At 42.2% G+C, this 262,078-nt stretch overlaps 11 protein-coding genes across 20 annotated transcripts; 5 read left to right on the forward strand and 6 right to left on the reverse strand.

The window, feature by feature from the left end:
• Window positions 1-57,519: 57,519 nt before the first annotated feature.
• On the forward strand, window positions 57,520-85,191 carry sphkap (SPHK1 interactor, AKAP domain containing). Its single transcript, XM_070906467.1, has 12 exons — window positions 57,520-57,554; window positions 60,004-60,103; window positions 62,118-62,228; window positions 73,748-73,807; window positions 74,197-74,337; window positions 75,138-75,402; window positions 76,835-80,225; window positions 81,672-81,833; window positions 82,855-82,938; window positions 83,747-83,796; window positions 84,320-84,504; window positions 85,039-85,191. The coding sequence occupies exons 1-12, from the start codon at window positions 57,520-57,522 to the stop codon at window positions 85,189-85,191; spliced, it is 4,737 nt and encodes a 1,578-aa protein (XP_070762568.1).
• Window positions 85,192-87,428: 2,237 nt separating this feature from the next.
• Window positions 87,429-94,842, reverse strand: daw1 (dynein assembly factor with WDR repeat domains 1). Its single transcript, XM_070905437.1, has 13 exons — window positions 94,803-94,842; window positions 94,538-94,610; window positions 94,103-94,247; window positions 93,267-93,325; window positions 93,043-93,165; window positions 92,807-92,906; window positions 92,439-92,546; window positions 91,711-91,817; window positions 91,462-91,564; window positions 90,843-90,957; window positions 90,513-90,589; window positions 87,669-87,831; window positions 87,429-87,463 (listed from the first exon to the last, which is right to left on the reverse strand). The coding sequence occupies exons 1-13, from the start codon at window positions 94,840-94,842 to the stop codon at window positions 87,429-87,431; spliced, it is 1,248 nt and encodes a 415-aa protein (XP_070761538.1).
• Window positions 94,843-95,760: 918 nt separating this feature from the next.
• Window positions 95,761-99,754, forward strand: slc19a3b (solute carrier family 19 member 3b). The gene is made up of 8 exons (XM_070905436.1): window positions 95,761-95,910; window positions 96,073-96,252; window positions 96,568-96,733; window positions 96,967-97,282; window positions 97,522-97,673; window positions 98,606-98,798; window positions 99,237-99,378; window positions 99,602-99,754. Exons 1-8 carry the CDS (start codon window positions 95,761-95,763, stop codon window positions 99,752-99,754), a joined length of 1,452 nt encoding a protein of 483 aa, XP_070761537.1.
• Window positions 99,755-100,269: 515 nt separating this feature from the next.
• Window positions 100,270-102,838, forward strand: slc19a3a (solute carrier family 19 member 3a). The gene is made up of 7 exons (XM_070906058.1): window positions 100,270-100,416; window positions 100,734-100,969; window positions 101,086-101,647; window positions 101,748-101,826; window positions 102,124-102,316; window positions 102,435-102,576; window positions 102,689-102,838. The coding sequence occupies exons 1-7, from the start codon at window positions 100,270-100,272 to the stop codon at window positions 102,836-102,838; spliced, it is 1,509 nt and encodes a 502-aa protein (XP_070762159.1).
• Window positions 102,342-123,623, reverse strand: agfg1a (ArfGAP with FG repeats 1a). Of its 5 annotated transcripts, XM_070905531.1 has the most exons (14): window positions 123,331-123,623; window positions 116,649-116,742; window positions 114,581-114,696; window positions 113,462-113,627; window positions 112,918-113,080; window positions 111,620-111,736; window positions 109,900-109,971; window positions 108,136-108,351; window positions 107,305-107,482; window positions 107,102-107,181; window positions 106,364-106,486; window positions 104,386-104,538; window positions 104,081-104,169; window positions 102,342-103,859 (listed from the first exon to the last, which is right to left on the reverse strand). In XM_070905531.1, exons 1-14 carry the CDS (start codon window positions 123,495-123,497, stop codon window positions 103,800-103,802), a joined length of 1,794 nt encoding a protein of 597 aa, XP_070761632.1. In that variant the 5' UTR covers window positions 123,498-123,623; the 3' UTR covers window positions 102,342-103,799. The 5 variants fall into 5 exon arrangements, with proteins under 5 accessions (XP_070761632.1, XP_070761634.1, XP_070761633.1 ...); XM_070905533.1 differs by lacking the exon at window positions 109,900-109,971 and having other exon boundaries at window positions 104,081-104,175; window positions 107,305-107,457; window positions 108,114-108,339; window positions 111,611-111,736; XM_070905532.1 differs by lacking the exon at window positions 109,900-109,971 and having other exon boundaries at window positions 104,081-104,175; window positions 111,620-111,739.
• Window positions 123,624-124,796: 1,173 nt separating this feature from the next.
• mrpl44 (mitochondrial ribosomal protein L44) lies at window positions 124,797-127,023 on the reverse strand. The gene is made up of 4 exons (XM_070906358.1): window positions 126,848-127,023; window positions 125,915-126,383; window positions 125,580-125,758; window positions 124,797-125,402 (listed from the first exon to the last, which is right to left on the reverse strand). The coding sequence occupies exons 1-4, from the start codon at window positions 127,021-127,023 to the stop codon at window positions 125,228-125,230; spliced, it is 999 nt and encodes a 332-aa protein (XP_070762459.1). The 3' UTR covers window positions 124,797-125,227.
• Window positions 127,024-127,284: 261 nt separating this feature from the next.
• dnaaf1 (dynein axonemal assembly factor 1) lies at window positions 127,285-129,284 on the forward strand. The gene is made up of 2 exons (XM_070906565.1): window positions 127,285-128,260; window positions 128,353-129,284. The coding sequence occupies exons 1-2, from the start codon at window positions 127,285-127,287 to the stop codon at window positions 129,282-129,284; spliced, it is 1,908 nt and encodes a 635-aa protein (XP_070762666.1).
• A 629-nt stretch (window positions 129,285-129,913) lies between these two features.
• On the reverse strand, window positions 129,914-135,373 carry mffa (mitochondrial fission factor a). Of its 3 annotated transcripts, XM_070905738.1 has the most exons (8): window positions 135,198-135,373; window positions 134,303-134,520; window positions 133,177-133,343; window positions 132,958-133,049; window positions 131,956-132,120; window positions 130,902-130,958; window positions 130,598-130,682; window positions 129,914-130,498 (listed from the first exon to the last, which is right to left on the reverse strand). In XM_070905738.1, exons 2-8 carry the CDS (start codon window positions 134,514-134,516, stop codon window positions 130,367-130,369), a joined length of 912 nt encoding a protein of 303 aa, XP_070761839.1. In that variant the 5' UTR covers window positions 134,517-134,520; window positions 135,198-135,373; the 3' UTR covers window positions 129,914-130,366. The 3 variants fall into 3 exon arrangements, with proteins under 3 accessions (XP_070761839.1, XP_070761841.1, XP_070761840.1); XM_070905740.1 differs by lacking the exons at window positions 130,902-130,958; window positions 131,956-132,120; XM_070905739.1 differs by lacking the exons at window positions 130,902-130,958; window positions 131,956-132,120 and having other exon boundaries at window positions 133,174-133,343.
• A 989-nt stretch (window positions 135,374-136,362) lies between these two features.
• egfem1 (EGF-like and EMI domain containing 1) lies at window positions 136,363-188,989 on the forward strand. Its single transcript, XM_070905725.1, has 38 exons — window positions 136,363-136,439; window positions 137,540-137,674; window positions 138,269-138,378; window positions 138,542-138,646; window positions 155,113-155,235; window positions 158,542-158,664; window positions 160,358-160,483; window positions 161,034-161,156; window positions 162,119-162,241; window positions 163,100-163,237; window positions 163,369-163,491; window positions 163,809-163,931; window positions 164,067-164,303; window positions 164,450-164,578; window positions 167,155-167,283; window positions 167,846-167,974; window positions 171,982-172,116; window positions 172,558-172,692; window positions 173,810-173,935; window positions 174,298-174,429; window positions 174,738-174,866; window positions 175,023-175,154; window positions 175,516-175,644; window positions 179,726-179,854; window positions 180,584-180,712; window positions 181,542-181,670; window positions 181,850-181,978; window positions 182,328-182,456; window positions 182,551-182,679; window positions 184,025-184,156; window positions 184,479-184,607; window positions 184,828-184,956; window positions 186,157-186,285; window positions 186,723-186,851; window positions 187,060-187,188; window positions 187,998-188,126; window positions 188,306-188,434; window positions 188,873-188,989. Exons 1-38 carry the CDS (start codon window positions 136,363-136,365, stop codon window positions 188,950-188,952), a joined length of 4,860 nt encoding a protein of 1,619 aa, XP_070761826.1. The 3' UTR covers window positions 188,953-188,989.
• Window positions 168,084-171,136, reverse strand: LOC139285183 (EH domain-containing protein 2-like). Its single transcript, XM_070905678.1, has 6 exons — window positions 170,916-171,136; window positions 170,611-170,787; window positions 170,262-170,359; window positions 169,410-169,822; window positions 169,136-169,300; window positions 168,084-169,031 (listed from the first exon to the last, which is right to left on the reverse strand). Exons 1-6 carry the CDS (start codon window positions 171,134-171,136, stop codon window positions 168,471-168,473), a joined length of 1,635 nt encoding a protein of 544 aa, XP_070761779.1. The 3' UTR covers window positions 168,084-168,470.
• A 7,811-nt stretch (window positions 188,990-196,800) lies between the features above and the next one.
• On the reverse strand, window positions 196,801-223,860 carry mecom (MDS1 and EVI1 complex locus). 4 transcript variants are annotated; one of them, XM_070905229.1, is made up of 16 exons: window positions 223,726-223,860; window positions 216,385-216,487; window positions 216,166-216,279; window positions 215,389-215,500; window positions 215,097-215,244; window positions 214,817-214,970; window positions 210,309-211,692; window positions 209,962-210,049; window positions 208,662-208,688; window positions 204,729-204,895; window positions 204,354-204,431; window positions 202,559-202,728; window positions 201,389-201,533; window positions 199,174-199,419; window positions 198,887-199,064; window positions 196,801-198,772 (listed from the first exon to the last, which is right to left on the reverse strand). In XM_070905229.1, the coding sequence occupies exons 2-16, from the start codon at window positions 216,431-216,433 to the stop codon at window positions 198,638-198,640; spliced, it is 3,195 nt and encodes a 1,064-aa protein (XP_070761330.1). In that variant the 5' UTR covers window positions 216,434-216,487; window positions 223,726-223,860; the 3' UTR covers window positions 196,801-198,637. The 4 variants fall into 4 exon arrangements, with proteins under 4 accessions (XP_070761330.1, XP_070761329.1, XP_070761332.1 ...); XM_070905228.1 differs by having other exon boundaries at window positions 214,817-214,973; XM_070905231.1 differs by lacking the exon at window positions 208,662-208,688 and having other exon boundaries at window positions 210,309-210,684.
• Window positions 223,861-262,078: the final 38,218 nt, after the last annotated feature.

The raw sequence follows: 262,078 nt of genomic DNA on the forward strand, positions 1-262,078 counted from the left end.
TCCGAGCAGAGAGCAGGACAGTACTTCTTACAGTGTAGGCTGAGCTTCCTGTGCCTCTCCTCTCGGCTCTCAGTGATTAGCTCCGTTTGTCATAAGACAGTGAGAGAGAGACGCGAATGAGGCTCTCACAAGTGTCCTAGATTAATGGATTATAGATGAATGAACGTTTTTTTTTTCTCTCACTTGGTGATAAATGAAACACTTTATTCTCTTATTCTACTGCTCAGTCTCTCTTTCTCTCTCGCACACAGTCTTTACCTCTTTTTCAACAGTATGGAATTGGATTTTTAATCTTGTTCTAAAGAGTGTGGTCTGTCCGCTCATGGCTGGCTGCTTCCAAACATATTGCGTTAGGAAAGGTCGCGGCCTCTAGGTCGACACCAAATTGCTGTCGGGTGGGGCATCTCATGCCACAACTCTTTGCTGTTCTCACTCTTCTCTCTGTCACCGCCTGACTCTCTAATGCACTCACGCTGTCACCTTGTCTCTCTCTTTTTACTTTCCTTCCTTACACATGGGAGACACCTGTCTGAGAGGGAAATAATATTCAATTCATACTGACATGTCTGTGCCCTTCCCGTGGTTACGTAATATTACCTTTGTCTTTGGCTCAGTGTTAATTTAACCAGCAATTTTTAACAGAAACAGTCACATGTAGACGAGGAGAGAGTGAGCTTCCAGTTTGCAGGGAAAGCAGACATTTAAATAATTCCCCCGACCACTAGGGCTGCATTAATTGATTAAGTTACAGAAAATAATGAAAAAAAGTCTTATGTTTGCTTGTTTTGTCTAACCAACAGTCCAAAACCCAAAGATATTCAGTTTACAATGATATAAAACAGAAGGAAGCAGCAGATCCTCACACTGGAGAAGCTGAAAACATAAAATGTTTTGACATTTTTGCTTGAAAAATTACTTTGAACATGATCAAATAGTTACAGTTAATTTTCTATCGATCTGCTAATTGATTAATTGGCTAATAGATTCAGCTTTACTGTCCACAGATGCAGTGAATCCACACCATTTCATTTACAACATTACCCCAAATAGGCAACTAGCAGCACAAACACTTTACAACCTTTTTCATGTAATTTAATTAGGGCATCAACTAACAATTATTTTCAATATTCATTTAAAAAACTGTTGCCTATGTTTCCTATATATCAATTAATCATTTAGTCTATAAAATACCAGAAAATAATAGATTATGTCCATCACAATGTTTCAGAGCACAAGGTGACATTTAGCTTGAAGCCCCTGAGAACGTGGTTTCAAATCTTAAAGGTGCCCTGTGGAGTTTTCTTGTAAACAAATAAAAGTTCTGTTTACATTCAGTGTTACTCACCAAAGCGCCCTGTGTGTTTCCTTGAGGTCTAACAAACGTGTCGAGTGCATTTTCCTTCCTCATGAAACCTTTTCAAAGCAGATTTTTTTTTTTAAATCCGGCCTTGTTTATGTCCATGTTCATTAGCTTGCAGTCTGCATTGCTGGAGCATTGCAGCGTGTTACCACCTGTGGTACCACCTGTGGTACCACCTGGAAAAATGTGTGAAATAATTGGTAGGACTGTGTATCGCAAACTAAACAGAAATCCACTCATAGAAAAGCTGCTCCATACTCTACTAGAGGTCAAAAACACCACAGGGAACCTTTTAATATTTCTCCTTAACATTAAATATTCATCAGTAAATGTAAAACAATCAAGGTGAACTGTCATCAGATTTTGATTCAAATATTGCTGAATCCTGATTAGAGCACAGGAGTATGTGACATCACCTCTTTCTAACTGAGCCACTCTCAAACCGGTGAGAAGAGTACAGACAAATACCCCTTAATGCACCACTTAAATATTGATTAGTAACTGCTCTAACAGAAGTATGGTACTGTCAACGTGCACACTTTGACAACAATGGGTTGCTGCCAGAGAAGCAGTAACACTGGAGACAGCGTCATGGTGACAACGCTCACACGTGGATGTAACCGAGTGTCACTGGCAGGACAGTAAGACTGCTGCTGCATGTGAAATGGCAGCAAAGGAATTCAATTATTCCTGTCAAATATAATTGTTTTCTTCAGGGCCTGGTGTCCACACTTAGGGACTCTGGGACATATTACACACACACACACACACACACAATGTGGACATGATGTGCAGGTGTCTGTGTGTGTGTGTGTGTGTGTGTGTGTGAGGGGGTTAGTGATTGCCATTCTTCAGCTTCAATAGGTCAACAGCGCTGAAGCTCCCACGGAGCGGAGAAATTGCTGTATTTAGCTGAGAGGGCGATCGGAGAGATTGGCCAGGATGACAGACAGATGACAAGACAAACGTGTGGACATTGTTATTCCACAGGGACATGCAAGTCGTCCTCACAGGGACTGTTAACCGTGGAAGAGTCTTTCTTTCTTTCTTGTGTCCTTTCTTTGATGACAAATCATCATCATGTCAGGCCAAGAAAAATATGATGTTAACAGATGTTAAACAAAGTTTTAATGCAACTTGGGTTTAATTTTCAGTTGTGATGACATTTCACTAAACCAAAGTAAATGCTGTTATCGTCTGATAAGATGATCATACAGGTTGTAAACAAACCCCCTAGGTTAGTCAAATGTATCTGGAAAAGAGAACGAAGGCAAACCGTAAATTACAACCCAGACTGACACTGCACTCAGTTTTCCAGAGCAGTGAGGGATTATTAGCGGCATTACAGACGTGTTTTTACCTCCAAATAAAGTGGAAGCTAATGTACTGTAGCTAAAATGCTGACTCGTTGACAACCTGTATGATTATTTGGCCGCTCATGTTCGTCGCCCCATGGGACAAAAAAAACCTGATGATTAAAAAATGACATTTCACTGTTTTATGTGCTGGAACTGATTCTTGGCTGGGACCAATAACTTTGTATGAAAGTAGTTTGAATGTTTTTGTCTAACTATCCACCAGAAAGTGAATAAGCGCTTTTCCCATTAGCGTATTTGCCTTAACATGTAGTGACAGTGATCATTTAAAAAGACAGTAAATATATTCTGCATGAATGTTGTCAGGTTTTTCTTGGCTCTGATGTCCCATGAGGATCTGCTGGATGAAAGAAACAACCTCTGAAAGGCAGTAAAAGAGACGGATACACAGAACAGTAGTCTTCACGTTTCTCTCACAGGACACTGAGGACTTTAAGAGAAGTGTGGTTTGTAAGTGTTTTAACGTTTGTATTTCTCTTCGGCTTTATTGCCGGCGTCCCTGCACAGTGGGGACTGAGAGAGACAGACATAATATAATTTTCATATTTCACACTGAGGTTTAGAGTAATTTATCCCTTTATTTCTTTCTCAGTTGTGTTTCTCTGTGGTGTTTCTGCTTCCTGTGAGAGGCACGTACACTAAGTGGAGCAGAGGAGCATTAGGACGGTGAAATAATGTTCATCTCTCCTCCCATGCATGCATCCAGCAGAGAGGGACTTAGCTCACAGTGGAGATTTATTCCAGATTGTGTTACATTATTTTCTTAGCCTTGCACCCAAAATAATAGCTCTCCCAAAGACTCTGGGAAAATAAAGTGCCGGAGCCTTTGATCCTCTTAGAGACTAAGACAGATTTTTTTTCTTTTGTGTTAGGTCAAGCAAAGGAGGAATTTTTGCCAAGTCTCAAGAAAGCAGATATTTGAGAGCAGTTTTAGGATATTTCACGTGTTTCATTTGCTGAAGAGAATTGCGCAACGTCACAGCTCGGTTTGGCTCTGTGCCGTGACATCGAGCTCTGAAATAATTAGATGATTAACCAATAAGTTAATTAACAGAACATTAATCAACAGCAATTTTGATAATCAATTAACTGTTCAGTGCCAAACATTTGCTGGTTCTAGTTTCACAAATTTGTGAATTAGTGGTTTTATATGATTATAAATTGAATATTTTGGGGTTTTGGACAGTTGGTCAGACAAAACAGGCAATTTGAAGACATTATCTTGGGCTCTGGGAGCTTTTCATGTGCATTTTTCATTGTTATCTGACATTGTATGGACTAAATGATTACTTGATTAATTGGGATAATGAACATTAGTTGCAGTCCAAGCAGCATGTTTACCTCTTTCCTGGGAAAGTCTGCAGAAGTCCTGTTGTTCAGAAGCTATTTTGGTGACTGAGATAATTATCTTTCCCTGTTTGTGAACTCATGGCAGGTAATTTAATGTTACACACCAGGTAGCTTGCTTTGCATTAACTGCCTGCAGTGTACTTCAAACTCAAACTTACAAAATTGCTTTAGTTACTGGTGTGCTCAGTCGTGGCATGATGAAATATGAGCAATAAGTCATTGTTGTCTCTTGTGTTGATGATTGCTGGAAGGTGGACTGATATAGACCGTGTTAGTAGTGAATGAACACCCACGTCCTCCACAGTGAGAGCCATGTTTTCTAGTTTATTTGCTGTTTGAATTACAACTTGCCACAGGTGATATACAGCAACCGTGATTTACTGTTTTTGCATATAATTTTGCAAATGCTGCAGCTTTTTGATCAGTCATTATTTTCTCAGTTCTGAGTCAAAGAATTCTTGAGGAGGCACGTTTCAGTAAAGTTGCCACTAAATGTATTCCTCTTATTAGCGATGGTGTTATTGCTAAAAGTAAAACATTAATAATAATTGTGCCATTCGCATATTCTAGTAAAACAAATGTTACAGCTATATCAATAGCTACCGGCTCTTGTAGGGCCTTCACAATAAAAGAGAATTAGGGCAGGCTGATTAGTAAACAAGCAGGAAAGAGACAGAGGAGACAAATAACAGGCAATGGCAGTGAATGTGCGGAGAGTCTGATTAGACTTGAGTCACTGTGTGAATCCTGCAGCGCAGTGCTATGCCACGTGCCAATGATCATTAATATGCGCTGTGGATCTACGTGACAAAAGGCCATAGCCGAGGCAATTTCATTTCCTAAGCAGGGCCTCTGAGGAGTTCATTTCAAATGCCCTCCAACCACGACTCAGTCTGAATTGCATTTGGAGGGAGAAAGCGGCGTGATTGAGAAAAAAAATAAACTTCAGACTTGCCACCAGTTAAAAGGCAGAAATGACATGGCAACGCAGAAAATATAAAATGTCATGAATACATGATTCCCCCTCCAGTGTGGACTCAATCTCTGCAAACCACGGCTCAATCTTTCGCTCCGATGGAGGAGATCGTCCCGCCTCTGGCATCGGCCATGGGGGCTAAAACAAGGGCTTCACAACATCAGCTCCACTTGTTGCATTTTCACTAAGCAGACATGCTGCTCACATTAGTTAGTGACTGCTGCTGCTCATGGGGACACTGATATGGAATGAAATTAGTTTTGTGGTTTTCCTTTTGAGGTGCAGCCAAAAGAGATTTCTTCATTACAAACCTTAGAAATAACTTTTGAGGGGTGTCAAAATCAAGATCTACTTTCAAGGGACACTCACTGTAGGAAATGTGCTTGTTTGCTTTTTTCATGTCTGCGTTCAAGTATAGCTTAGCACAAACATAGGAAGCGGAGGAAACAGATCCAAATCTGTTGTATTTACTCATTGTCGATTCAAAATGGGCAAAGGAAAAATCGACATTTTAGTTTTAAGGAATAGTTTGAATCTTTGGGAAATACGCTTTTTCACTTTCCTGTCGAGAGAGTTAGATGAGAAGGGCAATCTCACTCTCATACCTGTCCGCAGCTGGTTAGCTTAGCTTAGCATAAAGAGTGGAAACAGGGGGAAACAGTTAGCCCGGCTCTGTCGAACAATAACAACAGCCACAAACCAGCATCTCTAAAGCTCACTAATCGACAAAATCCCAGGATGTAACTGGTCCTGGCCATTAAACAAAGAGATTTAACATGTTAATTAGTGAACTTTAGAGGTTTTGATAGGTATATATATTTTTTTAACTTTGAACAGAGCCAGGCTAGCGGTTTCCCCCTGTTTCCAGTCTTTATGCTACGTTCAGCTAACAGCTACTGGCTTTAGCATCATATTTAACGGACAGATTTGAGAGTGGTATTGATCTTCTAACGTTTGACAAGAAAGCAAATAAGAGTATTTCCCAAAATGTCAACCAAACAATGATCTTTTCCTTACCTTAAATAGTGCGTTTTAGTAGCATAAACATAACAATTACAAATAACATTTTCCCAGAACTATTCCTTTAATTAGCTGCTTACTGACAAATGTCTTTGCACGCTGCTTGTCAGAAGTCTTGTACTCATTGTAAAGTAGCCGGCTTTGCAATTTAAATCTGAACAAAAGGCAGGTGATTCTTGGATGTATTGGTGACAAGCTCGCTAAACAAAAAGATGAATACAGTATATAAAAAAAGACAATTCAAAAGTTGTATTTTTGCTCTTGTTTCCAGTCTTTGTGCTAAATTAGGCTTAAGAGATTCTGTCGAATGAATGTATATTGATCTTCTCATGTATCTCCCAGTAAGACTACAAACGAGTATTTCGCGAAGTGTTTGGGGCATTCCTTTCAGCCTCATTCAGATATCTAAAAGATTTGGCCTACTTGATATTCACTACATTTACCGGCAAGACAGCACTCAATAGGCTGCAGACCTGAGCCAAAACATCCTCACCAGTTAGCCTTTGCCTTCTTACTCATCATCACGCTGGGTCGAGGACAGAATAGTATGAAGTGTCATCAAAGACCACCAAAATTGACTGCTTTCCTGTTGGGAGCGTTGGTGTCCAAGGCATATGTCAAACTAGTCGGACCATGTTTTTGAGGTGTAATGGTCATCATCTAGTTTGTTCATGCAAGAACTGCAGATGATAAACGGCTAAAGGACAGTGACTCTGATGGTGAGGAGCTTCTTCATTGTGCGCTGAGCTAGGTGCAGTTTGAAAAGGACTTAGCTGCTTCAGAGGGGAGTCGAACACAAAAGGCAGCCAGGGAGAGTGAGTCTGTGGAATCCATGGCATTTAATTAAATTGATATGGTGAGCGAACAATGCAGTAGATCACTGGAGCTGCTCTTCCTGCTGCTGATAAGCCATCTTGCCTGCAACACAGGTCAAGAGCAGAGGTTGACTTATGTGGTCTTAATCCATCACAAACACACACACAAACACACACATACACACACACACACACACACACACACACTCACACTCAAATCCCGTGTTTGTCTTTGTGCAGTTTTACGTCATGTTGTTGTAAATGAGTTTAACACATGGATTTTCAGGCATACACACAGCCGAGAGAAGTGAAGAATGAAGTTCTAAACAGGAAAGAGATTTTTTAAAATTACATCCTTTGCCATCTCTCCACTTTGCATGGTAGCAGCACTCAATGGATGATAGGTAATCATTGCTCTGTGATAAGACATTGTTCAGTCACTTTAGAGCAACAAACGACAGACTTAATTTAAGATCTGAGTAAATTGTCCGCCACATTTTAAATAGGTATTTTTGTGCAACCTGTCTAACCAGCCTTTAGCTTTCATGTTTTCCCATCCTGTCTAATATTAGTATGCAGCAGCAAAGAAAAAATTACCACCTGTCACAACAGTCAGCCAGCAAAGGAAAAGCTATTTCTTTATTGTCCTTTTTTTTTAAACATTTCTTTTTTCCTAAGAAGGAGGAGGGGGTTGAGGTGGGTGTATGGGTCTATTTTGCCTGCGTGAGTGCACCAAAGGAAAAAGCAAACCAAAAGGCATGCCTTTTTAGTAAAAGGTCAGAGTGGGCTTTTCTAGCTCCCAGTGGATCCGCCGTCTCACTCAGGAATAAAGAAAACAACAAACAGTCTTGCTAGGGTGACTCACCAGGCTTTAAAAGGAGATTAAATTCTTGTTTTCCCCTCCTTCCTCCCCTCCCTCTCCCCAGTAGGCAAGTAATGGTGCTATCTCCCTGCAGATCGGGGACATTGTCTTGAATGTCCTGAGGTGAGACCACCATCTATTGAGGGAGCTATACATACAGTATATGGGCAATTTAACCACTGGGAGGAAACCCAGCTGTTTACTGTCATTTCTTCTCTAAAATGTATTCTTAAAAAGAGAAAAAGCATTGTGTTACTGTGATGGCAGCAGGGGAGTCTTTTTATCTGTCTTCATTACTTCGACGAGGGACCCATATGGGGAGGCTAAATGGGGTGACGGTAGATACACTGAAAGGTAACCATGTAGTGGAGCCAATACATAAAACAACGACTTATCATCTCAGCCCATCCTTGCTTCTGCTCCTAAACTGATGACCGCAGCCTCAAGACGGAGCATCTTTGGAAGCTTGAAGCCACCAAAGATCCCCTGCAGATTGCTTATTTCACGGCCCATGTGTATGCTTCCACCGAGGCCCTCAGGAGCGGGGGGGCCTAATGTTAAATGCAGCCGGCTCCTCCACCCTGTGCAAATGCTGCCTCCATCCCTTTGCTTAACACAACCCAGAGACAGATGCTATTAATAGCTCCAACAGTTAACGGTGCTAGAATGAAAACCATTGGATCAATGTTAAAAAAAGCATCAGAAGAAATTCAAAGCGCTCACCTACTCACGCATACTGAGCTTATGCATTTTTTTTGGGGGGGGGGAAGAAAGTAGCTCTGAAGTTATTTCGAGCCTCAGATAAAAAAGAAAGTTAGTGTGCAAGAGCAGGCTCAAACAAACTGCAGTATTAAAGTCAATACAATTCAAAATTACTAATTAAAATGACATCTCTTAAATCAAATAAAATCAGAAGTAAAGATGGACTTCTGACATAGAAGCACTGCAGGCATTGCAGTATGTAGCCTGACTGTTTGCACTATTCTTTGACAGATTGGAAACAGAGAGAGAGAGAGATGAGAGTTAAATGCTAAAAAGCAGCACAAGATGTTGTGAAAATTGCGTTGCAAGAGGAGTGAGAGTTGTTACTAGCAAAATAAGTGTGAATTCATCTGAGCACTGTTGAGGGTTGCACTAACACGTGCAAATGCACGAACTGGAGCAGAGGGTATGTGGTTGGAAGGGCAGTTGAAATACAGGTGAAGACAGTAAATGCAACATTTAAGTGACAAAATACCGTGACAGCAAAAAATAAGAGGGAAATAAGGAGGGACGGCCACAAGCAAAGGACAAGAAGGTAGACGAGAGCGATCGGAGACAAGATTGGTGACAAGAGAGGAAGCTCAAAGAGAATAAAGAGGCACTGATTATAAACTGGCGAGTAAAAAAAGAACCTAGCACAGCCAGAGAACGGGAGAAATACATTTAAATACAAATAAATAGTTTTGAGAACAGGAAGCCATTAAGTGACGTTAATGTTTCTGTTCTGTGGAGTGTAAACAAACTCCATTACGTTATCTATTTTCATTGAATTTACGTTTTCATGTGTTTGGGAATTTTATTCTGTAAATAAGACTTTTCCCACCAAAAAAACCCACAGCCTTTTTTACATAATTAAAGGTCAGTGCTATTATAGCTGTTTGTCCCACCGTCCCCTTCACATCAGCCAGCCTCGCCATCGTTCCCTCATCAGCAACCGTTTCAAAACAAAATTACTCTCCTGATTGTAATTGTTCTTTATGCTCTTTTAACCTCACCCGGACTCTAATTGGACAGCTCGTCGTGACAAATTGCAGTGTGAGGTGTCTTCAGAGTCAGTGTGAAACAATGTCAGTGGTCCATGAGACGACTGCAGGCCACTTTTCTTTAAAATCATTTTGACAATGACAGTACTAACATGCTGATTTTTAGCAGGTACAATGTTCATTTTCACCATCTTAGTTTAGAGTGTTAGCATGCTAATATTTGCTAATTAGCATTAAACACAGAGTACAGTTGAGGCTGATGGGAGTGTCATGTGTTTTGCAGGTAATTGGTCATAGAAGACAGTTACGTGTCCACAAATGGCAGTCATGGCAATCCATCCAATAGTTGTCGAGACATTTCACTCAAAACCACAGTTGATGTAATTTCAGATCCTGTCAAGTCTGTTTTGTATGGGTGCTAAGACTGTAATAATCACTACCTGTCCTAAGTCTTAACAGGCATATTTAAAGTTTCAAAAGTTTAATTTCATAGTCGTAAAAGTGACAGTAAAATGCATAAAACACCAGAGGTCTCATCATGTCTTTATGTAACTTCTCAGTCTGCATGTCTTCACATTTCCACTGACTCTCTCTGCGTGTCTCTTATATTCGTTGTCTTGCGGTTTTGCATCTCAATCAACGTCTTGTTGTCGTGCTTCTCACGCGCACTTTGTAATGGCTGTATCTGATGGGGAATTAATGCTTTGTAAATTGGTTAATCAGCAGTTGCTGTATTTATATGCGGTCTAACAATCTATTAATTAGACTAATTGTCTCATACTCAAAACAAAGAGAGAGAGACATACAGTATACAATAAAACCACCTTGAGAATCTGAGTTCCAGTCTATTAAATATGTTTTAATAAAGAAAAAGTGTGTGTTTAACAATGCAAAAATGTTCTGAGTTCGTTTCAACTGTTGCAGAGTTAAATAAAATCAGTCACTTCTTCCTGTGGGCTGCAAAAGTCTTAATTATTATGCCTCATGGCTCCATCTATAGGGAGGTTTTCTCCAGTGTACCAAGTGACCCGTGCGGCACAGGTATACTTCCAGAGCAGCGTGGGGATGGGTCAGGTGGACCCTAAATTAATTAATTTCCGCCCCTGTTTCTGCTTCTTTGGGAGGAATTGAACAGCAATGTAATCTAAGCATATGCTTCATTTTACCATTAACTGTAATTGGCTCCTAGTTTCATATTGAGCAGCTTGTGGTGACAAACATTCTTCCGCCGGGAGCAAAGTAGACAGATGCTCTCGTTCTCTCTTTCTCCCTCTACATCTGCCGATCTCTTCCGTCTGCGATCCCTTTCTGTCCTTCTCTCCCTCTCTGTTTCTCTCTCTCTCTCTTAAGTATCAGCTAAGCTAATCATTCCTTAGAGCATGATGACAATAAATGGAGCAGATTATAGACTGTGCTCAATCCAGTGATGATAATCAAGTCTATGAGGCAAAGCATTTGTCAGACTGTGAGATTTGGATTTGAATTTTAACTCGACACAGAATTGACTGTTTTGTGTCAGATTGTGGATCTGATACAGTATGCCCTTTGCTGTGTGAAGAGTGCATTAATATTGATTCTCTATTAATATTAATCGGAACAACTCAAATTTATGGCAGGCGGTGCATAGTTATTTGAGAAGCAGCATATCCATCTGAGTTACTATATTATTATAAAACACTCTTGTTCTATAACGTTACTTGCTCAAAGTAAGTCAAAATCATGTTCATATGTAACAAAACTACAGCAGCAAATATGTTTTGTAGGAGACAAAATGGCACCCAGATTAAACCTTTTTTTAATGAACATAACGAGGAAATGTTTGTTTTTTGATCGTATCTGCAAAGACAATCCAATCTTCCCTACAATGTCCACTCTTGAGCATGCTTACCATTTTTATGGCAATGTTTTGGTAACTCAAAGTACTTGGTTAAGGTTAGGAAAAGATCGTGGTCTTGACCAACTAACTTGAAACACTAGACAGAACAGATCGACTTCTGCGATATATAATCAAAATCTTTCCCTAAACTTAAAGGAGCAGTTCAAAGTTTTGGGGAATGCACTCATTTGCTTTCTTGCTGAGAGTTAAATAAGAACATTGACACCACTCTCATGTCAGTGCATTTAATATGAAGCTAAATCCAGCAGCTGGCCAGCTTAGTTTAGCATGAAAACGTGTGGGTGTGCCAGACTTGCTGAAACATCTGTTTCCAGGCTTTATGCTAAGCTATGCTAACGGCTTCTGACTATAGCTTCATATTTACCGTGGAGACGTGAGAGTGGTATCAATCTTCTCATCTAACTCTCGGCATGAAAGCAATGATAAGGCTTCCCCTTGCCTTGTGTTTTAGTGTTTTAGCAGCATAAAAATAACTACACACAAACTTTGCCAGTGAACGTGATCCAGGCAGCAATCATGTTTTGTCCATCGTGAATTTGGCAAAGCAAATATGTTGTATATAAATGTATTTTATAGGAGTGTGTAGGAGAAACACTTCCATAAACATGTACTGTACATACTTGCACATACATGTATGAGCTAAATATAGTTTAAATGGTGACACTTTTCATTCTCCTTCTTTCTCACTTTTTTCACACAAATGCATTTATTTTTTCACAAACACGCCTCATTTGCATGCAGTCATGTTTTATTCTTCCATCTCCAGCTGTTAAGACTGTCATTGCCTTTGTGTGTGTGTGTGTGTGTGTGTGTGTGTGTGTCACCTCTGAAGCTGAACAGTGACACAGAGAGTCTGGTTTGCAGATCAGACAATGAGCGTGATCACACTGTTTCAAGAAATAATAGAGCAAAAACCCAGCCCACCCCCTCGTGGAGCACAAACTCACTCAAGATCTCACTGACAGTTTTTGCTCCCCAGCTAAATGCTCACACAATTGATGAGTCAGCCATGATACAGAAATAGGGCATTTTTCACGTCTTCTTTTTTCCCCTCTCTCTCTCCGTCACACATCTCGGATACATGCTCTGCACGTTGCAAGCGAGACACAAACTGAGCCGCTGTCATCACAATAGAGAACGGAGAGGCTTTATTAACCCTAATACACATTTCACTGTGTAGATGCATTTAATCATGCCAACCTTGTTTTTATAGCTTCATTGGTATTTGTAATCAGCCATCTACAATTCTCAGCTGTAAATAGAGCGTAATTTAGCTGGGATAACGTGCTATTCTGTTTTTGCAGATGGAGGCACTGATGGGGAGAAGAATAATGACTCTAGTCTGTACACGCTCATGCTAACTGGTGGGAGTTCCACTTTACTTCAGTTCATTGAAGAAAGGATCCTTTCCCTGAGGAGGAAAGCTCAGAGAACATCTCAGAATATACCTCTGCAGGGAGTAGGCAATATGAATGAAATGCAATATCGATATACACTGAAATGCCAGTATTTTTAATACATCTGCAGTAGCTGAAAGTAAAAAAAAATCTTTATTACATTGACGCAAAAAACATCAATGAGCATAGAAAAGTCCTGCTCATTGATTTGCATCATTGCCCACAATGGTCTAATACACCTGGAGATGTTAAAGGGAAAGACAGTTTACATATCCTCACGTCACCCAACTCTACCTCTGCTAATAGAATATTGAGATAGAAATGGAGAGAAAAGTCATTAAGCTGCTGAAGATCAGCCAGGATTCATCAAAACAATTAAGAAACTGTGAAAATATGGACTGTTGCTGTGCTGCAAATGCTAGCTGTGAAATCTGACTCTCTTTCTCCCGACATCATGTTTCTGGCAATGTCCTCATGTTTTATTTTGTCTTTTTTTGCTTTCTAATTCCTTTGTTGTTCTTCTTTCTATATCACACATTGATTCTAATGAAATTATCAAAGGGGAAAAAATACACGCGCATTACTTCAGCCATCAATCATCAAGGCCAGATAAGACTAATTGCATTACAGGGTCAGAAGCACGAGTGGCATCATTTTGATTTTCCATTAGGGTCACCTTTCCCACATCACCTACGTTATATTGACAGTGGCATCAAATAACAGAACAAAGAGCAAGAGGATCCCAAGGGGGAGACGCTTAAATACGTCAAATTTCTAATGTGCCTGTTTGAAAATGCATGAATTATACATTTCCTATAAAATATAGATGGAGATTTACATTTAACTGCTACAGCTTTTAGACAAAAGGAGCATAAATGATGCAGCACTGTAATTAGCAGATGTTACTACTCTTCAGATGTCCGTTGTCCTTTCTGTCTCTTTCTCCCTATACGCTCACATTGCACTTTTTTCCTTTCATCTTACAACCTGTCATCTGTGCCATCCCTAATTATAGCAGTGAATTACACAGTATTTCCAGAGACCAAATGGATTTGATCTGCATTGACCTCGCATTTTTTTTTTGTTGCATCAAAAGACGTGAGGGGAAAATCCGTTATCTGCAGTTCTCCTGCATTTTCTTTTTGCCTCAGAGATTCCTCTGTGTCTCGTGCATTTAAACGTATAAACGTGATCTCCCTCACAGCGCTGTGAACAGACACTTGCACATACATACATAATGCAGCCAGGGTACAAATAGAGCCATAGCTATTTTCTATATTCTCTCGCAGTCAGGCGTAATGCAGGCTGACATGATTTAATGCTATTTGCATGCATCAGAGGGGATCACGTGAGTCTGGAACATCAATACAGATGCAATAAGCCAACAACTAGACAGAGAAGCTTCCTTTGTAACAGCTTATATACAGAATATATAAAACATCTCTCTGTGCAGAACCATCACAGATGTGTGCCACAGTGGTCAGTATCCAGGGGAGACTTCAGTATCAGTAATATCAGTACTTCAGTACTCGCAGCAGGAGACAGAGGCCTATTGATTTGTGGGTAATGCTAATGTATGGCTTTGACTGGATCGCCTCTGGTTTAACTCACACACACACACATTGATGTAGGCGAACACATACACTATACAGCAACTGAGTCATTTATAGAACCTATATCGCTCAGGTTACAGTGTTGCTGCCATGTTTCCTTTCTGTCTCATGAAACCAGATACAAGATTGTCTGCACATGATGCCACAACAGAGGAGACCAGCGACAATGCCAACATCCACATCGGCCTCACTAAGTGTTTCAGCAGTCTGTTTATGGCTGCAAAAATCCTGACTGACATATAAACAAGCCTTGTTTATATACTGAGGATTATTTCTGTTTTCGCTTAAGCTATTGGTTCTTTTTTCAAATTGATGATTAATCATTTACATATAGAAAATGTTAGAAATGTCTCATAAAAGCCCATCACAAGTTCACAGAGCCCAGATTGCTTGCTAGGCTTTGTCCAAAATCTAATCTTTAAAATGATATGAAACTAAAGCTAAAGCACTTTTGCTTGACATATGACGATTAATAGACGATCCAAATTGTTGGACATTCATTCAACTCATTGATTCAATTATTCATTGTTTCAGCACTAAACACGTTTAGGTTCATGTGAACGTCAGATTTTATTCCACTGTAGCCTGAAAATCTGCCAAACAAACCAACGGCTAAAGCATTTTAATGGTCTATCGTCTACATTTATTGACCAGTGGCTTGTAATCCCATTGTGAGCTTGTTGTTGACCAGTGTTCGTTGAAACCGTCTTTTGACGAACTGAGTTGTCCTGCATTTCAAACGTTGGCCACTATTCTGTCACAACTTTAGCTCCAGATGGAGAAGAAGGAGGAAGATAAGGTAGATTTTTTCGTCTGGGTTTCAACAGCTTTTGTTTACAGATATGAAGCTCAGTGTAAGTTCAACCAAGTGTACTAGGCTATTGTAATCAACGAGCTCTACTCTTTCATCCTCTATGTCTGCTTAATAATTTGAGGCGCACCTCTTTAATTGTACTGTTCACAAATCACATCTCTGCCCTCTATTACTCAATGAATGATCAAAGACTGACTGACTAAGAAATTCAACAAGAAACACAGCGAAAGTGGCTGCAGGAGGATATAGATATATATTGTCAGCCTGGTGATGACTTGACCATCTACCCTGCCTGTCTTTCCACGAGAAGTTTGACAAGAGTATAATAAGATTAGTGAGGCAACTGACGAGAAGTCAGAAGGCCCAGCCTTTCACATTCATTTGATGAATGTATAATAAGGCCGAGGGGAGAGCTGAAGCTACAGCTCATCATGTACTCAGGTTTTGGGGGCCTCGTAACATTTATATGGCCTCTGTTGAAAACATCAATCTGTGTTACACCGTACGTTCAAGATGAGTACCCATAAAAAGACTTAACCATGTGTGTGATGCAGAGGAACTTGATCAGATTTGATTAATTGAAATGTTAATCTGCAATAAGTAGTTCATGTTCGTGTAATGACGCAAAAGATGACATCAAATTAGATAAGTTCCAAAAAGAAAGACTCTCTAACCTTGTTGTTGGTGATGACGCTTCAATAAATCCTGATCAGAGTCATTAAGTTACTCCATCATCTGTCGCATCACGTTGACTGAACAATTAAACTGCCATCTGATTAAAGCTTAAGCAATCTCTGCTCATTACTCAGAAAAGGTACTCCATTAAGTGCACTGCCATTATATTCCTCCCACTGAAAAGGATTTCAGCTCATGTGGTATAAAGGCTCGGCGTGAAAGGACTTCACTCAGAACTGTTTACTGGTATTGATTTTACAAAGTGACATGAAATGTACCATTTGGTCGTCACATTTATTCAAAGTGCCATTTGCACTAGTTGAGAACCTTTCCCTCCAAAATATGTTAATACAATCACAAATACTCAAACTGGACAAATTGAAACCTGATTATAATCCTATAAAGCAAGTGAAGGGATCATCAGAGTTGCTAGTTGTGCAAGAATGTCACAAAAACATTGTCATCACTGGAGCCTCGCTGCTAGAATGGCTGAAAACTAGCTAGCGAGGTAAGAGTAATACTTGAACCCTCTTAAATATTTTGTCAATCCTCATAGAGAACATCAAAGAGACTCTCTTTAAGAGGAGAACAGGAAATAAACTCCGTGGGCTCTATTTTTGTGAACCTGTGAAAATATTATTGAGCAAAAGCACGCTGAGCAGGCGGGCGGCGGACCTCTGAACACTGAAGAAAGATTGAGTTCCCCTCTGTGCTGTGCCGCTTCCCTCTCTCTGCCTGCTGTTTGTTGTGACTGTGTGTTGGTCATGCCATGTCTGTCTTGTCCAAGTGTTTACACTGGCATATGATCTGTGTTCAGTGATACTGTCAGTGTGTCCCTCTCTGTTTCCTGACACCCATGTAAGAAGCTGTGGCTAATGGGTTTTGACAGGGCAGAAAATTGATCAAGTGGCAGATCAAAAGCTCAGAGCTGGAAGGCTGTTAAGTGACATTATTGGGTGATAGCGAGTGTGCTACATCAATTTAGAGCTCTAGTATCAAGACTAAGGCGCAGTGTGGTGCACACTATCAAAAGCGCATTACTGGAGTCAAGTCCAAAACATAATTAGGTACCAGAAGGCTTGTGTAGTGAGTAGTTAAGAATCCTACCAGCTTCCAGAGGCGCAGCTGAACAAATGCTTGACCTCCATATAGAGAGAGTGTGGGGATGACAAAGTAAATCAAAATATTGTTTCAATTTATTTAGAGTGAAACATGCAAGGACTGTGGTCTTGTGAATAATGCATGCTTGGTTCAAGATGTGGCAGTTGACTGATATTTTCATCCGTGAGAGACCAGGCTTCAAACATGACCGATCAATTTACCTCTCAGTGTGCTCCACAGATTCGGATGATATCCCTTCAGGGAGGAGATGGTCACCTGGTTTGAGGCCCCTCTGATGCCCTGATGTGGACCTTTACTCTTGTTTGCTTGATTAAACTTGTTTTTTTGGTCTCTCTTGAATAGTCACCCTCTTAATAATCAGCTGCTGCACTTTCCCACCCCCTTTGGTCTTATACAATTTGTTTTGTTGTTGTTTTAAATTAAGAGTACATTTGTTTTCATACCAGAAGCCTTATTTTTTTGAAGGAAGCTTGATATTTTAATGTTTCTACCTTGGAGATGTAATAAATACGCTGTATTAATGTATTTCCCTCAGGCCATCTGCTATTCATAAACTGCTCTCTAAAGCTGGTCGCAGTCGCTTCAAGTCAGTACATTTATTCTAATTGTGTGGAATTATGTGTTTGGCTCGCCTCAGCAACAAACCATTGTAGCCTGCATTGGGTAACTGAGGTATTAAAGCCAGGATTTGTGCAGTATGTCCTGAGGATTATGGGTAAAATCCCCACAGTGTTGTTCAAATGTGAAGAAGTGCTAAATGGGATGAAAAGTAAAATGTGCTCAGAGTTGATGAGCCATGAAAATCTATCGTAACGTCATACCCCTTTTAAGCAGGATATCATCGGGTACGATGTTTCTCTTGAGAAGCTACAGTTGTATCATCAAACTCCACAAAATGAGCTCACGATTATGTTTTTATGCTCGCTGTCGTGTGTATGTTGGCCTGCCTTGCTGGTTTGATAGACATTGATCTGACGTTACAGACGACAGTTTACTGGATCAACTTGAGTCTCAGGGCTTTCCAACAAGATATCAAGTCTGTGTGTGTGTGTGTGTTTTTTTGACTTTTTAAGTACATAAAATTAACTTGCAAATCTATGGATTTAAAGTGTTTATCATTGTGACTTTGTGTGTGGGTGTGTGTGTGAGGTTGTCCCTTGTGTGTCTAGTACTTTGTATGTAATAAGGGCTGTCCCATTTCTGAAGCCTTAATTCCACTCTCTTCCTCCCCAGTGTTTTTTTTCTCTTTGCTTCCTGCAGCACAAGCACACACACACACAGACACACACACACACACACACACACACACACACACACACACACTCCTACACACTAAAGTTTGGGAAGTGTTTACCCTTTTATTATTTAATGTTCCCCTAATTTGTAGTCCTTTTTAATAATTTCCAGGGGGATGTAGTAAATTGGAGCCTGGTTTTATTTCTTTCTCGTGTAGAGTAACATAAGGCTGCGTAATTCTGGACGAAAAAAGTTGTTGTTTTGTGCAAAGCTATGCCTTTTCACAGTTCCTCACGTGGCATTTTGTCAATTGTTGATGCCGCTTTGGGCATGAATTAGCTGCGCTCGCTTTGAATCGTCAGATCTCCCTGCGAATGCAAATGTGGCAGAATCGTCATGTACAAATGAGACTGCTGAGAGGTATGAATCAAGATCACAACTTTAATGCAATTAATCCTGTAGCCCTGCAGCAACATGTTACACGGAGGAACAGACCGTGAAGTTGATACTCCTCCAGCAGAGACCATCAGGCTGTCAGCTGCCTCTCTTAACCTGCTATTAATTAAGTGGTCAGACCAGCATCTCAGTAGTACAACCAAAGAGAGTTTAGTTTTACTTGCTTGGTTACAACCAGTGGCCAACGTTAGCTCATGTTTGCTAACCTAAGCTACATGTTGGTGTGTCACAAACATTACTGAGTCAGTTAGCTGATTTAAGGAGTCTTTTTTACTTGTGTTGCATTTTTGCTATGTTCAACTTTTCAATTACTTCCTCACAAAACAAGAAGTAAACAGAGTCGCTCACTAGATGACACATACGTCGTTTGCTTTTGGACTCATTCCAGTCTCTCCTGTCAGTTTGCCTTTTGCCAATTGCCTTTTTCACAGGAGACATTTCGACGTGTCACAGGAGGAAAAGCACAAGTATAAATAATAAAATTAATTCAATTTAGCTGCTTCAGGTTCAGGTTCCTGGTATTGTGCATGTCACACTGTCACGGCTTACTGGGACACTTCAATAGAACAGAGACTGTTAATTTCTGTCTTAAAAAGTTAGGCCTACCTACAACCCTGGCTAAAATTAGGTAGACAAATAGCCATTGGCCTTAAAATCCCATTGATTAGATGTTGATGGTGAGCCAGTCCTGGGCTTCCTGCCATCGGGTGAGTGTTGTTTTTTTAGCCATAGCTGATCTGCTGCATTCACGCTTGGAAGATTCATTTTTCAGGACTTCGAAGTTGGCAGCTGAACAGCACTGTATTCACATGCTGCTGTCAGGGTACACAAACCCATAACACACAAGTTAAATAAACATATCATAGATTACATGTTAAGCATTGGTAGATATTTGCATGTTACTGAGTTCCCTAAACTTTGGCTTGAATATTATTTGACTGGGTTAGTAAACTGTTCCCTTCCAGCCTTCATTCCAATATGTAGCTTTATATTTTACATGCATGTTTGTGGCATGATGGCAACAATATGTATTTATGTGAGCATGGTGATGTATGTGTAGTTTCCATCTGTATTTGTGTGTGTCACAGCACATATATGCAGATGTATAAATATATGTGTGCGTGTACATGGCTAGTGCCCTGAGAGAGAGTCTAATGTGATACCTGGTTGAGTCAACGAAGCAGGGCGTCGCCACAGAAACCGGACAAACAGTGCGATGGAGCAATTAAGATGGGCCTTGACAAACCTTAACGAGGTCTTGGCGGAGCCCCCCCTGCTGCAGAGCTCGTTAAACCTCTCATGTGTGGGCAAGCAGTCCGCTAATGAGCCAAATCTACAGTATGTAATCAATTAATCTCTTTGACGAGGGTTCAAAAAGAAGGGAGACGAGGCTTTTGAAAGAGTTGGAAATGGGAAAAGAGAGTGAGGACTTTTCATGTGACGTTCAGTTGGACTCTTGTTTATTTTTCCCTCTGGCCGCCGTACAGAACTCAGAAACATGTTGGCTCAGTGGTTGCACTCAATGAGGACAGTCTCATTTTATGTAATGTATCTGTTGTAACATATCATTATAGCATCATGTCAAATAATAATAAATGAAAACAAATCAACAGTAGTTTTACACGTTTGATCCCATTTGTTTAGCAGTTGCTTCATCTTCCACTTTATTTCGCAAACACAGAAACAACAGTTGACCTCGGTGCAGACCACTGTTTCAAGTTTTTCCTTTTCATCTCCAGAATGAAAGTACACAGACCAGACATTATCTGTGCATTGACTTCTGTCTTAAAAAGAGCTGTGATACTCAGATTGGACCAAGTTAAATCACCGTCTCTGTCCAATCATCTTTATTCTCTCCTTTGCTCCCCTACTCAGTCTCTTTCCCTTCTCCTTTCCTCAACAGTCTTTTAAGTGATATTAAACATTAGCACGGATTAGTTTAAGCTGTTAGTATGCAGTGAGCTGCTTTTGCGTCGTGCAAGTAATGGACGCCGTCTGTCGTTTCCCATCTCTTTTTGTCTCTCTCACCTATTATCACTCATTATCAAAACACATTCCCGCAGGACACTTCTCCTTTTCATCACTCAGCCAATTTAATGCGTCGTGATTTTTATGCCAAGTGGTCGTCATATTCACTCCATTTGAGCTCGAGAGACTGTTGAGTAACCAGAGTATACCTTTACTCAAGGATTGAAATACTGTACTTTTTACTTGTCTAACAGTTATCTGATGGCTTTGGTTGGCTCAAGATTTTAGACTCAAAACATATTTTATTTCCACAAAATGTGACTAAATGTTATAGAATTAAATCATCCAGTGGCATATAAAGTAGTTTATATATAAAAAAAGTGACAGTAGTTATCATAGCCTATGAGCTTTGCTTATAGATTCAGTTATAGTATACATCTTGGTCGAGTCTATCAACTTCACTGACACCGTAGATGTGCCAGTGATGGGATTCATGTTTTTTCGCATGCTGTTAAGAAATGAAGAGCAACACCTCTTCCTCTTATCTTCTCATTGATTATGCATTGCACTGTATTCAACACTGTATTCATGTTTTAAGTTAAAAGCCTAAACTGTACAGTGGGGAGGGCTTTTAATCAGTGTAAGAGAGGATGCAACGCTTAGCAAGGGATAAATGTGCTGTGATACAAAATATAAGAGGGTGAGGAAAGGGTGAAACAGAAGGAGAGAGTGAGAGAGTCAAAGGGGATTAAATGGATGAGAGCACACGCAATGCTGGGCTGCTAGTGCTGGCATCCGGCTCCATGCTTATCCCAAAGGGTCCTGACCGCTTCACTAATGGACAAAGAGACAATTGATCTCTACAGCATTACCGGAACACATGGCATCAGGCTGCCAGGCACACTCACTTAGAGATCTACAGATATTTACATACATTCTCTACATACTCTATTTATTCATGTATCCAGCCCTACACATCTGTCAAGAGAAAAAAACTAAAAGAAAACGCACTGTGCTGTCAGGGTATGTACTCTGGAATTGAACACACACATGCGAGGAATCAGTTAAGGTATCAAACACTTCCTGGTTGCTGGCAGGCTTCATTTGGACGATGTATGTACATAATTCAAGGTGTCTGAAAATAGCCCTGATGTAAATAATGCAGAGGGGCCATTAAAGAAGGCTAAAACAAACACATGGAGGGAGGAAGGGAGAGAGATGGTGACGGGTGTTGATGAATGAATGAAAATGAGAGGAAATGTTAGTGTGAGTGGTTCGTCTATACAGTACATCTGGACCAGTGTAGAAAAGGATTAAAAACTGCTGCGAATGAAAAGGTGTTGATCTTAAATGACTTGTTATGGACTTTGTAGCACATTTGTAAGAGCAACTTTACAATTCAAACTAAATACAACACAAGACACAAGGTCACAGAAATAACAACAGTTCCCTGACTCATCATTGAGATCATTTCAGTCATGCTTGAAAACACTGATGACCCCCGGCAGGCGTGGATGCTCAGACCTGCTGAGGCTCATTTTAGCAGCTGCTGTTCACTGAGCTCAGGAAGAGCTGGGAAAAGGGCAAACTAGTGTACTAATGTGCCCCATCTCCCTCCTTCAGGGATCAGTGGTTGTATCCAAAAAATTCATGTTCCCTTTCAGTCGAGACGCTGGTACCACGCTGAGCTGCTGCCATTTGTTGCGGTGCATAATATCAGTGCAAATTTGATAATGATGTATGTGTCATGTGTGGGGTTTGTGCTCACTGTCCAGTTGTTGACGTCTGTCACTAAAAAAATGCTTTATTTGATGACTTGATGATTTGACTGTGTTAATAAAAACACTAAATTACATTTTGTTTGACAAGGTTTGAGCTCCATGCACGTGCAAACACAAAAATATGTGTTTGCTTAGATGTAAATCTGACTGCTATGACCCCACGTTGGCCTAGGGGAGAGGAGGAGTGACATGAAACTAGATGAACTAGATATGAGGAGTTATTTTGTCCTGTATTTTATTTATTTACCTTTATCGCCAGATATAGAAGCTGGAATGCAACATCAGAGAGAGCCCTGGCCAAAATAACAAACAAACTAGCTCTGAGTAGAAATAAAATCAATACTATATAAACTTCCCAAAAAGAAAAGGTACAACTCTAAACTTAACTCCTTATCAACACAAAAGGAAGTAGGAGAAAATGTAATGTAACAAATAGCAGCGATCCTCTATACGGGGCTTTTTGGCAAGGAGTTAAAGGTAGTTGTTAAGATTTAACAAACTTAAAATAATGAATTGACGAACTAAAAATCGAACAGCAAAAGCACCTTTCTGACAGTAACCTGACAACAACATACAAAGGAGCTATAGACTAATAGACACAAAACAGGCAGCATAAGTGGCCAAGATGCCTGGAAAAGCCGCTCCTCAGCATTTACTACATGCTCCCAGATGGACCGTGATTGGCTGCAGGATCCCAGATTCACAAGCCAATAGCACTAGAGAGGAGGAGGAGGAACTAGAGCTGAGGCCCACAGAGCCCTGAGGAGCATCACAGCACATTTTAACACATAAGTTACACGTTCATCTTTGGGGGAATGTAACAAAATCTGTTACAACTCTCATTGGCCTTTTCAAGCTTGATTTAAAGTATCTCGCAGCCAACTCAGGTCTCAAAACAGGCAGTCCCAATTCGCTTTGTGCAGTGTCTAGTACAAAGTGATGCTGCTATTTTTGCACCAACATTAATTCACACTTATAATATGTCGGAGAGTCTGTGTAATATTCTGCAAAACATTTACCAGAAAGAAATAGACTGGAGTGGACTGGATGAGGCTGAACTAAGATGAACATGACTAACCTGAGCTGGACTACACCGGCTAAGGTAAACTCAGTATAAATGACCAGCCGACGGTCACCTTTACACTGCAATTCATTTGCATTGATGCAGGAGACTTTCTCTTAAAAAAAGTCACAGCCCAAATTCACAAATCGTGTACCTACATGTGTAAAATTGGAAGAAAATAGGCTTGAATTCCAAAAAGATGCTTTGGGACGCAATTGTGCGTGTATGACCAACCGGAGTATTTGCTCTGTCAGACAGACGTGAGACATTGAAACACGTCCTGCATACACAGGACCTCTAATTGGAGGTGAAAATGACAGGTAGAGAAATGCCCCTCCATCGTCTCTTTTGTTTTTGCTTTCTCCCCTGATTTGAGCATTGTGCTGAGGCTTTGTTCACTCCTAAGTGCCTCATGGACCTGTGCTGCTTGAGTCCCATGACCATAACCGGCAGAAAAATACATCAGGTTGGGCTATAAATAGACCCACCGCTGCCTTGCAACACAGAAACACGTGTGGACGTACAGTACAGGGTCCCACACAACTGGGAGAAGTGAGCTCAGCTAAACTGCTGGAGCAAAACATATTAATTACAGTTAAACCTCCAGAAAGCCCCAAATGCCAAACACAGAGTTACGTTTCCTTTTCCCCTGCCAGCAGATACACACAGCAAACAGCCCGGCCAAGTGTCAAATACATTTGTATTAGTGTGGACACGGCAGCTCAAAGGCTGGAGGAGTTCTTTGAGTGTGGTGATGGAGGCCCTCCGGTTCTTCACACACGCAAACAAACAAACACACACCTCGATTGTGTGTCTCTCATGCTCTCTTTCGTCCACACCCTGCCCTTTTCCAGCAGCAGACACAAGACTACTGTGTCCATCTGAGTCACCTCAGTCCTCTCCCGCTGGGCACTGCATGGTCGCACCTGACAGGCCACATCAGACAGAGAGACACTCACCCACCCATCCATCCACGAGCACATTCTTTAGATAGGACCTTCACAAACAAACAAATGTGTGTGTGTGTGTGTGTGTGTGTGTGTGTGTGTGTGACACAGCAAGAGTACATGTGCATCATGCATACGTGCATCTGGTGAACTGGGGTGACTCAGACAGATGGACACAGAAATAATAGTTATAATAGAAATAGTTTCCTGACTGGATCAACAGAGTTTCCAGGACTAAGAACTCAAAATATTTAAACATTTCAAGCACACTAGAAATTACAATTTCTTTATTTTTAGCTTTGCCAGTGAATCACCTCTCATAGCAAGCAACCGCAGGAAGAACACCAGATTAGAGTTTAAAGTAGAGATTAATCCAAATCAATACAAGAAATGGTTCTCACTCCTCTGCAAAGGTCAGATTGATATTTAAAGAATTCACCTTAAAGTAAAAAGAACAGTTAATTTAAATATTTGTTATATATTATATTATTTATTATATATAATATTTATTATTATAATTCAGCAAATGTTTCTCATTTAACTTAACGCTGGTTTAGGGGCCAGAGTACTGATTCATTATGTCTGTCTGAATTCTTCAGTCATGCATCCATCTGTGTCAGATTGCTGTCAGTTCTGACCAAAAGCTCAACCCAGTTGAACTCTGTTGTCGAGGTGTTTTTAAAGCACCACTTCATGATCTGTGTTAATCTGTGTTAACCTTTTCACAGTTGCAATGTAGACCAAACAGTGATGTACACCTACTGTGGATTGTGGAATTAAGTTTTTTAGGAAGACTATGGTAAACACAAACCTGCACTGTTAGTGTGTCATCCTGACATAAAACAGATAAAATGGAAATCCTGTGATACTGTTAAAATAATGTTTTCCTCTTCTGTTATGAATGTCTGTCCACCGCTTTGGTCCAGTTAGAAATATAACACTATAACTACAGAATAAACTGCAGTTAAATTTTGTACAGACGTTCATGGTGCCCAGAGGACAAATCACAATGGCTTTAGTGATCGCCTGACTTTTCCTCTAGCGCCACCATGAGGTTGACAGTTGTGTTTTTTAGTGAAATGTCTCATCAACTGTTGGATGGATTGCCATCACATTTGGTAGACACATGTTCACATCATTTTGGTGATTCCCTGAATTTTATCTAGCGCCAAAAAAAAACTTTTGACCAATCCTTTGGTTTATGGCCAAATATCTGCATAACTGCAGCATCAGCTTTACTTTGTGTTTAGTGCTAATTTGCAAATGATAGCACGCTGTAATACTAAGATGGTGATCATGGCAAAGATCACGTTACGTAGCATTTAGCTCAAAGCCTCACAGAGCCTCTAGCATGGCTCTAGACTCCTGTAGATCATATTGTGTCTCTTATCTTGTCTATGATGCAGCATCATTTAAGTGGCTGCCCCTCATGCAAACACCCTGTTTAGTCCCCCTTGCCTTTGGAAATTAGGACTCGCAATGTGCGGTGCAGCTTCTCGGAGAGCTAAATATTATTTTAAAGTTCAGAATCCCACAGAGAAAGGAAATGCACTAAGGGTCCCGGCCTGGCAGGACAAGTACAGTCAAGTACGAACATTAGATGTTGTATACATACAGCATATATACACATACAGAGGCACAGTGGATACACATAATGGACAAGAAATGTACAAGTTTAAACTTAGATTCATGAATGAGATCACACACAGTGCCTGCAATGTATATATTTTGAAGGACACACACAGTGTACCAGTGTTACATGACTAAAGTGACCTTCCAGTGTTACATGTGTGTGTGAATGTGAGTGGTATTTGTTTCACCCTGTCAGCTCTTTTCACACATCGTGGAGAGGAGAAAGAGTTAGCACAAGGACACACATGCACGCCATGAGCACGGGGGAACACTTCTGACGGCAGACTACAGATAGGTATATCAACAGTGGTTGGTGGTAACGCATAGTAAGTAAGAAGTGCAACAACCTCAACGGTAAGACTGAAAGAAAGTCTTTGTAAATGTTTTATGAGGTGTGAAATGCATTCAACATGTTTGCTAAATGATAAGGACATGCACAATACAGTGTAGTGAGGAATGGTATGTGAACAAGACTGTGTTCGTCTCCTCTTCCTCTTATTTCTGTCTCAATAGAAAGTTGTTTTGAGTTGTTTGCTGAATTGTAGCAAAGTCAGAGGGATCCGTTTTTTCATGAGCTTCTGTAGGACACCTCTGGCTCATGTCACGTTGGAGAAACTGGCGAGGAAACAGAAAAAGAGGAAAGTCTTGAGTTGATTGGCTTTTCATTTTCGAGAACTTTTCTTCCTGAACATTCACCTGGAAGATCCACCTCTGATTTGTTTTCATGACAAGTGCTACTTATTTCAGCACTTGTAAATGTCTAACTCTGATTGAGCCATATCATCTTAAAGGATAGGTTTTTTTGTTTGTTATAAGCAGCTGAAAGCAATGAAAGTAAAGATCCTTTCAAATAAAAATTGACTTGGTTGATGGATGACAAATCCTGGAGCAGCAGCAGCGTCCTTCTCGGACCAACTGTTTGGTTACAATGTGTCAAGTTCTCCAGACATCCCACCGCGAGCCTGAGATGTGCTGAGATCTTGTTTCATCTTTAATAATGGCCATTTGTTAGCTGACTTGCAGTTACAAGTAAAAATTGACACTAAAACTAACACCGAGCCAGCAGGAGCGTTAGCTAAGCAGCGTCTGTCCCTCCTCCCCACTGAGAGAGTGGGCTGGGAGCGAAACACAAGTGGGAGAGGAGATAAAGAAGCAGAGGAACACAGAAAAATACACAAAGAACCAAACACAGGGCTGGTGTGAGTCAGAGTGCTGAAGGAATGATTTGTCATTACATTCAGTTAGGATTTGCTCTCGATACAGAGGACTACACGACTGCTTAACTGTGTCAGACACAAGCTGAAAGACCACCATCCTTCATAGATGATGCATCATAACTGCAATGAACTGCTGTTGGTGGTTCCTTTTTAAAACAGTGTCTCTCAATCTTTTCAGTACTGGACGAGTGGTGATGAGCCGACATGTCTCAAGAGGGAAACTACTGACATCCCCAGGCTTCGCGTTTGTGACTCAGTGAACATTTACAAAAGCACAATGTGGACAAAAAGGGACGACCAGTTGTTGTTGCGATAAGAGAACACAAGTGCTTAGAGAGAAAATAGTCCATTTTCCTAATAAAAACTAATGCTAATAAAACTAAGAGGCTGCGTCTGTGAGAAGATGAAATACTCTCCAGGAGGTAAAATTTGAGTGATATATTCATGAGTTTGAAGGCTCATCAGAAGCCCCAACACTGCCCAGTCGTTTATACTATGAATAAATATCATACTATGACCACTCAGGCTCAAATTGCACCATTTACATTATTAGGTATTCAAACAGGAAATTGTGCTTGCATGTATTTTAATTGGCCAAGACTGTGCATTGCAGGATGACGTTGTAGTTGGTTGCAGCAAAAGTTGAGTCAGGTTACTTTAGCTCTTCTGCACAGCATGAAACTAATGTATTGGTCTATTTACTACTATTTTCTCCTCCAAAATTGCCTTCTAACCCAATGCTGCAAATTTGCATACTCACGTGCCTGTTCAAACATCACCATGTTAAGTTCTGCGGCTGTAAATACAGGAACGCACAGCACAGCTATATAATACAGAGGAAAAACAAACATTCTCTGTATATTTCCTGACTCAGAACAGCTGAGGCCATACACAGACAGGCAGACACAAAATCAATAGCTCCATTTAGAAATCTCTTTATTCAATACAGTATATTCACTATGCCAGAGAGGCACGTGGAATGAAAGCACACTAGGCTATCAAATATGCAGTATGTATACAGCGGGGGGGAGGTGGGGGGGCACTGAAGAGTGTGGAAAGAGAGTGTGAAAAAAAATGACAAGCAGCGATGAGAAGAAATTGAGGTTTAGGTAGGAAATTCAAGTGCAGACAGTCTCCCACTATAAAAAGAAAAAACAGTGTGTTGTTTGAGTTATGTCACCGTCCAAATGCCAATCACATGTTGGTGCGGTAAAAACACACAGTGTCTCACCTACAGTACAGCTGCTACATCACTGTCGTGATCGAGCAGGTACAAAGGGAGGATATGTTAGGGAGCAGCTCGGTGTTAATCATTCAGTTCCTTCACTCATACGTCTTCAGCTGGTTTGGGGATTTGAGCTGGGAACCTCTCGGGTAAAGGGTGAATAATTAATGATAATAAATAGTTTGCTCATATTTGTTAGTGTGCACTGAGCAGGTGATGTGGTTCATAAATGCAGTATACATGATCATAACTATGGCTGGTTGTGACTGTTGTTGGGGAAGCTACTGCGCCACCCTCCGTCTCTACATTTAATGCCAAAACAAAAGAAAGCCTCCACACATCTTTAAACAGCATTTATTTTCATGCTTTGTCTCACACAAACTAAACCACAGGTTCTCAAACTGGAAGCTGAAAACATTGATTTTTTTTTTTTTATTTCTTATCAAAAATCTTGATAGCCTTGCTGGTGTGGAGACACTCTTGTGTGTTTGTATTGTAAAACCTATTGGTCATGAGTCTGGTTCCAGACCTCTGAATCACTGCTCACACCACCAATTTGTTCAGTGATTCGAACACTGAGGGTCGAGCAATCAGTTAAGTTAACTGCGCCTAGCAACCACTCTGCTGTTTTACTTTACTGTGTGAACTGAGGATAAGTAAGTTTTAGTGTGTAACTTACTTACTGCAAGATGATTTTCACACCAGTAATCCAAAATATTTACAGTAACCCAACAGCACTTCCTCTTACTTGGGACCTTTGTATAGCCGACTCTTCGCTCCTGGTGCATGTACATGAATAAATGTATGTCTACATTTTACTGGTGCCAGTTACGAACCCTAAAACGTGCTTCAGACAACACTTCACTTGGCGTGAGTTGCTCTGTAAACATGTGCCAGTTTACAGTCTATACTCCACACCGTTGCACACGGCGGCCAGGAGCAGGATTGTCTGTGGGCAGAGCGAGCACACACTCCGTGGACCATGGTAATAGGTGGGAAATGTCAGCGCATCTGTCAGTGCCCTCTGCCTGTCCTTCCCTCCGGCGTCATCCTTCCTCCTCCTCTCCTTTTCTGCTTTTCCGCGGGGCTTTTTGTGGCTGCTGGAGCCGCTCGCTCACACCAAGATGAAATCACAGAGCGTGTACTGCAGCTCAGAACTCACCGTCCCTTGACCTCTCATGTCACGTTGTTTGTTTGTCGCCTTGTTTTGCTTTTTCCAACCATAATAGGGTTTTATGCAGGTCTCTACTGGTTTTAGGTACCTGTAGAAGCGATTTGTTAATGAATATTCCCTTCTTTGTTTCACTTAACTCCCACGTACTTTTTCTGGTTGTAGGAGTGGGATACTAGTTACTCTAATCTGTTGCACTGTTTCCTCGCATACAGCAGTAATAAAAAAGCAATTGTAGTGGATCCAGTGTGCGACTTTAGTCAGTGTCTCTCTCTGATGAGACTTCCGCAGTCACTCTGCAGGTTGGAGCCAATAATGAGCCTTTAACGAAACACCAGTGACAGACAGTACCCAGTACTCCCAAGTCTGGGGAGCAACAACAAGCAGATTTTTACAGAACAAGCAGAGACTCTTCATCTCTCTCTGTCTCTCTGTCACTCACACATTTGCACAGCACACTGGTATAGTCTTCCAAACTGACAGACTCGGAGGCTCCCCGTGCAGGTTAGTCCTCTTGATGACTCATTTGCTTGACAGCGTCTCCCCACCCCTCCACACTCTCATCCCTCCACGCCGGAGCCACTTTGTCACTTACTGACAACCCGAGAAGATGCAGAGCTGATTTTAGCACGTTACCACTGGTAATCCTGCTGAACTAGTCGTTAAAGGAAGCCGCCTGAACATGAAGTATAGATATTCATGAGAGAGGCTTGTGCTCAGAAGGTCACTGATTTAAATGCTTGGGTCAGATGAGAAAATCACTGTTACTCTTTTTTTCTCTACTGTCACACGTCCTTTTAGGCACAGAGCAGCTCAGCGGGTAACTATAAAACACATGGCCACAATTCAAGTCATGTACAGTATTGTATATAAAACAGGGGGATAAGCTACGAATCAGTCATTGATTGAAGTTTAATCTAACATGAAATTATAAAGAATGACAGCTTCCCAGTTTCCATTCTGTATTAAATGAATACAAGTAAGGGTCATTAGTTTTAAAGCACTGTTGATTTGCTAAATAGCAGTTAAGGGCTACAATGATTAAAGCACAGTAATTAATACAAATAGCAGCAGAAAACAAACCTTTTACTGTAATGACTGTATTTCCTTTGTATTGTGCAGATACAGAGTTTAAAGAGGCTTCAATATTAATAAGGCAGAAAATATTGCAGCGGGTAAATGCTGGACTTGTAGAGTGAAGGCTGGTTCCATCGACGGTGTTGTCTTGTTGAAGATATTCAAATAGCAGCTCTCTGTGTGTAGAGGTGTGTGATGCAGCACATAAGAGAAGTGAGACAGGAACAAGTGAGACAGCACACAGATGGAGCCGCATATGGAAATGTATGCAAGGGGAAGAAAGGAGGGAAGCTGGAGGGATGGAGGTGATCAAACTCAATCAAGATGGAGGAGTTGAGTCAGCAGAGAGGGGAGCTTCATCACTGTACTGTCAGGGGCCGGCACTTTAACACACATAGGCACATTTCGCTATTTCCTTTCCCATTTTCTCTTCTTATTTTCCATCAATTCAAACATAATGGAGGGAAAAGGAGAATCACTTAAATACAGGAAGAGAAGAGAAGAGAAGAGAAGAGAAGAGAGTCTTTTTGGCAGGTACTGTAGAGAGACCTGGCACCATACTGAAGTCCAACTAGCACAAAAACTGCCAGAAGGACTGCGCGGCTGATTCTGTGACACCGAGCTGCCATCCTGATTTCCCAGCACCTGATGAAAAGGCAGAACAAGTGATGCTCACCGAAGTCACAGTGCACCCCTGGCCCCACTTACCTCAAGCCCTCTCCTTCGTCCTCTCCAGACCTGAATGAAAGAGCACTTTGACATAAACCTAAGTGCTGAGTTTTTTTCTGACTGTATGAAATAGATTCTTTAGAATAATTCTGATTGTGTGAAATAAGTTAACAATCACAACAAAATCAACTGTAATCACTTTGTAATTAACATTCACTGTAGACGTCCCATGTGGCAAATCCCACCCAAGTGGTTGCTCCAAGCATGTTAAAGCAAATTCTAAGTGTTATTTGCAATTCCTTTTCTTCTCAGCATGTCCTGGATGTCCTGTTGCGCCACTGCAATATAACACCTGAGACACTGAGGGTGTCGCAGCTGTGATGTGTGAAAACTCATGACGTGGATAAGAACATGCGTCAATATTGTGAAATACGGCTTCAGACAGTGAAATGGCTCATCAACCTTGGTTCACCTTGACATTTGCCTCGCTGTGGGAAAAAAAAGGAATATAGGCATCGTGGCGGCCAAGTGGAATCTGTAATCTTAAGTCTTTGTGTGTCGTATGAGGACTGCCTTTTTTTAAAAATGTGTGTTTGGGTTGAAAGGCTAGTTTGACAAGTGCTCTGTGTATTGCCTCCTTGAGAATTGGGGTGTTTTGCCTCCACAGGGATGATAAAAAAAAACAAAAAAAACAATGAATATGTACAACCCTGCCATACATCAGACCGGCATCGCGTCATCAAGCACCAAGGCTGCGCCGAGATATGTTGTAAAACTAAAAACAACAGTATTAACAACCAAGGCTTTCATGAATATTCACTGTCAGTGTAAATACCTAATGACGCTGGTGACAATTACTACTGATGGATAGCTAGCTTGAGTGGGAGGCTGCTGGAGTACAGTCATACAGTATAGTAGCATCAGTCATTTCCAACTAAATCTCAGTCTAGCCTAGCTCAAACAGTTGGCTATTAACAGGTTGATTATGTACAAACAACACGTAACCTAACAATACCTGGTGATTCAATCAAATATGCATAAATATATTTGATAAGCAATGTCGGCCCACTGTGTTGAGTCATTGATCCACTCGGCTGGGAGAAGACTGAAGGGACATGACGGCAGACACAGTTAGCGACTAGCTGGTGAACATAGTGGAGCATTTAGCAGCTAAAGAGCCATTTATTTCACTCAGGAGTTGGTAGAGACCAAAAACAGAGCTAAAAGAGAGTGAATATTTCCAATAATTAGACTTCTATTAATTAGGTGACCACAAACAGGACTCCAAATGAATGATAATGTTGCTCGGAAACTGCTAGATGTCTAAATGAGCAGCTGTTTGCTAACAACTTTGCCATATCAACTAAAGAGAACTTCTGTCTGCGAACCCGAAGGTTTAGCCTTTAGGCAAGACTGGTGGGCTTAAAGAGGCACGTAAAACAATAGGCGAGGATTCAACAAATTCACTTAAACATAATTCTGTGTTCTTGAGTAAGGCCCCTCAAAATTAAACAAAATCCCGCAAGGATCAATAGAGCAACGGAAATCAATTCTTATTTCCTCTCTAGCTGCGCATGGATATACCAATCAAATCAGGTTCTTTGTCTGTGCTGTAGATCGGTTTGTCTGTGAGCTGATTGTCTTGTGTGACGGGACAGAGGTGTTTGGAACAGGCTTTGTTTGCTTGATTTGCTGCTGAGAGCGTGTAGATGCATTGTAACACATCACCAGTGTTGGTAAAGTGGAAATAAGGCATGTTCTTTGGTTCTCTTTGTACCTCGACTGCTGCTGGTGACGTTAAAGGGTGCAGTACAGTGTTTTCAATAGTAGACATTCGGAGGAAGAGACACCGATGATGTAACATGCATGCTTGCAGTGTGTTCAAAGCTTCAAAGCATCTTGTTCTACTCTGTGTCGGATTAAACTGTCAGAGGTTCCTCAGGACAAAAATGAGCTTCTGGGTCCATATTAATCTCCTGTTCTTCCCGCTCTCTATGCATTGTGTACAGTTTTTTTTTCAAATGAAGTACTACCTGGCCGCAGAATTGTTGTGTGATAATTTGAACACAAATTAATCCAGGAATATGCAACACATAAGCCTGAGACTGAAATAACGCAGGTCAAATTATCACTTACATTAGCACAATCCAGTGGCTCTAAAAGCTCTAAGGAAGCCTCGAGCTGTTGGGGCCTCTGGAGTCCCCCGGGGGGCAGCTGCATGTTTTTGCACGGTTGGTAATCAAATTTATAGTGTCAGAATACTGTAAGGTAACTTTTAATCCAAAATAAAAGACGTCAGACTTTATACACATCTTAACGGTTCAAGTTATAATGGCTTTGAATCACGCATTTTTCACCACATTTTCACTTTCCACTCCAGTGATGTGGAAAAATGACAGTTAGATGACGCGAGTTAAGATGAATTCAACACTATGTAATGATCGAGTCCTCCCAAATTAAAGGACAAAATGAGTTGCCCTCTAGAAAAACACATACTTTAAAGCCGGGATAGGCAGTTTTATTTTGGCAAAAAATACATAATAAGCTTTCAGTATATTGTAATTCAAGTGGTCTGAGAGGAAACTAGACTTCTGCACCTCCTCATGGCTGTTTTCAGGCTTCAGAAAGTCTAGCCCGTGACGGGAGATTTTGGCCAATGACAGGTAATTTCAGAGAGAGGGAGAGAGCTCTACAAATGCAGAAGGAGATAGTCTGATCCAATGGCGGAAAATACAGCAGGAAAAGTTGGCAATTGAAGGTGACTTTATAGCTATGTAAAAAGCAACCGGTTGACCCAACAAACTCACCAAATATCTTGGTTTGGGTTCAAATGAATACTTCTTTAAGGTTAAGGTACATTTGCTGTCATGGTTACAGTAACGCATAACACTTTTGTTAAGGTCAGGGAACGATCGTGGTCATGGTTAAAAGAAGCCAAAGTTGCCAGTTGGCAGGAGACAGTAAACAAACAGTGGGCTCCTGTGGAAAAGTCCCACATTTTGTTGTCTCCAACATACAGAACGTGTCCCAACAGCTAAAGATAAACAGCTGATTACTAAACGATGACTGCTCATCTTAACTTCTCCTTCTGTTGCACTTACTGTAAATAACTGAACTGATTTCTGCTGCCGACTTTCCAAACTGACTCAGTTCAGAGTCGGCTTGTGTTACACTAATACACTTTGCTGTTGCATAAAATGCATTAATGAGAATTAGTCAAGTTTGCATCCATCTTCAGCAATCATCAGGAGGATGTGACCTTATTGTGTTACAGGAAGCAATTTGTGTGTTTTTGTATGTATGAGATTAACTTAAGCATCAACACTAGTCTAATGACTTCATCATTGTGTGCTCTGACCTCATTAAAATGCCCAATAACTTCATTAATGTGTGCGACAACCTCATTACAATTTGCTGTGACCTCGTCATAGCACTGTGTCAACCGCGCTGAGTGACTGTATAATCTGGAATAACACCAACAAACTGAAGCAGAGAAGTTATGGCACCTGTTTGTCTACAGTTTGCTGTAGTTTTAGAACATAAACAGCAAAATACAAGCGTCATGCCGCATTTACATGGATTCAGACAGACGGTAGAGGGACAACACCTTCTGGATGGCACGGGGAAAACAAACAAACAGTCCAACTGAATGGCAGGACGGCAAAATGAAACACGCATGGCGATATGTTGCTATGGTGATGTCGTATTGTTTAGAAAGAAAGCATGTAGCTATGAAATGCAGCTTTCTGTTAATATTCTATTGCAAACTTAAAATGAATGATGAAGTCCCTCCAAAACGTAAATTCCCTCCAAGACGTAAGGTCATTTATTCATTCCCAACATGGAAAGTGAAAGGAGAACTGCACTTGTTTACGTTTGTCTGAAAAAGAGTCGTCGTTAGCTTCTCGTTGTCCAGATCGCCCATGTTTTCTCCTTGTGTGAGGGAGCTACGTAACGTGCGGGTGTAAATTCCGTTGCAGACGATGGCAATGCTGTCTACCGTTATCGTTTCCGGTATTCTCTGCCGGCCTCAACTAATTTTTCCGTGTCCTGTTCTCATCCACTAAAATTATATCCTGTTTACTGTCCGCCGGAATCCATGTGAATGCAGCATTAGAGGCGTTTAAGTAAACAACATGAGGATATGAATGATTCTGCTTGCTTGCTTAAGTTGATCTTGGGTTTCAAATGCTTTTATTGCACAATATCCATAATGCCAATGAGCCTGTGTGCTCTGCCAAAGGCTCTGTACAGCATTGACTCCAGGCCAGAAGTTATGTGCTGATACATGGCCTCCAGCAAAATACATGCGGTAGTGGATAAAATGCTAATTGTTCACACTATCAACCATTACTTTTCCCAAATGCTACTAAAATGATCGAAACCATTGTTTTATTACTTAGAATAAAAGCATGTCCACCAAAGTTTATGCAGGAAAATCAATAGGGCATGGTGCCATTTGATTTAAATAATTTTCAGTAAATAAATACAACTGTAAAATGGAGCCCTATTAAGAGTGTCTGAAAAAACAAACCAAAATATCTAGTGTGAATGTTTTGATGTGAAAATTGTGACTTGAGAAGCAAAAACTCTACAGCAACGAAGCCCAAAGGGGCCAAATGTTGCAGATGGAAACTTTGATATCTAAGACTTGTCAGTTGGCTTCCAGACAGCAAGAAGCTACATAAGTAAAACATTATCTAGTCTTTTCTGTATGCTTTTCCTCTTTTGTTCTCGTTGGGGGGCTCTCCAGCTGCAGGCTTTCTGTTGTATGTAGACTTTGTTTTATAGCAAGAGCACATTTGTAAGGACAGAAAATAAATTATCTTGTGTTAATAACAGCAAATTCTGTCTATAATAATTGTGATGTAACTATAAGTTGGTTTTAACATGGCTATGGGAAAATATTCTGTATTCAGCTTCATCATACTATGCGGGGGAAAGCTGCTGGACAGAGACGACCTCAAAGAAATAGGCAGCCATCTGTTCCTACCTTCTGACACTGATATAGTGTGTATGTGTGTTTGTAGAAACTCTTTTATCCATTCAGCTGTCTTTGTATATTTCAGGTGAAGCACCTGGACTAACAATTTAGGAACGTAGGCGGGGAATCAGAATGAAGATGCTGTCATCACTGTTCACTGTGCTGAGGACCTTCACTGAGCTGTAAGAACCACACTTTCTTTTGTCAATGTCATGTTGTGAATGTACTGTATATTGATCAAATGCCATCAGGTGCATTTATAAAACTTATATCAAACACTATATTATCACTGCAGCTAAAAAGTGCTACATGGATAAACCTGGCCGTAAAACAAGCTATCAGACCTACAAGACTTCGATATGCAAACTGCATGTTCAACTGTCAAATGTTTGTAGGTTATACAATCATGCCTACATACTTACTGTCAGCATTTGGACTTAAAAATAATGAAAGATATTTCACCAATCTTAACCCTATAAGGTTATTCTGATACTTTAAAAGGGAAGTCCTTGTACATACCCAGTAGAAGATTTAATACGTTTTGTCCAGCCTAATACGTTGTGCTGTTGTCCAAGTTTGACTAATAAAATTTCAATCTATAATTTATGAGTTGTAGAACTTCTCCAAACATTGCCTTGAACATCACTGAAAGCTGCTATAATACAAAGACTAACAATGCTGGGATCCACTTTATTTTCTTCAGATTTTCGGATGTTAAAATGTTCAGTTAAGTACCCAAATATTTGCGAAATTCCTATTCATTCTGCTTTTTCGTATTTCTTTTTTTGTATTCAGTCTGTATTCCCTCTATATAGGACTCATTAGGTTTCAGTTTACATTGTCTAAACCCATCGTGATAAAATAGCCATCCCTCGCGTCACTAAAGCATTTTCCCTCCCCACCACATGGGGGCACACTTTGTTGCTCCACCCCATTAACATCTGTCTCCAGTCTGTGGGTGATTACAACACTTAATTACTGCAATTCATCATCAGGGCCCGAGCTGGCGTCCCCAGGGGACTCGGAGAGGGAGAGAAAAATGAAAAGGCAAACACTTGTGCATGCACTGGGACTGCTGAGGCAGAGAGCTGGTCATAAAGCACTAATGGATGCCAGGCTGCTGAGAGAGCACAGGCCGCTGAGAGACACCTCATCATCAGCAACAGCAGCGATGTCTTAGCAGCGAGGCCTGTATAACAACTCCAGAGTCGGACAGAAAAATAAATGGGACAGATGGTGAAAAGAGTGGGAGCGTTGTGCGTTTTTATGTAATATTAGAGGGAAGGTGAAGGAGCAGGAAGGGATGTTTTGTTGTTGGTAACTTAACATTGGCAGTAGCTGAGGCTGAAATAATGTGCTGTGGGTTGTGCTGCTCTAAGTGATTTGTTTTCACTTCCTGGGGAGATGGCGATGTTTCTTTTTTTTTCAGCTTTTTGTGCCGTTCATGTGGGCCAGAAGTCAGATAGGAAAAGCCAGAAAAAGACTGTAATAAATGCAAGCAATAGTAAGGAAGAGGGCAAGATAAACTTTATTTTGTTCATTGAAATTATCAGGGCATACATAGATCAAGAGCTAAATGTTCAATGTTCAAGTTTCAATATTCATTTCATTTCAATAACAACAACAACAACAACAACAACAACAATAATAATACAAAGCAAAGGAAACATTAAAAGTAGGGATAAAAAATCAAAATGAAATAAGAATAAATAAATAAATGAAATAAAATAGAGAGATGGAAAAAATCAAAGTAAAAATTAATGAATTAATAAATTACTACCCTGAAGAAAGACCCCCATGTTTTCTTAAATCTGGCTGATGAACTTCTCATTGTGCACTTAATTCTTTCCAGTGTAATGAATTTTAAAGAATATCTCTGATCCACTAAAAAGGTGGGGTTGAGGATTTCCACTTCAATAGAACGAAGGCGCCTTGCTAGAAGCGTAGTATAGGCCATGAAGTCTGAATACGATTATACATGACAGATATCATACCCTGTGTGGATAACAGTGGGGTCAAAAAGGAGTCAATGGGCCCCTGGCGGGTTGGGAAATGTAGGATTAACATTACAGACAAGGCTACGTATTTGTAGGTATCAGAAGAGAGCTGTTAAAAAGATGCAAAGGTGTTGTTTATGTTTAGGTCCTTTAGGGTACTAATACAGAGGGAAGACCATGAGGAGAAGGTCTATCAAAGAAGGATGAACGTTTGGATCAGCAGCTATTGGGGTCTGGAGGGAGAGAGTTTGCAAACCAAAGTGGCATCTGAACTGATCCATTTACTTCACACTCCATATTTTAAGTGATGATTTAACATTAACATTTCTGGGGTAGGGAGAAGCGGATAAATGTATGGGGGTATGAATAAGAGCTGTAAGTGAGGCAGGTCTAGCTGAGGAGGCCTCCACCATCATCCAATATTGCAAAATTCTGAGATTGGCAGCCCAATAGTAAAATTTAAAATTAGGCAAAGCCAGTGCTCCAAGTCGAGGGACTTTTTTATTCAAACAAGTTCTGACATTAAACTATCAATTTTATGGAAAAAGGAGTAGAGAAGAAAGATGGGTAGACACCGGAAGAGGTAGGAACGTTTTGGGAGAGAGTTCATCTTAACGCAGTTGATTTGCGAAGCAAGAGACCAACGTTCGAGATCTTCCCGTAACTGCGTCAAAAGAGGGGTGAAACTAAACTTAAATAAGTCCTCAAATTTATCGATATAAACATTTTGAATGAGCATCGGATGAACAGCTTTCACTTGAATGCCACGGCTGTCATTAAGTGTTTGATGCATCCATTGAAGATACAACCCCCACCTACTGTAACAAATCACAAGACGCATCACACATGTTGATTTCAATTTAGTTTCCTATTCACGACCTTGACCTCTCTTTGGACAACATGAACAAACATCAGCATGAACAGCAGCAGACATGCAGATCAAACTTCAGGGGAGCTCTTTGAAGGACACAGGTGATAAATAGTGAAAGGCACCAGAAACACCTGCTTCAGATGCTCTGAGATTATTCCGGTTGAGTCATCTGGGACAGACTGAAGTAGGGCAGAAGATAATTGTAGGTCAAAATGTACTTTGGGAGAAGAACAACTTGGATGTGTACGAGTGCACAGGTGCTTGAATGTGGTTCATTTATCATCACTGGTCTCAAGTGCCGGGCACATACACAGTATTATGGCTGTAATCAGTGGTTGTGTATCTGCAATAACTAAAGAAAATCTATCTTCATAAATCATGGCGGAAAAGAAAATCTAAGATGTCACAAACTGTACTAACACATCATGCATGCTGACGTTTATAACTCAGTGTATTGTCTTTTATGTGACTGGCCCTACATTTCCAGATTTTATTTTTGTTTTTCAGGATATGGCAAGTAAATTTGACCTCACTTTTATTTATATAATGCCAAATCATAACAGAGGTTATCTCAGGGCACTTTTTAGACTAAACTAACATATGTTTGTAATCTTCTTTTCCTCATGTTTTTCTTTTATTCCAGACCCCTGAAGCACAGCTCTCATGTCCGATTTCTTCAGCGATTCAGATACAGCAATGATGATAACAATAATAAATGCCGTGAAACGAAATTGAAATTCTTTCTGATTATCAAGCTATCACATAAGAGGGAAGAACACTACGACGTGTCTACACAGGAGGTGTTTCAGTCACCCGTCTCATGCAGATATGCTTCTATTATAGTCAGTCCAGCTGCCTACACAGGCCATGTAACAGCTTACGCATAAACACGACCTTAAGCGTCTATTTTCCTCTGTTTTACACGTGTAACAACGGACATTGTATATATTCGGCTATTAGTGAATTTTACAAGTTGTAATTAATGGTTTGACCACTATGTCAAATTGGCTTCAAAGCCCGCCGCTCTTCCTGGGGGCTTGATGTACTGTGGATACGGACAGAGGACTGAAGCTGCTGCTGCTCTGCTAACATGCTGTTCACGCTTCTGTGTAGACACAGGGTTGTCTACAGCAACGCTTGCAGCAGAGGCTGCACGCACAGTGGTGCCCTGAGCTACTGTCAGCATGCTAACATGCTCACAATGACAAGGCAAATATGTTGAGGTTTAGCAGATATAAAGTTCCTCTTAGTTTAGTGTGTTTGCATGCTAACATGTACAGCCGAGGCTGATGTGAATGTCAGTTCTGCAGGTGTTTGGGAACAAACCAAAATGTCATCATTATACTGACAATGGTGGTAGATGAAAAGCTAAGGAATCACCAACATTATTACAATTTGGTGGTGACCGGCAGAGCCACGCTGCAGAGCCCCAGTCTTAAAACATTTAACCCATTATGTTGCATTTGCTGACTAACTGCACATTGACCTTCACCTACCATGAGCCCATCTTTTATAGCCTGTTAACGTCTAACCTGTGGAGCCCTAAACTGTCTATTAGACAACACAAACATGAGCACTATCTGATGTCATCCCACCAGCTAGACTGGAGTCAGCACTCTTTTTTTTTTGTACATGTAGTTTGAAATCCTGAGTCAAGTATTTGGCACACAAGCTTTGAGCATATTCATAGGAATCTACACAGTCTGGCGTCAAGCTGAACAGCAAGACAGTTGTACTCAGCAGTGATCCCATACTGCGTGACACCCCAGTTTGGGCTTCTATGAGCTATCAGATTGTTTGCAGGGAAATGGCTACCAGTATTAAAGACAGTGCTCTTGCTTTGCCTTGTCGGAAACATGAAATGGTCTCAAATCAAGAGATCTTCATGTCAGTATGGTAAGCAGGGCTGTAGTTGTTGCTTGGTGTGCAGGTGTCTGGTGCTGTAAGCATGTAATCAGTGCTCAGGGGGCTAAGTCTGAAGTAGACTAATCAGAGGGAAGATGGGGCTTCTAACAGCAGGTGTAAATCAGCAATTATTTTCTCACTGTCTCCTTTTCCTCTCTTTTTCAGCCTCTCTCTATTTCTCTCTTTGGATGAATGAGCTCACCATTAAGCAGAACAATGCTAATGGGCCTATGCCCTCCAACCATGCTGCCCTCGCCAGGCTCCGGCTTTATCTGGCTTCTATGCTCTCAGCTCTGATTTGATGAAACAGGTAGATCTAATAGATGCATGAAAGGTTGAGTTCTTTAGCAGCATAGCGGGGTTAGAGTGTCAAACAAAAGCATCAGTGCACGACAGCTGGAACGGTTGTATTTCGCTGTAGGCAGTGGGGCAGTTTTCTTTTAGCTCTTTACAGACTGTATTTCTGCACTCATGTCTACCCTCTACTGTAAATGTTTTTCCTCTGTAAATTGATTTTCAGCAGAGGGACAAAAAGAGTGACTTTGACTTTTCAAGCCGATGGCGGGAGGCGAGAAAGGCTCAGTTATGAGTGTTGTGCCAACATCACACCTCTCAGTTTGCCACCAGGGTCAAGGAAACAGTTTGAAAACTGGAGCAGCAGATCAGATGCCCTGAGTGTGATTTGTTTGCCTGTAAAAAAAAAAGCCGTGATATAGTGTCTTGCAGGGCAAAAATCGAGAATTGGCAACCTTTTCACGGGAGAGGGTGAGTAACGTTGTATTACATTTACTATTGCCGTGGGTTCTTGCCAGGCCAGTGGAGTGGCTGTTGCAAGTGCCCTCATTTTGCAATCCTCTCTAACCTATTACACTAACAAACTGCCAGTTTGGGCACCTGTTTGAGTGAAGCCATGATCACCAGGGTGACATTGTGAGGGCAAGCGGCTGGAGATCAGCATCTGGTCTGATGGAGGAGGACCACGATGGACAAACAGTCTCACTGACACTGAAACTTGTGGAAACAAGTCTATACTTAATATAATATATATAATGTCAGTTGACATAGTGTCATACTGAGAAAAACAGAGAGATGAAGCAGAAATAGTACATCACATATAATGCTGCTTGACCCTTTTGACGGCAAAGAACATGATTTTTAAAGGCTGATGTCAGAATGCTAATATGCTACAATGACGAGACCAACATACTGATATTTAGCAGGCACCATTACCCCCATTTTAGCTTAACATGTTAACATTTGCAATTTAGCACAAAACACAAAGTACAGCTGGTGCTGAAGGTAATGTCATTACTTTTGCAGGTATTTCTTCATGAACCAAAGTATCGGATGAATTAACAATTTAACCTGATGATGGTGCTAGATGAAACCTCAAGGTATCACCAAAATGATAATAAAATTAATCCTGTGGGGAACATGAACAAATTTTGCGACAATCCATCCAATTGTTGTTGAGACGTTTCACTAAAAACCACAAATGTGAACCTCGTGGTGGTGCAAGAGGAAAAGCAAGCGGATCAGTTCAGTCTGGACCAAAGTGGTGGACAGACCTACAGACTATTCCCAAAGCCACATTGCTGACATGGCTAAAAATGACTTATGAGTAAGCAAAATACTCAACACTTTACTTCCATTTTTGTCATCCCTGCCCCAGTTCCTTTCATGTTTATTACCATATTCACCATCTTACTATAAAGATGTAAGAATTTGTTACATGTACAGTAAACGAAAATTTGATTACTACAATATTTGATTGTTTTTCTTTTCACATTCACAAAGAAAATGTACTTCCAGTTGTATTGGATCACAATGCTGTAGGGAGAGTGAAATCTTGTATAGAGATCTATGGTATTTGTACAGTGTCAGATATGCAAGGACCCACGTCACAGTACATTAGCATATGAAAGACTGTCTGCTGAGCTGCAGGGCATGCAGTCTTGCCACTTGGAAGAGCAGGAATAATGAGAAGCAGGAGCGAGGGTCATTAGAGGCAGAGAGGGTCTTTTTCACACTGCTGGCTGGGAGACTGCCAGTAGAGTTTGCTTACAAATGTGTGTGTGGGGTGAATGGGGTGCTGTGTTCGGGGATGAGCAGGGGACATGACCCTCAGTTTTTTGGCAGTATTTTGTTTTTATAGTGTAGTAAGTTCATTAAGTTCATTGGGGGATTGTCATGCTGTTCTGAAACACTTTTTAGAAGTTCTGTTCATCCACTGCTCTTGTTCTCTCGTTCCATATCCTTTCCCCTGACTCACCTGTCGCGCTTTCCCTTCACCGTCTTGCTCTCTAGATTTGTCTGTTTCTAAACCTGTCTGGACTGTCACTGGTTGGAGATTTTTAAATCTCTGGTAAGGTTTATCTGCATGTTGGGCCCTGCTGGTTATTCAATAAGGCTTTTAACTATGAGAGCAGGGGGGGACATATGCACTTGTATGCACAAATACTGGCATATTTCACACACTGTATAGATACTCTGTGCTGTCCACACACAACGACACACAGACCAGAATGCTTCAGCAGATGCTGTGAGGTTGTAGGGATCAGATGGAAACTGTTGTATCTGTACTGAAGGAGACAGCGTTGTGGTAATAGACAGTAGGACGCCTGAGTAAATCTGGCTTCAGCCATCTGTCCCGGCATCTCTCTGCACAAAGACTGGCTCCAAGACCTTTCTGCACACGGTTATGAAGGCATTTTGATTATACAAGTTTACAGCACTCTGAAAAGGTCTGTGTCAACAAAGTCTGAAAGTTGTTTGAAGGATTTAGTGCCTACCAGCACCTCTAAAGCTCACTAATTATCACGTTACATGTAAGTTGTTTGATCTTGTTGTTGTGTCTTGTCGTCACGGTGAGGTTGCCAGACAAGAAATGGTCACACATGACCCGCTGTAAAACCAGCCAAGCTGTCTCCCTTTACTTCATCATCTTTGAGCTACGCTAAGCTAAGCTAATTGGCTGCTGGGTGTAGCTTCAAATTTAGCGTACAGGTGTGAGAGGGGTATCGATCTTGTCGTCTAACTCTTGGCAAGAAACCCAATAAGCATATTTCTTAAAATGTTGAACTATTCCTTCCAGAGAATGTAGCACTTTATAAACTGTAATATGTTGATGTGTCTGCTCGATAGACAACATTAGTGCCTCATATTAGCATATGTGGCTAATTTCAGTAACATCAAGAATTCAGAGCACAAGAGCCATAGGCCTTCTTCACAGCAGGCATTTCGTCTTGTCATGGTAGGAAAAGCACAGGTGTTACCAATTACATCAACAATGGCTCTGTGCTATTCAAGTGTCCCAGTAAGCCGTGACAGTGAGCCAGCATGCGCAATACCAGGATCCTGACAGTGAAGCAGCTAAAAGGAATCAATAATTTCATTATTTACACCTGTGCTTTTCCTACTGTGACATGTCAACATGTGTGAAAAAGGAAAATAATTAAGACCTGTTGTGAAGAGAGAATTAGAATAATGATCATCCCACTTGTATTTATAATAAAAGCTTCAAAAATAGTCATGACAAAGTCAGATGGATTGTACAGTGAAGGGGGTCTCGAGCTAATTTAGTCAAACTACAGCTCAGCAAGTGCCAGCTCAGTGCACCAGTTGACGGAGACAAACTGTTAGCTCACAGCCCGCAGTCGTCTCATTCATGACCTTTAAAATGGTTGCTGATTAGGAGCACTCAGTCGCCTCCAGCGAGGTGAAAAGAGGAAGCAGGGAGAGCAGAGGAGAGGTGGAGGAGGGCCATCCTATCTAAACAACGGTGTGTACAGCGAGTATTTTCATTCAGTGTTTGCAGTCTTTCCACTGGGCTGAACACACACACACTGCTGATAGAAAAGCATCAGTCACTCAGTTAAAGTGTCTCTTCAGCAAACACTGACTGTTTCACTGTCAGGGATTTCTCACTGCTCTGTGATAAACAATGACCATCTGAAGGTGTCTCAGTAGGTTGCCGTTGGTCTTCAGGATGGACAAGGCCAACAGATGAGGGATGGGGTCCTGTTATTATTGTAGATAAAGTGTCTTCTATCAATTTGATATATTGTATATATAGATTTAAGACATACCAAGAGTATCAAGTTTTGTCTTTCAAAGCATTAAAGCAGCAAATGTAGTGTAGACCCATCATCAATGAGTGTATAAATATGGAAACCTGTCTCCAAAACATTTCATTCATATGCTACTAAATCATTTTGCCTAATATGTTTTGGAGGAAACATAATTCCTGCATGGATTATGGTCACTGGCAATGTGTAGATCGTGGTTTGGTAACACTAGTAAACACAACCATAAAGAAATGGCTTTAGTTGCAACGAGCAGATTTCGTCAGGAAAACAAATGAACTACGTTGTTAGTATGAACAGATTGCAGCTTCACAGACATGCTCTTTTAAAATGTTTATGTTGGGTAAAACATTTGGGTGGAATTACTTTATGTTCCAAACGTAGTTGCTGCTGCATATTAGCAGTATATGAATGTTATTTTAGGAAGCAAGGTGTGTGCCTTGTATGGTGCATTTTTGTTGCAACGCACAAAGAAGAAACACCAGAGGAAAGCCCAACCTGATCCAGTATCTATAAAACAAGTCAGACAGCTATGAATTCTGTCCCCCTGACAACAGCACAACATTGTCCATAATCCCTAGTGTGTTCCAGGGACCCGTCAAGCTTTGGTCCACTTGAATTATTCAGGGTTTGAATCTCATCCAACATAGGTGGCCCTCGGGTTGCGTAATCTATTTGGCATCTATTTATAATTGGAACTTGTTCATAGACATGAAGGTCATTCGGACCAAAATCATGTATGAAATAAACAACCAGCAGGAAGCAGCATGAGGTTGTGTGGTAGGTTTGCACTTTTAGTCAAGGTTTTCAGTAGTTTTACTTCCAGTAACTGAAATTCACAAATCATTTTCAGATCATGTCATGTCATGTCATTGACCTCGTCAATGAATGACATTCAAAATGATCCCAGGTCTTGTGGCTTTTTCATCCTGGTTATTGTGGGAGCATAAAACAGCTGATCACTGATATTCATGTTTTGAATCTTGATGAACTGCTACCCTCTTTCTCAAGTTACAACCATACAAACTACAGCAGAAAGAATGTTATCATTAAAGAATAAAAAGGTCTCCAAGGTTTACTCTCGTCCCAGTTCTGTGGCAGAGATGAGGAATATTGTAAACCCACTAAGTGTTTACTGAAACATGAAAGCACATTACCGGGCTGTATCAGATGGGAACAAAGACAAAAAAAAAGGAAAAGCAAAACAACCAAAGGGGCTAAAACAAACGGAGCTGAGGAAAGACGTGTGGATGTGTGATGAAGCAGTGAGGAGGGGGACAGAAAGAGAGAATGAGTCAGCAGCAGCGTTCGCTCTCTCCCTCTCTAAGGACAGATGTTTCCCTAAGATTAATATTCCCACTCAGAGTTTATTCATCTGCGTTATCCCCATCCTCACCAGGTGATTTCATGCCTCCTGAGCAGCCAGAAAGGCCCTTTTCACTGCGGCCGCGATGTCCGGCCTGTCACAGATTTTGATAAATGATACTGATAAACCAGGCTTGTGGGACGGAGTGTAGGGCAGGGCTAAATTTAGCCCACCAAAGAGCAGGCATTGATCACACTGTTTACACGCCATCCGTATAGCTTTTCCATTTCTTCATGAATTTTTAAACTGTGGAAATCTTTACCACTAATGCCTCTTCAAGACCAGGCATAATTCATTCATAGCTGGTTGTACTGTCCTAAAGGCAGCGGTAAACAGTCACTACAGCTGCCCCCATTCACTGTGGTCTGAAGTGATCACAGATTTGATCGGTGGCAATGAATTATGAATCACTGTTTCCACCTACGTCTGAAGGTGGAGTACTGTGTCCTTTTTTTCTCAGGTAATTGAGTGGGCTTTAGAAATTAGCTTGCCTGATATTGATCTGCCGGAGGTCATTTCCAAGCCTGAGAATGGTTGGTCAAATTTCAGGCGTGCGACTGTGTGCACACTCACTCTATGCATATGTCCAAGAAAGGGTGATCACAGTTTAATCTTTAGCCATTGTCCTTTGAGACTGGACCATGAAATCCTCAGATATGAATGGATTACCTTGCGTCTGGTAATTATCTTGTAAATCCAGATCCAGTTCTTGCTCTCACCTTCACCCCCCGACCTGATACTTAATTTAACTCCCTTACCCCCACCAAATTTGTATTCTACCTCACCAGCCTCTGTTTTTCACCAGGGTTGAGTTCTTTAATGTCACCTAATTAGCTTTTCCCGCAAAGCTGAACGTCTTTGGTTTGCACTTGTCTCTTTCCCAACAAGGTGCGTGTAACTGTTACAAATGGATGTGGTTTAAATGTGACGTGTGTGTGTTTTTTTTGTTTTTTTTTGCCCAAGCAACAGGTGATTCAAGTCTTGGATTTTTGCCATTGCACACCACAGGTTTTCAGGTTGGAAAGTCTTTTATCTGGGACTTTCAAGTCAGCAGCTGAACCGCATTGCATTCTGGTGCTATTTTTACTGAGTGCCCTCTAGTATAGAGAAATTGAACTGCAATTTAACATCTGTGCCAAGGACTTTGGCATCAATCAAAGGCTCCTTTTTAGCAACAGTATTTGGGTGATTTTACACAGAGACAGTGAGAGGTGTGGAGAAACATTAAAAAAAGACATCCAGCCATAAAAACACCTTGAGTTTTGTTAGCACTGATCTGCTCCATATTAGACAATATTAAGACATAAACAATGCTAAGAGGCTACAGCCATGCTAGCATCTTTGTGAGGCTGTACTTAGACACAGCCGTGCTTTGAGTTCAATGCTAAAGTCAGCATGCTACCATGCTAACAATGTTAATATGCTGATGTTTAGCAGATATGATGTTTACCATGTTCACCATCTTAGTTTGGGCAGACTTATACTACACAGAGAATATTCAGTACAAAATGTAATATTAAGAATCTGTAAAACACTGTATTAGTGAAAAACAAGCAAAATATATTTTTATCATCTTAAAAAAGTTATTTCTTAATATCTGAGAGCATCTGTGAGACAGAGCATCATGACGATTGGATCACTACAGTTAGATCCAGTACTCCACAGTAATTATGTCCATCAGTGCCACATTTCCCTCATGTTTAGTGCTCGACGTTTTACAGCCGCTTAATTAGACAAACGCTGCCTTCTTTTACTGTGCTTATTAAACACTACCCCAGATGGCATAGTTAACCTTTTAAAGAGAGCCCTTTGTCTCTCAATAATCCTCAGTGCTGTTAAAGTGCATAGTGCTACATAATTATGGCGTGACCTTGACCTTCACGGAGTCCGTTGCCAGTAAGAAGCAATAATTGAATTGTGGAGTCAAAGCACCTGGTAGTCCATTTGTTCTTCATGTTAATTGTGAATGTTAATTAAGTTCTCTCTTGATGTTGACAGTGTTTCCTCTTCTGTTTGTATCCATACAGCCAATAGCTGCTGACCAATGCACCTCACAGCGAAGTCAGACCAAACAGGTTTACACCCTCAGTGGCCTCCTCGTGCTGAATCAACGTCTTTCACTAATTTTTCAGTTTCAGGTGTTGATTCAATTCCACGACAGTTTTTTAAGGCAGAACTTTGTGGTGCTGTATTGTGTTGAATTAGTATGTAGGTGGACAAAATAACAGAAACAACTTGTTTTATAAAGGCAGTATTCATTGCATTACTTTTGCATTGGGTGTCATGATATTTTACATGTGTTGTTTTGGTCTTCAGAAAACACACACACACACGCATAGAAAATGAAAAATGTAATTCTTGAAAAAACTAAGCAATTTATGTCATGCCTGGTTGACCCATGTAGTGACTATTTTTAAATAAAGACAGCGAGGAACAGTTAAATTAATGGAATTTATGATTACACTATAATTGCACAATTTAAAAGATAATCAAATGTGGAAGGAACATTTTATTCCAGGTTTTAATATAGAACCTCAGTCTTATTAACATCCAATCACATGACTGGCAGATGAACCAATGTGTCATCCAATTCATATGTCTAACACTGCTGTGTATTCATTGTATGTGTATGCTCATCTTTGCCTGCATCTGTTTTTCTCCCCACAAGATTAAAGGGTCTAAAAAAACAAAGTGAGAAGGCCATTTCTCCACCATGCGGGGAGGATTAGGGTGGACAGACGCTAATCAACTGCCAACGGAGACCAAAGTGACGGACAGAGAGAATGAATGACAGATTTACAGTACATTCAGAGGACGAGGAAAGAGAAAGAGAAAGAGATAGAGATTATACTGATTCCTCAGGAAATCAATTCAACCTGCTGCACAGGTTTTCAATGAGCTTTGCAGCTTAGAGTTAAATACTCGATATAAAACCACAAGGAGACATTGCATTGTGTTCAGATATTGTCCCCACTAAGGCTAAGTCAAAGTCACCTGAAGGAGTTATTTCCACGTTCATGTATATGCATGTGCTGATATTCTCATCAGCATTAAGTACAACTTATTATATTATTACCCAGCAGGCTTGTCACTGACTTGGCTCGAACAAGGCCACTGGCTGCGTCTGGCCAAAACCTGCCGGCATCCTCCCAGCAGCAGACCGGAACCACAATCTGTCACCACCACCAGCTCCCACTGTAGTACAGTGCAGCTCTGCGCTATCACCCACCTCTCCTGCCGTCCTCCATCTCTCACCAGCCTTCATCAATCCCTCCTACAACCTTTACTGCGCCAGCTCCACCGTCCTGCCCTCAAACCCTCCATCCATCCTGATCATCCTATCTCCCTAATACTATGCACTGCACTCTGCTTCTGCCATCTTTCAATTGACAATTCCTACATAATAAACACAATACAAACAGCTAAAAGCAGAAGGGGGAAATGTCGGGTCTGCTTCTGTTGCAATATTGACCATTAACAGTAAAAGACAACAGGAAGGAAAAAAGTTAACAGGATTTTTAGGGAGAAAATGTAATGACAAGATATGGAGAAGAAATGTTAACATGACATATTTGAAAAGATGAGTTTTCAGTCAACCCCCCCCCCACCTTGGGGCGTACAGCCTACTGCATATGTGGAAAAAAAGGTGTTTTAAGCATTTTGTGGCTTCATCTGATGAATATTGTTGGTTATTATTCAAATAAAACTATAACATTTTAGGGTGTGAAAACATTGACACTCATCTTTTAAAAGTTCAGCAACAAAGCAAAGCCAGGAGTGGTGACACAGCCACTAGGAGTCTAGACATTTAACTGAAATTGACACCAAGAAATTGACAGTAATAACGGTTTTCATGAGCAGGCTGGGGCACCAAAGGTGAATCAGAAAATCGTCAGATCAGAATTAGATTATACATATTGAAAAGGGTATTTCCAAAACCCTTTGCATAATGTGCTCCTCTTTATTTTGTCATTGTTCTACATGTATGCTGAAAAGAGCTCTAATAACAAGTGATGTCACTGAGAAGCAAAACCAATGACTCTGTCCATCATTAACCTTTTCATGCGATTATAATGATCAGGTCCCATAATCATACGTTTCCATTATGATGAGAGCACAGGTGGAAAGGAAGATGGATAGAAAGGTTAAGCAAAAATAAATCTGGAATAACTGAGGTGAGCGGGGGCTGTGATTACTCTGATTAACAAGGCCATTACCTCTAATTGCTTCCAAGAACTGACTGTCAGCTAGAAAATACTGTGTTACCTTGCCCTGTCCACTCGTCATGTATGTGTGCATCGCCATCACATAAAACCAGCATATTGACAAACATACCTGAAGTAGCAACAGTGTATTTTGGGTGTCATCTTGCAGTGCTGCCAGACAAACATGTCCTGTAGAGTCTGACACCTGATTAAAACGTTTACTTCCTCTTCATGCTCTTCCACCTTTACTGTAAGTGGGAGTGATGGAGGATGTGAGTCACCACCTTGCCCCTTGAGTCCATTTTACAGTCTTTCTCCTGCCTGTATCACCTCCAGTCTAAAGCCCCATGCCAAAATCATGGGAAACGGTATCTTTGAAGTTACAAACCTTAAACCTGGAATATTTTTTTTGGCCACTGATTTTATTGTGACCGCTTAAGTTCACATTGTCATTTGATACATTGTCATAAAAATATTGATTCTAGCCGCTTTAAGATGTCAGTCTTGGTTGATTCGGTAACACCTGTGGTTAAGTGTGTGGGATTGGCGGACTCCGCCACAAACAATGAACTATACACAGTAAAAAGGTAATTACAGAATGCAGATGCATTGAATGGCTATTGCTGAAAAAATGAGGACCATAAATAGTATCAAAAATAAGGTTTTATTACATGATACAAGATGAAACACTTTGTTTATTTTAAGGAAACATTTACAGCTATTTAACTTTTTAAATTCTAAAAAATGAGTGTAAATGTTTTTCATTCAAATTCTTATATAAATGTGAGTCTTCCCCACTTCTCCACATTTTCTGACTGAGGCAAATTGTGGCTTAACATCAAGCCAGTTGATGCTTCACTTAATGCCAGCCAGAAGACAGGATTGTCTTCACCATCCTATAGCGTATAGTGTAATACTCATGCACTTTTCAGACTGCTGTAACTTTTGAACGCATATATTATTATTATTATTATTATTTTATTATATTGTATTTAATTCAGTCTGATTTAGTCAGGCTTGTTTCGGAGTTTATTGGTGATTTTATAGGCGTTTATTGAGGATCTAAGGATAGTGGGTGTAACATGCTGTAAAGACTGTAAGGCCCCTTGAGGCAAATTTGTGATTTGTGATGTTATATAAATAACATTGACTTGACTACGGTGTCTGAACTGTTGTGATCTAGACATCAAAGCAGAGCTATAAGAACTCCACACCTGAACTGCAGGTAGAATTACATGCTGGTTGATAACACCTGTTTACTTATTTACTAACTGAACTCACAGCCCCCCAAGTGCAAGGTTGAACCTTTCACACTGCTGATGTATCTATAAATATCTTTTGTCGTCACAAACGCTCAGATTCACCATCATATCTTCTCCTCTCCCTCACTTTCCTCGTCTCACACGATGATATTTCTGTTTTGTAGTCAGTAACTCAATTAAAAATAGCCCGACTGAGAGTTTTTGACAGTGAGAGAGAGAGCGAGGGAGAGAGGGAGAGAGAGAGCTTGTACTCCAGCTGATTCTCTCTTCATTTGTTTTTTTTTCTCCCAGCTCCCTCAGATGTCTCCTCTCTGCTGATGAGAGCAGTCTGCGCTTTCATCTCCACTTTAGTTGTCCTTCCATCTTTTATTTTAAGAAAGTGTGCAATGGATTAGCACCCCGCCCCCCAATAAAAAGCCTTTGGATTAAGATGTGTGGAGGGCGACAGAGAGGATGATGAAAAAGAAGATGAAGAATAAAGAGTAGGCAGGGAAGAAGAAAGAGAATAGAAGAGGGAGGAAGAGGAGGACAAGATAAGGAGGAGAACAAAGTAAGAGGAAGTGGTGTGAAGAGCAAAAGGGGGGAAACACTGAAGGAGTCGAATAAGAGAGCATCATATTTAGTCTGTGTGTGTTCCCACATGAGGGAAGTTTAAATCCTGTTATGTTTTCAACATCTGTGCAGCTTCATGTGCAACAGTTTGTGTTGTATTTCTTCTTGGTTGACTGTAACTTGGTTGTTTATTATTCGTCTGTCGGTTCCTTTGAAAAAAAACTGACTCGCTGTTGCTATGCAACTGTTTAAAACAGTTTCAAACCCAGTTTGACGCCCTGCGATCTTTTGCTGGAATGTTATAATGTTGAAATCTTGCACCCTGCATGCAGAGCCTGAATGCTAAATGCATGAACACCACACAGAGCAGTCAGGAGACTAGACAAGAAACAAAAAGTAGCTAGTATTAGGGGAACCCCTTTTGTGAGCTGTCTATAGGTCTGTTGATCTGTCATTCACACCTGTTAGTGGTGATATCCCATACTGATCCCATTTACACCTGGCATTAAAGTGCGATCTAGATATGTTATCTGGATAAGGACAAACGCATGTAAATGCCCGGTGTAAATGCATGCAGACACATTGGGATCGGAATGCGATCGGATCAGCGAGACCACATTAGGAAGTGGTCAGACTCCCAGTCCTGGTGTAAATACAATCCTCTTACTGCTAATTCAAGCAAGCCGGACAAAAAGCTAGTAAAAGTGAAGTAGTAGGAATAGCTAGCTAGATTTCCCTCGTTTAAAGTAATTCCACGGCTTGATAAATACATAAATTGGGTTATTTACAACATTCAGCAGGGAATAAGAGCTGTGAATTGTACATACAGTCATGTCAATACATCAGATCAGATACTGCATGTGCTGACCAATAAATTCTACTGTGGGAAATAATTGGTATTGGCTTAACCTGAGAATGAACAATAAACAGTTCATTGATTACTGTACTTTTAAACAGTGAACTAAATAATTTAAAAGCTGAGTTTACACCTGTATACATTAATCATGTCCATCTAAAATTAAAAAATGTAACTTGTTTATTTTTTATACCATTCTACCTTGTCACCTAGCAACTAATATAAATTCAATATCTTTTTTTATTAGTTGTGGCGATTAAAAGTGTTTAATCTTGTACTGTAGGGTGCAAAAATTCAAATCTGTGCAACAGCCTGAAACCCAACAATCTTCCTATAAAACTCTCTGGCTTTGTGGTGATGCCGGTATACTTCATGCTCTTAGCTGTGATCCTACGTCTATATTTAGACGGTGCAGGTGATAAAGGGGATCGTGGTGATATTGTAGTTGGGTCACCTTTTAAGGCTCCTCATGCACACCACCAAACAGCACAATCTGAGAGATGATGTGGGAGTTTGGGAAAAACCAAAATACCTTCAGCTCCGTACTTCATACTTCACATTCGTTCCTGTCTCATGTGCACGATTCTACCGAAGTTACTATACTTGATCAGAATTTCCACCACTAACATAACAGATGAATTTAACAGGAAAAGAGAGCAGGTCCACTGTACCCAGTATGAATGTGGTGCATTTAATTTAAACTGTCTGTATTCAGAACACATTATTTCTCCATACATAACATATGACATTTTTACATGTTTTTGTGCTCAGAATGTGTTATGAATATTTCATCATTGCTCAGTGCTGCAAACATATGGAAAAGCGTACATGCCATGTCACACACACACGGTTGTTTACTGGAAAGGAACATCCCATCAGTGTTCCTGCGCTTAAGGTGGTTTAAGTATTTACACTCGTACAGAGAGTGAAGGAGGGTGATGGCACTCTATTCAGTTCGTCTGAAAAGGATTGTCAGACTTAAAGTATCTTCTGAGGAATTGAAAAGGTGCATGATTCAGTGTGTTACTTACTGCTTTTGTTGTTTACACTTCTCTGACCAACTCTGGCTGGTGAGTCTTAAGCTTCTTTCCCCCCTTGCTGATAGTTCCAGTTATTCTTTGTTTGTTTGTTTTGGAGTGATAACCTATCAAACTTGTTAAAAACAGGTTAGTTTTATTTCCATGTCCATATTAAAGAACGCATTTTGCTTCCTTAGCACCTCATTGTAGAAATGTTTCTAGAAAATATTCAGCTGGAAAAACAGTTTTCGTCAGCTGAGAAGCATGAAATTAGATGGTACAGTACGTAACCACAGAGGGAATTAACAGTTGGTGAGAAGTGCTGGCTAATGCAGGATGTCTGCTATTTATAACAGAACCTGTAATGAAAGATTTGGGGGAAACTGGCTGAGCTAGTCAAGTTCATCACCTCAATGAGGACTTTGTGAAAGTGTTTATTAATTCAAAATACTCAAATATGTATGGATGGGAAAGGTATTTCATTGATATGGCTTCTATAGGCCTAGCAAGTGTTTTGTAAACATGCGTATTCCCTGTGGGATGCCTTACTACAGCGAGTTTTCCATCACAGAAACTGGGTTTTGATATTGTTGAATTGCTGTTGTCGAATGAAAGCAAATGGCATCTTGAGAGACAGAAATAACATGTTGGCTGATAACAGCATGTACAAATCTGTCTTCTTTGAGGTGGAGGGCACGCTGAAAATAAGCATTCCCTTTGGCAGAAATGATCTTTGGCCACCGTATGAATCCACAAAAGCATAATTTCTCTCTCTCTCTCTCTCTCTCTCTCTCTCTCTCTCTCTCTCTCTCTCTCTCTCTCTCTCTCTCTCTCTCTCTCTCTCTCTCTCTCTCACACACACACACACACACACACACACACACACACACACACACACACACACACACACACACACACACACACACACACACACACACACACAGATCTCATTAGGACCCCTGCTTCCTCTGTACTCTCTTCCCCTGAATATCCACCATTTCTCAGTGGGATAATAGAGAACGGAAGGTCACGGCTCCTTTTACCCCCTCCTGATTATTTGGTGACCTCTCTAATGGACCAAGGAGGGAAATTCTTACCCTAACCATCAGATACAGAGAACATAGATAGATATATTAATCTCAAGCCTCTCTCATTGCTGCTGAGGTGTTGGAGATGACGGCTGTCTCAGGTGGCAATTGGGAATCTTGGATGTGTGTGTGTGTGTTTGGGTTTTTAGTTTGGTTCACATTGGCTCTCATCAACCTTGTTTCCAGACGCAGCAAACAAGCTCCGATAAACTGCACGCTACCTGCTCAGCACCGAGAATCAGAATCAGAATCAGAATCAGAAATACTTCCCCAGGGGGGAAATTAGACAAACAGCACGCAGACACTGTTAGCAATTAGCTGGTGGATATAATGGAGCATTTAGCAGCTAAAGAGCCACATATTTCCCTCAGGAGTTGGAGGAGACCAAAAACAGAGCTAAAAGGAGAGTGAATATTGGACTTGCGTATCTCCAAGTAGTCTGAAACACAATCCAAATGAATGCTAATGTTGCTCTGTGCCTGCTGGAAGTGTAAATAGGCAATATTCGCTCACACATACTGACTATCTTATCACAGAAACACTGTGTTGGTGAATATGTCAGCTGGTAAGTAACAAGAAATTGTGGTAATATAGAAACACTGACGCCATTACATAGTTTGTCCCCTAGAAAACTCTCTAATAACCAAATTTAAGACATCTTTATCTAAAATGTTCGATACTGATATGTATTTATGTTTTAAAAAATGTATATTGATATATCAGTATCTGATTTCAAGAATCCAGTGTCAGTTAGGCTCTGTAGACCACCTCCATGTTCCAATGTGTTAAAATCTATCTATCACCGTCACTCTACAGACAGTGGATGAATATTCAAATCCACTCACTACAGGCTAATTATAACAAAGCCGATACACCGAAGACTTTGATATTTCCATGGAGACAGCTCAGTCTCTATGTGTCTAAGTTTATCCCCTATAGCTCGGTCACACATACAGTAACAGCTGTAGAAAATAAGCACTTGAGATGTGTTCATGGAGGTTGGTTGCTGTTTGCTTGTCGTGGGGGGAAAAAGGCAGGTCACCCATAAAATCTGTTGCACCGACCCTGTGTTTGTAACGAGAGGCAGAGCACCTGTCTGAGAACAGCATGTACAAATCTGTCTTCTTTGAGGTGGAGGGCACGCTGAAACAATGGGAGTGAAACTCACATGCAGCTGAAAGTTAGAATGGGAGACAGGAGGGTCTGGGTTTCCTCTCATCTCTGTAGATCATGTGACTGAGAACAATCGTTTGTTTCAGTTGTGATATGAGATATGTTTTTGTTATTATTCAGTTCTCTATTTCACTGCTGCCTTGCTGTTGGTGCTACTCTCTCAACTGAAGATATTTTGTCACTTTTCAGTGATCAGTGAATGAATAAGCCTTCAGTATCTCAACAAACACCGAGTGGTTAACTAGGGTTCGTATTTGGTGTATTGGTGGCAAAACAACTACGTGCGTGCGCGCGTGCGTCTGTTTGTACACATGCGTGTGCGTCGCCAAGCGCGCGCACTGTCCATACACGTGCCCTTGTCTGCGTCGTGCAGCTCATTACGTTTGATCCATGCGGGGCTCCTGCGCCTGCACTCGGCACTTGGCGGACAGACGCGCAGGGCAGGCAGTGGTGTGCTGCTGCTGCTGCTGCTGCTGCTGATAACCGCTCAGTTCATCACAGTCCTCCTCCAGTCACGGTGAAGCAGTCTGGGATTCCTTCAGTGCTCGTTCGGGGATGCGCATCTGGACCGGAGAGTGTCCCGGGGACAATTACGCGTCGAGGCGCTCCGCTGTACCTCTCCCTGTCCCCCTGCCCCCACAGAGGAAATAATCACACCGACTGAGGACAGTTTGGCTTTTTTTGTTGACAGAATGGCAGGCGCTAAGTGCCTTCTGAAAACGCCGAGGTAAGAGACTGCTCTTTATTCCGGGATAAACAAGAATGTCGAGGAACGTAGGCGCGTATTCCCAAACAAAATCAACATAATGTCTCTACAGGCAATTCAATTGTATGTCTGCTATTCAGTAGTGAACATCTACTTTATAGTGTTTTTGTTGCATTCATGATGCTACTCCAATATTTTTCTGCATGTTTTCACATATGCATTTGCTGTGATGTTTGTAGCGCCCTTTTAAAATACAGCATTTCAGATATTTATTTCCAAAAGCACTGGAATGAAGTGTGTGTGAGGTGCCAATGCACCATCTCTTTTATGTTGCATTGAATGAAAGCGGAGAGATTTTTTGACTGTGCAAAGTGAGTCAGTTTGTGTTCAGTGTTGAAAAAGCGCACCAAAATCCAGTGTTGCAGTAAAGCGGCTTTCACAGTAGACCGTCAGTGTTTGTGCAGTAAACTAGATGTTTCAGCTTGCCTGGCCTGACTGATAGGAATGCGTGGCAACGAAGATTAAAATAGAAATGTTCCATTTTCACACTTCGATATGTTTTTTAATAAGATTTAGTCCTCTGTCTGCTTTTCCCTCCAGGGTAATTGTCAAAATTAGAGATAAAATGAAAGCTTTCTGCAGTCTGCAGGACATACACTCACCACATTGACTCTTTTGTGCCGTTGAACGCTTTCCACAGCAGTGAAATCCGAATGCCACCACCAAAAGTTGCCTGTTTGCGCACCAATAAACTGGGCTGCATGGCCTCTGAAGTCCGGTGACATCCTCCACCACACACGCTTCCACGGGTAAATTACAGCAGCGGACCGGGGCCCTTCAGGGGTTAATTGTGTCCTCACATCAGGCTGATGTCTGCGCGGGTACCTGCATGCGGCCTCAGGAGCACGAGAGCGCACCAACCTGTCAATCATCACCGTGTCTAGATGGAAAGGTCGTTAAGCGCAAAGATTAGAAAAGGAGGTCGTGCGTGACAGAGCCACCCCGCTGGTCCTCTTCAATTTTCTGAAAAAATCACTCAACATTTGCATGAACGCCACAGACACATCAGTCTATGGTGGTTCTTTCTTCCTCTTCTTTTTTGTGTTTTTCCACTTCCATTTTTTTTACAGTGACGTCCGCTTCCAATTTTCTGCATGCATCCAACATATTCACTGCAGAATCAGTGCCTCTGTGTGTGTGTGTGTGTGTGTGTGTGTGTGTGTTGGATGGGTGTTTTGATGTGTGCCTCGCAGATACAGCAGCGTATTTAAAGCACATCATAGCCACTTATCTCCAGTACATCATCCTTTTTTTCTGGTCAGACAGTGAATTCACTTTTCCTGACACAATTATTTAGATCAGGCATGTTCATTATAACTGCAAATATATACAGTTGTGTGATCCCTTTGGGGGGGGGGGGCTTTCAAAATGAAATGCTTTTAATTTGCTTTGAAATATGTGGATTACAGGAAAAAAAACAGCTGCTCCTATTTAAGTATGCATCCCCAGCCTCTTTATTTTCCAAATTGATCCTCATTAATGCCATTCCAGATAAGCTTCGATTTGGTTTATCTCAGTGAAAGCATGCACGGAGGATAATGACGCCTTCCTGGGATGTTTTTGAGTTTGCTATGTTGCGTTGAGGCCGGCCGTAGTCTGACAGGCATTCCCATCACTACAGACTGTTGAATAATTTCGCCCCATGCACCAAATGAAGGTCACATGTTGTGTTTCCCTGTTTGTCCGCTGTAATCCTCTCTGTCGCCGTTGTTGCCAAAGTCAAATTTCACGATTTGGAAAAGTGGCTGTGAATTTTTGAAACTTTAATGCATGTGTGTGACGTTTGCAAGGTCTCTTAAACACTGATAGCCTTCTGCTAAAAGCTACAGTTCACTAATGGGTCCAACATGCAGTTGGCTTCGCCCTTCATGCGAGGGAGAGTCTATGTCATTTATGAAAAAGGTACATGCAGAGAGAGAAGACATCACAGAAATCCCTAAAGAAACATTTTAGCAGGTGCTACAGTGGTTTCTCATGAATAATATTGCCATAAAAAGGTCTTGACATCCAAAGACCAACACCTAAAACTCTTTGCGCTCTTCAATAAATGATGGGACATGTCACCCTGGTTGGCCATAAACTGGTACATTTTCTGAAGTGCAAACTGGGGCATCAGAACCTGCCCTGACCCTGTCATGCTAGCCTGGGAATGATCTATGTGAAGGAATTATTCAGCTCAGAATACTGAAATGATTCTCCTGTCCGACATTAGCTGTCTGGTTAACACATTGGAAAAGTGGCACGGCTGTACAGTGTGAACAAATGTGACAGGAAGTGGGCTGCTCCAGTCAGAGCGGAGATAACCTGTCCTTACTGATGCCAGACTTTTTTTTTAAATAAAGGGAGGCGTTGAGCGCTTGACAAGAACTTGCTCTGACAAAGTCAACTCTGTGCCCTTTATGCCTTGCAGTAACTTCCAATCGTCCGCCATGTTCGAAGACTCAGAGTCTGTCAAGGTGGAGGGCGGCACAGAGAGCACCGTGGCCTCGTCCATCAGCGCCTGCAAGAAGGTAAAAACTGAGCTGCATCTATCTACCTGTGTGTCCCCCTGTCTGTCTGCTGTATGACCACTTCTTCTTTCTGTCTTCTCTTTCTGTGCTCATGTACCTGCGCACCTGTCCATCATATCTGTCTCCATCAGTTTATCTCATTGTGTGTTACCAGCAGTGGAGAAGATTTTCATTTCCTCCTCCGGGGTGCCTTTGACACCCAGGGGTTGTGCAATAAGAGGAACAGCCAGGCCCTCGGGTCATCCCAGTAGATTTATCATCTCCCAGCGCCAGAGAGACAGGAGGGGAAATACAGATCAGTGGGCTGAGGTGGAGGCTAGATTGGATTTCCTTTAAAAGTGTGTGTAGGTCTTATTTGTCCCTCACTGTATGTGTCTGTGCAGGTGGACTCGCCGGTGTGCGTTTGTAATTAGCCCACCGCTCATGATCTTAACCGACTTCCACTCGAGTGTCCTGTAGAGATGCAAGGTGATGTCTTTCTTATAATTGGGCCTCGTGCTCCGCTGACCTGTGCCAGCAGCCTTTGATATGATCGCTCTCAGTGAGATCAGCTGAGTCTACGTCACCTTTACCTGGCCGAGGGCCCACACAGATGGCCTATTCCTGGGGGTGCAAGCATGTGGGGGCATGATTTGTTACTAAAAATACACAGTGAGGATGAACAACACACACGTAATATCCGTCATATGTCTAAGTAATTGCATAAGAATTATTTTAATTATAGCATGTGATTTTAGTCTGTTATCAGCGGTTTCTATGCCCGTATGGCTGGAGGCATTATGTTTTTGGGTTGTATATATCTCAGGAATGTCTTCAAATTTGGCACAAACGTCCACTTGAACTCAAGGATGAACTGATTAGAATTTGGTGGTCAAAGGTCAAGGTCACTGTGACCTCGTAAAGCATGGTTTTTGCCATAACTCAATAACTTGATGACTATATTTCACAGATAGATCTCTGAATAGGTGACATTTTTTGATTCAAAGGTCAAAGATCATTGTGACCTCAAAATAGATTTTTAGACACATCTGTTTTTTTCCCCACACATGTTGACTGGGACGACACGATGAGTGAACAATAACTAGCTTTCCTCCATCTCGTCCATTCTGCCTTTCACTTCCTGGTCCTTTTGAATTTTGAGCGTCATCTTAATCACGTGACTGCATTCAACGTATCGGAGCGTGCCTAATTTTGTGTAGCTATACTCTATAAGAAGCCATCTTTACATAGTAATCAAGTACATGTGTACCTGTTTAGCCAGTACATCTATGATAATCCTTCATTAATCAGTTTAACAATGTTCACTGGAATCTTATGTATGTATCATCAATGTAGTGATAACTTACAATTAGCCAAAAAATACACTTTATACCTTTTAATCTATTCAAGTATTCACTATATATGTTATATGAGTCTGGACAGACATGGATTTAAACTGCAACTTGACTGGTCGGTGGAGGCATACAACCGCGGGGTGGTAATTCTAGTTTCTTCTTCTTTTAAAAATAAATACATAAATAAACCACAGGGTCAAACCCTTGCACTGCGATGAGCATCAAGGGATTCTTTAACTTCACCCTTGTAAACAAATTGGCATTGTAATTGAGTGATTAATCAAACAGCAAAGTCAACTATTTATGTGAAATGAGTCAATACCACAAGGACGCTTGTCTGTCATTGACAAAAGCAGCTCTATGACTGTAGCCTTCATCCTAAAGGGTTCATTAAAATGTCCCTCCAGGGGGGAAACAATAACTGTCGTATATATACTGTGCAGTGTCTGGTTAGCTGACAGATTATTGATCCTGTGCCGCGGACACTTATCCTGAAATAAAGGTCCTGGAGAAAAGGTCAATTGATCCCAACAACCAGAGGGGGAAACGCAGAGACTGGCAGATGAAAGCAAATGTGTGACTCAGACTGTGTGTGTGTGTGTGTGTGTGGAATCATGTGCGTCTCTGTGTGGTGATTTCAGTGCCGCTGTACCTGAGCAGGGTTTATCTGTGTGCTGCAGGTGCTGTGCAGCAACAGTGTGCTGGACTCGTCGGAGTACTGGCTGAGGAATGAGAAAGCTCTGTGCAGACTGGGCCTGCTGGACGACGACACAGAGGGCAGCTACACCATGGTGAGTAGCATACTGTGGATAATGAAACACGAGCACCCTTTTTGGCAACAAAAGATGGACCAAGTCATCTCTAGAGCAGACTTTTAAAGCCGTGGGAGGCATGTTTGTGGGCCTCAAATGACAGCGAGGTCGCGGTTTAAATTTTAAGGCAGAAATGATGTGACACCTGAAAACTGCACTCTCTTCAACCTGCTTCCTGTGAGTGGCTTGTGGGCAGCTCTTGTTCTTAAGGTTTGATGTGTCACTTCGTGTGTGTTGAGAAAATGGACTCGATTTCGGCTCATATGACGGATGTGACAATACTGTAGTCACCATTTTGAGACAACAGTCCAAATAACTCTAGATTTGTTCAAATTTGTGATCGATTTGCTCTAAAAGAAGTACAGCCTTTTATAACTACTTCATATGCATCAACAGCTCACGGGAGGAGTTGCTGGGAGAGGTGGCGTTGATGATATGCATAAATGAACCTGAATAACTGCGATAGATGTGAAACTTTCAACCAGGAAGGGCAGTGAGCCACTGCTTTTCAGCCTGGCATGAAATCAGTCTTTAAGTGTCTTGCTCATAGGTTTGATGGAAGGGAAATCTCACCATAAATAAATATTTATTAATTTACAAATGAAAAATCCATGAACAATGTTACTTCTGATGTTGTCAGGCGGTGCTGATGCTGAGTGTTGTATGAGAAGCATGTTGGTATTGTTGCCAGTTCTGTGAATGAAAGGAGGATGTGGCTTGTATTTTGCATTCTTGAAAAAGATATTTTTGCATCTACGAATGCAACATCACTTCTCATAATCATTTCTCTGCTGCTTTAATATAGAATCAGAAGATTTTCTCCCAGTAGATGTCATAAACTATGCAATTTCATTCTGATGAAAGATTGTTAAAAGCTCAATGTAGTCTCAGCAGGCAATTTATTAAAGGAAGATGGTTTTGTAGGGGAAATGTATCTCTGCTGATTTTATCACACTCTATGAGTGAAAATGAAAAAACACTATCACAGAGGGGTCGCCTCTGCTATAACACAAGCTCTCAAGGATTACAGTAGTTTGACTCTCTTCTTGGATTAGGAGAACTACACTCTTGCTGGACTTAAGTCCTCCGTCTTCTCGACTTTCTTCTTCCCGGACTCTCAGCAGGACAGCGTCAGTACAGGCGAGTTGACTCAACTTCACATGACCTCATAAGCGAAGCGAAGTTAATGCCGCTGATTTGGGTTTGACTGACAACAGGGGGAACTACACAGCCGAACACATTTGTTTGTTTGGTACATTTTGTGTGGTTGTTAATGAGCCATTTTCAGGCTCTCTTTGCCTTCTGTTCGGTGCATGCTGGGATAGATTTAGCAGAAATAAGAATCTTGAAACACCATGACAAAAATATGATTGTTATTTGAGCTGACATGGAGAGGCAGACTCTTTCACATCCTGTAATCAGATTTTATGATTCTAACTGCTGAGCTGCTGACTTTAAACTTATTTCTGTAACCATTAAGTTGCTATATATAGTTTGTAATCATGGTGTTTTCAGTCTTCATGAACTCTGGTTTACACAATTTGCCAAAACTCCACAAGCTTGCAGCATCATTTTACGTTCCCATTCTTTTCATGTTGTCATGTATCACAACAGTTACAGTGGTAAAGCATATACAACATTTTGAGGAGTGTCAAATGACACAACAGCGAGGATATACTGGACACAGTGTGTGTTTTGATAACTGAGGACATTGTTGGTCGTTTAGGCAAGGACGTGGGACTTTAGAAAAGACATCAAGAGAGAAAGCAAAAAAAGAGAAAGGCTTTTAGCTCTAGAGGACACACGTGCTTAATCCTCTCTGTCACCCAATTCTGCATGTGTCACCTTTGATCACTCATTCATTTGAAATTGCAAGTTAAGCATGAATTGCGTTCAGGATTTACATCTGTCAAGTGGCTTCAAGGCATTCTGTCGTATGGAGGCAAAAGAGTATCAATTCAATTTTACAACAGGCACGGATGTATATATAAACTGCATCGACCCTCTAAATGAAACAACACTGCATCAAGCCCAGGATGTGTTTTTATGGAAGATGAGATTTGGTTGAAGGCCCCTCCTGTAGGTGGGCCGTATTAAAGAAAGTACCTGAAATACCTAATCTGTTCTCTCTAATAACATCATCTGAAATGTACAGTAGTTTCTCAAAAGAAATGACACATTCGCCCACACTTCAGTGATAGCCTAATAATAAGTCTGAATTTCATCTCCTCAGGGGTAAAATCAGTTTTCTCACCTTTAGCTGCAAAATATTTCTGACAGTCTGCTTTCCTCTTTGCCCCTGGGTTTTTCTGAAATTATTCCTCAGCACTATCTTTGAGCCATGAACTGCAACCTCAACTTAGTGATCCCGGTTTAATTGCAAGAGCAGTGGGGTCAGTCTCGCAGATCTGGAGGAAGTCTAGACCTCCCACGGAGAGATGCTGAAACAACCAGTGATAATCTGTGTCTCTACAGGTTAGCAGTTGATTTTTAGCTTTAGGGATGGCAATCTCTCAACGACTACTGGATGGATTGCAATGAAATTTGGGACACACATTAATCGTCCCCTCAGGATGAATTGTACTAACTCCCTTAGCTAATAAAGCACCATCATCAGGTCAAAAATGACCTGCAAAACATGGTAAATATTATACCTGCTAAACATCAGCATGTTCATAGTGAGGATGTTAGCATGCTGACATTAGCATTTAGCTCAAAGCGCTGCTTCGCCCATGTATAGCCTCATAGAGCTGTTAGCATGCGTGCAGGCTATTAGTCTTGTTTTAGTTAGTCCAGTTCGTCCGGGATTGTCCCGGTTCATCTGGGGTTTCAAGCTGGGTGTCCCAACAAATATCTGTAAAACACTAAAATGTCCCGGTTTTCACCACAATTAAAATAATAATTATAATGTTATACTTATTTTCAGCGCTTAGATAGACGTTTATCATATTCTGCCCCACTCATTATTACCTAACCCAATATAAAAACATAAACAATGCACGTGTCTGAATTCAACACTGATCTGTCTGTGTTTGTGTCAGTCAATCAAAGTGTCAAGGCTGTTGACAAAACCTGTCAGTACGATTAGCCGAAGAGAGGCTTACTCCTTCCTTCGTAAATTCTCTGTTCAAGGCGTCCATAGTGTTGAAAGGGACGTTCGGTAGGTGTGCTAAGCGCTGAAATAATTGTCCCCCATCCTGATGAAAACGCCTATGGTGCGAGCAGAAGTGCGAGCAGAAGTGCATACATGTGCGTGTGCATGAACATGCAGTACACTGGGGATTGGAAAATATGGCAACTCTAGTTTTAGTGCTACTTCTATTGGTCTCTCATTTCATAGCACAGTTTTAATGGGAGGTCAAGAATTATATGTAAAGGGTGATTAAACACAGCGACTATAACAGGGTTTTCAAGCCTTTTCTAAAGGATGCTATTATAACTTCCTGCAGTTCGTCCTCAAGAGTTACCTTTTACTTTTAATTCCTCCATCATGGACTGGAGCTGGTCCTTCTTATGCAGCATAAATGCCAGTAACGCACAAAGTGTTTTGACATTTTTTTTCCATACTCCTCCCTAAAACATGCCTAAAGTGTTTGATAATCATTACCAAGGAAACAGGACTAGCAGTAATTTAGCAAAGAGCACCATTCTCACACACTCATGTCACACTTCGTAAGTGTGAGCAGCCGTGTTCCTGAAACCCCCAGACACCAGCTGTATTATGTGGGACAAGACGTACACAGGACTTAAACAACTGTGTGTGAGTTTTGTCAGAGTGTTTTTTTATGTTTCATACAGCTCTCAGTATATATCAATACATGTTTTGGTAATACAGCAAGCTTTCATTAAAGATTAGTGGATTTCTGGAGAGCAAATGGTCTGTGCATCAGCCCAACATGCCCAGCTGATCATTAAGCTGGGCATGTGAAGTGAAGTAGATTTAAGCATTGCACCATGACTCTCCTCCTCCTCGTCATTTTTTACTTGAAATGCTACTTGTGGCGGCTGCCAACTTGAAAACAAAGACATCACTTGTGCTGTCCTTGTCGCTGCCGAACAGGCCGCTTCTCATCAAGCTCGTACCTGAGTTTGGGATTATGGGGACAGTTTTATCTTCATTGTTCTTTTGTAAATGTAAAAACAAAGCAGCTTCATCTTTACAGTTTTTTCTTTTTGTTTAAACGAGACAATGGTCGTTTGTTTTCTTTACCTTGTGTCTGTTTTCTATGAATCAGAGGGAACTTTAATGCGAGCGCGAACAGATGTGGCCTGTCCTCCCCCGGCGGCGCTTTCGGACTTTTGACATGACAGATTGCTCCTCTGACTCTCAATTCTCCGTTCGGCTTTTCTGTGGTTTTACACCGGCCAATCAATCAAATGGCAGCTTACAATTGATGACACTGTGTGAGAATTAATTCTTCTGTCCTGGCCTGATCTGTACAGGGAGGCAAAAGGGGGGGGGGGGGGGGCAAAAGAGACGAGGGTGAAACAATGAACGCTGATCCAAACAGAGTGAGAGGAGTAGCCACAAAACCACATTCAAGCATTGGATACTCTGTCAGCAGACAGTAATACAGACCTTTCTTTTTTAGCTTTAATGGACCAAAACAAATATAGTATTGAATGGAGCTTGGGGGGGGTTAAGGTTAAAAACAGCATATTCTGATTTCACTGGAAGATAACTATTTAGAGATCCATTTTTGATCAACCTCGATATCTAAATCAACCCAAATTCATTCATAAGGTCACGATTTCTAAAAAGTGTTTGTTTGAGAGTAAAAGAAAAAAGCTGTGTTTATGTATTCAGGTACGGGAATAGTCCAAAATAGTGAGCGCGGAAGGCCAAAAACCGTGAGCTAAATAAAAGGTAAAAGCTTTTGATTTCCTGTGTTTCTCCCACCTCTGGCTGCATCATGTTGTCACCTTTGATCACTCACTCATGTTTTAATGCATGAAGTCACAGAGAAGTGTCATGTTGCTGTGATAGTCACACTGAATTTCATCACACCCCTGAGGGATTTGACAGGGTGAGCATTTTGAGGAGGAAGGCGGCACCTTATATTTTTCTCTTTGCAAGGCAGATAGTTACCTAATCTCTGATGCATTTCCTTTTGTTGATCTGCATATTTAACTTATGTGAGGATACAATTCAAGAGAAAACATAATGACAAAGTTCTGGATAGAAACAATACAGCAATAAAACATGACACCTCAAGGCGGTGGCTCAGAGCTGTTTGAACTGCTAGCTTAACGTTAGCCTAGCGAGGATGCAGTAGAGAGTGACAGAATTGGGGATATGAATGAATGAGTGGCGGTGAAGTTGTAAATCTGCCACAAACACTTGATCAACATTACTACTACTGTAGTATTTCTAAAACTACTGCTATCAGCTGCATGCTTGACATCTTTCCATATTCCATACTGTCCACCCTGCTGACGGTTGATTGCTTTATTTATATGTTGGAGGTTGGTGGGTTGGGGGGGGTGAATGTGGGGCAGGGTACATTATAGATTCTTTGAGGGTCAAGAGGACAGAATTACAAGATTTAGATAGCGTAAAAAGTGATCTCATTTCAAATGCATGAAGATAAAACATAAATATTCTGATAACAATTAGCAGTAAAATTATTGTGATGAAAACACATCTTAGCACTTCTCCAAATGTGAAAACAGCACATTAAAATGTGTGCATTTCAGAGACACAGAAGCTACTCAGCATCGACTACCCCGGGTCTGTTCGTAGGCTGCTGTTTTTCATCATAGTCCTTTAGAGTTTTTTGTTCTCTTCTATGAGCCTATTAACATGTTTCTGTCCATGTTTACTGATAAAGTGATCATCCTTTGGGGAATGTATATATTTGTCGACCCACAGATGAATGTATACACTCCCCAGAGATGCTATATGTCCCCTGTTTTCAACATTTTTCCATAACATATTCGTATTATTCATGTCTTGAGAAGAACCAAGACAGCATCAGCTTCTTGATGTTCTCTTCAGCCCGGGGCTCCAGGCTGAGCAACTCACAGCCAAACGCTAATTGTATATCTGTGTGTGTGTGTGCGCTTGATATTCACGACTCGTGGTGCTGCATATATCCTGTTTCTTTCAGCAGTAGAAAGGCACAGCCGTTGATCAAGTCCACACTGTTTTCACGTCCATATTCAAGGACAACCTCAATGTATAGCATGTGGAATTTCATCGTATGTTGTTTCCTGTTATGTTTCGTGGACAGCCGATGTTTTCCATTTTACCAGCATGTACTTACATTTATGAACACAAAATAAGGCTGTTTATAGTCACCAGTATGTGAGATCAGCATGCCTGTCTGGTCTCTACACCGGCACCGTGTAGCTTGTGGGTCGCAACACAAAATTAATATGGCGGAGTCACTGAGCCTTAATGTTGTTTCCCCCCCAAACTTCATTTAGATTAAATTAAATTTAAAATGGATTATAATTGAAGTTGCCAGCCACTGAGTTAAGTCAAAACAAAATAATCGAGGGAGCTGTGTTGAGTTTTGTGACCTCAGAGTGAGAAAACCCGCATTTGTGGCAGCATCTCAAGGTCTGTGAGGGACGGACGTTTACCTACAATTTATTCGCCTAATTCTTTCGAGTTGCCTTATTTTGTTGCTTTTGTGGAGAAAGACCCCACAAAACAAGCATACAGAATATGGAGGACTAAAAATGCAGTATAACAAAAATACTGTGTTTCAAGTTATGAAAACTATTTTTTTTTAAAAAGCCACAGTTAAAGAAAAAAAAAGGGAGACAGAAGGACGAAGAGAAGCAGCAGCTGTGTGTGGGAGGATCAGCGTAGTGAGCAGCAAGGGAGGGCTGCTGAGGAGGAATGAAGCTTTGATGGACAAAGGAGACTGAAATGTTTGTGATGGTTTACTATATCGACCACGTCTGTGCACATAATATTGTATTGAAACTGTGTATCTGCATAAGCTCTGTTTGTAGGTGTGTGTAGAAGTAGAAAGAAAGAAATCTGCCTGCCTGACAGTTTTTGTATGTCCAGGGCCAAATGGGATTTTATGCATAAATAAGTTGGGACAATTGAACCCTTGTGGGTGTGTGCATTGTTAGGGTCTCGGACACACACACACACACACACACACACACACACACACACACACACTGTGCCTCCAACAATAACCAAACATACTGTAGCTGAATTTGGCTGCTGGGTCTGTGGATCAACACTACCAGCTGAACAGAAAAGTGACTGAATTGTTCCTGAAGCTGAATACTGACTTTTTTTTAAAGGTAATCCAAAGTCTACAGTCTTAGTGTTCATCTTCTTCTTCTTATACTGCATGAGCAGACAAATGGACGTGCTAAAATATTATGCAATAGAAGAGAAATCTCAAAATAGAGGACTGGTACTCACCTTTGCTCAGTAACAAGATGCATCTTTAAAAAACAGTCACAGTTGTCACATGCAAGCTCAGAAGGTGTTATGATTTCATGGATACCATTTTTAGGACTTGTCTGTGTTTGGCTTCAAATTTAAGTATGAATTCATTCTTGCCCTTTTTGAAAGAGTAGTTTGACAAAATAGTTGCAACTCAAGGGCCTGTTTCTAGCTTTTTCTGGAGCTTTCAACTATATCACGGTTGAAAAACAACTGAGCAAACTTCACCCGCTGATGAAAACTGTGTAATAGGGTTGAAAGCTAGAAAGTGGATGGGGAGAAGTTAGTAAGTTTTATCAAACTATTTCCAAGGTCAAAAATGAAGTTCTCTCCAAGTTTAATAAAAAGCAAAAATAACTTTGAAAGGACAAAACTGCAGCATTTAACCTCCTTATTTTATCACGTAGGGACCAAAAACACTCAGCCAAGTGACCTACAGGTTTTTTCCCTTTAGAACAAATCAAGATGCCCTTCACCCTGCTGCCAGTTGCCTCTGAGGCTGCTTCCAGATTTCCCTCCTGTAAGGGTTTTCACTGTCCAGTTTGGTCCTCGCGGTCCATCAGCACAGGTGGTCAGAGTCACTCTGACTCTGACTTTCGCTTTGGTTGGCTGGGCCGATGTCGAGCCCAGCTGTAGATTTACGTGGGCTGAGCAGCTAGTGAAGCGAAAAAGATGTGGAGAGACACCCGGATCTCTGCTGCAACGTTGATGCATTGTTCTACAGAAAATTGCATAGGTTGTTTCTTCAAACAGCTTGAAATAATACAATGCATTCAGGTAAATGCAATCAGTAGCAAAGCAGGAAGCATCATGATATTGTATCGCTGCAAAAAGTCATAGTGAAGACATCTGGTTGGATGGATGTCATGAGTATTTGACTTTGCGTCCCGTCTCTAACAGTCTTTCCCTAACCTTTAAAGTGGGTATAATCAATACTTTTATATTAACAGTGGATCACATGATTACTTTTACCTGAAAGGGGTCACATGTAGTGATTAACCCACGACTCTGCAGTTGTTTTCTAGGCTGCGACTTTACTGTTTTGGTTCACTCTCACTGCTCTCACAGGGTCGTGTCCAGTTGCAGCAGGCAGCTGTTTCAGCTCTGAAAAACAACCAAATGCTACCTGCTCAGCACCAGACGGCAAACACAAAGTTAGCAACTAGCTGGTGAAGTTAGCGGAGTATTTAGCAGCTAAAGAGCCAGATATTTCCTTAGATTCCTCAGGTGGACAGAGACATGACTCCAAATGAATGCTAATATGCTCTGTATCTGCTGGATGAGTCAAATAAGCAACTGTTTGCTAACAAGTTCTGCATATCAACTAGGGTGATATGTCAGTATGTCAGTGTTGTGTTTACAACTTGTTTTTGCTGTCCCCAAGTGGCCAAAAAATCAGTTATTGCAGATTTCAACACGTGGTGAAAGAAAGTCAGTGATATATCACTTCTACCAACAGTGTTGAGACTCTCTTATCTGGAGCACTATTCAAGTCCTTGAGTGTATCAGTTCATCCACACGTCAAACTAGTACTTTCACCCTCTCTGTCTCTGTATTTCTTTTCCTCTCTCCCTCTTTATATTCCTCGACTGTTGTTTACCTGGTCAGTCCTTCAGAGACAGGCTGACGCAAGCTGGTGTCGTCCAGTATGTCTGTGAAAAACTGATAGAATCAGAGCGTGTCCCTGGGCTCGTCTCACACATGGACATTGAGATGACTAGATGGTCCTCTGCTTCCCAAATTTAGAACAACTGCCTCTTGGCTCTCGCCGTCTGATGGGGTTAAATTGCTTTAACCCCTCTCAAGGTCAAAATTGCTGATCACTCGCCACGCTTTCCCTCAAACTGTGTTATCTGCAGGCGATGTGTTGGCAGGCAGGGGAAGGTGTTGTCGCTGCTTTTTCTGGGATGATTTCCAATATCAGTCCAAGTGAATACTGCCGAGGTGCTCCTGAGCAAGGCCGTCAAACCTCTTATTTATATGTTGTGGTATGGATAGAAATTAAAAACTGAGTAAGACACTAAATAAGGTGGTTCTTTGTTCATATCACATTACCACTTAGATAAAGGGCATATCTGCATCCAGATACAGAACAGGAATACAATTAAAAAACATTATTCTACATTATCAGCTGCAGAAACAACAGCATACAAGCACTGTGCAGAATGAGTAAAAGCAGAATTTAAAGGCCGTATTTCCATTTATCAAACTAGGGTCAGCAAGTGGCAAAATCAAGCTATTGTCTTTGGTTTCAGGAAATGATGTAGGATAATCTCAGGCCCTGTGTGTATGTCGCTGACATTTAACAGCTATTCTCGCAAAAAGGTCCTCGTGACACTCACTAAACTGATCCGAACAACAGACAAGGAAATTAACAAACGGTTTGTACGCCTCAGTGAGTAGATTGCTGTTTTTTTGAGGGAAAGGTAACGAAGCCTTTTGGTTTTCAGATAAATGTTATAGGTGACACATGCAGTCCACGAAGGGCAGAGCAGAAAACATACCTGTCACACACTTGGTTTGATCAGGGTGAGAAAGGACAACCTTTTCACATTGTCAGCTGTGATTGACTTCACATATTTTATACTTGACTGACTCCATTTTCAAGCGGCAATTTTCATCACATTAGACTTAATAGTTTGGAAAATTTTAAGTTTGACTGGAGGATATCAGATTGGAGGTGAGGGGGGAAATTGGCCTTTCTGAATGTGGCGCATTACCGCTTCAGCTGAAGGACATTTTGGCTCATCCGATCAGTTTTTGTTGTTTCCTGTTAATGTTCCTTCTTAATCTTAGCTTTTACTTTGATGAAGCAAACCCAGACTGTCTTCTAAAGGAAGGAGAACATGCAGAGTGTAGCAGAATTATATAAATTCATCAGTATATTGACCTATTTATTGCAGCAGTTTTTTGCTTTGCTCTCAAATCTGCAGCAAGAAAACAGACGTGGAACTAGTAAAGAACCTTGATGCTGGATCTATTGTGGCTTCTATACCTTGACATGACTTTCTGGAAATAAATCCATCACAAAAAGGATGGAAATCATGGAGAATATATGCTATTTTACAAGCGCACCTCAGGTAGTTCAAGGGAAATCATTTCAAACCGTGATGTGTGTCAAGATGTGATTATTTGAAACTATATATATTTTTTGCAGGTCTAGAGAGGAGAGGAGGGGGGAAGATAGCAGCAGGCAGAGCGGATATGGAGATGGCAGAAGTAAAAGAGAGACAGCGGGATCCCACCTGTGCGTGTTTTGCATTGAAAAGATGGAGATTGCCTCAGTGACTCACATAAGACTTGGTTTGATTAGTAATGACAAGCATGGTGGCATTTAGACGTTAGTTATATATATATAGAAATGTATGTGTTCGTGACTGAGACACATGCACTGTGACTTCTCCCAAAGCACCTCACAGTACCCTGCACACACACACATGCTGAGTATGGGTGCTCAAGTGACTCCCCACCCTCAAATGCTGTTGGTGACGTGCTTTATCCATTTAGCCACACAGGACTAACTTGGCTATGCCAACTTAAATCAGAGGCTGTGTGCTGTAGAGTCAAACAGCAGCAGCCAGATACAGTCCCAGACTCCCAGCACTGACATGAGGACTCCATCACACACCATTAAACCTGCAGCCAGAGGCGGAGGTGGATGAGATGGGAAGAGGAGGAGGCAGAGAGTGTGACAGAGGCACAGAGGAAGAGAAAAGCGGAAAAAGAGACGAAGCCGGAAAGAAAATCACTGCTGATTTACACCTGCTGCTAGCAGCCCGAGAGACGACAAAGTCTTCTTAGAAAGGGCTCTGCCAATGAGAGACAGAGCCTTACAGTGGTTATTCAGACACGACAGACAGCTGCTGTAGTTTTTAAATGGTGAGTCACTAAGAAGAAAGCTGTCTGGTTTGTAGGATTTGTGACAAAGAAATGGCAGTGGGAAAGGCAATGCAGTACCTTTACCATTATAGCACTCTCACAACTGACATCTGGGACACTTTGTACTCTACTCCTGCTTAGCTTTTGTGCTATAATATTCCACTTTAATGTTTTGCCTTTCTCTTTTTTTGTCCCTCAGATCTGTTTTGTAAATCTGGACCCTCAGAAAACAGACTATCGTGATGACAAAAGCATCAAGGTGAGCAGAGTCCTCATCCACGCTCATTCTTTCCCTCCAGCGTGATCCTCTTTTCTTTCCCGCCCACTTTCCGTCTCCCAAGAACTCTGTTCATTGTATTTCACATATAAACATATGCTCGGTTGCCATGGATTCAAAATCATTACCCAGAATTAGAGGTTTGATTTGTTTAGATTTTGCAGCCTTTTGCAGCTGGTGGTGGCAGCGGTGGGCGATCAATAATCATTCCACATGGCTCAAGACTTCTCACAGGAAGGATTTTATAATTATGTTTCTCTGAGTTGGAACCACAGAGACCGCATGTTTAGTTTTGAAGTTGTTTGAAGAAAAGCTTTTTTTAAATTTTTAATCATCCAGCATTGTGTCTGTGCTCGGCATGTCTCCTCCAGAAATTGGCATCAGTGTCTCCAGACCTGCCAAAGCTTGTTGAATTACTGACTGTCCACCAGCCGAAAGAAAATGAGATCCTACTGCTCGGTGGCCTGGAAGCCTCAGACACTTGCCAAATTCAGCCACACCCCCCCTCTCAGGTGAGTTTGCAGTGATGTCTTCAGATCCATTGCAAGTATTTTCAGCCTTTGAATTAACTGGCCTGGAGTGCGAGGCAGAGAGTGCAAGCTGTTCTTTTATTTTTTTATACTGCAATTTTGTGTGATTTAGATTTGAACCTTTTGTGCTACAAAAAATCCACAGGAGGAACTGCATTCATTTTATCTAGTAATTCTCCCCCATTCACTCCAATAAAAACATTTTTCGTCTTCTGTAGCATAGAACTACGTGTTAGACAGAAAACCAACATTAGCATGTACAGAAAATAACACTTGCAGGTACAGAAAATGGAGTGAACAGTCATAAAAAATAACACAAAAACTATAATGGCTAACTACCGTAACATCCTTTTTTGCTTTTATTGGTATTTATCTTTAAATACAGTGTTCCCTTACAGCCATTGACCGTCTCATAGACCTTTTGAAGCTCACCAAATACATCATTGTATAAAACCACTTTTAGAATCAATACACAGCCTGAGGAGCCTGCACAGACGATTAAACTTGCATGAACAAGTCCAATAAGTTAATAGCATATCAAATAAAAGGAAGAAAAACATGCACGAGAGCTACACAAACTCACTGAGTCTGACGGTTCGAGATGTTTATAATATTGAATCTCATAATTTGTAAATCATGATTGGTGTGTGCCTTTGTGTGTGTTCAGTATGTGTGTGTATGCATGTAGAACTTTGTATGTACATGAAGTGCGTCTGTATTTATGTGTCTCTGCGTGTGCATGCGTAATAGATATCTGTACATGTTCCATTCAGGTCGGACAGCAGCAGCAGCAGAGAAGTACAGGTGTGTGCCTGGTTCAATGTTCAGGGCAGAGACGTGCCACCCAACCTGGCAGCATCATTTTTGATATCAACAAGTTCCTGATTGGTCTGCAGTGGGGAAAGGAGCGACAGCTTCAGCAGGGGCGAGCTGCAGGGCAGCGGGTCGATGACGACACCAATCGCTCCATCTCGTCCATAGAAGAAGACTTCCTGACTGCCTCAGAACACCTTGGTGATGACAGCGAGGATGATGGCTTCCGAAATGGTGAGCGTCATTACCTCCACCATCAAGGTTTTGTTTTTGGCCGTGTTTGTGTGTTAGTTGGCAGAATATCTTAAAAACTTGGATGAAAACTGGCGGGAAGTAAGGCCAATGAACGAGTTATTGGTTTTTGGTGTTGATCTAAATGGGTTTCTCGATATTTATTTACATACTGTATTGTTGACTATTTTCTATTGAACCACTGCGCTTAAATGAAAAGGAAAATATAGATGTATTTCTTGATTGTCTATCACTGTGTATTTTGATAGAGATTAGAATCCAGATACAAATTTTAGTCATTGTTAAATTTAAGTCATGTTAGTTAATCTGTATGAATTAGTCATGCATGCTGAGCATTCATATAAATGTTGATTTAATCTGTCATGACTGAATTCATCGTAATTGCCATAAGTCAATTTTCTGTCCTTTGTGTGACCCAGTGTTCAACAACAGTCAAAGAGACCCACATCTGCCCATGTAAACATGGCACTATACAGCTTCACAGTGTTCGTGTGATACATTTGCATTAATCACAGTTTGAGTCAGCATGCTGTCCATTCAAAACCTTAGAGAAAATCTTGACTACATATGGTGCAACATGAAGTGGCTGTACCACCTGAAAAAAAGGTCATCTTAAAAATCTTAAAACAGATGTCAGATGAACAACACATGTCCATTGAGCACAACCACCATTATCTGAATCCATGTGAATAGTACTCCGTTCAGTTCCTTATAACTGTAATGTTTACATGTTTAGGCCTGTATCAGAAATAGGATGCAACACAGCCAACTCTACACTGGGTCAATGAAATGTTAATATTTAGATCATTACCTATAAGAATGATTTCTGCTGTGTGTGGATGGTGCAGCAGTGGTTGGTCTTTGCCCGACAGTGGAAGTGTTGGTAGTCATATCGCACTTTTTTTATCTCACATAGATACTGTAGAATTTTAAGGCCAGCAAATACTTAAAGTGCAAAATAAAATACAGTGAAATGCAACATTGATAATATTGTTAACATAATATTGTAAACATTATTCTAGTCATATTTGTTTTTATTTAGCAGACATCAGCATATTGAGTAGAATTAAACCCTGTATTTCCTCCTGAGGTTGCAGCAACACTACCATGGCAGTTGTGTAGCAAGCACTGAAAGATTTCTATTGTGACTGAGAATGTATAACACAAGAGAGAAGTATATAATTATCGCCACTGTGTTACCCCAGTGAATGTGTTAGATGGAAATAATTTTTGTCCAAGGGGAAATTGAATGGGACAAACAAGACATAAACGAGGTCCAACATCCAGTGAAGGGTAAAACAGGGTAATATTCTACTCTTGCTGTGACACTTTGGAAACTGATGGAGCTGCTTTCTAATCAGCGTGGACATTTTTCATTCCCTTTCTGTCTCTGTTTTCCCCTGTCTCTTCACAGAACCGGAGAGTGGTGACCTGGCAGAGAGCTTGGTAGAGGTTGCACAGAAACACTGTGTCAGACTTGCATGTCAGAGGGGACAGCTGGCCCATCATCAGAACAGGGAGGATGCTGAGGTGAAAAGGGAAGGGCTTCAGCGAGCAAGCCTCCACACTAAGGAATCAGCTGGTCACTACGCCACCAATCTGGCCGAGTCAGTACTGCAAGATGCCTTCATACGCCTCTCTCAAGATGAAACCTCCTTTGTCTCTGAGGCTGCTGTCAGTGTGTCCCTCTCTAGTCGTCCTTCCAACTCCTCTGGTCCTTCAAAGACCAAACAGCCTTCCCAACAGCGCACCTGCTCTTTTGAACTCCCCAAGATTGTTATAGTTCAAAGCCCAGACAGTTCTGACGGGGCTGTAGAATGGCCAGAGACCCAGGTGTCTCATGTGCCTGACCAGGATATCGCTGCCAAAACCAGAGAGATGTCAGAGAATGGGACACAGGCCCACATTCCCCACCACAATGGAGGACACCCATCCAAACATGTAGAGGTGGCTTTGGCCTGTGCTGCCAGTGTCATTGGCACCATTACTACCCCGCATCTGACGGAACAGCTTGCCATGGAATCGGCCTCAGAGGAAGACACAGAGGAGGAGCTGCAGGAACCAGAGGAGAGAGGTGACTACTCCTTCTCCTCAGCCATGTGTGGCATGGCTCAGGTAGCTGGTGCTGTAGCAGCTGTGGAGCTAACGGAGGAGTCAGGGGAGTGCGGCGATTCTGACGCAGATTCCGCTGAAGTCTACACAGCATCTCGTGGTCTGATGTCTGCTGCTGAGGCCTCTACAGCCTTCACGCTGCACTGCAGTGTGGCAGAGGGTACCAGCGTTGAAGCTTTTCGTGCCAACATTGCTGAGGTCCTACACAGGGAAGCAGCTGAGGTGCTGACTCAGCCACAAGGCTACAGGAGTGTAGCGCACCTGCTGGAGGCCACGCATAACAAGATAGTAGATGGCATTACTTGTCCAAAAAAATCCTACATGGATGAAAGAGAGGTGGATGATTTAATAAACGAGGTGGCAGACAGCCTATTCAAGCATGCTTTAGAGAAAGCAAAAAAGAAAAAAGAACTGGAGGGTACTGGAAAAGATGCACCAAACCTCCAGGTTTTTCTGCAGGACAGTGTAAACAATTTGCTGTTCGACATCCTTTGCCTGACACAGAAGAAAATCAGTCACATCTCTAGATGTGACCAAGGGTCATTTGAGACACAAGAGGGTGATAATTGTGCTAGGGAGCCTACTACCACCAAGGAGAACAAGGATCCGTTAAGTCAATTACAGTGCTTAGTTGGCCATAGCCAGTCCACTAATAGTGAGAACCACAGTGGCATGCTACACTGCACAGATAAGCTTACCATGGTTCCTGGGCTGAAGGAGAAATATGTGCTTGAGGAAAATGATCTCATTGCATCTTCCTTCATAGCACACAGCAAAGAGCAACAGCAGCAGTCATCATGCAGACAAAGTCAGTCTAGATCCACCTCCTTGCTTGCTAAGGAATTCTCTGATTACCAGCAGATCCAGCAGTGCAGTGGTACCATCAGAGAACCTTGGAGTGAAATCCCAGTTCATAGCACAGAGAAGAGGGGGCGACTAGTGACAGGCAGTGACAGCAGACAGGCCTCCCTTACACCCCAGTCCTCCCTCAACTCTTGCACTTCTCTGCTGTATTTGAGAATGGACTCAGAGTCCAGGACACCTATTACTTGCTATGCTGACGATTTGGCTGCTACAGTGGTGTCCATGGCCACAGAACTAGCAGCCATCTGCCTGGAGAACTCCACTGGGAAACAACCCTGGTTCTGTGCTCTAAAGGGGACATCTAACGAAGGGCCAGAAGCCTACTTGATCCCTGCTTGCCGCACAGTCCTCAGGAGGAAAGAGGTTCAGAGCAACAATGCTGCCTCCAAGAAACATCGGGCACCACGCCTCAGTGAGATCAAGAGGAAAACGGAGGAGCAACCAGAGTTGATGGAACGGCTCGTGAACCGTGTGGTGGACGAATCGGTCAATCCTGATGAACCGCAGGACCCATTTGCCCTCTTTGCCTCTGAAGTCACAGCCAGGATCATGAATTGCCCTGAGCTTAATGTGGTGGATACCTCCAAAACAGGCCAGCCACGCAGCAGGTTGCAGTGTGAGAGGTGGAGCCGTGGGAAGGCTTCTAGTTATGAGAGCATTCCAGAAGAAGATGCAGACCCCTCAGGCACACCCAACACCCTGGGCCCTGGCAGTAGGTTAGGTCAGAACTTGAGTCGTGGTAGCTCAATCTCTAAGCAGTCCAGCTGTGAGAGCATTACAGATGAGTTCTCACGATTCATGGTAAACCAGATGGAGACTGAGGGAAGGGGCTTTGACCTTCTGCTGGACTACTACGCAGGAAAAAATGCCAGCAGCATTCTGGCTGCAGCTGTGCAACAGGCTGCATCAAAGAAAAATGGTCACCTTAATGTCAGGACCTCGTCCTGCTTGTCCAAACAGTCTAGCACAGAGAGCATCACAGAGGAGTTCTACAGGTTTATGCTCAGGGACATGGATAAGGAAAACAAAGACTATGGCATCGCCAAGACTAAAGAGTGGAGCAACAGCCTGTTCCCCCCTTCTCATAGAACACCCTTCTGTATACGACAGTCTTCTGTCCCTGACCGGCGTTCCTCAGACTCGCGCCTGACTGTCAATTCACCCATTAAAGCCAACTCTTTTGATGGATTTGCCCGCAATGTGCATGGAGACACCCTGAATATCTTCCCCACCAACTCAGTGTCAGCCATGGGACTGTGTAAGTCAGACTCCTGCCTCTATCAAAGGGGTAAGACTGACCAGATTACTGATATGCTGATTCATGAGACCTGGTCGAGCTCCATTGAGTCCTTGATGAGAAAGAACAAGATCATTGCTGATCCAGAGGACAGTATTGAGCTGGAGGCTGTGGGAGACCCCCAGCCCCATGTGCAGCAGTTTGCCAATCGCCTGGCAGCTGACATTGTAGACATTGGCAAGTCTGCACTGGGGGGCCAGCAAGATGTAGCTGGGGGCACATCTGGGTCGCTCCCACAGCCACACATGCCTGTTGGTGAAAGAAGAAGGGGGTTCAAACAATCTCATCTAAGTTGCAGTCGGAGTAGGTCCAGCCAGGAGCAAATTGGTACTGGAGTGGGGTCTGGGACTAGTGACAGCAGTGCACCCCGCATGAGGGGCCCCAGAGATGTGCCACTGATCCACATAGAGGGAGATCAGAGGGATGAAGAGAGTCTTTTAAACCCTGAAAGGACAGGAGGAGGACCTCAGGAAACATCCCCAGACATGTCAGCTACCAAGCGTACAGAGAGAGCTACAGCCAACGGCAGCAGGTATTACACTGCTCACAGTCCTTTTGTGTGAGAGTCAGACCCCTCCTCCAGGCAGAACGTTTCTTTTTTACAGCCCAGCATCATACTGTAGATGTGAAAAGTAGAGATTAATCTGTCTGAAGAGTGAGAAATGAAGAATCACATGGTTTTTAAGGTAACATTAAAAGTTGAAAAATCAGCACTAAACAAATAAAATCCAGGGCCTACAACTGTCCAGTCTTACCAAAGCTATTTTTGGAGTTTGATCAAAGAGTGGCAGGCACACGGAGGATCCATTCACTGGGAAAACTAATCTATTTTAGCAGTGTGTGAGGTTTGACAAACTTTTGGCTAGGCTGTGACTCACACTGTCTGGGTGATGTACTGTGTGTGCAGAAAGCTTTTAGTGGCTTCATCTTTTATCCACTGTACGGCTGTTCAACTCACCTTGATCAGTACAAGCTGCTCTCATACTTGGCTAACACACTAAAACTGCAAGACTCTCAGAGAGATTTAGATTACATTGACACAACTAAAATAACAAGGAATTTTGGGAGATTAAAGCTTGCTTGAGAGGTTGCTTGGCAGCAGGTTAGCTGAAGAATGGTGTTTATGTTAAGTCAATTAATTTGTAATGAGGGTATGTAGTCTTTCTGATTATTACATTATTAGACATGGTCTAATATCTTATTCAAACCAGACTGACAAGGACTCAGCAAGGTGGCAAGATTCACTCATGTTCTTTCTGTCTGAGTGTCCTTTCAGAGGAGGCAGTAGAGCGTAGACTCACCCAGAACACATTTTAGTGGATACTCTGGGGGTAATGAAGACTAGAGCAGTTTATAGTGTGTCTCAGTGTGGAATCAAATGAACCTGCTGAAAATGTATAAGTGAAAAGAGCTGCTAATGTGCAAGAGAGGTATATAGAGGAAAGTGAAAATATAAAATCTGTTAATCTTTTTCTGACTGTTTTTAGAAGTTTAGATCCTCAAAATAAGACTTGTTCAATAGGGAATGAGAGGAAAACGTCAGAAAGACTCCCAGGCCACAGGAGAGTCACAAGACATGCTCCTTTTCACCTGACAATACATGTAATCCAGGAACAACTGGAGTGCATCTGTTTGTCCCTTGTGTAAGAGTGGAACTCAATCACTCGCCTAGTCAATAAATCCTGATTTCCCTCAGGAATTGTTGAGGATGGCAGCCATCAATCATCTGATTGTGACTTAATTTAATCAATTTCCTAAAAAACACTGAAAATCCAACAGTGCCCCTGGGGAATGCAGTTTGCTGATGCATTAAAGATATTGAAATGAACTAGCTTTCTTTTTTATGTGGTGCAAAGTTATTTCAAGTTGAAGAGCATGGGAACAACATTGGGGAAACAGCCAGAGCACACATTGCTGCAGACATTGTGCACAACTAGTCGATGGTCATTCCCACCGTCTTGCGGTTTGCTCTCCCCAGCAGTGAGAGGGACAGGCCAGCTGTGGCGGTGGCTGCAGTAGTGAAGAGGGACAAGCGTTCTATGAGTGCTAGCAGTGAAGAGAGCATGGGGAGCTGGTCCCATATAACCCCAGAGGATGACCCCCACGAGGAGACCAGTAGTTTTATCCAGCTGAGCGAGGGGTCAGTAACCGTTGCTCCTTGATACTGCTCCAAACGCTGCTACTCCCACCCTCACCCCACTCTCATTGGCCCATTGCTACTGACACTTGTGCACTCCTGTGCCAATGCTAATTTACTCACTGCTGCTGCAATATCCACGCCTGCTAAGGCAGTATATGGCAGAGAGCTCACTCCACGAAGCCCTCTCCATAGCTCACATACAGGACTAAACTGCACCCCACGCACATAACCACCTGCAGTAGTAGGCTGCAGTGGTACAGCGTTGTGACCTCTCACATCAAAAGCCTCTAGTTCAGAACATTTGCTACACCATTCTCTGCTTCATCAAATTCTTATTTGTTTCAGCCTATCACACAACTTTTACCAAACAGCTTGGAGTCACTGCTCTGTGCTTGCTGGTTGAAATAAGCTAACAGTAGAAATGGCCCTGCTTTCACTTTGCCTTAAAACAACTTACGGACCAAATTAAATTTCAAACACCAAAGTAAGCATTATAAACTGCATATTTAAATGCATTTTTTTCTAAAGACGTTGACGTGTGGGTGAGAGCGGAAAGGGGAAGCTGGAAGGCTCCATGTGTTCATTGTGGCAATGATGTAAGATACTCGCTTTTTGCTTAATTAACTGCAAGGGTAGTTGTCTGCACCAACATAACACTCGCTGCTCCTTGCAACTTCTTCATCTACCTGCTTACTTTAACTCCACCTCATTCCCACAATCCATGTTGTGACACAAGGGCATGGCTGCCAGCCCTGCCTGTCCACCCTACCCGCCTAACTACTTCCAAATCTCCTCATCTTCATATTCAGACAGGCTTGCTGCTGGACAAAAATCACCAGCTCTCCCACCTCGAGTGTCCGATTCTGCTGCTGCAGCTGCTATTTATATGTTAATCACCAGCTAATGAACAACATGACCTGCATCGCTGCGCCTATTGTTCCCTTCACAAGTCAGCGATCATGTCGGATGTCTTGAGACGACATGCGGATGATGCTATCCCTTGTTTTTTATTGGTTAACAGGAACGGGACCAGCAGCGCATCCAGCCTGGGCCTGGCAGACCTGGATGCTTTTTCTGATGTGCCCACTCAGAGCACAGTAATCAGGTAACTGTCAGAGTCACAGGCTGGTGTTGAAATATTTCTCATTAATGTGTCACTCTGATGCCCATAATGACGTTTTTCTCTAATATGACAAGAAGTCTGCAGATAGTACATTGCTTTTTCTCATTTTCTCACCCAGAGCGCAGCAATCAGGTGACATGTGACTGTGACAGGCTGTTGGACTAACACTCATGCCCAAGACAGATTATAGCTAATTACATATTCCGTTGTCATTCTAGCACAGATAATAATGTTCCTTTTAATAGATATAAAAGTCTGCAGCATTTCTTCTATTCTATCTATATCTCTATCTCAACTGTAGGAGAGTTTAAAACAGAAAAATCAGATGAACAGTGTATAGCATATATACTTACATTAAAGGAATAGTAAAAAGTAACAAACATTTTAGGAAATACTCAGTTTTGCTTTCTTGCAGTAAGTCTGGTACATGACTCCCTGTAAAACCACAATGTGTCATTTTTTAACTTTCAGTTTTTGTATGGATTAAACAAACAAAGATGTAACGTGTTAATTAGTGAGCTTTAGAGGTGCTGGTAGGCATATTTTGTTACCTTCGGACAGAGCCAGGCTAGCTGTTTCCCCCTGATTCCACTCTTTATGCTAAGGTAAGCTAACCAGCTGTTGGCGGTAGTTTCATATTTACCGTACAGACACAAGAGTGGTACTGATTTTCACATCCAACCCTTGGCAAGAAAGTGCACAAGTGTATCTCCCAAAATGTTGAACTAGTTCTTAAAGTGATACTGTATGCTTCTGTAACTTTGAGTTGCTTTATTTTTTTTCCTCACAGCGAGGAGACAGAGAAAGGCCATCTGGCAGGAACCAAGGAGCATGTCTTTGGTAAGTGTAGTGATTGATTCTCATGTCTCAACTCAATGTTATCAGCCTCTTAATTATTCACCTCCTTCATCAGTTTTAACATCTCTCTACTCGTCAAGAGCTCTTGACTGACTCGAGGTACAGTATGTGCTGAGTCTGTGTGATTAATCCCTCAAGTGGATGTGCTTGAATAGAGGCGATTTGATTCTCCTCTGTGAAATAAGGATGGTCATCAATAATTGAAAAGGGCCCGTAGTTCCAGAAGGGTCTCAACACAAAGTTCATCTTTGTTTAATGACTTGCACTCCAACAAAGATTATCTCAGAGCACAACTGAGCCCAGGATATTTCTATTTTATGAAGCTGGGCATACTGTATGAGTGCATGCAAAGGTTTGGCACGTTGGCTTTTTATGTCCAAACAAGTATAGAACAGAATGACTTATCGGTGCAGTCCTAAAGTGCTTTGATGGTGAGAACAACACAGTTAACATTAAAGGTGTGTAATGTAGAATACAATATCTCCTGTCACCTTTAACTTTTCAGAGAGCAGTTCAGTGTGGACAGCAGGTGGCAGCAGCAACCTCAGGGTGCTGTTGGTGGTAAACTGTGACCTTGAGCCTGAGTGCGTGAACTCGGAGCTGAGAGTGGCCCTGCAGTGGATTGCCGCCTCCGAGCTGGGCCTTCCTGCTCTGTACTTCAGGAAGTCCAAAGAGAAGAGGGTTGCAAAGGTAGGCATGGCTGTCAAATCAAAGACATAAAAGCAGGGGGACTAATTTTTCACTCAAATGTTACTGATTGTATAGTTTTATTTTATTAGTTAGAGATACTTATGTAACGCAATGCATGCGCAAAATAAAAAATCCTCTATGTATTCCTTTGTTGGCCTAAAAGTGGTACAAAGTAAATAAATTGAGGCTAGAAATACAGGATGGGTATTTTTATTCCCGGAAAAAATACAGAGAACATGACTTCACTGTTCTCAGTGGTTGAGTGATGTTTGATAATGCCTGAAGCATTATCAACATATATATATATATGTATATATATAGTTCTTGCATTTTTATAACTGGGTTTTCTTGACCACAAAATCGTGTGTTGGTCTTCTTGGTCTTCTTCTCTCATATTTTATAATACACTTTGCTAAAAGTGTATGAGTTGACCTGTCACTGCTGTTTAGATAATATAATAGCAATTGTTGGAGGTGCTTAAGTCGATGACCATGTATTTATTGTTGGATTCATTACGTGTGTGTCTTCTCTCAGTTCCAGAGGGTGGTCCAACTGATGTCTCAGAAGGCGTGGCGGATCGCGGACTTGTTCAGCGCTGTGGTTCAGTTCTGTAAGCTACACAAGAAAGAAGAAGAGGAGGGCCGGTCTCTGTCCAGCCTGTTTGATTGGCTGTTGGAGACCCTGTAGGGTGGACTAGCTTCCTCATACTGCAAACAAAAACACACATGCTCACTCACTCACACTTCTAACATTTCTAACTGTTTACCCCGTCCTGTCTCATCACACCACGTGTCTCCTACTGCAAGCTGAAAGCACAAACGCGATCAGCATACTTGAGAAATTCATACACCTCAATCTGTCCATGGAAGTTGTGTTTTTTGTCTCCCTTTAATAAAAAGCATGTTTTGGTTTTCAGATTCACTTCTCTAGTGACACGCACACAAACACAGAACAAACTGTAGGTGTAAGGGTTGGGCATTCCTGATGGGATTGAACCAGCCTCAGAGAGATATAGTCAGCAGGTTTTAACTGCTCCAGATTATATATGAATATATATATTTACAGATTCTCATAACCAAATTATGTGCTTATTTATTTGTTTATTCCAAATGAACACACATGAAGCAAAGTACCAATAGAAGACAGGAAAATCAGGTTAAATTCTCCCCACAAGTCAACAACTTTTGTATCAAAACATCTTTGTAAAAGAGGCTATGAAAGGAAATGCAAGCCCAGAAAAAACTTTCTTATGATGGCCACTTTGCTTAAAGTAAGCAAAATACCCATATCTTTGTTGTGTTCATTGGCCAACATACCACCTCTGTTGTGACCTTGAAATTCAGTTCTAAGTGTGTTATCTTGTTACTGTAACTTGAGAACTGATTATTTTGGATAGCTGTATTGTATATACTGTAGATTTGGAACTGCTGCACCTTGGAGTAGTGGACTGCTCTCTCTTGCTTTTACTATGTCAGGAAGACAGAGTAAGGTTTGTAATGTTGAATTTGTATGTGAATTTGGTCTGTTTATTTCTCTATTTAGTGGTACTCTAGTGTTACATCAGCATTGGGAAAAAAAAGCACACAATTCAGCTGTAAACTCTGTCACGGTAGAAATGAATGTATTTATCTTTTGACATCAATAAATTTCTGTGATGTGAAAACAAGCAGTCTTGATCATTCATGACATTCAGCAGAAAGGCAACTGAACACTGTTTAGCAGCACATTTTTATCCCAGCAGTTTACGGTTTTCCCAAAAGCATGACACAGATGCAGTGAGAAGTTCATCACGGTTGAATACCAGCTAGGGAGCTACTAAACAAACATTCATCATTGTATTGTGCTTTCAGAAAATACTACTTAGTACACGTCACAGAAACGTAGAAGGCAGTGGCAACGAGAATATCGGATTACCTTTGTTAGCTGATAATGGGCTCATGAAGATGAAACATAGGCAAACATTTACAGTAACCCTGAATATACAAGTTTTAGTATTGCAGAATTTGGGATGTTTACAGCTCAGATAGCTGGGTCTAGCTCGCACTTGCTAAAATTCTCTACACAGCTTAATTCAGAACCAGTTTTCATTACAAATCATCTTCAGAGCTTATTTTAACAAGCTTCAACGAAGTAGCCTGACATTTTGGGAAATATGCTTACTTACTGTCTTGCCAAGCGTTAGATGAGAAGATTGAGACCACTCTCGTGTTTTTCTGTTAAATAGGAGCCAGAAGATGATTAGCTTAGCCTAGCATAACAACTAGAGGCAGGGGGAAACAGCTACTGTAGCCTGTAGTCAATAAATCCACCTAGCTCATTATAGAAAAGTAAAAACTAAAAGTTATGGCCTTATGAAGAGTTATGTGCTGTAACTACATAGCACATTAATGACTGAGATTTAGAGGGGCTGGCAGGTGTATTTTGGAACTTGGACACAGCCAGGCTAGTTGTGCCCCGCTGCTTCCAGTCTTCATGCTAAGCTAAGCTAATCGCCTCCTGGCTTTAGCTCCAAACTTGACGCACAGACATCAAAGTGCTATCAGTGTTCTCATAATACTCTCAGCAAAGAAAGCCTATGTCCCAAAATGTTGAACTATTCCATAAAAACGTAGTTGAAGAATTCAAACTACTTGAGATGCAAAGCAAAGTTACTATACTGTTAACAGCGAAAAGCTGTCTACTGGTCAAGCCCAGTACAAAGTCAGTGCAGTCAGGAAACAAGTGAAGATTCAAACAGATTCAGTCGTTATGATATCCACTTTAACCTTACACAGATGCTGTAAACCAGATTTTTACCTCAGCAGGACTGCAGATTTTTCAGTTGGTAATCCACAATTAGAAAGTGGGTCATACACGGAAAACACAAATTCATTGTTGTGTCCATGCAGATGCCCGCCTGAGCCTCTACATGTTCAAGGGAAGGGTCAGTACCAGATCCGGCATGTGTTATCCTTGCTGCCTGCAGGAGAGCACAAACATGAACAGGTGGCTGCACAGAAGGACACAGCTGCATGCTTTTCATCTAAAATGTGCACTTAAGCATTTGTGGCAGTTTATTCGCCGCTCAAGGCTACATTCTAGCAGTGCGTGGTGGTCAGATGTAGTGTGTGTGTGTGTGTGTGTGTGTGTGTGTGTGTGTGTGTGTGTGTGGGTGCAATGTATACCTGTAATGATAGTATCACCCTCATAGTTGAAGGCACAGGAGAAGATCTCGTCAGTGTGCCCCTCCAGAACTTGTAGGCAGACTCCGGACTGAACATCCCACAGACGAGCTGTCTTGTCTGAGCTGGCAGTCAGGACCCTGCTGCCCTGAGGGCTGAAACAGATCTACCAAGAGAGGCAGAGTCAGGGGAGTTAGTCTTTTTCAGAGGTGTGCGTGTGCGTGTGTGTGTGTGTTTGGGGGGGGGGGGGGGGGGGGTTGAACGATAGAGTGAGCAAGAGAGAGTGCTGAATAAGAGATTATGCCAGAAGTGGTTGAAATGACAACGGGAGGGGAAAATGAGGGAGTTTAGAACACTTTCACCACGTCAGCAGCATTATTCCACAGAGGTCATTCAACTTTAAACACTTAAGGGGGATAAAGGCACCGGGTGGCACTGCCTAGTGAAGAGTTTTTCCAGTAGAGAATTATGAAAATCATGGCTGAAGCTAATTGTGTTTGATCCCGGATTTATCGTTCCCTGAATGGTTTTGCATCCCCATAGTGAGGTAAAAGAAGAGATGATTGAATGACGCTGGCTCTAGATGGCCATGAAAGTAAAGTATGTTTTTATTAAAACTCTAAACTGAGCACCAAGGGGCGACCCTAGACAGGAAATGGAAACTGACTAGGGAAGAAACTGACAAAGATAGAAGACCGGAGGAAGAACATATGACAGGTGCAGAAATGACAGTTTAAAATGGACAGAGAAGAGGAAAAAAAAAGAAAAAACGACAGGAGGTATAAATAAACAAGACTAAAGCTGTGTCCCAATTCCATATTACATACTAATTCTAACCTCATTTCACATTGCAAAAGTTACAAAATTATGTATACTAATAAACTAAGTTATCAGCATACACACTAAAATTGCTTGATTTTTCACCATGTTCTTTGGTACATCTGCCCCAAGGAGTCATTATCATATCATTATCAAGTAGAACTGTTGATTTCCCCATTTTTCTTTTAAAGCATCTGTGTTGGCGTCAATGCAGACAGTCATCTACTTAATCAAATCTCCAAATTAAATTGTATTAAAATGGCCTCTTTGGCAGTTTCACCCTTGTGCTTGCCCCTTGCTCTGCACATAGAGTAGGTATAGAAAATGGATGGATGAACTGGTCATAGATGTGTGTTTGTAATTTCATCCACCATTGCTTCAGTCTCTCTTCTTCATCACATGGTCACTAGGTTGTACTCATGGGCATGTGGTATTCTAGAAGGCTGTTTCACCTTCACCATCGTATTTGTAGAAGAAATAAAAGCCTTGTATAAAACATTTGCAAAGCCAACTTAATGTAACAATGGTGGGACCAAAAATAACTAACTTCCACCAGGCCCTACAAAAGTACCACTTCCTCAGCCATCTTGTTTCTTCCCTTTCAGCTTTGAAGCACTTTACTGTAAATGTCATGTCAATGTGACATTTGGATTATGAAAAATTGTCTCTATATTTTCTTTTCTATATTTCCCAGATTTAAAACAGGAAAAGACAGCAAGGTGGATTAAACAGAGGAGGGCAAAAAAACCCCAGAAACATTGTCATGGTTAAGAAGCATGGACGGGAGGAGGAGAGGTGTCCTGTTAGAGAGAGATTAGTGTCATAATCCTTTGGAATGATCCTCTATCCAGCCTATTTATTACTGACTGCTTGATGTGTTTCAGTAAACAGAGGTAACTTCCCAGAACCTGCAGGACACATACACTCATACAGAGCAAGACACCTGGAAAATGGTAAATGGATAAAAATCAATCCCATTAAAGTACAAGGTCAATGCAGGGTAACAAAAACAAAAAACACACACATCTTATGCCAAAGTATGTGTTTGTTTGATTCAACTAATGGCAGGCCACGCTACACTGGGTTAAAGGTATTTTTGAGGATGTGTGCAACATCTGGTTCAAAGGCTAATGACACAAGGTCAGACCATGTTCACTTATGGTCGGGGATGACAGATGGCATTTGCACACTGACAATCTAGTTTGGAACCCATTGATTCAATTAGTCAGATCAACAGAAACATCACTACAGTCATATGTCCTACCTCCCGAGCTTTACCATGTGTGACACTGTAAGCACAAAACAGCCTGAAGCCTGGACTCCTGTCCCTCCACTTCAGCATCACAACTAATCCCACATTAACAAGGCGAGTAGAGGCAATATCCTATTTACAACACTGGCCAGGAGCGCTGCAGCTACAGACTGAGGGTTAATGTTACACAAATATAATAATATTTAGTCCCAAACAAGTCTGGGGGATGATGTTCTAATTACAGTTTCAAACATGAGCATTATAAATGGGTAGAATTTTATTTCCTGTTGCCGTGGCTGTTAATATCAGAAAGTAAATGCGGCCCATGCTATTTCCTCTTCATTTCCTAGCCATAAACACAATTCAGATGAAATAGTCTATAGAGAGCCGAGGTCCTGACTCACCCCTGTGCTACTCACTGTTCCACTAGCCTTCACTACACAATGTATGGCTATGAAAAGCTGAAGCACGAGCAAAGACTTTGTTACTTTACAGCTCTTGAAAGCCTTACAGAGACACAGCACTAATCTTATGGGATATACTAATGGTTGCAGAATGCTAAAAATAGCCTCATGGTTTCCTTTGTTAAAATGAGAAGGGGATTTCAAGTTTACAAATTAGAACAATACTAAATGCCAATTTATCTTATAAAAAAAACACTAAAAAAAGAAAACTAACCTAACCTGCAAATGGAGTGAGACTTTGCCTCTCTGTGGTGACATGAAATACCTTTCACAGGCTATGGCACAGAAGCCATTTTGGGTCCAGTGACTTACCTTGGAGACCTCTCCATCATGGCCCTCTAGGGTCACGAGACACTGATGTGTGGTTGCACTGAACACTCGCGCTGTACCTAACAGAGGCAGGGACAGGCAGGGTAGTTGTGTTTTTTTACATGTTAAAATGTTGATTTTGTTGCATTTATGACTCAGGAAACCAGCATATAGGACTTGTGGCATTAGAAAAAAAGACATTTTTGCAATGTTAAAGTCAGGCATGTGAACAAAACAACACAAAATTGCTGGAGAGTGATGAAAAAATGGAAATGTGTAAAAATATGAAAAATAAGAAAATGAACTAGTATCTACACGTGAATAAATACACACCATCCGCAGAGCCAGTAGCAATGAGCTGACCACTTAGATCAAAACACACATCTAGCACCTCTTCTTTGTGTCCAACTAGGGTGGCCACACACTTCCCACTGACTGCCTCCCACAACTGCAAATACATACACAAAACACTCAGTGACACAATTACACATACACACAGGCATGAAAACACATAAGCACAAAAACTAGGACACACATACATGTGAACAAACACATACACATAAAATATGCTCGCATGTAGCCGTTAGCTGTCTTAAGTGGCTTTATTTGAACCATCTCCCCTGGAGGAATGCAGTGAGGTGGATAATTTTTACTTGTGAACATGACTCATCTTGGCATAATTAAGGAATTAGGATTTAATTTTTCTCCTGTAAATGATGGAGACCTTAGAGGCAGCAGGTGGGGAGTGACCGAACGTGGGAAATGGAGGAGGGTGAATATGAATGACAAGAGCCATCCATCTCAAATACCTTCTCTTGCAATACTTTCAAATGCTAAATGAATGATCGACTGCTGCTGTGGGCAAAACACTTTTTGGCAAAATAATTGTATTTGAACAAAACACATGCACAATTGCAAGTCTTGTAAAGTCTTTGGGCTGATGATAGTTCACCTTGCAGGTTTTGTCCATAGAGCCTGTGACTATGAGGGAGCAATCCCAGTTAAACTGTACATTACTGATTTCCCCCCTGTGACCAATCAGAGTGTGCATACGTCTGAAAAAGAAACAGAAAAAGAAGCGATGAATCAGTTGCACGCTCCTGTGTGCAGAATCTATAGGCACTGTACAGTATAAATGATGACACACATGCGACAACAAACAATCGATGCATACATTAGAGTAACAAGGATGATGTCTGACCTTCCTGAAGCAACATCCCATATAGCAACTGTGTGGTCAAAGGAGCCAGTGACAAGTTGACTTCCCACCGTGTTAAAGCACACAGAGAGGACCTCTGCTGTGTGACCCTGTATGAAATCAAAAAGAGAGCATTATCCTTCACTGTCTCATTTCTTTTTCTCTTTTAACCCCCCTCTCCTTCTCTCTGGCTACAGCTACATGTCCCTGTATGGATGAAATTGCACATCAAAAATGCAACATTATTTATCAAAATAAACATACAGACTTAAGCCTTAAATTCTTGAAGTAAATAAATTAGCATACACTTAAGATTCTGTGTTCAATTGGCTGCTGTCAGCATGATTGATTCTTCATGGCGTGAAGTACAAAAAGAACAGAGAGAGATGAGGGTTGCTTCTCGGAGACAGAGTCAGCCAACCAGCCAGTCACACTATGGACCCACGTGCAGTCTGCACATCAAAGGCAGCTAACCACTCCCCTGACAATGGGCTATCAGTGCCTTATTAAAGAGTTACAGTTATATTCCCCATCAGATCATGGCTGGATATGTGGGGTAGAAAAGGCGATGGCCATCAGCAGGGGTAACACTGCTCAATTTAGGAATAATTACTTTGAGAATGAATAGTTAATCAATGCATTATTAATGAATGGATGTGAGCCTCGTTACCAGAAAGAAACAAGGGCAAGAGAGGCATTGGGATATAGTAAGTAAAGAAAAGATATCTCACAGTCAGAGCGGCCACTTCCTCCCCAGTCTCCACATCCCACAGCTTGGCAGTGGCATCCATGCTGCCTGTGGCCACCAGTGTACTCTGGGGGTTGAACGCCAGGCACACCTACACAATATAACAGTCACTAATGTTGGAATCTGCTACAAAGCCAAAAAGGATGTGGCAGACTTATTTATGATCTATGCACTAAACATAATTCCAAAGTAAAACCATTAAACTATGCAATATACATGCTCAGTTGGCCTAGGGCCCTACTGAAGGGCCCTGCAGCATAAAAATGTGCATAAATACTAAGTACAGTAGCCTATAGTGTACAAAGCAGCAAATGACTAAACACAACAGTTAAAACAGATCGTCATACATACTATTTCTGCCATGTGTCCGCGAAAGGTATGAAAACATTTGCCCGTCTCAGCACACCACAGTTTGCAGGTCTTATCAAAAGAGCCGGTGGCAATCTTGTCTCTAAGTTTCAGGAAGATAAAATAAAGCAAAGAAGAAATGTTGAAAAGCCCCTTGGAAGAGCTAAATACTTAATCTGAGTGTCAAATAGAGCAATAACCTCAGATGCTATGAAAGTTTTGCTGAAACAGCTCATTACCCATAGGGGTTGTTGAATGCAATTGCATACACCACGTTTCTGTGACCCTCCAGCGTGTGCTGCTCTGTGCCCGAGGCTGTGTCCCAAACTCTACACGTCCTGTCGTAGCTCCCAGTTATAAACCTGCAGAGGGTTCGAGAGAAGAGTACAAAACAATACGACAAACAAAAAACACATAGCTTTTCCTGAAGTGCCAGGCTTTTGTGTGTTGCAGGTACACCTACCTTGACCCTGATTTGTCAAAGGCAACATTTGTCAGTGGCAGTATGTGTGCCTTAAGCTCCTACAGTACAAAAAAGACCAGAGAAAGATTAGAAAATGAAACCTCCAATTGTTATTTAGCTCATTCATTTTTAAGATTACCCACGTATTACCCATACATAATTACTCTGATTTTCTATCCTGATGCAGAGTCTCTCACTAGTTTTAGACACAGTCAGAAAACATCAATATCCTCTGACCTCCAGCCACATAACCAACCCTGACCTCTTCCCAATTATGTCTTGTGTATTCCTAAACATACTTATCATGACTTACTTGGCTTTTAATTCTAAGACTTAGTAAACAAACCAGTGCTGCTCTCTAGTGCCTCTTTGAAGTACTGCCTAATTTCACTACTCAAATGCCGAATTTTCCACACATGAAAATAACACACAACACAAAGAGCAAAAATCTGGGAGCTCATATACTGCTGTAATTAGCTGATGTTGTCGAACATGTTATCATCCAAAATCTCAACTGCCTGTGTGTAATAGAGTAACACTGCTTAACAGAAGGCAAAATCCACTAGTGTTTGTTTAAGTCCGTAAATCTGGTACAAAATATACTATATGTGCCAAAAGTGTTTGTACTGATACAAAAGACAAAGAGCTTTCTACACTTATTTCATAAAACCATACCATAGATTACATTTTGCAACCTGTCCTGATACACTGTAATGGAAAACGAATGAATGAATATCTTCACCAATAGGAGCTACTTTATTGAATCAAGATGTCGTTTCACTCTGTTGATTTATGTATTATTGACCAGTAATATAAGTTTGAGTCCAGTGTCTGACCTTGAAGAAACAGAACCTGTGGTGGTCCTGCTGGCCCTGTTTCTGCTGGAGTCGAAGGATCAGCTGTTTGACCTGATCAGCCCGGGACTCTGTGATCAGAGGCTCAGATTGCCTGATTTCAGCCAACAACTCATCTGGGTTTGTTCTGCATGGTGAGAAAATGCTAATTTAACACATTTAAATGTTTTCAATAAATCTTAGAGGTCAAAAAAGTGCAAACGTATATAAATGAAACACTGTTGGCAATAAATTCACACAGCTAATTGGAGATATGTCTGATATGTTTCGTAATAAAATGACAGTAGGCTATTTTTGAGAGAGGAAAAGCAACAACACTCCTACAGAGGGTTATTATGACAGCACACAGTTATCAGTTAGCGGCAGGGTTGTTTGCTAACTTTATGAATGTTATCTTATAGGATACAACTCACACACCCTGGAGTCAAATCCAAAAGGTCGATTGATTTGGTCCTCAAATATCCTCCTTTGTCATATTCCAAGATTATACCTGAGAGCAGAAATACGTATTAAAACAGGAAAGGCCAACATCATGGTTTTGGAGCTAGCTATAGTGCTACAGTTAGCTAGGCTACAGCAAGTTGTTGTCAAAGTTGAAAACATTCCTCCAACTACAGTAGTGGCACATTCCCTTAAATATAACTAACGTTAAAGTTGGGACAAAATAAATTATTTGTATTACCTGGTGGATAATATCTGAGAAGGAACCGCTTGAGTTTCATATTGCTTTGTGTCCGGGCCACTTTACATCACCTATCAACAAACCGTTGCTGTGGCGACAGGCTCGCGGCACATGCCCGCGTGCACTCACTACGCATGCGTAGTACGAACGTAAATAAACTTCTCCAGAAATTGAATGACAAATCGGTTAAAACAAATAACCAAGTGAGGATGTTAGTTAGCCATAGTGTCATATTAGTCCTATATATGCACACCCTGGGGGCATTACACAAGCAACGCGAGACGATGCCGTGTCGCGCTCTAGGCTACAGTATAGTAACAGAAATGAGTTTTTTGCTAATACTCAGTGATGTATTTTATGTTTAGTTAAGTGAGGAATATACAAGGAATAAATTCATAGTATTTTGCATGCATTCATATGACAAGGTCAGTCCAACTGCTCTATGCTTTGGGAGGCTTTGGGTTGAATATGGTGAATATTTTTGCAGTTAAATGTAAATTGTACAGCTGTTTAATTAACTCTTTTATACAGTTAGATAATTGTTGAATCACTTATTAATTAATGAATACCTTTGCCTTTATGCTGCAGAAGGAGAGGCATATTCCCTGGCTCAATTTGCCTGCCTCTAACAAAAATAAGTTTCATTTCTGTTAAATTGTCCCCTGTTTTGTTTGATATAATCTATCACAGACTAACGGATTGTGCTGGTACCAGAAGCCTCATTTTATCACCTCTCAGCTATCCTTCTGTTTCCTAACCGGTCAAAGTCTATCACTCATAAACCGTGACTAAGGCACAAGCAGATCATAAAGATTGTGTATGTATTTTCTAGCTACTGATGAATACCGAATGGTCAATGCACTAAAGGGATAGCCCAGGTGGTCAGACTTCAATTTAAGACCCTCTCCTGGGAATATAACCAAAGACGATCTCTTGGAAATTCTACTGAGGTATAAGCATGGGTGGTTGGGCCAAGCGGAAGACTGCTGGCTGGGCTTATCCCACCGCAGTCCTGTCATTCTATGGGTTTTTTGCTAACTGCAGAGTAGCAGAGCCCTTCCTCACACCATACCTAATTGGACCACACAAGAACATCTCTGGAGAAGTGGTAAGAATGGCAGACGTGTACATCAAGTGCTGTATCTTTTATTAGGAGCACCTCAGATCAACAGCTCTTCAGTTTTGATTGACAATGAGATATGCATGCCGTGGACAAGAGACAGGAGCAGTGTGCCTGGATCAGCATTCTCTGGTGCTTGTTTTTCCACAGGTGACCAACTACCTGTTCCCTATCTGGACGTACTCCTACCTGGCCTTCCTTTTCCCCGTCTTCCTCCTGACTGACTTTCTGAGGCATAAGCCCCTCATTATTGTACAGGGGCTCTTCCTGGTCACCAACTACGTCCTGCTCTGCTTTGCCCCGGGTCTGCCTGCTATGACCTTCCTTCAGGTCCACTGAAAGACTGATAAAAATGATTGAAAACAGTTAAACAGTAATAATGTTCCTCATGTAACACAGAATAATTCAGAATAATCAAAGCTGCGGCACTTAAAATTCAGATATGTTGTGTCCTGACACATGTTTATTAAAAACCAAAAATACCTTATTTAGATAAAGCAAAAGAATATAGTACTGCTGATCAGTATTGCTGCACTGTTGCAAGAAGAACTAATAAAAATAGATTGCATTATGTTATGCTTTACTGGTACAAGGTGCTTTATCATATGCTGCAATCTTTTTAAAACAGTTTCATTCGATCAACAGGTCAACTATGCTGTTGTGACTTCCACAGAGGTGGCCTACTTTTCTTACATTTACAGCGTGATTCCAGTTGAGAATTACCAAAAAGCCACTGGTTACCTGCGCAGTGCAATGCTGGCTGGATATACAATTGGTGCCAGTCTGGGCCAAGTGCTCGTCTCCCTGGCAGGTAGGGCCTCCCAGCCTATAGTAAATACTGAATAAATATAAAACATTTCAGATAAATATTGTATCTCTATATTTTATCCACATTAAGATGAAGAATACTCCTCAAGACAGATGATAAATATCTCGCCTACATGTAAAACAAAATTAACTGCAAAGAAAATTATGAGGGAACTGCACTGAAACATGCTTCAAAATTAGAGCAAGCACTGATGAAGTATGAACTCTAATCAACAGGAGTGGACTACTTCTACATCAATGCTATCACCCTGGGGATTGTAAGCATGGCTTTTCTCGTCTCCTTCTGGTTGCCCATGCCCCAGAGGAGCCTGTTCTTCAAAGGGAGAAAGGCTGCAGCTGTGGGCTCACAGTCCCAGCAGGAGGGGCCGCTGGGAGCAGACGGGCCTGAGGAACCAGTGATGGATAGGGATGAAGCTGGCTCAGGGAAAGAGAAGATGGAGCATAATGGCAGTGCTGGCTGGTGCAGCGGGGAAAACGTGGTCACCGCGGGCCATCTACTTTGGCAAAGCTTCAGGGAGTCGTATTCTTCCAGGCATTTTCTTTTTCTGATTTTATATCAATACACGTCACATTTTGAGTACAGATCTGCTGAGCACACACCTTATGCACATTTTGTCCTGTATCATAGTTTAATGTATTTTACTGCAGCCAATTAAATAATTCATTGTGGTGTTTTTCTATAATGTATTCATATATCAGTGCTTTCTTTAGATGGTAGAAATAGCCTTCTAATTACAATCATAATTTGTTGTAATAATGTCCACCATGCAGACATTTAATCTACTGGTCCCTGTGGTGGTCTCTGGCCACAGCTGGCTACGTCCAGGTTTTCAACTACATCCAGCTGATGTGGGACCATATAGAACCATCTGCCACATCATCCATCTACAACGGAGGTGTAGAGGCTGCATGCTCTCTTGTGGGTAAGACTGATTGTCTGTGTGTGTGTGTGTAAGAGAGAAAACTATACGGAAAAGAAAAGGTTGAATGCCACAGGGCAGGGAAGTCAGAAAGTATTGTAAGACGGACTAAAATATTGTTGGTTTTGGTCTTTTCATGGAATTTTTGAAAATAAAAAAATATATATATCACCAGCTTCATACTTTAAATAAATATTACCTCCCAAAAGCATTACAGTATCATATAAACAAGACAAACCACTCATAAACTTAAGATTTGAGTTTTCTCCAAAAACATTGCAGAATAATTTGTGCAAAAAAGGACACTTTTTTTGCTTTTGGACAGTGTAACCTCACAGAAGAACAGACGTTTCACAGAAGCAGGGGATGACTGCATTGAGAACAGGAACCAGGAGTTCAATTAACACAGGGGAGGGGCAGAGGTTTGCAGCACAACCACATTATATAGAGCAAAATAAAATTTAACAATGTTATTAAACGTTGCCATGTCTGATGGCACATAGACCTATAAAAACTTGCAATTAAAAGAAAACCATGCCATCCTTAGCTTTACGGGATACCTGATTAAATGGAAGATGAGTATTGATTTTTCAAAAGGGAAATAGCAGTACCATGGTCTCGTTGGCTTACTCTCAACCTGGCTCAGAATGAGAGGAAGAAGAGTAATTGCTTCAATTAAGGAGATAGAGTTAGGAGGTAATGGATTCTCTGATTGTTGCTGATAGCTGATTCCAAGAGCTGGGTGGACGTGGTTCATCATAATAGCCTGGTGCTTTTGTTTAGAGGCCACATCGCCCTTTGCACCAACATTCAAGGAAAGAAATGTTGTTGTTAGGATTAATGAATGAATCACAACAAGGATGCACAGGCATAGTGAAGGTGTCGTCCACTGGAATGACAGATTAATCACTTCATCTCTCTCCTCCGTGTTTCAGGTGCTGCAGCGGCCTTCTCCGTGGGCCACGTCAAGGTGACCTGGGCCGTGTGGGGAGAGCTGGCATTAGGGTTGTTTTCAGCCGTAGGGACTGGCGCAGTGTTTCTGATGGCGCTCACCAGCAGCATTTGGGCATGCTATGCTGGTTATGTCGTATTCAAGTCCTGCTATATGCTTCTCATCACCATCACAACGTAAGCTCAGTTACTGTGGGTTGTTACTGAGGTCCTCTCTGTAGATGGAGGAAGAAGAGCACAAAGCCTGAAGTAACCTACTCACAGAAATAGGAAGATCCTGGAATCATTTTATCTGTAAAACTTGCAAAGACTGATTATTTTTTACTACTGACTAATCTGCTGGTATATTTTGGCCATAAAATGTCAGAAAGTGTCTGACCAACATTCCAAAACCCTAAAATATTCAATTTACAAAGACATACAACAAAGAAAAACTGAAAATACTCACTTGATAGGGGACCCAAATGACAAATCAACTATCAAAATGGTTGCTGATGGATGTTCTGTCAATTGACTAATTGTTTCAGCCCTATTTTACGTTGCTTCTAAATATCTATGACAGTCTTAGCATATAGCATAGTTCTCTCGTAAATTATAAGCTCTTTGTCCTTTTAGATTTCAGATTGCATCCAACCTGTCCATGGAGTGCTATGCTTTGACTTTCGGAATCAACACTTTTGTAGCCCTCTCGCTGCAGACCATCATTACTGGCATCGTTGTTGATGAAGCTGCACTGGGACTGGACATTGTGACACAGGTGTGTCCGTACACAGGCTTATTTTAATGGCAGCACACAGGTATTTAACACTGACAGTCTCTGGGTAAACTCACTCTGTGTCAAGAAGGTAAGCAGCATAGGCTTTCTAACTGAAATGCAAGGACAGGACGACACCTGGTGGTTATTATTCACTGTTGCATGCAGACATGTTTGATGTAGCTTGAGCCATAGCATGATTGAAATAATATTGTTTTTCTTGCAGTTCATCATCTACGGCAGCTACTACGCTATCATCTCGATGCTGTTTTTGGTTCGAGGGACCTACACCGCCTGTGTGAATCAACGTAGTCCTGAGCACACAGAAACCAAGGAGCAGGAGTCCAGTGTGGAGGTGATCTCTGCTGAACGTTTCTGACCAAGGTCAACAAACTGTTAGTTTAGCCTTGATCTGTTCAATTTCTTTATTGGGAATAAAATAATCATGCATCAACAGCGTTACTGTTCTCTAATGAGTGTAAAACTGAGCCTCCAAAATAGTGCCCATGGACACAACAATGGCCTTAAGTTGCTGACTGACCCCATGGGTGTTTTCTATATTATCTCTACCACTTGTTCTCTAAACAAGAATCTACTGAGGAAGTCAAAGAGCACAATAAAGCTGCAACTATTACTGATTAGTGAGGTATATTAAAGGATAAAGTCCTGAGATTTGTCTGGTTGCCTGTTTAGTATGTGACACGTGTATCTTGGCTTGAGCTGGACTGTCACTAAGGTTGTGCTGCTCTTTGACCGGGTTGTTGATTGACAAACCAAGCTCAACAGTTAAGACAACCATAGCTATTTCCCACGAGGAGGAGCGACGGAAAGAGTAGCACGCAGAGGAACACATAGACACACACACACCTGAAGCAGGTAGAAGACCGGCAGAAGATGGAGGCTGCGAGAAGGTGGAGGGCAGACTGGAGGTATCCCACTACTCTGCTGTGCACGTATGGATTCTTCAGCACAGTTAAACCTCTGGAGCCTTTCCTCATCCCATACTTGACAGGACCGGACAAGAATCTGACCACAGAACAGGTATAAAAGCAAAGACAAACGACTAAATTACTTAAAGCAATTCATGAATAAGGAAAAAATGTAGTAATACAAATCAGACAAAAGAGCAATCGTGGTGGAGTATGTGCAGTATTTCACTTTGCCTTGTCAGTTTTGTGGCATTGACAAGTTGATGTTGATGAATCACAGTAAATGGTTAAATACAGTCTTTATTACTTGAGTGCTAAAAGTCGAATTGTGATCATAAAATATGATTTATTGCTAAGAAGCAATAATGTTCCTGTCTTACATGCAGGACCCTTTTCACATTTATTTATCTATTGGTGTTTTCTCATCAGGTTAACAATCAGATTTTCCCGGTGTGGACGTACTCCTACCTGTCTGTGCTGGTGCCTGTGTTCCTGCTGACTGACTGGCTGCGTTACAAGCCTGTGGTGGTGTTTCAGTGTGTCACCCTCTTCATCACCACAGCACTGCTACTCTGGGCGGAAAGTGTAGCATCCATGCAGATCATGCAGTTCTTCTATGGGATGGTGACAGCCAGCGAAGTGGCCTATTTCTCCTACATCTACAGGTAATGTACCATAGCTCAAAGGGCAGAGCAAAGCGCCAGTGCTGCCAGGTGTCAGGGGTTTGAATTTTGCTTGGTTGGGACAGACATGACATTTTTGAATATGATGCTTATTGCAGTGTGGTAGATCTGAAGAGGTACCGCAAGGCCACCTCTTACAGCCGCAGTGTCCAGCTCCTGGGGTACACAGTGGGCTCTGTGCTGGGCCAGCTGCTCGTCAGCTTCAATCTCATGTCCTACAAGAACATCTTGGTATTTACTCTAGTTCTCACCTCCATTGCTCTCCTCACTTCCTGCCTACTGCCAATGCCACAGCAGAGCATGTTCTTTCACCGCAGACATACTGGACAGTTAACAGTGACAGAGGGTTCAGAGAGGCATGTAGGTGGGACTGGGGATGCAACAGAGCACATAAGCGGATCAAATGTATCCCTGGAGGAAATAAGAGATGAAATGGTGGAGAATAGAGAAACAGAGGATGGAGCAAGAAAAGGACTGGATGAAAAAGGGCCTGAGGCTGAGGACCTTGAGGAGTCGGTTGGTGCCGTGAGCTGCAGCCAAGTCCTCCTCCAGCTGTGGAGGGACTTCCGCCAGTGCTATTCCTCCAGGCGGCTGCTCTACTGGTCAGTGTGGTGGGCAATGGCCACCTGTGGCTATAACCAGACTGTCAATTACGTTCAGGTCAGATGTGAAGGCAACATAAACATACATTAAAAAGACTAAAAACCCTCTGTCTTTGAACAGATTTATCAAGTGATCACTTTCACAATATACCCTGCAGGTGCTGTGGGAGCATGTGCAGCCTTCTCAGAACTTCAGCATCTACAATGGAGGCGTGGAGGCAGTGTCCAACCTGTTGAGTGAGCAACATCATATACAGGAATACAGACTAGGAAAGGGGGAAAAAAAAAACAAATAAAACAGAACCTATAGTGTTTAACTGTCCCGTTGCTGAGGCCTTTGGAACTGCGGTTTTGAAAAGTGCTATACAAATAAAGCTTATTACTATGGAATGCAACTATTATACCATATTAAAGCTAAATATTTGACTACAAAAGGGAATTGACTTGACAGCTTCTGGTGATAGATATAATTTCCTCAGTGCGTATTCAACTGTCATCTCCACCACAACAATCCTGATTCGATGTGTTTTGCAGGTGCAGCGACAGCCTACGGTGTAGGCTTCACTGAGGTGAGATGGGAACAGTGGGGAGAGCTGGCCCTGGGTGGCTTCTCTGGACTCGGGGGAACCGCACTCTTCCTCATGACCTTCATCGGCAACATCTGGGTCTGCTACGCTGGTTACGTCATTTTCAAGTGCCTGTACATGCTGCTGATAACAATAGCCATGTAAGAGCATTATATGATAAAAAGGGGTTGTTTTACCCCGTAATTCAGACCTAATTTTATTGCAGGCAGAACAGGGAAAAAGAACATTTAAATGAACAAAACACATTTCTTCTCTTAGGTACCAGATTGCAGCTGACCTGACAATGGAAAGATATGCACTGGTTTTCGGAGCAAACAACTTTGGAGCATTGGCTCTACAGACGATCATCACTTCCGTTGTGGTGGACAGTGGAGGACTGGGCCTGGGCATCATTCCTCAGGTGAGTCGTCTGATCAGAAAATGTCAGTCAAGTCTTCTGTAGATGTAGCAAAGTGTTTATATGTCCACTCATCACAGTAATAAATGCGTTTTGTGCGCCCTTTTTCTTGCAGTTCACCATATTTGCCAGCTACTTCTCAGTCATCGCTGTTGTTTTTTCACTTCGGGGACTGTTTACCATTTGGAGAGCACAGAGAAGCAGCAAAGAGTCCACTCCTCAAGTCAAAAACGAACCTCCAGACTCTGATGGACACAGTTTGTGAAAACATACCAGCTGAGCTAGTCACTTGTGCTTTCAGTCTGCACTATGTCCAAGCGGCCACAATGGCGCTTTAAAAAGCAAAGGAAGCTTCAAATTACCGACTGCAACATCATGAATATAAATCTTTTTTCTTTTTTTTTTATACAAAACAGATATACAAGGTTGTCATACATCCATATAAATGAATGGTTTGGTCATTTCTTCTTACTTAAAATTCATTTTAATATATATACTGTATATATTTACATATTAACTTAAAATTCTCTAATATCCAATGTAAGTGGTTTTCAGCTCATCAGCCATTCCTGTTAGCCACTTAAGGTTGTAGTTCAGAAGTATTGTGACCTGGGGCTCAGCCAGCAGGGCAGGGGATGGCAGAGAAACGAGTCCCCTGCCCGTCCCTGAAGCAGCAGTCACTCCTCCTTTCATCTCGCGCCAACAGAATAGGCTTTTTTTTTCTTTTAGTGAGAACAGTTTACCTAAAATGATCCTGCACAAATAAACAGTTTGGTTCTTCACAAATACAGTAAGTGGCAGTACCCATTAGCTTTTCCAAGCAATAGTTCTGTCTTAACAAATCTTGTGTGTTAGATACAAATACTGATATGCACAAAGAGCTAATTTCCTAAAAGAAAAATATGTACAGAAATGCAGCATAATGAATGGGATATACTGTATGCAATAACTTAGTTTTCAGTTTGATTATACATTGTGGTTCAGTAGAGGCCAGTTCACAGGTTAAATAGAGAAGAGGGGATCAACCTCTCCCTCTGCACACACCATCACTTTGTTTTGTAGCCATAGACAGTGTCTGTCATATTGTTCCATCAGTGACAAACTGCGATAGAAAATACAAATCCTTACAAACATTGTGTTTTTAAAGCTACTTGTGAAATGAAACAGTGCAATAGGTGCCAGCGCGCCAATTGTTGACCCTGTAGTGGAGCTGATTGGATGGATCGCTATAAGAAGGGATTTGTTGAGGAGCCTCCTGCTGGATATTGTGCAGATGGACCCGCACCCTGGAAGGAAAAAGAGATACACAAACACACTATCAGAAAATATAAATCAAAATAAATCCACTATTCATTAATATAAAATGACCATGTCCAGTTTAATTTAAAAGGAGGAATAAGGTGACTAATATCTATCAACAATAATCTTGTTGATGCCCCTTCATTCCTCTGTGTAAAACTAATTTCTTCTGCAGGAAATCATGCCATGTACTAACTAACTTACTAACCAGGAAAGGGTTGCTAGAGATCATAGGTCCAGCCATCGCCTGCCCGAAAGGAGTCACAACGGGCTTGGCCTGGCCAAAGGCCGGAAATCCTCCACCTGAAAGACATATACATTGTCATTTAGGCGATGTGATGGAATACCCACCTAACTAATTAATTACAGCAAAAACAAACCAAAAAGGACTTCACTCATGTTCAGGTGAGCAAACCTGTGCAAGAACTACTCAGTCAGATGCCACCTTGAATTTCAGCATAGTTATTAATGCAGATATGTCTACATCTACATGATCTACACACAGACACACACCGTTGGGTTGCTGGGGATACGCAGGAGGCTGAGGGAAGGGAGCCTGGCCAGGAAAGGGTTGCTGGAAGGTTCCACTAAAGCTGGTGGGGAGGTTGTAGGCTGCAGCATTCCCAAATCCAGCTGGCATACTCATGGAGCCTGTGCCAAATGATGCTGCAACACAGCGGGACAGCAACGGGTTAAAGAAGCCTATAAAAAGACATCTACTGGCATATGACAACACCTATAGCTTAATTTTATTATCAAAATTATGACATGAATTTTATAGTAAACACACGCACTTGCCTATAAAATATTAAATTACACAGGAGCTGGCACACATCAGCAGGAAAACAAACAAATACAATCACTAGGATGTTATTAATTTCAGCAGTTTGTTGGAAAGCAATATACTACAAGTAAACTTAAATGAGTGAGAGGATGAACTACTAAGGATTACAGAACAGTCAACAAGAAAAAAAGAAAGACATATTGCAACAAATAATTAGGAAATAGAAATATATCAACAACACTATGCAGGCACATCAACTGCACAGGTGATTCTGTAATCCACAGAACTCCAAAACTGTCAATTTAACCTTTTCCCTCTGAGATCTACAGAATCTCACAGTGTATGTATTTGTAAAGTTTAAACACATGAACACATTAAGGTTGTCTCCAGACAAGCCTTAGGAAAGAGTCACACATGAGGCATCAACACTTGCAGTAAGTGTAGCACCAGTGTCTGACCTCTGATGAGCACACAGGAGCACGACATACCCACAGTGCAACAGGTGGAATCGAACTGCAGTAAGTAAGACAGCCAGCTGGCAATTAAACAATCCAATATCTGGTAGAAATGCTACATCCAATGCCCATTACACAAAGTCAACGACTGGAGTTAGAATTAACTGAATATGCAAGCAAATCCAACGAGGTTAAGGGTTGAGTCTTAAAGACTCAACAGTTGTCAATGTTCTTGCTGGGTTTATTCATTGAATTAAGCATTTCATGACACTACCAAGCTAATGAATGAATGGATGACTCTTAGTGTATATTACAGTGCATGGTTAGTTTTAATAATTTATTGTCTACAAAATGGCACAAGAGAGTTTATGCTTCTTGTCAACTGATAAGGAAAATGTTGATGAAGCCATTATCAGTGAATTCACAGTAACCCAATAGAGGGTGCTAGAGCCCTTCTTAAGAAAAAAAAAAAGATGCCCATTATCTAGATAAAAAAAACATGACATTTTAATCAGTGAAACTGACTCTAACCACTCTTGCCATATGAATGTGGAAATTAATTATTGTTGCTTAATCCATGATAACCAAGATTTTCCAAGGAGCTGTGTTCATTTTACTCTCAGGCTCAATGTATCCCATTCTCCCCAAGTCACCGTAAATTTTGTCAAACCACTATTTCTGAATGTTGTGATTATTTTTTACCTCTACAACATTTTCCTGATGGATTTGCTTAAGGAACAAGAAGGCACGGCCAGAGCAAGGCACATGAGAGCAAGAGGGAAGCAGAGAGCACAAGGGAACCTACCAAAGGCGGGAGGATAACCCTGCCCATGAAGAACCCTCATCAAGCCTGTCCAGCATGTCAAGAGCAATCACACAGACAACCGAGTCTCAATTTCTGCACCTTGCTGTATCTTTCCTCTCTCTTGCGCACACCGGTAAAGGGCAGCGCTTGTCCTGCTATTCATTTTCACAGTGAACATAATTTGGCACTTTTTCATGTTATAATTTTCTCTTGTACTTGCCTGATTGGTTGGTTCCCTCTGTGTTTGGCAGTGTGGTCTGTGGCAAAGGTTGCCACTTTGGGTGTGCAAGGAAATCTAACAAATAATACACTTACTGTACGATAATGTCACACACCTGCATTTTCTTTCCTACATAAAAAAGGATTTTAATCTGCACGAGTTGATTGGGTGATGTACTATATGTGCTACACATACGCAGACACACACAAAGATAGACATAAACGCACCTGCTGCTGCTGCTGCTGCTGCTGCCGCCGCCATGTTTGCTGTTCTGCCGTTGCTCTGGAACGGGTTGGTGGGAGCTGCTGCTGGGGCAACTCCAGGAGCTACGAACGGATTAGTTGACTGAGCTGTTGGAGAGAGGTATCAAGTCACCAAGCATGAGCACAGAGTGTGAAACAGAACAAGAAAGTACATGACCTAAACACAAAAAACAAAAGCATTGGTTCCTTGAGGATGACCCATTTAAACATGTCCACTGTCAGTGGTCTCCCCCTGCTCCCACTTCAAATGTCTGAAACACAAATGATTTCCTGTTGATGACCTTTTCAGCATTAGTGTGTCCTCCACATACAGTCCACATTTTCTGAACAATTTAATAATCTCAGTGTCAGAATTACCAGTGAGACAGGTTGGTTAAAAAGAAACAAAACCTCCTGAGAGAGGGTACAGCTTATCCATGTCTGACATAACGTGATGATGTTTTCACAGAATGGAACTTGCAACAGATTAATGATCCACCCTCATTCCCTTTTCACATCTGCAACCTACTCTTGACATCTCAACCAGGAAAAGTCCTCAAGATCCCACAAGGGAACAAAAGTTGAACCTAGCTACAATTACCTATAGTATATTGTACCTCATCCTGGGGTTGACCCTTGTTCCAACATTACTTTAGAGTCATTACTATTTCAATTTGGGAGCACAATTAGCACAAACTATCAGTAGCCTGTAGGTTCACTCACCTCCAAATCCTTGAGCCATGCCAGGCAGGGCCTGCTGTGCTTGTGCTGTCGACACCCCAGTCTCTGGGCCAAACATGCCCCTGCAGTGAAACAAAGTCAACCTATAAGCTTATCAGGTAAAACAGAGATTAGGAGTTTTGGAATCCACTATAGGATGGGGCTTACTGTGATGTGTGTGTATGTGTGTGTGTTTAGTGTCTCACCCTTGTGAGGTGCTGGTGGTGTTGTAAACACTGGTGGGAGGGGCTGGGGAGCTGAAGACGGTATCAAGCTCAGCTAGAGCAGCATAGCGGTCCCCCCCTGTTGGCTGCTTCTGAGGCAAACCGCCCACTCCTGCTGCTGCCACTGTGGCTGCGCTCACCCCGCCAGGAATACCACCTCCTGGAATAGAAGCACATAACAGAAGAGCCAGGTTCAATCCAGCTCAACTAATCCAGGAGGGAAATTCAAATCTCAAAGACACAAACAAAAGGTCCGGAGATAGCTGCCATATTCAACCTATTAAAAATGATGGGAAAATGTTCAATCATTAGGAAATGCTCATTCTCTAGTACAGAAATACAGTTTGTAATATGAACACAATAAACTAGTACCACCCAGTATAATTCACAGATGCTCGAGTGCCAGAATTCTGACCATGTGACATTAAACTCCACAATGAAACCAATAGTATTCTTTAAAGCAGGGAGGTATTTCCACCATGTGTAGCCTGTAGTCTATATACAGGCTGGTTCAGTAGCACTGAGGCCACGTGGCCGATTTTGAAAAAATAAATAAATGGTAATGGTAAGGCCATTTCAAAATACATCCAAGCCTTGTCCAAGCCGAAAATGAAGTGATATAGAATTAGACGTTTAAGAAAATGTGAATCAGCTCTGTTTTGAGAGAGACTGCCTGTCCCTGCACACTCATAGGGATTTAAATCTATACGCCTGATTACATAATGTTTTTAGTTGTGTCAGCTTCTTCTTTTTCAGGCAACCTCTATCCCTACAATTGAGATCTATGAAACAGGCTAGGCAGGAGAAGTTTACCTTGCTCTGTTTTGGCAGAGCTTAACACGTTATCCAGGTCAGCCAGGGCTGCGTATCTATCAGCAGGGAGGCTAGTACTCTGTACAGCATCTCTGCCAGCTCCTGTGGAGTTACTCTGGGAGGAGGAACTGAAGGATCCAAAGTCAGCACTACACGATTTGGGGAAGCTGTCAAAATTTGCAAAATTGGCATTTGCTAGTCCCCCTGAGGCGCTACCTGCATGAAAGAGAGAGATTAAAAAGTCATGAGGGGGACCTCCATTGTTGGTTTTGAGTAACAGCATCAACATGGTGGAGAGGGAGATAAGTAGCTGCATGGGGGGGTAAAGTTGGGGTGTAGTCAGACTGGGGCTGGGATACCTTCATTATCTATAGAATAGATAGCAACACTTCTAAAGCATGTCCTCTGCTGCACTGCACTATGCTGGCTCTCCGTTATCCTATGAACCTACAGAACTCATAAAACGAGCATTCATTTGTGTTACAGGCACATGATGTGCAGAAGAGCACCTTTCTTTAGTGCCTCGGCTACATCTGAGTTCAGCACCATAGTGTGCACCAAAACCAACTAGCTACAGACAAAAACCAACCCAAGATATATTAACAGTGACATGGAAAACAACTTTATAGTTAAATGGAAAAGATATGTAGTGTGCCAACCACCATGTAGGCATTACTGAGCTCTGTAATGAGTAAACCGTCACTTTCAACCAGATCTAAGATTGGTACTAGGGAAACAAACAAGCATTACACCACTAGTACAATAGTGATCGCTTTTTAGAGTAAAATAAACAACAAAGAAAACAAGAAACAAAGCTTATTCAAAAACAGCTTAGAATTTCAACACTGTAAATACAATATGTGTAATTTGTTTCACACTATATGTTTATGTTTGACAGCCATGCTAATTCAGGCACCCCCTCCTGTTGAATGTCTCTACGACAGCTAGCAGATTATTGTGATGCATTTCAGGCCAGACTCCATGAGTTTCTCTAGCATACAAAGAACTTAGTTAGAGAGAACTAATTTGTTTGGAATGCAAAAAAAAAGGTGTGATGCGTCATAATATTTAATGTTTAACACAGCACACAAACAAAAGATTTTGGCTACTGAGGTAAAACAGAGCTAAATGATTAATTAATTTATTCACTGTTGTTTCGTTACACCTAAACTTGCTCCTGTTGATGGTTTTAAAGTAAACCCAAAAACTTGAAACAGCGAATTGGCCTATGTCTTTTGTGGAATAACTCTCATAGGAATCATTGGGTATCATGTTTTTTCTTTGATTATTTATTACATGAGATACTGAATTACAGAAAATTGACAAGTTGAAAGTTACTTATTATAAATAACTGATGGAATAGACCTTAAGGGCACCCTATTCTTGTGTTTCCTAGTCATTGCTCTAAAAAGGAAAGGACATGTTAAAAAATATCAATGACTGTCGGGTTGAATCCAGTTTTCTTTTTCTTTTAACAAACTCTGTTCTTTGATTCTCATTCTATTGCTTTTTTTTTTTACTTTGCATTGCTACGTTCTTGTGTCCTTCCATTTGGTCTATTCTCCATAGTTGTTCTCAAAAATGACAGCAACAATCAAAGCTTCAACCAGTAAGACTGTCAGTGATTCAGAGGTACAGACACAAAAAGAGCTACATGCTGAGGCACACAGTACATCCAGAGAGAGGAGGATCAGAGTGACTACATATTAGAGATGGTGGAAAGGGTGAAAGCTGTTAAGAGGGCAAACCCAGAGAGAGACTTACTGTGTGCACCCTGGAGAGGCAGAGCAGAGGCAAACTCACCCATACTGCGGCTGGATGAGAGCACAGTGAACGCTGGCAGCCAAAAATCAAAGAGGGAGGGAGAAATGGGGCAATGAGCAATGTAAGACGGGGCGGAGAAACAAAAGAAAAGACGTCAACTAAACAAGAGGTAGAAATTAAAAAGTGTGAAATCAAAGCAAATCAACGGCCGCTGAAGCAAAGGATGAAAAACAAATGAGACAGAATGGACAGCTTAGGCCAGATAGCACAGTCAGTCAGTATCTGTGAGAAAGGGATTATCTTACAAAGCCATGAAAGAGAGGGGAGCTTTATCCATCAAGCAATAGGCATACTAAAGAGATCACTGTGCAACTCCACACGAAGACAGTTATCAGTGTACACCTCCAGCAGAGGGCATCGTAGTACACAACATTTTTCTGAGACAAGTAGGAGGAGGCTTAATTGTGTGTTGTGTATGAGATATGTGAGAGTCACTGTTGTGTTGTTTATATGGGTATGTGAGAGAGAAGGCAAAGTGCTCAGGTAAAAAGCCAGACAGACAGTTACTGCTGAAAAAATACTCTTGGAAGTTTTACATAACATGTATGCTGCACGTTACATAAAACAGCATGGTGGGCTTGGAGACAAATATGGACCAGAATGATAAACACAGGTAAGATAGGAGTAAAAGTATGTCTCCATTACATACTTTAGCATTTTAATTTGGTATGTTGTGGTGTTAGCTTTAGGAGACAAGCATAGACTAAATCACACTGTGCAACAGCAACAGCATGTATTTACACTAAAGTTTAGCCCCTAATATATTCTAAGGAAATCCTATAAAATTACTATAGGAACAAGAGACATACAAAGTGTGTTTACAGTACTACAGCAGTGCTAAACCCGGTGTTTTGCAGGTCCTATATCACTATAATCATGGGCCTAATGAGTGCAGTGATCTTTACCTTTTTATAATATTTTTATCTCGTAAAAAATATTCAAGAATATATTAGTCCTATTGGCCAACACTCAATTTTAAACCTCAAGTGTACACTACACTGGTGTACAACCATCACATGCTTTTTAAAAATCTTTGTTGTTGATGTTTCACACAAGTAATTTGTATGAACCTGGCAGCTATCATTGTAAAATGAAGCTTTTTCAAAGTAGGTCAAAATAGAGATATGCTACAAGTGGCACTTTGAGTGAATGCTTCTAGTGTGTCTGCACTGCCATGCACAGTACTTCATGCTCCGTGTCCTCTGACTTTTTGGCCTCAGGCACATACCATATAAACATAACGTCATGTGTTCCACTGCAGCAAGGACAACTGTTTTTAGAAAACAGAAATATGTATTAGCATTTTCTATTTGCCTTGAAGAAATTTATAAAATCAAATAGATTTTTCTTAATGTTTTGGTTATTGAAATTCATTTGGATGACTGGAAAGTAATGTGACCACCTGGTGCACTCAGGTCTTTCAAATTTTACACTGGATAAATAGACATGTGGAATATGGAATATGGAAAGGCGTTACACAGTTAAAAGACAGCAAAATTGGTGAAGTGACAGAAAATATGGCTGCTGTATATGGATAGGTTGTTTGTGTTTAGCTACTATGTACATTCTGAATACGTGTGTGTACATAATTATACTAATGTCTTTACGTGAGAGTGATTTAGATGTGTGCTATTTGTCTAGTGAAGAGAACTTGCTCTACCTGTATTTGAGGGATGGAATAGGGCTTGGGGTGCGGAGGGAAAACCACCTGTCGACCCAGAAGTGTTCCCGAATGCATCAAAATTAGCAAAGTCTGCATTTGCATTGGCATTCTGTGCTGCTGGAGGTGGTCAGGATGAGGTTCAGACAGGCAGATGACAAAAAAACACAATGAGAGGAAAACAATGGATGAGATAATAATAGAATGGATTCATACATATAATGACAAAAGGCATGGATGACAGACTGCAAAACAAATACAATGGATTATGTGCTAAATATGAAAGATAATCATAGAGTGGTAACACATAACAATAAAATACATGGCAGCTTAAAAGGCGGACATGATAGTCTGATGTTCAGCCTCTCCCATGAGATACTGTCTGGACTCCTTGCTGACCACACATAAGTGTGTGCGTAGCCCTACACACATCATTAATCTCAGCAAACATGAGCACAGATGTACACCTCTATGTGGAGATGTGTGGATGCCACTTTAGTCACTGCATTAAGGGTGAGTCTTGATGGCTCTTTGAGGGGGAAATGAGGGGACATTATCCTCCATGGAAAGCAAACACTAATAGCCCTATGTTACATGCATTAGTAACCATGGAGATGTGTCTGTCCATATCACCTTCGGTACTATTCTATAATGTATGGCCATGTTTTGCAATCATGGAGGCACGTGGCTGCTGACATTTAACAGATTGTGCATGATCCTGAACTTCTGCCACAGTCTAAAAGATGTTAATTAGAATGCACCGTCAGTCAGCATGCAGCTGTCTCTTTAAAAACACCTTAAGAATTTTAAATGGCTGCAACAATATTTGGCATCTAGTATTGACATAATTTGTCATACTGTTCTCCACAAAAACAGGTACACATGCCTACATGCACATAACAAATTTAAACAAATAACAAGCTTTAGCACCTTTAACTAGTCACAACATCAAAACTGGTGACTGAAAACACATGCACTTAGCCCTTTATGGCATATGATTTGATGCTTTGGTACAGCCTGTAAAATAATGTGACAGAGACAACTTCCACATTTAAAAAGGGCAATATCATCGTGAGTTGTTGCTCATTTCCTGCTTTCTCTTATTGCTTTATGTCACATTAGACCACTTTCCTGTGTTTTCATCATGTTGAGATATTTAGTATTTTTCTGTCTTCTCAACTGGTGAAATTCCCTTCACAGTGTTAAAACTCAAAAACATACACAAAAGATCACACCAATGAGTCAATGAGTTTTTGCCTTAGATATATAGTTCAGTCGTTTATATGTCTATTCCTTACTTGTGTGGCTGTTGAAATGTGCAAAGTTAGCAAAACTGGAGCTGGCGCCTGCATTCATGTTGGGCGGGGCAGCAAAGATGTCTCCACCCAAGTCACTGAGGAGGTCAAACCTCTTGTCATGGAACTGCTGCTGGTGGGTTTGTCCACGGCTCACCACTGGAGACTGGTGGAGACAATAGAGACATTTGAAAAAACTGCAGGTATGTGTTGCTCAGCATGCATAAATATGTGTATTTGTCTATGAGTCCTGACAGGTAGTGTATCTGTCACTCTATGTCTTCAATGTGTCTTCATTCATATAAAAGTATTAGTAAGGAAAGATGAAATCTATCCAAGTGGGTATATTTGGTCATTGATAACAAAAAACCTGATTAAAAATGATGAAGCTTAAAGACATCGCTTCATCCTATTGGTCTGGAAGAATTCACCCTGTTTGATTAATCAGATGTGCACAAGTTGGTACACAAGTCTTTATCAGGCAGATATATCAATAACTGTGTACTTTCTGAACGTGAGTCATGTGTGTACACTAAATAAATCTCACCTGATTAGGTGGGGTGTTCTTGTTGAGATGTAGGGAGGGGGCCGACTCCCCAAGCAGGGATTTGAGTGGTCTAACCTCCGGGGTGCTGCTGGTGCTGCTGTTTGAGGAGCCAGAGATGGAAGCATGGACGGATGCCACTACCTTGGCCTGCTCAGGAGGTACGTACCTAAAAAACAGTTTACACATTACATGCACTGCATTACACTACATGTCAAAAATACATTACCAAAAACCTACCAGATGCTAATTGGCTAATGTAACAATAAAAAACAAGATCCAGTGACATAATCTAGGGTCTTCAAAATAATGGCATTACAGCCTTTTGGCAAAACAAATGTTATACAAATCCAAATGTGATGACAGGGAATGTTTATTTTGGTACAAATGTGATTCACAGCTAGCAGACAGACCATGATTCTTTGAAGCTAACAGTTATAACAGTGGTACCAATACTGGTGTGTGTATTTATGTGTTACAGGAGAGGCCTATGTGAGTGAGAATGCCTGTCTGCAACAAATGGTGGCATGTTGAGACATGTACCGCTCATCGCTCTCATTTTGCTCAAGACTTAACATGAGATGACAGAGGTGCTGCTACCTAAAATAATATGTGTAATAATCTAATGAAAAACAACATTTGAGTTAATGATGCATCTCAGTTTTTTATGGAAACAGTCTAACTGTATAAACCAACAGTCACATTAGATCAATATTTACTTTTGATGATCAATCCCTAATTTGCAGCTATCAATATGACAGCTACTTGTTTGGCTACGTCTGCCATTAGCTTTATTGGTCTGAAATAACTGCTCTCATTAGTCATCACACTCAACAGTCACAATGCACCAGTAACAACTGTACTAAACATCATACATAAAACCTATAATTTCATGGAACAAGTAGATCTTGCACATAAAGCAGCTTGACTGTGATGACCTACATTCTGTGCATTTAAAGAAGGGTATCTGATGGCTTGCTTGAGGCTAACTGCTATGAGCTGCCTGGGAGACATTCCAAGTCAGAGAGAAGACAACACAAAGAAAGGCTACATGTCTGTGCAGTGCACATTGCCAGAGGATTGTTGATATCTTTGCACTGCCAGCTTGTAAAACTGACTTACCATCTCTTCTTCTCATATTTCTCTTGTAGGAACTCCTTGACTTTCTGTGGTTCTCTGAAGTCTGGTATCGAGGAGGTTCTGTCATCATATAGACCAAGCCAGATCCGTTTACATACCTGGAACGCACAGAGTAACAGAACAAGTCATTTTTGGTAGAACATTTCGATAGCACACCCAGCTACAATTGAGAGCAGGGCTTGTCAACTTAATTAGTAGCGGCACAAGGAAATGAAAAGATAAGCAACAGGTAAACAAAATGATGTTATGGATAATCACTGTAAAGCCATTAAGTGCAGGTTAAAGAGTATTTACTACTGTTTTGAAAATGTAACCACATGCAAACTGGACCTGAAAAAATAAAAACAACAGGACAAAGAGAGATTTATATGCTTCGTGTGTGTGTGTGTGTGTGTGTGTGTGTGTGTGTGTGTGTGTACTCAGCATAGGGTGTTGCATTGTAGATGAAGCGATGGTGCTGCAAGAGGTAGCATGGCTCTTATGTTGTACATGCGCTTTGGTGCATACACACTCAACAGCAAGAATCAGAATCAGAATCAGAAACACTTTATTGATCCTCAGGGGGGGGAAATTATACATTATATACCAAGCAAGCTCACTTTTTCTTTTTAATAGGATTTTGAAACTACAACCCTGTTTCATCAGTTTTTTCTGTGTCAAGTGCTCTCTGTGGAAAGACAAAAAGCAACTTGAGATCGGCAGTATTTATATAGCAGCCTTGAAGGATATATGCATCACTTCCAACCTTGAGTCTCCTACATGTCAACCTGCCCTGCCACTTTGCTGCAGCTTATAATAGGCTGTGCTTCCCAGGTGGGGTTGCTCTATTTCATACTCCGTTTACCAGAAACGGCTCTTGAAAGATGATGTACTTTGTTTCCTCTGTGGAGTACAAATATGTGGTGCTACTCTATCTGATTATGATGGACAGGTGAGAGCTGCATGAATATAAATGACAAACAGACATTTCATAGAGACTCTCTCTCCAACTATTTATACAATTTGACATTTTATTGATCAAATACTATATATATAAAAGTACTTTGCAATATGACTGAAAATGGTATCACAAAATCATAATTTCTGTTTTACAATTACAAGTGTAAAAACGTATCAATATAATGCATGAAATGTTTGCTTAAAAGAGTAACTAGGTCATTGAAATTTGCGGCACCTTTTAATGGCAAAGCTCAATTTTGACAACCCCACAGCCCTGACATATCATCATCCCATTAACTTGTTATGGCTTACATGTTAGCAAACAATTCCACATCCAACAGACACAGAGAAACACAATGATCCCAGTGAAGTCCTCTGTCTGGCCACCTGATGAAAGTACGGCCTGCCAGTGCTGGTTTGGTCTCCACCAACTCCTGAAAAAATATCTGGGTCTTGATCGGCTTTTTTCACCAACTTGTTGCTAACTGTGTTTGTCTGCCGTTTTGTGCTGGGCAGGTAGTGTACAGTGTTTAGAGTTTGTTTGGTAAAAACTGGTCTGATGCTGCCAAATTCAAACGAAAAAAAGACTAAAAGGCACCTAAAAAGCTCATTAGAGCTGCAGAGTTGCATAACAATTAATCGTGGGCAACCCCCTTTCACATTACATATAATCATTAGACATAAAACATTGATTAATACAGCTTTAAAAGTAAATAGATTTTCATGCACATTTTTGTTGCAATAGTGTAGTTATCATTTTCTGCTGAATTGTAATAGGATAGGGCAGTGAGCTAACATATTACTAAAATAGCAATAATAATAACGTTGCAATATTTAAAAAAATATATTAAATGTGACCAAATGGCACTAAAATATCGCTATAATATTATTAATGCGCTGTGTGTTTTTTCTTTTTCAAACAACTTAAATTTTGAAATATTTTGTTGTGTTTTTTTCTGGCTCAGATGGACAATAAAAACAGGATAAAACAGTGACGGTACTACGAAAAACTAAGCTACACGGACAGTCTGTAAAGCAAGCCTGCCTGAACAGTGGGAAAGTTGACCTCAACCTTAAAAACTGTGACAGGACAGACAGTTGCCTTGCCTACCTCATTTCCATGTTTCTGTAGGAACTCGATTTCCTGTTGCGTGAAGGTTGTCATGGAGATGGACTTGACTCTGTGGGGTGGATTCAGTCCACGTCTGTGGATGAAGAAATGGAAACGAGGGTCAATTTAATTTGAAGACGCGGCACATGACAACCTCATGTGGACATACTCCAGATCCCACCTCTCAGGACGGGGCCATTTAATTAGCATCAAGCTAACTGGCTGGTGTGCATAACTGGGGCGAGGAAGACGGCATTACAAAGGGAAATGACAGAGAGAAATAATGACACAGACAAAAACTGACAGAAAGAGAAAAGGAATAGAGCAGAACAAAGGAAGTGGGTGAAACTCTCTCCTAACTGCTATTGACTGAACTGAGGTTGTCAGAAAAGTAAAATAACAAGCGATTTCCCTTAATATAGAAACGTCCATTATGGAGTAACACCCATTAGCCCACACAAGCCTTGCTCATTTTCCTGAGAAGGTCACAGCTCATGCCACAAAGGTCCAAATTAAAAATGCCTGGTAACTGTAATAGTTGAAAAGAGCCATCATTAGGCTTTTATATTAAGCTCCAGGCCTGCTTGCCTGAGTATTTTTTCCTGGACCCACCAGTGAGTGAAAATGAGTAATGCTGGCTTCAAGGTCGCCACCTGTTTTGTCTGTGAAGGTGACCAATCAGCATTTAGCATGTGAGCAGAATGTTTTTTTGGCATTTTGCTTTATTTGACAGTAGAGAGAGACAGGGCAGGCGGGGGAGAGAGGGGACGACACGCAGCAAAGGGCCCGGGCTGGACTCGAACCTGGGCCGCCTTAACATGTGGTATGTGCTCTACCCAGTAAGCTACTGGGACGGCCCAGCAGAATATTTAACTGCAATCAGATTGTAATTGATTGTGGATTCATTCATCCACAGCACTGAAGTTTACCCAAAAGCACTTTGACAGCACTCATCATCACACTTGTAAAGTCTGAATTAAGTACACTATACATAACCAAACACAACCCACCTCAACTTCAAATTTAAACTTGAACTCACTGGTGAAAAACTGGTTTTAATGACACAGAGACATGACGTGACAACCAATTTTAGCACACAGGATTAAACAAGGTCTTGTATAAAGACAGAGCTATACTGCTATTTGGGAAATCCGATAACGATATACTGGCAGATAGTACTTTCTTTTATTATTCAGCACTAACATTTAGAGATAGTCAAAAATAGTTTATCCATCCTCAATGAAGTGTTCCTATCAAGGTCACATTTCTGGAATGTCTTAACCAACGACATGCTGCTGGCAAAGAAACACTCTAGTTTCTCCAAACCTTTTCTAGACTATTTGACTTTTTTCCAAGATGTTTGAACAGGCAGCTGTTCCTTTCCTGTTCTTAAATACCCTGTTGCTCACACCACCTGTTAAAACTCACTTGCATTACCCTGATTCAGCTCTTCAGCCTGATGAAGACCGTAAGCCAAGTAGAGTCTGATTTGAGTTTTATTGGCTGGCTCAGATCCAGTTGTCTCTGAGTGTGTTGAGGGCTGAGATTCATCAGCATTTCTTTGAGCGCTGTTGTCAAATCTTTCCATCGCTTGACAGTCACTATATTTCTGATTGCTCCTGAAAACTTACAGAGGACAAAACCATGAGTTGTCATGTCATTAGCTGCAACATAATTGCATATTAAACAATACAGTGATTTTCAAATTTATTGTTTTTTTCTCCAATTGTGACATGTCTGAAAGCATAAAACGAACAAAAAATTAACAATAACATCTTGCGGCACCTTTGGGCCGTCCTCAAGGCACCCCAGGGTGCCGCTGCACCCACTTTGGGAACAACGGCTCCAGGAAATGCGATCTACAGTGTCACAATTACAAGCACAATGTTATACACATAAAGGAGTCAGATCCTAAAGGCAGTGAAATACTAGACAAGACTGCTAAATTATTCACTGCTGTTACCCCTTACAGAACTGGTTCTCATCCCCACCCATTCTTGACACATCTAGTGTTTAAGTGTTATAAACATACAGATATATATTTATAACACTCTGGCATGGAATAAAGTAGCTTCAAATTAGTCCACACAGGTTGTATGTGAACATCAAAGTCGCTGTGTAACTTCACATTCAAGTACAGAAGACGGAAAACAGAAGTATACAATGACAAAAGCCACCATGCTTCTATTAGAAAGCTGGATATGTCCTTACCCAAACATGGAGTAGATCCATGGGAACTACTAGAGTTACACTTTCTGAGAAGAACCTCAACATTTACAGGGTCTACCTTGGAAATGAAAAGCTGCTTCCACCAAATCAGTCAAAAGATAGAAAACCTTCTAATTATTCAATTAAAAAAAAACATGTTGGTTGGACCTTCCCATATGTGGGACTTCGGGGTTTTGAGGCTGTTGGACTGACAAAATAAGAGACATCACTTAGGTTTCTTAAGATTAATCTAATACATAAATACACTATTAATAAAAGAAATACTGGTTGCAGTCCTCATTGGATTAATGCAGTTTTTACTGTTTTTATACAAAACAGTTAGAAAAAAATTGAGCAAGAAGCAAAAAAATAGTGTCAGAAGCAAATGTAACTGTAAGAAAACAGAATTATTATGTATTTGAGCTTTAAAGTGTTATTCAGTGCCCTGAGGTAGGTGAGTAATCAGATCCTGATCTCATGAACATGAAACTAGGACAGATACAGGGAGAAAGCTCCATAGCCCTTAAGGTCTAAATATGACAGCAGTATCTTTACCCAGTTGTCCAGTTAAGGAATTCTAATACTGGCTATTTTGTTTTTGTTAATTGACTGTATTTTATCCAAATGTGACAATACATTTAAAATGCTTTAAATATATCATATCTGCCTCCCTTGTTTCATTCAAAGTCTTTTTCAACTTTGAAAAGTCTTATCCACAAACAGGTGTTTCAAAAGGGGGAATCATCTTATAATCTGGATCGTCTTACATCCAGCAACTATCATGTACAATATAACTGTCAGGTGATTTCTGTGTTCTGGATTACAGCCTGGTAACGAGCCCGGCGACACAATGTTATGGTCCTACCGTTCCACACACACACCCCCTATTGTTGCCAGGCAAAGTAGCCATAAAATTGTGGATTATAGCTGTCGGGAGAATTCAATGACAGCAGTAATTATTAATTGGGTAAAATGAAAAACTAATAAAATTGCTTCTAACATCACAAAATTATACATTGTGTGTAACCATCACTCAGTCCTAGTTGTTCACCTATTTTCATATCATGTCTACTGGGTAACATAGTGTATCAGAGAATAGCATCACATATTGCGCAGTAAAATAATTATGACCTAGTCGCTACTGTACATCAGACCAGCTCAGCCGGGAAAACTCTAATTTGCATACTGTAACAGCTCCGGGGTGAGAAAAACTGGCAATGGTAAGTCTCAAAAGAGAAGAGAGGCTATGCACCATCTTTCACTTTGCTGCTTCAAAAGGGATGTCTTTTACACCCTTTTCAAATATTTTGTTAAGTTTTTTATCACAGAAAATGTCAATTCTTATTTTTCATGGCTCACTATCCTATCAGCTTTTGTGCCAAGTTACACCATCAATTTGTCACCCTAACAGTGCTTCACAGGCACCTTTTAAAGAAATCAAATGTCAGAGGCACAGGAAAACCAAACATGCTCAGCTGTAGAGATCAAGTCATATCTGTTAACTTGACATTATCCAGGACATTTGGTGTCAGTGACACCTCCCCACCTCTGTCATGCTCTAGCCACTTTCGGAGCCCTGCTTACTCAGGAACACACAGGCCAAGTGGGGTTACTTCCTTCCATGAGCAATTCTGCAGAAAGAGACATTGTGAGTGGTGTTCCTCCTGGGAACGCCTCCACCTTTATAAGGAATGTGTTTTCACAGCAGATTCCAACTCCACCCATTAAACAACCACAACTATGGGGGGAGAAGGTTGTTATGTGGTGGGTAGTCGTGCCCCTGCTATCACCCCTAAACAATTAAACACTGTTACTGCCCAAACTGCAAATGAAAGAAGGAAAGGGCAAACAACTTCCATAAATTAAAAATAACTTCTATGGTTGTCTCAGCAATGACTCTTCTTGTCAAATATACTGTTTAGAAACTGCAACATAATCATCTGTGTCTTGCAGAGGACAAAATAAAGCAAACACTACTTTTATTCATGAAACATAGTGGGTAGTCAAGACAGTAACCAAAACAATATATCAAGTCTGAGCATGAACCTTTAGGCGCTCTCTCACAATGCCACCGTCTTTGCCTTTCTAGAACTAAAAAGGAAAGAGAAGCAGACAGTGACCTCCCTGCCACTTCCTGTGGCACACACAACAGCACATGCTGCTGATGTAGCAGCACAGTGGGGCCATACCACTTCCTGAGCCTACAGTCACACCAGGCTTCCTGTATACATCAGATAGATCTCAATCCTTTCAAAACCACACTCTTCTACTGCGAAGATTTTTGTCACTGAAATTGTTTTGTCTTAATAAAAAGTGAGTGACAAAGACAGCAGGAGAGAAAGAGGGAGAATTGTGAATTATGATCTCAAGCTATAAAAGAACTCAATTAACTCACATTGCAGACTTTAATACCATAGGGTGAGCAGATGGGAAATTCACAGTGGAGTCCCCGCAGACCCACTGGTGAAGTGAAATAGAGGACAAACTCTGCCCATCAGCAAACACACCATTAATCTCATTCTTTTCAATGCTACAGTAAATAACCTTCATGTTCACAGTGGAGACAGCTAAAACAGTTTGCACAGATTAAGGTCACAAACCTAGTCAAACAAGGGCTGTATCTTAGGCAAAGTCTGAAGGACAAGCAGTATAAAATTGTGTATAAGAAGTCATCTGTTCCACTGCCGACAAATAAAACCAAAAGGTCATCGGTGGGGAATTATTGAGCAACAAATACTGCACCATTATTAGAATAATCATTATTCATATACAGAAAAGGGCAGGGTGATTTCCATAAAGCATTAAGAAGGACCAGTGCAGACTGCTGACTGTATGAATGAACAGAACAGGATGGACAGATACACAGCTTATTGAGTTACCAGGCCACTGCCAATTTACTCTTCTCAAATGTTTTCACTCACAAAAGCTTGTGATAAGTAAACACAATTTATACGCTTACAAAAGCCAAGGAAAACTATCTGTGAGCAAAGGTGTGACTTTGAGGACCAAGATTCTCGATTTTAACAATTTGGAGACAACACCATGCCTCTGATGCTATGTTTGTAAACCAGATCTGGGTAAAAAAAAAAGCATGTGCATGAAAAGTCTTTCTTGCAAGACTGCAGTACAGGGGGGGAAACTGAGCTGTATGGTTTTTGAGCATAGTTGATGTATAAGGGCATAATTTGGTTTCCAGTGAACCAAATGCCAATACACAATACACAATACACTACACTAGAGAAAGCAGTGTAATCTTCAAAAGTCTTCAGAGTGATTATGTGCAGATTAGCACAATGTCCTGCAATAAAGGCATTATAAGGAAAACAATTCCTCAATGTTGTATGTCAATGTCATTTCTTTGTGCAATAGATCAAAAACATTTAGAGAATCATACAATAAATTGGTATTACTATATCACACCACTTTGGATTTATTTCTAAATGTTTTTATAATATGCAAATTTTGACAGCTGAAATGAGGTGAGATATCTTTAGCTGAATAAGAAGAAATGGAATGCTTCACTAATCCCAAATCACAAGCTACAGATGCTTGGTTACACAACTGCACAGCAAAGCTTTGAGTCAGGCAAAGGCTACCTAAAGTCACAACAACCAGCTACACTTAAACTATCAATGCTGTAGATTAGTAGTTTTTTGTAACTAGGAGATATTCGAACTAGGTTTTAGTCAGCCGATTGTCAAAAGAGTGAAAGTGTTGCTGGTATTTTTGTCAGTGTACATCTGTTTTAGACTGACCTGTGTAATACTTCTAAATCCGATACAAAAATAGATGACTGGACTAAATACAACTGATGATGGCATGAATACCGGTCTTGCATTAGCAGTGGCATCTCAAAAGTATGTCGCTTTCCCACGCCCAACTGTCTACAATCATTTAATATTTAGTAAAGAAAATACGTTGTTTTTTAAAACCAAATTGATAACCATCAGCATGGTTTTACACAGTACTTATATTAACAAAAAGCTTCAGAATACATATTCGTGGGTATAATATGAAACCTCGACCAAGTTAAATATGTATTTGGTTGTCCATGTGTCTTTGTATGTGGTGGGGTATACCATAACCAAAGCAATTAGCGGTTAGCTCAGTTACAAGGTGGTCGTTCCAGACGTTGCCGGCAACTGGTTGTAGCAGCTGGCTACTGGCTTATCTGTAGACCTAGCTTGCAAGTGTCAGATAAATTCACAGGCTAGCACTGGAAGCTAAAGTGAGCTAGCATCTATGGTGGTTGCTACGTTAGCTTGCTGTGCTGAACACTGACACCTCGATGTACCCCGCCCAACACAGCAAGACAATGTCAAAACAGCTAAACTCACACTGGTACTACTGGATACCTAGCATATGTAACGCTAGCTAGCGCTAGTTGGCCATCTGGCTTAGATGTAGCGTACCAAAAACGTTATATCGTGTGCGCCATGTCTAAGCTAAGGTCACTCAGCAACTTATAACTTACAGGATGCCAGAGCAGGAGGTACATACGAAGGAGCCCACAGTCATATTGGCATAGGTTGGGCCGCGCTGGTCGCAGTCAAAGCACTTTCTGTTGGGAGGCAAACTCGTCATTTCTCTCAGCATCTTCAGGTGTTTCTCCTCTTGTTTTCGTTTCGCACTAGCAGCCATGGTGGGGGATATACAGTAGGATTAAATAAAACTGGGGGAGACCGGAGGGTCAGCTACAACTAAAACAAAGGGCTGTGCTTTTTTGACGGTTGACGGCCCGTGCTAAAGACAGAGAGGGAATGGGTAGGTGGCTCTGTCAGGGGGGCCTCGCGTCTCCTCGAACAAGGAGTTTGAGGCGTTGGATGAGGTCGACTAACGGAACAAGAGGCTTCCTGCCATGTACTTCCGCCTTCGTTTAAATCCTTATGCAGAGTATATATTGGGGTCATGGTAAAATTATGGAACCGACACCAAATATGAATATTATATCCGTTAGGTTCCAAGACGTTTGCACCAATTTTTCTTTGAGTCAGATTCATTAAGCCAACTATATCTAAGGCACTGTTATTACTACGCAGTGGTGTACAATTATGTTTCTCAGATGTCGTGTATGTACTACGTAGTACGTAGTTGTGACCGGTGTCGATGACATTTGATTAATTTTATCATAGTCATAGTTATCATTATTATAGTTTATCTGTAGTTATTAGATCATGGTGTTAAATTAAAAACATTACTGTAAATGAAGAGCGCACGCGGTGACTTGTAAGGAATTTCTGCGTGAGACAGCGGATTCCGAAGGTTCGAAAGGACATGAACTATCTTGTCTCTTAAATGAGATCTCTTTGGTCGTACTCATGACAGTGCACAGACCGCTACTTGTCTTTCTTCAACACATCAGCGCCGCTATGAGGATTAGCATTGTCACTACAACATTATGGGGGACAGTTCAAAGGATGTGCGGTGTTACGTTTTTGATGAAATGCGGCATTTAAATGTCAGAATAGGACAAAACAAAACATGTAAACAAAACATTGTACAATTTCGCCCCAGGGATCAATAAAGTATTTCTGATTCTGATGTAATGCAGATGAAACCATGTATGCAAAAAGACATTGGATTGGTTAAGAAAGATCATTATGACATCGTACAAAGTTTCCCTCTTGCCTCAAAAAATGAGAGCTCTTCAAATTAGTCCTCTAGAACTAGTTCCAGTTCAAAGACAAATCCGATAGACAGACTTTCTTTGTGATCTACACTTTAATAGCTGCAGAAGGGTGAGTGTATTTCTTCATGGCCTAAGCAGGTGGAAAACATGAATCACTTCCAGGGACTAAACTTTAAATATTAGGAAAAAAATCTAAATATCAAGTTTATATCCACACATCCATCTCTCATAAGAGCATACTCAATAATATAGCAGGGATAGTCATGATCCAAAAACATGTGAATGAACAAAGTTATGATGTACATACTTATTACTTTTTATTATTGATGATCAACATATTATAACAGAATACCAAGTAAACCAAATGGCAATTGTATTATTTACAAGGACAACCAGAAATCAGAATTATTTTGTGCCATGGACTGCTAAACCTATAGGTCATTAGCCAAAGTAAGCTATGGAAATAGTGGGCTACTCTGAATATGTCATCAAATGTATTCAAAAACACTTAGTTTGGATTCCTGTCTGATACAGTGGAACCCTGGATCTTACGCCATAGACACACTGTATTTGGACAATAAGGCTTATTTTGCTCTCCTTTGTCTGGGGGAACTGGCATTTAAATACCTAACAGAAACAATTCTGACAATGACCATTTAATAAACGGTAGATTTTTTGCCTTTACTTTCTCCCTATAATCCGTAACAAGTTTGTAGTCTCCAGTAGAAGAGATGTTACTTTATTAATTGCTGCTAAGTGATTGAATTAATGGCTGCTGATGCTGCTGTGGTGGAGAGAAGTCAAAGGGTCTGCAGTTCTCAGTGTAGCCGTAGAGTTTCCGCAGGGCCACACGAGCTGCCTCTTCCTCGGCTGCTACAAGAGTCTCTCCTGGACCTTGAGCCAGAAGTTTCTTGTCACTGAATCGACACACAGGTAAACAAATACACAAAATAAGTCAAACAGGCAGATCAAGTCTATTATGAATTATCTGCATCTCACTAAAACCTCAAAGGTGTAACTTGAGATATAACTTGATTTTTAGGACAGGTCAGCTCATCATTTGCTGTGCTTTGGGCAAAAGCATCCACACATACCTGTACAAGCCGACAAAGTATAGTGGCAGGACGGTACTGGCTCCAGCAGACCTGATGAGGCGAGGCTCTGGCAGAGGAACATTCCTCTTAGTAAGCTCCTCCACCAGTAGTCCCATGGGGTTGACAACTGTCCACATATCAAACAGTTCCTTCCCTATCAGCTGAGTGACCAGGAAATCCTACAGAGAGGGGAGAAGGTGGAGGTAGGGGAGATGAAAAATAAATATGTCATACTTTTGTAGAAACAACAGAGCCAACAGAAGAGTCTTAAGGTGGAAAAATTATAGTTTCTTTGAAAAAAATATAGTACCCATGATACTCAACAAGCCACATACCCTGAGGAAAAATCCAGTTCGCTCTGCTCCACTGCTTTCCTGTAGAGCTCCAATCACTGCCATGAATGTAGAATGAAGCACATCATCAGGAACAGGGCAGTCTGCACACATGGTTAGGTCTTCAATGCTGAGATTTCTTGCTACATAGGCCACAAGTGCTGAACTGGTGAGGTGCTCTACGATACTCTCCACCCCCTCACTCGGCAGGCTCGGGAAGCTGGCCCTGCACCAGTCGGTTAGGAAGCTTTTGGTGAAACCCGCTCCCTGTTTACTCAGCTGAATATTGTCTTTCAGAACAAGAGCGGTGGTCTCAGAGTCCACGCCTAACCCCTGTCTCCTCTCTTGCTCCGCCTGCAGGTAACAGGGATTGACGAAGGCTGTTTTCAGTAGCTCCAGGGAGAAGCTCTCATAGAGGCGGCTGCTGAAAGCCTGAACCTCAGCATGGTAGTCCCAGTGAGGCTGTTGAGAACTTAAAATAAAGTCAAACAATAAATAGTTATTACTTCTGACTGGTGCTGTGGTTAAGCACAAAATATATATATATATATATATATATATATATATGTGTGTGTGTGTGTGTGTGTGTGTGTGTACTAGAATTTTAATACTTTTAGTAACAACAGGACACAGGAGACTTTGAGGATTTCTACAAAATGTTACCATCAATACAAAACTCTTAAAACTAAAATTATAAAAATGAGAAGCGGACTTTCCTCCACCTGTGCAAAAGAACCATGATTTCTAGCTCCGCCCCTGGTTTCACTTAAAAAAAACTGCAGAAACTGTGGCAACACACGTGTAACTACATTATTTTCTATGTCAAGCCTACTCAATCGGCTGAGATGAATAAACACACTGACTTATATATCAAATATATTAATGGCCTTGAGATGCTCTCTAGTGAACTCTTGTGCTAGCTAACGTTAGCCTCACCGTGGCTTCGGTGGTGGAGGTCCTTCAAGCTTTAACTTCTTTGCCATGAGGTATGTGTATGCCTTCATCCATCGCTTTTTCTCTCTAACCTGTGATAATGAAATATTACGGCCAACACGCTGACAATGAATTCCTAATGTTAGCACACCACGATTTAGTATGTACCCGGACGCCATGTCGATCACTGACAGCGGAGTGCAACGGCTATAACTGTCCGACACGGAACAAGAAACAATATCCGGCCAGCCAGACAGGTCCTAACGTAATGGCCAAGCGTTACCATGGAAACAAACATAAACGTTAACTAACGCTAGCTAACAGGGGACTGCTGAGTGGAATTTACTGGACTACACATCTCACAAATCGTTAGAATACATATACAAAACAAGTATAGACTATTTTTATTCTCCTGCTTGTTCATTTGATGTATTTTGGCGATGTCCACTGCTGAAGTCCAGGAAACGGTGGGAGATAAAGTGGTGACAGCGACACAAATGGAAAGCGGAGATGCCGAATTAACTTCCTCTATCAAAGATGGAGTGGATGCCTTGATAAAGAATGGAGCTCAAGAAGACAAGGAAAATAACAACTCAAAACTGCAAAGCCCACTTCAAGAGAAAGGGGAAAAACTTTCAGGGCCAAGAATAACCAAGAAATTCCTGAAAGACCACTGTAAGCAGAACAAACTTTACTCGACACCTTGCCTGAATGACACATTGTATCTGCATTTCAAAGGTTTCTCCACCATTGAGAACTTAGAGGAGTACACTGGACTGAAGTGTCTCTGGCTGGAAAGCAATGGGCTTCAGCGCATTGAGAACCTGGATGCCCAGACTGATCTGCGCTGCCTGTTCCTTCAACAGAACCTCATATACAAGCTGGAAAACTTTGAACCTCTGAAAAAGCTCTGCACCCTGAATGTCTCTAACAACTACATACACATCATAGAGAACATCTCCTGCCTCCCTGACCTGAGCACTCTGCAGATTTCCCATAATAAGCTGGAGACTGTGGGGGACATAGAGCATCTGAGTCAGTGTCCGGCAATCAGTGTGCTGGACATGTCTTACAATCTGTTGCATGACCCTGAGATCCTCCTTGTGCTTGAGTCCATGCCAGAACTGCGAGTACTAAATCTAATGGCAAATGAGGTGGTGAAAAAAATCCCAAACTACAGGAAGACCATGATTGTGCGCCTCAAGCAGCTCACCTTCCTCGATGATCGCCCTGTGTTCCCCAAAGACAGGGCATGTGCAGAGGCATGGGCAGTGGGAGGGGTGGAAGCAGAGCGCAAAGAGAGGCAGCAATGGGAAACACGAGAGAGGAGGAAAATTCAGGACAGCTTGGACAGCATGGCAGAGATTCGAAAGAAAGCCCAGGAGAGACAGCGCCTTCGAGAGCTACAGGAAAAAGGTGAACAGTTTTCAGCTTTTACTACCCTAGTGCACACACACAGAGTAAATGTGGATTTGCAAATTTAAAGAGCATAATCTGTTTAATTTCAGGGGCGACTGAGGCTTCCACCACTCTGGAGACCTCATGTGAGGAAAACGACACCCAGATTTTGACTTCATCACAAGGACAAATGATCCAAGCCTTTGTGCAGGACAGCCTGGATGCCCATGACGAGTTCTTGCAACGTCAATCAACACAGGGACACCAGCCAAACAGTGAGCATCCAGATACAGAGCAGCCAGGTCAAGGGTCACAGAGAGAGCAGTTAGAGAAAGATGACCAGGACAAATCACAGATAAATCAGCCTGTGAGAGAAGAGAAAGAAGGGGTGAATCCAGAGCACTCAGCACTAGAGCAAGAACGCATTGCAGGAAAGATGTTCGAGGCAGAAAAAGTAGAAGATAGCAAACAAAAAAAACAGACACGTGGAATTCAGCTCATGAGAAATGAAGCGGAGAGAGAGCCGGCGAACATGAATGAGCAGTTTGAAAAGAAACAGCCTTCTCTGGTCAGGCTAACTCCACCTGAAACAGACAAAGTTGTACCAGCACATGGTCCTGGACCACTGGTTACAGAGCTGGAGGATGAGGAGCAGCTGGAAACCATTCCCCTTCCACTACATCGCTCACTGTATATTGATGACCTGCCCGATCTGGAGGATGTGGACACAGAAGACTACACAGCTATGTTCTCTCCTCAGCAGGTGTTAAAACCAAAAATAGAGGTCATATCAGGAAGTGATGATGAAGATGAACCAACTGGGAATCAGAGTGACGGCATCCTCAACTTTGGTCCAGATAAAAACTCCCTGTTCTTAATCAGTGGCTGCAACAAATCAACTGGAGTCTCTAACACGTCTTCATCACTGGTGTATCCAGAGAATGGGGATGCCCTCGAGCCACTCATTGTTGAGTCAGTGAGAAAGTCCAAAACAAACCAAACCTCCTCTCCACCACACTGCCTGATTGAGGAGCTGGAATGATACTTTCAAGGTTTAGAGCATTTCTGTCAGATTAAAGTGATGACATCCATACAGTCTCACAGGATGCAGCTTCAAATTAAATGTGTCTTAATGCTGACAGGCAATAGACCAGCCAGTGAGAGATTACGAAAATCCCAATCAGGGTACAGCTTTAATTAAATAAAATAAAAAAAAATCAACATTTGCTGTTAGAAATAGTGAAAGATAATTAATTGTCTAGCATATTTGTGTTAAAGAATTTCAAAGCCATGTTGTTTCTATGGTTGTTAATTGTAACGTGTGCAAACAGAATAAATCTTAATTGATCTGGTCAATTTTGTTTTATAATGTTTCCCTTTAGTGGCAATAATAGCTGTGTACCTTCAAATTAGGATAAGAGATGTTAATGACTAGATTATTATTTTTAATCAATTGTACACTAGCTACACTGAAAAATGAAACATCAGCGTTAGGCAGAAATTGTGATTACAAAATTAAATCCAATGCAAATAAAAACTGAAAAAAAAAAGGTTACATTTTCATACGCCGTCGGGCAAATGTGAGAGATATGTTCCTTCTTCATGTAACAGCAAAATTATAGTGATGTGTGCATTTCATTTGATGCATCAATAAAAATACAGGACAACAGGTCATATGTATGGTTTTACTAAATTTACATAATTGTTTCCCAGTTCAAGTCACATATTACTCAGTCCGCAATAAATATTCAAAATGTTACACACATTGCAGCTCCATTTTGCTATTTTGGTAAACTATGCTATACTGTATCTCTGGATGGAGTTCTTTCCAAAGCTCTGAGTGCCATGAACAAATATTTACAAGAAGTCATGCTTAGCATCGAGCAAGAAGATTTGTAATAAAAACAAAACGTGAGAAAACATGAGACAGGATGAAGTAAGAGTAAAAAAATAAAACTGTACATGTATTAAATAAACAAAATCAAAATATCAGGCCTGTGGGAAACAGGCCTTGTGCACATCAAGGTCTTCCTCACACAGGGACTGAGTGCAGCGCATAGCTAACATTTGACACATAGAATAAGGGATAGTAAGTCATGGTGATGGCAGAAATGCAGGCCGGCTCTAACGTCGCAACCACACCCAGGTGTTGACGAGCCAGAAAGCTACAGTGACCGAGTACAGGATCATCTCTCGCTTTGCTCGCTCCTTGTTCTCCTCTTCCAAATGTTGGAGTCTCCGGTTCAACTTGATGAGCTATAGATGCATAATTCAAAAAATGTCAGCCAGTCACAGGGGTTGCACGATAAGTTATTTTGCCACAAGATGGAGATGGTGTATTAATTAAGAACTTACCTGACGTCGAAGTGTTGTTGCATCAACCACGGTCATGTCATCAGGGCCCCCATCCAGTGTGGCCTCATATGTTGATAAAGCAAGCCTGGAAAAGAGAATTTGAGAATTACGTGACACAACCACAGCAGAGTATATAATTTAGCACCTTTTAGATATATATAAGTTAACAATAGCAGCATAATATAAATAGATGTTTTTTCTATCAGGACCTAATCTTATTTCTTGACCCGAGATGAGAATGGGAGGTAGGAAAGGATGAGGAAAAGGACAAAGGATCAGAATGAAGAGAGCCAGGTGAAGTTACCTGGATTCATGCAGGGGGTTGGAGCTTGAAGCCGACCCCCCTCGCAATGATGGTTTGCTATAGAGGTGGGGAAAGACAGGGTTGGGAGAAGGGAAAAATAAGAGAGATAGAGCAACATACACATGGTTCAGTGTTGCATACGTGTGCACACCTTTCATGCCCTTTCACATAACTACACATTTGTGTTGTCCTGGAAACAAACAGGCTAATCTTTCTAGGCCTTTTACAATATCTTTCCTATTTATTCAATACAAAAACTAGATTAAACTAGATTTTTTAAAATGTCTTTATCCTTCTAAAACAGAAAATGCTAAAGCTTTGGTTTTCAGAAACCTTTCCCCTACCAGGGGAGGCCTTTCTGCTTTCACTGTATGCCTTCCTCAGGAAGGATAAACAAAACAGTTGCAAAACCCTGAGGAAGATGTAAGCTGAAATGTGTATGAGTATTTTAAAGTTCTTCACCTTTAAAATGGAGTCATATGCTCTGCACACTGTCAGTTTGTTTACAGTTTTCCCTGATCCAACAAACAAATTTACTAAAATTAACTTTCTACCAAATTGAAATCAATAGATTTAAAATGGTTGACAAGCCCTGGAACAACTTAAACAAGTGGGACAGCACAGTCATCTACTCCTTCAATAGCTCTTACAGACTGACATAAGTCCAGCAGTAATGGCCTGAACCAAACAGTCGTAGATTGGAAAGAAAGGTACAAAAGGCAAAATGGCTACATTTTACATTTTGATTAATACATGCTGTATTAATGTTGTTACTGAATTTTACAAATACTACCATTAGAATGGTCATGTAATGCTTGAGCCTACCACACAAACACTCCCAGCCTTCCAACATAACTAAGGGCCAAACAACATTTCAGAAACACCAGCCCATTCCCCCAAAAACAGGGTGCTGAAGAGAAGAAATCAAAGTAGATTTAATTAGACTTTGAAGAAGCAAAGACAGCTGATGCAGTCTGTATTGCCCTCTCTGACAAATATCTAGTAAGCCAATTCTTTTATAAAGCAAAAAACGACCAGACGATTGGGAGGTCACCTGCGAGGGTTCTCATCCAAGACCTCCAGGACTTGCTGGTAAGCCCGACGTGTAGTGGTCTGGATGAAAGATAGAACACCGCTAGTGCTGTACAGGTTGTGTTCTTCTTCAGTCACGGTGAGAGGGGGGCAAGGGTGGACAGTGGCCGGGGGGGACGGGGTCGCACTGCTCAGTGCCCACCATTAAGAGCAGCAAATTCAGAGGAAAAGGGAAGAAAAAGACAAAAGAGGAAAGAAAGGAAGGATGAAGGAGAGGGAGAGAAATAAGGAAAAGAAACTGTCCTCAACTTTACGGACTTTGTAAAAATTGCAACCGAGTGAAAGTAAGTAAAAGTAAAGTTGCAATAATAACTACAGGTTTAACAACTAACACTGCTCTACTAACATATATTACACCCAACAAAAAACAGAAACGGAAAAGGAGATGTGAACTTAGATTAGATTACTCACGACAGACGAGTCTATTTCACTGTTCAAACCTCACAAGAGCTGGTGACCTCATCAGTTGTGTTGAGGAAAGTGATCAGGACATTATATAAATTATAATTTTATCATATATCAGTCCCAATCTGACATTTATAATTTTCTATGTAAAAAACTATTTTACCTTTAATGGTTTTTCATTGTGTTTTGTTTGTTTTTGGAGTGTGGTTTACACACTAAATAGCAATAGTTCTCATCCTTTTTCAGTAGTCCTGAAATCATTAAAATTATCATTAAAATTATTAAATCAAAACTGATTAGTGCGTCATCATTGTGTTAATGGTTTATTGTAAGTGACAAAAACAGCTGAATTCTGCATTAACACTGACAGCAGCAAACGTTCTCGCAACAGAACAGCTTACAACACCAGTGACCACAGACAACCAGCTATGTCACAAAGACAAAGGGACAGAAGAAAACACAGAACCAAAAGAAAGATGCAACATGCAAGTGCATGCATACAGGAGATATGATGGAGCTGGTACCAAGCTAACGATGGCATATCCAGGCCAATACTCACGCAGAATCATTGTGCACCAGCTGACTGTTATGACGTGCAGCTGCATTCTCACTGGCTGAGCGCTCTCGCCGCAAACGTCCTTGGGGCCGCAACTACAAAAAATAATGACAACTGATTTATTCAGGTTATGGTTTACTGTAAGGAAATTGTTTAAGTCAATGAGTGGATTTTATGCAGTGTCCTTAGTAATATACAATTTAGGGGTTTATCGCTTACCACCTCCTCGCTGTCTGGAGCCGCCCGCTGCTCCTCTTCCAGGAAGTCCAGGGGCCGCTCATTGAGGGTGAGGACTCTAGGGGGAGTCTTCAGTGATAAGGCTTCTAGTGGAGTTGACTGGATTAGGTCCAGGTCTCTGGGTCTGGGGAACTGGGGGTCATTACTGTCTCCTGAGTAAGAAAGGTGTGAAATAGAGTTGATGAACGAGAGACTGAGGCATTTTCTACTTCACTGTGATTTGTATGCTAAAGTTGAATAATGACTTCTATCTTAACATAGTGAACCAACATGCTAGTGTGCCTGTAGATTTTTTGTTTCATTTTCAGTGTTATATAATTGACATGATACTAATAGAGACAGAGCGCAATTAAGTCCCGCCCACACCTGGAGGGGAAAACAATTCATTGCTCGCCATTGACTTTGTATTGCGTGAAGGTGCATCCTTGCCACTTCTGTCTGTTAGCAAACAACAGAAAAATGCCTAAAAGCTGCTGTGTGGTGGGATGCACTAGCCTAAGTTTTTATAGGCTGCCAAATCAAAAAACTGAGCCTTTAAGAAGACAAAACGGATACAGGCATGAGGCATCAGCAGGAAGAATGGGAAAACCTGACTCTCGGTATGTCAGTATATACAGACAAACTGTAGAGGTTGAAGCTAACTAAGGTATGCAAGGCCTAGTTTTTTAGTTTCACTTCTGGCCATTCAAAGGGAACATTTCTCCAAGAAAAGCAAAAGGGACACTGAGACAGGCCGACAATATTTTTTCCAACACATTTTCCTTTCTGGTGGACATAGGGTGCTAATCCTTCAGCATGCTGAAATCTAATGTTTTTAGCTAGCTACAGGCATTTTGTTAGCATTTCAGCCCTTGGTTGCATATTGTGGCACTGATTGTTTTTCCCTCCGGTGGGCATGGCACTCTGTTTCTGTGCTGATCAGAAAATGAGCCTCCAATGGATGGACAAAGTCCTGAGCCACTGATGGAGGGATATGTAGTTTCTGTCAATAGCCGTAACAAAGTCAGCAAGAATAGCTAGATTACTGTCAGCAGAGTTTGTGAAATAAAAGACTTGTAACTGCACAGAAAACACAGCCCTCCATTGACAGAATGCTTAACAGCATACTAACCTGAAACCACAATTCTCTCTGGGACTTGCATTATGACACTGTGGGGGACCTCCTGAAATCCAATATTAGGGTCCTCGTGGGAATGAGGAGCCACTTTGAGCATCTCAGGGATGCGCATCCTTTGGCTGATCCCTTCGGTGTACTCCAGCTCATACTGGATACGGTTCATCTCGGCCATCTCTGCCGTGGGGGAAGGGAATGCTGCTCCGTTCATTTGGCTGTGTGGAATGATGTGTTCAGCAACACAGAGCTAATTGTTAGCCACAAAAAGGTCACAAAGGGCAGACAACATATTAGCATGAGAGATCTGTGTGTCCTGATTTCACTGGTTTCATTTTCAGTCCTGTTGAACCTGTAATGCTGCATACATACTGGCACATCTTATTAAACTGCAACTACTACACGTCATAAAACAATAATCTTAAGGATCTCCTTAAAAAACTTTGTGCAGTTGATAAGCTGTAGTAGGGAGTTAGAGATGGAAAATTGCGCGTGACACTATCATATGATGATAACTTTGTCTTCTGACTTTGCAAACGGACAGAAAGGGAGGCTACGTCACCTAGTTTGGCAGCAAATGAGAGCTGCAAGAGTTGCTGCTCGCATTACAGGACATATATTTTCTTTAACATGAATGCTAACATAATGCTAATATCAACGATGATATATACTTGGCTAATACTAGTGAAGCTAATACAGTAGTTATTATATTACTTCTTTAAACTACCACTCACCAATATTTGCAGTAATTACTACACTGTTACTGTCTAGCTCGATGGTTTAAGCCACTGATAGGATATCTAACAAAACCCTGAAGCTAACGTTAGTTTTGGTTAGACAGCTAAACAACACATTAGCGCCATTTCAAGCTAGCGCGTTAGTTTCGGTTTCTTACCGTTTGGTTTGTTGCTAAGGATAGCTACCTCTCCAAAGAAGAAAATATTTATCAAATCCTAAAAGAAATTCAAACTTCTAAATATACTCCGAACCGTACAGTTAAGTGTAGGTGTTACAGATGATGTAGCTGTCAGGCATGTCCTTGTGTTGATATGAGAGAGGGACCTCCTCTCTTCTTCCTCAGTCTGTACTCCAACCAGGAAGTACCAAAGCTCAGCAGGAAGTTACGTCACTTGCACCAAGCGCTGAAATTAAAAACAGAAATACGAGATGTTGATGTTTCATTTGGTCCATGTTGATTTATTTTTTGGGTCGATGCGCAAACAACAGGGATGACCAATAAGCTAATATATTCAATTTATTTCAACATTATAAGGTTCTTAACAGTAGGCCTACTCTTAATTATATTCATGCATTGTGTATATTTTTATTTTTCATGCATCATATTGTAGATCAAAATGTATAAAGGCTAGTATTCTAGCATTTTTAATTGTTACTTATTTATACTATGCATCTGTTTTTTGTATTTTCTTTTGCTTCTGTGACAATTTCCCCCGAGTGGGATCAATAAAGATGTAATCATAATCTAATCTAATAATTAATGTAATTATACCCTGTATAATACAACATGTCAATAAATAAATTATGCATGTTGAATATTTATTGATTTATAAGTATATGCAATAAAACATATATGAAAAAAAATCCTGTCCGATCCTGTCCCCAGATCTATCATCCAATTTCCCAATACGACAGAAACCTTTGACCTGAATTTCTTTTAATACAACTGAACCTTTTTTGTTGATCAGATGATGTATTTAAGAGATAATATAAAAGCATGTCTGGGTGTGTTAATAATAATGAATGCACAGGTCAATGTCGCGGGGGGTTTTGGGAGGTGGCCCCCTTCAGTGGCTGTGGGTGGTGCGTTTACTAGGAGCCATTCAAAGGCTGCGATTGACATGAGACAAGTCGTCCCTCTGCTTAACCACTAAACGGGAAATCACGTCTGGATCTCGGGAAATATCAATGCAAGACAAATATCAACTTTTGAGTCATGTCTTAAAGCGGACTTACATAAATGTCACGATGCTCTTCATTTGATGGACACAGAGGCTGCGCCGATTGAATACTTCTCTCCGTGTCTGTAACCGGCTGAAATTATGTTCCTAGATATTTTGTGTGTGATATTATTCAGCACCATGCACATCGCATCATCTTTGGAGCTGCAACTTGGCATGTAAGTGACGTGTTGTAATTTCCATCGTTTCCACTGTTTTTAATGTGCTCTTTTTTATTGAAATATCAGGTGAATGAGAAAGTTTCGCGTTTACATGTTTTAAAATTAAACTGATGCAACGTGCCATAGACCACATAAAAAAAAGACAGCTATTTACATAGTTTTACAAGTAGGGTAATTTAACTTTTACTTTTGTTTGTAATTCTGTTACTTCATAGTTTACTGTGTTCAATGCCCACTAGGAGTCGCTCTTTCAGGTCCCCTATGGATGTCTGTTTTATAGCACCGATGTAACATGCTTCTGCATAAAAGCTTCCAGTGGAATGTGATTTTTTTTTGTGTATACTCTACCAGAGGTTTCTGTATTTAAATAGATTGTGCTGGACATGATTGAAGGAATCGTTTTAATTACCGGAGAAGCTAATTAACTTCAGGCTGCTCTGTATTGAAGCCAGATGGTTTGTAGAAGAGGGGGACACCTCTGGATAGTTAAGAATACCTGCACTGACAACACAGACAGATGCAGGCTACTTGTGACAGAGTACTGCACAGTACAAGTCTCTGTGCTGCATAATGAACATGTACACATCAGTGCATGCATCCACATGAACATGCAAACAATTCTGGAGAAGAATTTTTTTTAATTTCCTGTGGAATTTAACTGGTTGTTTATTGCGTGCTGTAGGCAGTGTCCAAACCATGGGCTGTTTTTTTTCTGGACCTTAATCAAACATATCGCGCCAAACAGGAAGCTGTATAATTGTTTGACAGTGCGTGTGTGTGATGATGAGCTGATGCAACTGAACATGTGTAGAACATGTGGAAGTTCATGTCTGTTGGAATACATACATCAGCTCTGCAGCAGACTTAGACCACCATCGGAAGCTCTCTAGCCTACCTCTCAACTCAGTCAACTACCTACCTCAACATATACAACAATGACAGATGAAGTAGTCACATGCTGGTCTGGAAAATCATTATAACAGCATATTGAGTTTCTATTAATGTTTTTTTTAATTTATTGCAGATTTTAAGTCTAAAACAATATTTGTGGCTCAATCTGTCTCTTTTTTTCGGTTTTGTGTGTTTTCCTTCCACAGGCCAAATGTATGTGCTGACCAGGAGATGTCCATGTTGGGGGCCCGTCAGCCTTGTGTCCAGGCTTTTACCCGCCTGGTTAAGGTGTGGAAACAGGGCTGCACCAGCCACAGATGGTGTATGGGCTACGAGAGAAGGTGAGAGCAGAAATACTTTCACAATGCACGCACACTTTATTACTGATCATTACTATTCCATGAAAACATCTAATTCATAAGCACAGCTGCAGAAGACTGAGTGGTGGTGGAGTGTTTTGCACATTGACCCACTGCATAACTCTTGAGTTTTTCTGGTCAAATGCCATTGCCATGTCTTTACCATTTATAAGCTCCACTGGAATGACTGGGGCTGGAAAGAGAGCCTCTCTTTCTCTTTGCCTGCTCAGTCGGATTTTGAGATCATAATCATAAAGTCACGAAGCTGATTCACCTTCATCTAAATAAGAAACTTTGCAGCTCTGAATACGCAAAACTGGTCTCATTCTGAGCATGACTGCTAACACTGAACATATAATCAACTTTCTGAGATCATTTCCAGCTGTATGATGTGAGTTCTTGATATTTACACACATTTGAATAAAACGGATCTATATTTCATGTTAAAGTGCATTGAAATAATAAATGCTGTATTCTTTACAGGCCATACTATCTTTAATATGTACAAACCCATAATGTAAATTCTAGAAAATTATGTTTTGTTTATGTGACCATAACAGAATTTCTCCTCCTCAGGACAACATACTACACAGTGTACAGGCAGGTGTACAGCATGGATTCACACACAGTTTATAAGTGCTGCCCTGGCTGGACTCAGAAGGGTGACGACATGGGCTGTATTCATAGTGAGTAATAGCATTTTACATACATATGTATCACACAGGGTGTTGAACTTGAAAAATGTTAATTACATTAGACTAGATGGAGATCTCCATCATCAATACGTATGATGCATAAAAACATGGATACATCAGCAGCCTTGTGGTATATGATATTTGTTGTCTGCAGGGGTGTGTGGTGCCAATACATGTTTCAATGGAGGCCAATGTGCAGAGACTGGAGTCCAGATATGTCAGTGTCCACTGGGTTTCAAAGGGCAGCGATGCCAATATGGTGAGTTTTCATCCCCACCTGATAAAAAAAGTTGCTTATGTTTATAAACCTGCTCCTTTCCTTCCCGTTCATATACAGCAGACAGCAATGAGCTGAATGCAGCTTTGGGAGTCAGTGAACTGACTTACATCTTCAGAGGACAGCATGTTGCTGCTTTAATAGGCCCAGTTCAGACCTTATGCTTTCACTTTGTACAAAAGCTGAATGGAGCCTGTAGTGTAGCTGTGATTGGACGGGGCTGCTCTGCGGGGGTCTCTGGGTAGTTAAAGGTAGAAGAAGTGCTCTCTGGGAGGAATGGTTTCCTTTGAAGGCTAGAGCCTGGAGTGCTGTGGCTAACCCAGCTGAGCCTCCACTCTATAAAAACTGTAATGTTAATGAGGGTATATGCAGTTCTGGTTTCATATGATAGAAGCCCTGGACAAATTTTGTCACATATGACGATGTTTCACTTTAGGAGTAGTTTTTCAACATTTCTTCAATATGTTAGATTAAATTAGTTGTGACAAGCAACTTGAAGGAATAGTTCAACATTTTGGGAATATGGAAATGCACTTATTCGCGTCCTGGTGGAGAGTTAGACGAGAAGATCGATACCACTCTCATATTTGTCTGGTAAATATGAAGCTACAGCTAGCAGCTGGTTAGCTTAGCTTAGCATAAAGACTTGAAACAGGGGGAAACAGCTAACCTGCCTCTGTCGAACGGTAACAAAATCCACCTACCAGCACCTCTGAAGCTCACTAATAAACACAGGTATATATATGGTTTGTTTAATCTGTACAAAAACTGAAGTCTAAAAATGACAGTTGAACCTGTGAGCTGTCATCATTAAATGGTTAAACACATTAAATACTTACAGAAAGCAGTAACCAAAACCTGATTGTCCCTCTAGTCTCTGAGCATTGTCTCGTCAGCGTCTGTTCTTTCTACTGTCCAAACCCCTGCGGTCTACGTCAACACACAAACAGGAGGATGGTTGTTAGTGTTTTGGAAGAGTCCCGCTGAGACAGAATGGTGAACAGAGGATATTTGGTTCCTACCCCCGACATGCTTGCAAACACACAAACACACTGCAGAGGCTTTCCCGTTTGATTCCTTGACTTTCCCAGGAGAAAGGCCTTGCCCGCCAGGGGTTTTAAAGAGTCCTTCCTCTTGCTTAGACATTTCACAGGAACGCGTCGTTGTTTGTTAGAGGTAGCTCTCCCATGCGTTTGTTTTGACACAGGCTCTTTGCTTTTCACACATCGGAGTGACAGATTGGGACCAGATAGAGACATTAGATCTACTCAGAATGCCTCATGGTTTCTCTTTCTCACTTGCACATCCTGTGCTTCGATCCTCCTCAGTGAGAGCTAATCTCGCTCTTCCCTTTTTGTCAAACGTTTTTCCTTCTCCCATCTCTCGAGACAGATTTATCCTCTCTCCTCTGCCAGAATCATTATACAAGGGGAGAGTCAGCCAAGCTCCTGTGTTCAGCCAGGTTCCTTCACTGAACCTGTGCTCACTGCAGAAGCAATAATCCTCCATTGAATCCTGTTTTGGACCACGGACTACATCCCTTAAAGGAAGGCACCCACAAGTGTGACTTGTTTTGTTTCCATATTAGGGAAGATGGCTGTGAGACAAATGCTTACAGTTAAAACTCACTGGAAAGCAGAAGTACCTGAAATAGAATACGGAAATAAACCAGCACTATTAAACCAGTAACAATTGTGAGAAATGTATGAACTCTTAATAACATTGACACTTTATTATGAAAAGTTAAGACTTCTTACTTGCCAATGCCAATATTATACAAAATGTGTTTGAAATGGTATAGTATCACTTAACCAGTAAATTGAGCAACGAGCCATTCCCAAAAACATTGATTTATCCCATGATGGACAGACTTACCAGCAAGACAAGGAAACTTGCTGTGTGTGTACAGTGGATAGTAGGTGTGTATTGCACATTCCAGCATAATTAGTAAGAGAGGCTGCAACTGTTATAGCTCAACCTGGAAACCTGGATATCTGTATGTGCACACTGGTATGGTTTCACCAGGGAATCCTCTTCATTATTAGAGTTGCGTTGTGAGCTTTAACATTCCACATTGACAGACTTATTACTGTCCTGTATGTGATTCATGTATGATGGAGAAAAAGCAGATATGGTAGAGAGAGGCAGGAATGTTGACCTCTGTAGAGTTATCTTGGAGTAGTAAGTTGAAGGCAAGTGGACTTGATGTTTGGTCATGAAGATGTTTCACAAGGCTTCATCAGATTTATTTCCAGCATATTCTTTTCCTTTCCCATGTGCTCTTAATGCTACTGCATGTAATTCCTGTAGTATTGTAGCGTGCATGTGTTTGACATCTCTGTCCGTCTTTCTGTCTATTGTCTGCCCTGCCTGATGTTCTGGGTGTTGGTCCATGTGCTAATCAACCTGTCTTTCCAGTTGTATATTATATACTGCCACTCTTGTATCAGTCCTTTCAGAGAATTTCTTTATTGTATCTTGTTATTGTATTGTATTTGAGCATTTTTCTTTGGTTTATCCCTGTGGGCAAGCAAAACTCAGTTCCATATGTGCGCGTTTAGGTGTACAGGTGTGTTTTATAGAGCTATAATAGATCGTTTAATTGTAACAATGGATCACATGACAACTTGGATGTGAAGGAGGTTGCTTGTAGTGACAAACCCACAGATAATTTTGACTTGATTCTGCAATTCCCCTCAGCTACTGAGCTTTTCAGCATCTTGTTTTGGATTTCTGGCCAGCAACCTTACTGTTTTGGTTCACTCTCACTGATCTCATCAACCTTGTTTCCAGCCACAGCAGGCAGCTGTTTTCAGCAAAAAAAAAAAAAAAAGCTCTAAAAACCTGCCCAGAATGGTACAGTACGCACAGAAAAGGATAGCGAATGGCTGGTGAACATTTAGCAGCTAAAGAGCCAGATATTTCCCTCAAGACTTGGTTGAGACCAAAAGCAGCAAAAAGAGAGTGAATATTGGACCTACATTTGGTGGACAGACTGCAAGTGAATGATAATGTTGCTCTGTAACTGCTAGATGTGTAAATAGACAACTGTTTGCTAATAAGTTCACCATATCAACTTAAAAAATGATAATCTATCAGTGTTTTGTTGACAGCTTGTTTCTGCTGCCCCCAAGTGGCCAAAAAATGAGCTACTGCAGGTTTAAAAACATGCTTCTCTTTGAGGCGTAAATGATGATGATGAGATGAAGTGAGTTTGTTAGTGGGAAAGAAATACTTTTTTTGATCACTATGTGTGGCAAATGATCACTCACTATCACTATTAACACTTCTGGTGCTTCAAATAAATCACAAGGATGATGAATGAAAGGGGTAGCTGCAGAGGCAACATGTTAGCCTGGCCTTTTCATCACAATTCACTTCAGCTACACTTCAGTAGAGGGAGAAATGAGAGCAGTGTAAAGAACAGTTTGGCTCTGGTAATAGTTCAAGCGAGAATTTGTGCTCTGCTCCCTCTCCCCTCTTTTCAGCACTCAGTGTGGATTGGCCTCTTGAACGCCTCTCTCTTTGGTATTTCTGCCAAGCTGTGGTGGTAGAGCCCACTGTGTGTTGTGGGGGCCGACCGGCCACCTGCTTCCAATCTTTGATTTGAGACAGAAGGCACTGTCCATGGAAATGTATGTCAGCCACCGACACCAAGGCCATGGTGTTGACACTGGGAGGTAATAAACAGCCTGGATGCAGCCCAAGCATGTGCTGAGACACTGGAGCCTTCTCTGTAATAGTTGCATTTACCGCTGCTTGTGAATGCCATTCTGTCTCACTCTATTAAGGCTTGGATTAGGCTTTGCTTTGGTTAAATTGGTGCATGGGTCTGCATGAAATTAAGAGAGCTCAGGCACAAAACAGTGTGAGGACAGAAAGCATCTGGTCCTCACTAAAGAAGCCTGGCTGTTTTCAGAGCGCTGCCTCAGTGATTATGGGCAGTGCCTGGATCCTGTTGTACTGGAAGTTTTAGCTATGTAATGAGACAGCCAACGGCATCAGCACATATTAGGAATTTCTCACATTCAAGAAAAAGAGGGGTGATTCAGGTTGTGATGACACAGTATTACATACTAGAAGCAACTACATTAACAATCTTCTGTTATTCTTCGTTCTCTCTTTTGAACCTGCATGTACATGGCCACGCCACCACAGTCAAACCAGAATGTATTGTTTTAGAAATTGTCTTTACCATTAAAAGTGCTGTGGACAGTGTTATCACCGAGCATTCGCTCTGGGGAAGTCTGCAGAAAGCTTTACAGTTGTAACTGTTGCAATGTAAATCACAATTTCACACATGGGAATCGTCTTTCTTCATATGAGCTCTAGTGTTTAATCCCCAGGACCTTGGGCTGTCTCCCATAGGCTCAGTTCTCACCTCAATAATTTAGCTCATGTCTTGGCAGGATTGGTTTCCTTCCCTATTAAATTAAACACACCTGTCACTGTGTATGTCCATGTACACCTCTGTACATATGCTTGTGTATGTGTGTATTAAGCTTATTTGTCTGATGTGATAGAGTTGGAGAGAGTACCATTTATTATATTGCAAAAGCAAATATTGAATGTATGTCCTTGAAAGCTACCTTAATTTAAGTCGACATGTAATGGTTTTAATACAACAGCAGTTATATGTGATTGTATTGAAGTTTATGCTAGACTGAGATGTGGTAAGGTGGCCACATGGAGAGTGAGGGTACAGGCTTGTTAGCGGGTGGAGGGAGAAGGAGGTGAATAAAACACTGGGGAAAAAGATGCTGATGCAGAGCTCTAGATTTAAAATCCTCCGGGCATTCCTCCTCATGGCCCCTTGTGTTATGTCTGTGTTCATGTTCCTGGTCCTGTGAAGAAAATGCACTCGACACAGTGTTGTTTTTGTCATCTTTGTTACGGGGGCTCTGTTTGTGTCACACTTGGGGGTCTCAGTGGAGATGTTGCAAAAAACCTTTCTCCCCCATGCTCAACTCTGTTATGCTATAACATATTATTATGTTAGTATAATACTTGATGAATGGCACTGGCTATTTGTACGCTATTGTGTCCAGTTTAAAAGTAATTTAAGACAGGTGCTTTTGCTTTTTGTGGCTAAAAATTATTTGCATCTTGGGAAAACTCTGAAAGATCTGATGTCCTCAGCCAGTGTCTGATCCCCTGTCCTCCGCTGCCTTTATATTTTAACTAGAGAGCCTGTGAAAGAATTTCTCTTTCAAAATGGAAAGAAATCATATTTTCTTTCATGTTTCTGGAAGTAATTAAGCTCAAAGATGCAGTCAAGTCAAAATTTCATGGAGTGGTTAAAACAAAAAACGTAGCCAAGGAAAAAGTAAATAAATCTAGACCTGGATTCATTTGGGTGAAAATTATGGTGTTAAGCCCAATTATGTTATGAAAAGCAGGGTGTAAAAGAGGATGTCTTAGTAACTCCCGTGGTTTCTCTCACAACTTTAGGGAACAGTGATGTCTTTCACAGGTCTGGAATGATCCTTCCACCTTAAGTTAACTAACATACCATGTGTAGAGCTTATCCTGTCTGAGTCTTTCCATGCAGTTAGTTCCACTGCAGAGCTCCAGATCAATTATAAGCATTTTTGTTGACTCCTCAGTAACATAAGCCTACTGAACATCTATTGTCCACTGTATTTCTCTTGCAGTGAGACAAAAGGACACATTTGTAGGACAGTTATGCTAAATCATGGTCCGCAAATGAGGTGAGGACACAATCTCGTTTGCAATGACATTTATGCACCAAACTCTCTTGGTCTTAACACTTTTTAATCCTGGAAACCGGACCCTAATCTGAAGGCCCAGTTAACAGATTAAAGGGTTTGAATTGTTTCGTGTGCAGCGACGACTGTGTTTTGAATTAAGATATGATGGGAACCATATGGTTGTAATGATGACAGGCCTTATTGTTTGTTTTGGTCTCGTTTAAAAGAGTTCTTTTACCAAAATTTAGTCGCTATAGCCGCTGCGGTGCTGAAGGTTTTGAGGTGTGGATGTCCTGATATTATTTGTTTTCTTTAAGAACTGCAGCGCAGACCTCATGATTACCTCTGACAGGTTGGTCTTTGCTTTGGCTAGTGGCTCTCTCGTTCTGTTTATTAGAGGTTACTGAAAAGCTTCACTGAAAACTATCTTAACAATGTAAGCCTTCATAGATGAACAGATCCCTTTAAAATTGACTGGTCTGGTGCAATAGGAACTTAATCATTGAGTAATCAGTAATCAGTCTCCCTACACATTTGGACACCCAGAACTGTACATATGCAAAAAAACATTTAAAGATATTACTTAAGGCAGTCATTTATGGTAATGATCAGCTATTGAAAACTGAGTTAAAAGCCACTCCAGCTTCTGGCAGAGTACATGAGACCTCCAGTAATGGATACGAGATTTCCTGAACCACTAGAGCCCTCGTTTGAGTGTGCTGTTAAGGTATTGGAATAAGAAAACTCAATGGCCAACAAAGCACAAGCGAAGAAATGCTTGAGAAAATGTTTTCTTGCCATGTTAGGATGATTATCTGCCATACTGAAAAGGCAGACAAAGTTTTAAGTAGAAACGTTTCCTCCGGGAAGATTTAAAAGGCCAGGTGGCTTATTGTTTCAACCAAAGCTGCTGTGATAAAAGTACAATAACATATTGTTTTTTCCACATGCAATGTCAGCCACAGCTGTTCTACTTTGAGTGTTATTTTTTATTAATGACAGGAAGCTGAAGCTGAACATTGTGTCTAACAGAGATTGGACTCAAGTGAAAGTTTGTGTTGCCAGGTCTTCCTGTAGATACGTGAAGATGGCAGCATTCACTTGTCTTTTGCTAATATTGCTTTCTTTAAGCTCTGTGTACCTCCCCTTCCTGTTTTCATCCCTCACGTCTGCCATTAACTGTGTGGATGTAGGAATCATATGCCAAGACACGGGTTGAAGGGAGCTGGCCTGGCAGGAGGACGGACTGGGCAATGCGAGTGCTACATACTTAGCATAGCTACCAGAGGAAGAAGCTCATTAAGGACCTAATGGCTGCCATATGGCAGGGATGTTCTCACACACTAAACAAGCACACCCTCATCTCTCCAAATGCATTAAGGCACCATTGTTTACCAGGTTAATGCTGAGCGGGTTGGAGCTAATGGTCTGTGTGATTGACCATGTGCTCCCAAGGCTCGCTGTGAGATTCCCACAGTAGCAGTGGAGCACTCTCAGATTAAAGCAGTTCATCCTCCTTGAACTTGGGTTTGCTATGCCTGTGTAGTGTTAGCTTTAGGTTTAGGAAAATAAGCTAGTGGAAAGGAGGGCACTGGTAGGGATCCTTCAAGTGGGCATATTACAATCTTCCTCACTTGACTAAAGGCTACTGATAGCTAAAGAAATATAACTTTTAACCTTCATCAGTCAGAACACTGGATAAATATCTGACTTTTGGACCCACAGTACAGCTGTCTGGCTACAGAACAAGAGAGTGAAAATGATTGTTTTCCAGTATGTGCTTTTTGGAGTTGCTTTATTTAATGTTTTGCTCTTTTTGGAATATGCTGATTTTTCCTTTTTGTTGTTTTGTAGAAGGCTTTCATAGAGCTGAGCCTAGCTAACCCACTATGAGTTATGTGGACATACAAATGTTACCAGGCTTTAGACAAACATGAGGTTGTGTAGATGGTGAATTAATTCTCAGGCACCTACAGTATGCATCAGGGGAACTGGTTAATGGTAAAATTTATGACAACAGCAAATAGTATTGAAGCTGTGTAACTATGTTACATGATGTTCCTCAGAAACTTAGATGTTGTTTCATGGTTAACTTTATAGGCGTGAATTAAGTCCAGTCAAAGATTGAAATCAATATAATGGTAATTTTTACAGAACAATCTAAACATGGTTTATGCTTCATCTATGTCTGTGAAATCAGCCCTAAGTTTTTTTTCTTTTTTTATTGTGAGATGCCAAGTGGTCCCATGCCTGCTGAACACAAGGAATATAAATCTTCAGGCACGTTTCATCCTTTCTGTGGAACACATTTTCTATCTGTTGGTGAACCAAACAGGATGACTTTTCCAGATGTAGAAGGACCAATTCTACAGATGCTTTCATGGAGATAAAGGGCAAAAAGTTAGATTTTAAGGGCAGGTGTCCAGGTGTTGTTTCAGAATACATTTGTTCATTAATAATATAAATCTGGTAGAATCAAATCGCTGTGTGATTAATAGCTGTGCAGACTAATATGTACACCCCAGTGGCTTATCCCGCACACTACGCATGTGTGAGTAGGCACCTTCCTTTAAGAATCACACAAGCCCTTGAATGTAATGTCATCTCAGGTATGTTCATTCAATTGTGTGGTGATCACTGCACTTCTGTTTAGGACTGATAAATGAAAATCACCTTTATCATTTTAGATTTGTAATTCAGTTCTCATGTCAAGTGATGCATGTATTTCATTATGGGCTAAGTGTGCAACCTGTATCCAATGGGTGAAAGTTGTCTTACAAAAACAGAATAGCACCCGGTTTCCATCATTCAAGTCATTAGTCCCGCGCTGTGAGGTAACAAATTACATTTTATTAAAGCTGTAAAAAAGTGAAAAAGGAAAAATATGTGCGCATAGCAAGTGAAGAAACTGTCCCACTTAGACTGTCTCATCTGATTCAAACATAAACTATACAGTCTTTGAAAATCGCCATTATATTAGAGCATAAATTCTGTGTTGAAGGGACAAATGGGAAACATGTGAGCTGCTGGGGTGAGGTAGTAGAAGCATGCAACCATGTGGTCCAAAATGTACAGGATTACTGGTTCTTTGCACAGACACTGCCGTGAGAAGAGAGTGAGAAATACATGTAGTTTCTCACAATGCTAGTTACCCATCCAACAGATAATAAAACACCTAAAATGTGACCTGCACCATCAAACACTAGCTCTGTGTTTCTTCACTCTATTATCGTGTGTTTGAATGAGGACCTAATTACAACTTGTATTCTTCTGCAGTGTTGAAAGCCATGATTGATTGTATCCCTTTCTTTAGCTAGCTGTCCATTTCATTCAATGCAACATCTTGAAAACAATCACACTTTTGTCTCATGTTTATTTGATACTGAGGTGATTGTTGAAGCTTACTTTCCTCTCTGTGACAGGTTCCTTAAAGCCCCTCAGCTGTCTATGAACGACCTTTGACCTTTGGTCTAGTTCACAGGATCTTGTGTTTTTCCTAACAGCACTTGATGGACCATTCTTTCCTCTGCTTAAAGGCTCTCTAAAGTAAACAGAAAGTGCAACTAATTTTCTGTCATGGTAGCCAACTATTGGCCCAAGATGATATCTTTGTATCTGGTGTGAATGGTTTAAATCTTAGTTGATAGAAATAGGCATTGTTGAAGTTAACTGTGCATCCCCTCAAAATACATATGAGATAGAGCAAAATTACAATGTTAGAAGTCTTTGCATTTTGTTGTATGGGTGTAGGCTACAACTCGAGGCTGTATTTAGGCACAGTGGTGTTTTGAGCTAAATGGTAACGTCAGCGTGCTAACATGCTCACAATGACAATGTTAACATGCTGATGTTTAGCAGGTATAATGTTTATGTGTTGTTTTGTGTAATGTTCAGCATCTTAGCTTAGCATCTTAGCATGCTAACATTTGCTAATTATATCTATATTAATATCATTCGTTTTCTAGGTATTCGGTCAAAAAAAACAAAAAACTGGACTAATTATATAGTCAACCTTATGGTGGCGCTAGACGAAAATTCAGGGGATCGCCAAAGTCACCAGGATTCATCCTCTGGGGAACATGTGGTACAAAATGTCATAATAATCCACCTAATTTTGTTGATAAATTTCAGTCTGGACCAAAGTGGTGGACCGAGTGGCCGACTGACAGTGCCACCCCCACATTGACCCACAGTCATATTAACATGAGCGACGGCACGCTGAACTAAGAGCACTGGTTGATTAGATAATTGGATCCAAACCAAACACATGTGACATCAGACTTTGTGCACGCCACTTTGTGCTCCCCAAGGCAATTGCAAAGATATAGAAACAAAACAGCAAATATCACATCACAGCAGCAATGTAGTTCTACAGAGCCAATGAATGACAAATAATCATAATAAACAGTTTTTGCTGCCCGACATTTTCAGCTTGCAGGTTAGAATAATGAATGCATCACTGGCTGTGATGATGCCAAAAAAGAATTAAAAAGAACTGATGGAGCAAAGGAAATGGGAATGAGCCTATCAAAGCATCAGGTGGAACGTCTCAGCTTTGAAATACAGTTCACGGCCAAACCGTAGTGATTTTAGAGCTTTATTAGCTGGCTCTACTGCAGTAGTTCAAAAGGTCAGTCAAAGACGGTTTCCTGTTTTACAGTTCTCATTTATTCCCCTTTGGTTTATTTGAAGAGTGGATGTTGCAATATCAAATATGTTGTCTCCTTTTGGTAATGTGTCATTTTCAGTTATACAAAAAAGCTTGCAAAATCTATCGTTGAGACGTAGGTTTTAAGAGATTAGTGTTGCAGACTTTCTTCGTAAATAATAATTGGCGGCCCAGCTGTGATGGTAGACATACTGTAGACGAGTTGTTTGGTAAGTTGCATTCCTTTGCTGTGTCGGTTTGTTACAATAGAAATGTGGGAATAAAGACTTGTAGGAAATACAAGTCATTCCTGCCAGATACTCAGATTCCATCTTGTGAGAAAGAAACAGTAAATCACTTCCGACCACTGAGATCTAAACCTACCACTTTCATTGAACAGCGTTGAGGGACATGCCACGCAGCTGAGGCCTGCTGATTCAGTTATTGATCTTGTCTTTCTTTGTCTAATGTTTTTAACATGAGGGGAATGAACACATGATCAGAGGTTAGTTGATTTATTTAATATCAAAGTACTTCAAATCGGGAGGAAGAGCGTTGGTCCTTGGAGAAATTGGAAAGGGGAGGTACTGTACTGTAGAGGACAAGTAATGTCAATAACACCTAATGAGGTAAGCAGGCATCGGGGCTCGGTGGCCGAAGTTTGTCTGCAGAGAACACAAGAACATTCAAGCAGCTGTCTGTTCTCGTGCTCGTTTCCTGATGGGAAACCGTTATCACCACCATTCATAAACCAACAGGAGACACACACTTTCCATTTGATTTTCATCTATGAATTATTCTTTCAAGGGATGCTTGTTAATATGTTAATACATTTGAAAAACATACACTGAGTTACTGAGTGATGGAGAGTGAACTATACTTTAAACACATACGGATGTGTTTCCAAAACGTATAAAAGAATGACTGTGTGTTGAGGTAAGTGGTGTGTGTGTGTGTCATCTATCCTGTCAGTCCATCCGTCAGATGAAGATTGATGATCCAGATTTGTAGGTATGAGGCTCAGAGGCCACATGAGGGAGTCAGGACTGGTGAATATCGAGGAGGAAAAGGCAGCAGGTGTTTGGGTATCAGGGGACGTGAAGCTAAAGGAGGTGCTGTGCTTTAGTTCAGGAGGGTCACAGTGCTTTATAACATTTTGTGTTGCTTATGTACCAAAACAATACTGTGTCACCCAGTATTGTTTTGGTTAGTTTCTGTCAGGTTTCCATGTTATCATTATATGTTGTCCCAGAACATGTATGCTTGACAGAAAGAGAATCATTCAACAAAAACCTCAGCAATAAAAGCATATTTGCTAAAAGAATGGGGATTGTGGAGTTTGTTAGATGCATTAAGAAAAAGGCCTGACTCTTTTTGATAGTGTCATATTTTGTCTTTTGAGACCTTTTATCTCGGAGGATGAAAGATCCCTCAGTGACATCGGGCAGGTCTGTGGAGACTTATAGAAATAATTACATGCATGCGTGTTTCCACGTGTGCTCATTGCATGCGGGTGGCCTGTGTAATACATCCTTGTGCACGACAGCTGAACCAAGACATCTTAATACCAACATGTGCCAAGAGTAACAGTTCAGATTCAAAGCCAAATAGGATGGTTTCCACGAAGACAATCCTTCAACTTTGAGTGGGTCGCAGTTAATCGGATTGTCTTTGGGTTCTGAGAGACAGCGAGGGGCTGTTTACAGATACTGTGTAATGAGATATACAGGGTTAATAAAGTAATATACCACTCATGGCTATGTTTCACAGTGAGCATCTGAGAGGTGTTGTTATGCGTGAGGGAAAAGTTTAACATGGCGCCCCATCTGGAACTATTTATGTTGACTTTTCTACTCTTAGCAATCTTGTTTATGTGCATGAATAAAAGTAGTTCAAAACTTCAATTCAAAGCTCAGGATGCAAAAGAGAGTTTTAAACGAGTGTTCATAAACTGTTCAAAAACATGTGACTTCACATGTACGATGGTTTAAAGTTTGTGTTTATCACATCATCATCATCGTCATACAATTAGCGAGGGTGGAGTTCAGGTGGTTCCTGATCCACTTCCTAACAAGAATAATAATTTAGTATTCCAAATTTAAATTAAGCAACAATAGGAAATCCTTTTCTTTGTGTTTCTGGCCTTTTTGCCAAGGAAATATCTTATTTTGTAGGTATTAAAATGTCTTCATATGTTGAATATGTGCTCAAAAAGTGTCTAGATACCATGCAGAGTCTTTTCAGCTTTGTCTTCAGTGCAAATCTATTTAGCAGACCTTATGCAACAGTGTAGTAAGTCTCTGTAAGTAAGGCTTGTATGTCTGCATATTTAAGAGACATTTTCATGAATTTTCATTCTCGTAATTTCCAGACCCAGAGAAAAGTGGTAATCACTCTACTATAAATCTATTTTATGCTACTAATAAGCTCTATTCTTCACCTCCTTCACACTGCTGTACGAACTACTGGGATATTTTTTTGGCTGCATGCACGGCAGACTTACGTTCAGTAAATCTACTTAGATTTCATTTTATATTCATAGCTCAGTCCCTTAAGTCTCTCAAATGGTGATGCATTCTATAGTTAAATCTTTTCTTGAAGGTTTGGTCCAAGAGTCATCGCACTAACTAAGTCAGCTATTCTTGTTCTCATGTTAAAGCGCTTTACTCCAGAATTATGTTCATTTGATGACTGTCAGGCTGGGCCAGAGCATGACTAATGACTCTTGTGAAAGGCCAAGCCACAAAGTCAAAATTTGGATCTTGAAACTGTGTGGATTTCTGTCTTTATTTGAGGTTTAATTTTGGTAAAAGTTGTCTTTGAGGCTACGGTTAAAGCAAGGGTTATATTTAGGAATGGTGACTGGCAGTTTAGTTGATGAATGAATGTTTCCTCAAATTTGGTTTCGCTCTCGGCTCTGCATCTTGATGTTGATGGCAAATGACCCTGAGCTGATATGGAGAGCTCATTAGGGCTCTCAGGAGCTGCGGGATCAAAGTGGAGACGTGTAAGGGGGCAGAGCCCTGAGGTTACAGGCCCATGTCACTTCCCTGTGAGTTAATGAAAAGCGCAGAGCAGGGTTGTTTGTCTGTGTTCAACTATGTGTATGTGTGTATTTGTTAGGGTTGTTTCTTAGATCTCCCCCTAGCGAAGGGGAATGTGCTGAACGCTGGACTACTGTGTAAGTAAAGGCTTGTAAAGGCAGAGGCAGAGCAATGCAGCCAAGGAGGAGGCCAGGGGACATCTTGCCATTTATCTGTCCTTGCTGAGGAAAACAATGCACATTGCAAAAATGTGCATGCATATTATCCTAACAAGGCAATTATTCTTAATCTTTCAATATATCTGAAGTAAAGATTCATACAAAGACTGGAACGAGAAGGACAGCAAAACAAAGTCTGCCTCTCTAGATGACCCAGATAACTGCCTGCCCTTAGAAACCAAGTGTGGGTGTGGCCTGAAAAACAAATATGGCGACCCATCCTTAGTTTCTGAGGTCCTGCAGAATTCTTCAGATTGCACTAAAATGCTCTTCTTCTCGCCAAAGTTGCTGATGCATTACCTGCTGTAGATCAGGAAACAAACTATTACCCTGTAGAAGAGAAACATTTCCTCTGCGACCTTGTTTACCTCAGCTGCTGTCATATCTCTTCCTCTCCACAGGGAGGATATATGCGAAATACATGTGGTTGTAATAATTCAGCCCCATTCGTCCAAACTACTGTGTTTTGCCTCCCATCAATTAGAACGATCTGAACAGAGTATCGATAATGCATCTCACATGGTCAGCTGGAGACAATCTGGCCCTAATGGACTGCCGTGGTTTTGTGCCATTTTCAGGCAATAGCTCTCTCCTTATCTTTCTCACATACTCTTTACATACATACATGTGTATTCATGTACACACATATGGAGGCAGAGACATTTTATCTGAGCAGTAGGGGCTGTTTATCATGCCCTGTTGTTTGTGTGTAATACTGGCCAAGCTGTTCATGCTCCATGGGAGTCTTCAGATGAAATACAGTGTGGACATAACTGACAAGTCCTGACTGGACTAACAGGAGAATATTGGCAATGCCCTGAGTCTGCTCGTTTGGCATGTTGAAACAGAAATTGTTTTCAGGTTTTTTACCAGAGGGGCCTTGGAGCGCATCTAAGTTGGCTTTTGCTTATTGGTAATGCATTTAGCTGTATGTGCTTTAGATTAACCTTTGCATAAATACCTAAACACCAGGAGATTTAGGGAACGGGACATTAGACTGCTACAATGAAAGCCTAAATAAATGTTAAAAACCTTAATTACAAGCTTGGTAATGATCAGATGCACTTCCATGTTTATTAAAGAAGAGCCATAGGCAACTGTGGGTGAATGTCACAGAGTTAGTAGTTTGATGCACCATGATTATATAGGCAGACCTCGATTTGTCATGTGCTCTTAATCAAGCTCCCAAACATCTTGTTACTGTAAAGCAAGCTGTTCTCTGCTTCTTGCTGTCTCCTCTCTTTTTTCTTTCCAAATTGTTTCTCCAAGTTCTGCACCTGAAATTTCCTGTTATTCAAGATAAACAAGCTTTTGCTCAATGCACAGCTAGGGGGTCCCATTAAGTCTTTTAACAGATGGGGATGAAATATTAAATAACTTTTCCTTCCCCCTCTGTTACCTTAGTCTCCCTCCTAGACAGGGGGTGTCCACGTAAGGGCAATGCATTTCTCTGTCACCATCTCCTTTTTCTAAAGCAAACATACAACACTGCATCATCTGTGAAAGGTCTGGCTATGTTGCTGCCACGTGGACTAGAACTACAGGGGCAATAGCAGCATTTTAATCAGTTTCTACATGGATCAGAACATCATAACGTTCATACAAAGATCTTTGTTCAGAGGTGATTTCCATCTGACAGGCATCAGAGATTCTTCTTACCTCTTTTAACACACACACCATTTCCACTTCCAACAGAAGTATGAAGCAATATCAGGGGTGTACGCATTTTCATCATAGTTGGCCGAGAATGCTGTCAACAGATAACAGCTTTAAAGTTTTTTCAGCTTAAAATGTGAAAATCTTGAATAGACTGCGTGCTTTGATATGTTGAATGTCACATCATATATTTAGCACACAAGAAAATTATTTCAGTTAACCGCAATGTTTTTCTTTTTTGACTTGAATATGACTACTGCAAATATTACATCAGATAAAATTACTTTTCCAAAAACCACATTGACATTTTGTAGAAATCAACAGTGACGTCAGGCAAATGTTTCCTGTAATAAACCTTTAGCCAGTGATCAGCCTAATATGGAAATTATACTTGTAGCCATATCGATGTCTCATGTGTCACAGATTGATCATATTAGCACTTTTCTGGTGTTGCTGTTGCATGCATAACAAAGTATGATGTGTTGAAAGACATTCTTTGGTGGTGATACACAGTTGATAGGAATAATTATACAGCACCAGAACAAGGAGCCTGAGGGTTTTCTCTGGAGTACAAGAGCTAAACAAGGACCACACCTGGAAATCATTTCACCCTCAGAGACAGAACACGGGAAACATGGGAAGACCATGAAAACATTTATGCTCTACAGAGTGGGTTAACATTAGGCTTATTTGGAATAGCTGACTGGGTTTAGATACACACTAATGACAGAGTGGAAGTACTGGCATATGTCTTATGTGATAAGTGATAAGGTTTTCTCAATTATGAATTAAGTTGGTGAACCACAACATGTGGGAAGATGCAACTTATAGCTTCCCCCGTTTCTTGCACTGCTTCTTAAAGATTGGCACTAGACTCACTAACGCCAGTTTGTTTTTTACCTCTGGGAGTTCAAAGCATCTCTGTCAGAGAGATTACCTTGAGAGGCAGCGGGGTCGTGAGCTACAAAGTGACAAGTGAAAATAAACTCTGCAAAAGTTTTGTTGATTTCTTTCCAGCTGAAAAGGGAAAGAATTAAACAATACAAAGACCGAGAAATCTTAGCTGAAAGGGGGCTAGAAACCTTTCTGTCCTCACAATTGATTTAGCTGCAGTGTTTTGTGGACTGTGCATTATTCTAGTAAAACCGGCCTTTTAATCCTTTTCTTTCAGATGTTAACGAATGTGAAGTGGATGAGGGCGGCTGTGAGGGGTACTGTTGCAACACCATTGGCAGCTACTACTGCAAGTGTCCTGAAGGCAGTAGACTGGGGCCAGATGGCAAGGCATGTCACGGTAAGATGGACATCTGGATATAGCTGGTGTGTACAGACAGACTGTGCCCTGCTGGGACTTCCTGTACGTTTTTTTTATGTCAGAATGAAAATGAATTTACATGCTGTTTGTCTGTCTGTTATGTTTTCAAACAAAAACAAAACATCACATATGATATATACTGTAACATGTCTTAAATGGACACAGAGCCTCACATACAGTGTGGTAAGTGTAGGCTTCATAATTTTGTAGGTCAGTGTTGAGCAGAGGCCCAGAGCAGTTTTTAGAGCAGAAAACATGCTCATGCATAGAAAGATTAAGACAAACAGCCGTCTCCAATTCTGCTGCCCCACTTTACAACACCTAATAGCTATTTTCACTACTGAGTTTTACTAATTTTCCAAGGACAGTTGTGTTTTGTGCTTCTTCACCTTTTTCTACAAGTAAACAAACCAGCAACTGATCTATTGACACCTCCATTGGTCACATGACCCTCACCTTGCAGGTCGCAGCGGCCCGTCGACACAATACACAATACGGGGACCCACTAGTCTAAAAACATTGCTTTACAGTGCCGCTGTTCAAAAACACTACAGCTTACCTTTAATTCCTGCTGTTTCCTTGTCTTTATTTTAGTATACAACATTTCAAAAGAAAAAATAAATTGATAAACATCCAACATTTCTACACCACACAACTGGCATGCTAAAAACACATTACCAAAGAGTGATAACTGAGTGATAAGTGTGTTGGTTGCCATATATTCTAGGTGCATAAAATTAATGTGTGCTTGGATAATACGCAAAGTCATCCATTTGAATTAATCCAATGGCCCTATATATAGTCATTCGTGGTCATTAGAGTAAAATTCCCTTGCCTAGGTTGACCAACTGAGAACCTACTTAACTGTCTAGACTTCAGGCTGTAAAGGGCTGAACCAACCACACAGGCAGCACCACTTTCTAATAACCTCCTCCCGTCAGACAGCATGCTCTCTCAATTTGGCATCTGACAGAAATATGCTGAGGTAGTGTTGGGCACTGAGGCCCATTTGTTCTTTAGAGCTGCAGGTGTGAACAAATGCCCCTGACCTTTAACCTTTCAGACAGGATATTGTCACTTTCTAATAATTTAAAGTCTGAGAGCGAGCCATTGGGGAAGACAAGCAGAAGCAGCTTCAGCAGCTGTGAAGTTCTTTTTTTACGGGTTTGTGTGTGAATCCTATGTGTGGTCGTATTTATGGGGAAAGACAGAGAGTTTGGGTTTGAACTATTGAAGAAAAACAAGCCTGTGAAGGAGTTGAGAAGTTTTTTCAACTTTTCGGACTTTCAAAGTTAGTGTGCCATTCTGGAAACTGACAGCTGTGCGAGATCACTTCCCTTGACATTTAGAGTCCACTGAGAGTCTCTGCACTTAATTCAGATGAAAATATAGTCAAATCTGAAAGACTTTGATCATGTTAGTCTTACTAATCACTAAAGCAAACACATTCGATGCATCTTACCATACAAGGTAACACATTAACATTTTTGCTCTCACACCAGACTGCCTCTGGTTCTCTTTTGTTTTTAGTAAATTCAGTTCCTGTGGCGCTCATTCTAAAGACCACCTGTTCATTTCTTTCTGCCGCCAAAGCAGCGCTCCCAAATGTTGGGTCTGCTACATTGTCTAGTTGTAGATGCTAGCTCAGCAGCTCCGCTTAGAGCCAGACGGTGTCACGCGATACCATTCAGACCTCATGCCCCTCGACCTCTGACACCACCGCCAACACTCCCGCCCCTGCTGCCACACACACCACCTCACCCACCGGTGAAAAGCAGCCATTGTGTGTCTCCCATTGAAATCCTTTCACACGAGGAGACCAATAAGTATATTAACCTTGACAAACCTCCCCCTGCGTCTGTTGTTTTGTTAGACATCTACAATAACTGCCAATGTGTTAAAGTACAAAAGAGCCCAGAATGATAGGACGGCTCATAAATATGTGATTCTTCACAGGCAGTTTGGTTGTAATTAATTTTTTCAGCACTCAGGCAGATCTCTGAATAAATTGGGCCAACAAATATGAATTGATTTAACTTGATCACACTAGTCTGTGTGCAGGGTATGAAAAGGATTCTTTTACTGGCGACAGGCCTCCAATTTGACACCCCCCCTTCCCCCTCCCTCCTTTTATTGGAAACAGGCTAATTAAAATAGTCTTCAGATCCTTTTGGGGAGGGCTTTTCCCACGGGTCTGTCACTCTCACACTCACACACACGTAAACTATTTGAAAATGATTTCTAATATTTGCACTACTTGGGAAGTGCTTTAACCTTTGAGGAACCTAAAGGATGGCAGTGTTGCATGCTCAAGTAAACTGAACCACATGTTCTTAATGAACCCCCCCACCCCCTAAAAAACGGTAAATTGCAACATTATTTTCCCCTCCTCGCACACATCTACTCTGTCATCACTAGTGCGAGCCGAAAAAGCCCTTGCGAGTCCAAGATGACAACCGGGAGGAGGTTAGGAAGACGTGTGATGTGTTTTCCAGATGTGTAGTAAAGCCTGATTGTCCTTGAGTGGAGTGTTCAGGTATGTTGTCTCCTCAGCTCCGTGCAACATGAGCTTCAGTCTGACACACGTGCAGCCATGTGCATCTCTCTCCTGTGCAGGAAACAAATCAATTGCACGCACGCTCCTGCACAAATAAGCGTGATAAGCCATTCATCATTCACCCCGAAGACATTACACATGTATATTTTTTCCTAGAGGGAACTGCATGCATAATACTCAAAAGTAGATGTCTGCAAAAGGTAAAACAGAGAAGACATTTGAGATCTGGTCAAAATTATACAATTACAACTCTTTAAATCTCTAACACTAAAAATGTGTTTTTCATTTTCCTTTATTTGGCTCACTGCAGATGGAACGTTTAATTACACAGCCTCAAAGTTGGATGTGAGATTTTATAAAGGATGTAATAAATGTCTTATTTCTAAAAAGCAGCTCAATTTAAACTTACATTCATTTCATTCATTCCTCTGGCATTATGTCCCCACAACTGACCAAAGTTCTCTGTCATTCCTCCGAAAAGCTCCAACTTTTTTAACACACAAGATGATTCAAGCAGCGAGGCCGTTTATATGGGCTTCTAATTGTGCCGTTGGGCTTGTAAATGAAGTTTTTGATGCAGTCAGAAGCAAACTGACATTCCTAACAATTCTGAAGTTTTAATTTCGGCCAAAGCGGTTCTTGTTATTGCACAATCTTGTGGAGTAGTTTTCTTAATGAGCATTTGTGTGTGTGTGTGTGTGTGTGTGTGTGTGTGTGTGTGTGTCCAGATATTAATGAGTGTGAGGAGCTCAACGGAGGATGCCAGCAAACTTGTGTCAACACACCGGGCTCTTATCACTGTGAATGCAGCGAAGGCTTCCGCATGCACGCTGATGGTCGGACCTGCATTGGTAAGTACTAAACAGAAGTATTTATTACACTTGTGGTGACCATTTTAAAAGTCCTTCTTCTCCTCACCCTGCCCTGCATCTTTCCCTCATTAATATTGCACGATATTTGGAAACATTTCCAGGAATAACACAGATACAATGCAGTTGAAAAGATTGATACCACTCTCATATCTGTTTGTTCAATATGAAGTTGAAGCTAGCAGCCGGTTAGATTATCTTAGCATAAAGACTGGAAACAGTTAGCCTGTCTCTGTCTGAAGGTAACATAATCCACTCTCTAAAGCTCAATTATTAGCACGTTGTATCTTGTTTGTTTATCCAAACAGAAACTGTAAAGATGACAAATTGTGGTTTTACGGGGGATTGTGTGCGGGACTATTTCTTGTTCGGGAACAGTCTCTTACTTGAGTCTCTGCTGGTTGCCCAGCAACCTAACGATGGCGACAAGTAAAACAGCAAAATGTTCACTTCTTACACTTTGTTTTTTGCACAAATTAAACAAACAAGATATACCTCTACATGAGAGTGGTATCAATCTTCTCATCTAACTCTCGAAAAAAGAAAGGAACTATTCTTTAGATAAGATAAGATAAGAGAAACAGCTGTGTAGACAAACATGAAGTATGAATATAAAATACATAAACTGTATATTTGAAACCTAAACTGTTTATACCACAGTGGCCCTGAAAGCGCAATACACTGCAACTTAAGAAAACATCTTCACATCAACACATGTGCAGCATTTAGAAGAAAATGCTGAAAAATGAGAAAACACAACCAAATACAGGAATGCTGCAAGTACACACAGAACACAATGGAAAAAACGCAGATGTTTCCAGCATATACTAAATTATTACTGATTACAATCAGAAAGTTTAAACTAAAATAAAACTTACAATATTATTGTAATACAATGCATACAATTTATCAGTTGGACATCTACTATTTTTACTCTGACAGTCAGCCATGTGCAGTGTATGAGCTCAGCTGGAAGAATATATGTAGTTAAAATAATGCAGTAACACTAGGAGCTTCCATGATTAATCCCAGCGTCTAGAAATTCTGACATGCTTTGAAAGGGGAAATATAAGATGGTAAAGTACATTTTCCCATTTTAGCACCATAAAACCTGAAGGTAATGAGAGAATTTGTTACTTGCTGAAAATCAGTACTCCTCTGTTGCTTTTGGTCTTATTTTTCATTCTTAATACTCCCACTTTTTTGACCGCAGCTTAGCGGTAGAGGATAGGGAAGGAGGCAGAGGGACAGCTAATTGTGTCTGCTGAAGTCATCAATGCTGAAAGCCAGCCGCTCTCTCAGTTTTACAGCCCGTCTGTGTCATCATGTCTGTGTTTAGAGCACCCAGAAGGCACACGGCTGATATTCATATTTGGCACATCATTAAATCACAGGAGTAATGGGATGGAAAGATCATTAGAAAGTAACCAGGGGTACCCACTGAACCCAGCTTGAATATCATTTTCCAGTTTCCAGCCTTTACCCAAGAGTTTTCCATAATTACACGGCTGCAGAGTTTAAGGTGTGAAAGCCATTTTAGATTGCCAGCAAATTCAATTATATCTGTCGTCCTGTGTGCGTTCCACATCCATTAATTCTGTAATTAAACACCCGAGCTGATGGGTTTTTAATTCTTATTTACCATGCATGTTTCTGTGTCTCTTTTCCCTTTAAGCTGTGAACTCTTGCTCGGTATTGAATGGTGGATGCGAGCATAAGTGTGTGGACATGGGGAACAATCACTACAAGTGTGACTGTCGAAAGAACTACCAGCTGAAGAGAGATGGGAGACACTGTGAACGTGAGTCATTTTGTTCTCATAAAGCAGGAATAATGTCAGAAATCGCTGGACAGACAGAGTTCATTAGAGTGGGCTATCTTTCTGATGTGCTTCTTTTGCAAATTACAGCAAAAATAAGAAGTTTTGTGGCTGCTGCTAGTGTGCAAGGTCGGAAATCTAGGCAGGAAAGGGATTTGAGAAGCAGCTTTGGAAACAGTTACTGTACAGTAAAAAGCAGGAATTCAGATTATTCAGATTTCAACTCCTGGGTTTGAAAATGTTTGTGTTAGTTTTACTAGGGATCTTTCAGATATCATAACTCACACAGTATTGGAATGATTGGTATTGTTTTTTTTGGTGCTGTTTCTGAATAAGAAGCTGCTCGTGCTGGAGTCAAATGTGAGATGTTAATCTGCAGCTGAGAATTAAATCTGTGTTCATGAACTAACCAGTAAGGTCAAAGAATCACCTGCTGGGCTGACCTGGCTTCATTCTTGTGTGTGTGTGTGTGTGTGTGTGTGTGTGTGTGTGTGTGTCTCTCTCTCTCTCTCTCTGTTTGCGTGTGTGTCAGTGAGGGACCCCTGTGAGGAGAGGAATGGAGGCTGCGCCCAGCTGTGTCTTTCAGAAGGCGTCCGGGTTCACTGCAGCTGCCGACCTGGTTTTACACTGGTTGGAGATGGCAAGAACTGTGAAGGTGAGGAATCACACACACACACACACATATACTGTATATGCACACAAAAAAATTGAGAGCGGATATATCAAACAGTTTAAGAGAATGACATTTATGATTTTTCCATAAGTTACAGCCACACCAAACCTCCTTTTGAAAGCAAATCCACACTACAGTGGAACTGTGTTGATATGAGAGGCTGATGTTGGAAACTATTCTCACAATTCATTTCACTAACATCTCTCCTGCCTGCTCCACCTGCGGAGGAAAGGAGTAGCCAGAGAAATCTGAGACCTGACAAAGCCTTCCTGCTGCAGGAAGTATTTGCTAAATTGTTTTGAAATCCTTAACACATCCAGATTTTTTAAGACCATATGGGAGTATAGCTTTGTGATGCTCGCTTGACAGTGTAACAGTATGTGTGTTTGGTTCATTAACCTCTGGTGTCAGAAACCCAGCTCCAAACAAAGCCTCCTTACAGGAACTACTACCTGACCCCCAAGAGAGACCCGTAACATTTGTAACTCTCTGTGTGTATGTGTGTGTGTGCTTTGTAGCTAAAACTCTACTAAGAAATAAGGCTCTGAGTTGGTGTATGAACTATCTGGTCAATGCCCATGTGTGTTTGTTTCTGTTGCAGTATGAACCATAACAGCCCAGGCCCTTCTGGTCCCGAGAGTAAACTATGACTTGGCCAAAAGGGTTATGTTACTTAACTCAAGTCAAAGAGGACAAGAAGACATATATCAACTCTGAAATGCTCGGGACCTTGGCTATGTCTCAGTGTGAACTAGAGATATATTCTTGTGTTTTCCAACTTCGTAAAACAGATGAATCTTTGATGAATTGAATTGAAACGAATTGTTTGACAACGTGATTTTATTTTTTCTGTGTATATGTGTGTGTGTATATATATGTGTCTATGTACCATGTCTCTGTGTAAACATGCACATCTTGTGTGGTTTGTTAACTGTCTCCTACAGACATTGATGAGTGCAGTTCAGGCCATGCCAAGTGTTCCCATGGATGTGTCAACATGCTGGGCTCCTTCAGCTGTGTGTGCCATCCAGGTTTTGAACTTGGTGCTGATGGCAAGCAGTGCTACCGTAAGTAAAGATCATCCTTCCACAAATTCCAGCCACTGTTGAACACATTTCTTTGTGCAAATGAGCCTATCCTCTCTTAACTTCTGCATTTATATCCTGAAAGGCATTCATCTTGTAAATAAGGAAGATAAACTGGAATGCATGTATGCAGTGTTGTGGATGCAACACAGTGTTAACAAAACTTATCATAAAATATCACAAATATTATAAAGAGTATGGTCTAGACCTGCTGTATATGAAAAGTGCCCTGAGATAACATCTGTTATGATTTGGCGCTATATAAATAAATTGAACTGAAATTGAATTCAATCATCTTCTCTGTGCAAAACAAACCAATGTTAGTTTAGTTTCTTGTAAACTTTAATGTGTCTGATGTTAAAAACAGATAGAACTGGATAGAGCAGATTCCCACTTTAAGTTAAACATTCTTGAATGATTATTTGACAATTTGGTTTATAATAACAATTTATTTGATAATTTGGACAGACAGAAGCACATTGTGTGTAAACTGTCCTCTAACTTGCATGCATGCTTGCTAAGCCTCCTTTCATTGAAAACATCAAACGTTTTAAATTAAGCATATGGAATGGCAATGATAATGATACACTTCATACATCAAAAATGTCCATCCTAAATTCATGGCAGAAAGAGATGTACTTTACCTTTCTAATTCCATTGTAATGTAAATTTGATCTGTGCATCCAGTAAGAGTGGATTTTTTCCCTCTCCTCATCTGTAGCTAGTAATTACAAGACTAGGACAAACCAAAATAGTCCTCATAAATCCTCCATAACATTGTCCTCATGTTTCAGCTCTGGTTATGCACTTTAATTGTGGTTTTGGTCCTCTCTCCTCCAGGCATTGAGATGGAGATCGTCAACAGCTGTGAGAAGAACAACGGAGGTTGCTCTCATCACTGTGAGCACACCACCAACGGCCCGCTCTGCTCCTGCAACCACGGCTACCAGCTGGACCAGGACAGGAAGACCTGTGTAGGTAAGAACTTCTCTCTGAGTCTTTGTTTCTTTATTCCTTTTCTTTCATTTTCATTCCCTTTCTGACTCTCTGATTCTGTCTTCTTGTCCATCTGTTGAAACCAACTCTACGCCACTGCATGCCTCCCTCAGATAGTGACGAGTGTGTCAGCGGGGAGTCCTGCTGCAGCCACTTCTGTAGAAACTACCCAGGCGGCTACGAGTGCAGCTGCAGAGCTGGCCACAGACTAAACCCAGACGGCTGTGGCTGCGACGGTAAGAGTGCTAGACTGTTAGCAGTTCACCTAGTCTGGTGCTTTTTAGTGTTTTCTATGTTGTGGCACAATTGTGCAGGACAGGAATTCCCAGTGCACATTTACTAACCGATTGCTCAGAAATTTAGCTTTTCAAGGCCGTTTCGGAGCAGAAAACAAAAAACAGATCATTTTGCTCACTAAGGAGCAAACTTTGTACATTATCGAGCAACTGCCAAATGGGTAGAAGACGTTGATCAAATGAGTGAAACAAAAGTAATGTCTTTATTATTACCCTTTCATTGTCTTAGCTGTGTTGTTTGTGTATTCTTCTGTTAGACATTGATGAGTGCCTGGCAGAGACCTCAGGCTGTGAACACTACTGTGTCAACACCCTGGGAACATATGAGTGTTTTTGTCGACTGGGCTTCCGCTTGGATCAGGACCAGCACTCCTGCATTTGTGAGTGACGTTTACATTATAGTTATTCTTGGATGGAATAGTTGTGGTAGCAACAGCTGCTTTTTTTATGGGCAAGTGAAACATACGTGCCGTCAGCCATCTAAAATCGCCTGAGTCTAACTTTGTACTGTTTAGCTCTGTATGGCAGAGAACTGGAAGAAGAGGAGGAGGAGGAAGAAGAAGAGGATGAGCAACTGGAGGTCCACGGGTTACCAGACCTGCTGTTCCGCAAGGCTCCTCAGCTCCTGCAGTACACAGCAGCCCTACACACACGTTATGACAGTGATGATGATGATGATGGTGGTGACAGTGAAAAAGAATTAGAGATCCAGCGGGAGCGTCGAGGAGAGCTTAGACTGGACAGCAACATAGGTACAGTAAAAAGCGTGAGTGATGACACAAAGATGTGTACTTGGTGAGATATTATTTTATTGTTTTCCTATTAAATATTCAGACCAGGAAGTTATGAAAAGAAAAACGTATTTATAGCTGATAATTTCTTTTTTTTTCTTTTACAGTGTGTCTTGATGGCTCGTTTGGGGATGACTGCAGTGTGAGCTGTGAAGACTGTGTGAATGGAGTGTGTGGTGAACACAGAGAGAGATGTGAATGTTCACCTGGATGGACTGGGATCATCTGCAACGAGAGTGAGTATAGTGAACAGGACATTCTACAGTTACATGTGTGCATTGTGTGTTACATCTTTTCTTTGCAACACAAATTCTGCTGCAGTGGGCTAAACGCTTCACCACTCCCCCCAAATGCTTGAATGTTGAGTTTTCCTTTAAGTATCCACACACTTAAGATAGATTGTCCCCCAGGATGTCCTGTGACTATTTAAAGGAATAGTTTGACATTTTGGGAAATACATGTGTTCCCTTTTTTGCTGAGAGTTAGATGAGAAAGTCGATACCACTCTCATATCAGTATGTTAAACATAAAGCTGCAGTCAGAAACAGGGTGGGCTTAGCTAAGCATGAAGACTGGTAACGGAGGGAAACAGCTAGCTTGGCTCTGTCCAAAAGTACCAAAATCGGCTTGGCAGCACCTCTAAAGCTCACTAATTAACACGTTATATCTTGTTTATTTAATCTGCACAAAAGCTCAAATTTTAAAATGACCCACAGTAACTTCCTGGAGTCTCAGCTGGTTGCCTGGCAACCTCACAGTGACAAAGACTCAACAACCCGTTTATACACTTTTTGTATGGATTAAAGATATAAAGTGTTAATTTAACGAGCTTTAGAGGTGCTGGTAGTCAGATTTTGCGCAGAGCAAAGTTAGCTGCTTCCCCGTACTGTCTGTATGCTAAGCTAAACTAACTTTCTATATGCTAAATTAAATATTGGCTGTAGTTTCATATTAACCGTGTAAGTGATACACAAGAATGGTATCCATCTCCTCATCAAACTTTTTAGTAAGAATGTGAATAAGCATATTTCTCTAAAAGTTACTATTTCTTTAAAAGTCTGGAGACCTGAATATTTCATTTTGTAGAATGTAGAGAAATAAATGACTCTCTGGCCAAGACATGCGCATGGACAGGAGACCAAAATAATTTATGCCCAGATTATATACATGACAAGTGAATAGTGTTAACAGTGCAGCACACACATACACACAACCTGGTTTTTCCCACAGGGCGCATCCTCTTCTAGGTCTATTTGAACTACCCATAGCAATGTGGTCTAGTTTTAGAGAGAGATGAGATAGCTCCCTGTGTGCATCGATCCAGGGCCATGTATCAAACCTGTCGGCTCCTCTGCGTGGGAGGCTGGGTTGTTTATGGGCTCCAGAACACAAGAGCACCGGGGGAATCAATCTGTCTGCTACTGGAGTGAGGCCAGGGCCCACAGCAAGAGCGCAGCCTGAGGCCAAGGATGTCCACTACTGGGTTAGAAAGCAAGGCTCCATGGTTCCCATCCAGCTCCATGATTAATGGCTGTCTTTGGTCTGAACCCGAGTCAGGCTGGTAATCATAAGAGGGGAGCCACGTGGGACAAGTCCGTTAGGAGCAATCTGTCACTTTTAGAAACACGCTCCTGAGGTGGCAGTATTCAGATGCACACCCTGGAGGTGATGGGCCTGGACGTGGGTAGCATTTTCAGGTGGAGAGGATGAGCAATGTGTCTGCCTGAAGCAAAGATACGGGAATTGTTACAGTAGGCAATAACATAGTGGTCTATAAGGAACAAAAGTGTATTGATCATAATCTTGGACCTTTTATGTCCTTAATTTACTCTAAAAGTTTATGTACCGAATTACAGGATGTTTTGTACATCTTTTGTACAATCCACATCTTGGTTAGATCTAAACAGTCTCTTCAAAAAGACTTCTCTAACTTCATCGCTCTCTTTGAGATGGATTATAATTAGCATAGTCACCATTGTCTTGTTCAAAACTCTTCTGTAGCAACATTTCTAATCACTGACTGAATACTTAATTCTGGCCGAACAGAAAAGCCAATGGCCTTGAATCATATCCCAGAGGCAACTTTTCATATTGTTTATGGAGAATGAAAGTGTTTTGTGCAGTTTAAACAGCTCTGTGTGTTTTGCATGTTGCCTCAACATGCCTCAACAACACCTCAGTATCAATTCAATCATTTCGAAGCTGAATTAATAACCCCTCCCACTGTACTGTTCATATGCGTTGGTTGCATTTCCAGATGTACACATAATGTCACTTCATCTTTGTATGAAAAAAGTTTGTGAAACTTTGATAACTTATTAGGCTAATCCCTTCCTGCTCATTCATTTACATTTTAATTGTAATGTATTTTCAGTGGCTATTCTAATATTACAACATACTGTAATGCCGTTAGCTTCATAGATTGTTTTAAACTGGCTTATCTTCCCATGGAGTGACTGGGTGCTGTGAAAAAAAAGTGTGTCATGGAATTCAAGCAGACTTTCACTTGATGGATTGTAGCACATCTTAAACAGCCAGCTGGTTCATGTTGCAATTGCTAACAAGGCCAGAGAGATCAAGAGTGTCAGGAGGGCACACACCATGGGGAAAGACAGGATGGAAGGTGGAAGTGTTGACTGACTTCTTAACACTGGAGCATAACCTTTCCTCTGACTGCATTTACTTTCTCTTCTCCCATATATGACTCTGTGTTTCGGGATCAAAGGAATTCCCCACAGTTTGATTCATTAAGTTATACTGCTGTTATACTATTAAGGTGTCTTTCCCCGTGTTTTTCTTTCTCCCTCTCCAGCTTGTCCACAGGGAACCTATGGGCAGGCCTGTAACAGCCTGTGCCGTTGTCAGAATGGAGGCTCATGTGACCCGGTGACTGGGAAGTGTTTGTGCCCCCCTGGGGTACAGGGTCTGCTCTGCGAGGATGGTTTGTTGTATACACACATTCCTAGAGACACACACACACACACACACACACGCAGGTGTGAATACAACAACCAGGCTTGTGACTTGCTTGTGACCCTTAATATGAAGGAATATCTCCTCACGACTCATAGGTCATAGGTTGTACATCTGTAAGTTATGTTCAACAGAAGTGATTTTATCCTCCAGAACTGTTTCATTTGAATAATCTTCAGTGGAATGAAAGGATAAAACCACAATATTTCACAAGACAGAAGCAAAACTTTTGTTTTAACTTATTCTTACCTGGGCAATCGTCTTGTGACCCACTAGATTCATCATGCGAGCCGTTGTAGGGGCATCGTAATCCCCAGGTTGGGCACCACTGCTCTGTATTATCTTTCAGTGTGTGCTGAATTTGTCCTGACATGGCCACAGATGTTGTTTTACAATTTGGGATGGGCACTGTGTCTTAATGTTTTATTTGAACTGTAACCTTGTTTGAATGTTGGCCTTTGCTCTCATCACGCTGGAGCTTATTTTTAAGTGGGCATCCGGTCCTAAACTGGCATTATTCATATTTACAGGTTGTCCAAGGGGTTATTTTGGGAGGCACTGCAGAAGAAAGTGCAACTGTCCCAACAATGGACATTGCCATCGCCTGTATGGAGGCTGCCTGTGCTCTCCAGGACTATATGGCCGCTTCTGCCACCTGCGTGAGTACCAACCTGACCTTATCATAATACCCATTGCATTATGGTGATGACGACGATGATGATACTATCACAAACAATGACATAATACTGGCTGGTCATCTTTACAAGTTTAATGCCATTGATAGAAAATACATTATGATTGTGTGAGACGTGAGAAGCACTTACCATATAAGGCAAAAACAATTATATAACCTAATGGATAATTCCACCATTGAAGGTGTTTGCTGCTGTATTTTTCTTATTCTTTTGGATATTAGTGAAATGTGAGAGGAAAATATGATGAAAGGTTTGCAGTGATCAAAACCATGTGTGGTAATCTTAAGGTTTTGGTGTCATGATGATTAACATACAAATGGATACCACCTTCTCAGGTTCATGAACAGGCGCCGTACACTTTGTTAGTTTTTTTGCTACAATGCTACTACCAGATTATGAAATTATGTACAAACTGTACAAATAATGTACACAGGGCCTCAGCTTCCTATCAATGTCATGTTTACTCGTCATCACTGGCGGCACTAAGCCGTTTTGACGGTGGCACCAGGTGAGACGGCAGCTCTCGGGGGAGCCAGTGACCCTCCAGTTTTCCCTCAATAAGGTGGACTGCCAAAGCGAACTCCTCATTGTCCAGCATGCCATCCCCATCTACATCAGAAAGCCTCCAGACATGAGCAAGCACGGAGTTGGGCAGAAGGGTGGTCGTCATCCACTCTTTGACTTTGGTGCTGCTCAGTTTCCCCTCATATGGACTGAGGTTGTAGAAAATCTCATCGTATTTTGGCTTGTATTTCTCCACTACCCACTCATCAAAATCTGTCTCGCTGCTCTCGTCATCTCTGTGGAGTTCCTTGAAAGGATCCCTCCTGTAGTGCTCGGGCCTGAATGTTCCCAAAAATTCACCGTCCAGCACACCAGGGAGGGATTTCTTCCTCAGTTCTTGTTGTTGAAGTAAAGGCACCAGGTTTGCTATGTCAGTGGTCAGGAGTTTATCCAAGGAAGCCATTAAACTTGGTTTCAGTGTCTTGAACTTTGAGAAATCTTGACCCAAAAGTTTCTCCTGAAAATGTATGCAACCACATGTCAGGCTCACAGAACACATTTAGGTAAATCATTTCTTAAAATATGGTATTTATAGACAGCAATTAAGAAGTAATGTTTGACCTGCATCTTGGTGCAGTCAGGGAAGTCACCAGCTGGGACTCGATGCTGTTGCTGGATCTTGGTGAAAATTACAGGAAGCTGGTAAATCAGATTGTGCTTCTTGCTTTCTTTGCAAAAAATTGTTGGCATTTCCTGCTTCAGATAGCTGATAATGTGGGCATGAGCCTAGGAGGGGAAAAAGCTCAAATTAAGCCCAAAATCACCATAAATGCATCTAGGTTTGTAAATATAAAATGTATAATAAGTATGGGTGGGAATATATGAGATCTCTTACCCTCAGTAAGCGTGCCCTCTTCACCAGGTCGTTCAGCTTGCGTACTGCAGCATTGCGCGGCAGGTTCCTTATGTCGGCCAAAAGGTCCTCCTCCTCCAGCTCTATCAGCTGGTAGTGGTCACACATCTGTCTCGGCTCTGACCAGAAAGATCCGATGTAAACCCTCAAGATCTCGGGGGTTCGAAACACTTTCCCCAGCGACCACATGAGGGCGCCGTACACTCTCATGAGCTGCTGCGAGTCCACCCTGTCGGCTTTGTTGAGAACCACACGCAACTTGTCCTCGTAGCCACACAGAGCCCCAAAGGCTCGAGTGAGCTCATCAGAGAACTCTAGTTTATGTGCATCAAACAGCAGGATGATTCGATCCACACGCTCTGCGAACCAGCGCAGCACTGCTGGGAAGTCGTAGCCTGGGGATAAGGAACGAAAACACAGGGTTTTCATTAAACACTGTATGTAATGGGGCAAGCCTCACTGCCTCAAGACGTGGAAGAACATATAACATATCCCAGTGGCCCTCACTGGTTTCAAGCCATTTCAGTTACACCCATAGATTAATGCGTCCATAAAACAAAGCAAAGACTGCTTAGTTACTTACTGCTCGTCTCCTCCCAACTCACTGTGATATTACTTTCATCTGCTGTGCTTCTGACTTCAAGTATCTGAACTATGTTGGGGAAAAATTCTCATTTTATTGCATCTGCATTGCATCTCTTACCAGGGATTTCAATTCTCCTGACAGCAGCAAAGCTTTCCAACTTTAACTGTCAGAAACTGAATATATGGAAGTAAAGACCCATTGATTCCTCCTGACATTGAAACGGAAATTAGAAATGTATTCTTTCTCACCTCGACTCAGTTTTCTTTTAGCAGCAGTTAAGATGCCCGGTGTGTCGATAATGCTGACACTCTCGAGGACTTTATTTGGCATCTGAACGCACTGAAACCTGCAAAGAAAAAAAATGCGTCATCATCATCTTTACTATTTCTCACTATCCTTTATTTAAATTAAAAAATATGGCTTCACATCGCAATGATTCTTTCTGTACTTCTATTCTAATGAAGGCAGAACATTGGCAAAAAGAAATAAAAATGAAAAAAGAACACCTCCAAAACAATCCATTATTTCCATTTTCTTTCACTCTCCCTCCATTCGTCTCCCTCTTCTGTTCTCTCTATGTCTGTTGATTCCTATCACCTGTTCAGAAAGGCATTTCCAAAAGGGTCGAGGTTGCGAAAGGGCTTTTTACGATCCACTGTGAGGGCATTGCCAGGGATGATTCCTTCCACTTCTCCATACATGACAGCAGTGAAGCAGTCAGTGGTTGGCTCTGGCCCAACTCTGCTACCAGGAAAATCTTGTTCTATGAGATACCTGAAGCCAAACCACCATTACCAACATTATTACCCCAAACACATCAGTGCAATACATACAGCAGATACAATACATGCACAAATCTGCAGCTTTAAAACTGCATGAAAGGTGGAAATTCTGATTCTTACCTTATGAAAGTTGTCTTTCCTGTTGAGTACTGACCCATCACTAACACCATTGGTTTGTTGTCAAAGTCTGCATCTTCATAGCTCGGAGAATGAAAGTGATGGAAAGAATAGTATTTCTCTATCGGCAGCAGCCTCTTATAATAAAGATTCTTCAGCTCCTCTGTCACCATATTGACATCCCCCAATGTTTTAGGATTGCTCCTGAGCCTCCGGATGGACATGGTGATGACTTTTTTGCTCTTAATTTCTCAGTGTGGAAGCTGCTCACTCTTCTAAGAGCAAACTGGATGATGGAAGAATGTGCACAAGGAATATTATCAGATTCTCACAGCTGTCTGCTCCATCCTGCAGCGGGACATTTAGAGGGTGGAGAGGGTGTAACCAGAGCCTGCAGCTGCACCTAACATAAAGCCAATGTCGAGAGGGACAGGGTGGAGTGGAGTTCAGTTTTTGTTGCTGAACAGGGACAAATCTTGGCAAAATTCATGAGGATTGATTGTTCTAAACACTGAGTGGGGATGTGGCAGTGCTTCAGTTTAACAGGACATCTATTTGTTCAGTGCTTCTGTTAGTTTGCAGAAAACTACCGACAACACAACAAACTTTGTAGGAAATTGCTTGCCCAAATAGTCAGCCTGGCCTCAAATTAGATTTGTAATTATACAGTAGTGAGGATGAACAGTGGACCATATTTTTTGTATGAAGAGAGTGAAACAGGAGGCAGTGGTCACATGAGTTCAGCTTGCAGAAGTCTGATGTTGTGATAACATGGTTGTTGGGTGTGTTAATCCTAAAATGTAATGTGATAGCAGAGAAGGTTTTTTTTTTTCTCAATTAACTATGACCACCTTAACTCTAACAAACTTTAAATTGCTAACAGAATCTGTTGTCTTTGCTTAACCTTAAAAACCTCATCTGGAGTTGTACAGTTTGCTAGTGTATAAGTGTATAAGTGTAATTCACATGTATATAATTTTTGTACAATACACACAGACATACAAACCTCTTTGCTAACTCTATGCTTTTTGTCTGTTCTTAAAACTGGTCTCGGATCTCGATCCCTCAGCTTGTCCCAGGTGGACGCACGGTGCAGGCTGTTCCAAGGAATGTGACTGCGTTCAAGAACATTCCACTGGCTGTGACCCCAAAACAGGGAGCTGTTTCTGTAAGGCCGCATACCACGGCCCACAGTGTGAGAAAGGTATAACACAAAACACCAGCTCATTTGTTCAACGACAGCGTCAGCATGCGAGATCCGAGGAGTGAAACGATATAGGTCTTATCCACATGTTAAATATTCTCAGGCCTGCTCAGGTATTGACTATTTCACAGCGTCATAAAGATCCAGGTTTATGTCCTGGCGCAGTAATAGGGCTAAAGTTGCAGTAATGTCAGTAGCTGAGGGGCAATACACTCGGAGCCATGCTGTTTCCTTGCAGGGCAGTTTTGATATAATGGTTTGTAATGGAAAAGCAGTAAGAGGTTGCTGCGACTGCTCTACACCAGCCCACAGTGATCACAGAATCAAGTCAATCTTAATGTCTGTCTAGAAGGAACTACACTATGTAGTTTCACAGAATGTATGGAAATGTGTTTTGAGATTGTTTGTTAATCTTGTGTATGTATTTATGTCCTGATGTAGAATGCGAGCTCGGCTTCTTTGGTGCAGGCTGTGAGCAGCCGTGTGACTGTCCAGGTGGAGGGTCATGTGACCCCAGGACTGGAGAGTGCAGCCAGCGATGTCCTGCAGGCCTTCATGGAGATAAATGTCAGCTGGGTGAGACAAAAAGCTGATTTAGTACATTGTGCATTGAACTATAACTGTGTTAAGGTGCATGTTATTCAGACATACAAAACAATTTATGAAATGGAATAAGTGTAAGGAGCACGATCAAGTATATTTTAGGTGTGATTTTTGTTTTTTTGTATCTGGCATACATCCATAAGATCATATTTAACCTTTCAATCATTTTGAAGACCTGTTAATGTATGATGTCCCCCATCAAAGCTAGACTCCACAGCGCCCTCATGTGGTCGTGCATTTAAAGTAAAGGATCATAGTGGATACACTCCTAAGCGTGTGGATATGTGAAGTGTGTGGGCTTGCATGTGGTGGCATGTGTGGTCATTGTTTGCATATTTCATGCTTGTGCAAATGCGTTCATTTTTCTGATAAACTATGTCAACACAAATTCTAATGAATGAGTTTCTGAATTTCTCGACCTTTGTCACAATCTTTTTCAAATTGCCTATAAATCTTTCTTTGTTCTATCCTTTTCTATTCATTCTCTGCTACCTTTGATGGATGGAGTGGATTTAGTGGGTGAAATAAATAAGGCTCTCTCTTGAATTCACCTGGTCAGTGCAGGTGTTCTTGTTATTACAAACTGTGCAACCGAAAACAAGAGTGTTCCTCCACAGCAGGGTGTCCCCTGGCTGTTTACTCTGCTGGTTGATGGAAAGTTCAACCCTCTGTGTTGTGATCTAAAGTGATACTGAATATTGTTCAGGAGCCTCTGGTAAAAACATGACTTTGTGTCTCTGCGGAGTGGAGTAAGATAACAGAGCAGAGTTACAGTATGTCAGCACTAATGCACCGTCCAGGCCTTGGCTCGCTGGGTTCGTCAAAGCCAAATCAAAAGATTTTCGGGATTGTAGTTAGCTTAAGTTGCAGGCCAAGTCATGACAGGGGTGATTTACTTCAGTTACTTCTGCAGAGGCTATTGGCACAAGCTGAATAAATAAACAGAAAATGATTAAGTATTTCTAAAATTTCACTTCTGCAGTTTTTTGCGGTGTTGCATAATCCTGTCTTGTGTTTCTTTGGGTGTGTTACACTGTTGTGTTGCATCGGCCTCTGTTTGTTAGTGTTATAATCTAGTGTGTGTTGCTAGCCTGCCAGTCATGGAGCTATGGCGAGAGCTGTCGTCTGACCTGTGACTGTGGAGGAGCTCCTTGTGATCCCGTAAACGGACAGTGCATCTGTCCTGCTGGGAGGACTGGACACTCCTGTCATGAAGGTACTTTTGTTTTGTGTGGTTTTTGTGTCTTTTGGTATTAGTTTTAGGACATTTTTGCCTAATTATGTTGTGTTAGACTGTAGAAAATGTGATGACACGTGATAAAGATTGAGGACCTGTTTGGACTCACTGACATTGCGAGTCTGCAGTATTATCTTTAGCCCGCTGAAACACCAGGATGTTTGTGTTCTTTGGTGCCTCTCTAAACCAAACCAATTACAAACTTTGTAGCTTACTTTTCCATTTCATACATTTTTCCCTTAAATGATTCAAGCATAAGTGGCTTTAGGGCTTTACAGAGAAATAACTAACATAAGTGGCTTACTGCTCACTTAATCTGAAAGATACTTGATGCTCCGCAGACTGCCCTGAGGGATTCTGGGGGTTGAAGTGCCAGTCATACTGTCCTAACTGTGAGAACAGAGGCTCCTGCAACAAGCAGACTGGTGTGTGTGACTGCAAACCAGGCTTCACAGGGAACCTCTGCCAAAACGGTGAGCTTTAATCGAATTGACATTCAAGAAACATTTGTAATGTGATTTTTTTTTTTGTCTTTTTAGGACTATTTTGACCATTAACCATTAAAATCTGTGTGTCTCAAATAAAGACATTAATTTAACAGTTGAATAATTGATTGAACTGAGAGTTTGCAATTGCTAGTTGATTATTTTAGTGTTTAAAGCAATCCATTTACTAAAGTTTCATTTAAATCTAAGATATTTTTCAGTCCCTACTAACCATGTGTCTGTCTAAACGAGTGTTTTACTAAAGGATGATCCTATGAATGTCATGTTGTGTATAGAGTGTCCCCCAGGTTTCCATGGACCAGGCTGTTCAATGCGCTGTTCGTGCGACCCTGATTCTACTTGCGACCCACAGACCGGACGCTGCGTCTGCCCTCCTGGCAAACGAGGCCATGACTGTGCAACATGTAAGAACTGTAATTATCCTAATCATAATACATTATTTCATTTCAGTTTTTTATTAGGTTTTAAGAAGTGTCAATTCAGACCATAACATAACATAACAGTGAACATATCGAAACCTTGTGCTCAACTTTCACTTTCACATTTGCTGACCTTCACAGCATGTGAATCTGGTTACTGGGGTCAAGGGTGCCTCAGCAAATGCCAGTGCAAAGAGATCTCTGTGGGCTGTGACCCAGTCACCGGTCAGTGTGCGTGTGAGGCTGGCTTCACCGGAGACCACTGTGAAAAGAGTGAGTTGACTTATTATATAGTTTTGTAAATGCTGCCACCTAGGGGTGATTATCACTTATAACAGCTTTGGAGCTCATTTACTGAAAGTCATTTCCTTGATATTTTATCTTATTTTTGCATTTTTTCCTGGGACCTGGAATATGCTGAATTCTTAGAGTTGCTTATATAAAGCTCATACTGTTCTGGGATGTACCTCCCGGAACTATATTTGGTACCAAACTTGACATGACACAAGACAGTATTACCTGTGAACTGGGACTGATTTGTTTTAGCTGGCTACATTTGGTTAAATGATTAAGATTTAAGATATTGTCTCGCTAAGTGTCTCTTGATCTGCCTTCCTCACACGTTCACTGTTAGAGTGCGTGAATGGCAGTTATGGGCAGGGATGTGTCCAGCAGTGCCAGTGTCAGAGTGGAGCCCTCTGCGACCATGTGAGCGGAGCCTGTACATGTTCACCTGGATATGCTGGCACGTACTGTGAAAAGGGTAAGATTTCTTTTGTTTCTGACCAGTGACTGTTGAACTATTGCTGACGGTATCTTCAGTGAGAACGTAAAGCTATCTAAACTTTTAACTTTTAATCAATCTTTAAACATGTTATGAAGTGGTTTTAGAGACTTGATTTAAGGTCCACTTGGCATGCTTTTTCAAAATTCATAGCAACAATGTGGTTAATATTAACAAACATGAGGGTATTTTTTAAAAGTCCTGTGCACCTTTGACTGAAATGTGTAATTTTAGTTCCCTTCCTCAAGTAGAAAACCTTAGGAATACATATTTTTGCTTATTTTTTTCTGTAAACTAAGGACACAGGTAAAGTACAGAACCCTCCTTCCATCGCTCCTCCTGTCCCACACACAAACAAAACACTCCAACCTTTTATTGTGAGGATTTGCTGCTTTTCTTTGTCTTATGAGGTGAAACTGAATATCTTTGGGGTTTGGGGTTGTTGGTTGGACAAAATAAGCAACCTGAATGCTTTGTCTTTAGGAAATTCTATACCAATTTTATACTATTATCTGCCTTTTTTTTAGACTGAATGACTAAGACTCAGTCTAGAAAATAATTGTCAGATTTGTTGATAATAAGAATAATCCATTGTTGCAGCCATAAATTTATATTGAAAATTGAAAACTGGAAACCACACTGTATTGACTAAATTTAAATTCCTGAATTCAGTTTAATCTTGAATTTAAGCTGTGACATCACAAAATACAAAAACAGTGAAAGGTTTGAATACTTACTTTTATTCTCAGATTCTTTGTTGAACTACCTGTAAAGGCACTACTGCTCCTCTCCCATTACAGGTGACATTAGTAGTGTTTAACTCTTAATACACTAGAGGGCGCTGCAGGACATTCTTCTGATTTTCTCATCTCTTCCACAGTTTCAGTGAATCATCAGGCAGATTCAGTGAATCATCAGATTGTCCATATAATGTCATGAGCAAAACCATTTTAAAACCACACAAATCCCAAGATATAATTTGTATTAGTCATTCTGGGATACATGGACCATATTTCATGGGCTGCCGAGTCTTTTCAAGCATCCTGCCATAGCAAACCCTTCATGTAACAAATATTCTTGGGATCATCATTGGGATATTTTTTTACTGGACTGCAAGACATACCAACAGTCCAAGAGTCTTAACAATGTAATAGATTTGTTCTTGATTATAGTCTTTTGACTTGAAGTGGCCTCATGTTATTACAAAGCGTAAGATTTAGTGCAAGTGTACTACCAGGCCCAGAAACTCATACCACCTCTGTAGCACACGGGGCATCGTAAATCACGGCCATGTCACACTAGAACAGAGCTTCACTTCCCCAGTCATAACAGTCTAATGGCCTCAGACGCAGACGTCACTCTGATTGGACGTTGCTGTGGAAATAGGGCTATCGGTCTGACCAGATTCTGTTTTCTGAAGGCCTTTCCTCCTCAAACAGAGGTGTCTAGTTTCTCAGTCTTCTGCTGGGCCTCTTCCTTCAGGAGAAGCCAGGAAGAGGCCTGTGCTGTGAGAAGGACCAGATCTCTCTAGTTCATGTGCTTCACAGAATTAAAATGGAAAGAGATGACTTTTTGCTTTTTAGTGTTTGATTCTACGTGGGCGATTTTTTCGTCCACACGCTGGCTTCCCTAATGTTATTCATGGAAATAACTGGTTCTACAATACTCAGACAGCTTGTTGCTATGGCGAATGCATAGTTTCATTGAGCATTCTTGTGGCACTGAGGTTGATGCTAAACATTTCAGTCAAGTTTTGTCAGAGGAAACAGGCTATTGTGCTGACATGTCCTGCACACTAGACAACTTCTTCAATTAGCGTGGATCGTGCTCTGTTTCTGCTCCGCGGCTTTGATGTTTGCATCAAAATAGTTCATTTGGTGGCAGTAAAAAAGGACTCTGGTTCAATTGGCATCGAACATCCGCGTTATTGTTGAAGAAACTGGGTTGTTTTGTTGTTGTTGCGTTGATCTCTTTCAGCGTATAGACCCTGAATGGCACCAGGAAGTTCTATTCTATGTTCTCTCTATCCGCTGTATTTCTATGGTCTGGTCTCCCCGGCTGTGTGGTCCCTGGACCTGCTTTATGGGCTGACAGCAGTGGCTCTTACACAACCAGGGATCTGGAAATAATCCTCCTGTTTTAAAGAGCTCATTTAGTCTAGAGATGAAGTCTTTCAGTGATGACTGTGTGTGTGTGGTGGACCGAATCCTCTGTGTCTACCTATAAACAAAGACACAGAGGGAAGAGTCTTCATTTACAAACACTTGCAGACACTGTGCTAATATCAGATGACAAATCTGTGGTTAATATGGAAACCAGTCGCCCCCTGCTGGCATAAACAAATAATAAACTTTGCCATCCAGAAGGGTCAGTATGTCCCCCTGAAGATTTAACATAGAGTATGTGTGCTGCAGTCAACTGTGTCTGCTGCATTTGAAAAGGAAGGAAAAGTGTTTTCACATGTTTACGTGATTACTGTGTCTGGTATAAAGAACCCCGTTAAAAGGGAACATCACTCATCTGAGATGTTTAATGTTTATTTCTTAACATCACAGATGCGTTGAGCCCCTTTTCCATCGGTAAATAAATGATATATCAGAGCAACATTCCTGAAACATTATCCCGCAGGACAGAAAGATGTTGCCATGGTGTCAGCAATTGCTATCATAATAATAAACAACAGACAATTAGCCAGTGATTTTGCTACAGTACCACCACAGACCTAATGTACAGCTGGGTTAAAAATGACAGCATCCTCAGTGGGCTGGCTTTAATAACATCGCAGCCTAACCACTACAGAGGCCGACGAAGACGTCATGCTGTCAGCGTGGGAACACAGTGATGGCCATGCCAGAAACTGCTGAGCAGGAAGGATACTTTTTCCCAATCTGAGGCCTCGAGGCAGAGAAAGGAGGAGTGGACAGCATCATCAATTGGAGCAGGAGAAGGAGTGCATGATGCATTAACTGTAGGGAAACACCCTGAGTACTGTGTGGCATTTAGAGTACACAAAACCACCAAGTTACACATTTCTGTTGCACTCCCAATTTGTGGCTTCCTTCGGTAACATGGTCCGCTGCTTTCCTTATAGATAGGAGGAGGTAGTATATAAATTAAATGAAAAACTGCTGGCTGCTGAGATAATTGGGACAGAGTCTAAACAAACCCTCCCCAAGCTCAGATTTTCTCACATGTTACTGCAACAGAAAGCAGACGGGGGTTCTCGAAGAAACGGCTGTCAATCACTCAAACTTTGGCAGCGCACAGAATGGAAGACCTTCTTTGTTTTGCAAGATGCAGCTCGAGTTAGGATGTGATCTCTTCAGTGACAAATTGGAGCGATCAAAAATAGGCTGCGAATAAACAGAGTCATTCTTTCCGGCTCTGGTGAAGTCATGCTTACAGACAATATTTACATCCCAGTAGTGGAAAGGCTCATTCATCGCACTGCCTCTGGCTTGGTTCTTGTGGATGGGAGGAACTATGTTTACCAAACTCTCTGAGTGTCAATTGACTCTACACACATTTAAACAATCTCTCTGGCTCTCCTTGAGAATGGGAAACAGACTCTTATACTGACATCTCCTTGCATCAGCAGCGATACTGTAGGTATGTGTGCGTGTGGGGGTGAGGGGGGCACAGTAACCTGGCTTTGTTTTGCCATGTATTGGTGGGGCCTGTGGACTCAGCAGGTGCTCTAATTACCAGCTCTCTGTGCCCCTCTACCCTCAAAAAGGGAACGGCCTCCGAGCCGCCGTCGACTTTGATGTGGCCCAGATCCACCACACATGTGGGACATGAGCTCACTTAACGAACGCAGACCCTCTGCAAATGAACAGCCGCAGCGTGGTACTGCAATTTGATATTGGTATTTTCAGTAGGTGGTAAGACAGAGAGGGAAAGTAGGAGGAGGAGAAGAGAGTGAGAGATGGGGAAGGGAAGAGAAAGAGCTAAAAAAAAAAAAAGAAAAAGAAAGAAGTTGGCATCTAAACCTTTTCCTCTTCTTTTTTTTATGAAGCTGCCAGTTCTAACCAGTCGGATGTTTTATCTTGGCCCACAGTGTGCCCGGACGGCTTTTACGGTCTTGACTGTGGCCAGATGTGCGAGTGCAGGAACGGTGCCCGCTGCCACCACATCACAGGAGCCTGCCTATGCACCGCCGGCTGGGCAGGACCACACTGCATTCTGGGTAATGGAAGCCACATCATTAAAACGGGGTGTGAGGGAGGCCCTCACTGCAGCCCATCACGACATCCTCTCCTTAAACACGACTATGATGTGTTTGTGAACAATTATCTCTATAACGAGACATTGCCAATGACTTTTTTAGAGATGGGTAAGGGTGGAGAAAGGAGGGAGGCCAAGAGGGCCCTTTGGCATACACGGTTTAATTGAGCTCTATTCTGGATAAATGCACCCACGTGTGTATAGCGATCAACATTAGGAGAGGGAGAACATAACTCGGAAGACTGTTTAGTAGCTACCCAATCAGTGTTCTCATACTAAAGTTTCTTGAGGATTTCATGCCGTTGTTTTAATGAATCCAGTGAAATGCCCACTAAAGCTCTCAGTCTGTCATTCTGCAGGCTTATTCAAGACTCTTTCCTCTTGCCACAGCCATTTTGTGGTCCTGACTACCAGAGCCAGAGTCAGCAGAAAGCCACTAGCATGACTTAATGATGCATCTCTGTCATTAGCGTATTTTCCTCTTTCTTAGACTCCAAATGTCATCATGGAGTTTGATCATTAAGGAGAAGTTTACAATATGTGTGCTGAAAACTATAATGTCTCAAAATGCCCTTTAGCCCTCCAGTCTCATTCATTTTCTGCAAATATAGCTGCAGTTGACTTTTAAGTTAATACTGAATGTGTTTTGTGTGTATGTTATCATCTGTGTGTGTGTGGTTTGTGTTGGTAGGATGCCCAGAGGGCCATTTTGGGGAGCAGTGCAGTCAGACCTGTGAGTGTCAGAACAGAGCCAGGTGTGACCACGTCACCGGGCGATGCAGCTGCACGGCCGGGTGGACTGGAGTCAGCTGCCAACTGCGTGAGTAGCTCATCACTCAGCGTGACAAACCCTGTCAAACGTTTTCCTGCTATTTTCTTAAAAGACGATACCAGTGGGTTTGCGCATTTTAGCTCATTTACTACTAATGACTTATACTTTACATCACAACTGTCCATTTTACAAACCGTGCTGCTGTGTTTTGGAAAATTGGACACATTTTGTCTGCTGTTAGAGGTACCCAGTGGTTTTCATTCATTATTTCTTGTAATATGAAAATAAAACTTGCTTCACTTGTGTTAACCATCTCAATGGATTTTTGACAAAATGATGGCAGACTTGTCTTTACACAACTTGACCAAGTTTTAAAGAGTTTATTTTTATATCATACAGATATGAATGGATAACAATGGCTGCCTGCAACTGTTAGAAAAATAAAAAAAGGAAATCTATAATTTTATAGTCTGTATTAAAAGTTGTAGTCAAGGAGCCACAGTTTGGTATGGTCCTTTAAAGGCACTATTCAAATCATCATTTTAGAAGTTTGAGATCATTAAAAATACCCCCCCGGATTCTTGCATAGGTATGTATGCACATAGAATTGCAAAAACACACACACCTGGAGTCACAATATTAATGATAATTGCAGATACAAGCTTACATACACTTGTTTCTCAATGAAAAGCTAAACATATAAAATACATGTGAAGTGTACAGTGTGTGTGGACTGCTTCCTCCTAACTGTCGACTTTTAAACTCTCTCATGTTTTTAGATACTAACTTTTTTAAACTATCTACATTGTTGTCTTAATCTTCACGTCATTAACTGTCTACACTGTACTGTGTTGCGTGTGTGTGTGTGTGAGTTCAGCCTGTCCTGCAGGACAATATGGGGAACACTGTTTTGGCCAGTGTCTGTGCCAAAACGGAGGCTCTTGTGATAGCGTGTCTGGTCAGTGCTCCTGCCCGCCCGGCTGGACTGGAGCCGCCTGTGAGTTAGGTGAGTCCTGCAGTACTGTGTGTTACTCTGCATGGAAGCTAAGAGAGACACACGCGACTCTTGAACGTCCATTTTGTCCACCTGCCCCTGTCTTTACAATTCAATGTCTAGGGAAAACCATTGAGCGTTTATGACATGAATCATTTCTTGTCTGAGGTTTTCCTTTCCCTCTCTCCTAGAGTGTGAGGAAGGACGTTACGCAGAGAACTGCACTCGGGTCTGCAGCTGTACGAACGGAGGGAAATGTGACAGAGTGACAGGAAGATGTGTGTGTCTGCCTGGTTGGATAGGAGAGCTTTGTCAGTCAGGTAGGTGCCTTCCTAAGCTTCACTACAGCACTTTTGCATTACAGCATATTTTTAGGTTTTTGGCATAGTACACACAGTATTATGTGCAATCTGTTTTTCACCTGTCCAATTGAGACCTATCTGCCATCCCTCTGTTGCCTGCTGATGTGTCTTGAAAAACATGGAGAGGTGTAGCCCTTCTGTGTAGCAGGAGTAGCAAAAAGTGAAGGTTTACTTACTCTTGGTATCATAAAACCAGCTGTCTCAAAAGAATTTGTGCAATTAGCATTGGTTAAATAAGCATAAACATTTTACTCTCAGACTCTAATGTTGTATGCTGAACACGAATGCTTGTGTGTTTTGTCTGAAGCCTGCTCTAAGGGATTCTTTGGAGAGGGCTGTGAGCAGAGGTGTGACTGTGTCCATAGTACCAGTTGCCACCATGTGACGGGCCGCTGTGAGTGTGAGCCAGGCTGGAGAGGAGCCAGGTGTGACAAACGTGAGTGTGTATAAGACTGAGGAAATTGCAACGGCAGTAGAATAGCTTTGAACACGAGAGTAAAGGGACGATGTGTGTGTTTGTCGGCTCCCAGCCTGCCTTCCGGGGTCCTACGGTGCTTCCTGTGCTCAACGCTGTCAGTGCCAGGCTGGGGTGTCCTGTCACCATGAGACGGGGAGTTGCGGGTGCCCAGCTGGACTCTCAGGGCCCGGCTGCGAGAAACGTAAGAATGAAAAGAAAATCTATCTAAAAATAAAACTTTACTGCACAAACATTTGTATTTTGTAACATTTTGATTTGCTTCCCAACTGTAAAAGGCAAACTAAATAAACATAAATAAATAAAGACAGAAATATGGTATCTCACACACGTCCCTTATGCATAACTGGTTATCGAGAAAGCCTTGGCACATGGCTAATCACTGTCATGCATTTAAAACCATTTGGCTGACATATGTGCCTTGTTGACAGAAACAGTCACCCTGAAACACACCACTCCCATCAGGAAGGAAAGGCATCATGGGAGTGAAGTGATCACTGAGAATCATTCTGTTAATACTGATTAAAATTTATTTTTTCCCCCCTCAGTCCTCCTGGGAAAGATTACCCTATATTCCATTCCAGGAAATGCACTCTACACCGGCACTAAACCCGCACTGTCACAGGACTTTATGCTAATGCTTCATTATTTAGACCGTACCCTTTAGGACTGTATACGAGCAGCTTCACCCCCTCACCACCTCAGCTCCCTTCCTCTCCTCACACACTCCCCAGACATCTGATAAATGTTACACACCAGTTGCCAAGTAAAACAGAAGGCATTGTTTTTGTCTCCTCGGCGGCGGATAAGGGCCTTTGGAAGGCAGACATGCATAATGACAGCGCCGTAATTGCCTCTTTAGTCTGGAGTCCTTTCTTATCTGTCCCCCACGCTGCCTGCTGCTGCCTGACTGAGTAGCTGAGTGCTGCAGTCTCACCCGAAAACATGTTCAGTTCACAGATTCATCTTGTTCGCTATGACTGATTGTCTCTGGACTCCATTCATTATTGTGATGAGCGTATACATATGTATTTGGAACGGGTGTGTGAAAGAATGTCCCTCTGCGTCCCTCTGAGGTTTGGGCACCAGGGAAAGTTGTTGGGAGTTTTGGTTTTGTTGCCAGTCAATGCTGAATGTCCCAGTAACGTTCACAGAGTGATCTGAGGAAGGAAAGGGAAATGGCTTTTGTCTTTTTTCCCACAAACTACTGAATGTGTGCATGTTTAAGGATCTGTTGTCTTAATTTAAAAATGACAAATAAACATAACAAACATTAAATAATGTTGGTGTGGAATTCAAATTAACACTTTGAGCAAATGCCTGAAAATAGTATGTATTATTAACAAAAAGCATTGATTCTAATACAGATCATTTTGACCCACTTATGGAAGAATGTAGGTTCCAATGACCTATGCATCTAAGGGTGAAGGAAATTGTCCATGCAAATCAAATGCCTACCTCTTTCTAAATGTGACCAAACACTCCCACTGTTGTGTACATGCGACATATTTCTGGATTTATCATCTTAGCCTGTCGTGCTGGCATGTTCGGACAAAACTGCACCCAGCTGTGCCGATGTTCAGGAGACCAGGAGCAGTGCCATCCTGTGACGGGGAAATGCAGCTGTTTACCTGGTTACTACGGAGCACACTGTGAGCTACGTGAGTACCAGTGTGGACTAATGCAAGGCGTGTGCTAATATGCCTTTAGTTAAACAGGGAGGTGGGTGGGAGGAATGTGGTAGCAGGGTACATACTTGGCCTAATTTGTAGATTTCCATTGAAGTCAAACATTCATGTATTCATAAATATAAACCAGTCAGGACATTATCATGTCATTATGTTGTATGATTGACAGTGAAATGTTTCCTTTAAACACAAAGCAAAACTGATTCTGTTCTGCTAACCTGTCTGCTGTATCCTGCATGTAAAATAATATCAACCCCCCCTCGTTTACTCTCTTTCCTTCTCGCTTTGTCTCCAGGGTGTCGAGCAGGGACTTTTGGGCCAAACTGCAAGTCCAGATGCAGCTGCATCAATGGTGGTCGCTGTGACTTCAGGACTGGGGCTTGCTACTGTCCTCCTGGCTTCATTGGAGCTGATTGCAGCTCAAGTACGTCAAGAAACCTTGCACCTGTTTGTACTCTTGTCTTTCTGCCCCCCTTTATTCATTATTTGGAGTTAGTGTTGTAGGGATGTCAATCATTTCAGTTTCCATGTTGTATTGGAAAATTCTGGTCAACCACGACTGAGGCAACCCAACCCGCTGTGAAACAAAGATTTTTTTATTCATTTATACTTTTGTGTGGATGAAGATGTGTTTATCTCTGCAGGTTGTCCGAGCGGGTCCTATGGGAAGGACTGCGCTAAGCTGTGCTCCTGTGGGGAAGGAGGGCAGTGCCACCCAGCAACTGGGAAGTGTATCTGTGGCCCTGGTTGGATGGGACAGTCCTGCCAAGAAGGTAATGCTAACTCATGTCTCATGTTTGTTTGGGGAAATTAGCTCGTGCAGGGCGGGGAGCTATGACACACCAGTCCTAGTTGTTTATGATGTCCCCAAACATTTTAAACGTTTACATGGTGCATGTTATTCCAGTGTGAATCATTTTAATACAATCAATTTGATCAAAGTCTGATGTATACACAATGTATGTGCAGTAGTGCTAATTAGTAAAGAGAGGTGTTAGCAAATGAGTTAAAAAGTAAAACAAAAATACAATTAAATTAAATGTAGTTTGGTTGAAAGTATTGACCTTGGTATTATGGAGTTTGAGACTGCTGTACAATAAATAAAATGCACACTGGCACTTTTAAAATTAAGTCAAGAAGAAATAACTATCTACTAAATTAAAAAAGGCAATTCATTGTTCAATCACAGATATCAAACGCAGTTTATATCCAGCCTTTTATCTTTTATCCTTCTCTTGAGTATACAAAAAGTCACCACTGAGGCTGACATGCATCAGTGGGAACCACTGGCCCTAATGAGTTCCTCAGAAATAGCAGGCCTAACTGGAAAGTGAGAAACAACCACTGAAATGAGGGAGCATTTTTCACCATTTTTCACTGTATATTTAAGTAACAAATTCTCCATTTCCTCAGTGTGAGGCCTCTGATGATCACAGGGCAGAGTTGGGTTTTCTTAATCTCTCCCTTTATCAGCAATTCAGTTGGATTGCAAGCGGGGATTGCAAGCGGGGATTTCCATCACTGCTTGCGCTAAATGCTCTCGTCTTTAGCCTCCCGTATGTACTTGGACATACCACCTCTTAAGTTCCTCTTGTTGAATGTTTACAGAAACCTATAAGTAGCTCGTTCTCTGTGTTCCGTGTCGCTGGATTTGGCAAGGAAGCAAATAAATAAACAGGGAAATCAAAGACGGCTTGCTTATTGTTTTCCCAATCTAAATTACCCAGAGAAACGAAATGATTATTCTTTTATATCAGTGCCAAATTAGACTACTTTGCCATCTCTTTAATGAACTGTTGCTTAAATAAACATGTGTGTGGTTATTGCAATCTAGTATATGTGTGTGTGAAAGAGACAGACAGATGGAGCACACGCTGTGCACTGTGTGTTACATCCGTTGGTGTTATTGCAGAGTAGAACAGAAGGGTCTGTAGTTCCTGTCTTGTCCTGATATCCTCTGAATGTTTCTCCAGCATGTCCTAGGGGGCGCTACGGCCTGCATTGCAGAAACACATGCAGCTGTCAGAACGGGGGTCTGTGTGACCCTGTCCACGGGTCTTGCAAGTGTGGACTGGGCTGGACTGGACCCCGCTGTGACACAGGTACACGTTCACAGGCAGCAGACACAACAGAAAATAATCAGAACTAAACAAAACAGTATTCTGTTCATGGGAAACAACAAACGACAAAGCTGGTAGAGAAAACTCTTTAAAACATTAGAGTAGTTTACCTCCTGCTATCTGACGATCTACTTCAACTGACTTTTTTCCCCCCAGAACTCACTTATATCACTTTTCTGTTTAACTAACGAATAGTAATAATAGGCAATTAGCCAATGTGACTCCTCCATTATATTAGTGTTTGTGTTATTGATTGTCAGCTTTATCAAAAGTTACATATAAGCCACATATGGACCGTATTGACAGTACATTCTCTGTACAATTTCTGCTGAATCATATTGCTTGAAGCAGTTTCTTCAGGAATAAGTTTTAATTGAAAATGTACAACTTAGCTTGTGTGTGTGTGTGTGTGTGTGCAGCCTGCTCACAGGGAAAATATGGGTTTGATTGTGCACAAGACTGTCCGTGCCTCAACAATGGGACCTGCGACCGATTTACTGGCACCTGCAACTGTACTGCTGGATACTATGGCCACTCCTGTCAACACGGTATGCAAACACCTACTTATAATACAAAAAGAGACTTGATGATAAGGCCAGTGGCCTCACTGACACCTCTGTAAAAGCTCTCCTAGTGAAATAGGTGACAGTCTGGGACTTAAATGAACCTTGATGCAACATGACTACATGACCCTTTTCAACCACACCCTGTAACAAGTAAACTTAATCTAAATTCAGTGTCTTGTGTCTCTCTTAGGCTGCCCATCTGGCTTCTTTGGAGTAAACTGTGCCCAAACGTGTGACTGTAAAGTGGGGCAGACATGTGACCATGTGACAGGCCAATGTGTGTGTCCACCAGGCTACTATGGCCCACGGTGCCAAAGACGTGAGTATACATGACTATCTAAGGGTTGTTTCATAAAAATCACAAAAGTACATTTTCAGTACATTTTTAAGGCCATGATGGGTCAAAAATCATTAATTGTAAAATCAAACAGACATATTTTGATTGAATGAACAAATGTAAAGTTACAGTCCCTTTTAAAGGGAATAGATATCTCATCTTTTAGTTACAGTAAAGCAGCACCGTGAAAAAAAAGAAACAAGATTAAACACACAGTCCCAGGTTTGTGCACATTAATAAACAGCCACCTGGATGCCCAGCTGCAATAGGACAGGGGCAGATATGAGCATACATGAATAAGAAATTTAAAAAAGAAAAAAGAAAAAATGAGTTGGTATGAGTGTGTTCTGGCATGCAGACAGACAGGCTCATAGGTAGGTGGGCAGGCGAGCAGACTGGTTATTTGATGGGAGGCAGGTGTTTCCCGACTGCTTAATGCGTTCCTGTTACATCCTTGCGCCCTCCTGCCTGCTCGCAGGGCTCTCAGCCGCAGTGTGAGCGCCTAAACGGCCACTTCAGTCCCAGCAGGAGATATGACTGAGCATTGCAGAGCAGCTGGCAGGCTCCAGAGACAGACCTGGCTCTATCTGTGTGTGTGTGTGTGTGTGTGTGTCTGTGTGAGAAAATGTAGATGCACATTTTCTTATCACTAAATTAACTTGTGAATTTGAGTGACTCTGTCTTCCAAACTATGTGCTTTTGTGTGTCTATTTGTTTGATTGTGCACAGTCACATGTGTGAATAAATAATTATAATTGTAAAGTGTATTTGTGTTTTTTCTTCGTTTTAAGGGTGTGAAGCTGGCAGGTTTGGACTGAGCTGTGGACAGTCATGTGACTGTGCTGGTGACGCGCCATGTGACCCATCGACTGGACGGTGCCTCTGTCCCCCAGGAAGGACAGGACAGAGATGTGAAAAAGGTAGACGGCACCTTGAGGGAAGCACTTTTATTGACATGACTTACGTAAATCAAAAGTAGATATTAAAGTGTAATTAGCAGAAATTCAGAAAACGCCCTCTCTATGCATGTATGTCTGTCATGCAGAAACTTTTTTTTTAAAATCTCTCCCTCCCTGCTGCTCTGTCTTCTCTGTCTCAGACTGTGGTGGAGACCACTTTGGCCCCGGCTGCTCCCTGCCATGCCGGTGTTCCCACAGGGCCCGCTGTGATGGGCTGAGTGGGCGATGCCTGTGCCCACTCACCTGGATGGGCCCCACCTGTACTGAAGGTAAACCTAAGCTCCTATTGCCACACACACACACACACACACACACACACACACACACACACACACACACACACACAACTAGGGCTGTCAGACTAAAGCTAAACGGACACACACGCACACACAAGGTCGCGGGCTGTAAAGCTGAACCAGCTTTAGTGAAATACCGTGTCATGAAGTGTGAGAGGCTGAGCCCCATCACTCTGTGTGTCACCCTGTCTCCCTCAATAGCTGCTCCTGTCTCCTGACAGTTATTTTAATCTGCACCCAGCATGGAGCCAGGCTTGAGGCTGTCTTCGTTTTACCTCCTCAAAGCCAAGCACACGGGAGACTACGTACCAGTTACTTCTCCTCCAAAAAAAGACCGCAGCACATTTGCTTCTGATTTTCAAATAGTGCTGATGTCTTCTTGCTTTTTTTTTTCTCTCTCTCTCTTTTCAGCACTGCTACACCAAAGCCCGGGACCGCTGAACTTTTCTGTGTCCCAAAGAAAGAGAAGAGCAGGCAGCAAAACCACATAACCCAAGCAGAGGTGCAAACTCCTGACTGGGCGCTCAAACACGGGGCTTGGCTCTGTGAAGCATTACTCAGATCATCTTAGTAGAGGTGATGTTAGTAATGCCATGTTTTTGTGAAACTGGTATTCAGCTGTCAGAAACTGGCACTCCATCACTGAGCCTGGAGCTTCCGATAATCACCCAGTGGACCCGGCATGTGAGGGGCCCTCAAAGGACTCTGAAGCTACCCCAGGGTTACACAGACTTCTAAGCAATACACACCAATACCTGCATTTGTGACTATTGCTGAAAAGCGGTTCATTTGCTTTCCAGTTTGACATTTAATGAGTTGTTATGGGTTCAGTTTCTTTCCTAAGTGGCTGAATCTCGTCACCAGAGAGCCTTCACAGCCCCTACCAACACTTTGTTTTTTCTACTTGTGTCCACAAAAAACTTGATGGTTTGCATAACAGAATGCCAAGCATAGTTCTGGTGAAAATGAAATGCCTCTAAAACAGATTTAGAAACATATGGGTGACTTATTTACTTATTCTGAAAATTAAAACACCAAGATCCACACACACTGGGACTGCAGGCACAAGAGCTGCAAAAGTATGGTCCAATAGAAGAGCCATAAATGTTTCATAGTAAAAATTACCTCCAGACAGGTTTTAAGATATATAAATAATAATTTGCTTTAAAAATGCTTTAAAAGATAATTTATGTCCAATATGGTTTTTGACATTATATTCACCACCTTCATCACCTTGTTAAATAACTTAAAATGACATCATACTCCTTCTCCAGAGACCCAGAATCTATGAACAAAGATGCTTCATTTAAAAAGTTTCATTGCTGGACACAATTTGTCTCCTACTTCACTGAAAAGTGTGCTGCAGGTCTAAGTCGCAGATTGAACCACAGTTGGCTTCCGAACTAGTTGTGATGTCACAAAATCCTACTGGTACGCGCACGTCCGAAACTGAGACTCGAGGTGGGCAGCGGATGAATGTTGAAACAGCCTTCTAGTGTCAAACTCTGCACATTCATGTGCATGTACATGAGTGGAGGGGAACTTTAATATAAGGAATCAAACGAAATCTAATTGGTCAATTCTCTTTGAGTCCTGTGACTGCATACAAATATGGCAGGTTTAAAATGCTGATTCTTGTGTTAATGTAAATCCAGTATACCATTCAGTGTGTGTTGATGCATCCTCATCAAACCATTATGTAGTTCACTTTCATCATGGTGACCCACAAAACACTGAAATGGACCTTGATTGGTTCGTTGGTTGGTCTATCTATGGGACTCTTTCACAAGAATGGGCTCACAATGGGCTCACATACCCACCTTTTATAAATGTCTGTGAAGATGTTGTCTATCCATAAGTTATTTCAAAGTGGCTCATGGATTCTGAACGTGACGCAAACAAGCTTCATTTACCAGCGTTACGAACACTCTCCATTTGCTGGCATTGATCATGGGTTGTCTTATCGCAGTGCGGTGTGCTGGCGAAATACTGCAGGCAAAACTTGTATTCATTGCACTTCTTCCAGATGTGTGTTTATTGAGTCAGCAGCTGATACAGAGTTTGGGAGTCTTATAGAACATGGTAAAAAGTGATGTTAATAGTTTTTTCTGCAGTACCTGTACACATTTCTATGTTCATACAATATTAGAAGATAAGGTCACAAGTCCCAGATCACTACTGCAATAATTTACCGTACCTGTGCATTTGATTTAAATGAGGGTGTTTCATTTTTGCAAAAAGGTTTGGGAGCAGGGCCACGCCTCAACCACACCTCTAATAACCTGTCTAGCCTACTTATACCCGGCAAACCATCCAGCACTGTTTGCCCCGATTTCATCAGCCAATAATCCTTCCCTACATCCCAGACTATCTGACATCACCATCCACACTCTCTCATATTCACGCTCCGAAGGAGTAAAACAGATCAGCTGGGAGTTTCTTTCCCTATCTACATTTTCCGCTTCAACTCCTATCTCAGCCCATATGAACTGCTGACCAAATACATCAGCTCCAGGTATGCTGCCCAGGCATCACCACAGCACCCTCTTTTTCTTACGGAATCAGGTAAAATGGCCACCCGATTCTGGTTCCAGAAGCATTTACACAAGGTCCTCCACATTTTGGGCATATCATCAGAACACTATTCAAGCCATTCCCTCCACATTGGCACAGCGTCCACAGCTGCCAGACTGGGCATCTCAGATCAAACCATCCAGGTTCTCGGCTGCTGGTCATCTCAGGCATACCGCTCCTACATACGCAACAATCTTAACGATCTCCGTCAAGCTCATGCTCAACTTGGTTCAACTTAATCTGACTCTTTTGGGGGTCTGTAATCAGCTTGGGTGGAAAACACACCGAGACGGAACCCCAACACTGAGTCTCCCTCCGCCCTGGTCTTCACTACGACCTCCCAGACCAGCCTAACAGACGACATCTTTCGTCCACCTCCATCCCGCCCCTTTACATTCATTCATCAGTCAATGACATTCAATACTAGAATGTTCATTAAACCCGTAAATGACATTGTTGTGGTGTGGTCCTTGCTAGTGAAACTGTATTTGTATTGTGTCTCAGGTTGGTGCCAGTTGTATCAGTCATAACCTACTGTGCTCACTTCCTGGCATACCTATGTCAGTGGTGCTACATCGATACATTCAGTTTTTTACTGTCTATCTTTTCCATTGTCTTTTTATTTCACACGTGCGTCTTTCATCATCTGCGGTTATGTTTTGATCAAAACAAAGAAAAAAAGAGAAACAAACCAAATAAATGAGAACAAAAACATTTGTGGACACCTGCATCTGTTTTTGAATGATGTGCTTTGAATGCGGTGTTGCATGGCATTGATTTCTGTGATCCCTGAGTGGGGTGGGAGGGTGCAGCAAGGTATGGAGGCAGAAAAAGGGGGGAGAGAGGTTCCAGCTGTCACAGAGAGCTATGGGATCATGTGTGTGTGTGGATATATCAGTGTGTGTTTTTGTGCTAGGCCACTACCAGGCATCTCTCATCAGCCAGAGAAGGGTCAAGCATTAAGGCCATGTCTGTCTCCCTGACAGTAGTCAAGTGGGTGGGGGTGTGGGAGGCACCTGAGCAGGTTACACTGGTGGTGTAAGGTGCGTGTGTGCCTGCTCTTCTGTGTGTGTGCGTGGGTTCTGTCTCCCTGAGGCATTTTTCAAGTGCACTGGAGCATTTTCTCCTCTATCGGCCAAAGGCGGCTCTGGTCTGGCAGAAGCAGAGGCAGGTGCCTGGACCGAACATGCACCCCTTACACAGCATCCCCCGGGGTGAGTGATGGGTGAACGGACCCGCCAGTGGAGGATGGAGCCCCCCACACCCACTCTCCGGTGTGGCTGATGGATGGGGGGCCGCTCCTGCTCGCCCTGTGTTGTGACAAGCAGCAGATGTTCTCCAATAATGTTTATCGGCCGGGCCTTCATCTTCAGATGACACACACCTGTTTCCAGTCAAACAGGCCCAGAGAGGCCATCCATCCACAAAGCTCTGGGTGGCCACTGCACCGCTGGATCAGCCCTCCGCACAAAATGCTGGGTGCCACAGCAGACAGCAGTGCCACAAATGAAGAGCTGGCACGCCAAAAGATCTAAATGGTACGATCAAAAAGTAGCTCTAGTGGAAGCCAAACCACACTGCACAGTTGCTCCAGTCTTGTAGTACTAATACTACATACAATAGAGGCAGTATGTAGCAGCGGGTTGTCTTTTATTTTTATTTAGATGCTCATGGGGAAAGGAGCTGATTCAGGCATCATTTTGGTTTACTTAGAAAGGTCTCAGCACTTCGAAGGCCACTTTTGTTTTATTACAAGCGCAGAAACAAAGATGCTCTTTGTGCTGAAAGGCTTTTGGAGGGAAAAAATGGCCTACTGTGGTGTGCATGCTGGCTTATCAGGAGTGAGGGAGAGAGAGAAGGGTGCAGGAAACTGGCGATGAAATAGCCCGTAAAAGGTAAGATCGCATCATGGGTACTTTTTTGCTGTAATTAAGCATACGCCACTCTTTGCAAAAGAGATTCTATCACTTCACTGCCATGGCCCCACGTCCCAGAGATCATTTCTGCCCCCTCTGCGCTGAACCAGATCTCTCAGAAGGCCACAGTGTTTTGAACTCCAGCTGACAAAGCTGTCCGCTCAGATAAAGGAATGAGGGGGGAAACCATTTCAACACGTCCTGCACCATTTGTTCGGTTGTTGCCTGGAAAAATAAATGTTAAATGTCGACGCTGCAAAAAGATGCGTATCAGGGAACTCTCCCACACTCTGGAAGCTGTTTGTTGTGAAGAAGGCATCCTTGGTTTAGATGTGACAGCACAGAAACGATCTCGCAACTTGTTCCAAGTAGAAATGATGTATAGATGTATGTTTGTTTATCTAGTAGGTGAAATGTTAAAGTTGAACTAGATGTAGGTAGGTGTATGTTAGTATATTCACCACTGGATGGCGCTCAATATGGAAAAAAAACATGGAGCCACTGAATGATTCAAGTGAGTACACATGAATGAATGGCTCATGGTATAATATAATCAACATAATAACGTTTATATATTCAGATTGTCTGAAACTCAACTATATATTTTACTTTTAAACTTCTCCAGCAGAACCCTAATCTGCTATATCCACTCAAACACACAAACAGGGATCAGAAGGCCTTGATGAGCTACTTTCTAATCTCCTCCATGAGCAGAGAATGAGATGATTTCAACAGCCGGCTCCAAGTGGTTCTGCCACCACGCCTGTCCTGATTAGACTCGTCATATTAAAACCATGTGCCCGACTGCTCTCTGCTGTGTCCTGGTCTGTTCCCCGGTACTGTGCTGAGTGTCCATCAATAACACTAATGACCCGTGGCCTCCAGGGAGAAAAACAAACAGTGAAACAAAACCACAAACCTTAAGCTCTGCTGCTTACTAAGGGGGAGAGGGCAGGGGTGGGGAAAAGACAAGAAGATAGGCAGAGACGATGAAGAAGAAGAAGAAGAAGAAGAAGAAGAAAGAGAAGGAGAAGAAGAAGGGGAGAAAAGGGGGAGAGTCTGATAGGCGTGCAATCATTTGCTCTGCAAACACACACACACACAAGGGAGGACACCGGCAGAGGAGGTGCTACCATTATTGTAAACACAACAAAAACTTGATGTGGTGATTTGTGGAGTCTCCCCACCCAAACACACTTCCCACTTGTGCCAACTGTTAGCACCACTTCATACCAGCCCCTCTACCACCCCCGTCCCTCCTTGAAGGCTACACTCCCACACCCATCCATGCCTCCCTCTCCGAAAATGTTTCCCCTGGCGTCTGAGTCAGCACGGGTGCCAAGTCAATCAGTGTGAGAGCTGCCAGCTGTGATGGCCTCTCTCTCTGGGGGTGTGATGTATGTTCCAGCGAGGGGAGCGGGGCAGTTACATGCCACACAGGGCTGGCTGCGTGGACGGGTGGCAGAGGAGAAGGAAGGGGAGGGTTGGGGTGAGGAGAGAAAGAGGACGGTGGCTAAACAGGAGCTGTAATGAGGCCTGATGGATTCTGAGGCTGTGCCAGCTGCCCCATTAGCTGAGTGGCTCCAAACCCCACGAAGCGTTGCCCACAGTGTGCCCACCCGTCCACATACACACAATGTAGGGACACAACAGCTTGGGGATCCAGCCCCTTTGACACACACACACACACACACTTCGCATTTAACTAAAACAGATTGAATTGACTAATGCACACTCCTCTGTCTGACTTCCTTAGCTCTTTAAACACACACTTACACACACACTCATCCAGGGCCTTGCCAGCCACACTTCAATACACACTGAGCCCTTTATGAGAAGCTGTGGGTTAATGACGGCAATAACTCGTCCCAACGTGTTGATTAAGTGTGAGAGGATACATGGGTGACATTGGCATGTGCTAATCAACACTGATCAAACCGGTGCACGCACGACAGTTGAATGTTAAGCTGCCAAACTCACCCGGGTGCCCTCCTCGCACCACTCTAGTGCCCACACACAATGACATTATACACACTGCTGTCTATTCATAATATTTTGGTGTTCTTTCAAGAGGCAGAGCCTTTGGACTTTTGTCTGGGGGAAGTTCTTTATGTAGGTGATGTAATTACATGGGCAATTTGGATTGCAACGGGGGCGTGGCCACTGAGGGGTGGTGGCAAAACACTGCTGCCAAGTTAGTTGCCAGATGTAGTCAAGGTATAATTCCTGTTTGTTAAAAGCTTGTTGAACAGTTGCTTCTAGATTGTTTTATTGCACCTGGAGAGGGATGAGTTGTTTCCCTTTGGATAATCCTTCTGTACTAATGCTACGGGAGAAGACTTCTCACCTCTCTGTATTTGTTCCAGTTATTTAAAAAATCTCTGCAGCACAAATTACATCAACATGACGAAACAGACACACATGCCACAGCAATAGTAGTTAAAGGTGCTATAAACAATGTCTTTCATAACAGCAATGGTTGCAATAGTTTTTTTGCAGTGTGCAACTTTGACAGATATTTCTTTAAGATATTTTATGGGCATTTTTTGCCTTGATTGGATGGTGACAGCTTGGAGAGAGAGAGGGGATGACATGCAGCAAAGGACCCAGGCTGGAATCGAACCATAGCCACCATAGGTAAGGACTCTATAGTACGTCTATATGGTACGCACTCCACCCGGTGCCCCTGTGCCAGATATTTCCATCAGGAGTTAGTGGAGACCAAAAACAAAGCTTTTAAGGCGAGTGGAAGAAATTTAGGCAGAAACAGGACTCCAAATAAATGCTGGTGTTCTTCTGTACCTGCTGGATTTGTAAATAGGCAACTGCATGCTGACAAGTTCACTGTATTAACCTAAAAGGTGACGATGTGTCAGCATTGTGTTCACTGTCCTCAAGTGGCCAAAACATCAGTAATTGCAATTTTAAGGACTTACTGGATCAGCAGACACAAATCTTAGTTGCATGACACATTCATATAATCATTTAGGTTTAAATTAGCCTACAATAGTACAGGTGGCGAAACTCACACTCAGGACCATTATCACTTCCACTCCATTATGGCCCTGGCCTGCGCCATCACTACCATCACCGCAGCTGACCTCATCAAAGCTGGACGACCCGTGCTGACCTCATCAACACTGTGTGACCCCCCGTGACCTCATCAAAGCTGGACGCCCCATGGAGCCCTGAGGGCTGACGACAGGCCCTAAGAAAACACCCCATCCATTAGGGTGCCAAGAGCACTGTAAATGTGGAGTGTCAGCGCCAGCCATCTTCACTGTCATGCCCAATTCTCCAACCCCCCGCCCGAGCTACTCTCCGGACAATGGAGCTGCTGAACCTCCAACCCTCCCAGCCACAATGTCCGCCCACGTTGGCTGGCAGCAGTGACAGAGGGGGGTGCCGGATGGGGAGGCCTGCTGCAGGATGGGACTCTTATTGAGCGTTTGAGCGATGAGCCAGGTCATCACATCTACCCAACTCATCCATCATGCCCCACAAATGGACACAAATAAAGAGGACACATTCCTGCCTCCGCTCCCACTACCACATTCAAGCCCTCTCCAGCCTTTTCTCTCCTTCCCTCTCTCTATGCGAGCCAAAGCCTGGAGGAAAAAAAAAAGAGGACCAGAGTTCAGGCTCTCCCTCGCTCTTGGAGGCCATGGGAGCGCCAGAAGAAAGCGCCAGGTGGTTTTCTGACTCACGTCTCTTAGTATAAATCTATACTATTTTGTGCCAAAATGATGGGCAGCCAGAAGGACTATATGGACTGGGGAGGTGTGAGGAAGATGGGAGACAAAGGGCGAGTAAAATATTGAAAGAGAAATAAAGAGAGAATGGAAGATATGTCAATCCACATTGTAGTCCTTTATTTCTTAGTTGTTCCTCCCACAGTATTGAATTGAAATGCATAACAGTTACATTGTAGAAAGCATTAAAACAAAGTACCTCAACTTGCTGATTACTTTTTAAAATCGATTATAAACAAAACAACGACAAAAACAAACAGAAAAATCTGGTCCCTCAAAACGGGAGAATAAATGAAAGTAATCTGTTATTTATCATAAGTTTGGCACAAGGGATTAACATGAACCGAACGTCACACAAGCTTGCAGACAACCGTAGAAAATGTCAGATACAGATCTTACCAGACCAATCATGCGTTTATGAAGAAATTATACCTGGCTTTTTTTTTTATTATTCATTCTTTATAATGTTTTTCATTTTTTACAATTGAATCATTAAATTGTCATAGAAAAAAAAACCTAAGTAATATCTATTCATCGACCGGTTTCATTAGAAGAATAAGGAGTGAATTGTATGTTTAATACTATCCGGCACTCAAATGTAATCTACAAACCCCATTGAACTCTGGGATAGGCCCGGTGAGGAATCTCCCCTTCACCTGGGCTAAGAGCAGTGCTATTCAGTAAACAAACTACAGTTTGCCAAGAAATAAATACAGTTCTCAACATACAACAGCAAATAACAACAACAACACCAACGAAAAAATGAAAACAAAATCATGATTGTCTAAAAATGAAAGACACACGAGCATGGAGTAGCTAACGACTAGCATTCAGGCTATTTAGTGGTATTGTTGGCTGACTAGGATGGATTCAAGGGTTTTGAAAAAAGACATATGCCCTTTACAGAACAACAATTAACTTCAGCACTGGCTACTTATCAGTAAAAAACAAACAAAAAAACAAAAGAACAAAAAAAAAAAACATTGTGTTTTCTTCTCTTCCACTAAAAAGACAATCTATTTATATCCTTTCACAGATAGCGCAGGCGGGCAGGATGGAGTGCAGTGGAGAACAGTTGGTAGACACTTGTGTACAGTGCTATGATTGTGCAGACACACGCAGCTATGAAAACGCAGATGGGAAACTGGCCTGATTTCAGTTTAACAATTACTTTTTTTTATTTGTTCTTCAATGACTTCAGTGATATTAAAGCGCTGCTAGCGCTGTCCTTACATGGAGCGGTTTTCATTTGAACTGAGGTCGCCAACCCCACCCTTCATTTTTATCATCAAGTACGCATATTTATGAGAAACACCTGTGGATCTCTGGGGGTCAAAGGGAATTCTTGTAACACATTTTAAAGATACTTTTGTCAGATGAGCCAGGGCTCTTTTGCTTTACGCACAGTGAAACATAGTAGGCTGAAACTGGCTGTCTTAGAGACACAACCAAACTCTCAGCGTAAAATGTTCTCCTTGCTTTCTATGTGCTGGGCAATAAATGCAGTCTCGCAATTGATACATCAGCACATCCATCTTCCATGTCCACCAGCTGCCTTCGCTGTGCAAAACATAGAAATTCAGCAGAATAAATACAGCTATTATTACTTTAGCATTATTATTTTCACCACAATCATCATCATTGCTATCATCCTGGTTGGTGTTAATGTAAGAAATCAATTTTAAGGTCTCAGAGGGACGTTTTTGTTCTCTATCTGTTGGACGTTTTTGGGGCTGGGGCTGGGTTCTGCGTGGACAGTGACCCTGCTTTGTGTGTAAGGCGCTCCGCTCAGCAGTCAGATGGGCCGTGGTTCTGCTCAGCAGTCACTCTGTGGACGATCAGGGGCCCCGCACATAGCCCCTGCAATGGGCTCCCAGTGCCATAGGTCAGGTTTGGGGGTTGAAAGGTGAAAGGGAAAGCGCAAAGGGGTGTCATCATACATGGCTGAGGGACTGGATGGCGCTGGATTCAGCAGCAGCCCGTGCCAGACTGTGCCACATGGTGGCCGGGTTGTGGGAGGCCGGGTGGAGAGAGTCCTTTTCAGCCAGAGACAGCATCATGGCATACGCCTGAGGGAGAGGGAGATGGATTGCATTTAACTACCGTGCTTAAATGCAAATATGTATATACATTGTGTAGGTAAACAGGCGTGCACGCACTTGAACTGTCAATGTTTCTTTTACCTGAGACTTGGATTTCCTAAAGAGGGGCTGTTTGACTGCCTCAGTCAGAGAGGGGGAGCCAAATGATCCATCGTCCTCGTCTCCACTCAGCTCACTCTCCTCCAGCTTGCGCATTTCCGAAAAGTGACGAATATGATCCAAGGCTGAGTAGCCACTCTGCTCCTCCTCGTCCTTATAACTGGAGGTCAAGCAGAATTGAAATTAAAATAAGGCAATTTCAAGGTACTTTTGAGAGCACATCATTATTTACACATTGTGAAATGATATTTTAGTTGTATCGAATTTACCTCCTAGGAGAGGTTTTACAGTTGAGGTTTAAGTCGTTTGGCCCAACAAAGTCCATTTCGTCTTGCATGATCTCATCGCTGAGGCCGCTAGGGAGCACCTCGCCTTCTGGTTTTCCAGAGGTGTTGCTAGGCTCTTCCCCCTCTTCTTCATCAGCACCAAGCTCCTCCGCTTCCTCGTCTTCCAGGTCACGCGACCCATGGCCGGCCACCAGCGGCTTCTCTTCTTCAAATGGACCGCCATTTAACCTGCAGGCCAGGAACATCGATTAGATCAATACAGCTTGATGAAGTAGCAGACATGTTCAGGACGAATAAATGACAGTGACATCTACCTTATTAGCTGTGCATTCTATAAACACACTCCTTTTATAAGTAATCAAGAAATTGAGAAAGAATTCTTCTGGCGTTTGTTAAGTTCGTAACATATGGAATAAGACATTGAAGTGAAAACTATATATAGGTTTAGTATATATATTGGGTGCTGGCTTTTGTCTTTTCCTTTCCTACAAGTTCTTGAGAGAATCCTTTTTCTATATATACAAAAACAAAGGAGTGTATGGGATAAAGAGCAGAGAGCGGTGGATCTGAGGCAGGACATGGCAGCTGGGATCGAGAGAGCCGGAATCCCGTTTGTCATCGAGGCTCTGGGGCCCCTTTGGGCACAGCAGCACTGGGTTGATCGTTGCAGCACTTAACTGGAGTGCTCTGCCTCTCTCCTTGTTTATTTTCTCTACTATCTCGTATTCATCTAATAGGCAAAATATTTAGCTGACAGCCCCATTTGGTGGGAGAGTTATGAGAGCGTTGCCAACCGGCCCATTCCTCTATCCCTGTGCAGGGAGAGAGGGCTCGCTATCCAAACTGCCTGAGTCTTAATCTGTCCCTCTGTCTCAGCGCCACAGGAAACCACCATTTGCTAAATCATCTGGAACCACATTAAGACTGATTCACTAATTACACTTTGGGACGTCTTTCGTCAGCTCCCAAAAATGCCATTTCTCGCACAAAGGATTCAGAGACGAGGACTGAGAGTTGGACATGGGGAAGTAGATAGGAAACAAAACACATCAAGCACATCACCACATAATTATAGGATGCCTACAAACAGGATACCTGCACTGGATTTGAAACGGACGCATTTGAGCGTGCAACACCCGTAGAAGAAGGGGAGAGAGGGGATTATATTTTAGACATACAGGATCCACATCATCTTCTCTCTTTAATCAGCAGCTGATAATATTGTGCTTTCAACAGAACTCCCGCTGGGATGGGGAGTTTGAGGCTGACAAGGTGGTATTCGAGCCGTGTCGAGCTTGGAGGGCTGAGAAAAGGGACGAGCTCCAGAAAAGAGAGCAAGAGCTCTGTGATTAAGAAAACAGATTCGCTAATTACGCTTTCAAACGTGGTAATTTGCTGGGGATAAAGTATCTATCAGAAGTAGTCAGGAGCACAGCACTTTGAAAGGAAACACGGGCCGACCCTTTGACCCCACCCCCTCTACCCTCTTCCTGTAGGCAGACATGTTGGTTCCAGATGTGGTGGGCTAACTGCTGCACCCCCACCCCTCCTGCTTCTCTCCCCTTCCCTCTGACGCTCTACCGCCGGGTCCTGCTCTCACAGGCCTCCTGCACAATCATACACCAGTCTGCGAGATCTCTATCTGGACTCCCAATCTGATCACACCAACGTGAGGCACGTGAAAACAAACTCAGAGACCTGAGCAGACCTCTCAACTGCTGTCCGACCTGATCACAGCTCCAAGAATTTATTTGCATAATGCTCAGACGAAGTTGCATGCACACAGATATCTGTTCATATGTGTGGCCAGAAGGCAACTGATACAGGGAGCTGCATGTTTCCAAAACCTGCCTATATCTTAAATGTCATCACCGATGATTGCTCTCCACTCCAACCCCCTGAGCATGATGTGATAATTATCAAGGGCTGGCTGGGTGGTATGAAAATTCAGGTCTAAAATGGGCTGATGGCAGCTGACCCATTATTCATACCTATTCCAGCCCTTAGAGTCCGTTTTAAGTCCAACAATCCTAATGTAGTCGTAATTAACACAAGAGTTCAATGTGCAGTGATGTAGGTTAGGCTAGCAGGTATAGTTCCAGATAAATGATGTTAATGTTGTTAGAGTATTTGAATCATTTGAGAACTGATCAGGAAAAAAAGGCCCTCAGACATGAACACACAACACTGCGCTTACCCTTCCTCAGAGGGGTCCGGTGATGTTTGGTTCTGGCCTGTGTTGCTGATGAAATTTCTTATTTCATTGAAATAAGAGTCTTCTTTGTCATCCAATATGGCACTGCCACTGTCCAGTTCAGACTGCGGGGACGACATTGCAGTGCCTGCAGAAAGAAAAAATATTCCAGTTTTGTATCAAAAGATGTGTTCAATTTCAATATAATCAACTTTGCAAATACAAGACATGTTGCACCATGACGTACCAAAACGTGTCTAAATGATGGCTGCGTGCCCTCCAATAAAATGCATTTAAAATCCATGTTTTCATTGTTGAAAACATAAATAAAAAAATCAAATGAAGTGTTTTCAACACATGTTTGTTCCCCCAAAGTTCCCATAAGTAGCTTCAAATATATCACTCTATGACAGCGTATCTGCTGGTTCCAATGCTTCAATGACATTACAGTGAGTGAAATATTCAAAACCAATTTTTTCCTAATGATGTAATCGTGGACACATTACATCATTAGGGAAAGATTTCCATGGACTTCTCTGTGACATATTTGGTATTTTAGGAAACCTTGAGATACTACAATTTAAAATACAATTACTTGGGTTTTGACAATGCTTGGCCACACAAAATGCATTTGTGATAATGGACCTTATTTCAACTATGGACAAACAGCTTTTCTGCTTAACAATTATTATTAATAATCTACTATCTTTGTGAGGGGATACATTGTTTGATGCTGCCAAGGGAAAGCTTGGCCGGTGCTCGATCTCATATTTGATAGAGTGGACATAGTGTCTGATTAAGTGGAAACCTCCTCTCTGAAGGACTACTTCTCTGAGCTGCTGGCCTGGTGTCACTGCTTGTTCTGCTGATTCAGAGTAAGAGTGATGCAACCTATCAAACCCATAAGCTGTGCTGCTGATGAAAGCAGCACATTCAAAAAAATATTTTGTGCTGTTGCGGAGGTAGATGACAGATTTATACAGTTAAATATTTCAGCTCCTAAAATTGTTTCCAATCGTGAGTAAATTATGTTTAATATTATTCAGCAGAAGGACTTATGAATACAATGTATTGCTGCATCACAAATCAGCAAAGTAGCTCTCATTTTCTCTGATAAAATATGGAAAGAAGAAAAGAGGCTTCAACCAAAAACGTATGTTCAAGACTTCTCACCTGACAGGTTGCCATTCTCGTGCTTCTTGAGGTGACGGTCCAGGTTGGTCTGCTGACCGAAGCAACGATCGCACAGGTGGCACTTGAAGGGCTTTTCCTTGTTGTGGATGTTGCGAATGTGACGTTGCAGGTTGGAGGAGATGCTGAAGGAGCGGTCGCAGTATTTACACCTGCAGGAAAAGCAGAAAGCCTTTCAACAATCATGAAATGACAAAAACAGCAAAACGCACAAGCTGCTGGTCAGAATAACAAACTGTACTGCATAATGAATCAGGAACCCGGGGTTTGTTCTCTGGGAAACATAATGGGATACATAATGTGGGACACACATACACACTCGCATACAGACAGTCCCAGCAGTCCCACAGTCCCAGACATGATGGAGGAGCTTGTTTAAGGTGAAACAGCTCTGCCTCTTATCTCCAGCCAGCGCAATAAAATTGCATTCTTCTCTCACAAAATAAGCACGCAACAGATTTGGTTCTAGCCCTGCAAAATTAGAGCCTCTTGCCAAGTTTCTTCATGCAAAATTATACGAGAAGATTACATCTTTTCTTCTGGTGGAATTAGCTTGCTCGATTGGCTGTCCCTCGGGAAACCCCCCGGTTATCTCCACAAAAAATTACAATAAACAGCGGTGATCTTTAATGGCATGCCAGCGTGTGGAGTGCAGGCTATCAGGCTGGGGCAGTAGAGGCCTGCGTCTGTCTTTCTCTCTCCCCTGTGGTCAGCAGGCCTCCTCCAAGCTTTGGGCCAACATTCCACTACCTTAGTAACTACAAAGCAGAGCAGAGCTAGCCAGGGCTTACTCATTATCCACATGTAGTAAATGTGCAAGATTCATTTTTACATGTGTACTGAAGTGCCGCTGCATTGTTACTTCTACCTCAGCAGCACCTGGAAAACGAGGGATGGCAGGGAGACTTTTACAATGGTTACCAAAGCTTCCCATGAAACTAAATGCTAAGAAACTTTGTACATCTTTTTGCAGGCAAGAAACTTGCTTTTTTAGTTGGCAGGAAAGCCCTAGTTGATGCGGCAAGTAGGCTAGCAGAGTCTGGCCTCATAAGCACAAGAGAAATGACCACAGCTGCCGGGCCTGGACATCTGCCTGCGCTCCTCATCACCCCAATTTTTCACCAAACTTCCTCCCTCCCTCTCCCCTCTGCTCTTTTACCAGCCCAGCCCCCCCCCCCCCCCCTCCTTCCTGTCACCCTGGTGACGGACACCATTTTTCATCGGGCAAATTATTTAGCAGTAGGATAATCATTCCAGGCTTTTACGGCATAAGAAAACACACATAAACTCTGTTCAAACTGTAGACAAGAATTCCCTGGGAAAACATCCATGCGCTGTTAACAAATGAGCTGCATCTCTCCGTCTCTGTCTGCTCGAGAATGCGCTGTGTGAAAGTATGTTTGTTGCTTTCACTCATATTTGTAGGGAAAGAAAAGCAGATAATGCGCTATTGTGCAAATCACTACTTTTATATGGTGTGTATTCTTGGAAGTGAGGAGGATGATATGCTGGTGAGAGGCGAGAGAGGAGGATGATATTCAGCCGACATGTTGCTGTTGGACTGTCTCCTCCGTTATAACAGCTCAAACCAAAACTAAACACCCACACACCTCCTCAACATACACACATACACACGCAGACACACACACACACACACACACACACACACACACACACACACACACACACACACACACACACACACACACAGACAGCTCCAAGAGACAGTAGGTATGTGAGAACGTGGCTCTTGAGACTCTTGTAGAAATAGTCTTACCTATATGGTTGCTCTCCTGTATGAGTCCTGAGGTGGCGGGTCAGGTTGGCAGAGCGTGGGAATATTTTCCCACAATATCTATAAAAGAAAAAAATCATTTTAAAGTTACCTACATTACTTTAGTAATCAAAAAATCTGTATCATTCTAATATTCAAAAAACACAGGAACAGGAACTCTTGCTGTAACTCGTCCTCAGTAAAACACGTCCACAGAAAAAGTAAAAATACCCACCACTCTTAGAAAAGACTTTTCAGCAAAAGAAAAAGACTCCAGTGCCAATATCAAAACTATTTGCCATAGAGTAATGTTAATATATGACCAACATGAAAGTTAAAAACTGAAATAATATATGCCAAACCAGTTGCCATAGTTACCTGCATGTGTAGCGCTCCTTGCCCTTGCGCAGCAGCGTCTCTGGAAGTGCAGAGGGTGGGGCTCTGAAGTCAAACATGGAGGGGACGGAGCGCAGCAGGTCACCAGACTCTGGCTTCAAGGAGCCAAACGTCTCCAGCTTCTCTGCCATGTTCTCGATGGCCGACATCTGAGGAGACAGAAGGGAGGAAGGCCAGAGTGAGGAGTTTAGCCTTGTGCTTTCAGCAACATTCAGCAACGCGCAAAGCAAAGAAACTGATGTTTGAATAGTTTTATCAGTTCTGAAAGCTGCATCGCGATCATGTCACTTGGGACAAAATAAATTCTTGGAGCAAACATGATTTACATCAGAAACAAAGGATATTGTCTTAACAAGCTGTGAGATTTCACTTTTAATTTTAATACACGATGAATATTTTCACTGCCTGGATACTGTAGATAGCCATGCAATTATGCTGCAGGATGTGGTTAAATACTTTTCTTGGTTTCAGACTGCAGGATGCAATAAAATGCAAAAAGCAAAATGCAATGAATAATTTAGGCCAATATATCGGTAGGGGCATATGTCCCAATCACTGAAAGAATTACAGCAACCATACATTTTTACATTTGCTGTCCATGTCTTTACATTAAGCACAAATGCCAAATATTTATAAACTTGATTCCGATTTACTGTTAAATGCTTTTCACTGAATATATAATTCATACTTTCTATACAGGTGTGTTCATATCTTGTTTGACTGACGAGCGCTGTTTACAGGCGTCAAACCAGGTGAAATGATGTGACAGAGGTATTGGTTGAATTCTTATTATGACGTTCATCAATGATTCATGAATCACAAGGTCAAATCGCTGGTATATGTGCAAGACAAGTACATTTGATATTGATTCATAACTTTGTAGTTAAACAAAAAAGCAGTACGCTCCCATTCGTGGTCAGTGGAGAGCAGGTGTGAAATGTTGAATGTTACAAATACACATATACATGTACAGGTGATACATAAACACACACACTCACACACTCACATAGGATTAAGAACTGCAGCCAATCTACTAATGAAGCTCAACATTTAGTTTCATCAGATACTCTCAGAGGAGATATGTGTACTTGTCAGTTGGTCTGTGTGTGTGTATGTATATGAACGATGCATGGTGGCCGTAGTTGATTAATTGCCATCAATGTGTGTGAAAGAGAAAATATATGTACGTGAGTGAGAGAGAGGAATGTATTTGTAATGCATTTGTACGCGTGTGTGTGCTTACAGGCATGTGTGTAGTATGTGAGCATGATTGTACGTGCTTAGAGTGTTTCTGTGTGTTGTCAGATACGTGTCCGTGTCCGTGTGTGTGTGTGTGTGTGTGTGTGTGTGTGGCAGAGGAGTGATTCATGTCCACTGCTGGGCTGTAAACTATTCTGTGCACAATGCGGGCAGACAGCACATTCGTCAATATGAAAGATGTTGACATTACTGATCAAGGGCCAGACACGGGTAATAATGATATCGCTGTGCTGAGAGGGGCGGGGAGGGGGAGGAGCGGGGGCTGGAGGGGGAGTGAAGGGAGAACTAGAGGGAGGAGGAGAGAGAGGAGCGGGGTGAGGGGGGTCCCAGTAGGCCGCAGGGCCTGTCAGCCCATCTCACACACACAGGAGGGTTTTTTCCCCCTTTTTTAAAGGGGCCACACAAATTTGCATTATTTTGCGTGTATTGAATTTTCAGCCTGTTCCTTATTCTTATTTCAATAAGGCAACAAATCAATGGTGATTCGGGTCCTCCACTGGAGCCCTGCTCCAACTCTGACATTTCATCTCCTGCTTTCACCCCCTGTCACTCTCAGGCTTCACGCCAAGATGGAGCAGACGGAGGGGAAAGAAACGGAGGAAGAGAATCGGAGAAGAAGCATGATGAAGGACTAGACGATAGGGGAGAAGAGTGGAAAAGGAAAGAGGAAGAGAGAAAGAAAGAGTGAGAGAGAAAGAAAGAAAGAAGGAAGAGAGAAAGAAAGAAGCAGCGAACAGAGCCCGGAGAGAGTAGGGCTGATGGATGGTGGTGGAGCCTGGTGTTGGGAGCGGCTGATTAGGAGTGACGGCCGAGTGTAAAGTTCCTGCCGCAGCCGTCGACGTTCCCACTGAGGGAGGATGTGGAGTGTCAGGTCCGTTTGATTATGAATATGCCAATGCTGCATGCCATGAATCAAAGGCAAGGGAGAGACAGAGGGGGAGAGAACGGAGCGAGAGAGCGAGAGAAAGGAGGGCAGTGGATTGAAAGATAGGCGAAGGAGTTGTGGGGAAGAGGGAGGTGAAATGCTTTCATATTTCTTTTGAATGTGCACTGTGTATTTCATTGGGCTCTTTTCAGGCACTGGTGTGAATGCTCGGTTTGTCTGCCTTGCTAAACGAGAACCCATAACTCTTGGGAACATTAGGGCCCCTAAAGCTGTCGGCAGTATCGAGCCTGTCCGATAAGACACTTTTTAGAGCTGAAACTACTCCATCCCGGCTCCATCTACTGGGGAATTCTGACCACCACTTCAACGCACTCGTGCTGCTGCACTATATTAAGAGTCTCACATCTTTGGTCAACCTTTGCCTCTGTATCCTTTAAATGAAAGGCATAGTCCTGAAATGAAATTGTCACTGGATACGAGGCACTTGCCTTTGGAAAAGTGCTTTGGCAAAAGACGTAATTTTTTTTTTTTAATATTTAACGTACAAAATTAATATAGATTTAGTATTAATGTTTTACAGTTCAGAACTGATTTTCAAACCATTGCTGCATGGTCCATGTTGGTGTAAACAGGCATAATAATCTTTCTTTTATGTAACATCAAATTTTGGGGTTAAAATGTTCCAAAAGCAAGCAAGTGTTTTGGCAGTTTCTCTCTCAACCAGTCATATGCTTTGCTTTCAGGCGAGCAGTAAATGACATATCCAATTCACATATCCAATCCAATAGATTAGATTATATTAATGATTGAAACTAGTAACCATCAGTCTGCCACAGATTACACTTCAGCCACTGAGACGTTTTTTATGGATGGTGAGCCAGGTTCATTAGGCCACTGTTTGACAATGCTGTGTGTGTGAAATGTTCGACTTAAAGGACAAGAGGATAAATGGCCCCACATTTTGCTCTAAAGCGATTTTTCAAAGGTTTTATAACCCCCCTACTCCTTTGTATAAGAGACCCCCCCAACCCACACACACACCTCCCAAAACCCCCTTGTCCTCCCCCCCAGGCAGTGTGTGTATGTCTGTGAACTTGCTTGTTGCTGTAGCGTCGCTCTGGGACCAGCAGTTGATTGGCTATCTTCAGATGTCAGTGATGCTGTGAGGGCCTTAATTAGCGAGATGCATTCTCAATTGTTGATCTTTATCGGGAACCAGATGTTTGGAGGGAGGAACTAACCTCCCACTCCCCCCGCCAGTGTCCCAAAGAGACTGTTACCCTAGCGCTGATGTAAAGCAGCCCCCCCACTAAACACCACCCCTCCACCCCACCTTCCACTCATCTCCCCCATGCCCATTTGCAAGAGCCCTGCTTCATTCTCCAAATAAGCAAACATATATTCAGAGCTGTCGGATGGACAGGGTGTAGCTCGTCTGGAAATCCCCGCTTAAACCCTTTCATGTGAATCAGAGAGGATACGTCTAAATATAAAGATGTAAACGAATCAAAAAGCATGGCTCAAATACTCAAGGTGAATCAGTACAAAATAACATAACATCATGTACAATATAAACATTTCATGTCTTTGTATTAACATAAGAAAGCGGTTCAATGGCCAGAAACGGACCTAAAGTCCAGTCAATGCGTGACGGTGATGGGCTAAAGCCATGCGAATGCTGGGTGATGTCAGTTGTAAACTGCTGTGCAGCCCATGCATTAATTTGGGGATGGGGTCTGTTTGGTAGAGGTACACGTAGAGGAACTTACCCAAGTTCTCTGATCTGGCAAACGAAACTGAGGGGCGGAACAGAAGGAAAAGAGAAAGCAGTCAGAACCAGGAAGTGACGCATGAATTAACAGCTTTTGATTGGACACATATGGGCACAGAGGGAATGATGGGTCTCGGTGCGATCAACTTTGAATGAGCAATAAGCGGCCTATCTGCAGAGTTATGACGCTGGAATTATAGGAGGCTTTAATAGTTTCCAACACTTCCTGGTGTTCAATAAGCTCATTATAGCAGGCTACAAATACAATTCCAGTATGTAATCTAAGCCAGTATTCCTTAGCAGTAAAATTCTCTGCCAGGAAATAAAAAGCTGAATCACTAAAGTTGAAAAAAAGTTCCAGTCCCCTCAGCTTTGCAACCTCTTTTTTGATATATGGCTCAAGAGTGAGTCAGGTGACTGAAAACAAACCCCCTCAAAAGTATACAGAAGGGCCCCTTGCCTGGTCTGGCTTAGACCTACCCAGGTTTGGTGTTTCTGGGAATGATTTGTGTGTCCAGACATCATAAAGTCATAAAGATGGCCTAAGCACTCTGTTAGTGTTTCTACTGATAGGACACCTCATTAAGGCGTGTGGGACGGCCATGTGGCTGCTGCAGGCTGGGCCCATGCAGCAGTCTGGACAGGGGATATAAATCAGACAAATGAAACAGCCTGTAAAAACCAGACCTGAAACGGCCAGAAAAGAGGAAAAAAAATCATATGCCTGAGAAAGTGGTGTTTTCACTTTCCGAAGGACCGTTCTCACCCGTGGGGGAAGATTGAACAAATGAACGTCAATGTAACGCGTCATAGACACACACACACACACACACATATACAACCGCGTGCACTCGCGCACACACATACATATGGAGTCCCTGACACTGGAAATACTGAACCCAGGGGCAGAAATCATTGCTTTAAGAGAATATCATTTTTTACATTGTAATCAAAGATATGTTATGGGAAGACGTGTCAGAGTGTGCCCTTTCTTTCTGCCACATCTGTTTCACATAGCCAACAACGGGCTTAACAGGCAGTAGCTTGGATAAGGCTGGAGCCGTATACTAATCCTCATTAATCCACTTTGGTCAGCCTGGGACAGAGTTATCAAATCACAACACAAACTCAAATGGGCCAGACTGAACAAGAGTTGAGACAAATGTTCAAATGCAGTTACATTGGTGTGAATGTGTGATTTAGTCCTTTGTGCAAACAAGGTCAGTGCCACCATATTATACTCCTTCTAAATGCCCCGACGTGTCCCAGTTCCCGCTGATGCCACAGTCAGAACCTACCTGTGGATGGAAGAGGAAGCCTGGAGCTGGCCGCATGTACTTGTCTTTCAGAGTCTCAAACGGATCGCTCATTCTCCTCTTCTCAACCCTGCTAATAGTAGATTTCTGTTAGCTCTTAACGCATGTACAACAGCAAATATTGGTACACTTATTTTCAGTATTATAAAAACAATGTACAATTAGCAATTATATGACAGAAAAATGACACCAGAAGAGTTTTTGCAGTATGAAAACTTTCTCAGGCTCTTGCATAATACAATGTGTAACAGCAGTATGTTGTTGTTTATACATGACGTAAAATTGCAGTAGTGACTTATAGTTAAGTAAGCTACTGGGAATAACAATACCTGTAGATGGGGTCCATGAAGAAAGGGGTGGGCCTGGCATGCTGTAAGGAGGTGTCAGCTTTTGGGATCTCTACCACTGCCTTCTCCTCCTCATACCCCATGCTGTTCTTTGTTTCCTCCTCTCTTGCATTGCGTCCACGGCCCCTAGTTCCCAGGCTCAGGTCTAGCGGCTGATCCTGACCAATGGAGTTGGAAGCCTCTGGTTTGGAGGGGGCAAATGTGGCAGACTTCTGCTTAGTAGTGAGGTCAAATGGTGACTCTGATGAAGATTTGCCCTGGGCCTTCTTGCAGTCATCTGCTGGAGACTGTTGCTCGCCCTTCAGGCCTGGAGGTCTGAGGTCCCTGTCTGGAAAAGGGTAAACTGGAGGAGAGAAAGCTGGGAAGAAAGGCAGTGGGAACATGGAGGGGTAGGGCAGAGACCCGACCTTCTTGTCCTGCAGGCCAGCCAGCCCTGTGGAGCCAAAGTACTTCTCGGCAATGGAGGCAATGGCCTTAATAGAGTCATTTACAGCCCCTGTTACAGCTGTGTGCTCGTCCAGCGAGGATGGGATGAGGGAAGGGCCCGGAAAGTCTTTAGCAGCACTGCTGCCGGTCAGGCTGGGGCTTTGGGGGCCTCCTTCACTGGCCTTCCTCTTGGGTCCTTTGCCATTTTCTCGAGCAGCCCCCCTTTCCCTCTCACTGTCCATGTCGCTCTCCAGCTCGGAGCCAGATGTGCTCTCCAGATCACTCCCACTGGGCGTGCTGACATCGTCCAGGTCGCTGCTCTCCGACTGGTCACTCTGCTTGTTCCGCTGCTTTGTGGTGGACGAGGAGCTCTGGGCATGGAGCTCTGAACCTGGCATCTGGTTGCCAGGTATACCACCATCTTTACGGAGAGCCTTGAGGAGCTCTCTGGACTCCAGAAGTCCAGGGCTGGGAGGCAGCAGTGGACTCTTACTCAGGTCTGCTCCTGGACCAATGACGGGAGCATGGGCTGGTTGTCTGACAGGAGAGGTGGCAGGAATGAGCGGTGGCCGGTGGTAGAGTCCAGAGGGGAAGAGGCCAGGAAAGCTGAAGGGAAATGCTGGGGCAGCAGGGAAGGTAAGCCCACCATGGTGGCGACTGGCCCCAAAGTAATCAGCCAGCCCAGCACTGCTGTGGCCCATCGCCAGAGCTGATTTGTCCAAGCCAGGGGCGCCAGGGAGAGGCATACCCTGGGCAAACAATCCCCCTGCTGTGAAATGATTCTTCCCCTCACAGAAGCGCCGGTGCTTGTTGAGGGAGGATGTGGTGCTGAACATCTGCCCACAGTCCTTGCACTTGATCTGCGTGCGGCAGTCAGCGTGCATGCGTTTATGGCGGCACAGGTTAGAGAACTGGGTGTAGGACTTGTGGCATACCTCGCCTGCCGGGACACAGAGACAGATATAGAACGTATCAGTATACTGTAACACACACAGAAAATAATATCATATGTTATGTCATCTCTAGTTAACATGCTTCAGGCTGGCTGAGGCTAAGGCAGAGGAAATACAGTATGAATGATATGCTCGTGTTCCCATCAATACTCTGACAACAGTTTTCCAGCAAAATAAGGAGGAGGGGTGTGTCCAAATCCTGGCATTGTGAGGGAATCTGTTTGGTTGATGGTGTGAGTCAGTTGCTGCCACTCATCACCTGCACATCAAACCAAATTCCCAGGCATCTCCAGCCCCATTGTCCTCCCAGGGACGCTCCCAGGGAGTCCATAAACAATCACACACAGACACACACACAGACACACACACACGGACATGCAGGCACATTCACAAAATATTCACATAACACAGAGAAACAACACACACACACACACACACACACACACGCACACACACACACACACACACAGGCATGCAGACATAAAGATACACACACATTCTCAGCCGCATGCAGTACAATGGCTCTATTTTAAGTTTGTGAAGGAAGCGGAGTTGAATGAATCCTATCCTGCAGTCCGGTTCCCAGGGACAGGTCTCACGTCCTCTACTGCCCCTCTTCCCTCTTCCCCCTTCCCCCTCCGGGCCTCTCCTGTCACCCCCTCAGCCCCCTCACCTTGTCCCCATAGCTGGGTCCCTGTCGTCCTGCGCTAAGTGACCTTCCCACAGTCAACCCCTGTATGTCTGTCTGACCCTGGGAGACTTACAGTGGCAACACCCGGCCCTGAGACAAAACCTCACCGTCTGACATTATCTATCGCCATTATTAGTCTGCCAACATTATCTACTACCAACGGATGATTTGTTCGAATTTACAAAGTGGGATGGTAGCCAAGTATATATTGTTTTCCCATGCTCTTTTCTCTTGTTATTCTAATAAAAGTCAAGAATGCAGTTTATGAAAGGGGGAAGAAGTTCCTCTTCATTGTCCCCCTCCCACACTAAAGGATATTCTGCAGATCAGCTACACTACAGCTGAAGTTTCAATAAGACTTTGATCATCCGATAATATCAGAAAGCAGTTAGAAGCAGCTCTGGATGATTGATTTTGTTCACATTGTTATTAGATCTGCAGAATGCGGATAAGGAAGTGGTTAGGCTCACACTGTGATTACACTTCTGCGCACTTTGGATGCCTTCCAGCCACAAGGTGCACAAGAGGCAATTTAAGGAGATGGATAGGAAGAGCAGGAAAAAGTATTGTGGAAACAGATTTAAATAAACACCCCAGAGGAACGCCAAATGGGAATGCTCGAGCCAAGAGTGAATGTAATCTCTAGAAAAAAGTCTATTTTAATGAATAGTTCCAGAAAACTAAATTGAAATGAAGTGTATTTGTGGCTTGGCTTTGGTGGACACAATCAGGGCAGAGAGGTAGTTGAAAACATTTTCAACACATCTGGGAAAAAAATGTGCCTGATTCCTTTGATTTTACACATGATGTTTCCTCTCTGGGGGCTGCACATGTGTCTCGCAATGCAGATGAAGACATTTGGAGACCGTGTCTGAATACCTTTCAATTGATTAAAATTAATCTGTTTGAGCTTCGGTTGTACACGTTCACAATAAGTATTTATGTGTAAAATAAAAGATTGTATCGTCCACACAATGAATGAATAATTTCTAAGAGTAAATAAGTTATTAGATCAACCCACTCAGTGTGTGTATAGGGGATAGCTGCTTCCATCGCTCTCTCTTTGTGTGCGCGCGTGTTTTTACAAGTATAGCCACATGGCCTGAGCAAACTACAAGAAAAAGCCCTGCACCATAAATCATGTAGTTGTGACATTTACAGACTAACAACACACACACATGACACACTGAGTGAGAGATCTGATTCACTACACGCGTGTATTCGTCAGCTCTTAATAAACTGAAACAAAATATTATAAACACATTCCTGAGAGGGAGAGCGGTGGCAAAGCAGCGGCTCGCTGAGTATCCAAATTAATAACCCAGCAGGCCTGAGTGCCTCACTTTCATAGAGATGCTCTGAGACACATACACACACATCCTTGACACATTGCGTGCACTAACATACAAACAGAATCACGTGTGCATACAGTACAATACTGTCCAAAACACGCACATACGTGCAGAGCACTCGCACAAACACACACTTCCGACACACACACATAGTCTCTCCCAGGCAGCCGTCATGTTTGAGGCCGCTCTGTCTTTTTTACACAGCCATTAGTTGTTTTTAAACCTGCATATTTTCTGCTGATTACAGCAAATGGACTCCTATTCGGAGGGAGCACAGGGAAGAGGGCTGTACATGTGGTTGCTATTTGTGAGGAATGGTGCATGTGGCGGAGGGAGAAAGGGGAGTCAGAGGATTGCAGTGGAGATGCAGTCACTCCGGCCTATGTATACATGTGTGAGTGCGTTAATGTGTGTTTGAAAGAATGTGTATTTGGTGTGTGGACAGGTTTCTGTGAGCTTGCATGTGGGTGCATTGGTGTGCAGGGTCAGGGAAAGAGAGACGGGGCAAAGGGTGAAGGTCATAATGCTTTAGGGGAAGGAGATCAGATCCGCGGTGTGAGGTGGCGAAAATGTGAAGGGTCAAAATGTGTTTGGGTCTTGCAGGAGTTAGCGTTTACCGAAGAGCAGGGACAAAAAGTGTGTGTGGGTGTGTGTGTATGAGAGAAAGCAACTGGGAAAGAAAAAGCCTGTTAGCTGTAGCGTCAACAGTACTTGGGGCTGGGTCACTGTGAGAGTAAGGTTAGACCAAGTGGGATTGAATCAAATTACATGCTAGTTTAAATGCTGTTGTCACCATATCAGCACTGTGTGAGAGTGCTGATGCAGATAAAACTGCAGGACTCTTGTCTTAAAAGAAATGGTGGAAATGGGAAACACAGCTACTATATAATCCCATGTGTAATTCCTGTAGAACATTACATGACTGACTCTTGATAAAAATGTATTTTTGCAATAACATCACAGTTTTTCTATTAAAGGCAAGTCACAAGCATATTGTTATTATTATTATTATTATTATTATTATAACGTACTGAGGAGACTTACATAGGTAGGGTCTTAGTGACTTACACATGAAGGGCTTGACACTGCTGTGGATGTGCTTATGCTGCTTGAGGCCTGAAGACGTTGCGAACGTCTTGCCGCAGTCAGAGCAGGCGTGGGCCCGCGCCCCGACGTGCTGTGAGCGGATGTGCCTCTGCAGGTTACTAGGGTCTGTGAACACCTGCTGGGGGAAGCAACCACACAGACACACGGGGGAGTTACCATCTGCTTCTGCAAAGCAGACGCGAGGACACCTAAACAAAAAAGCTCATCAATTCAATATCCCCTCCAAAAGTCATCACTTTACCTTTGAGCAGTTTTCACATTCGTAGTGCTTGCCACTGTCATGCGACATCTGATGTCGGATCAGGTTTGATTTCCAGTTGAAGGCCTTGGGACACTGGTCACACTTATATTCCCTCTCCTCAGAGTGGGACAGAGTGTGGGCCTCCAGACTGCAGGAAACACAGAATAACAATGAGGACTTGGAAAATTGTTTTCTATCATATCGCTGTCTGACAGCTCCAGCTCTCAGACGAACATCTCCCTAAATAAATTACATGTTTCAGTGCGTGTGTATGTGTCAGCTAATCACTTACCTCTGGACATCGGGGAAGACCTGGTCACACTCCTTACACTCGTGTAGACCATGGGACATATGGAGGGGTCGCAAGTCTTGAGGTTCCTGGGCCTTCAGGTCACTGTCCCCTCCTAGATACACCAGAAATGATAAGACTGTTTAAATCTGTCCTGAGCTGGAAGACTGGTCAAAATTAAATGTTATGGTCTTTGGGTTTACCTACAATTTGTACATCAGACGTATTTGTACAAAATGTATACAGCCTATAAGGACTGCAAGTTAACTTAAAAATGTAAATTATATAGGAATGATGTGTTTAGGTGTAACAGCAAGTTGGAGAGTGGTGCAGTCTTGAGGTGTGGTCTATTCCATTACATAGATCATATGGGGAAAATTTAATGATTTGCATTGCCGCAGTGGCCTGGTCAATTACTGCCTCTGTGGTCCAGTCTCACACAAGTTACACTGAACCTCTTATTACTACTATAACAACATGCAGTTTGAAGGACAAATAATGTAGGATGCTCTACTCTGGAATTTGAACATTTTCAAGTGGCATCCTCTCTTACTCAGCTTTCATAAAATGAAACATAACTTATGCCAGTTTGTAGACTCTTCTTTCCACAGTGCATTATTGTATGATCTCATTTTCCCGAGCTCCGGTGGGAAACAAAGCCCTCGCATCATTAGTGTCATATTCTCCGAGTCCAGCTACACATCCTTCTTGTCACTCTTCGGTAACCACTGGTCACAATGGCATAAAGATAGCCCACCTATTTAAAAATAAAAATCAAACCTGGGTTAAGGAAGGAGGAGGGGGGCATCCCACACGGCTGCTTCTGGTGGTCCAGCAGCTGGTTGCGGGACTCAAAGTGCTGTTCACAGTCCTCACAGCGGTACTGCCTCTCCTCTGCATGGTGACAGGGAGAAACATTAGCATATTATGCATTTAAGTGAGGTGTATGTGCTGTTCAGGTCTTGGCAATTGAGAGAAATGTGTGTTTGGGGTGCAGACCATGAATATCAGGAGCCATGGTGTCACATGAATACTCTTCAGCCTTCATGAAAAGTAGCAGCTCCTCGCCGGGGAAAATCTCTCTGGTGACTTTGTAGAAGATCTGCAACAGACACAAGGGGATTATGATTTCAACTGTGCTTTTTATATCACAGTTTAATTACAAAGGTCAAACAAAATTGTACGGATCAACATATTTTGCTGTGCTGAACTTGTCATTTTTTATGTCCTGCAGAGACGGTGCAGCTGTTTTTGTTTTGACTGCATTTTGTCCATAACTGCATTGCAATGCGGGCGTAGCTACCAATTTTTTAAACCAGCAGAGGTCACGTAGAGTAGCACACACACATGCAAATCGGCTACACAATGTGTACATGCTTGTCATATTTGTACCACCACATACACAGAGGAGACATACGCATGAAAACACACACACACACACACACACACACACACACACACACTCATTAACTTGTAATTAATCATCACGTAAGACATCCATCTTCATGAAAACAAAATTAAAGCACAAACAACCATACTGTCTCATAAACACTGTATATATATGTGTGTGTGTGTGTGTGTGTATACACACACATTAACTGGATTCCAGTAATGATTGCAGTAGGCAAGAAGCGGTGAATAAATGGTGATAAACAGTGATAAAATAAGCAAGCTGTTAAAAAATGCACTCTGTTAATTGAGTATTTCAGTGATGGATGAAACTTCCAAACAGTGAACTAACACCACGTCTAGCTGCTCATTTAATGAAGTCCACCTTGATCCACTTATTTTTGAAGCTTCAGCATTTCTATATAATATAGCTATGGTACAAGTTTCATCTAAAATACGTACAGATTATGAAAGTATGTCCCTGCTAAACACGTGTGTATTTGGAGGGGGTCGGTCATTTTAAAGAATCAGCTGAGAAACCCTGGGACTGTTGTGCTTCCCACACAATGGACACACAATGGTCTTTCTCTGTGAAACAATCGGACATGGCGTATTTTTGGCATGCTTTGGAGGTTTAACATATTACCTTCCTCTGCCGCGGCGACGTGACAATGATGATGGGGGAATTTATTAGAAATGCACTGAGGGGGTGGGGGGTTGCTTCTGGGAAGGCACGGGTCACAGGTACAGAGAGTCATGATAAATATCTTGGTCACAATAAAGATCATGAGGTATTCTGTCGCCTATGCTATAATTGTTTGTGTCATTGTTCTAACTTTTGGCAAATGATATCATACTAAATATGACACTGTGGATTTTTTAGGGCTCCACTGTGACTCGCTGAAGCACAGGAAGTTCCTAGATTGAGAGTCACTGGAGTAAAGGGAGCAGAAATAAGTAAAAAAGCAGGCAGAGCTCTTGCATGTCAATTACTGAGAAGTGATCGGTGCACAGTAACTGATGTAGCTTTGTGGTAGCATGTACGCATGATTTAAATTCAGGCATCAAAAAAATAAAATCTAAGCAGCCAAGAAAGTCAGTGGGAGGGTGACAGGCACTACAAGTCTGACTCCCATTACAGGGCTAAACCAGAGCCATTACAGTTATCCAGACCAGGAGAGACACATTTCATATCAACCACCAAATTTAATTCTCCCAAAAATATTCTTGTTTTTATTTTTGTAGCATTTTAGTTTTAAATCTTTTCATTTGCATTCATTTAACCGCTGAGGTTAAGTTTGCAAAAAAAATTCAGCCCTGATCAGCAATAGCGCTGCCTCACGCCCATTGTTTCTAAGAAAGAATAAAGGGAACTGAACTGTGAGGGTCCCAACAGGAGCTTTAATCCCTGACATACCCAACTCTAACGTCCGTCTACACCATAAACACACACATGCGTGAACAAGGATGGAACTTCATAGAGCATACGTGCATGCATACACAATCTGACACGCTCTTTTCCTGTGTCCGTCACCTCTGTAAGGCCACAAAAATATTGTGATTCAGAAACAATCAAACAGCAGTTCAAACAGACATGTGAGTCTGCAGGGATTCCGCTCTGAGAGACTGATACCAAGACTGAGGAGGGAGGCTCTTTGGAGAGCTACCAGGGCGCGGACTCAGGCCTTGGAACATAAAAATTTATGGACACTGTCAAAACCACTTTGTCCATAAATACAAGAGTACGAGCTCATGGTAAAGTGCAACTATGAGTCTAAATCTTAGTATGTTTTACAAATAAAAGGAGATAATTAAGAAACACATAGTGAGGAAGACTGAAGGCCCAGGTGAGTCTTTCAATCCAGCAGCAAACATCCACTTTGCGGAAGTGTCGATGAGTCTGGCTCTGAGCCTGACCTCTGACCTCCCTCTTTTAGGGATCAATAAACATTTCTGTAGCTCTGCACTCGCTGCACAAGAAGATGTGTCTTTGGGGTAGTGTAAGTGCACACAAGAGCAGGCACAGGAGGGTGATTACGAATACGAGGGGAATTCCCCCAACAGCCCCCCCCCCCCCGAGGGCCGCCACAGATAAACAGTGAAAACACACACAAACAAAAAGGCAGCGACTCACTCCAGAACAGAAGACACGCAGTGTTTGATGCCAGGGGTCATCCTTAGCATGTCACAGACACACTAACAGACACACTAACACACACACACACACACACACACACACACACACACACACACACACACACACACACACACACACACACACACACACACACACACACACACACACACACACACACACACTCTGACTGCCAGCAGTCTAACAGTGGCTTAAAATAACAGGCTATTCTGCAGATAAGATAGCCAGGGTGTGTGAGTTCACACTGCGAGCCGCCTCAGCATCAAGGCCATTTCGTACTCTTAGTGCAAACAAAAACAACACATAAGAAATTATTTCAGGAAATGTTTAAACCATTTCTTTTTTGTAAATACACGAGCGTGACCAGGGGCTGTGCGTTTTCACGTGAATCTGACGGCTTTAGTCGGCTCTGCACAGGCCAGTAGTAGCCAGGAAAACTCGTCTCCTCACTGACCGAATCTTATTGTCTACGATATGCTGATCACTTATTTTCAGTTATTATTATTTCTGCCTATGTATGTTCATTTATTGAGTCACTAGATATCTTTCTCTCTCGCTCACTCTCTCTGTCAAAAGGTTGCCACCACGAGAGGATCAGAGGCTACAATCGGACTACTTTGTTACCTTGACACCATTAGTCATTAGCAGAGTAAACACAGTCACATTTTCCCCCGGTCACACCCATGTGGGCCGACTCCTCGCTCACACAGAGCTCATTTGACAGGTATGCCATTCACTGACGCTGTTCTGCCACAATGAACTCTCAGTCTGGGTGCTGCTCTTTGTGCAAAAACTTAAAATCTTAAGCTACTTCAACACCTAAAAACTACAGAAAAGAAAGATGAGACCACAGCCCACAACCAAGGTTTACACTGCAATGATTAAAAAATGGTTAAACATCGACATAAAATTATACAAAACCCCCAATATTCTTTATATCTAGCCAAAGAAATCACAAAACATCAAGTTTAAGAAGAATGCCCACTACATGGTTTACGTGTGCTTGCTCAGCAGTAGCACGAATGCAATAGCGCATGTCCACATGTGTTGCGACCTCCCTGTAACTATCAGGGTCATGCAACATGTACAGTGAGTTTGGCAGTCACCATCACTTGGCTTCTACACAAAACCATTTCGTGACTTAGATAGCAATAAAGAGCATGAGCACACAATGCGCAGCTGGTTCCAGCAAATTGGATGAACATGTAAGGAAGCCAACATGGCTGTATTCATGTTAGGTTGAGTCAGCTGTGGGAAAGCGACCTCACGGAGAAACAGTAACGTCCTGGCATCTCGACATATCATCAGTGTCAGGTGGAAACTCTGCATCTCCAAAATGACTTTTTAGGTGTTTTAGTCCTCTAAGATCTCAATAACCAGCATCGCAGTTTTCAAGTCCGATGTCTTTATTTAATGAATCCTTCAGCGTTTTTCACAACTGAATAAGCGTCAAGCTGTTATCTCAGTGAGTTACAATCACTTCATGGTTTCACCTCCAGTGTATTTACATAGTGAATGACTGGCAGTGCTTTGCTAATATGCCCCTCAGCCACTTCATCCTCCTCAATACTGAGTGAGAATCAATAGAGCGAATGAGATTAACGCTCATATCCCTCTGCACTGTCTTCTGAAAGGCTCTTCAGGGCCTCGTTGGATGATGTTAATTACACTTTTAATCCATTTTCCTTTCAATTGAATCAGTAGAGTGAGGAGCACAGTGGAGGGTTTTCAAGCACTAATTGCCCTAATTATCTTAACGACGAAACATGCTGATCAGGGGAAGGATCCGTGCGAGTAGCGCTCAGGCTGCAGCTCGGTGCATCAGCAAACAAATGAGGATATCAGGAGAGCTTGAGCGCTGTGTAGCAAGGCCAAAGATTTAACAAGTATAAATGAGTTAAGCCAAGATTCTTTTTCTTCACTAACTATTTTCTCTTAATAATTAAAAACAAAAAAGCATTTAATTGAAAAAAAGAAACATATAATTTTCAGATCTCTTCAGAGAGCTGGTTCTATTTGTGAAAGACTGGATTCAAACCTACGCATTACAGCAGGTTGAATTAATTACTTCAGGGTGACTCACAAACTGCAACACCTGCCATCTCCTTCCTCTCCACTCCTTCCTGTTGCTTTCCACTCTGCAGTGTCAAATATATAAAGCAATAAAACAGAAAGGTCATAAAAATAAAGGCTGTCCTTGTTGAATTGAGTTAAAATACTGAATGTGCAGCTAATTCTAGTATTGGAGAAAAACAAATATAACAAATATAATATAATATAATATATATAATGTTTTATAATGTTTATTTTTATTATTTCTATTTTATTTTTTCCTCTGGAACAAGAAAATCTTTGTCATAAAATGTCAGATATGTGAGAAGATTGCCGCTCATATCTTTTATTGTCCTCTATCATTATGCAGTATATCAATTTTAGTTGTAATTAGTTCACTATTTGATTATTTGTTTGATTATGTTGTCTGCAGATGCTCTCACAGCTTTGATCTTTTATGCCAGTGTAGTAGAGCTTTGTGTGGGAGAGGGATCCCGAACATTTCCCTCAGTAAGACAAAACAGGCTTCTCTCTCTCTCTCTCTCTCTCTCTCTCTCTCTCCACACTCGGTCATTCCTCTCTCACTCCCTCAACCTCCTGAGATTGGTCATAAAGTTTTATGATAAACAGAACTGGGTCAGAAATAGGAGGACGGAGGCCAGTTTTACTCTCACACTGGCAGGGCTAAATTGGTGCTTGAAAAGAACCAGGACCAAATAATGACCAACGCACCTGGAAATTGCTGCCTCTGTACGACATCATCTAAAAATAAATCATATAACAAGTCGTCTCTGCTGATGGTGAGAAGGTTCGTTTGAATTTAGTTCTGAAGGGAAGATTTAGCAGAGCATGTCAGCCCTGGGTAGCTCGGTCAGGCCCTTCTGTGGAAATCTGGTGATGGTACGCGTCGTGCGGCGAGTGTGTAATATGTGGTTGCAGGCTGGGTTTAGACTCAGCACTTCTCTGTGGCAGTAAAAACCTGTTGGAATCAGGTACTGTGTGTTCTAACATTTCCAGCTCGGAATGAGGAGCATGGGGAGTCATCTGAACCGCAATGAACAATTCACAGTCCTGCAGAGTGTGCACACACGCACACACGCACACACACACACACACGAAAGCTCACACATGCATACATGTAAAAACCCAGGCAGTTACAGGTGTGTGCACACACTCCAGAGACACTTCACACACTCACAACAAGTCAATGCACATAAAAGTCTGCGCACACATGGACACAAAACAACCCTCATAAGCACACACACACACACACACACACACACACACACACTATCAAAAACTGACAGCAGCTTTACAAGACCACCCTCTTTAGTCTATTAATTTTAAACATACAGACAGGCTTTGTGAGACGCTACAGTGTGTTTTCAAAAACACCAATGTTGGCCCGGAAGGCTTAAAGACGGCACATTGTGCTGTGTTGTGACAGTGTGTAATACTTAACAATCACCTCATCATAGCCATGTCCGTGACCTGTCGGAGCCTTACACAGCCACCCGAGCAGAACCACAGTGTTGACAGCAAGTCACACCTCGTGGAGAGGGCAGCTCAGGAAAGCTCTCGCTGCTTGTTTGTCTCTCTGTCTCTTTTAAAGGAGAGTGAGTAAGTACTTTTGGAAAGCTTCTCTTCTTCTTCTTCCCCGTTCTCTTGATGAAAAGAGCGTGGGCTACCCGCTCTCTCTCGCGACCTCGTCCTTCTTTGCTGAGAGCGCAGGAAGGGTGAGGGTGACACAGACACGTGAAGGAAGAGCAGTTTTAAGTTTTCCAAATAATTTCAGGGCCAATCACACCAAATGTCTACTACTGTATTTGGATTGAGTTATTGAATACTCTACTGACAAGTGCTTTTTGCTGAAATTTCAACGGGTGACACTCAACAAGTAATCTAGATGGACCACCAGTGAGAAGAGAGGACAAACACGCAGGCTAGATTATGTTTTTCACTCGGGTCAAGCTGTGGTATGCTCCGTACACATGTCAAATAAAGTTTAGCCTCTTGTCTTCCTGCCTTGCTGAGTGTGTCTGTATAGGAGGGGCGCCTGGCCGTGGGATTACTGAGGTGAACAGGCCCCCATGTGTGTAGCACGCACCTCTCTGTACAGCCAGGTGAGCAGCAAAAGGACTTTGGCATTCCTGGCATATCTAAGAGTTTATATCGCAAGCGTGACTGGGAAGTGTGCGGAACTATCATCTCAGCGAGCTGCCTCTGATCCTGGCCTGTGGTCCTCGCACGGCAGAAGCCAGAGCACAATTACAGAAAGAAAACACACACAGATAGCGAGGAGAGTCTGCGGTGCAGCGTGGGGGAGAGCTGTGTGTGTGTGTGTGTGTGTGTGTGTGTGTGTGTGTGTGTGTGTGTACTGAAGGCAGGGTGGGCCAGCAGCTCATGGGACTATCTGACTTGGATCACAATAACACCTTTTAACACAACAGCACGCAGACAGGACAGACATCGGAAAATACAGGGAAGCCTTCTGGCATCAGAGCGGTGTTCATAAAAAAAGAAAAGAAGAAAAAAAGAAGCAGTTTCAAAGATCTGAATGACTCTCAGTTGCACTTGATTCATCCAGCCAGACAGCAAGATTCAGAAGACACATCACCATGTGGGAGTTCAAAATCAAGTCATCCACATGTTTTTTCTCTCCCTCTCTCTTTTCTTCAGATCATATTTGTCATGTATCTTGTTGAGGTTGTTCTGCCAGGCAGGCTGCGATGGTCTCCACATACCTGATCATCTATCTGGCACGCCGTCAGGTTATGCTGCTTGGCCGCAGGGGCAAACTGGATGTGCTTCAGCCAGCTCCCGATATCTGGCTTGCTGGCATCCACGCAGAATTTTACATGGCCTGACCCGTCCAAGATCTGCAGAGCGAAGGAGAGACGGGGAGAGAGAGAGAGGGAGGGAGGGAGAGAGATCAGACTTTGATCAGTATCAGTCCAGGTTACTGTGTCCAAACACTGACTAACCACATACCTCCCACATGTTAGGAGCTTGTCTGTGGCGCAATACACACACACAATTTGGGCAGAGCACAAGTCTATGTTAATCATCTAAAAATTCCTTTGTAATATAAAACTGCTTGTGTGCATTTTTATTTTGTTGAAATTATTATTTCAACAGTCATTTAGAAGGAAATTCCTGTAACTTCATAACCACAAAATAATAACAATAAATTAAATAAAACAAAATAAAATGTATTACATATCTGTGGCAATCATTTATTCTTTTTTCTCATGAGGGAGCTCTCAAGGAATTATGTCATTTCCATTGCAGTAATAAAAAAAATGTAAATTGTATTAATGTGTTTTTCAACAACAATAAATCAGTTCCAATACAAGACCATAAAGCCCCCAAAATATAAATCAATTGAATAATGCGATTAGAGAAAATCAAAACAAGGCTGCAAAAAATATGTAATGCAACGAATCCAGGCTGATCAGTCTGGTATTATTTTGTTAATAAAATTTTTAAAATATGCTGCTAAATTATTCTGGATTTAAATTGACTTCAGCTGACGTTTGAATTCGTTTCTGAAGGTGCAGTTTCATCGAATAAATTAGCAAACTATATTGACTTTAACAGTTTGTTTTTACAAACAGGAATTTAAAATAATATTCACACGATATAATAATGCTGACAATAATATTATTAATAATAATAAACGAAGAAAACAATTGTATTACTCTCTATACACATCAGCAACTCTCTTCAAGCTTCTAAAGAACAAAATGACAATAAATACAAGGAAGTGAATTATTATGCAAATCATAAGATCACTGGACTTCCATCGTTTACAAAACATTTATACAGCCTTTCTCTCAACGCATTGTAAGCGGTGTAACGTTGTTTTAATGTGTTAATATTTATTATACTGCAGCTGTAAACTTCACTGGGAAACAAATCAATTGCAGGAAACCGCGAGTGATAAGAATTATGAAGACGTAGCCGATTGTTAGGATGCAAAACGGAATCTCTCTTGGGGTCACAAACCTGTCTTTCTGCCTTTGTATAACCTGCCACTGAATAAATATTTAGCTTGCATGAAGTCCTTTGTCTGGACCAACACTGGATCTCCCCATTCATCCTGCAAAAACGCTGCAGTCTTTCACGAATTTAACCGACAAACTCAGTTTACAACGAAATGAACAATCAAAGTTTCTTTTATCTTTTGCTCTCAGTGCAAAAAAACAACAACAACAAAAAAAGTTGTGTTTTTACTGATAAAGTCTGTTTCGTCTTACCGTTGAAACTCTTTTGCACCGGCACCGTGCGACAGTTAAACCCTCTTGGGATGAGAACTGCGTCGCTAACCGAGGAAAAGTGATGAAAACTCCGGTTTAAAAAAAACAACAACAACTGTGAACGACCAAAACTCGACTGTCAAATAAACAACAAAACTACAACTCGTCTTTGCAGCGGCGCGTTGTCCGGATTTGTGACATTGTAAAAAGCACCAAGTGTTCGCTCGGTTGTTTTTGTCGGTGTCGGTGTGTCTTCAGGTCTCCAAGCCGCAGGACGAGTCGTCCATCTGACGCCGCGCGGTCGGTAAAAGTAAATCCTCTCTCACTATATTGTCTTACAGACACCGCGGACTCGGTAAGTCTCCTCTCACTGTCCTACAGACACCGCGGGTCGGAACTAAAGCACCTCCGGTAGGTACATCAACTTGCGCCCAACTTTTCACTGTGCGCGCTTCGCTTGGCTCGTCCGCTCCTCTCTTGTCACCCCTCCTGTCCTGACGCACCCAGGTGTCCTCTAGTAGCCATTCAACTTTTCATTTTTCTCTTCCTCTCCCCCCTCCTCAGCCACTCGGGATGTGTCGTCTATATGATAGCAGAGAGATTCAGGGGAGGGGGGGTTCAAGCATCGCCCCCTTACTCTGAGCGTCCCGGACGGTTTGTGTTATGTTTCTCCTTCACGCATTGTCTCACAAGGAAGGATCCAGCGTGTCCACACATAAAGCCCGGAGAGACTCGAAACACGGGACCGTCTTTGCTCCTGTCCCCCGGTCGGAAGCGACTCCTCTCCGCAGTAAATTTTAAAGTGACAGGGGCCCGGGGTTGGAAAGGGTGAGCGGGGTCAGGGAGAGGTCGGGATGGGGCTTCTAAAGGGATGAACTGCGCGCACACACACACACACACACACACACACACACACACACACACACACACACACACAGGCAGCCCTCTTTAATGAACCAACATAAGCATCAAAGCGCGTATCGTTATCCACGTGCTCCTAAACTTCTTCACAACACGCCGCGCCAGTTCATGGAGCATTTTATGACATTAACCTGAAGATCCCAACTCTTTTCTTTTTTTTAACCTCGAGGTTATGATTTAGTTTTGAGCTGCATTTATGTTTGAATGCTAGAGTAAATACAATAAGAAAAGTGGCAACTCGCCTGTAATAAAAACACGCAGCTTATTCTCTAATTGTGCTTGCGTTGGGGGAGTAATGTAACAACTAAGTGCTCCTCCTGGGGACCTCCAGGAAACTCCATAAGGACCATTGGAAGTCCCTGTGCCACAAATTGGGAACCATTGACCTAATCACCTGCTTTTCCCTGACTTGAACATAAAGTGCTGTAGGTAGTTAGGTTAGGTATACTTGCGCGTCCTCCTCCCAAAATATCCCCTTTCACCACTGCGCCCACACGCAAAATAAACACATGAATTATTATTTTTTTTAATGATCATAAAACCGTTCTTTTTTTTAATCAAAGATTAGACAGAGTAAGAGCTCAAGCTGGTCATGTCTGAATCAATCTTGAAACTAAAAACATATTTGTATTCGTCGCTCTCCTGCTCTGGCCTCTGCGCACCTGCTTTAGGCTCAAAAGAGGAGAGAAAATGTTGCATTCGCTTTATTTCTTCAGTGTTTAAAGCTGAACGTGATGCTGTGAATAAAAGGACACGCTTGGTATGGAATAATAAAGAAACGTCCTCGTTGTCGGCGGGTTGAGTTTATTAGGCAGCTCATAAAGCCGGAGAGGACAGGGCTTTGGCTGATGAGAGCAGATGATGATGGATAACGCCGCGCACTGTGACATTGACCTTCCATCCCAGATAATGCCTATTGTTTTACGAAATCGCGGAGCAAATGTGCAGGAAGGACAGGAAAAATCATGTGTAAATAAGGCAGGACCCCGCCACCGATTCCCATCGTCTCGCACTCCTTGAGAACCGAGGAGAGACCCCGGTCCGCCCGGTCATTGATTTCCTGCCTCTCCTCGACTTGTCCATTGTTGGAACCCTTTTTAATTTAGCCATAAATTGGGAAAGCTCAAGTCGAATGAGCTGTTCTATTTTCTTCCTGTCAGGATGAGGGATTTGTTTTATGATGCATTGTGTATTAAATACAAGTAATCTGGGAAAGTGATTGCTTCACGGCCTCTCCGGGTCTGATCGAGGATCCCGATAGAGAGAGAGGGGTCTGAGAGCTCTTTTTCTGAACGGGAGGAAATGTCTGAAAAAGGAGGATAAACACGCGGGGTTTTGTGGTATCACTGGGGGTAAATTGGGTTAACAGTAACAGGACCCCTTAAGCCTGGCAACACGAAGACATGTTGCACTTCTCCCCCCCGTCAGGAGATGGCGTGCTCAACTGAACTGAACTTCTTAAACATTCCTCAATGGATAGTTGAACATTTCAGATGACGATATGATACTTAAACATAGTTATGCAGTTGTGAAGTGGCGTTGTTTTTTTTTTTTTAACTCAATCTTATTTTTTTTTTAATCAATAAACAAAATAACAACAAAATAATCACATTCACAACAAAACTGTGTGCATCTGTGAAATATAATCTGGTGACTTAAAAGTCTGTTTATGACACTGATCAGACATCAGCAGCTGCACTACTTCATCTCCAGAAATGTACTCGAGATAAGCCGTTTTATAAGTGTTATAGGGGTCTAACACTTGGGCACAGAGGTGCGTTAACTGACTCAAAAAAAAAAAAAAAAATCAATCCAACTTTCCTTTGTGGGTCACGTGTTGGTTTCACTTCTAGTTTAAAGCACCGCAGCTTACACCTCCGTTTGTTACAGTCTGCTCACACCGGTCCGCTTTTTGACTTATTATAAGATGGGGGGAGGGGGGGGGGTCATTTCTTTCTCCTCCACGTGAATTGCAGCACAAAACACCGACATTAAGGCGTCAAATTGCTCGATGGGACATGAAAGATTCAGCTGTACGGGCTTGAATATATAATCACCTGAACGAGCGGCCATAAAGCCCTTGAATCTGCATTGAAAAAGACCGATGGGGGCGAATTTAAAACACTTGTTCATTTGTTAATAAAGCGCGAGAGTGATTTGCAAGGCGCAGCTCTAATTTATATTTACTCCACCAATCCGCCGTAAACAGCGGTCTGATGTGCTGAGATGAAATAGATCTGTTTTATCTGAATTATGCCATGCCTTTGTCATAACCATTTTGACATAGCTACTAAATAGCGGCGTGGAAAAGCTGTTTATCAACAGATTACAAACCAAACACATGCAGGCTTCAGGGTATGTTAGTTCCGACTATATCATGCCACACAGCATTTCATACTTATTTAAGGGACTCTTAAAACATACAGCATCCGCGCGATGTTTAGTGCCGAGGCTTTAAAGTGCTGTGAAATTCTTGAAAGGAGGTTAAATTGCTTAAATGGGCCCATGATTATTTTGCTTGCGGCTTTCTTGTTTGTTTTAGGAGTTCAGTCACGCAAAAACCAATTCATAAGTGAATGTAGGGAATTTTTATGATCAAATAGCTTCATATTTCACTTGATCTGAGGTTCAGCTTCATGGGCGTAAAACTGGGCCGTTCTTTTTTTTTTCATCCTTTGAGTTAACTTTGCAGCAATATTTGTCTGGTATAGAAAAAAAAAAGTGATTTTGGATTTTGCTGCTCAATCTCGAGCCATGTGAAGTCAGATGGGACAGGCTGGAGAAGAGGGGGATTCCCGTGTGGGTTGCAAACTGACTCCAGCCAGCGAGCTGCAAGAAGCCTACCGCTGCAACCGAGGGGCCACATGGAAACACTGTGTAGGCCTGTGTGGCGCATTCCAGCACATCCTCCAGGAGAGCGGAAAGAAGAAGAAAAAAAAAAAAAGAAAGAGAGGAGAGAAAGAAAATATCGCAGCCAAATCCACATGAAATAGCATTCACGGCGAGACCTCCCATTGACACCGGCGTAAAAGCTGCATTAAGCCTCCATCATGACTCTGTAGACACTGCCCCCCTGCACATTTTATTTTGCTTAAATGTGGTGCGATTCAATCAAGTGGTAAAAACTCATTTAAAGCTCAGAGGAACTGTTAGGCTACAGTTTGCACAACACTCTGCAACTTTGTTTTATTTAATTAACACATCCATCAGCCAAGATTAGTGCGACAAAACGTGAACTGTGCAGGTTTAAGCCCCTATATTAAAGGATAGACCCGGTGTCCATATAGCCCAATTACCATTAAAACAGAGCAGAGGAAATGAAAGGGGAAAATGTAAATAAAAAATTTCCTTGGGTCTGGAAGTAGGCCCGTTGTGAGCGGCGTGTTAATCTCCACCTCAGTAATTTGGTTCTGCGGGAGAAGACAGAAGCCCTGCTGCTGTGCCCTGCACTTCATAAATCACTGCTTTATGTGGACAAGGTCAGCGCCACCCCCCCCGCCCCCCCCTTACCACCACCACCTCCACCCTTCCACTGGCCCCTCCCGGCCCCTCCGCCATGTTTACCCGGCCGCCCGGGGGCTCTCAGGACCAGACCAGCTCACTTCTAATTACTTTGGATTATTTTCATTTGCCGGGGGTCAGCCAGGCATTCCGACAGAGAGAGAAAGAGAGAGGGATGATTTCTTGACAAATTCTGTGGCCTGAGAGGAACAGGCCCTGCGTGTTTGCTGAATTAGCACCCGGTCATTTTGTTTTGGCACTGTCTGCTCCTGTCTCTGACAGCTGGTTGCAGTGACAGGCCGGCCAGAACTCTGCATACATGTCTATATTACCAAATCCTCTATTTCATTCATAACTACATTTTCTTTTAGAGTAGGGGGGTTCTTCCATGGTGGGATGAGGTAAATCAATTCCCATTAAAGAGGGCAGACATATTTGTTTCATCCGTTTTATAGAGAGGAGTGTCAATTTTGGAACAAGGCAGGGCATCACGACGTGATGCTTGATTGAGAGGATTTATGAGAAGACATGATCTCATCTCATTTACCAGGTCAGAGAAGGATGGTGTGAGGGAGGCTTCTTACAAAGGGACATTGTGCCTTTTCATCATTAAAATGCATTTGTTAATCTGAACTGCAGAAAGAGAGAGAGAGAGAACTATCTAACAAACTTAAATTATTTCCATCACATTAAAATATTAATATAATACAATCCTACTACAAATCTGGGCTGTAATCTGTGTTACAGAAGCACAAGTGCTGGATTAAAAAGAGCACATGCATATCTCCACCATGGATATTTAATTAGAATAAATGTGATGTGTTTAATAGATCCTCAGTGTGAATGAGATATATCGTATCTTGGCTGGCACAAGTGACCAGGCGCTGCAACAAGACATGCTCACTGGGTTATAAAGGAGCAGTGCAACCTACTATTAAACATGATTTGAGCATCAGGGGGAGGAGGAAGAGTGGATGTTATGCAACACTCAAAAGTCAATTTAAAGATAATTGGTTTTAACCTGATGTGCGCTGTTGTTTAGCGCCTGGTATGTGGCTGCAGCGGGTTGGGGGTCTTTGAGAGGGTGGGGTGGGGGGTAGGGGAGGTGGCAGCGATGTACAGAAAGTAGTACTGCCTGTGGTAATCGCAGACACTTCCTCCGCAGAGCCTCAGCATACAGGGCCACACTGTATGTGGGCTACAGGGTGCGATAAAGCTGCACAAGAGTCAAAGGTCACGTTTTTCAAGCATAAATCCAGCGGACACACAGCTCCCATACGCATGGGACAGACTGGAAACTTAAACAACCCACTCCACCCCACTCCAGCCCAGCGGAGAAAGGGGGGAGGTAATTAGAGCATGTTGCCGGTCGCCGCAGGGGGAACAAATCGGCTCTAAAACGCTCATAGATATCATCTTTAAAAGAGCTTTTTATGTACAAGAGGTAAAGCGGTATGGAACTGAACACGGCACTTCAGATGTTCAAGTGTCACACATTCATTACATTTATTGAGCTCTCTTCTCACGTTTAAAGTCAGGGGCTCTGCTGTAACACTGCGACAATCTGCTTTTCATATACCGTGTCCAATTGCAAGGCTAATATTTTAATGTTGGCTGATATCAGACCCATGTAATACTTGTTCAATGTCACAAGAGAAAACGCTGCCATGCCAGCTGGATATCGTACAGCCACCATAGAAAAAAACTGAATCTTTTAGAAAAGGCGACTGATATCATATTAATGAAGGATGAAAGAAGCTGATTGGAGGTAAAGAATGCATTGTTGTTATATTTACAATTAAGCTTGAACAAGATACAACTGAAAACCAGTTAACATGTCTTGGACAGAGCAATGAATTTGGTGAAAAAGACCAGCTGCCCGAAGGCGATGCAGGTGGAGAAACAGACACCCAGCAGTTGATGGCTCACAGATACACAGACCCTTTTGTGTGTTTACGTTTATTGGGTGTTTTCCTTTTTTTGCAACGCAAAGAAAAAAGCTTACATTGTTGCACTGAGGAGAAACATGACAAGTGGGACTAATGGGTATTTCTTATCCAAAATTTACAAGTGGTCAATGTGAGAAAGTGAGAAAATGTTCTTGAGTAAGTGCAAAGCATAAGCAGATTGTGGAAGTGCGTTCACTATGTCCAGCGCACACACACGGAAACCCCCACCACACACACTGGAATTTGTTACCCAGCGCAGGTCAGCTCAGTGTATGTGGGCATGATTAAAGTCAGAATTAACTCGGAAAACAACAAATCAGCTGCAACAACCCTAAAATGAAGGAAAGCTGAGCAGCTCACACATAACACAGGGACACGGAGTGGCTGCCATTAAAGGCTTCACTGGCTTTCAGTAGCATCAAAGAGGCCCCTGAGTTAGGCTGGGATTATATTTAACCCGGGAGCTTGTTGCACTGCTGAGTACAGGGCACATGCTGATGCTGCTGCCAGTACACCATGCTTCTGGCTTTCAGACCAACGCTCTCATTAAAATGTGGCTTGGGCACTGTTTCCTACAGGAACACACACATGGAGTAATGCACGGACACACGGAAAGACAGAAACAGTCAACAACAAAACAAAAAACAGAAAAATGACATATTACTGTGGCGACTTTATGAATTCATGACCATATGCTATGATATGTTTTTTTTCTTCTTCTACTTCTAACAGAACTACTACTCTTTATGGTAATATTTTAAACTCTTAATGTTTATTTATCCTTCTATAATTCATCATACTTTACTAGTTGCACTAGAGCTAGGTGAAAACACACAGGATATTTTGCAATATTGATATAAACTGTATATAGCAAATATATACAAAATCACATATAAAATTACATATGTTTGATTACTTTACATATGGTTTTCATCATATATGAATAATGTAACATATATATACTTAACAAATATATCATAAATCAAAATGATCAAATTGTTGTGCAGTTACGTATTACATGAGACTAAAATCCTCATGTGTAGAACTTGAACTTTAATACTTATCTTTAATCGTTTTTAATGAGAGCTCATGCATAAAAATGAATCTGGCTAACAGAAATTTCAAGAAGATTTTCCACAATATGCTTCTGCTGGAAGTCGATAAATGATAATATTGACTCATCCCCCATCCCTGGTGCATACAGGCTTGTAAATACAAGAACAGATGCAAAAGTTCTCCGCGGACGTGTGCATGCCTGCAGGAGGCCCAATCCTGAGACAATGCAATCTCACTTGGCACATTTCAGCAGTCAGACTTGATATGAACCATCAGACATGTGCGTCAATACTCCCAAGGTTTATTCAATTCCAAACCAATCATTCTGGTGTCATACACTTTTGGGTTAATATTCTAACTGTGAGGCCCAGGGCTAGGTGAAGATAAATCAGCTTTTATGATGGGTTGTTATGGTTTTTACGGCAGTGGGGTTGTGAGGGACTGATTTGGGGATCAATCACCTGCAGGTGTCTGCTGGGGGCCGGGGTGCTGTGAGGATCGATTGAGGATCTAGAGCTGCGGTGATGGAATAGATGTGTGTTTGTGTGTGTGTATTGAGATTGGGTGCAGTTGTAGAAGTGTGTGAGAGACAAAAGTGATGAAGGTGTGTATGTGAGTGCTTCAGAGACAGAGAGGAGATATATCTGGGGCTGCAGCAGTGATGAAGGGCCGCTGGACTATGACCACACCATCTCGGCTCTTATCGGAGACCCCCCCCTTCTCCCTCTCTCTCAATCCACTTCTTTATCTATATGGCACTTTGGAAAATCTCATTGTCACACAACATTTAACAAAGACAAAAGTCTCAGGCGGGCAGCTGGAGATGACTGGCCTGACAGAGCACGGAGCTGGTGTGCAGAGTATCCCTCACACAACCTCTCTCACTCACGTCTTGCGTGTTTTCCACTGGGAGAGGCCAGCAATGTGGGCGCAAAACACCGCCAAGAGACACAAACAAGTGTGTGCATCTCTGCGCACAGATGGCACGAGCGCACATCAACACGCAGACACATTCGCTGCGCTGAAGTTTGACAGTTTCTGTCTCTTTCTCTTTCCCTCCCTCCCAGGATACGGTGTTTATACGCATTCAACATCTCCCCTGACCGTCAGACGGCTGCTTCCTCCGTGCTGTCAGCGGAGCCCGGGCTGAAACAAAAGAGGCGGAGAGCGAGGCCTACGGTTTCTGAATCAGAGGAAGTTGGTGCTGATTACGCTGCCCCTGAAGAAGCATTCCGATCCTGTTAACTCGCACGCTGGCTGCCAACTCCAAACCATGCAGCAAAGCACTGGGAGAGTAAACCTCACACAGCCCCACCCTGAGTGCCCTCTGCCTGCCCAGGACAAGCATCTGCCCTCTCTTCCTTTTCACTACTTTCTTTTCCTCCTTTGTCTCATCTCCTCTTTCCTCCCTCTTTTTTATTTATCCCCTTTGTTCTTCTCAACTGCTGCTGATGCTTCTCCACTCCTAGATCCTCTATTTACCCTCTTCCTCCCGTTTCTACTAATCTCTCCTCCACCTTCTGTTTTGTTTTTATTCCTTTTTGAGCCTCTCATCTCCTCCATCATCCCCTCCGCACAGAGACACGACAGCAGGCTCTCGTTGGAGGAGAGAACATTCCACCTTCTTCACACCCTTACCTCTCTATCCCTGATGAATGCCTTCACTCCACTTGTTTATAAGATAGAGGGGGTTATTCATAATCAAGCCTAAGAGAGTATGTACACACTGTGGACATCCTGATAGAAGGCAACGTATTAAATTTCTGTTTGTTTGACAGGAGCGCTGTCTCTCTCCTTCTCCTTGACGGGAAGACCCCCATCCATCCAAGCAGGGGGCGCGACCCCAGCAGCACTCCCCTCTCTTTCTCTCTCTGAAGTGCTAACACATATTAAGTAAATGAAGAGTCTCTTCAGGCCGGCAGGAGACAAACGAGCTTCTTAAACATCGGAGGAGTGGCGGTTTGATCTGGTGTCGGCGGGTGTTTACGACGTAACTGCGGCAGAGTTGTGTTTGTGATGTTACCCATCTAAGTGTGTTTATACTGTGGTGGAGATGGCCCCGGTCTCTTAGCCAGGTGCTGAAGCTCTACGTCTTCTGTTTGAGAGGGAGAGTACGCTCATGGCTTTGGAGCGTGTGTGTGCGTTCATACCCTGCAAGCTTGTGTGTGGCAGTGCTTGTAGGCCAAATGCTGTCCAGACAGGCAGAACCAGAAACAGGTTTCAGGTTAGGGTGTCTGCTCTCATTCTCCTCCAAGCTTTTCCTCCTGTCTTTCTGTCTCATTCTCTCTTTCTCTCAGTGATTATTGTCATTCTTGCTGTTGACAAAAAAAACAAAACAACACTACTAGTGGGAAGTGTAAAAAAAAAGGGGTGGGGGTGGGCGGGGAAGCACGACCGAGCCGCAGTGGGCTGACGGCGGTAGTGGGGGGCTATAAGGCCCCCAGGGTGGGTATAGGGTTTTGGTGAGGGCTTGGGGGTTGGTGGTGAGGTGTGCTCGGAGAGAGGGCCCTGGTGTAATCTCAGTGCTGAATAGACGGAGCTCTTAATAGAATCCCGTCGTCCGGCTGCCACCGAGAGAAACAAGAGCTGTAATGGATGGGCTCAGCTCTGGCTCCCACTTTCCCCCCCGTGACCCCTGCGTTGGTCAGAAGTAAGAGCTAAAGAAGCATTGTAGCCTCGGGCCTGATTGAATGGGGAGGGAGGGAGGTGGTGGTGGCAGTTGGGGGGAGAGGGGGGGAGGCAGCCGCACTGATAGACCAATTTCCCACTACTACGAGCAGTAGGGCTTGATTGATGAGGGCTGGTGCTGGTGAGAGGAGGCCCATCACATGCGATCACATAAATACTTATTCAGCTCGAATTGGGCCTGACAAGCCTTACGACAGCTTTGTGCTGTCACAGATATCATTGGAAGGAAAACGCATCATTAATCATGCGTAATTAACTTTTCCAAACGGAGGTTCGGCTTGGAACCAGTAGTAACCCACTCAGTGCCCAGATAAAAAATTCCAGCATCTTAACTGGGATTGGAGAGGGCCTTGTTAAAAGCTAGAGCCAGTTTCCCCTGAGCCGCTCCGTTTGTACAGGAAACGGCTTCATTAGTATCGGTTTAGGGCTCTAATGGCCCCGATACAAAGCCTCCTCTCTCTAACCCAACCGTGTTCAGTGGCCTTACAGTGCAATATCCTGTGAGCGCGCACGGCCATAATGTTCTCCGTTTGAAGTCGGAGCAGAACCCATGTGAACGCCTGCCACTAGTTAACTACCTTGACCCAACCATAAAGCAGTGTGGAGGAGTGACCGTTGGAGAGCCCAACTAGCTACGTGGTTTCATTCTTGCTCTCTCTCTCTCCTGGCCAAAGGTAGCCTCCCCATGGGAGTAAACTGGACCAGAGCCCTTTTGTTTTAAAGCAGCAGACCAAATGATCTGCCTCACATAAGGAAAAACACAAACACACACATACTCATACACTGATGCCTGCACAGACGTACTACCATATCTCATCTGATCAGCATTCCTCCTTCAGCTCTCCAAGCAGTTCGCACGGGAGAAGACAGAAAACAATGAGGGCAAAGCTACTGTGTACCTTTAAGTGGAACTGGAATCAAAGCTCTTTCAGGAAAATCAAATATTATCTTAGAGTTTACAAAAGAATTAGAAAATATGTTCTACAACTCAGAAAACAACACAAAGCCTAGAAACAGGCTGGTGAGTTAAAGTATATCAGTACAGAAGTCCTTGTAGCACATACAGTGCAACATATAATTGTTCTAGACTTGTGCATTGATTTCAACAATAATTCAGGTGAAATGACAGCTTTAAAAGTAAAACAGTCTTTTCTTAAAAATGTACAATCCCACTGGTGCAGTACTCAAGATGCAGGTATGCTCTATTATCCCCCACAGCCACAGATCCCATTTTTCCTGAGGGTTCTTGTGGGCATCACATATTTCTCTGACTCACTTTTAGACTTAAGTTCAGACGTACTTATGACATGCTTCAGTGTGCACTGTTAGATGAAATTATATCGTATTTCTGAGAGAACGGGCTCCACAGCAAACTTTCCATTTTTTCCATACATGGTTAGCAATCGACACAGTGGATCACAAACACGTACGCATGCACACACTCCCAGGTTCAGTCATCCCTCTCCTTCAGTTGGTCATCTGTGGTCATTTCCTCTAAACATCATCCTCACTGCAGCAGGGACTTGACTCATTTCCTGCCTGCTAATTAGCTCTGTCTGGCCTGAGAGAAAAAGAAGACGACACACTAAAACATAATAGTCATACTCCACATATAGACACCATGACATCGTCTGAGCAGAACCATCTACAAGCACTAACAAACACACAGAACACACACACACACACACACACACACACAGCATCTTACTTATTACTACATTAAAATGCATTTTTACAACACTGCTGTGCTTGCGGATGGGGGTGAGATCAAATCATCATGGCAAAATGGCAGCTATGTTTTATTCGAGCAGATATTGTACTGCAGCCTGGCTTGGCAACAGACAGTATGTAAAAATAGCGAGTAAAACACAGTGAGGAGCTCAGTGAAAACAGTCTGTATGGTTACTGGCACAAGCAGGACACAGCTGACTGAAATCTCTGTCAGGCACATGGTGAGGAAAGCAACTACCATTATTGGCTGCCCTGGTCACCCCTCCAAAGTCCTTAAGGTGCCACTTCAGAGTGTCTAAACCGAAGAGTAAAAGAACCAGTGATTGATTCATTTATCATTATGTACATTACACTGATGAGTGATTTGTTTTTTTCAGCTGACTACTTCTTTGGGCTTATCAAATGCCATTTTCTTGATGCTTGACTGCATGAGTAGCTTTGCTATAACATGTTGATTTGTTGTATGTTTTTAATCCCTGCTGGCAGAACTCAATTAAAATATGAACTGTGCTTAGTTTGGCTGAATTAAGATGAGGGGAAAAGAGTATAATGGGATAGATTTGAATGAATCAAATTTATTTAATTTAATAGAATTGAATCAAGCTGAATTTTAATGAATAGCAGAAGTCCTCCCTGAAATGCCCCCTCTAGTTCAGAGTCCCACCAACATTGTATACCCTTTCTCCTACAGTAACTGTGGAGCTATAGCTATGTATTTTAGCCTAACGTCCAGCATCTGGTTTCCCAGACCAACCCCTGCTTGATTTAGTTCTTTACACCCCTTACTCACCTACACTCACATCTCCATTTGGATGAGCAGCCTGGGCCAGTAAAGCAGAGTCAAGGCCCAGACTAGGTGGCGGGGACAGGGGGTTCAGTCTCAAGAAGACAGGCCTAAATAATAGCAAAATTAATTCAGGAGTCTTGGGGAGAAACAGACTTGGGTTGCTTCAAGTACACAAATCCACATTCAATTATATGTTAGTCTAGATATGGGACAATCCAACGGTAATGGAGACAGGTGGTTAAAGCAAGACCACACGCAGAGGAGGAGAGACGAGGAAGAGTGGAGGAGTGCGAGAGAAAAGAGGGAGTGGGTGAAGGGTCAAGTACATTCAGTCAGCTTAGTTTGACTTATATGGAGAGGGGAGACAACAATAAGTGCTTGTGTGTCAGGGCCTTGAAGGCAGCACAGCTCTTCTGCTCTCACAATGGCTTCCCACTCCAGGGCCAAGCACAGCCTGAGCTCACTTAGTAACATCACCCCAGTTTCTCCCGAAACTACATTTCACTGATGGTCTTCATGATTTGTCTGTGAGAAGAACAATTTATAAGCTGGTAAAAAGATTCAAATAGCCAAATAACACTGTCTACTTCTCATTACAAACATCTGCAGTTGGCCTCGGTACTTGTAAGCCTTACTTGGCGCAGTTGTGGGAACGTGGCTATTGTGTAAGCCCTTAAAAATAATCTGTCTGCTTTCAGCTCAGCTCAGTTGCTCAGGATAGATGATTGGCTGACAGTCGGGGCTGTTTTTTCTCTCATTCACAGATAGGGTATTCTTAAAGGGGTGTCTTGACCATTGAGGTTTGTTTGTAAGATAACAGGCCACTGACAAAGCTCAGGTTAAAATTTTACCGGCATTGAAACTGGTGTAAAATCACCCTTTTCAAGTCACATCAATTTTATTTGTATAGCCCGAAATCACAAATCACAACTTTACCTCAAAGGGCGTTACAATTTCTACAGTGTATGACACCCGCTATCCTTAGACACTCCATTCAGATAAGGGAAAACTGACAAAAAAACCAAAAGAAAACAACTATTCAACGGGAAAAAAAGTGAAGAAAGCTCAGGAGAGGGAAAAGAGGAGATATCCTGCCTCCTGGATCTTTTTACTTCTCTGTTAAGCATAAAAAGTATGGAAAAAAATCACTCCTATATACCAAGTCAACATAATTAGTCCACTGCTGAAGGTTGTTACATTTTGCAGCCAGAATCTATGTAATCACAACCTGCTTGCTGTTTCCTTTGAATGACCTACATTTACTTCTATATTCAAGCCTTTAAATCTTTAGACTGGGGTCAAAGCCATATTGTGGGGACAGTGTGGGTAGATTCGATATGCATCAGGCCTGCTGAAGGTGGATAATGTGTGTCATCACCACCCATTTCGGTACAACAGTAGGTCTGTCTTATAAATACCTCTTAAGCCAACCAGAGCACCCTCCAGAGGTCTGACTGATGCTTGCTAAACCTCAGGAGCGTGTTGAATGCTAGAAAGAGGAAAGGGAGGGAAAAGAGACGGCCTTCTTGGTAAAAAAAGGCCTCAGTGTTAATCAGAGATTTCCCAGAAGAGCTGGAGTCATCGCCTCAGGGCAGAGAGAGCGAAAGAACGGAGGGTAGGTACAGAGGTGAGGAAACGAGAGAAGACTTGAATGAGAGATAGACGGGGAGACGGAGAGGAGAGGAAGGAGGCAAGGAAGGCAGGCTGCATTCCTGTGGCCACAGCTGCGGGAGCTGCAATCACTAAAATGTAGCGCTGTCTCAATGCCGGCGATTTCTGGACACGTTACAAACGAAATAAAACAGCACGACATGTCTGTTTTTTGAATCAAAGAAGAGACTAGCAATCAACATGCTGGGGTTTACACTACCTCCCTCCTTCCTCGCTCTCTTCCTCCCTCCATCCTTGCCTCTGGCTGACTGTCATTCCCACCATGGCAGGGATGACCCCCTCTCTGTCTCTATATTTGCCCCTCTTTGTTCACCACTGGCCAGTTGGGGCAGGCATCAGAGACTGAGACCATCGATCATGGGCCTGACAGCGGGCCCCAGGCGGGGACGGCCCTGTTATTTGGACTCTGTGATGACTTCCTCAAAAAGGGGCCCCTCCTTCCCTCATAGGCCTGGCATGGCTGAGGTTTGGTTTGGAGCCTCCATACCTTCCCTGTATGTCCATAGAAAACATATTGGATTCACTGGCCGCATGTTTGGGTCACGCTAGGGTGAGCAAGACAGATAGAGTGTGGAGTGGGAGTAAAATAGGTTGAGGGAGCACAAGTTGTGGTCCTGGAAGTTTCTCGGTAGCTTCTCCAGTCCCAAGGAGCACCACGATGAGGACTTTGGCAGCAGTAATAATAGAAGTCGAGGTTAACAGAGTACATTTGAAATAAGAAAACAAAAAGCACCAGCTGGAGTGCTTAATTTATGGACGTGACCTGTCCAAGTCCTGTCTAGCAAGATACAGAAACAGTACATTATAAATACTTTAAGCTATCATTTGGACCCATGTGTTTATTTTATCTTGGTTTGCGCCCCCACGTCTTTCCACATGACAGTGTGTGAACATCTTTGAAAAAGACGAACCTAAAAATACACAAAAAGCTCCTTCCCTCCCATTCAATATCATCGTGTACTGCTTTACTCCGACAGTTCATCTTTGCCCCTTGTCCTGCCTCCTCTTCCACTCTTCAGCTCAACACCTCCTCCCCCTCTCTCAGGCACAAGACTTGGAGTTAGTAGACATCCAGTTATACTATTATCTTGCTGCTCACGACGCATTATCATTACAGCTGGCTATAATTGGAAACAGGAGTCTTTTTTATTAGGATGCATAGTGACACGGGTATCTGTCTCTTCTGATATTCCCACACTGGTTAATTTCCCCCCTCATCTGCATTCAACAGAGCGGAGACAAGAGAGCGTGACAGTGGATATGGACTCCGATAGCTCTACGCAGACAAACCCCTCTGATGTACACTCACAGTAGATTACACTTACATATGTAAAATGTAAATACAGAAATTACATGAAAACTGAGAGAGGCATGTAAAAATTGTCTTTGAAAGCTTGTAGTTTTAAGAGGTAGACTGGTTGTTTATACTCCCTACCATGTCACAGGATCAAAAGTGATTCATGGCCTGCCCCATGTCTTTTTCCTGTCTCTTTGTGCAATACCTATCAATAAGACTTATAATAATGTTTTTAAAGTAGATTTTAATAGAGAGGGTAATGTAAGGTGGTGTGCTTAATAATGATGATAATTGTTTTTTACTGTATGAAGAAGTTTCAACAAACTCTTAAACTTCCTGGCATACTTTCAGTGCAGTAACTGCTTGCTGTAACTCCAAGGACACTAAGAATACATTGCAAAGATGTTTGTGAGAATACAGTCATGCCTGAAGTGTCGGTAAGAGCGCTTGGCCCTGCGTGAGGAGCCTGTCTAACAAAGGGTGCACACACTTCATTAGCACTGTCCGTGAGAAGCAAGGAATCTTACACATGGAATCACTCCTGATCTCCCGTCTCAGGCTACTGCTGTGCAGAGCCTGGACTTGCTGGCTTCCTTCCTTCAAAATCCTCCTGGCCCCTGCCTAAACACAATGCTCAATTTGTTCACATCCAGCGCCAAAGAAAAGGGAGACACACAAAGCATAGGAGATAAGGTTACAAACTGTCCTTACACCCACAGGTGTGGAACTCTCAAAGCCTTCAAAACATCACCTAGTTCCCCGCCCCATGCCACCACCACCAACACCACTGCCACTGCCACCACTCCTCCTCCTCCTCCTCCTCCACTTTCTGGCAAAATGAAAGAATGGGCTTGGAGGATGGACAGATGATGAGGAGGAGGGTGAGGGATGAGTGAGAGCTAATAATGGAGTGCGAGTTATAATAGACCGGTTGCTGCGATTAGAGGGAATTTAGTCATTTCTCCACACATTCATGCATGCACAAGTACATACACACACTTACACACAGAGAGCGCTCACTCAGCTGCTATCTCACATTGCATCACGCTGCTCTGCACCTTCACACTAGCATCCGCCTTTGCTCTCTCAATCTCTCTGCCTTGCTCTGTTTCAATGGCATCAAATGGTTGGAGTTGACAAAAGAAGAGAGGGAGTGCTGCCAGCTGCCCCAGTGAGGTCATTCCCACACAGGCTCTTGCTTTCACCCCACGACCATGAACATGGCCTTGACCCCATCCCCTTCACAACAATTACTTTATTCTACTAATTTACACAAAGTAACTCCACTTGTCTTTTCACAATTACCCACTAGACACATCCAAAGACATGCATTTCATCAGCCTTTATCCTGTGAAGCGCCGTGGGGTTTAGTGCCTTCTAAATGTACTTTGGGGTATAGCAAGCACCTACTGTTCCCACCAAAACTGGCAGTCTGGTGTTATAACCGGTACAGAACTTTCTCCTTGTGGTTTCTGTGGTATTGCGATCAGAAAACGGTTTGTGATATAGAAAAATACCAATTTCTTTTGGAGTTCCCAGTCCACAGGGATCAATCATAGGACATTTAATTTTTCTAATTCAAGTAAATGAGCATTTATTTTTTCATTTTGCTGATGACATCAGTGTTTTTTTAGATGAGCAATTCACATGATTATGAGCTTATAGTAACAAAATGAACATGAATTTTTTGTTTTGTTTTTTTTACAGTATTTTTCTTTGCGTGTTCCTTCATTTTGTGTTATCTTTTTGTTAGTGCAAATTCAAGCAAAAGGGATGTAACTAAAATAACAGCAACTGCATGAACGATTACATCATGTATCCGTCACCTCCTTGTTAATCTACATCTCATCTCCCTTCATTTATTCAGTGGATTTCACCAAAGCAGCAGTTTTAGAGCACAGTTCACGGTGGATGTTGTGATCAGTGTACAATTTTCTTTAACACTGTCATGTTCCTCCCTCGCTTTCACTCCATCCATCCATCCATCCACTTGTTCATCTGTCCATCCATCTTCACCAACATGGAGAGTGCTTTAATACGATGAGTCCTAGGAGTCGCAGCAGGACTCTGTCATTCGCTGTCTCTTTCTCCATCACTCTTAGCTATTGGTCCCCTGGGTCGTCACAGTGGCTGCAGAAAGACTCTAATTGGCCGGTTGGGATGATTTTTGCCTCCTTGTGAATAACTTGCTGTCAGTGGCGTGTGGAAAGTGTGCCGTTGTTTCTGTTTTTTTCCTACCATCTTGCTTTTGTCATGTAGGCCTTTTATATTTGCGCTCAAAGTGTGTTGGAATTATCACTAACTGACTAAACAGATAAAAATGCATGAGCTCTCTCTTTCTTACACACACACACACAGACACACACAATTTTGACAAACACCTGCTTTCCCCTTGACTAGGTCACTAAGTCCATATCTCTCCTTGGTGGTGTGAACTGTAGGTGAATCACTGTCAAATATTGTCTCAGGATTTTCTCCCTTTCTTTCCTCATCTTTTTGTGTCTCTTTCACTGAAAGACTCTTTATCACTCTGCCATGAAGGCCTTTTCTTCCCTTGCTCATATCCGAAGGAGAAGAAGAAAGAGAGCGGAGTGCCTTTCAACAAACGGAACAATGACACTTCATCGAGATCCTTGGCCTGTGTACATTCCACAAACTTGCACAATAACTTATCAGAGGCGAAAGGAGGAAGGGCAAAAAGAAAGATAGCTCATATGAAAGAAAGGATAAAAGGCAGAAATGTGGGGAGATAGGGGCAGGGAGGTGAAGAGGTGATCTGTGTGTATAAGAGATCTCCTGAGTTTGCTTCCTCAAACCCTCTCAGCCTCGGAGGTCATGGTGAGGTTGCTTGAATGGTGGGTGGGGTGCAGATGTCAACAAACTTGGTGTGTGTTGATGTGATTTTAACATGTCATACTTTTGCACATTTTTAGAAAATCAGAAGCCATTGTGCATAGAGGGCCACCTCAAGTGTTTATTTCTTACTGTCTTGTTCAACTAACAGGTTCTCTCTAAAGCAAAGGGCTATAAATTTACAAAAGCTACATGCAACTTAATCTGAAAGTAGAGCTTGTCAGCAAACTTGATATTACAATTTAAGGCTGCTTCTTTTGGATTGCAGTTCAAAAGAGATTAGGTATGCACCATTTAGTCATGCAGCTCTTGAGCCGGAATCAGTGGTGAGGGAGATCAGTCCAAAGGAAACAGGATCTCATCTGAGCTGATCCAGATCTGAGACCAGCTCGTAAAACTGTCCCCCCTAATGGATCACCTCATTGGAACGCACACACTTGCACAGCACGTACATGTACAATCATGCACACAAAGATGGAGACCCATACTCGCACAGATGTAAATGTGAATACATATAAACCTAGGAACAGGCATATAACCAAAGGCCAACACCCCCCTTCATCTAAACCCACTTGCACACTTTAACAGCCTTTCATCAACACAGCTGTCCTTCTTAGAAGACAAGTTGAGATTTAAGCTCATGAATCCATAATACACAAATTCATGTAAATTGTTTGCTGAACCGTGTCATATTTGCATGCGTGTTTCACTGCAAACAGAGCAGTGTGCACTGCTCCTATGATGTGGACTGGCTCTCTCAAGAGAGCACACACACACATTCACACCCCCACACACACACCAATAACATTCCCCCTTGCCCCCTCCGGCCAAGCCCAGAGCTTGACCTCTCCGTGTCACTCAATCCACCGGGCAATATTTGCTTTCGTCATCATAAATATTAAATATGTGCAGAGGCAAATATTTGGGTTTGGCGACCTCGAAGTGGTAAATGAATTAATGTATTCACATGAGGAGAGCAGGGGAGTCAGGGTGTTCTCGCACACACACGTCCTTTCAGCTTCTCCAGCTCTTTACCGTAAAGGCCTGTCAGTGGTCACGCAGGGGAAGACCCACAACTCCTGAGGAATGGCATGAAAATGAGCCATGGCTGAAATTTAGAGGCAGACGGGTGGTAACATTTTTCTTCAGGACTTTGCTGTTGTGATACAATGTGACAACTTACATTGCGTGCAAACAGTAAATTCATTTAAGAAGTTGAAATAAAAGTTCAACACGACTCCATGTTCCCATGTAATCATTTTAAATCATCTTGCACAAAAATAAGGATAGATTGCCCAGGAAGAAATGTCATCCATAGTGCAGAGCTCATAATGTTTAACAATTGAACCTTCCCAAAAATTTTGTTCCTTACTCTCAACTGCATTTATTTGTCATGTCCTCATGTGTTCAAAATGCAAACGTTTATTGGTTAAACAAATGACTGGTGAGTACATTTCTTCAAAATTCTGGGGATATTAACAAGATCATCAGGATGGTCAATGGTGCTCTGTGTCTCTGATGTGGGTGGTGTGATTCAGAGGATGAGGTGGGGGCCTGGCGTCATGGGTAAACTGAGAAGAGCTGGCAGAAAGGCAATCCATAGCTGACCCCGGCCTCGGTGTATAATTGTGCCCTCTGACCCAGAGAACATCCTAAATCACCAATCCAAACAGTCAGATCCCCCAGCAAATACCCAGGGAGAAGACCTGCACAGCTCACCACTCAACTGCTGCCCCGGTTCTCAGGCCTGAACGGCCCCTCTGAAACCTCCACACTCACATGGCCTCAGGCTCACAAGCTGCTCTTGAGTAGCTGCCCTGTTCAAAATAGATGTGGGATCAATCCACATTTGAACAGGACACCCACACTAACTGCTCCAGTTCAGAGACTGGATCACAACAAAATCTTGAACTACACCAGTGGAGTGAATCACAAGACCACCACTAATTTTCTCTCTCTTGGTGTCTGCTCTGATATGGCTGAGCAGAAGAATGCACGACAGTTGTCTCTGATCACAAACAGAAGACACTTGGGAACACCCAGTGCCCCTGTCGCTCTACCCAGGAGGACAGGATAGCAGCACTCAGAGGATGAGGGGATTTTAAGGAGGGTGGGAGGCTCAAAGACTGTGGTTGGAGGGGTCTGAAGTAATGGACCTCCTGGAGTGCCTGACAAAGACACCCAACAACAGAGAGATGCACTGCATCAAACCAGGAGGACAAGAGGGGTTCAAAAAGCGTTCTCCCCTGGGGCTTTTCAGCCTGGCATCCCTGCACCCTGGCCCAGCGGGGAAACAAGCTTCTTCACACAAACACAGTGGGAGGATGAGAGGATGGGACAGGGGAGAGCTACAATAGAGGGAAGCTCTGAAGGACAGTGTGAAAATGAGAAAACATGAGACACTGAATACTTCAGTCATTGTGGCAAGAGAGCGTCCGCTGTCACTAACTGATAATGGTCCCGGCAGCTGCTATACTTGAGTTCACAGGGTTTGAGGGATGCACCTTTAATAACTGGTGTGTTGTGTTCATCAAATGGAATTTTATTTGTGCATTACATTATTTCAGTTATTTTTCCTTCTTCTTCGTCTCTGAATCAGTATCAAACTAGCTTTTTTTCTGTGAACTTTGTCATCTGCCCAAAGATCATCATCACAGTAGCCACTGATGAGCACTGCTCATGTAGCTGCCATTCATTAAAATTCAGTATTGATGGAAACGCCAGTCCAAGCAGTGCCAAGCCAAGCTGCTCTCTGCCAAGCCAAAAACTGCCCGCGTTGTAACCCTTCCTGGCACGCCAGAGGAGAGCATAATGTAAGTCAGGTCCAACCTCTCTTTTGGGTGCCAAGAAGAACTCCATGTAACCCAAAACACTGACAGGGAGCCAGTCCGAATGTGAATGTCCTCAAAGAAAACCAATAAAACAAGACTGTCATTGTGGCATCCCAGAGACCAGACAGCTCAGGAAGGACTTTTAAGATCCACTTTGTAGTGTATACATCTATCCTTGACTGAATTAGATGGTTTACAGTACATGCAAAGATAATCCAAAAATATCCTCGACGAGCAACTGTTTCGAAACCCCAACAAATTTGGTCTGTCTGTATATTTATCTTGTTTATCTGCACCGTCTTTCCTGTCATTTTGTCTATTTATGTATCTGCTTGTCTGTCCGTCTGTCTGTCTGTCTGTCTGTCTGTCTGTGTACCTGTCTCTCAAAAACAATGAAAAACTGTAAAATCATTTAATCAAAAGCTACACTGCGGCCCTTCAGTGCTCCTCTAATAAATGAAAAAGTAACTCTCACTGGTGGCTGTTTGTGTCTGTTGAGCTGGACATGCTGTCATTGAGTTTATTGCAAAGTGGAAAAGTCTCTATATAAAACCACACACACACACACACACACACACACACACGCACACACACGCACACACATCTCAGTCTCATGTGGGCAATGAGCCTCATCTGGATCAGCTAGTTTTATAACATTTACTCATCTATAAGAAAGGGAAGGCAGAGGAAGGAATGAGGAGAGAGAGACACAGAGAGATAGAGAGCGAGCGAGAGAGAAATGAGTAGTTCAGGGTGAGTGTTTCTGCTTTGGCTTTTTAAATGACAGCGTTCTGAGGAAACATAATCTGCTTTTTGTTTTAATAGAAACATTTAATTAAGCAAAATGATCCTAACAGGTTACAGCTGTGTTTCCCCCTCTCGCATTTGCCTTTATTGCGTGTGGGAAATCCATTTCCACTTTATTCAGGCTGTCTCAGATTTATAGATTTTACAATTGTCTCCTCATCCACTCAGCACTTCCTATGACTTCTGTCTTCTGCCAGTAGCCTGGCTGACAGTTGCAGAGCTTAATGGCCATGTTAAAGCTCTGAATTGTAACTCTTTATCAACTGGTTAGATTTATTGTAGACTGAAAAATGAGAAAAAATATACTTTCCAATTATAACAACTGATAATGGTATAAGATATTCTCTGAAGATATTATATCGCAAGTTGAAAGACAGAATTCTGAGATTTTAAAGTAGTGCAGAATTATTTATAAATAATTTGCCTTCCCTGCTTGACAATTTATATAAATCAACCACAGTTGTAATATCGAGAGAATGTTCAATAATGTGGTTTCATATTTTTTTTAAAGGGATGATCTAGAACCACACAAATATGGCCCATATTTACAGTGCGCAAACACTGTAAAGCAGAATTTAATATGCTCGCTATGTCTGTGTGTATTCAGCCTCGATTTAACACCAAGCCAGGCATGTATGTTCTCCATCACAATGCACTTGTGTGCTTCTAACTGTCCCTGCACGCACACGCGCACACACACACACACACACACACACACACACACACACACACACACACACACACACACACACACACACACACACACACACACATAAGCTTACACAGTGCCCAGCTCAGCTCAGCCCGGCCTGCTAGCCTCATGGCTGTAATTGAGAGTTAATGACGCAGTTGGATCTGTTCTTTACTTCATATTAAACAGAGCCTGCTGCTGCTGCCTGGCTGTAAAAGCAGCCCACCTCCCCTCCTCTTCTTCCTCTTCTTCCTCCTACTCTCAACCACCCCAATCCCCCCTCCCTCCTCAACCCCCTTTATACCCCGGCCTGCAGCCTTCCACACTCCTCCTCATTCCCCAATAGATGTATTTAAGCATTTGATTTAACAAGCGATGGGATCATTGCTGGTCTCCTGTATGCATCCACTCGTCCGCCCACATCTTTGAACAAAAAACACCCATCTACTGTAACCACACACACCCAAATGGCACATCTCTGAACAAAGACCCCAATGTACAGCCGGACGACAGGAGCTCTGGCACGACCCACGCTACAGCTACCTGATAACAGATCAACCCCTCTTTTTAGTTTTTCTCTCTTCTGTACAAGACACTGGCGAAAGAGAAGCAGCAGAAGCACCCCCCCCCTCCCAAATCACTAGTAAGGGGGGCTCCTGCGACTGGCTGGCGCCAAGAACGGTGTGCTGCCCACAGTGAGCAGGTCGCTCTGGGCCCTTCCTCTATCACTGACCAGAGCAGAGAGAGAGAGAAGGAGAGAGGGGGAGAGGGAGCAATTGCGGAGATGTTAGGAGGAGAGAGGGAAAGGGAGAGAGAGAGGCAGGCAGAGAAAACAAACAGGACAGAGGCAGCAGTGTGTGTCAGGTCAGCGGGGAGTTTCAGAATGTTCTCCACCGCTGTTCTCCAGAGCGAAAACTCCTGGAGGGTTATCTGCTCCTGGCGCTGTCATTTATCATCAGTCAGGAGGAGCCGGGCCACCTCTTTGGCCAACGCAGTCGACGCATAAAGACTCACACACACATGAACAGATGTATAAGGGGAACACACATACAGATGTGCAAGGACAATGCAAACACAACCCCCTCCTCATACATCCATGCACGTCCAACACCGACACGTGTGTACTCGCATACATTCAAAAATACACATGGCCGACAGTAGCATAAAAAACAAACAGATGTGCGGGTATAAAATACATGTGGTGGATCTAGGCATGTCATTAAAAGAGACACACAAAGAAGTCATAAAACCCATGTGGGATGAAATATAGGCTCGTGAGCACACGCAAACAAAGTTGTGATCGTCAGGACCTCCCTGCGCTGGCCCAACAGCCCAGCAGTGTCTTAACGGGTTCCCCCATTCCCTGAAGTATGCTGTAACCATAAAACTATAAGTTGTGTTTTTGGATGTGTATGTGTGTGTGTGTATGTGTATGTAACCCTAAACCAGTCCCTGCACCCCACTGCCTATGTAGTGCACACCGTTTCAACCAATTAACCTTGGAGATCCAGAAACTTGCACACTTCCAGTAACAAGTCAGACACAAATTACTGCATATGACAGCACGCGGAGGGGCATTTCTTTGTACTTACTGTGTATTCTTATATGTTGTAGTCTATTTTAGTAAAACATAACCTAACTAACCAGCTAAAACCAACAACTGTCACTGGGATTCAGAAGCAACCTCTCAAGAAACCCCCCCCCCCTCTCTCCGAGCTGTCTTTTTTGCCCTTTGCTTAAAAAATGTCAATGGGTGCTTTCTCCTTCCTCGCTTGTTGTTTTTTCGGGAGGTAGAGCGCTGTGGAGTATTGCTCTTGTCAGCCACCGTGAAGGCATCCCTGAGGTGTCGGTAGGGCCACTGATTTGTGTGCTCCACTGTCCTAATAGCCTCTGTCTCTTGTTCTCTCTTTATCTGTCTCCGTCTGTCTCTCTCGATCCCCTCTCTCAGCAGGCCGGTCTTGCATAACCATTTATTTTACAGATTTTTTTTTTCTAAAGCGCCTGAAGGGTTTAATTATGTACATAGACAACCCCTATAAACTTCTATTCTGAGGACTTTTTATTGACTTTCGAGCCAGGCTACCCTCCGGCATTTCAATTAACCATTTATAAAGGAGAAACTACAATTAAATTAAAAGTTTCTATAAAGGGGCTGTTACACCATTTCCATTCTTTTTTGGAAGATGGCAGGCTTTATCTAAATGAGATGGTGTGGATATGCGAAACAGCTGGAGTGGAGTGCCTCATTTAAAGGGGAGAAAGGAGGGAGGGGAGAAGGGAGGGAAGGAGAAAAAGCTATGACAGAAAGAGGCACGGAGAGGAGGAGGAGGAGGAGGAGGAGGAGGAGGAGGAGGAGGAGGAGGAGAAGAAGAAGAAGAAGAAGAAGAAGAAGAAGAAGAAGAAGAAGAAGAAGAAGAAGAAGAAGAAGAAGAAGAAGAAGAAGAAGAAGAAGAAGAAGAAGAAGAAGAAATTAAAAAGTGAATGGAAAGGAAAGACTGAGGGAGAGTGATAGCTGCAGCAGGGCAGGAGGGGCAAGAGGGCTGGCCGCAGGGCCAGGCCACACTGACCTTGCTACTTAGGCCCTAATTACATGTTGTGAAACTTTAGTCGGCTCACAGTCATCTGGCTACACTGGGCCTCCCGGTGCACAGACAGACAGAGAAATTACAACACCATTACACACACTTTAAAAGAGACAGAAAGCGAGAGGGTGAGAGAGGGAAGGAGAAGTGTGGGGAGGGGGAAACTGAAGAGAGAGTGAGGGAGAGAGAAGGAAGGGAGGCTGATGTCACTTGGCGTTTTTTTGAGAGAGAGTAACAAAGCGCGAGGGCTCTCCTTTGTACGCTGCTGCTGAGTGGAGCACTGGTATTTTTACAGGCCTAAAGATCTGTGCACTCATAACAATGTGGGTACACAGCACTCAGCAGGGGTGCCTCTGTGAAATATGCCCCTCCGCACCCTCCCCTCTTTCTCTTAATATCCTCCATCCACAATCTGGTAAACTCCCTCCTTAACACACACACACACACACACACACACACACACACACACACACTCTGAGCTTCTGTAGCCATGGGGCTGCATTAAACAAGGCCTACAACCCCGAGCCCTGAAGTGTTTCAAACACACACTCGCCACACACATACAGTGCTTGCATGTGCACACGCAGCTCTTTCACACACCGACACTTCATAGTCCTGCAGGCATTGACTCACTCTGAGACGAATGTGGGTTTGGGGATTGTGTGTGTGTTGGCTCGGCGGTTGGAAAGGTGACATCTGGGAGTCACATTTGCCCAAACTTTCATCAACCTCCCCCGCCTCCTCCCTCCTCATCACCCACACACTAACTGCCCAGTTCAATGTACCTGCACCGGCGACCTTCAGTCCCACTGTGGCAGAACGCGAGCTGCGCCAACACCTTCTAAATCTCTCTCGCCTCCATCTCATCCTCACGGCTTCTGTCTCGCCTCCTTTACTCCATCTTTTACTCCTGACCTCCTTTCCCGTCTCCTTCTCTCGCTTTTTCACCCTGACAGAGTGTCGGGGGATTTGGCCCCCTGAGCGAAGCATTGTGGGAAATCCAGGTAGACCCTGGGGTGCAAAGGTGGGAATTCCAGCACGCAGCAGAAAAACCGCGGGGGGTGTAACCAGAGAAGGAAAGTGTTTTACTCCACAGATTTTCAGTTTTATTGGTTCAGCGTGTAGTGGGCCAGTCAGCCCCCCCCCCCACCCAAACACACATGCACACACATAGTCGCATTTCAGATTTCAGATTAACTTGCTGTCACAAATGAATTAAATGCTTCAATATTGTGGATTTGCCAAAAACTGTATTTTTGTGTTCATCAATGCCTGGCGATACTGACCTTCCTCCTGTCTCTGCTTCACATATGTTTTCGTAAATGCAGTGATTGTGTTGTTGGTTTTAATGACGCATTATATGCTGCAATATGTGGTTTGTAGGTATTGCTGCTGCTGAGGCACCAGGGTGCTAATCTGATTTTACGTATGAAGGGAAGTGTTTAAGATAATGTAGATGGAAATTGTTGCTTTCAATTACATTTGATTTTTTTCAATCATGCAAAACTTTACTTCACACATACATTTATATCAAAAACCGTTTAAGTTCTTGGCAAAGGAAGTTTAAGATAAAAAAGAAATAAGATAAAACCATATTATTCTATGTGCACAATCGTGACTGATATTGGAGACATTTTCTCATACGAGGGTCAGTGATTGTGATTACCATGGATGCCAACTTTTATCTGAACACGTTAGCAATTGAAATAATTTTCAGCTCCAGCTCCAATATTAATTAATTTGTTTAATGTCTAATCTAATGTGAGCCAGTTGAGAAATATTAAAATCAGGGTGGTAGTAGTTTAAAAACACAATAATTTCTAGCTTATGCAGTGTGAGAAAAGCAGTCTAAAACTAATTTGTGTCATCGTCTTGCAAAAAACCCATATATTTCATAATAGCCGTGTTTAAACAAATGCATCCTAAAATACTGTGACAACTTAACAACTTAAAGCACAGTTTCCTTGGCTGAACGAGCAAAAGAGTAACTCCGTGTGTTCATGAGTGTGCATTGATTAGTGCTTTACTGCCTGCACTCACTTCCTGATATTAATTGGCGGGGTGAGGTCTTATCTCTGGCTGATCGCCTGTTTGAAGGCAAAGTGAAGCAGAGACACGAGCGACGGAGTGAGAGACAGAGGAGTCGGTGGAGTGGGCAGGATCGCTATCTGTAATCTGTGATCAATCTTGGCCGAAGTGGCTGGTATGAGAGGGAAGTGGGGTCGACCCCTGCGCCCCCCATCCACCCCTCCCCTCTCCACCCCCTTCCTTGTCTCAGACCCCCCCCCCCCCCCCCCCCCCCCATCCCAGGGGTGGCTTGGTCAGCCCTGAGGGGAGAACATGCTGCAGAGCAGGCAGACAATTTTCAGGCTGACTGCTTTTACTTTCGGCCCAAGCAGGGCCTCATGAAAACAAACTGACAAAACAAAGGACAGCAAATTAATGACCCGTGCCCCCCCCTACAACCCCAAACCCCGACGATTGACTCCTGGCTTGGCATGTCCCTACCCTTCCTCCCCTCCCCTCCTCTCCTTTCCTCTCCTTCCCCCCTCTCCCCTCCTGTTCTGACTTTTGATCCCCTCCAAATCACACATGCAAAGACACACATATCTGGACATTGACACACACACACACACACACACACACACACACACACACACATCACTACCACCATCACCCTCTTCCTTAACTCCGTGACCCGTGGCATCTGGTTTAGATTGTCACAGGAAGAGAGAGACATACAGAGGGAAAGAGTGAGTGTGAGTGAGAGAGAGAAAAGGCCTCTCTGTCTGTGTCTGGACCTTCATTATCATGTGTTAATATTAATGCAATTTGAAAAAGAAACAGACATGGAGACACACTGGGTGAAGAGGGGCTCGTCTGAGCTGAGTGGAACAGCATGCTCTCACAGTCCAGACGCGCTTCTAACCTCGTGCAAGACTGCCTTCCCAGAGACATGCGCTCTTCATACATTGTCACTTTACCACAGAGTTTCAAGCTCTAATTAATAAACAGGAAATGATTTTGCTTCACAATGTACTGAAATATAATATTCTTTGGTTGCTAGTGTAGGCCACAATCACACAGATTCTCAATCATTTGTTTTTTGCAACTTGTTGTACTGTTTTATGATGTTTTCATTGAATTTGAAATGTTTGCATGTTGCTTTTTCCTCATATTTCTTGTTCCTCGTCACTTGGTGTCCGGTGTTTTCTACAGTCTACAACAGGGATTTGGTCTATTTATGAACACTGACACTGACAGACACTTAATCAAAACAGCTGATAATGTTTGAAGGTATGTGTTAACAGAAAGCTGGATGAATATTGCCATGATTGCAGTGTGTATGGTGCTCTCTTCCACCTGATGCACACACAATCCTGCCATCGACCCTCTAGAAATGTTTGTGTTAATGCAGTAAGTACTTCAAGACAAGCACTCAGACTTGAACACATCAAATATTAGCAGAATAATCAGTAGAGAGGTGCAATAAACAAGCAGATGACATGTGGTGAACACTCTCTGGGAGCAGCTTCAGGCCATTCTCTGGGCTCACCAGAGCAAAGCCAGAGTCAGAGTGCCAAGGTCAGACTGTCTGTTCATACCTCTCATCACCACCTCCCTTCTGTCAACAGAAAACAAATCTGTAATGTTTTTAAAAGAAAAGAGCCGAGAGCCAAATATAATGAGCACTACTGTCTGAAAGTTGCTGAAATATTTTTTTTTTGCAGGTACCTGCACCTTCTTATGAATTTGCGTAGATACATCCACATGGGTCAATTCTCAATTGCACATAATTTGAATGCTGGCCCTTTCTGTGTGGAGTTTGGACGCTCTCCCCGTTTTCACAGGGGTTTTCCTCTGGGTGCTCCACTTTCCTCCCACAGTCCAAAGATGTGTCACTCACCTAATATTTTAAATTGTGCATTGTAATGAATGTGAGTATGGTTGAGAGGATATGGTTATTGATGAATCCATCAAATAGTTTTAATTGATTGAGTAATCATTTGACCTATAAAATGTCATAAAACAGCCAGCAGCAAGTTACCAGAGCTCATGTAAATTTTTTTAACCAACTGCCCAAAAACCCAAAGGTATCTAATTTACAATGACATTAAATGAGGAAAATGTGACATTGAGAGGCTGTGATCAGCAAAAATATGGTATTTTTACTTTTATAATGTCAAATATATAATGCATATCTATGTCTGATACATTAATTTAATTTATTAATATTTCTATATTATCTGTAGCCTTGAGAATGATCCAGTGGAAATTCTTGTGAACTAGGGACACACATATAAGCATACATGGCCTAAGAATAAATACTAAGGTTTCATTAAGAATAAGTGAGAACAGCTCACTAAAAGTGTGTAAATCTCATCATTCAATTCAATTCATTATGAATTACAAATCGCTGCACTATCTTGTAGCTCAGACTAGTGTTGATCGGCATGTTAACCTTGGTGTGGACGAAAAAAAAACAATATGCTTGAGTTAATGATGTTGACAGATATGATCCAGTGAGAGCAGGTGACAAAGGAGTGAAGAGAGAACACACACACACACACACACACACACACACACACACACACACACACACACACACACACACACACACACACACACACACACACACACACACATTCCTGGGGGATTAGTCAAAAGACTATGAGCATTTCATCAAGTGTTTCCCATTCAAACAGGCTTGAGAGCAGATCCTTGGAAAAGCTCAGGTCACCCCCCTGGCTTTTGGTTATGGCTTAATATTTAAACTGGGAGCTAGATGGATTGAAAGTGAGTGTTATCAGTCATCGCCGTATTAATAAGGCCTGGTAAGTCAGACAGAGTGTGGATACCTCTGCGGTATGGCTAACACAAATACACTCGCTCACTCAACCTCGTCTCATGTCTGTCTTTCTGTCTGCCTGACCCCTATGAGGTAACTGGTCACTGCAGCCAGATTTATAGCTAATCAGTCTATATCGGCAGCAGTCTGCCATGGACCGGGCCAACTTTAGAACATTACACATTACCACACAGGGAGGGAGTGATGTCAGTATGAAGACAGGGATAGAAAAGGAGGAGGAAAGGCAAGAGAGAAGGCACAAGGAGGGGGAGTAAAGGAGGAAGGGCAGCATAGAAGAAGGGAAAAAGTGAGCGAGGCAACGGTGGAAGACAGGAGGGAGTGATTGAGCAGTAAAAGGACAGATTTAAGGAGGAATAGAAGGAGGTGGGGAATAAGGTATAGGTGGTAGGGAGGAGAACACACTCTGCCCCCCTCTTTCTTTGCCATTAGACCCCTTGCTCATTAGTCAGTCCTTGTCGCTAAGGCATTGACATCTCCCGCCATTCCATATAGAGCTATTGATCTCTCACAGTACTCACATACGCAATTCAAATCACAACAAATATATTCCTTTAGCACTACTTATCTTACTCAGTATGTGTGAGTGTGCAGGGGTGAGACAGAGAGAGGGAGGGCAGGTGTATGTGTGCATGCCTCCATGTAGTGTGCACCCATTCCTAAAAAAAATTGTCAATGTCCATAGCATGTGTGTGTACTTGCATTTGAATGTGGGACTGTGTTCAGAGTCTCCTCTCAGCGTTGGTGTATATCTTTATGTCCAAACTGTAATGTTTCTGTTAAATGTATTGGCAGGTGCTGATACATCTGTCAATACTATCGGCCATTAGTCTGAGAATGAGGTCAAAGCTTTTGTCAAGGCGAGGTCACCGGCCTCACAGTTCATTCAATGAAAACATGATCACGAGGGCACCGCAGGAAAGTCCATCAATACACGGACACTTAATTGCAACCAAGAAAAGCATCTGTTACAAGTTTTACTTTGACACGCATTTTAATATATTCTATATTATTATTTAATTCTTAACTTTATATTGTTTGTATATTGTTTTATATTAAATGTATGGCAGGTGTCGAAACTAAAATCAAATGAAAAATGGATGGATTCCGGTAGAAGAGCAGAATCCTTCTCTCTTAATTGATACCACTAAATTTCTAGGTGAATCCTCTTGCATCTTGCAATCCCGGTAGCGATCACGATCTGGGCCGATGTCTTACGATGACCCCGTCCCCTGTTTTCATCTCAAAGTACCACTCTGTAACGCCACCGCAGCAGGCCGGTCTGCACCGTCTGACCAAACCACAGCCACATGGTCACAGATGGATTCCTCCAAAGCTCCTACAGAACAGCCACCGACCGCCAGCCATCAAATTCCATCACCACATAACCACAAGCTAACCACTGAAAATGAGGGAGACTGGGGAGGAAGGAAGGAGGGATGAGACAGAAGAAAGAAAACTGGAGAAAGGATTGAAACAGAACAAGCATGGAGGACGGGAATAAAAAGGTAGAAATGGGAAACAAGTACAATGTACTTTGAAGAAGTGCCAGACTTTTTTCTCAGTTAGTTAAAAAAGACGAAGAAGACAGAGCGAGCTCCAGACAGCAGCACCATCATCGCCATCCAAACAGCCAAACACCCGGGTGATATGCTAATGAGCTTCCTAATGACCGTCGCCACTTAGGAACTGCTAATTAAAACCCATTTGATTCAAAGACACTTATCGGGCTCTAAGAAAAAAAAATCCCAGGAAGGCAGGCAGAGTTATGGCCACCTTTGGTATTTGTCAAAGCCCTCCCACTCCTTCCCCTCTTTTCTGCCCTCCTGTCTGTCTCCGTCTCTCTGTCCCCTGGCTCGATTGCCTCTAATGGACGAGCTTTATCTAGGCTGACCTAACCATTGTCACAGGGAGCAGAATTTGTGAGCTTTTAGAGTGGGTACACTCATCGATGTGCTGGGGGGTGGGGGGCAGCGGTGACTGGGAGTAAGCGGTGGGTGCAAGGAGGGGGTTGCTTGGCAAGTATCCATCCATGCACTCTCCAGGCCACTTCGTTAGCCACCACATACACATCTCCCTGTCCCCCTCTCCTCTGTTCTCAGCTATGCAAATAGGATGCCAGTTAGATGCTGAATGAGGAGTGAGATATGAGCTTTCCACTCATCTGTGGAATGAACAGGACAGACGACAGAGCAGGAAATGCATTGCTTTGGGGTCTTTCGGTCGCTCAGTGAAGTAACTTCTAATTGAAAAGTCATGTTTAAATGTGGATCCTGTGTCAATGTATCACAATCTTGTACAATCTTGGGTCTTAATAATTTCAATTCCTCACATTTTTTTCTTAAAGAATGAGGCAAGGGAATGGACTTCAATTGACCAAACGGAAAAAAAAAAAAAATCTGGGAGAAAGTTAGAGATAGAGAGAGGCAGTGAGAGTTTGCCCCCTCAGCCCGGAGGAGAAACCGGATAGGGCCACTTTAAAAATCGCTTAACACGCTCGACACAAAAGACAGCTGAGAAACTTGAGCTGTGTTTGATTTGAGTGTCAGGGTGGGAGGCACTAATCTGTGGACATGGTGGGCACAGGTGGTGAAACAATCAAACAGCCCTGCACTTACATCACACACACACACACACACAAAAATACTTAAGCATGAAAACAAAAATGGCAACCAGTAGAACTGTTTACACGACTACACTTTCATGCCCATAAATGCACACAGGCTTGTATTGAAATATACAGATGGGAAAACACATGCACACGCACACACACACACACTACAAGGAACACACAGAAGCACACACGTGCATGTCCGCAGCAGACTGAATTGCTATGGAGAGTGGTGTTGTTTTACAGGGCCAGATAAAGACAAGGTGGATCAGATTCCCGGCTCCTGTTTCCCTCTCCTGCCTTTCACCTTCCTCTTTATGTGTCAGTGGCACACGCCCTGCCTCAGTGATGGAGCACTGATTGAAAAAAAAGCACATTGTCATATATCTAAAAGGGGAAAGAAAGCCTCTTAAGGGGTATCCTGGTGTCTTAAACAGCTGTGTCACATGTTTTAACACGTCTTGACTCGCCTCTCGCTCTCAGCTTTCCTGTTTATCTGTTTTTATTTGATATCTATTACAGCAGAAATGAATTAAAACTGATTTACCCCTAGAAGGTTGCTTCAGAATATATATCTCACCTGAAACTTACACTAAACCCAGTCAGATATAGGTACCAGTTTACATGTAGAGACTTAATAGAAACGTCAGCACTGGACAATCAGAATAGAAGTAGAAAATTAAAGGAACTACAAAATATTTTTTTAGAATCTGACTTTTGGATTTGTCCGAAGGCTGAGAGAGGAAGTGAAGTATGCTACAAATCCGAACTATTATGGGCATCTTTCTTGTGTTGCAGCTCCTTTTCTATAATGCATATCTCAATTGTCTTGCACCTTAAAACTAACTCACCTGCTTCTCTTTATCCGCATTTTCCTCTTTGTAAAATCAGAGAAGTTTAAAAGCCCTAAACTAGATTCACTCAGTGTCTTAAATATTTTGTCCAATTTATTGAAAACAAGTAGGTAGAACACAGATAAGCAAAGACATGAGCTCTCCCAGATGATTTTCTATGAACATACTCACACACAAAAATTGGGGGATTTTTGCATTTCCTGGAATTCTACGCCTATATTTGTCTAGTTTTGCACATGGGATAAATCGTTTTTTTAACGATTACATCAGAAGAATGAGCTCAATGAGATTTACATTACAGCACACAGGTCTGTCTCTGTCTGACACCCGTATTGACAACCACTAAGTGATACACCTTAAATTAAAAAAGGGCAATTCTGCATGTTGTTGGAACGAGTGATGGCTTAAACTGGTTTAAAACAATGCTCAAATCAGAAGGATGTGCTCTTTGAGGTAACACTGCAGCTCATAGTGAAAATTCTTACCTGTTACCTCTTTTCTTTCCCTGCCTGGCCTGCGCTTTCTCTCTTTCTTTTTCTGTCTCTCTCTGATGTCTGTGTTAACAACAAAGCTAAATGTGAAAATGAATGGAACTGGAATACAACTACTCACCAACCATGTACTTACTGGCAAATGTTATTTGCTGAGTTTACAACGTACATAGATACTTACATTTGCCATGAAATAAGGCCTTATCTCTCTTTTTCTTGATGTCCATGATGCTAATCCAGACTGCTGAATTAAGAGGAAATAATGTCGTTTAATGTAATGTTAACTACAGTAACCCTGTAGCCACACAGATGGGATCTGAAACTGGGGAAGACAGAATAGCAAACTAGCAATCCTGGAAGGGACAGTTCATGTTAGCCAAGTCTGCAGCAAACTCTTTTTGTTTGTATAGCAAGACTATTACAATTCCTGGTCTGTAGTGAGTTTGCCAGCCCAGGACAACTGCGTGTTTCATATCACTGAACAATCAACGTGTTTAATCTGACACCGGTACCGCAACGTTATGATCAGAGAAGGCAAAGCACCTGCGACACACAGCTCTCTCCTCTGACAGAGCGCACTGCGCTGTTTCTGATTCAAAATGCACTCCACCAATCACATCGCTGCATGTAAAGGAGGCGGGAACAAAGCCAAACAAACACCAATAGAAACTCTGTGGGAACATGACGGAGTTAACCCTTTGTAAAGCCGATTTGATTTAAACGCATATTCAATTAATATCAAATTAGTGGTGGGAACAATTTTAGGTAATCTGAAAAGTGGGGGGACATGTCCCCATCATCCCTATCATAAATTACGCCCATGCACGCACACACACACATTGCACGCCTGTGTCTACAGGTACTTATCCTTATATCAACATAATATGACATTTATTGGCATCACCCTCACCTCTGAACAGACACAGAGAACAAGCACAAGCAAGTGCACAGCCAGCTTATGCATCTCAGGCTGTAATACAGTCCACGCTGCTGCTATTCACGCAACACAAAACCTATCATAGACTGTCAGGTGGAGTAACTTGAACACCAGGTATTATTTGCTAATCTTATTTACACTTTGAAAGTGAGCAGTGGAGTGTAAATCTTAAGTTGTATCTGGGCAGGCCTCCACTTCACACATAAGAGTGTTGCTGCTAACGCACTTACTTCGCTCAATAAAATGGTGGCAGAGATTTGCATTTCCGTTCGCTTTTATTAAGCGACTCGAGCTTGACATATTGGAAAAGTGCTGTAGTATGTTGTGCAATGACCACACAAATCACAATACATGATGTTTGATTTTCTAAAAATTGATTGACGCAAATTTTTTGATTGATTACAACTTTATCGTTATTTCTCACAGTGCGCCGTTGAGAGAGATTGGGTGTTACACAGGAAGAGAAGGGGGTCTTCCCCAGAGGACCTCCCCCCAACCCATACATTTACACACACCACACTCACATATGCACACACACACACACACACACACACACACAGACACGCACATACTTTGCCCTCAGGCCAGTCTCTGTAATGGGATCCTCACTGTTATTTCTGCTGAATAAAATAAATCCCACTAATTAACATGTTAACATGATTGATGGGCCTTGATTCTGCAGGGAGCAGGGAACGTCTGTCTGCACTCAAGCTGCCCTGCTGCTGCCTGCAAACTGACCGACGCACAAAGAAAGATTCAGGGAAGAAGACATACAGAGGAGGAAATGGAAATATGAAACATTTCTAAAAAAGTAGACCTGAGTCCATATGAGTTAGTGATTAAATATAATTTCTGAGCACAGACCTGTTTGCTCCTTCTTTACAATGTTTATGAATAAGTAGGAAGACATAATGCATAGTGGTTAAACACTATTTGTTACGTATTGCACAACCGTGAACCACATTCACAACAGCAGACAAACTGTTATGGGAGAAGCGTGAGAAAAGGCATTAAATAAGAGCAAAGTGAACTGATATGGGCAGAAAACATCAGCACGGTTCACATGTTTGAGCACCAAACAAGGAAGTAAGGTGCGACATTGTTTCGGAGAAGGGACGTGACACGGAGAGCATAACACAGAGAGAGCAATCAAAATCTGTCTGTGAGAGACCTCAAAGGCAGAGGATACATAAAAACGACCTGATAAAAACCCTCAAACACACTTTCAAAGTCGCCTTAAAAGGAAGGCGGTAATGGAGATGCTTGAATGTTAAACGACTGTGGATCACACCACATACGTACATGTAAAAACCAAAATGCAAAAATAAATGCTACTTTAATAATTTACTTAAAACTGATTTATCTGAAGAAAGTTGTTAGTAATACACTTTTTCAAGTCAGAATTAAAAAAAAAAAAATTATATAGGATTCTAATTCTGATGCCCTTTAAGGTTTGTGGGATAAAACTAGAGATGCTGAATTGAATTAGTTCTAATTAGTTACAATTACGTCCGTTAATCCTGCAGTTTGTTGCTTTTTTAAATATGACTTCAGACTCATACCATCTGGGTGTCTTGGCCCGCCATATCTTTGACCTATCAGGTCCACTACCCATTGTTAGTTTCTTGGTCTCACTGGGTAGGTGAATAAAGCACTATATTGACAGTTGAGTACTGTACAATGTACCTGTCTGTCTGCCTCTGTTTCCCGCCA

Source organism: Enoplosus armatus, chromosome 5 (genome assembly GCF_043641665.1).
Source record: "Enoplosus armatus isolate fEnoArm2 chromosome 5, fEnoArm2.hap1, whole genome shotgun sequence".
Taxonomy (NCBI): Eukaryota; Metazoa; Chordata; class Actinopteri; order Centrarchiformes; family Enoplosidae; genus Enoplosus; species Enoplosus armatus.

Bases quoted from the DNA above. Each gene is read 5' to 3' on its own strand.
- sphkap (XM_070906467.1), top strand. From the start codon at position 57,520: ATGGCAGGCGCTAAGTGCCTTCTGAAAACGCCGAG. The intron at 57,555-60,003 runs GTAAGAGACTGC...TATGCCTTGCAG, and splicing joins TGCCTTCTGAAAACGCCGAG to TAACTTCCAATCGTCCGCCA. The intron at 84,505-85,038 runs GTAGGCATGGCT...GTCTTCTCTCAG, and splicing joins AAGAGAAGAGGGTTGCAAAG to TTCCAGAGGGTGGTCCAACT.
- daw1 (XM_070905437.1), bottom strand. From the start codon at position 94,842: ATGAAACTCAAGCGGTTCCTTCTCAGATATTATCCACCAG. The intron at 93,326-94,102 runs GTCAGACACTGG...TTTGTACTGTAG, and splicing joins ACAGGTTCTGTTTCTTCAAG to GAGCTTAAGGCACACATACT. The intron at 90,958-91,461 runs GTGAACTATCAT...ATGTATTTGCAG, and splicing joins CTATGGACAAAACCTGCAAG to TTGTGGGAGGCAGTCAGTGG.
- slc19a3b (XM_070905436.1), top strand. From the start codon at position 95,761: ATGGGTGGTTGGGCCAAGCGGAAGACTGCTGGCTGGGCTTATCCCACC. The intron at 95,911-96,072 runs GTAAGAATGGCA...GTTTTTCCACAG, and splicing joins AGAACATCTCTGGAGAAGTG to GTGACCAACTACCTGTTCCC. The intron at 97,674-98,605 runs GTAAGACTGATT...TCCGTGTTTCAG, and splicing joins GGCTGCATGCTCTCTTGTGG to GTGCTGCAGCGGCCTTCTCC.
- slc19a3a (XM_070906058.1), top strand. From the start codon at position 100,270: ATGGAGGCTGCGAGAAGGTGGAGGGCAGACTGGAGGTATCCCACTACT. The intron at 101,827-102,123 runs GTGAGCAACATC...TGTGTTTTGCAG, and splicing joins GGCAGTGTCCAACCTGTTGA to GTGCAGCGACAGCCTACGGT. The intron at 102,317-102,434 runs GTAAGAGCATTA...TTCTTCTCTTAG, and splicing joins CTGCTGATAACAATAGCCAT to GTACCAGATTGCAGCTGACC.
- agfg1a (XM_070905531.1), bottom strand. From the start codon at position 123,497: ATGGCTGCTAGTGCGAAACGAAAACAAGAGGAGAAACACCTGAAGATG. The intron at 109,972-111,619 runs GTAGAGCAAGTT...TTTGGCTGCCAG, and splicing joins ATTCCATCCCTCAAATACAG to CGTTCACTGTGCTCTCATCC. The intron at 106,487-107,101 runs GTGAGTGAACCT...TCTCTCCAACAG, and splicing joins CATGGCTCAAGGATTTGGAG to CTCAGTCAACTAATCCGTTC.
- mrpl44 (XM_070906358.1), bottom strand. From the start codon at position 127,023: ATGGCGTCCGGGTACATACTAAATCGTGGTGTGCTAACATTAGGAATT. The intron at 126,384-126,847 runs GTGAGGCTAACG...CTTTATTTTAAG, and splicing joins CCTCCACCACCGAAGCCACG to TTCTCAACAGCCTCACTGGG. The intron at 125,403-125,579 runs GTATGTGTGGAT...GTGTCGATTCAG, and splicing joins TACTTTGTCGGCTTGTACAG to TGACAAGAAACTTCTGGCTC.
- dnaaf1 (XM_070906565.1), top strand. From the start codon at position 127,285: ATGTCCACTGCTGAAGTCCAGGAAACGGTGGGAGATAAAGTGGTGACA. The intron at 128,261-128,352 runs GTGAACAGTTTT...GTTTAATTTCAG, and splicing joins TCGAGAGCTACAGGAAAAAG to GGGCGACTGAGGCTTCCACC.
- mffa (XM_070905738.1), bottom strand. From the start codon at position 134,516: ATGAACGGAGCAGCATTCCCTTCCCCCACGGCAGAGATGGCCGAGATG. The intron at 133,344-134,302 runs GTTAGTATGCTG...TTTCTTACTCAG, and splicing joins AGAGAGAATTGTGGTTTCAG to GAGACAGTAATGACCCCCAG. The intron at 132,121-132,957 runs GTGAGTATTGGC...GGCACTGAGCAG, and splicing joins CTGGTGCACAATGATTCTGC to TGCGACCCCGTCCCCCCCGG.
- egfem1 (XM_070905725.1), top strand. From the start codon at position 136,363: ATGTTCCTAGATATTTTGTGTGTGATATTATTCAGCACCATGCACATC. The intron at 155,236-158,541 runs GTAAGATGGACA...GTGTGTGTCCAG, and splicing joins AGATGGCAAGGCATGTCACG to ATATTAATGAGTGTGAGGAG. The intron at 164,579-167,154 runs GTGAGTATAGTG...CTCCCTCTCCAG, and splicing joins TGGGATCATCTGCAACGAGA to CTTGTCCACAGGGAACCTAT.
- LOC139285183 (XM_070905678.1), bottom strand. From the start codon at position 171,136: ATGTCCATCCGGAGGCTCAGGAGCAATCCTAAAACATTGGGGGATGTC. The intron at 169,823-170,261 runs GTGAGAAAGAAT...CCTTATCCCCAG, and splicing joins TAAAAGAAAACTGAGTCGAG to GCTACGACTTCCCAGCAGTG. The intron at 169,032-169,135 runs GTCAAACATTAC...ATACATTTTCAG, and splicing joins CTGACTGCACCAAGATGCAG to GAGAAACTTTTGGGTCAAGA.
- mecom (XM_070905228.1), bottom strand. From the start codon at position 216,433: ATGAAGGCTGAAGAGTATTCATGTGACACCATGGCTCCTGATATTCAT. The intron at 216,280-216,384 runs GTCTGCACCCCA...GTCACCATGCAG, and splicing joins CATGGCTCCTGATATTCATG to AGGAGAGGCAGTACCGCTGT. The intron at 199,420-201,388 runs GTAAGCGCAGTG...CCTGGCCTGCAG, and splicing joins CCGGACCCCTCTGAGGAAGG to GTTAAATGGCGGTCCATTTG.